Below are 288,358 nucleotides of genomic sequence, written 5' to 3'. Positions count from 1 at the left end.
CTCCCCCTTAAAGCTCCCATAGAACGGAAGTACCAATTAACTCTGTTATTTTGGTGTGTATCTGCACCATAACCTCGTTTATAAAGCCCTGAAGGTTCAGAACAAACAGTTCAGCCACTGCTGAGAACACTGTGTTGTATTGTAATCTCTGGCTCAGTGAGATCTCTGAAAAAACCCGATCTGGTTACGTAAATAGCAGTTCTCCTGAACAGTGGATCCTCCTGCTCCGGGCACTAGTCCCGGGACATCCGGTTGCGTACATTGAACCGCAAAAGAAGATCAACGTTTGTTGTGGAGGTGTTTCACTTGCGACAGTGTCTTCTGACTCTGTGTCCGACTCCAGGTCAAAGTCGCAAAAGGGACTGCTCTCGCTGGCTGGCCAATCACAACACAGTCCGTCTTCTGGGGGTGAGATTTCAGTCTGAAACAGCGCGACTGACGAGAGCTTCAGTGAGGAGAGATTTCGATCAGCGCATTTGCAGCAACTAGGAGGTTTTTGACCATAAAAACAAGTTAATGTATGTAAGTAGCCCATAACTCGCATATATGTGCGATAGGACCACTCTATGGGAGCTTTAAAATTTCCACTTGATTCGGCGTTCCCTCAATCGAAAATTCCCCTCGTTAAGGGAAGTGGCTTCCCTTGAAATCTGATCTGTTTTCGGTGTTCAAGTGAACGCCACTACACACATCCAAAACACTGCCAAAACTACCCAGATGTTGCAGAGCTAGCTAGTGGCTATTTGCTGAGTGCTTCGAGAGTTTGCCCGTCATACTCTCTCGGAGCACTCAGCAAATAGCCACTAGCTAGCTAGCTGCTTTGATAAGTTATTTTCTGACATTAGTGTTCAAAACCAACATATTCCAACACATTTCAACATTGTAACATGCTTATTTGCGAAAATATATGACAACAAAATTGTTCCTCTGCAGATGTGGCCGCCATCTTTGTTGCAAAAAAAAAATCAGCCGCTGAATTTGCAAAGCATCATGGATAATGGCATCTTCCAATTTGTTTTAAGCCCGCATTAGAGCTCGCTACATTTTGAGGGTTGATTATAAGGGCAAAACTCCCCCCTACATGAGAACGAGCAAAATTTAGGGTTAGGGCAAAAATTTAGGGTTAGGGGAAACCTCATCAGGTCAAATGAAGGCGTCATAGAAGACCACAATTTAAAGACAATGAAACAAAATGCCCTAACTTAAACCCTAAACATCCATGACTTTCTGGACCTCTGTGACTTGCACATAATAGTATGAACTGTGAAAGCTGCACGGACTGAGATGCTCATAACTTTCAAGAGACAGAATGACTAACATCAAAAATTCACAAAGCTGTGACAACACAAATTCAAGCATACTTAGAAAAAATAAATAAAAGTGTATTACTCCTCATGAATGTCATGGAAGGACTAAGCCAACAATGTTGCTTATTCCTCCCGTCTGTGGTACTAAACTCTAATCTTATTCATTCATTCATACTCTTGCCTTTGCATCAAGAAGACCCGAGTTCACAACCCAGTCAGAACAAGAGCCTTTCTACATGGAGTTTGCATGTTCTCCCCGTGCGTGCGTGGGTTTTCTCCGGTTTCCTCCCACAGTTCAAGAACATTCAGATTTGAGGATTAGGCAAATTGGACACTTGGATGGTTGTTTGTCTCAATGTGGCCCTGTGATGGACTGGCCACCACAGACGGATAAAGCGGTAAGAGATGGATGGATGAATGGATGGCTAATCTTCCGTTTGCAACATATCCAGATGAACACCACATGAGTCTGATGCTTACGTGTACATGAAGGTTCTTCTGCCATAGTGCAGAGGAGATCACGTTAGTGGACCTGATCAGAAACATATCACTGTTGCTCAGTTGCTTGAAACCTGTGACCCAGATTGTTGAGTCTACTATTCCTAACTCTTTCATCCTCTACATCTTTCCATCTAGCCCTGGACACCTCCTTCGCTCCAACACACACACACGCACACACAGAGTTTCTAATGACAGCAGTGTGATAGTTAACTGGTGCTGAAGTGGCATTTCTGTGGTGTGGCAGGGGCCGATTTGGCAGCAGTCACAGTAGAAAGGCTTTTATCCTGCATGGTAGAAAGTACAGACATGGACATGCACAAGGACCCCTGAGAGATGGATGGACAGACAGACGGGGAGAGAGAGAGTTGTAGCAGTCAAAAGGAGTTTAAATCAAGTGTTTGGTCTGAAGAGGTAGAGAAAAATATAGTAAAAAGGAAGAAATAAAGGAAAAGAGTCTGACACAGAAATTCAGTAAGATGCTTCTGTATCTTACAGGGAGATAAACTACCACTGCCTCTTTTTATTAGCCTGAGGGCTTTGCAGTAGTCCATGAATCTGTTGATCTGAGTTCAGGATCAATGTAGCTCTTCAGACCGATGCTATGGAGCTGAATGTTGGGGAGGAGATCATCTCTGCTTTCACGAGAGAATTACAGGTAAGTAAGGCTTACATCCAGGCAAAGAGCAAAACGGGCTTACGAAGAAAACTTTATGTAAACATAAATATTCGATTTACTTGCTAAAATTCAATAAACAACCAATAATTTGTTTCTCAGCGAGAAAATAATGATGCACAACGAAGGAATGTTTGAAACTCAGTCTTTTACTTCATTACAATTTTCTATTTTTTTTGACATTCAAGAAGGATTTCAGCATATTTTTAAAAACATATTTCTGCTCCAGTTTCTACAAATACAAAACTGCATGGAGCCACTACAGAGTGCAGCAGTAGTGTTTCTCCCTTACTAGTTTGACTCAGGCACTTATCCGCCTACTGCAGAGAGAAAAGAGCAGATAGCACACAGATAAGCTCCACTGCCAGCGTGAGTTTGTGCACGAGTTTGTGTGCACGCATCTGTGCGCTCATACGGTACATGCGTTTCCTCTCCGCATGGATGTCGGTGTGCATGCATGCGCATGTGATCGCTTTCCCTCTGATGTGCGCGTGTCGTCTCCCTTTAACTTTTCCACTTATGCTGACATGCAAACCCCTCTGTGTGAAGGTGTGAGATGTGAGTAGTGGCATCTGACTGTGAGGAGATTTGAGCAGCAGTAATATTCAGGGTTTGGATCCCTCTCTCTCTGTGGGATTAACCTCAGATGGGAAAGATCTGGCTTGCAGACTGTTGACAAAGTCGCAGCAATGTAAGATACAAGAGCTCAGCAAATGCATGACACGTTGAGGCCAGACCTTTGAGGTATATCAGACATAGAGTACTGTTCCATTTTCACTACAAACAGCTATATATGCTGTGTATTGTAAATGTTATCCATTGTGCAGTGGCATATAATGTACATAACATATGTATTGATATTGAACTTGTCAAAACAGTTGTATTACATGTGTTGTACAGCCAATTTATCAGACTATATTATGCAGAATTGTAATAAAAAGGTATAGTCCCATCCAAAAAGGGCATATCCAATACAATTATAACAATACAAATAGCAATAAAATGTATGATAAACAATTAGCTTTTTCTTTTTTTAATATAATTGATAAAACAAGATGCAAGAGTAGTTTTTAAGATTACATTACATACAAAAAATATTGTGTTCTTAGCTCTTCTGGCCGATTGTTCAAGGGGTGAAGACCATAGACACCAAATGCTGCCTCCCCAAAGTTTTTAAGCACCTTCTTTTTAACTCTTTTTAACTAACAAAGGTGCTATGCTAAATGAAACATATGTGAAATGTCAAATAAAATCCATTTTAAGACGGACAGGCAACCAATGAAAGGACTTCTTCCTTTCTGATTTACTGTAAGTGAGGACATCTGCTGCATTTGCAAGAGCTTTAGCTTATTGGTGGATTTCTATGGTAAAGCAGAAAAGAGGGCATTGCAGTCGTCAAGCATACTGGCGATGAAAACATGTGCACGTCTTTTGCTATCTGTTTGTGTAAGACATAATTGCAGATTGTTTCTTAGATGATAAAAGACAGTTAACATGACAGAAATTACATGGGGATTTAAATTCAGATCAAGGTCTAAAGGAAAAAAGAGCTTCTTTGCAAGGGGCTTGACATTGTGTGGCAAGTATTTTTGGTTAGCGAACAATATCTCCCTCTGGATAATTGCACAAATAATTAAAACATAATTCTTATCTTTGTTTAGCTGTAGGAAATTATGGGTTATCCACAAGTTGATATGTACTATGGAATTAACCGGATCATCAGTATCAAGTATTCGCTCCACATTTCTGTGTGTGTGTGTGTGTATGTGTGTGTATCTGTAGTAGGCTGTCAGGACCAATTTTGATTCAAACCTACCTTTGTGAGGACATAAAGGCTACCTTGGATACCAACCGTGGAAGGATATTTTGGCTGGTCCTCACAACTTTAAAGGGCATTTTAAAGTCAAGTTGTGAGGATAAGGACCTTGTAAATGCATTATGTCTATGAGTGTCCTCTCTAAAATATGTGTACCAGAATATGTGTGTGTGTGTGGAGAGGAAGCAAAGAGAAAAGGACCACTATGGGTCATCTGTCCAGCCAACGGTCAATTTGAAGCCAGAGAATAGCGGCAGTGAATCAGGTAAATGGGTGCCTGAGCGGTGTCTGTGTGCGCGCCGGGTATGCACGCACGTGTGTGTGTGTGCATCTTTGTTTGGGTGCCACATTGAAAGGCAAAAGTGAGACGGACCAACTCCATCACTCTGGATGAATAAGGACACCCAGGGATGAACAGATGGAAGGAGAGTAGGAAGAATGGGAGAGGAGAGGCAGAGGGTGAGGAGTGACAGGTGGAGGTTATCTGGCCATAGAGAGCGCGAGGATGGTTTGCACACACACACAGACAGGGAGCTATTGTGCATTATTACCTGGCATACAGTGAAAAGACCCCAGACATGCACAAACACACTCTGGGATTCAGTGTATAGACAGCTCTATCAGAGATCGCCCTGTACTTTCAATACATAGTGAATGTGGAAAAAATATTCTGAAGCTATTCCAGGGCCCATTGAAACATCAAAACAAGTTGGTACTTTCGAATTTAAGCAAACAGATACGGCACATGCAGTAATATAGTGAGTCTGAGAAAGAATCATTTAAAAATAAACTTGCCTTGAAAAGAGATACAGTCGCTTCTACCACTGTATCCTTTGGGATTAGGCAAATTGGTTACTTATTTATCTAAATTGACCATAGGTGTGAATGTGAGAGTGAATGGTTGTTTGTCTCTGTGTGGCCCTGTGATGGACTTACGACATTTCCGAGGTGTACCCAGCCTTTTGCAAATTAACCCTTTAAGGTACGCACCATTTCGCATTTTTTATTATTTTATTATATTTACTTATGATAACAATAACGACAATCATTATTATTATTTTTTTTTTTATTAGACCATACAGTATTTCAGATACAGGCCTCCACCAAACGGTTGCGACGTCTGTTCATAATAAACCTGGTTTGCGCAATTCATAAAGTACAACATTCAGAACAAGTCACATTAAGTGTTAGTGAGTTCAGCTCGATGCATTATACAATGAGATATAGTGACTTAAAGTGTGATCAACCAAATGGTTGAGTATTACTTTAAAGGGTTAAATGATTAAACATAACCATGGCTATAAAGCTTTGCTTTGCATCATGGTGTGCTGGACAACATCATGTAACTTAATGGCAATTTCAGATGTAGACTTTCTCTATAGAATCTGAATAAAACACAACATGTAAAATGTCTAAAAAAAAGAGTCTATTTTCACCACTCTGTGCCAATTTCCAAGCTAAATTTTCTGGTTATCAATGCTACCTCCTCTGTTCTGTGACAGGTGCAGCCTAGGTGACTGTTCAACTTTGAAACACATGCACCTTTGTCCTGTTTACTGCACACACACACACACACCTACAGCATTGACAAGCACAAACAAATACCCAGCCTGCATGAATACACTCAGACATATGTATATTCGCACAAATACCCCACGGTTAACACAACCCACCCACATTTCATTTAACAATTATTACACTTCATAAAAGAAAGTGTCTTTCTTCTTCTCTCTTTCAGGATCTATTATTCCCTCAACACTCATGGCCCTTGCACAGATATTCCCTCATTTCCTTCTTTTCCTGCAGGGTAGTAAATGTTCATCTGTGTCATATCTCTCTCTTACTCTCTCTCTCTCTCTCTCTCTCTCTCTCTCTCACACACTCTTAGTTTTTCTTTTCCTCCCTCTCTGTCCCTCTCTCTCTCTCTCTCTCCCTCCCACCTCAGGGCCACTCCAGTCTAAATGGAGTGATTAGTCTAAAGTGGGTGCTGTCAGTGAGATCATCCCAAGATAGAGTCCTATCTGGGATGACCTAAGTCGACAGCAGACCAGCTCCAGAGAGACGGAGCGAAAGAGAGACACTATTAAATGTTCTATTCGTGACAGCTGGCTCGGGGCTGCGACCACTGCCATGCCTCCTCTCTTCAGAGATCCATCCGGATCTTGCTCTCTGGCTCTTGCTAAATCTGTGTGACCCAGTCTCTCACTCAACAGTAGAGTAAGAGGAGAGGAGAGGAGTTTAAATGAGGCGAGGGTTAAACCAGACTAACACCCAACACATTAGGAAAATAAATGGAGACATATGATCATAAATAAATATGGTAGCTTAAAGATTAGAAGGCTTTGGTGTCCACCTGTCTCTCTCTCTCTCTCTTTTCACCTCTCTCCGTCTCTCACTCTTACACACACACACACACACACAAAAGGACAAGGACAGAGCATTACAATAGGCTGCAGAGGGCACAGGCTGACAAAAGCCATTTCATCATGGGTTAACCTCATTCGCACATTAATCTGCCACAATAGCTTCCTAATCACATAATCCACCAGAAATTATACAGACACTGCCTTTAAATTATGATTGCACATCTGGAGGGAGGAGGTATTAACACACGTGCACGTTTCTCATTATCACCTTTTTGGGGGCAAAAAGTTCTGTCACACGCACACACACACTTGTGTTAAGCATGGTCTGTATTGTTTGTAAAGTAAGTATAAACACTCTCCCTCTCAAAAATCCCTTTGTGTGTGTTTGTGTGTACTAATCACAGGAGTACTGAAACCCTGCACAGTACATACACCTACACAGTGACGTAAACACATACATGTTGAAGAGCTGTCTGGGCTAACTGAATGATCAACAACTCGGGTGTTTTGTTATCCAGGACCACTTCTCATTAAGGTCATGTTACAAACAACAATTGAACTGTGAATGTATGTGTGTGTGCACTTATACAGTCCTGTGGAAAAATCTTATGTCTAGCAAATGATGTAATCATCTGCATTTTAATTGGAATAATATGACTGAAGGTTGGTCTTATATTATATATTACAAATGTATATTATGTGATGTTCATGCATGTCTTGAATAAACCAGGGTTGTGCTATTGTTCAAGTGCAATGTCACATGAAATACTTGACACTTTAACCTGTAGAAGCAGGGTTTTTGAGAGAGATTTGTTATGCATCCTGTATCCTGTCATTGCTGGATGTGTTCCAATAAAGTGATTGTGGAATATTACACTGTGTGGTCACTATAGCATTGCTAAAAACAAAACACAAATACAATGGTGCTCCTCAATGGTTAGAGTGTGTGTATTGAGTAACGTAGTGTCACTGAGAGATAGTAAGTCTCACTCACTATGCATTAACCTGCAGTCAGCTGCTTTTATTCAAATTGTACACCCCAGTGTGTGTGAGCGTGTGTGTAGGTTTAAAACCAGGTTCTTCAGTTTGACAAGGTAGGATTAAGAAGAAGGGATAGGCTTTCAGAGAGAGAGGGGGGTGATGCTTCAGAAAGTCCATCAAGTATGCATTGAAAATTCCATCCTCACTGCAATTATTCAATAGCTGCTGTTTGCCAGAAAGGGATGACACATACGGTAGCATTGAAACCAGGCCAATCAACGACTTTGTGTTTGGTCGAGCCAATCACAACAATTTGTCTAAACTGGGCACTGGTTTATTATTCAGTGACTGACAGAAGATGGCAACTACTCCAAATCTGGTTGTGGGTCTAGTCTGCAACCATGGAGATCGTTCGAAATCAAAAATGATATGAGATGTTGCTAGGATGGATTAACATAAGGTCATATGGTGTGTGTTGGTCTATGAGGTCACAGCAGTGATGAGAACATGAGTGTGTACACAATAGAGACCTGGCTGTTTGAGCTTTCTTTGTGCCTCTTATTAGAACATAATATGTTCTATTTGAGACGGAGAGGCTGGGATGGATAGATGGTTGGATGGAAAATCATAGAGAAAAGATAAAGGCAAGAAAGTAGAACATGCAGAGAAGGTTAATACCAAGAGAATTGGGTTAAGATCTAGTGGCCACACAGCAATTCTGTTTGTTTTCATGTCACTATTAGCTGCATACTGTATTTCTCTGTTTGTATATAAAGTTCCATAGTAAGACTATTATGCACCTCCTTTGCTATAAAAAATAATGTTTTTTAAAGTTTACTCTCTCGATGAGCACATTAAGAATCACTGAGCACAGTATTGTGATATGGCAGGGAAGATTGTGTGCATGTGTTAGAGTTGGTTGGAACAAATCCTGTGACTATGCATCTCAGCTCAAACAAACACTATGGCACCTTCAGTTCTTTTGAGCCTTGGCCACATGTTAATTCAATTCAAAAAAGCCAAAGCAAAAAAAAAAAAAAAACAGCTGCTGCTGTTCTAAAACCTCACCACAAAGGTTTTGTCATGTTTTGATTTGCTTCAAATTAGTTTAAAAAGGCAGAGCATCTACGATGATGGCAAAGATGCACTTAAATAATATACAGACATAAAAGCGTACGTATACACACACACAGCTGCACATATATACATCAAACACCATTCTGAGCAGTGAAAGCTCTGACTTGTTAGCTCAACAGATTGTTCTTGCTGCAGGCTTGCCTCTAAACATATAGAGCCTACAACCGCCTGATGCTAAAAGCATGACTTAGTCCTGCTGAATATTGCATGGCGCTAATGTTTCACAGCCTGGCACAGATTGGCAAAACACAGTCTCCTGGGTGAAGTGTGACAGAGTGTAGGAGTGACAGAGGCGTGGAGAGTGGAAAGAAGGTGAAAAGATTTGTCTCCTTTCCCATTGTCTGTGTGCGTTTGTCATTGTGCACATGTGACATAGCGTGTCACCTGGGGTGAGCGGTGTTAGAGAGGTGCAAACTTACTTTTTCATTTTAGAAACGGCAACTTCAAGCATCTGAATAAAGAATAAAGGAATAAAGCACTGTCTAAACTTAAAAAAAGTACCCCAATTCAGATTACAATTTATCTGAACAAATAGCAAGAGACCAAATCTAGAAGTCTGATGACTCATTTATTCCAAATTTCAATTTGAGCCGCTTTATGATAGTAGATGTTAACACAGACATTGTGGCTGGATGGTACTTAAAGAAGTGTTTGGCTCTCAACTCCAAAGTTGTCAGAAACTAACTAGAACATGATGAATGTAGGCCGATACATAACTGCAACTTCGCCTTCAAAGCAGAGAGTTGTTTCAGTTACTTTAAACGCTTTTTCATGAATCACTTTGCCCTGCCTATTCTCCATCAGTGTCAACTCTCTTTTCATAAGCTCTCAAACATCTCACTGTATCTGTGCATATACTATATCCTCACTACTTCCCCTCTTTATCTCTCTCACCCTCTTTCTTCTTCTTGTGCTCCCCTGTGTGACATGTCCTGTTAACATTAGTGAGGCAACCATCTGTTTCATGTACCTCTTTAGCCCATTATGTGGCTGACTGAGTGAAGGACTCACAAACAGAGTGTGTGTGCACGCACACAGGTGTGTGTGTGTGTGTGTGAGAGAGAGAGAGAGAGAGCAAGAAAGAGATGAATGTAAAACAGTAAAGTAAAACTGGGAATTTATTTAAAAGAAATATGTCCTCATTGCTTCACAAGACTGTACAGCGTACAGGGATTGTCCATGTATTCATTGTGTATCTGGCACTCAGAGTTTGGTGTGCGTGTGTTTGAGTATGACAGTGTATCAGACAAAAAGGTTCGTCTCTGTATAATGGGACAGCAGGATCTTGACAATGTTGATTTGGAAGCCCCAAAGGGGGCCTGCATCAGATGTCTCTCACACACACACACACACACACACTCACACACTGGGGAGGAGCTCTCATCAGAGAAAGGTGCGTTGTTTTACCAACACAAATCACATCAAGTGATTAGACACAGCACACAGTCGCCGTGGAGACAGGTGGGAACGGCAACAGATGATGAAACGGGGCTTCTATCAAGAAATCACACACATGCACACGCGAATACCCATATGCAAGAATGCAAGCACACAGGGCCTCAATCAAACCCTGAAAACACGCACATAACACACCCTCACATGCTCAGATGGACGCCATCAGGAAATCAGCAGCCAATCAGAATAATTTGACTAGAATGATGACAGGTCTGTCCATGGAACAATCTTCTGTCAACCCCAGAGAGTATTGTTATTATCACACACACACACACACACACACACACAAGCGCGTGCACACAACCGGTTTTGCCCTGTATGGTTATGACATGACTGTGAGTATTGAAAAGCAGTGTCAACTGCTTATAGCGCTGTATGAGAGCGCGTTGTCCTCCAAACTGCTCGCTTTCATGATCAGCAACGCGGCGAGCATGTGACTGACCGCTTGAGTGTGTTCAGGCGTCGGCGTATGTAATTTGTCCATATAGATGCTCGGATGTTCCTGCGCGTGCTGGATACAAATCCAGTGGCGTGTCAGTCAATTTCCATGAGATTCGATTTAGAGGGCTAATGTATAATAGGCCCTTGAAAGGAGGTGGGAGAGTATTAATTGAGATGGACTGAGTTAGAGAGACGGGGAGGTAGGAAGAGGGAGAGACGGGAAAGTGATGCAAGTCTAAGCCGAGAGTGGACTCTAGTGGAGGCTGTCAATCTCTCTAGCTCCCACACACACACACACAAACACGCACACACACTTCAGAAAACAACCAAAAAGGAAATGAAAAATCAGTCATGATCTTGTTTTTTCTGAACTTGTTGTTTCAGTCATTGAGAAAAATGTTTCTCCCGCTTATTTTCCGCTTCAATGTCCAATAAAAAAAAAGTTGAATTGAAACATAAATCAAAACTTCAAGTAGCAGCAACTCAAACTCAAAACAGAGCATGTTTTCCTCCTCAATTCAATAATTATTAAGGAATGAACTGAGCTTGAAACAAACACAAATTAGAATCATTTGTAAACAGTAATCAAACTAAACATTGCACTAATTTTACAGTAGAGAACTTTCTAAAGCTGACAAAACTAAGTGATTAGTTGATTAACTGAGCGGGGGAGGGGGGGCACAGGGAGGTCAGAGTTCAGGGACACAGTAGTACAGCCACACCTGGCAGCAAAGCAGATGAATGCTGGAGAGGCGTAAAAAGCATGCAAGGTTTAAAGAAGCCAATAAAAGGAAATCAAGAAGTTCAGTAAATTAAGAATCAAGTGTATTTTTGGAGTATTAACCACTTTTACTAAAATTCTTGCCCCTAGTTACAGCTCAATTATGGGTCATGAGTCATCGCTATTTTCATGGGAATCCCACCAAGGGTTTACAGTGCGTCTGATTGTGAGCGTCTGTATAGGTGTGCGACTCTGTTGGGCCGAGCCTGCCCGCGACCACTTTAATGCACTAAGATGTTGTCAAGCAGGAATGTTATTGATGTTTCTACGGCAACCTAGGGCTTGAGCAGAGGATTATGTTGGGAGAGAGGGAAAAGAAGATGTGGGGGGGGGGGCGGTGCTAGACCACATTGCAGATTGAAGTGAGTGGAAGGAAGGAAGACAGAGGAAAGGTTTTTTTTTTTCAGTCTAATATCTCCCTCTTTGAGCAAATGGAAGGCCACTCAGAGAACCAGAAGCAACAACAGAGGAATGGTGGATGCTGCTGTAGTGTGCTCTGCAGTTGAGAAGCTACGGTCTAAGATTCAGAAACTATGATTATTATTATAATGAAATAATTAAGGAAATGTTAGCAACAACGTAAACTACCAAGGATGAGTAAATTTGCCAAAGCAAAATAAAACTATATGCATACACACATGGTGCAGGTGAGAACGTGCATGTTTGTAATCAACTTGGAAAAAAAAAAACACAACCACACTCAAATCTAACACACATTGCTCTGCAAGTTAAATTCATAAAGGGCTATCTAAAGCTGGTTGTTCTTACTCTATATTCGCGAGTCAAAACCTCCTTCAGATCACGCAACAACCGTGAAGTGTGTAGTTGTAACAGGGGTATTGAAGGTATGCAACGTTTTTAAATGATGTGAGGCAAACGTGAATGTGAGAAAAGGCCCTCATCATCATCATCATCACAAATTCTATTAAAATGTTGATAAAATAAGGGGAATAAGCAGGAATGTGCGATTGGTCAAATGAACAATCACAACATGAAGAGAGCAGAGCGATAGAGTACTCCCACTCTGAGCATCATTCAGTCCAGCTGGCACAAAACGATGTTATACGTAGCCTTTTAATTTTCTCCCATCTCACACACACTCACACACTCCCTCTCTCTCTCTCCCTCACACACACTCCTTCTTTCTCTGCCTGTCCCACATCAATCAAATCTACTCCCAAAATGATCATCTGTTTAAGGCAGATTATCTTAGGGAAAGCCATCTATCGAATTACAATAGCACTACTTTATCCACCTAGCCAGGCATCATCCCTTGAGTGAGTGTGCGAGTGTAAGAGTGTGTACGACCACAAAACAATGTCCGGCACAGTCCCTTTCCTCCCAGCCAAATCATTTTGGATGCAGTTTGTTTTTAAGTGCGCATTTGCATAATTGTATGGTATCGTTAGACTCTGCTTCAGGTTCATTCCTTTTTTTTTTTTATCAAACAAATATGTATTTTTCTCCTCTAAAAATCCCTGTGAAAGCAGCCCAGGCCAATGTATGACGAGGGGGATTCCCAGACGTCTATCGAGGATGAAGCTGCTTATATTTCATCACGTTTAAAGACCTGTATGCAACAAAAGGCTGTGGAAATACTGTATTTAATGATGAAGCTATGTGGTCAGTTACCAGACCTTTATTATTGTGTGATCTTGTCAGTTTTTCATTTTTCCACGTAGACTTTTTGCTGCAGGCAGTCGCTGACAGACGAGTAAAACTAGAAAGACAATTTGATCTATATTATACAAACGTATCTCATTAATTAGCCAAAAGAAATTATCTGGCAAAACGGCAACAAATAGCTTTGTGGTTTCCCTGGCTAAGAATACTAGTCTCAAAATAATTGTCTCCTTTAATAATTGGGTTCTTTTGTCACTTTCCACAGAACAACCTCCTCGTAGGAAGGCCCAAAGCTAACGCAGCTCCAAAGACAATAAGATGTGTAAACCCAGATTAGTAAGAGTGTGAGATTGAGACACACGTGGCGCTTTTTTTCCCCCCAGAGTTCGCTGTGAACAAAATAGCCAACATCACAACAGCGACAGAAAGTTATTCTGACTAATAATTAAAAGAATTTGCATTGCTGTTGCCAACACCACTTAATAAAAAAAAACAGCAGAGAAGTGCGTGGTGGTGACTGGGATTGGGCTGTGTGTGTATGTGTGTTTGAGTGTGTGTCCCTCAGCCATGGGGCCTTGTGCTGCAGGCACTCTCAGTGAACAATCAAAACAGCTCAATTTAGGCTTTATCTACAGCTCAAGCATGCACACACACACACACACACACACACACACACACACACACACACACACACACACACACACACACACACACACACACACACACACACACACACACACACACACACACACACACACACACACACACACACACACACACACACACACACACACACACACACACACACAGGGCTGAAACAAAAGGACAGTGAAGTAAGGCAGGAAGAAAGCGAGTGGAAGGGGACATCAGTGATGTATTGCAGTGATGATGGCAGCAGTTTGGAAGGTCAGGTAAACTTGGAATTCGATGCACACTGCACCTGATCAATATCTCTACCTCTACCTCTCTCTCTCTACGTTTCTTTTTCTCCTTCTCTCCCTTTCACCCAGGAATAGAAGACCTGGCAGTATTGACTGGTGCCGACCACAAGGCAAAAGGGTCAATCAATTAAGAGCACACATATGAGCGCACATCAAGGCAAAGACATAGAGAGTGACAATGTGTAATCAAGTGTTCACTGTACCCCCTTTTTTTCTGTAAGTCACTCCAGGGAAAAAGAATAGAATAGATTAGAGTAGAAGAGACGAGAAGAGAACACACCCTTAGGCACAGAGTAAGTTAAGTCAAAAACAAAACTGTTCTCCACTCCAGTCTGGCACATCCCACATCAATTACACACGAGTAAAAAGACACCAAAAGGACAAATAAATTCAGACAATTAATTACACAACTGTCGGACTAAGACAATTATCCTGAGTAATTCCTTACAATTGTATGTTTTGTTTCTACTCAAACAAGAAGAGTAGGTAGTGCCTTATAAGAGCAGATCTGTGTGTGTGTGTGTGTGCACTGTGGGTTCGTCCTCTATTGCAGTAAAACTGCAGCCACTGCTCCCACCCTAAGGCCAAAAGAGGTACTGCAGGTCAGGGAACGAGCACTGTGGCCCTGAGCAACTCTGTATGTGCCACTATTTCCACAAGGTCTCTGCCTTTTGTTCTGGCTTTAAGTGGATCATAAAGATTGCCACTTTACAGTGATGTGTGTGTGGTTATTCATGGTTTTCTATTACATTACGTTCTTACTGGCAACCCCATGTGACCTTATATACAAAAAACCAAGCAGGTTTCAATATGAGATAAACATACATATATATGAATGAGTTTCATTGAAATAGAAGAGACGTGATGGGAACTAAAGCTGTGGTGACAGAGACAAGGAATGTCAGAGCAATTACACACCGCGCATGACTCAAGGCCACCTGCAGATGCCAAGGGCTGCATTGTACAAAATATTTCAGATGTCAGTGTTATTCTGCAGTTCCAGGTGGATGTGCTTTTATGAAAAGGAAAACTAAGCTGTGTAACCGACACCACGTTTGAAGCACGAGGCTGAAGGTGGAGAGACCTAATGTGACCAAATTGGACACGAAAACCTCCAACAATCACAGAAATGCATAAAGGATGTGAAGGCTGGGAAAACAGTCACACAGAAAGGCACAATGCTTCAAAAATATGTCAATAAACCAACGTTATTGACAGTTTGGAGCTAACAATAGTAGTGTGCGTGTGAGTGTGTATTCTTGGCTGTGGTCAGGGTTGTTATGGCGATGACAGCGCTTCTGGAGGCTCCTCGCCTGTTCCTGTGTGATTGTCCTCTGTAGGAAGTGATGTCACGTGTTTGTCTGTGTCCCCCCACCTCGACACAGGAAAAGGACCACTGTGCAGATGTTTTCTTTTTTTCTTTTTTTTGGTTTTGAATCAAATGAAAAAAGTCAATCTATCAATGCAGGGGTCCAATAATATCAAAGAAGTTGGCTGAGGAACCCTTCATGATTGTGGGTTAGGGTCAGGGTCAATATGACAAACATTAAGGGAAACAAGAAAAAGGTTCATTCTGGGACAAGTTTGGCTTCACATTTTACGTTTGTATTCAAAAAATTAAATTCAAGTCTTATAGAAGAGATTGAGACAGACAACAAAAGCATCACTACAAATATTTAAAAATGCTTTTGCTTTTAAGAGTTGCAGTTTGTTTCTGGCTACTTCTTTCTTATCATACTTTAAAAGTGCTACAGAATTTCACTGTTGCACCACCTGACAACTCACTCAATCACTCATCTTCTACCCCTTTATCCTGCACATGAGGGTTGCAGGGGTCACTGGTGCCACTCCCAGCTGACATAGGCTAAGGCGGCATACACTTTGGGCAGGTCACCGGACCATCACAGGGGCTACATAGAGACAAACAACTATTCACTCTCACACTCACACCTACAGGCAATTCAGAGTGTCCAAAGTTGCCTAATCCCCAAATCTGCATGTTTTTGGACTGTGGGAGAAAGCTGGAGAACCCAGAGAAAACCCACGCACAGAACATGCAACATGCGTTAAGTGCTACCCCAACACCAACAACCTGATTTTTAGCCAAATAGAAGATTTAAAAAAACAATTTTCATGACAATGGCGGTACAATCATTGTTTTTGTCTCATACACAGACAGTTTTCATCTCATATTATAAATATTGAGGTAAATTTTCTCCTTAGCTCTTTAAGCACTGCAGGGTGCCACATTTCATCAGCACAGCTTGTGTCTTTTTTAACAGTATTATGTGAGAATTTCAATAATACATCAAGCACCATAGGTACTGTGCAAAAAAAAAAAATCATCCAACTCTGCGCCTCTCGTGTCTTTATGTGTGTATTTATGTATGTGCGTTCATAGACTCACCTACTCCTCTTCACAAGTGACAGCGCTGTAGCCAACAAGCACTTCTGCCCATTTTGACTGGGCAACAAGGGCTTAATGACAATGTCACATAACAATGGAGAGGAGAGGGGAGTACAGCAAAGCGCTCCAGCAAAACTATCAGCCTGTCAAACAATGGCTCGTCAGCCCTGATCTTCTCTTCTCACTCTCATTGTGGTGCAGATAAACAAATCAAGCACACACCCTCACCTGCACGCACGGGCTCATAGACACAGCTTATGCTCGTTTTTGCAAAAACAAGCAGGCTCATTAACACAAACATGCATTAGCACACATGAAGATGTAGACAATCAACAAAGTGCAAACTAGTTTGTCTCCCACACACACACACACACACACACACACACACACACACACACACACACACACACACACACACACACACACACACACACACACACACACACACACACACACACACACACACATAGAGGCAGTATAATTGGCTGTACAAGCAGGGTTTGATGACAGGCCCTTAACAATAGGGAGCAGAGCAGCCTAGCTATCTGCCTGTCAGACAATGAAGGGGGTACTACTCAAGAGGTTGTCACCACCAATACATGTAAACACACGCACAGGAGAGAAAAAAAAAAGCCTCACAAAAATAAAAAGACCCATGTGAGTGTGTGTGTACATGCCAGTAGGAACACACACACATACACACACATAAACGCGGTAATTCAGAGCACTGCCATTTATGTGAAGAGCGCTCCGTTTTCCAGACTGTGAGTGGAAGTGAATTTGCTTTTTCCGTCGAGTGCAAGTCAGGTTGGATTAAACAACACTTGGCAAGTGCAGATGGGTTATCATTGTGCATCTGTGTGTGCATGTGTGTGTGTGTGTGTGTCTGTGTGTCTGTGATGATGCCCACAGGCACTTGGGTTTGATGCAGGCAAATCTGTAAACAGCCCCCTTCCCCTGTCAGGACCCATCTCCCTCTTTTCACTCTCTCAAGGTGTCCTTTCACTGTTCTTTCTCATCATCTTTCACTTTCTTTGCGTCTCGCCTGTGTGTTGCCATCATCCTGTCTTCTGCAATTCTACTCTTGATTGTTGTCAACATCTGGGCTTGATGAGACTTCTTTGAATTGTTGTTTTAAATCGATAAACAGAGGGACAACAAGACAAAAAGACACAAAGAAAGACTGGCTCACTTTATAAGCATGCATCTATCCTCTAAGAGCATGACACAGCATTTATACTTAGACATAGACGTATTTTTTAACTTGGATCATCAAGAGCTTTATCACAACTTGTTGCACTTAAATTCTTCCTCCTATGTAATTTTATTACATGACTGTTTTGTGTGGTTGCCTTTTAAAGTGCAGCACCAATAAAACAAAGACTGCTGCAGTGTTGGCTAGTAATTAACTGGTCTAATGAGGATTTGCTGTTACTGACAGCCTTGGAAACAAAGAAAAGAAAAAGATCTCTGGGATTTTAATCATATTGTTACTATACATGAACGCAGCTCTGTTAGAGGAATAGAAAAAGTAAATGTCTGTGGGGAAAAAACATTATGTATTTAAAGTAGGCAGCCAGTCATGGAAATCAACAACCTTCCAAACTAAACAATTTCATATGTTCAAAGTCAATTATTACATTTCCTTATAATACTTTGCCTGAATGTGTTAATCCGGCAGGTTTGCAGTGACGCTGGTATTAAGGCATGCTTTGAACACATGCATATTGAGGCTCATGTAGATATTCCACTTTAAATGATTTGTTTGATACAGGGCCACACGGTTGGTGCAGTAGTTAGCAATCTTGCATTTGCAGCAAGACGACCTGAACAAGGGTCTTTCTGCATGGAGTTTGTGTTTTCTCCCCGTGTGTGTGTGGGTTTTCTCCAGGTTCTCATGCTGATTTGGGGATTAGGCAAAATGGCCGTGAGTGTGATTGTGAATGGTTGTTTGTTTCTATGGCCCATTGATGGACTAGTGACTTGTCCAGGGTGTACTCCACCTTTTGCCCTATGTCGGCTGGGATTGGCACCAGCACACCTTTGTCCTCATGTGGAGGATAAAGTGGTAGAAGATGAGTAGGTGAGTTAATGTACATGATTGATCATGATAAAATCTAAATGAATATGCTGGTTTACTGATGAAAACACTGTGAACTGTAGGACTTCAGTTTGGATCTCAGGAGTTCTGAGCACATGCTGGGATACAGCTGACAGTAGTGAACTGTTCCGTTTGTGCAATACATTAAAATAGAATGCATACAATGATCTGGACACATGTTTATATAAGATATGCTGTACTACAGCACTTTTTATTACATACAACTGCAAGACAAAATGCTAATGCTAAAACAACCTACGTACTTCCTACTTGATGTACTTCAGTCATGTCCAGTAAGCATCATGATGTTTGAATTGTTTATATTATTAACTATTTTATGTTTGTTATTTGAAAACTGTAGTATGTATATATGTTTTTTCCTCTCAATGATAAATAATACTGTCAATTTGTAAGGAATTGACTGTGCAACAAACTGTAGATGCACTCAATCTGATGTATCGTCTAGGTATCTGTTTTCTCATGTTCTACTTGTTTTGTTTTTTTTAAAGGTACAGAAAACTGTTGTTCAGCTAATTCACTGAAAAAAGGTGCTGTGTCTAACACTTGGATGTAAGAGAGCTACCAAAATGAGAGGTGTGGTGCTAAGAAAAAAAAATGAATGAAGAAAAGGACCAACGAGCCAGAGTTAAGTAGAGAGGAGTGGTGCAAATGGTGTCTGGATTGCAGTTCGATGGATGGCAAGGCAAGGGATCAGAACGTAACACTTGACCCTGCAGCACTCTGAACACTGATGACATAATGACCGTAACACTGCCTGGTTCAGGACAGGAAAGAAGAGCATTGTGTGCGATGGCATCATACACAACTACAGCAGCAGTGCACTTTTGAAGATGAGGTGTACTGTAGTAGATATGAACTGCATGTTACTTGGAAAAAAAGTGCTTGAACTCAGTGGAAGAAGTAACCAAAGCACCAAAGGACATTGAGTTATAGAAAAACCTTCAAAAACCTTTTCCTTTTAAGGATTTTGAACATCCAGGAAGTTTAATAAAGTTCCCATAATTTGCCATATTTGACTAAATTGATATGAACTATCCCTTTATTTCATATCTTGTTGGTGCAGAACTAGTGCTACATAAACTACGGCGTTGTACTTTGCTCAAAACATTAAAACTGAAATGCGTGTATGTACTGTACATCTGTGTAACGGTGTAAGTGTGCGCCTATCTACTGTGTAAGTATTAGGTTTGTTTATGTGTTCCATGTAAGTGTAGCAATGTGTGTGTGTTTGCCTGTGTCCCAATGAGTCTAATGGTCCCCGGAGGCAGGCCAGTGTCCATCAGCAGACAGCAGGCATTAGAGCCCTGCCCAAGTATCGATGGACCACTGGTGCTTGACAACGGCCCCACCCTGTGGTCACAGGACAGGGTGTGTGTGTGTGTGTGTGTGTGTCTAATAGACACGGAAAGTGTTTCTGATAGATACATATATATATACACACAGAAATACAGACAGTGGTGTCTGTGAATGACCCCTGACCTCAGGCTATGTGTCACAGCGCCGTGTGTGTGTGTGTGTGTGTGTGTGTGTGTGTGTGTGTGTGTGTGTGTGTGTGTGTGTGTGTGTGTGTGTGTGTGTGTGTGTGTGTGTGTGTGTGTGTGTGTGTGTGTGTGTGTGTGTGTGTGTGTGTGTGTGTGCGTCTGTGTGACTGAGGGGCCGTCCGGCTGTCATCGATCTCACACGCAACAGGCCAGCACTTAACACTTGGACTGTAGCAGCTAATACACTCACACCCTCTATTACTGCCCCACTGGAAGCTCAGCGTGTGTGTGTGTGCATGGCCTTCTGCCAATCCCACACTGCTGCTGTTCAATGGCAGCACAATAGATTACACATATAACAGTGTAATGATATATCTCCATCAGACAGTCTACTCTTTTTCCTGTCCTCTCTCCACTCTCTCCAACCCCATCCATGTTTCATTCTACAGCGCAGTCAACATAGAAGGGGATCATCACTGCATCATGCCTTTTTTTGTAGTATACGCAAAAGTTATAATGACCATGCAATCACTTAACTGAAACTTTGGACTCATAATAAATTATAGAAAAGATTAAAAACACAGGCTCCTATTAAAAATAATAATAATAATCCATCCATCTTCTACCGCTTTATCCTCTACACGAGGGTCAGCTTACATAGTCAAGTCAACTTTATTTCTCGAGCACATTTAAAAACAACCAAGGCTGACCAAATTGCTTTACCGAGTTGAAGGCATAGCAACATAAAAAGTATAAAAAATAAAATCAATACAAACATAAAAGTAAAACAGTAACATAATAAAAAAGGTAAACTCCGAGTTGACCATTTTGACCATGAGTGAAGGCCAAATAGAAGAGTCTTTAAGTCTTTTTGAGTGATTTAAAATGTTCAAATTAAAAGGTACAAAGTAAAGGTGGGGTACACCCTGGACAGATCGCCAGTCCAATTTACCTAATCCCCAAATCTGCATGTTTCTGGACTTTGGTAGGGAACCAGAGAACCCAGAGAAAAGAAATGACCGGGTTGACAAAACATTAGACTTATTTACGTTATCAGTTGTGACTGGGATGTTTGTAATCCTAACCATAATGAAAAAAGTCCTCTGAAAAAGTACTTATTTTAACCCAAGCCAGAATGTTTGCCGAGTGACTTTTGTGCCTACAACAAACAAAGTTGTTTTTGTGCATAAGCCTGAACAAATTGTTCTCATTATTTATCAAGGACTTGAGTTGAGTTGAGTGTTCTGCGCTGAGATTTAAAAATAGCTGGCTTCCACACAGCAAGAGAGTTTATATTGCTGCACCAGTAATCAGATGTTGATACAAAAGCAATAATTATGATAACAATAAAACTTTTTAGAATGTCATGGATACAAAATTTGAGAACTCTAAGCAAAGAAAAGCACTCAATCTTTCCTCAGTGTCACTGTAAACAACTTCTCCTTAATACAAGATAATCCTTTATTAGTCCCACAATGGAGACACTCACAATTAAAGCATTTAATCAGATCAGAACACCTAAAGAGCTGAAGATCAGATATATAGTAATGCAGAGTGCACATATCCATAAGAACAAAACATAATAGTTGGTTGTGTTAAAGGAGGCAGAGGCTAAAACATGATGCTATTGTAGTACATCATTCTTTAATATGCTTACTGCATTTTAGGATGAATTTCAAACCAATGTAAATGCTGTACATTTGCTATGGTTGGTTATTTGTGATTCTGGGTGACAGCTCCTCTACGTGGTAACGTATAGCTCTAGAAAAGACTTAACTATTAAACTCCCGGTGAGTAAAACACCAGCACCTTGGGAAAGAAAGTCTTGTATTACTCTGCCCTTCATTTTCCCCAGCACTAACTTGACAAAGCAGCTGGCTAACTGAGGCTAAATAATGCCTTATAAACAACTTGGACTTTATCTGCTATCTGGCCTCTCACCACAGATGCCCGGGGGCTAATGTCCAAATGAGATGGTTCATTTCAGCTCTCTCTGTCTCTTGATCTCTTCCACTTTCCTTTTTCTATGTTTATCTACATGACCTTGTCATTTTCCCCCCATGGAGGTAAAGGACTGAAGGCAGGGCTGGTTTCGAGAGAAGAGGCAGGGTGAGGGTGAGGAGAGAGGAGATAAAGAGTGATGGCCATGGCTGCTGGGGTTTTTTTGTATGTGTTGAAGAGACGCATTAAAGACAGAGAGGGGAGAGAGACATATATGGGAAGACATGGAGCTTTAGGCCACAGAGCACAGGCCATGCAGCCTCTTAAGTGATCTGATTGCTTCTCTTGAGAACTGCAGTGACTGTGCTCAGAATGGTGACTAATAATACTAATAATAATATGTACATTTAGACGGACAAACAAAAAGACAAACAAAATAGATCACTGTCTTGTCTCATATTGACAAATGAAAGCAATCAGTAGCACACAAAAAAAGGAACTAAAGGACCATAATAGGTTTCAGATGATCACTAAAGCATCGTTTGTGTTCTTGTATGTGTTGATTTGTGAGGACCAACAATCATATAAACCATATGAGTGAGGACGTTTAGGAAAAGTGATGACATTTTGGCTGGTCCTCACATGTTTGAAGGGTGAAGACTTGGGTTTAGGTTTAGGGTAAGGCACTTAGTTGTGATGTTTAAGGTTAGGGTATAGGGAATGCCTTATGTCTATGAGGGTCCTCACTTCGAAAGCTGCACAAACGTGTGTGTGTGTGTGTGTGTGTACGCGATGAGAATGGGCTTAAGTGACAATCATTGATTAGCTTTAGGCTTATGGCTTACATAGGGCACGCCATGTGTTTTGGACTCACGCAGAGGTATCAACATACATACAAAGATCCACAATCAGACCCAACATATACACACACGTCTGTGAAAACCGACTGTGTAGGCTTTGGTGGCACCACCACAGCTTAAGTGCTGTTTGGCATAGTCTCTTCTGAATGATTACACACCATTCTTCCTGAACATTGTACCTATAGTGGTGTTTATTGGTAGAAAGCACTGTTAAACATGTTATTGCCCCAAAAAATATACCACTGATGTTTTACTGTGATGTCATCTGGTGACTGCCATAATTCAGAATCAATGTTTATCTAGTATGAGTCTTAAAAAAAAAAAAAGAGTACACACACGCATACACACATTCATATGGACTCAGAGCCCCCCCAACTGGAAGTCAACACTGACAAAGTTCTGTGTTTACATAAATGGAAGCCCCTCAACGTACAGTGGCTTACTGTGATTGTAAAGACACACTACTCATGCATCTCTCTCAATATGTGTTCCTCTTGTGCTCTCTGCACTTAGACACTTCACACCAGTTATGTAGCTTATTGTATTAGTGTGTGTGTGTGTGTGTGTGTGTGTGTGTGTGTGTGTGTGTGTGTGTGTGTGTGTGTGTGTGTGTGTGTGTGTGTGTGTGTGTGTGTGTGTGTGTGTGTGATAGAGTTATAGCTAAGCAAACATTTTCCCACACACAGTCCAAACAAAAGACAGGTGACATTTACATTCGCACACTCACACACGCATATGCACAAACATGCTCATGCACACCATGAAAGAGGTGCAATTAGAGCATCCCACTCCAATTAACCAGCTCTCTAAACAAATCCACATTAGGCCCTCCATTGTGGCTGAGCTCGAAAACAGCCACTTGGGAACGTAGCATAAAAGCTTTAACTGTATTTCTCCTCCAGGACACGTGCTTGCGTGCATGAGTGTGTGTGTGTGTGTGTGTGTGTCATTTTACACATCCACAGACTGGCAATGGCTACACATTGGCACAGAATCCAGGCTGTTATGATTGTGGTGGTGATGGGAAGATTGTGCAATCACTGGTGGGTGGAGAGAGTGAGAGGAGGCAGAGAGGGAGGGAAAAGGCACAGCAGAGAGGGTGAAACAGGGAAGCTGTTAATAGAAGCAGCACACAATGGAAAAAAAATGAGCCTGTAGCACTGACATGATAAGTTGGTGTGCAAAAAAAAATCTAACTTCTTTTTCACTGGTCATTCCCAATGTACTGTACTTTTCAAAAGCCTCTCATCAAATTATATATTTAGGAGTCTGTAATCATATCCAAACAGCCAAAAAAAAGACATAATTCTAGCAATATTCCAATTAAAGCAACCAGTGATTTAATTTGCTGGTGCACCTGTCATTAACTGACCTGCATACCCGTCACGGTTCATTGTTATTATGTGTGTAATGCAAGTCTTTTCTTACAGGCAATTTGGACTTCATGTACATGAAAGACACTTTTTACAGTGTGTCCTAGTAGGAGAGAAGAGGTCAGACAAGAAGGGTTTTGGCATGTATCCCTTGCATTGGTTGCAGTGTAGCCTGCCACTGAAGGTTTTCCAGACATGGACTACACTATTTGTTTTTATTATTTCTTTTTTAAAACGTTATTTATTAATGGCTATTTGGGCAGGAAGAGGGTTTTAAACAAATGAGGATATAAAGGATCTGAGGGTCTCGACTTATGGCTACATACCATTTATGAACTAATTCTGTGTGTGTGTGTTAAAGAGAGCAGAGAGAGAGAAGGTGGTGGTCAGGTTGGGGTGGGGGTATATTCAGCCTCAGTGGACAAGCACAAAGGTCTATGGCGCCATGGCCTGCTGTGGACAGATAGAGGGACCGAGTAAGAAGAGGGGCGTGTGTGTGTGTGTTTGTGTGTTCATGTGTGTGTGTGTGTGTGTGTGTGTGTGTGTGTGTGTGTGTGTGTGTATGAAAGAGTGACAAAGAAAGACAGGAAAAGAAATCGATAAAGTAAAACAGTTAACAGTCTAACAAAAGTTGTGTGCCTCAGAAGTGGCACAAAAATCAACATATCCAAGTATTATAAATCACGCACAGGTACGTTTTCACAGTTTTCATTCATTCATTCAGTCATACATCTTTTTAAACTCTCAACACTGACATAAAAAGTTTTGGGGGGGTTTTTTGTTTTGTTTTTTTTAAAGCCTCAGCACAACCTGGCAGATCACAGTTCAAACAGCCACCACAGCTTCAGCCGACTGAGATACACTACAGCTAGTTAGTGTTTGAGGGAGAGTCTCTGAGGGCCACTTGAAAATCAGTTAACTTTCCCCTCAGAGGCCTGTGGTAACTCACATTTGCATTTAGCACACCCATTAGCGTCAACACCTACTTTAGAGTTGGTAGAGCCAACTGACAGTTAAAGGCCCCCATGGGGCTATTTAGAGAGTCTCCAGACAGAGAGAGACCGACAGTGAGTGAACAAGTGACTGTAGCAGTTGGTGCGGTGAAGCCATTCAGTGAGTCACCAAGCAAGTTAATGGATTCTTGGATAAATATCAAACACATTAGCAGTTTCAGCAAAGACATGTTTACAGGTTGGATGGCTGATAATCAGCTGCTGCACTCCTCTGTTCGGTATTTTTGATTTGAAAATAAAAATGGTCCCAGAAAAATTATTTCAATAGGATGGGAAACCAGGGAAAGAGTATTAGTTTTCTTATCAAGTATCTATGTTGTTTAATAGTAAATTCACTTCTGAAAATCAGGTGAGGTCAGGACACAGAGAGCATCTCTGAGGTCAATGGCAGAGTATCACACAATTATCTAAAGGGCACATCATCTCAGTTGTAATATGTGACTTGGTAGGTGCATAAGAATGACTTTACTTAGTTTATTAACAGTGATTATTCTTAAAATGCCTATCTAACACTAAGTCAAATGGATTATAATGTAACCACAGTATTCCCGCAGACAACACACAGGCCCTAAATGCTATTATTGGGTTTAAAATGACCATTTTATTTTTTTTCTTTACATCAGATAATGACCATGAAAACAACACAAGGACAATGCAAAGTAAATGAAACACCCTGAAACAGTGTTTGGAGTGGAGCCAAAACCTATTCCCATATGCCAATGCAGCCATTTACTATAGCTGTTCAAATCCCCGACCAACACACTAATCACATTAATCATCTGTTTGTTTTAAAACATCATTACACACACACACATAGATGCACTTACATGTCCACACACTTGTGCCTTTGGAATTACACAGTGGTGCACTTGACGGGTACAAGAGGGAGGAGAGCCAAATTAACTACCATGCGCTAATCACTTAGCTCTCTAATGGAGCATACTCAGCACATTTGTATTTGTGGACACATTTGGGAGGCATGCAAACAAAATATACATGTGCAGTGAATGTGATAATAAAAAGAGAGCGTAATCTACATTCCTAAAAAAATAAAAAAAATATACTGGGTACATTCATCTGCTTTAAGAAAACACCAGTTTTAAAATGTGTCTGTGGTTTTGTTAATTGAAGTTCCTTTATACCTTTAAAGAACTTAAGCTCAAAATGTTTTTTGCTTATTTTAACCATAAAATGTCCTGTGAGTAAGTGATTTTTGCATATTTTTTCTAGAATAACTTTCAATAGCTGACATTAATTGTCCATTTACCTTGTGCTAAAATAGTGTATTAACAAAAAAACACATAGTTGTACATACCAGTTAAATTTGAAATTTGAACAATATAAAACGTGTTTAAAATGCCATTCTCAATGATTCGCTGGCTTCCTACAACAGTGTGAGTGGAAATGTGCAATTTATCCTTTGTAACTTGATCGATAGAACAAGGTAAAAAAAAAAGGTAAAGGTAAAAAAAAAGTAGCAGCTCGAAAGTCTGTCATTAACAATAAATTGAATATCACTCGCACTCACTCATCATCTACCGCTTTATCCTCCACACGAGGGTCGCGGCATTGAGGGTTTGTAGTTCTGAATTGTTCACTTTGCTCACACACAGAGTCTGTGGGAGATAATCAGGATATACTATATACTGGTATTTATTGAGTGTAGCAATTGAAAGCACTTCTAAGCTTTTAAGACACCTGGCACCTTTTTAACTTCAACGCAAAGCTTTTAAATGTATAACATATTTAAAGCTTGCTTGATATGCCCTAGGTGGCACAGTGTTCCAAATATTAATCACCAGTCAGTGATATCACACTCTCGCTCACTCACTTTCATTGTGTGTGCATGTATGTGTTACTTAGGTGAACAGGCCTGTGAATGCTGAGCTTAGGCACCATGGGGGACATTGCCAGGAGGGGCACACGAGGGTTGGGTGACTTAAATGGAGAAAAATCCAATAATTGTATCTGTCCAGAGGGAGGGTGAGCTTTTAGGCAGGGAAGCGACCTGTTATTACTCTTTCTTTTTTCTTTCTCTCTATCCCCTAATTCTAGAGAGAAGGGGTAACCTAAGAAAGGGAGGGGACAAAGTGGAGAGACATGAGGGTTACAGACTGTGGTGGCTGTTATGTCCTTGTAATTAGCTGAGTATTAGCAGTGGTGACAATGCAAGAGCACTGGGCAGGGAAGCACCCTTTAACGCTCTACTCATTTCCTGAACTTAATCCCCACCGCTTACTGGTAATAGTGCGCACACATGCAGACACATGTGCACGCACAGACAAACACACACACTAACTCACTCTCTTTCATTCAAGCACAAATTCCTGTTGTGCTCAAAGTCATAATGGTGGTTTACTGCAGGGAATTTCAGCCTGTGTGCATGTGCATGTCTTGTTAACCTTAATGTGTGCATCTACACATTAGCATCAAATGGTGCTCACAAATACAGCAGTGACTGTTAACTTCTCCAACGTCAGGGAGCCTCCAGCACCCGACACTACTTCAGGCAAGTCCCCGTTCCTTGTTTTCTCCAGTGAACGGATGAAGGAGACAAGGCTGCACAAGCAAAAAATCAATTGCTTACAATTAAATCAACTGGCAACTCTCTCTCTCTCTCTCTCTCTCTCTCTCTCTCTCTCTCTCTCTCTCTTAATGTGCCCTCAACCCACTCAACTCTTGCTTACACTTCCTCCAGCCCCAACCTCCTACACCACAAAGTGACACACACACACAGTGCAGTGCCCGTGTGCACACAACGATTTTACTTTGTGGTTAAATTTAATGAAACAGTTGCAGTAACAATGGCTGAAAAATAGTACATTTTTATGCAACTGACGAAACAAACTGTAAAAAGTAGTAAAAAATATAAAGTAATAAAATATTTAGGGGCACTCTTGTTTACACAAACAAATCAAAGAGCAGCTGCCACCAATAAAATGTTTGACATGACATAATACCATATTTACTGATCCACTTTCATCTCAACAAGTAATACAACTAAGCATTGAGGTCTAAATAACCGCTACCTGACCACAGCATATTAAACCATAATGGCTAAAAATCAATGTATAACTAAAAAGCCGATGGCTCAATTGTCAACACCCAAACCATATATTTAATCTCTTTTAAAGCATTAATTAATCATTTACATGAGCTGTATTCTAAAAGCCCAGTTTGGGTCACCTGGTTTTTTATGTAAATTAGCCCATGCAGTAGAATTTCGGACACAAAAATGAGTTAAATATCATCACGAACATGAATTAATTTTCTTACTAAACTGATATCTTCCAAAATGCCACTATTTTATGAGGAGGACTAAAATCTGTGTTTTAAGAAATGTGTTTTTATGAAGAAATTGGATTGACTGATGACAAAATCCACACAGTAAGTAAAGGGAGTTGTGTGTTAGTGGCTGTAATCATAATAGACATATGCAACATCTAAAATAAATGAAGAGAAGTGTTGAGATAAATAAAATAAATTGCTTGCAAATGAGCAATTAGCATCCGCTCTGAGGAATAAGAGATAATAATGAGAATATGGGCATGGAACAGATTCTGAGGAAGCTGACAGCGTTCATGTTTAACATTGATTTTTGTTCCATGAGCTTAAATAAAAATCAGAGGAGCCACCTGAGCTCAGTCCAGAGCGCACAGTAGAGAACATTTTTCTATAGAGAGCATGTTATAAACAGCACAGAGGGGAACCACAAACCTTGTCATTGACACAACAGTCAATGAGTGAGTGTGTGTCTCTCTGTGTGTGTGTGTGTGTGTGTGTGTGTGTGTGTGTGTGTGTGTGTGTGTGTGTGTGTGTGTGTGTGTGTGTGTGTGTGTGTGTGTGTGTGTGTGTGTGTGTGTGTGTGTGTGTGTGCATGTGCTGCCAGCTCCCGGTCTGGCACTACTGTCTAACAAGGTCTAATTAGCACTATGGCACAATGAATTAGCATAATTATGCAAACAGGGCTCCGTGGTAGGCTTGAAACAAGGGGAGGCTACGGGGGGCACCTATTGCAACACACACACACACACACATATGTGCAGTACACATGCACGCACACACACAGTCACTAAGGACGCTTAGCAACAAATTAAACATACATACATGAGCATGATAGATTCACTACAGAAGAAACACACACCTGCCCAACAATGTGAAAAACCAACAAAGAACACTGCTCTGATATGTAGCGATGATTGTCTTGTTCAAAAGGACAACATTTCTGTAAGTGTAACATATGCAGACGTTTATAATCTCAGAGAGCCATAGAAATGAGCGGGTAACTGCCACCAGTTCACCGCTGCGCTCAATCATGACACTCAAACATTCTGGGCTTATAGCATTTACCAGCGGGGGTGATAGGTGAAGTCTGTGGTAGATAATAGGGATGACTGAGAGGCTGAAAGGCTAGAAAGCCTTTCACACAATGACAGCCGTAGTGAAGAAGGTGCTATTAAGCTTCATTAGGACGCTTGGCTCTTGATTACAAACACACACTAATGCACTGACGCACAGCATCGCTTTAACTGAGGATTTAACATGTGTGGAAGAATCCAAACACCAACAACACACAGCAAAGATACATTTTGTCCTGCGTGTATACATGCGAGTTTGGACTTTATCCTGCAACGTCAAACCCAACAAGTAACCCCACAGCCGTAAAAGTCCTCTTACCAAAAGCCCTGCAATGTCAACAAGCTCTACCTAAACCCTCTCAAACACTCACTCACACACACACACACACACACATCTCCTCTGATGCATTCTTGGTCATCCAACCCCAAGGGCCTGTATTGTGTACTAAAATCCTGATCCCTAGCAGGAAACAAGCACCCCTGAAACCCCAAACAACGCCCGCACAAAGCTCTCTTACAATTACAAGCTCCCACTGTCAGCAAAAGATCCAGGAAGGCTGGAAGTTCAGAGTTCAAATAGTTCAAAGTGATCGAGTGAAATGGGACAAATCGTTCAGTGACAACATAATGAGTTACAAATTTAAACAGCGATTCCGTGACTTGTGGATGACCACCAGAGGGGGTGATTTGTGAAAACATAAATAAAACAGTGTATATTATACATTTATTTGGCTCAAATATATTTAGCCAAAGTAAAAAAAAAAGGTTTTAAGGCATATGAACAAAAAATCTGCATGTATTTTCCCAATGTGATTATGATATAATTTTGAAGTTTTCTTCTCAGTGACATGATGTCATTTCTACAAACACTCCATTACTTGAATTATAAACCATCGTCACTGAGACCCCTTTCCTTTCTCCTCTCAGCTTGAAGTAAAACCATTGACTTCAGCTTATCGTCACCTTAAGAAAAAAAAAAAACATATTGTTCAAATACGAGCACATTGGTGGGACAAGCACAATAGCCAGGAGAGAGGCTCACGCTGAGAGGGGGTAGCAATTTTAAGCTGAGTCCACACATTTTGGAAGCAGTGAGCTAATCCAGGCTAGACTTTTTAGCCTGCTATTCAGGAGGACAAGGAACCCTAGGATTTGGGCTTGTCCACACCTCAGGGGTGAGGGATTATCAAGATAGCAGGAAGGGTGGAGAGGGTGTGAATGTGGCCAAAGAGAATATGTATTAACTAGCAAGACTGTGCAGATTTGTGTGTGTGTGTGGTTATATGTCTTTGTGAGCAGCACACAAAAATAGATATGAGTGAGTTTGTGTATTTAATGGGGATTCTCTCTGACTAACACCCTCAAAAATAGACCCCTGAGCTCTGACAGGGTCACCTCCAGGCCTTTCAGAGCCTCCTCTCAACCAGTCCTAATTGATCTCACGCATTACTAGTCCCAAACATGGGATGGAGAGGGAGATGGCTGGCTCATTGTCTGAGGAATGAGGTCCCCTTTACTAGTGGCTCTCCACTCCTTATGTGTGCACACACACACACACACACACACACACACACACACACACACACACACCTCCACCTCTGGCATGCCCACCCACCATCTCCCCCTCTCCCCTCCTCTATGCTCTAATCTCCGGCTGTGCTAATCCACAGGCCAAGTCAGGAACTCAGTTACCCATCTGGCCAAGCATGACTCCAGCTGGGAGGAGAGAGGGATGGAGGGCTGTGAGGGCAGAAAGTGGAGAAATGGTAAGAGAGAGGTAGTTTGGGACAAAGGGTTGAGGGGGTATCTACAGTAAGCAGTCTGGACATGTCTGCTACGACGGGAAATAAATTAGGGAGAGGACTCTTTAGACACATGTCTACTTTATAGAAAAGCAGAGCTAATTGGATATCTGCAAATTACAAAGAGCACAGTGGGGGCCTATGCCACAAGGCAAAAACATGATGACCTCTTAAAAAGTATTGATCCTTTAGTCTCCTTGTAGAGAAAAGGGATTATACATACTAGCTGCTCTGTCATGACTTATATAGTCTGATCCTTTTGTGCATTGAAGTAGCCTCAAGGTACGACCTTCAACTCTGACCCTGACTCCTGTGGGGCAATCAGGCTGGTCATCACTAGTGTGTGATTAGAGCTGCATGATACGGTTATAAAAAAATAAAAAAAACATTAGAAAAAAATGTTGGGATTATTCTGACAGATATTATGACTGCTATGTAATTCGTAATTGGTACAACTGATCATTTTTGCATCTTAACTATCATTTTCATGAAAAGAAATATAGAAATGAGTCCATCAACAACAAAACATTTTCTCATCTTCCTGCCGCACTGCTGAATTCCATCAAAATGATTGTTTTGTCACACATTTTAATCTTCATAAAATAACTGAAGAGTCATTTCGGTTTAGTAATTGCCCTTGGTCGGTATTACAATCGCAATCATTTAGTCTTTGTACAGCTCTTCGTGTTACTCTTGTCATAACTCTTCACAATATGGAAATCCAACCCAATAACCAAATGGATAGCAAGAACTATATCTACATTTAATAACAACAGCAAACACATGAGGAAGGGTCTTTAGAAACACCTTCAACAAGTGAAAATAGAGATGTCATGCCTAATCACATTTGAAATCATATTTTATTGGGTTTTTTTTATTACGGAGTATAACACGCTGAGTGTGTCTCTTACATGATGTAGATAAGTGTTATTGATCCTGGTCCTGGGTACCCACTGCCCTGCATGTCAGGTGTGTTGATAGAGCAGGGAACATCTAAAACATGCAGGGCAGTGTGTCCCAAGGGCCAGGATTGAGAAACACTGATGTAAGTCAAAAAGTTTTAGAACACAACTATTTTTCAGTTTATAAGGAAATTAAAGCAGCTCAAACCAATAAGATCAATAAATGGTGTATAGGACATGGTAAACTATCCAATGTATTAGTAAAAATTAAGCCAGCAAAAACTAAAATAAACACAGGCCTTTCTCAAAACCTCAGTAATCATACAGCTGCAACAATGAGAGTAACAATTCCTACAGGCACCCCAGGTTTTATTGTACAAATCCTCTATCAGTGCCATTCTAATGCATAAATGCTGTACGGCAGGGAGTAAGGCTGTGTATTGGAATCAGAACGATGGCACAACAAAGAGGATTTAAGTCAGAGGTTCATTCTAGAGAGCACGAGGAAAGCAAAAACACCCTATAAAATGCAGCAGGACTGAACAGAGCGGCGTAAAACTGAATTACATTCAATCAAAAATAAACTCAGCGAAGCTTTACAAAGTGTGTGAAGGTCAACATCAAGGCTCTAGTGCTTCGATGATGTTATTCCACTCCATATCACAGAGCATGTGCAAATATGCTTGACTTATACACTTTCTTTTCTCCCAAACCACTCATCACTGAACCACTCGTCACTGTTGACTGGTGTAATAAGAAGACTGCAGCACAGCACGTGTCCCTTCTATAAGACGTGTGTGTGTGTGTGTGTGTGTGTGTGTGTGTGTGTGTGTGTGTGTGTGTGTGTGTGTGTGTGTGTGTGTGTGTGTGTGTGTGTGTGTGTGTGTGTGTGTGTGTGTGTGTGTGTGTGTGTGTGTGTGTGTGTGTGTACAAGGACCTAGTTGCCTATTTAGGACCTATTCTTACATAAACACTGACCTTGTCAGTCCCATGGAGACCAAAACCTGGTCCGAATGAGGCTTCTGAGAAACTGGCTTAATGTAGGGCTAAGATTTACATAGGTCAACGCTTTGTTTATTGATCAAACGAATGAAAGTCAAGGCAGCGTCCTCAGAAGAATGGATGAAAATCATGGAGTACAATAACTCAGCTTAACACGCTTGCATGAACACACTAGCCCATTAACGGTAGCCCAAGTAGAAAAAAGAAACCATGTACTCACAGACGTTGCCAGTGTTGTCGAAACTGTTGAGCACTTCATTCACTTTAAGTGGACCCATGTTATCCCTGAAAGACACAAAAACATGAGTGGGCAGAAAAGTATGTTTTGCATATTTATTACAGTCACTGCAACAAGACAAATGGTGTTAATTACCTTTTCAATCTTATAGGAAAGTTAACATCACTGAGATGTATAAGACATGACTGGATACATTTATAACATTAAACAATATTTAAAATATGTCTGCACATCAATGAATAAATGTTGTTTAAATAAAACTATAACATGAAATTGAGCACAGGACAGCACATGAAGAGTGGTTCCTTCTAAATTGACAACAAACTCAGACCCCCAGAGAGTTGAATTGCATTTTCTGACATGAACTCTGGGTGTTTTGGTCTGACCATACCTGGAGTTTGTCATTCACACGAGACAAACGCAGTGGGACGTTGTCTGAATAAGCAGCGTTCACAACAGCAGGAGAATCTCCGGAGATTCCTGGTTTAAGCATGCGAGAAGCAGGACACTCGCCAATTCACGTTAATCTGAGATTATAGTGGGAACCTGTATTCTGTATTCACACAAACAGGCCCTCTGCAGAATCACCGAGACTATCCAGAGTTCAGTGCATGTCTGAAGGCTTCATTTTAAATTCAGCATCACCTGGAACTGGTTGAATACTGACTTTTACCCACTGTACTGTCGCTATGTTTTATGACAGCATGAAACAATAAAACCTTGAGTGTCCATTCACATGTTCCATGTATTTACCTGAGTAAGGCACTGTACTCTGGAAAGTAGACACTTCTGTACTCCACCCACTGGCCATCTGAGGTATCGCTGGGGTCTTGTTTGAATAGCCTTTTCCTGCTGAAAAGGTCAAACGTTGCAAATCTGCGAACAGACGCCTGTTTGACCTGCGGACTGTCCACTGACTTCTGGCGCAACACCTGTGTGAGTGGAAATAACATGTTTTTTTGTTTAAAGCACATCTCAGCAACAAGTACTATATTATTGCTATACCAGCCTATTGATAGATTTTGTTGATGGTCAAATATAAGTATAGGGAACTTATATTTGACGATCAACAAAAGCTATCAATCAATGTGATCTTGCAATGTCTAATTATAATCAGAAGTTTATAGAACAAATAGGTAGAGGTCTAAACTGTTCCCTGAGGTGATTATTTTAATTTAAACCATAAATGAAACTAGTGACTGTTGATTGGCAGTAGTTTATGTATGTTTGTCAAACGTAAAATGTGTGGTGGATCCATTTTTTTAAAGATGACAACCCATCGCAACCCAATTCACAATATAAACAGCGTCAAGAGCAAACATGTGTACAATATAACATTCATTTATATCACAGTATTATTTTAAATAGGTAAACCAGAGATTTTCAGGAGACTTAAGTTTAACAAAGTCATTCACATTCATTGCCCAGTATTTGTATACTCAACAAAAATATAAACGCACAAACTTGAAATGGAACAAAAATAGAACGTCATGACATTTACTCAGATTCTTGATGCATTTGCTTATGGAATGATTTGTTTTGCTCAAACCCAGTAGTCCAGTGTCACTTGGCCACTCCTATTGACTACGATCTCAGATTGAGTATTTCAACTCACGAGAGTCATGGAACATGGCAGAGTGGTGGTCAATATGCGTGACCAGTACACAGACACTCCTTATGGTCTTGTCAATAAAATGGCACACCAAAATGTGGACTTTTGTCACTTGTCAATATGCCACAGATGTCACAAATCATGAGGGAGCGTGCCATTGGCATGCCGAGTGCTGGGTTGAGCGTTACAGCTGTGACAACACAACTGAACGACGGCGTATTCACCAGACACGTCACCTATCGAACACCTTAGGGATGTTCTGTGTTCTGGATAGGCGTGTCCACCAGTGGACACAGTTCCAGTTCCAGTTGAAGTTTGTGAACCTGGATCATCGACCCCCATTGTGTTCTTCCTGCCATTACTCAAGGACTTTTGTTTTGAAATTGATCCTAATGCTCGCAAATTAAAGCCACTTTATTGATAAAGTTGTACTGTTATTTTTGGATAGTTATTCTGTTTTGTCATATAACAATTACTAACAGTTTTTCTTTGTGTGTTTATATTTTTGTTGAGTGTAAATTAATGCTGTAATCCAACACAAAAGTACACACTGTAATCTGTAATTTTACTGCAGTATGTTTTTTATAAATACATTAGAAAATCAGAATACTGATATATTGCTTGATACTCCATTGTTTACTTGAAATTGTGTTGGTTATATATTATTATATTATATACACACATATATATATATATATATATATATATATATATATATATATATATATATATATATATATTTGCTGACTCTGAGTTAGAGGGAATAGAGACTAAGTGATATACAACACATGAAATATATGACCTGGAAGATAAGGATGGGACCAGTATCGGTCCAATACTGGTCCAAATCACTGGATTGGATAACGGACAGATACAAATGTAAAATCCCATACAATCCAAAAATCCTATGTTTTGCATGCTTCACTATGCACAGACTGTAAAAATGTAACTAGAAACCAGCAAAAGCATTTTAACTGAGTGATGTTAGGGCTGTTTATGTCTTCCTTTTGGGAGAACAATATGTGTCGCACTTTTGGAGAATTATGTCTTTGAAATGTGTTGTTAACAGCTTCATAATTCATAAATGGTCTAAAATGACTGTATCAGACTAATATCGGTATCGGTAGATGCTCGACTTTATGATAACGGACACAGAAAAGTGGTATCGTCACATTCCTAGTCTAAACCCCGTGAGGACATTAGTGTTTACTCCTGGGACTCGCAGTACCTGTCTTAACAGAATCCACCTGGCTCTGGCGACATCAGTGGCAGCAGCACAGGTCCCATCACGGCAGGTGTGGGAATCAGCTGCGCACCTGTCTTCATTAAGGTTTTTCCTCAAAGGCGAAGCAGGCTGCGTGTTTTCCGCAGCACCGGTGGAGTCCCTCTCCATCGTGTCGTCAAAGTTGCGGGCTTAAACGAACGTGTAAACAAATGCACCGACTGCAGAGGTGTGTCACAGTTATCGGTAGCAGTGTAGTAGTAGAAAAAATAAGGCTACACCAATGCAGACATGATCGCAGAGATGTTTTAACTGTGATCACCTGTTACCCTCACAATGGACGTGTGCTACTTCCGTACACTTTGGGGATTCAAGACATAGCAATCGATTATCGAGCTACTCGATGACAGTTCAGTCGGTTAATATGCAGTCTTGTATTAAGTACCTAAATGGAATACTTGAGTAAAAGTACGTGTATGTTACCAGAAAATTACTTAATTCGAGGTTGAAGTAACTTTTTTACAATATTACTTAAGTAAAAGTCATATGACACTTACTGTACTTAATTGTCAATAGAAAGTATTTAACCTTTATGAGAAAGTGAGGGGGAAAAGTGAAGGAGTAAGGATTGAGTCATGGTAGCTCAGTGGTAGGGCAAGTTGTCATTCAACTGGTAGGTTGTGGGTTAAATTCCTGGCTCTAGTCTATATGTGTCTTTGGGCAAGACACTTAAGTACATGTTACAGCGTATGAATGGGTGAATGGCAAACAAAATTAGTGTAAAGCAGCTCCTCAAGTCTAGAAAAACTCTATATAAATACAGACCATTACCAATTCTTCTTCTTCTGATTTTATCTGGTAGTAACAAGTAACAAAGATAGTTAGAGGAAACATAGTGGATTAAAAGTAAATGTTGCCAGAAATATAAATAACAAAGTAAAGTTCAAAAGAACAGTAAATATACTTTTTTTTTTTTTTACTTACAACACTGTTATAATAAATAATAATATGTTAATATCATATGATAGATAGATAGATAGATAGATAGATAGATAGATAGATAGATAGATAGATAGATAGATAGATAGATAGATAGATAGATAGATAGATAGATAGATCAGTCTCCCTCATCCATACAACAAAAAATAGCATAAATAAATATACTGTCTGCCTCTCACCAGACTGTACAGTTTCTAGTATCCAGTAACTGCTCCTTTCTGAATTTGATTAGTTCAGTCTGGCTCTGCTTCCTACGTCATCAGCAGCGGGCTTTATTTATGAAAGCATGCATGTCTGTTGGAAGAGCTCGAAACGGCTTCATTAGTCACTAAATAACAGATTATAATATGAACAGTTGACCCACAGTCCTTATTAGTTACGTGTTTAGTGTCGTCAGCCACACACACACACACACACAAACAGCTCTATGATAATGGCCGTCGTTGTCTCCTCTCTGCTGTCTTCTCCTGTTCGTGTCTTCACACTGTTTCGTCTCCAACTCGCTGTCCACAGGCGGATAACATGTCTCCGTTTGTCCTCACAACGTCGTTCCACGACGGTAAGACTGTCCACTGACCGTCCAAGATGTTGTTTTCACACCTCAGGCTCGGTGTCAGATTATAATCGGACTCTGACGTCTGTTAGACGTTAAAATATTAATTATTGAAAAGGGTGTCTTATTTACACGCAGTAAAACTAGACAGGAGTTTCAAATGTGGCCACAGGGACAAACTACAGGAAACAATTTATTAACACGAACTATATGTTTAGGATAATGATGTGAACATAAGAATTCTATACCAGGAGAATGTTTTTAATGTAAAATTCTTTTAGTTTCCATTTTCAACAATCAGAATGATCTTTCAAACGTTCAGTGATGTCCAGATCTTTCATACAACTGTATATCATGACCATAGACACCACTCTGTCATCACATTTCACACATACTGTGATGTCACAGGGATTCACATTTAGGACTGTGATGAAATTAGATGCATTTAGAATTTCTTATATTTGCATAAACACTAATTAATGATTAATTACTGCATTTATCTCATCTTTAATACTCAACAATAGTGAACAAAAAGTGGGCGCAGGAGCATTGGAAAGTACAGGGAGCAATTGGGGGGTTAGGTACCTTGCTCAGGAGCACCCTGTCTCAGAATGTGCACCAGTAACCATCCATCTCCAAGCTCAGAGCCCTTCGTCCTGACCACAGGCTGTTGAGTGCAAACGACTTGGTTGTCTAACACGAACAACATATTTATCAGGTGTTATACCTGGTTAAAATGCAGTGAATTCAGCTTTAGAAATTTGGTGTAATAATTAATAATAATTTTTAACAAAAGAAAGCATTCGAAGAGTGCACATCTCCACCAAGGCCACTCAGTTTCCCAGCCTCATTGCACAAGGGTTACAATTGTTTAAAATAATAACCCATGTCCAGATCGTCACAAAAGTCCCCATAAAATAACATACAAATCCATAATTTACTGTGAATAATAATAATAATAACCTACAAGCAATTTTAATGAGAAAAATTGCAAGCTACACGCTCTCGGCGCGTCCGTTACTGGCCACAAAAACCCATATTACAACAGTATAACAACAATGGGAGATGACTGTTATAATTGTATACGTTTATTTATGTCTCATTTCAGGACACTTCAAACTCATCAGGTGATCATCTCAGTCCTGGACTTGAGAAGTACAAGGACTTACAAAAGTATTTCAAGAAGAGACTGAAGGCAACATACCGCAGGTTCTCCAGCACACAGGACCACTCCGTGGTCTGTGGACATCATCATGTGTATTTTGTTGAAGGTGATGGCATCTACAGGATGGACAAGAGCCAGAGTAAGAAGAAGAATCATGAAAGGACATACTGTACAAGTATAACCAGACGACCCAAATCTGCATCTGTTACTTCTCTGAATAACCCAGTTTCCTTTGTGTGTTTACAGGAGATCCAGAGCAGGTGTTAAATCTGGAACAAGTTCCTGGAAAAGACGATAAGGCAGGACCTGAGAAAGAAGAGAGGTTTCATTGGGCCGTCCAGAGAATACGTTTGTCCCCACAGGAGAAACATCTTGCTGCCACACTAAAATCTGAACACAGAGAAGAGCCAAGGTGAAGTAAATGGAACAGCATCAAACATACAAACTGTTCAAGTTGCTTAGTGAACAAAATATATTGTACTTTGATAATCCAGGTGTGTAGTTGTGAGGCTTGCAAGAGAAAAATATCCTTCAAACATTATTCTCACACTGGACAACGTCTTCACTTTTGGTATGTCTTAAATAGTTTGCACGTATTATTTCAGCAGCTATGTCCAAAACAGAGAATAATACTTTGTTCTGTGTGTAAAGAGTGGGCCACAGATGAGGTGATGTTTTACACCAGTCTCGAGGGTCTGCGTTGCAGCAGAGTGTTTCGCCTGGACATGACCCTCAGCGGAAGCAGGATAACAACTGTGTACGAGGAAAAACGGCCCGAGTAAGTGTAAGTGATGTCTAATGTCTAAGCTGCCTCAGTTCCCACACTGTCTTTTACTCGAAACACAATGTCTCCCCAGTGTGTTTGTGGAGGTCGCCCTTTCTAGAGACCGACGGATATTGAGCGTCAACTGTAGTAGCAGGACCAGTTCAGAGGTGCTGCTGATTGACACAACAAAAAACAGTTTAAAGCCTCGCCTGGTTCAGCCTCGCCAGCAGGACCTGCTGTACCACGTGGAGCATTGGAGAGGCTGGCTGATCATCCTGGCTAATACAGGCCTGGGACAGGAATATCAGGTATATATTATACCAGTGTACATATATAAAAATGCTAATTCTTCATAGGATGCTGCATCTTACTCCCAGATAATCCTGCATACACATTTTATCATTTTGTTTTAAGAGTGGATATAAAGTTTGGTAAGTTAGTTAATTATTCAGGAAGACAGCGGTTGAAGACCATCCTATGTGCCTTTGTAGCACATCTGAGTCAAGGTCCATATTCAATTTATATCTTCATGTTGTCATCCTTACAGTAGAATGTAGAGTATTTCATATTCTGAGTCATATCTCATGTGGAAACGCTCCATCACATTTTAAACCTGTAACGCAGTGACTTTCAAACGGAAGCTTGACTTCAAGGTTTTGTAGACCAATTGTATTCTTAATATCTGGCAGAAAAAAATTAATTATTCAGCTTCTGTTCCCTCACTAGGTGGTACAAGCTCCTCTCTCAGAGCCATCCATGTTGTCCTGGGTCTCCTTGTTCACCCCTAGCCCAGGTAACATCGTCAAGGACATGGATATTGTTGGAGACTACTGCATGTTGGTTGCAAGAACGCCTGCTAATGAACTTGTCCTGACTGTGGTCCCACTGATGCACCCAAAGAAAGCATACACTCTACCGGTTAGTGCGTCAGAAAACTATATAAACTATATGTGTTTGTCCTTATCTTTTATAATTCACTCACTTCACCTTCTCACATACTGTTATATTTATCCATTCCCAAGCTCCCTTCCTGGGCCTGTGCCATTGAAACCAAGAAACCAGGCTTGGCAGACAAACGTGAAGCGTTAGAATTCCTCATCTCGTCTCCAGTCCACCCACCAGTGCCCTACTGTCTGTACCCCGAGGATGGGCTCCTTTTATCACACAGCGAAGATGGATTCTCTCCAGAGAACCAGGACAATAATACCATCACACGCTTACAGGCCTGCAGCCAAGTGAGAACACTTGACGTATGACACACATGTACAGACATAGTATCAGCAGCATTTTGTACCAAGACTCAAGTGTCCACTGATGCAGCTCTTTTGGACACCAGAGACAGAGGTGCTCAGTAGTGTGAACTACTAAAATTGGACTAAATAGGATTTCTCAAAGGTGGATTAACATGCCCAGATAATTGGGAGTTGATTTATAATTGCATGTACTATTACGTTCAACCTGACCCAAAGAAGCCTAGGTCTATATATGTATGCTCTACAGTTCCCACCCCTGGGCTTTGACCTGGAACTAACAGAAGAAGACATTTTTGGACTGGTACAGAGACTGAATATATGCTCTGTCAGCTTAAATAATTAAAAAAAGTTAATGGGTGGTTGAAAGATACAGAACACTCTCAACAGGGTACCAACTAGCCACCGGCTAAAGTTGTTTTGGTCTGTGTCAGAAAGGATCAAATGGAGAATGCCCAATACCAACGAGCTAAAAGGGGGCACGTCGCCACCTAGTGTAGCAGAGTTGGACACGTTTCATTCAATCGATCAATTACCTGCTTGTATACTGCGACTGATATCATTGGCACAACCAATTTATTTGATTCAAGATCACTTTACACTTGGTATTGTCCACCCATCACTGTTTGCAGACAGTCTGCTGCCTCTCCCCTATAGGATGGAGCTCTTGTTCCACTGACACTGTTTAGTGCAGTAGGACCTGTTGAAGGTTTGAGACAGGCGCCACTGCTGGTCCATGTCTACGGGGCTTATGGCAGAGATCTCTGCATGGATTTCTGCCCAGAGAAAAGGCTGTTGCTGGAGCAGGGCTGGGTTCTGGCCTACTGCCATGTCAGGTAATCATCACCTTACAGGACTGACTCAGCAGTTTGTTTGCTGATGATAGACATGTTAATTCAGCTCACCTGGGTATTATGTCTGTGAAAGTGAATCTGCCCTTTATGACCCTCAGAGGTGGATCAGAGCAGGGTCTGTCCTGGCAAAGACAGGCTCGTGAGGACGGGAAGGAAAAAGGAATAGAGGACCTGTACGCTTGTCTCCAGCACCTCTTCTCCTTAGGAGTCTCCTCTCCTTCACACACTGCTCTCACTGCCTGCAGTGCTGGAGGTGTGCCAGTGGGCGCACTGTGCAACAGACACCCACACATGATGCGGGCTGTCACCCTGCAGGTACAACGTTTAAACCGCTTTTTACAAGATCAGCTGTTTTCACTGCAGGTTATAAATTACCTCTCAGAGCAAACTTTTATAACATGGCCTTCACTTTTACTACATAATTGTATTGTGATTAAATGTACCTCTTTAATTATGTATTGTATCACTCCTCAGTCTAAGTACAGGAGATAAAACACGAGATGTTGACTTCCGCGCTCATTGGGACATCACAATGCGCTAAATTCCTGGAATTGTTGTCTCGCGGAGCTCCGCTTTGTCTGTAAAACACGTGAGGGTGCAGGCGAGGGCAACGGTATCCGAAAACCGGAAGTCCGCAAAAAGTTGTATTCTTAGCTCCACAGTGCAGCACAGAGTTCTACACAAACTTCCAGCCTCAGAGGATTTATCTGTCCAGTGGATACATGTTATAAAGAGGGCAATGTGCCTGCTAGAGCCTGCAAATTATGAACTTTTACAAATGCTAACTGCTGTTACCTCCCAGTAGCCTCTGTGGCTGATGTCATTTCCTGTCCCTTAAGTTTTTTTTTTAAGAGATACTACTAAACAGAATGTTCTGAACAGGGCTGTTTTGGCAGGGTGATTGAACTGCTGTGCTGCTTCGTCCTTATGGTATTTTGACCAAAGCACGTCACAGACATGTTTTATTAGGACCCCATGGAACTAGGTTAACTTGGAGAAATAGGGTATAAACACATTATCCTTGGACTTGCACAAATCTTCATATGTATCTTAGTTATTTTTAAATGGAAGAGCTCATTTTCATGTTGACATTTGTGATTATTTTGAATTTACATTGGCCTTAATTTGGGTCAACATTTGGGGTTTAGAGCATTACCTTCTGATTTTCTCCTTATGATTTAATTGTGCTTTCCTATTTATATAGAAAGCACCATGTGCCTCAGCATGAAAGTGTTATTATTATCCAAAGGAAGAGTGTCTCCTCACTGCCTCTTCAACGACATGCCGCCAACTCTCTTTCCTGTTCTCAGGCTCCTTTCCTGGATGTGTTGGGAACGATGGAGGACCCCAGCCTCCCTCTCACTATGGAGGACAGAGAAGAATGGGGCGACCCTGTAACGAACCAGAAACACAGACTCAGTATCACTTCCTATTGTCCCCTGCATAACATTACTCCTCAGGTATGTCAAGTGAAGAATGAGAAAATCAAAATGTGGCTGTTTTTTTGTTTTTGTGCACTGGCTTGACAGAATTCTATCTTATGTGTTCCCCATTTATAGTTTATTCGAACTGTCTAAAAAGTAGGGATTCAGTGTAGCATTTGATTTTAATGAGCAGCGATCCCCACTGAGATAAAGGTTGTCTGAAAATCAGCCTGATTTTGGTTACCTTGTATGTCTAATCAAAACTTACCCTGCAGGGTAAATTGGCTTGTAATTACAGAGAACGGGCAGATGGGATGAAAAACCATTTTAATACCCATATATCCCACACACAGCCTGAATATGAATAGTCCTGGTTCAAGTCAAGGCCTCCAGGCTTTTTCTGAAGTCTCACTAACAAAGGTGTATTCTGAAAATACACACAAAAAACCCATTTTGATTTAGAGGACATGGGCTGCATTATTAATTTGAAAAATCTTACTGCAATGAAAATTCGTTTATCATGTTTGTGTGTGTTGTAAGTTCTATCCATCGATGCTGCTGACGGTCTACAGAGGTGACGCCAGGATTCCATTGACAGGTGTCCTGAAATACACTCAACGACTTAAGAAAGCCGTTCATACGCACTTCACCACAAATCCAAAGCCAGGTACGATGCACACACACACACACATGCTGTCACATCAGATCACTTGATCTTGCATGTGTGTGTGTATCCCTTCCCTAAAATTCTACTAGCATGAATACATCTGTGGGGGTGGCGGTCTGTGGGTTTACTCCAGCAATGTCTTTCCTCTCATTCACCTTCTTTGAGGTGTCATTTCTGCATTAGCACAGCAGTAACGGATACACACGACCGTTCAAAAGTTTGGGGTCACTTAGAAATGTCCTTATTTTTGAGGGAAAAGCACTTTTTTCCAATGAATATAACATGAAATGAATCAGAAATACACTCTATACATTTTTAATGTGGTAAACGAATATTCTAGCTGCAAACGTATGGTTTTAAATGGAATATGTACATAGGTGTATAGAGGCCAATTTCCAGCAAACATCTCTCCAGTGTTCTAATGGTACATTGTGTTTGCTAATCGCGTTAGAAGGCTATTGGATGATTAGAAAACCCTTGAAAACTCTTGACTATATTTTCTATTCATTTTGAAAACTTTTTGATGAATAAAAGTGTGACTTTTAATGGAAAACACAAAAAAAATGTATAGGTGACCCCAAACTTTTCAACGGTAGCATATACCTACAGTAGCTGTCTGTCTTGGGGAAAATGCCATCGGAGCTTTAAGTTCATGACCAAAGGTCACCTTGTAGTATAGCATGCATATCAGCAAATTGCTCTCATTTCCCTATAGATGGGCTCTTTCAACGTCTCACCACATAAGCAGTATTCCCCTTTACATCCTTCTTCTCTCTTACCCTCTCTCACTTTTCTGTTGTTCATACACACACATACCAGGCGTCTTTGATAAAACGCTGATGGCACTGACACACAGAGGCGCGTGTGCAGGCCCATTAGTATGGTGAAGAGATAGTGTATCAGAGCAAGAGATTAGACACCACAGATTGCGAGCTGTCAAGGTCAAGACCGCACTTGTGAAACAGCGAGTACCACGGGGAGAGTGGGGAGAGATGATATGGAGGAGGAGGAGAAGGTAGAGAGGAGGGTGCAAGAATGAATGAAAGGAGAGTTAAAGACATGAGAGAGGAAGATTAGATTTGGGGCAGAACGAGAAAATGGATGTACAATAAGAAGACACATTTCCTAGATAAGGTTTTACAGATTTCAGCCCATTCATCCTTTGACTTCCGTCTCTCTTGATCTTCCTCTTTCTTTCAGAACACAAATCAGCACCAAACATTGTTCTCAACATCCAGCCTGGACTAAGTCACTTTGGACCAGAAGACTTTGAGCTGATGTTGGAGGAGGTAATGAACTCTTACTGAAGTATATTTTGTATTTTTAAAAGCAAACTTTATGCGTTCATGTTTCCTAACACATTTACAAATTAGGCAAAATAGACACAAGTCACTCTGGTAAAATTATTCTTTAATGCCCTTGTTGTCAGTTTTCAGTTTCTCCATACTAAACCCTACTTTCTCTTTGCCTCACTTTGACAACATAAACATTAGTTGGTGGTTACAGACTGTGACATCGGTTATTTGTCTATTCTCCCTCACACAGGAAGCCCTCAACCTAGCGTTTCTATACAAAGAGCTGAGTCTGGAACCTCCTCGACACAAGCGGAAGAGGAAGTAAGGCTCGCTCATCCTTTACAGAAGAGACACCAAGAGGAATCATGATTTGCTTGCCTATTTGAAACAGTGAGAACTGATGAACATTGCCTGTTCATGTCAGCATTTATAAAGTATGTCAACGACACGTATATAACAGGCTTTCTCAGAGACATAGCACTGTTCGGCGTGGGCAGGATTAAATCGAGTGCGGATGGAGTACTGAATCACCAAACCCTCCCCCACTTCTGTCGGGATATGAGACTTCTGCAGCACCTTGCCATCATTGGCATGGTTTGTGCTCATCAGCACTGTTAGCTGGTCTGGTAGCTCTTGAATGGAGGAGAGATCTGTGATGGCAGCTTCTTTGCCAAAATTGAGCACCATGAGGAAAGCCCGGTCGAGTCCGTCAAGCTCTCTGAGGAATGAGAAAACATTGGCATCAGCGCGGACGTAGCAGAACCACCCGCGCTGAAGGGCCAGCTCTGACTGACGCAGAGCGTTCAGGAAACGGTACTGAGACAGAACGGAATCTTCGTCTTTCTTCTGGACCTAGTGGCGAAAGTGACAATGGGATTAGTTGATCTGAAATGCAGTCAACAAAAAGCTCACACTGGCTTAGTGTGTCATGAAAGTGGAATAAGAGTAAAAGAGATGTAGCACCTCCACATTGATGCTTCTGTAGTCAGGATGTACAGGCAGCCAGGTGCTGTTGGTTTTGTTGCTGAAGCCTGCGTTCACGTCTCCACTCCACTGCATCGGGGATCGCTGTGGGTCTCGACTGGCACTCTGGAGTAAAAAGAGCAATCATTCTGATAATTATGTATTAGTATTAATATTAGTATTATGTATTAGTTGCCAGTTTATAAGGCGTCAAAATACAACCATCTTGAAATAAATCCTACTTTAATATTTCAATATTTATGTCACTGATTATTGTCTGCACACAGTACTGACTGCATTGTGTTTGCCAGCAGGGTCCTGTATCTGACTGTCTGTGATGTTAATGTTCTCCATGCCGATCTCCTCGCCGTAGTAGGTGGTCGGTGTGCCTGGAAGTGTCAGCAGCAGCATGTTGAGGACACGGACATAGGTCTGACCAACACTGGAGGCAATCCGAGGCCTGTCGTGGTTTCCGACCTGATAACAGAGGAGAGTGAAAGGAGTTGTGAAAGAAAATATGCGTGGATGGATATAAGGCTGTCGGGTTAAATGGTTGGGTCAAATTAAGGAAAGAAAAGTATGGTGTGCATGATGCATTGATTAAATTGGAGAAAAGTGAGATGGAGAGACTAGATTTAGACAATAACAAAAAAGGCAATATATCTTATGTTTCACTCTTTTAGTTCCTATGCCCTGAAATAACCAAGTCAGTGTAGCTCATGCTGGAAGCACTGCTCCGTGACAAATGAATTCATAATCCATTAAAAGCCGATGGCAGAGTGGCACCCAAGTACATGTTTGTTTTCTTAGTTATCTGTTAGGTGTAGAAGTCTGGAGATGTGCACTGCACAAAGGTCATTGATCAAATCAATAAATATTGCAATGAATGTCCGAAATCTAAAGGTTGTTTTCATTCCTGACAACGCAGTCAAATATGGCCTCAAATGTCATAAAAAACCTTGTTAATCAGTGAAACCATTCACAATACTGGTAAAACATTCAAAATATACATGTACATCAAAAGGAATAGGGTTTCAGTTGTTTGCACAATGCATTATATTGAAATATGTACTTAAATTTTAAAATAATATTGAGAAACGTGTTGCTACACTACGCCTTGCACTTGCAGATTCAAGCATATTGGTCAGAAAAGGCTTAGAACGTGACTCACCACCCAATTGGGCCACCGTCCCTTGGGCATGTTGGCCATCCAGAGGTGGACCAGATGTTGAACCCACAAGCTGCTGGTGTTCTGAGGCAGGTCCAGCAGGTAGAAGTTAAAGGGAAAGTCACTTTCCTTAACCAGCGGCGTCCCATAGTACATCATGGTCTTTTCCACCTCGTGATAATCGTACGATTCTGTCACCATGAACCTGGAATGAAGTAAGCAAGCACAAATTAACATGACAAGGACTAATTTAACACACTTATACACAATGTCAGTTAGTTATTGTTTATATTAAAAGACTTTAGATCCTGTCTTAGTTATTACCCTAACATTATAACATTACTGTAGGTATTAGTTCACATGCCTGTATCTGCCAGGCTCGCGGCTGTAGCTGTCCATCACTGCCCTCCAGTCCCTGAGGAGGTCATGCAAGCCCAGCTGAGTGGTGGTGTAGTCGTGGTGAAGGTCCCACTCTGAAGTTATCATCTCCTGAGGAGAAAGAAAGAATATGGACTTGAGTTAATGCAGTGGTGTAGTGGCTTAATTCATAGTGTCCTCACTGAGATCATCAACTACCTGTGCATTAGGCTTGGTGGTGTTCTTCTCTGTCCACTGGGAGTCATAGGAGAGCTTGGGTAGGTGTAAATGTGTTTCATTGTCAAGCTCAGGGTTCAGTGAGAGGCCAAGTGGTTTTACAACTTGGAAACTAGATACACAGACTTAAGGGATCTGTAATCAAACAGTGGTGTTGTGCAAGAATGGTATTGATCCATTATAAAACAAAATGTTTTATATGAGAGCTTTTGACCCAGTGAGCACCAACCCTGGACTGATTTACTCTCTATAGGCCTATTAAGGGATAATACCCAAATAATGTGTGCTTATAATGTCTGGATAACTCAACGCATAGGAAAACTCTCAGAAAACAAACAAGGCCACGAATAGATTCTTGGAAATTCACAGATTCAAGACTAAAGGAGATGTTGCATTTGAGGATGTCGCCCCTACACCTTGGACTTGAGATCTTTGCACATGGTTAATGTTTAATTAACAAGCAACTTTTTAATGTTTAATTGCATTGTTGTGTTGTATTATTTCCCATGTGCAGCATTTGTAATGACTGTACTTGTAAGGTGTTACTCGTGTATGATTGACCTGGTCATGTGTTTTAATATCCCAATAAACCTTATTGGTTTCATTGGTTGTATACACAGGTAATAATATAATGCTGTGGTTCCATAGTTTAGTAAATACATGATATTGCTACAAGTCATGCGTGGCTAAGTTCTCGGTCTCTGTGTTACACTGATATTCTACAGTGGAAGGGAAATACCGGTGACTTGCTAATCCACCAAAATATGCCTCTCTCTTTTCTACTAATCTTTCTTCTGTGGGAAATAACTCGACCCCTCGTGGAACAAAGACTCTTTCTCTGTCAGCTTAACTCTGAATGGATCATTAACTCTCTGAATTTCCTACAGAACAGCACTGGATGACACCAGTACTGAAGCGAGAGATACAGTAAAGGATGCATCATCGTGTGTAGTGCCACTCTCCCACTCAGCTGCAGAAGATTGTTAAAAATCTCTAATCTCTAATGTAATTATATAACTGAACGTCACAGCACAGATTGTTAACCAAACCGACCCTTGATCTCTTCATGTGAGCGGAGAGAGCCAAGGCAGAAGTTATTGTTTTTGTGTAGTTTGCCCTTTGCGAAACAAGACATCCAACAACTAAAGAATCCCTGGGCAGCGGCTGAGGTGTCAATCACTGAGTGGTACACCTGTGCAGTCACTGGAGACGGATCAGTTTCAGCTAGGCAGGACAGATAAACCAGGCCTTGGTTGGTGGTCATGTAAGGTCAACGTGAGGACAAAGAGCCGTTTGTCACTGTGTCCAGTGACTAAACTCCAACTAAAGATTAAAAAAAAAACACTCACAGGTGGTTTGTTGGGGTCCACCTGTGGTTCATCCCTCAAATGTGCCGCCTCCAGGATGTGCTTGACTGCATCCATGCGAAAGCCGTCCACTCCCTTATCCAGCCAAAAATGAATAATGTCCTGTAATTAAACAATATATATAAAGTCATTAACTTGCGTGTGTGTTAGTGTCATTTGATTCGTTATAAATCTGATTTTTCAAGTGGTATTTAGTATTGAACACGCGTGTTAGAGACATATAGAAATGGTGTTTATTCATATTATACTGTATGTAAGCCCATTTGAATAATTTAGTTTTATTTTGTGGCATTTGGTCATATTTAGAACTTTACATTTGTGTTGTTTTTTGTTTTATTATTGTTAAGATGGTTATTTAAGGCTCCATTAATTCTCCTGCTGTTGGAAAGTAGAATTCCTTGAGGTAAAATACCTCATTGGTCCAAATCAGGTGGATGAAGCAGGACAAGGAGCAACAACCATAACAACAAGCGCCTATGTTTGTTGCGGAGATTTGATTATTTAGTGAGTTGACCAAGGATGGAGTTCCCTGGAGTCAGAGGTGAGTAAAGTTGAAAAGCTTTATTGGAAGCAACTCAGATCTGAGGAGAACTGAGACAATGCCCAACATAAAACATGTACGTTAACAGTCGGGCATCCTCTGTCAGTCTGTCTGTGAGTCCCAGAGTTAGGATATTTAAAGGTGCTTTCTTTGCTGATACATGGAGCTGACCCTGGGGAGGACTGCGCGGTAGCGTCGTCAGTCGTCTGCCCCAGTCCGGTTATGCTCAGTGAAAATATGAAGAGACGAATTCTGTAGACAACAGACTGGTGCCAGCGATACACCGGGGCCGCAAGTTTTTTATTTTCGTTGCAAGGAAAAGGTCAATCTTCACAGGAGTGATCCTAGCTGGAGAAAGACCCAGAGCAAAGTGTGCCCTCCACATTTATACCTGAGCAACTCCCCTTTTGCATTACTCCAATAGACAAAGAGTCTTCCATTCCAGGCGGTGTTTTCACACCTCTTTGTCTACTGTAGGTATCTGGGAGCCGACTCCCTGCGGATGTTGCAGGAAGGTGTCAGTTCAGGCTAGACACAATACACAATATACAATACACTATACACAAATGACCTGGTATTCTGTGTTCAGCAGGTATAGGGTGATGGGCAGTTGTAGCTCTGAGACAGAGAAATTTAATTTACCGCTAATTTACCGTACCAATAGTCGCGGCAGGCACCGTCCTGAGATGTTTAGGCCGAATAATATGTTTTTCCCTTACAATGTTAAATATTAAAATGTTTAAAATGCCCTTGCTAATTGTTGGAGATTAACGCATGTTTTCCTATTTTTACGTCTTTTTAACTAATCATAGTTTCGGCACTGTTCGGTTTGATTCTTGTGTCGGACGTCGCACTCATGACTCTTCGACACGTCACATTTTAGTACCATCTCAGCTCATTTGGAACCTCATAAGAGGGAAAAAAGAGAAAAAAACGAGCTGTGCTGTGCCACAACTGTATAGCTCTGGGTAGAATGTGATAGTTTTTAGTTCTAAGGAAGGACTCAGTCTGGCCTTGTCGTTGGATTTAATGAGTCACGTTCAGCTAGAGTGGCAAGGAAGGTTGTTTCATGTGAAGTTGCAACAACAATGTGATACGCAAAGATACACAGATTAAATAGTAAATAAAGCAATAAACATATCTTTTTTTTATTGCCGTTTTACTGTTATACTGTATGTAACATTGGTTAAAAAGACTCAAGACTGAGTTTGGTTAATGTGTAATCACTGATGTGGATTATTCATGGTTTTGGTTCCAGTCTTTTACGGTGTGTGACAATTTACACAACGTTAAAGACAAGACAGGCCAACGGTAAAAATGTTTGTGAGGTTAATGTGTGTCTGAGAAGCATGTGACCGAGTGCAGTGAGGTTATCTTACGGTCATCTCTTTGCGGACATGTGGGTTCCTGAAATTCAGGTCTGGCTGCTCCTTGAGGAACTGGTGCAGGTAACATTGTCCTCTAACTTCATCGAATGTCCACGATGAGTTCCCAAACACACTCACCTGAGAGATAAAGAAAAACGTTCAGAGTGGATTTGTGAAGTGACTTTCACTGAAATCATCTCACCACACATTAACGAACACCAGAGTGAGAGAAAGTGCTCATCAGCAAATACCAACCCAGTTATTAGGTCTTGGTGCCGTTGCATTGCAGTCGATCCATATGTAGTAATCCTCGTAGTGAGGATCTCTCATCCGACTCATGTTAAACCAGCGATGTCTGTCACTGGTGTGATTGGGAATGAAATCCATGATCAGCTTTAAACCTGATTAAGACAAACAAAGAGATACTGAATGCTCTCCCACCAAACCACCACCATGATGATGTTTACAACAGAGGGGAAATTTGAAGTTCACACCTTTGTTGTGCATCTCAGTCAGAAGCTCTTCAAAGTCCTGCATGGTTCCAAAGAGAGGGTCGATGGCCCGGAAATCCTCCACGTCGTAGCCGAAGTCTCTCATGGGAGAGCGGTAGAACGGACTGATCCACACGGACTTAATGTTCAGGAACTCAAAGTGGGCCAACTGCTCCTGAATTCCTGCCAGACCAAAAATTATGATTGGGTTAAAACAATACTTTTACAGTTACTATGTAAAAAAATACCAACTGTAGAAAATTGATTCAGATAATAACAACAATATTTAAGTATGTATTCATTAGACCTGTAGGCTCCCATAAGTCCTAGGGATATACAAAATGATCAGCATAATATCGGTATTGGCTTTAAAATGTATTATCAGATGACTCATGACTACAACAATAGGCTAAATAGGCTGCTACCTCCTTGACTTCTACGCCAACATTTAGTCATTTTTCTCAATGAATAAAATTTGAACCTGCTGCGACATGAGTATGCAAAATATTATGTTAATTTCACTACAGAAGACAAATGACCTCATGGAAAAACATATAAACATCGGTATCGGTTATCTGGGATATCGGATACCGGCAAAAAGTCCAATATTGTGGATACCATAGTTATATATACTATCACATCATCATCACATAACATTTGAATCTGTGCATTAACTAACATGTTAAAATGAATGCTGAGTAAACATGTGGACTCTCAACTGCCAGGTCAGGTCAAAATAAGTGAATCACCACATAATCAGAAATAGAAAAGGTAAACTTTAAAGTTCCACAATTTATGCCATGAATGGTTTGAACATGTGTTATGGGATGGTCTGCATTAGAATGACACATTATACTGTACCATCCCAAATGTTTTCAATGTCGAATAAAGACTATAATATATAAATATAAATAAATATGACTGTTTTGGTGATCTGCATATTGATTTTGCAAATATGTTATGTCCTTTCTGACACAACCCTCCTTATATATTCCTGGGCTTTGGGACGGGGATGCATCGTTCGGTTTTCCCCGTCAGCTGTGACGGGAGCAGTGACGACACTCTCTGACCAATCAGTGCACGGCATTCTGATGACACATTAAGGCCACATTATACTTCTCCGAATGCGTAATGGAGTTATCCGACTGCGTAACCACGGAGACCCCTCGAGCCTTCATACTTCTCAGTCGTGGTGAAGGATACGCACTGCAATTTCCCTCCCGATCAGTAGGAGTCGCTACGCAAGGTTGTTGTGCTTCTGGCTACAGTGAGCAATGGCGTCCGAGAGAGAGAGACTGTTGTTGTTGTTGCAGCTGAATAACATTGAAACAGTGGCCGCTTCTCACCTGAAATAAATATGTTTCTGTCCCGGGACACAGTTTTAAGATAATTTTAAGCGAGAAATTAGCCATTTAGAGTCTAAACATGTGTTTTATGATGTATTAAGATATGACGTATTTATAGTTTGACAGCGACGGTGATCAGCTCAGTCTCTGTGGACGCTCAGTGCGCACTGTGAGCCGGCACAGAGCAGTGTTATCTCGGCCTGTCCTGAGGACCAATCACAGCCTTTACCGTCTCCACTGTCCCTTGACGGAGTGAAGGACACTTAAAAGATATTTTGTGCAACTGGAGACAACGGAGAGGCTCTCCGGTAACGTAGAGGGGTCTCCGTAATCTACCTAGAGCACTTCATGCAGGAGTATAAATTACAAGTTACAACTCACACACTACAGCTTTAAAATATCTCAATATCCTGTCCCCTTCTGCAAAGAAGTTGTTCTTCGATCTTTTTACCTTTAAGGTCTCCAACCCCATCACCGTCCGAGTCTTTGAAGGACCGTGGGTAAACCTGGTACACCGGGGAAAGCTGCCACCAGCTCAGGCAGCGCGGCGACACCGCGATCACAGTGATGGTGAGCGCCACTATGGCCAGAGTGCAGGCCACCGTCAGCCAGAACAGGATCTCCCGGGGAACTCGGTACCGGGCCTGAGAGGAGTAGAGCAGCAGAACTTCTTTGGGCATTCCGGCGTAAGGTTTGATCTGCGTGTACTCCTCAGCCGCCGGATCCTGCTTCTCCTCCCCGGCGTCGTCGTCGGTGGTTTTGGCCGCTGAGCCGGCACCTGGTTCACCGCCGACATCTTTAAAGGCTGCACTATCGATGCAAGTCACCAGCTCTATGTGAGCCTCGTGTTTCTTCAAACGCATCTGGGTTCGATTTTTGATCTCAACAAAGACAGAACGAGAGGAAAGGGAGGAAACAAGTGAAGACAGGTGATGTTGATCAGAAGACTGAGGGAGAAATGAAGCTGCTCTGAGACTCTGAGGGTTAAAGTACACACACACACACACACACACACACACACACACACACACACACACACACACACACACACACACACACACACACACACACACACACACACACACAGCATTTTTCATACTGACAAAGCCAGAACAAAACATTAACTTTAACCACAGTTCACATGGATAAATCTCAACAATTTTGCCATTGTGTATGTTAACACTTTACACTATTGTTGTCATTGCTTAAACTAAAACTTTTCTAATAACTTTTTCACGATTCAGGATGATTTTAGATCAGTTAAGAACAGGGGCGTCAAACTCATTTTCACTGCGGGCCACATCAGCATAATGGTTACCCTCAAAGGGCCCGATGTAATTGTCATACAGAATAAATGTAACTAAATGTAACCAAATATCATGCAAAAAAAAGGTTACTACTCCATAATATATTGCTAAATAACCTTCTGCATTTACTACTTATTCAAGTTACAAATATGATGCATTATAGACGTAACCCAGTCTGCAATGGTGATGCTGTCACTCTGCGGGTAACACAATTGCCATGCATTGTGGGAAATGTAGTTTATGGTCACAAACGCCTTAAAGCAGCATAGACCTATTTTAACACAGATTTTTAAGACCAGTTAATCACTCGCGGGCCACATAAAATGACGTGGAGGGCCACATCTGGCCCCCGGGCCTTGAGTTTGACATAATGTGGTTTAGGAACTAACAAGGTTGATGTCCAAACTATTTATTGATTCACTTAACAGTTTGTTTTTACTTATTATTAAAAAGGATAGACCAGGGGTCTCAAACCGGCGGCCCCCCATTTAATATCATGTTATAATGAAAACATGGCTAATGACCTCACTGTCTTTTAAACACAGTGTGTAGCTGAGGCACAGCTGCCAGTGAGGTGATAGAATATGATTTATGTTTGCTAGCAATGTTTTTTAACAGTAATAATAAGACATTTGGTCATAAGTATCCCATTATTAAATGTATCATATACATCATTCTATTACATATATAAATACACTTGTTAGGGCCCGAGCCACGAATGGCAGTGGCCGAAACGGCCCCTGGTCCGAATTTTAATTACAGTTGTCCCCACTGTTTTTAATGTAATTTAAAATAAATGTCTATTTATGTTGTTTTCCCACTTTTTGTTCTCTAGACCGGCCACAATAGATGTGCATTGGCCCCCAGGTTATTTGAGTTTGAGACCCCTGGGATAGACTGAGGGTTGAGAGATAGGACCAAACATTTGATCACAGTAAGTTTCACATCAGCTGTTCTTGATAAAAGATCACAGTAAAATTGTGCGATATTTAAAAGAGATTAAGTTTTGATCTTCCAATTTATAAGTGTTTTTGCACAGTATATATACAGTATACCCATCAATATGTATTGAACATTATATTAATACTGAGGAAAATGTTACCACACTTACAGACAGGTGCATGTTATCTATCCAGTTAGTTTCTTACAAGCTGAATCTTGAGTCAACACAGAAATGAAAGCATAGCAGCTTCAAACATTCAAACTTAAATCCATTTTATTGATGTTTGTTTACTGTACGGTCTGTAACATCACAATAGCATACTGGGGAAAATAGTACAGGAAGAAGGGATGATGGTGAATGCCCCGGGCGTCTTTTAAAACTCACCATCTTTAATTTTTTTCATTTTTTTTTTTTTAGATGTATCAAAGTATGAGGGTGAAAGTGAGCGGGTCACACATTTTCTCTCAATCTCACACACACACACACCAGCTTATTGTCACCTCGTTCTGTCTTTAAAATACAGCTAACATATAATAAGGAGTTAAAAAGCACTGGAATAAATAAAAATTAATGTGGAATTCATCAAAGACATCACCATTTTAGTCAGTTCTATCAGTGCGTATATTATGTAGTGACCCCAGACAACAGAGGGGGAGGTCATGAGGACAAAGATCCAGCTCCATCTTAAGAGCCCACCTGGGGAATGTTATCTCCGTCTCATGTTTTGCCATTTTGTGTCCCGTTTCCTAAATTTCCACCTCCTCTCTGTTGTTCTCATGACCACATTGACCCAGAATGACTGACAGGTTCAGGAGAGTAAGTTCCTTTACTTTACATGAAAGCAAATCAACATATTCGAGTCATTCAGGGCTCATCAAAGTCTTCACTGACCGTGACTAACCGACACCGCACTGCTGCTTGTGTTCAGTCCGTGCAGTGGAATCAGTGTCGATGATGAAAAATTACATTCAAAAAGAGTTAATGTTTATCCGTCGTTCTTCTTCTCTTTGCCCAGTGTCTGATAAAGCTTAAACATAAACCTAACCTGAGGGCTGTGTTCAGTGTGGTAAAACATTGTTCAGTGTTAAAGTCAAGAAAAATATAGTGCAGCGGGAATAATTTAATGCAGAACTCTGCTGGACGAGACGTCAGGACAGAATTAAATGCGTATCAAGAGAACACGGAAATCAGACATCCACATCTTTACCGATATTACTGTATCACTCTTTGACAAGAAACTAATGTAACTTCCACCAGTCAAACCAACCACAGAGAACCGAACACTGCGGTGAATAAGTGTTGCTTTCATTTCCTTTTCCAGTGTATAATAAGAGTACAAAATGGATTGAGCTGAGACTGTGGAGCTCTGGTAGGTGACGTCGCACAACAGATGGAATCGATATAAACGCCATTTGGGCAGGAAGCCACGCTGTTCAAATCCACAGACGTATTTAACCAGACAGCATGTCCAGCAACTCATCCCAGCCATAACAAGTGAACACGATAGATTGCCGTTTTCTTGTGGGATACCACAAAAAAAGCAGTTTGTCATAATTACTTCAAAACAGGTACAGAATCCGATGTTTACCAGCTTCTATATCATATTGTATCTTCATCTATTTACTAGGATGCGTAAATGTCGACGTCGGAATACTGCAGGTCTGGAATAAGGTCTAGTCCACCGATTTCCATCCCCGTGAAAAAGCACCCAGGGGCATGTTTAAGGATCAGATATGTTCAGCTCATCAAGTTGCGATATATATATATATATATATATTGCTCGATCTACATGGATTTTTAAGTGTTCGGTTAACTCTGATGGCTTGAAACCAGGACTGGTCTGCAGAACCGTTTCCTGCCACCAGGGCGACGTAAAACAAACTGGGCCATGTGTTCAGAGCTCTAAACATAGTTTTTTTCTCCTGGACTCCTGTAACTTTTCACGATCTTGTCGGTTTTGTTCTAACATGGAGGTATTCGCTCAGTTTTGCATTCTGCACCTCGAACGTCAGAAACTCCAGTCTCAATAAATGAAAAACATCCTGCTGTGTCTACCATCACTTCCCCTGTCTCTAACATTGTGTTCCACCACACTGAACATGTTCCAACACACAAAATACACTCCTCCCTCAGTCACAAAACATGCACAACCATATAGACCCACCCCTCCCTCCCCCTCCACCACAAAAAAGAACAATCATCCCATTAAAACAGGGCAAATGCAAAAGAAAAACAAAAAAAAACTACACATTCAAGTACCTATTTGCCGTATGGCACCAAGAGAAAGTGTACCACAAGAACATTAACCAGCCAGCAACTGTTTTAGACCTAATCTCTGCCAATACTGCCACCTCAAAAAGCACAAATAGTTTGCCATCATATGATTCAAAAAAGTTGTGTACAGTTGTGAATATAGTTAGTTAGAGTTGACTTTAAATTAATCTAAAGAAAATAAGACATACTCAAGAGTATGTGTATCCACTTTGTCTTAAAACACGTTTAAAAAATACTGACAAGAGTTTATTTGTGAAAAATACTCTTGAGGATTTTTTTTTTTTTAGTGCTTGTGTTGACAGAAATGAAACTCTTTAATACAAAGTCAAACCGGGACTTTCCCAGAATGCACCGCCCCGTGTGGAAAAAGTGGAAAAACTAGCGGACGTTAAATGGAAAAGTTAAAAAGAGAGAGCAACGTCATGGACAGTGTGACCATGCACGGCAGACTCCCTTCAGTCCTCAACTCTAGTCACTTTATTCAGTGTACAGGAGACTTTTCATGCTCCCCTTGGCTTTTCCTTATCCATCTCTGATTGGACCACAGATACGGTACTGTGAAAAACCACACACTTCACACACACACAGAAATAATCCAAATCGAAACAAAAGGCATAAAAAAAAAAAAACACAGGGAATAGAAAAGGCAAGTTATAGCACAAGCAGAGATTTATGTACATACACTGTGTGTGTATGTGTTTGGGGGGAGGGTCTTTGGAAAGCTGCTGTGCAGGAATAATGAGTGTGCAACTTGGACTTTGTTTCTCACACAAACACACACACACATTGGGCCACAACACATGCCATGGTTAGGGATAAAAATATGTTCTTCTGCATGTATGACTTTTATAATAATATTCATCTTTCTCTCTCTTAAACAACAGCAGGCTTTAAGCTTATGATTTTGGCTCCAACAGCCAATGCAAAGATAACAGAGACTCTTCTGTCATAAAGAAAAGGGGGGAACTAAAGTGGAAGAAAAGGAGAACCTGTGGGCCTAACTCTGACCCTTCCATTACATGAAAGAAGACGGTCAGTGGCTGGGGACGACTGTACAGACTAAAGTTTTTTTGTTTTTTTTTAAACTACTTTGGAGGAACAAACAAGCTCAGTTTCAACAAGTTTCCACCGTAAAACTAAGGTAAACCTGGCTTTTAGATGACAGATTGATTATGACGATCAAACAGAATATGCCATATACCATTTAAAAAAAGAACAATTAAGAAATTTCTAAGTCTATTCTTCCATGTTCAATGTCACGTTAAGGGTTAGGGTACGAGTTATAAAAATCGTAATACTTGATATTAGAAACAGTTCATATCAATAAGTTTGTATGTTACCTTAAAAAAAGTCAATATTTTGTGGTAGTAACGGCAATACTCAACTGAAACTCGACTTTCAAAATGGATCACAAACCAAAAACGCAATCACATCGTCCGTCAGAAAACATGGATCATTTCGCCCATAACGTTCAGTTTTAATTTGCAGTTTGACCTCATGTGTCCTGCTGTGACACGCCGTCACACACAGATGCAGGGTTCATTTATTCTGCCTGTTGAAGACTTTCTGGATTTGTTCATGGGTGAACGGCGTTTGTCCTGACCATGACAGACAATCGATTGAGTGTATGTAAAAGAGGAAGTTGTTTTCCGTCTTTTACGCCGGTGATTACACATATACATCTAACTACGAATAAAACAAATGTAATGTTGTTGGTTGACAGTTGCTAACTGATTAATGATTGTAATTAGTCCCAGAATCATGCAGCCACATACAAAAAGTTATTCTTTAAACCCAGGCTGTTTGAGCAGAGGAAAGTCAGAAGAGTCAGGCTGCATATGAACAGATGTTTTCTTCTTTCTTCAAACAAAAAGTACTTTATGGGTATTAACATTGTTTGATTAGGACAGAATCATACATTTTCCATATCAGCCCCATTCATTGTAGACTTTCCAGCACAAATTGTTTTATTTTATTGAAAGGAGGTGCACTTTTTCAATTGTGAAAACTATTTTCAGGGTGCACTGTTTTAACAGTACACATTACATTTTCTTAGCTCTACTGGTCAGACAAAATGGGCCTTTTTTTTCAAATGGGGTCCTTCTAAAAGTAGTCGTTGAGGGGACAAAGTAAATGGGCGTGCAAAAAGAGACATCACACTTAGTGTGAGTGAATTTAATCCATGTAATTCCTGTGTGCAGCCTGGCATACCTGCCCATATGATGTTTTAGTTTGGACACAGTATGGAGGGATGAAGCTGAAATCGGTTGCCCCCACGGTCTTGGTTCTCTCGTAAGTGTTCCTCTTGAGTTCAGGTGATGGAGCTCCCTGGCGCAGACTTTGAGGCTTTAACCCAGATGTCCAGTTTTAACCCTCCAAGTTCTGTGCTGGGTAGAGATATTGGAGCAGAGAACAGAACTTGCCTGAACTGTGTGCATGGGAACCACAGTCTGACTAACATCCATCAGTGTCTGGTTTGGTCATGGCCTGACTGTCGACTCTCAGAAAGGCACCTAAAGAGCCTTTAAGCGTTCAGAGCAAGGCTGCTCCTGTGTCTCCATCAAGGACACAAGGGGGCAAAAGAAAAAAAAAAGCGTGCATGTGTGCCTCTCCAAATATGTATATACTCTAATATATGCTGCTCTTTTTCCAAACAACTAATGCAGTTCACCATTTTGTTCTATTGAGGAAAAAAAAAAGTCTGGTCCTCCACTTTGCCGAGGGTTTTGACTTCCATGACAACCATGACTTCTGCTTTGATTGATCTCTCAGTGTGAGGGGGGGGGGGGAATGAAACCAGGAAATTAAAAGGTGAATTGTAGATGTAGATACGGCAGAAGAGTGGTCCTGTTTTGTTGGATCAGGCAGTCGTGCTGGACAGCTACCAGTGATACTCGAACTCAGCTCCACTCTGTGAGACAAAAGCGAGAGAAGGGGGGGGGGGGGGGGGGGGGGCAATGCACAGAGAAAAAAGCACAAAAAAAAGAGAGAAAACAAATGGAAGTAAGAAAAAGAGAAAATGAGACAAGGGGAGAGACAGCAGGGAGAAAGAGGAACACACTTTTATCAAACACCTTTTACAGCAACAATCCATGATTTCACTCCGCAACCTGCTCTTTTCTCTTCGATTGAACCCATCCAGAAGATAACAAATGGAACTAAAAATAGCAATAGCAGAGTAAGCGAGAGCACACTTGTAACCTCAGTGTGTGGGTTCTTTCTGCAACCAAATCAACACAAATCCAGTGCTTTCCATCTTATTGCAGGGGAGGTAAACACAGAAAGAGAGACCGTTAAGTGCTTGCGTGCAGACAGAGGGTGCATGCGTGTAGGCCCGGTGCATGCAAGTTTGTGCGTGACACGTGAGAAAAGGGACCAACAGGACCAGACCAGAGACAACGATCATTCACCCATCCTCATCCACACCCGGACAGTCTTGTCCATACACAAACTTCAACTCTACTTGCAGCTCCACATGCGAGAAAGTAGACCAGAGAAAGGAGCAGAGATCGATGGAGGTGTGAAAAGGAAAAGTGCAGAACAGGTCACCACTTACATGCCTGTACAAATGTATGCAAGTGTGTGTGTGTGTGTGTGTGTGTGTGTGTAAATGAGTGGTTGGAAGAAAGGGGGCACGGGTGTAACAATTATATATGTGATCACTTACCAAATGAAACAGGAGGGCTGCGTTAATCAGAGGGTGAACACACAGTTAGACAAATCTATACAACCCTTGTCAATGTAAATGAGTGTGTGTCAAGGTGTTTACCACACAAGATTTGATATTATATATATATTTTTGTGTTTTTTCTTTCCCCATTTTTTACGAATAACAATGCTTTACAAAGACAATATTAATGGTATTTGCCCTGATGACGGCTTTAATGGCTGAAACAGCGATGAAAAGTTACAGGCTTTTTAAATTTGTCACCCTTTTAAGTGGCTGAGATTAAAAAAAACATTATTCTATTCTTTACTGCAGCTTTAACAGGCTATGTGAAAATCATGACTATTACTATAATAACACTAGATCAAGAGATGGTGGGGGTTTTCCATCCATCCAATTTCTACCGCTTTATTCTCCGTGAGGGTCGTGGGGGGGGGGGGTGTTGTGCCAATCTCAGCTGACATAGGGCTTTCTCAGGAAATGTAATAAAATAAAATGTTTCTCATGTCAGTTGTCAAGTTATAAAAAACCCAAATATGGGTAATTCCAAACGGTTTTATGTATTCAGTTTATACTTCGATATTATTCCTGAAGCATCATCAAGTTATGCAACCTGTGGTTATCTTTACAATGGTCAATAAAACTGCTAAACATCAAAGGTTTATTGATTCTTTAGCCAAAGGCAGCCTTGACACGTGCTCGAGAGCCATATATTACCTACAAAAAAACAATACAATGTTAACTGCTATGCTAATTATGCAACTAAAAACTACTTATGTGGACCAGTTCTTACAATTAAGAATCCATGATTAGGAAGCTATTGAATGCGACTATGTGTAAATTTTAGATGTTAGCACCCTCGGACAAACACTGTCACTACGGTTTCATTATGATGAGATCCATTTCATTTTTTTAGAATAACAAAACTTGACGCATCACACAGATTCCTCTGTGCAGGAGCAGAAGCAGCAGCAGCACCTTTTCCACCTCGTCACTCATCTCTCCTCTGAACACAATTGCTATTCCTAAGAGAGCCTGTACTTGAACAACAGTGGGGAGACACCACTGCAGTTAACAGTGGCTTAACTTATGTCAGATACTTTGCCAGATTTTTAACAACACTCTGCGGTGACCATCACATTACCGCACACAATCTACCAAACAAGTGAGCACACAGAAACACACAAGTAAAAAAAACGGACTAAATGAACGATTAGAATGTATATATTTGTGAATGTGTTCTTTCTTTACACTGTCTGAATGTGGACAAACAAACTTCTGGGAATCTTCAAACACAATTTCATGGAAGTATAACACCAGCATACACTGCTTTGAGTCACAAATATTCAACTTTAATAAATACAAAATAAACAAATGTCTCTTTTATTTCCCATTTCGTGACTTAACATCTAACTCCACTGGTGACAGAGAGAAAATGTATTTAAAACATATTGAGCGTGACAACAAGACAGATATGACAATGATGACTCTCTTGCATGATCTCGCTGCAGTGAATATCCTATCATTACTTATCTTGTCATTTTAAAACTGACAACTTTGGAGATTATTTGTCTAAAGAATTCCTAATAATCAATTTTGATAGTAAAAAAAATATAGGACTATATCCACCAACAATGAAGGAGCAAGTCCTTTCTGGAATCTGTACTCCTCCCCATTGTTTGGTGTATGACATACATAATGTTACTTTGAGATTTCATTTTCAATACTGTATATAATGCAATATTGCTTGTAAATGTGTATGTGCTGAAGTCCTACACCATTTATTTTCCTTATTTCTAATACCAAAGAAAGACGGCACAAAGCTGAAAGATACAAAGCCACGTAGTCCTGTTGTTGTTTTATGGCAGTTGGCATGCGTAATGTTGCATTACTGTCTCCTTCCTATTTCTCAACCTGGTGGGCCTAAACCTGATCACCTCACAACCATGGAGACACCCTCAAAAAGAGAAACACAACACTGTTTTAGAACCACGGGCAGATACTGGCATTCTCCATTCTGGTGTCTGTTATTGAATAAATGCAGACTGATACAGAAAGTGTTAGTTTAAAAAAAATAAAAACCGTTTGTTAACTGTGTTTGAACTGAGAAAACAGAGGAGTGGGGGAAGGAACAGGCTCCTTTACATCTGGCATTTAAATGCGTCATCTGTGGTCAGATTGCAATTGGATAGCGCCTGACCACTTGTGAGTACAGGTGTAAATACACCTGTGGACGGCTTGGAATGCGATCTGCCAAACCACTTCAGGAGGTTATCGGAGTTGCACTGTGACTACACTGAACAGAAATACGTCTCCATTCCACCCACAACAGCTACATGAGTGCGAGTCTCCTCTGCTTTGTTGGTTTTCCACTTTGTCAAAGACTACTTTTTCCCCTGTGTCGAAAAGCAAAGTGGAGTCCATACAATAGCACAATTTCACGTGCGTTGTTGTGACGTGTGTTGAGGTAACGAAACAGAGGGATGACTGCAATCGGACACCGGAGACGCATGTTAATCCCAGGTGTAAATGCATGTGTTGAAGTGCCATCAGATCGCTATCTCATCACAAAAAAACTGCACTCTAATGCCAGGTGTAAAGTGGGCCAAATAATTAAAATTACACATGAAAATATGAAGCAAAGGGATTCCCCAACTTAAATATTATAGCATAGAGTTTCAGAAAATTATTTTACCTGTAAAAACCAGAGGGCCATTTTAATACTTGATCTGCTGTAAGTGTGCAAAAAAAAAAATCTTTAAATGAAATTAAAATGCAAATAGTCATCTATTGTCTACCTTGAAAGACTTCAGACTCACTCATTGATTATATGTAATGACACTCACCCCATCTTCCTCCCTGTATGGGATTAGACGATTGTATACTGCTTCAATAACACCGTGTCTGCAGGAAGAAACACAGATGCAAACATTGTGATTAGGCGTTTGTTGCTGCACAAGTAACAACACAAGGTCTATTTGGGAAGGTAGTGGCAGTGGTACTTACTTGCTGGCAAGGCCTCCCCCTGGAGGCAGCGGTGGCATCCCGCTGTCAGTAGACAGGTTCCTCATCACAGTTACCAGGTCTGGAAATCCCTCCTGTACTGTCTGAGACAGCATCTCTAAAACAACAATGGTGACATAAAGAAAGAGGCATTTTAGGATAAGTTTGAGAGGGGAAAAAGAAGAAGTGTTGAATGATTATAGCCAAAAGACAGCAGAAATCACAGGTGGTTAAAGCAATAAAGATAAAAGGGGAGCTGGTTGAGACCAAAAGTGTTGGATGGAGGAAAACAGTCAACATGAAATCTTTGGACTTGATAGTGTTTCTGAGATAGACGTGCAGAGAGATGGTGACTCCTCCTTCCTTCGTCTCGCTCTTCAACTATCATTACCCAAAGACAATGACTAGTCAACCATGAAACAGGAAAGAATTTGACCAAATCCACTCAACAAATATTAATATGCAGTTTACAAAACGACCCTTGTTTTATCATCACACACTTTACCATGGATATACTTTGTTTGACAAAGTTGTTTTTCAAAGATAGATTTCTATGAGTTTCAGAGTTGCAGAACTTATTTCCTGCTTGGGACAAATCTGAAACGACCTGGTTCCACAATCTACCAAAAGCAAGAAAAGAAAGAACAGAAAAGCTGAAGAGTTTATCAGAAAGCGAAGAAATAAATAAAATACAGTGAACAGTGAATATTTGAGCCAGTGAGTTGAGGGAATAGGTGGAGAGGAGTAGAGAGGGAATTAAGAGGAAGGGCTTGCTCAAGTGAAAAACAATGGGTGGGGTCATGATGGCGTCATTGTTCTGCTGTGAGCACAGCCAACTTGGCTGGTGGTGAGACATTAGAAGATGGCAATGGCATCAGTCAGTGGATATAATGCACATCATTCAGTTTTAGCAAGGGAAAGATGCAACACCTTTACAGAATAAAAAAAAACATTCATTCATGTTAAGCCTTGGATATACATCTGAATACTACAGTTGTTTAAGTGATTTATCTAAAACAAAAACAAGCAACAAATGAATATTTAAAATTGAACTGTGTAATATGTCGGTATATATAAATATTGATTTCCTTTACTCCATCCATTTCTTCTCACCTTCCACTTGAGACTCCAGATAATTGTTGAGCTCAGCGTCCTTTCTTACAGCCTCCTCCGACACTTTGGGAGCGTTGGGCAAACACACCAACACAACACTCATGTTATCTCGACTCCCCTAGGACAGACAGACAGGAGAGGGGAATGAAGAAAGAGCAGGTAAGAGTTGGAGCCGTTTAGTAATGCTTTGAAACTGTGATGATTTTCTCCACACGAGTCTATAATGCAGCTCAAAACATAAGTGAATAAATGTTTGTTTTACATACACTAGGGGTGTGGGGGGTCAATACAGTGAAATACTGCAATATTTTGCCTGAAGAAAGTAGAGATGTAATTAAATAAACTTTAGAATATAGTTTGTTAGCATACAAGGGTTGTGAGGGGAAATAAGAGCATACAGCACAATAAATCAAAAGCACCCTTTTACAGGTGATGTTTAGAGAGAAAGACGCAAATGAGCAGTCGTGTAATGTTGAAACGAGTTTCCATCGTCACTAAAACACAGCTTGCCTAAGCTTTTGTCTGTGTTGTTGGTAAAAACAAACATCCTTCCTACCAAAGCCAAATCATCAGTGTCTTCAGCTTAGGAGGATTAACGTCCATATACCCCCATCACTTTAGTTACCCATACTCCAGTTTTGCTCGTTTCTGCTCTGTTCCACCTCTACCTTCCTCCCTAAGAACTCAGACAAACTATGCTCACAATAGGAAGTGGGCATATCCTGCATTTTAGCAAAAATACACCTGTCATGTCACACATTTCTGGCATGTTTTTGAGTAAATATGACCAAAGCTTATTATAGTTAATAACATAAATGTTCTTTATCTTGTTCAAAACGTCATGCTAAACAAGGTGTAGTTGAATTTGTGGGGAGCGAGAAAAACAAAAAAGCTGGTGAGGAACTAAGACTTTAGCACAGTACTGTATAAACTAACACATGAAGATTTCTTCATTGTCCAGTCATATACGGATCATTTAAATTTCAATTTAAAACTAATTTACATTTCAGTTAAAAATCTAATTTGTGAAAAACTGGATGATGCTGACAGAGGTTTACTCCCGTTTCTTCTATGTGGAGTTTAACTGCAGCTTGTAAGATAATATATTTAGAGAAAAATCATCACTCAAGTCATGTTTAGAAACAAATGTGTACATACCTTGTGCAGACATGTATCCAACACTTCACTGCAGACTCGTTCCAGGTCATCGGACACCTCAAGCCTTGATTTCACAAAGTCGCACAAATCCTCATTGGACATGACATCCCAGATACCATCACATGCCAGGACCACAAACTGATCTTGTTCCGGGGCCCGAATCAAGTCAAACACTTCTGGTTCAGGGCTGACCAGCTGCTCAGTGGCGCCCTTTCCATCGACACACTTGTAATCGTAGTCCCCCAAAGCTCGAGAAACAGCCAGTGATCCATTAACCCTCTGAATCATCACTGATCCACCAGCATTCTGGATGCGCTCTCTCTCGCGTGGATTACAAGGCTTGTGGTCAAGTGTGGAAAAGCACACCTGTGAATTGCGGTAAAGGACAGCTCGAGAATCACCACAGTTAATGAAGAAGAAATGATCAGGTGACAGAAGAATTCCCACTGCTGTGGAGCCACTACGGTCCATCCCATTTCGCAGGTCTGAGAGGCTGCGCATGTGATTATCAATTGCCAGGAACCCAGTACGGATCCCGGATTTGACAGCTTCTATTGTAAGAGGAGCTGAAGCTGAAGTTTTGCTGTCTAAGCCAGCCCCGGGGCCTTGTGGCCCTCTGACCCTTAAACTGGCACTGATTATGTGTTCCAGAAGATGTTTAGAGCAATAATTGGCAACCCTTGAGCCAGCATGACCATCATACACCGCAAAAAATGACCAGTCAGTCATGCCAGGAGCAGGAAGTCCCAAGATGGCTGTATGAGCATCCTCCATCTCCACCCGCCAGCCCTGCATGGAGCTTAGGCCATAGCGCAGGCCATTTCCTTCACCATGCATTTTGTGCTTCTCTGTCTTGGGTTTGTCTAGGAACGCACCCATGGCTCTGGCCTCTAGAGACCCACTGCTACCTGTCAAGAAATGCAAAAAAACAGTTCAGTCACTGAAGGGTTTGAAGGGAATATACATGACTTCGACAACAAGAAAGTATTAATCCTCAAGAGCCACCAAATTTAGGCTCCACAGCAGACATACATATAAAAACACATAGTACCATGCTTTGACCACTTTGCCTCTAGCAAACAGGCTCAGGTCTTGCATGGCATAAATTAACATTAACCATTGCACACAACACAATGGTTAAGTGTTGGTCATTTGGTTAATTATTTACTATGCTTTGTTTAACGTGGTTAGTAGTAGATTACTATCAACTTTGTAGTGCCCCCTCTCCCCCACCAGCCCATCAGAAATTTGAAAACTGCTGTCTGGTCTGTGCAGTCAAAAAGGTTGAGAGCCCTGACCTGCCTGAGGAGATAAGGTTTGCAGATTTAGCTGATTCTTATCTTATTATCTTAAAACCCTTCTTCGACTTCTTTGAAACGCTGTTTTTACAGCAGTTAGCATCTGAAATATTGCATTAGTGCCTTCTTTTGAAATTCAAACAATATACTGCTTCTTTTATCTTTGATGTGCAATCACATATATTCGGTGTTTTCCTTAGCTGGTGGTGTTTAAAGCCTGTTGATGATATCCTTTTATCCCTTTACTTTCATCTTTTTGTTGCTGTGCTTGGTGTTTTACAGCACATGGCCAAAATATTGCCTGACCGACTTCGTTACTCTGCCATTTACTTCAATCTTTTATTCATTCGTTTTATTCTCGTTCGCTTTCATTTTTTGACATTTATTGTACTGAATTTTGCAGCTATGCCTTTTTGTTTCTCTCTTTTCTGTCCTTGAATATACTATTTTTGCTTTGTCAGTCAACCCACTCTGTTGTAAACTTGTTCTAAATACAATTTACAGATGCACAATATTATCAGCATGATATCGGTATTGGCCGATATTGACTTTAAAATGTAATATTTGACTATTTATTTAATTGCCTTCTATGGTAGCAGCCTTTAATTATTTTGCTCAATGAAGAATTCATATCTACATCTGCTGTAACGTGTGTAGGAAACATTTAGATGTTTCAGAGATTTAATGTTCCTATATGTTGCTATATCCAAGAATAGCACATAGACTTTGCTTATGCTGACAACAATACTGAGGAGCTAGCTTAAAAGCTTCTATGGCCAGCCACAACTGGCTTATAAGAACATTAGCAGTCTCAGAGGGTCCAGATAATGCATTATCAGTCTAAAACTGCAATTGCATTAGCTTCATGAACAGCAGCACTAGGCTTATTGATAGCAGATCAAAATCCTGTGTATAGCCTGTGTTAACTGGTTATGAAATAAGAGCAAGAGAAACTGCACTTTTTACGTTAACATCTAAGAAAGCACAAGCTTTATTCTGTGATATTACAGCTGCGTACAGCACCCACGTGATAGCTTACAGTTGAAAAGGCCTTTGGACTTTTGCTGAAGAAAAATAACTTGTACTGCACTGTTGACTCACTGCAACACTGCAATCACTTGGAACAGAAAAGCAGTGCTGGCTTAACAGATTTACTGCCACTGTTGTGATTTCAGTACACAGTCATGCAAACATTGTGTTAGGACTCAAATCCTGAATTAACACTTGACAACTTCAAATATTTAAAGTAACTGGGAAATTTTGTTTTAATTTTGTCAACTCTTTTTGTTTGAAACATTGCTGATGTTGCATTAAAAAAATCAAATACCAGCAAAATTGACATAAGCACTAAGAATACCGGGAATGATGTCACCCCCGGTGTCTCCATAGTTACATAACTGAGTGGCAGCTGAGAGGTTGCCTTGGCAACCGAAGCAGATGTTGGTGGTTGCAGCATGGGACAAGAGTGCTGCACAGCAACGCCATTGCATGAACATTTGTGTGAGAATTTAAGGTACACGCATATGGATAAATTAAGTCGCGATGGGTGGCAAGATGATCCTGCTCTGATTTCCACAATCACAAAACACAACCCAACTCTCTTACATCTTGCATTGCAGACATGTTATGTAATGATGTAAATGGCTAATGCTTTTGAGAGTCAAAACATGAAAGCTGGCTAACAGACAGGTCAAGAACAACCGCAGTTCAGACTTCAGACAAGCAGGGTAGCCTTAACAGCCAGCTCAATTTAACAGTCAGCTGCTGATTGGATACACACGTAGCCAGCTTAGCCTGTCAAACATAGACTACACACAGCAGCTTACTTTCTATCTGTCTTATTTGAAAGAGTGAACGACTGAGGGCGTCCAGAAGAGCGAGTGTCATGATAAAAAAGTAGCTAACATATAGGCAATTGTATGCTCTGTGAGGCTTTTATGTCATTTAAAACAAACTGGAGATGTAGAATAAACAAGCAGGGGATATCTCAGATCCCCCCTTTGATGACTCATCACTGACGCCGCATCAGAAGCAGTCAATTTCCTGGAAGAATTGCTCTATGAATAGACAGCTTCAGCCATCTTCAGTTGTGGCGTCAGAGAAGCTAGAGCAATTACTGAACCAGACTGGAGTCTATCAGGCTAGAGGCAAGAAAGGGTAAATGCTTCATGATATACACCGGACTGTGAGCGGGTTTTCAGCAACAATAAGTGCTTTTGTACTTGAACCTGATCTTGCTAATCAGGAACCTGGTCTGCCTTCAATTTGAATCATCATAAACACTGAAAAAAAGATGTGGTGAGGACAGAAGCAAAAGGATGAACCAACATGCATGGGTTCAACGTTACCTAACTGAATGAATGGAGTAAAGCCGTCTCTGTTCCAGTAAGACATGTTTAACATAATGGACATTATAACTGTCACAGGTTTATTGCAGCCCAAATTCCAATATCTAGGTAATGTCTCGATCAGCAAGATCGGTATATGAAAAACATAACATGGCACGCAAAACACTCTTCGGGGGACCCTTTTCACTGCTGCACCACACATGCTTAAGGCTTAGTAACTGTGGTAGTAATTGCAGGAATTATCAATTTGCTCCACCACCCTAACAGAAAGAGAGTAAGAATGTATACAGTTACATTATCAGACACACACTCTCTGGCACCGGCTGCGCCACTCCCTCTCTCTCACTCAACCACTGGCCCAATACAAGCACACACACTCAACTGTGTCAATCTGTTTCTGGGGCACTTGGTCGTGATCATGAATCAAAAAATATCGTCGTATAATGCAGAAACATTGAAATGTTTGGTCAGACTCCCAGTCAAAATGTCCGAATGAATACGCCTAAGGTAGGAGATTGGCAAAGTTAAAAATGAAACATACAGTAAACTACATTACTCAGTATTATGGATGATTACAAATTCATTGTCATGTACTGTATCATTTGGAATGTCAGTATAACCAGGGAACTTGTGCAGTTATCAGAAAATGAATCTGTATCTGTCAGTCTTAACTTGCTCAGACACGTACACATAGTCAATTCAAATGCCCTTCTTAGCTGTTGAATTTTTGAGGTTGCCATTCAACACCGTATCCGAGCGAAGTGATTTAGTCAACAAACATGGGCAAAACTGTATAGAAAAATGCCTTTGTACAGACAGGTCGACTCACTGGCTGAAACAGCATGGCTTGAGCAGGATTTCACATCAGGGTGCAAACACAAACATGTCTGTGATGATGTTGCCATTTTTGGAACACACGTCACACAAACACACAGCATGCCACACAGCCACATACACACACAAACAACAACCCAGTTAAACTACGCACCATAACCAGGAAAGAAATTCCTGTACACATGTATCATGAAGACTATTAAAAAACATTGATTGTTTTATTTAGTTAAACCTCTGCTATGAAAATTAATAGCAAATAATAGACTGTGAACTTCATGGCATTTGTCGATATATTAGCCATTTCTTTAGACACCTGTTCACCTGCTCCTTAAATAAATACATTTTTTATTTTTTTTTGTGGTATATTTGGCACAGAGAAGACAATGTCAAAATGTTGGTTTGCAAGTTAGTTAAAGAGCATTGGCTTGCTAGCACTGTTTTTTTATTATTATTGGTGAACCCAGGCATGGCACAGTGATAACGTTATCTCCCTCCCTGTTGCCTGTTGATTATGTAACCTATGTGCACACAACATTAGATCACACTACAAATTTTATTATGATTAAAGACCACCCACACCACCACCTTTTGGGTTTTATACAATTTCACCAAGACTCTGTAAGCAGCCACTTTCTTCCTATACTTGTGAAATTACACTTACTTGTCCAGCACCTGCAAAGTCTGAACAGTTTCTAGTCCGCACACTGTGTGTGACAACCTGCACACTTTTTTCTTCATTGACTAACAAAATGTCAATTATTTTGTGTAATTCCAGAATCATATTACAAATGACACTATAAACTAGATTAAATGTTTAAGAGTAATGTATAGGGTGGATTGATTTGTTTTGGAGGTCACCAAATTTGGATTTTTAAAGCCTCAGCCATGCGACCACTGCTAAAGAAAACCCTGGAGGAAAACACTGTACACACTGTACTGTATCACTGTATCTGTACATTATACCGGCATCAAACAGAGTTAGTTTCTTAAGAAATAATTGCATTGGGGACTCATTGAAACTCACAGGTACCAATAGAAATCACCACCTGTGGATCCTGGGACTTACTGCATTTAAAAACCAGTTGAATGCCTCATTTAAAAACAATGCAAAAATAGTTGTTGAGACACAATGTGAATGGCGCACATAATATAATTAGTCACAAACTAACCTAACATACATAACATCAAAAGTTGTCATTCATTAACTAAGCCAATAAACTCAAATTAAACAAAATTACTTAGAGGTGTTTTTAATTATCATTTGAAAACAGTGAAATACAAGATAAAAACAGTTAACAAAATGGGACCCTGGTGTGGTAATAACTGACGTAACAGCAGGATCATTGAAACCAAGACACACACTGGATCACTTTATCGCTATACGCCATAGCTAGTGTTTAACAGTTTAGAGTCAAGTGTCTCTGCCTGGAGAAGGGGCGACTTGTGTTAATAGCTGACATGCTAGTGAAGTTCACAGTTGTCAAAGTGTTGGCTACACGTTAACGGATGACTAGCTCATGTCATGTTACCATGCTACATGTACTAGAAACTTTGTTTAACCACAGCACCAGACGTCACTTACTTCGTCGTATAGGAAATAATTCAGGCAGCCAGTCCTTCTCGTAGCTCCGGGGTCAGGTATGTTTAAGTGCCCAGGCTTGTTGTGACAGGCTTAGCTTCCGTTAATGGTAGCCACTTTGGTCTCTCGGCCCCTGCTCGTCAGTTAGCTTAACTGACGCTAACCAGCATTTCACACGGTCAGTTCTCCTTTCAGCATGTCCCTGCATCGGGCTAAGGCTTTGATATACATGCTTCGTACTGTTAAACCAGAGAACCCTAAATAAATAACCGGCACCCCGGTATAGTCAGCTGTAGAGCAAAATACTCAGTTTGTACGCCAAGCTAATTTTGGCTAAAGCTAAATTTGTGAGGCTGGTGACGTTCTTTTGCAATATCCAGTTTGGGGGCGGGACTACCCATCTCCTTTCTTCTTTGATTGGACAAGCGGCGACTCACAGCAGAGCTATGATTGATCGGATAGGAAGTCAGTCAGACCCGCTAGACATACAGGGAAACAACATACACACACACGCGCTCAGATACACGCACATTTAATATCCTTATCCTAACTTTAACCAGAGCCCCAGAAATCAAGTTCAGCCTCATCAGAACCAGGTTTTGGTCTCTATGAAGACTGCTACAGACGTCACAAAAATACACAGAGACTCATTATTCGACCAATAATATGATTCCAGTTTCCTTTTGTCAAACGAATCATTCATGTTCCCTACTAACACCAAGAGATGGACATCTGTCATCACTTTCAAAATAATTTAATGAAAGATTTCAAATCAGAATCAGAATCTGTATTTATTGCCAAATACATTTACACATACAAACAATTTGACTTTATGTTTTGGTGCATTTGAATAGAATAAAGTTAGGAAAGAAAAATAACAACATAAGTTATAGAAAATGTATACACAAACACAAAATATGTACATTCATATTTCACTAAATAATTGACAAAGTTCTACTGCAGGGGTCTCAAACTCAAATGACCTGGGGGCCAATGCACATCTATTGTGGTCAAACAGACATTTATTTTAAATAACATTAAAAATAGTGTAGACAAATGTTATTAAAATTCGTACCAGGAGCTGTTTCGGCCACTGCCATTCGTGGCTCGGGCCCTAACAAGTGTATTTATATATGTAATTGAACGTTGTATATGGTACATTTTATTAATGGGATAATTATGACCAAATGTCTTATTATTACTGTTCAAAAACATTGCCAGCAAACATATATTATATTCTATCACCTCGCTGGCAGCTGTGCCTCAGCTACACACTGTGTTTAAAAGACGGTGAGGTCATGAGCCATGTTTTCATTATAAGAAGATATTAAATGGGGGGCCGCATGTAATCGATTGAGGGGGCCGCACGTGGCCCCCGGGCCACCAGTTTGAGACCCCTGTTCTAGGGATTGCTATTTAAACTTGAATTTGATCGCATCTTGCCATCAAATCACCTGTTTTAATGTCCTTTTGTATAACATGCTAAGCATTTTGTCATCATGTTGGTGTCTGCGCTTTTACAAACTGTTCTCAACAATTAAAGTAACTGGCCATAAAATACTCCTAATATGTCACAGAGACTCAGGAATAATGTTCATATAACAAACTGAACTCACCACCAACAACAGTATTGCCAAAATATCTGCATTAAAAAAAAATATTTTGCAGACTCCAAATCATGTTTATGTTTTGAAATCATGTTTTGGCATGTGGCGCCACCTACCGCCATCTACCAATCATTGCAGTCAGTAGAGTCTCAGCTGCCGAGCAACCACAGGTTGCCAGTTACGTCAGAAAACGAAACCTAAAAGACCTTGGTATTTTTTATTTGAATGCAGTAACAGTTTTTGGCCACATTCTTACATATGGCACCTTTAAAGTATACTGTTAATAATGTATGTGATCATTATGAGAGCATGAAGCAAAGGTTTCTGTTGAAGGTTAGATTACCTTTTTTTTTTTTTCATCACTCATCAAAGATGTGCACTTGCTTTGCTTGAAAATACTTTGAAGGCTGCTATTTGAAAATGTTGAGTTCTGCCGTCAGCCTCAAGTTGATTTTAATGTTCCACCATCACAAAGGTGAAATAATAATTAAGAATTAATATCATTCAAGCTTTTTGTACCTTAAAAGAAGCCACGTGCCATGATTTCTGTCTACGCTCGTCTTTTAAAGGCTCAATGTGTCATTGAACTAATAAAAAAAAGTATTTTGTAACAAGTTGAATAAGTTAGCATTTTTTAAGATATTTCTTTCAAGTATGCTCTCTCCTTGAATCTTTTTTTACTGGCCTTTGGTTATCTCAAACTTGGCAAGTAAGTTTAGATAGATAATAATGGATAGAGAACAGTCCATTGTATATATACAACATGATGTAATTGTTCACTGAGAAGGTTACTGCTCATACAGTAGCCTCTCCAGTGACATGAAAGAAACCTATGATGAAATTATCTTCTTTTAAAAGACACCCGTGGGTCTGTTTACTGTTCACTTAATTATATGGATGAAAAGATGATTTTAAAAAGCCCCATTTGTGTATTGTGGAGGATAAACTCATGTTTATGTGTTTATGTGCTATATAGATAAATATGAATTAAAAACCAACATAATATCTGTGTAAAAGGAGTACAAGTTAGCAGAATAAAAATTTAGTTTAAGATCCAGTATATAAGAATAAATAATAGCTAATTGTGACACCGCAGATTCTTTCCCAAGTGTGTCAGGGCACTGTGGTAGCCTTCCTCGCCACAAAAGATGTGCCCTCTTCGTCGTTTGAATAAAAAGCTTGTGATGTTTGAGCTGTAAATGCGTGGCGGCAAAGAATGGCAGCCTCCAAAAACAAGGCCCTTGCCCGAAGTATATAAATAAGGCTTATTCTGAGGCTACAAAACCCAAACAAGTCATAATTTTAAGGGGATTATACACTTATACATACTAATGGCTAGTATATTCAATTTCAGCAACCCTCCTTAATTATACACACTGGCGCTTTAAGCACTTGCACTTAATTCAGGGTTTATTTGTGTTTAATATGTGAAGGAGTATTTATATATAATGTGTGAAAGAGATTTAAAGAGCAAGCCTTGGCCTTTGCTGCTTTCCCTCTGCTCAAAATCTCTCCATGTCTGATCCTCTCTGCACACTGCCACAATCACGCCTTGCCTTGCCCTCCACTCTTCAGACACAAGAGCACTTGAAAAGCTGATTTCCTGCTCCTCAGGGGGAGCAGGTTTCTTTTGTCAACTAAGGAGCCAGGTCAAAACAATAATTGTAGGCAAATTGGACCTGGAAAATATACAGTGCTCATTTGATTTACATGTCATTTTCATACGGCTGCTCTCAGGGCCTTCTTAACAGCTCACTGTGTTACATTATGGCTTTGTTTGCTGCCTATGAGGGCAAATCAGTTTCATTTCCTGGCCATTGTGTGTGAAGTCTCCGCTTGTTTGTGTGAGAAAAGAAAAATGTGCACCACAAACATACACATATATAATAATGCATGTCATGTGACAGGGCAAGCCGCTTCCCCTGTTTAATGGGATTAGAGTCATTAACCAACTGTTTACTTAATAGGAGAGGACCTCTCTTTCCCGCTTTGTTTCCAACTCTCCCCCTTTTGTCTCTCCCTCTCATTCTCCCCCATTCCCTACCATTCCTCTCTCTCTCCTTGTCTCTCTGATCCCTAATCAGTGAGACAGCCTAGATGTGCCCTGGGGTCTGAATACAAATGAGCACAGCTGCCCAGTGTGGATTATTCAGGATTGTGCCCAGTATACAAATTCACACACGTACACACACACACGTACACACACACACACACACACGCACACAGAGAAAACAGTGCATGTAAACATAGCAGGCAATGATCGGACATATGTCATTCACATGCATTGCCAGGACTTGTGTGTATTTTTCCGAGCATGTCATACGGTGAGTGACACACACAAACTGAATGTCATGTAACACTGAGTAGCAGACTTATTATCCACTTTTAGTGGGTCTTTGCAACACGTGTGTACATGTTTTAATGTCATCTGTCACCAGCAAGAGAAGCACCTCTTTGAGATGAATGCCTTCATGGTGAAATTCAATAAACAGAATAATATGGGGAGGCCCATGAATTAAGGTAGAAAGATTATTGGAATGCTGTTTAAGTGCCCCCTATTTCTATATAACGGCTTAGTATCTTTGTAACACCTACCATGTGGGGTCAGGAATAAACGATGTGTGTGGATCATAGTATCACACCCCCATCTAGTGGGAGGGATAGGTACAGCTGTCAGACATATGGGGTCGACGAGGCGCAAATACTGTAAGAGAAAGAGGGTTGTGAAGTATGTGTGCTCTTGAAAGTCTCCAGTGAAGTTAGACTTTGGCTCTTGAGGTGAATGGTACGGTCATATTTGTACAAAAGGACACAAAAACTCCAGGTTCAGGTACTTCAACTGTCATCAGAAGTGAGTGGACGTGCATTACAAAGACTCTGCTTAAGGCTTTCATCCTCACGTCAGTGAAAATATTTCTGTGAGATGACAATAACTCTATTAACAATGAATAAATATGACATTCATTTTATTTCCCACTTGCTTTATACACGTGTAATCACATGGTATTTGATTCATTCAAATTATTAACATTTTCCCTCTGCATTAAAGTGGCTTCCAACTTACGGTTATGAGATACATACTGTACATCCAGCAATGTGGCCAGTGGGACAAGAATAACCTGAATAGCTATTGACATGGCAATAAATAGATTGATTGACTGTGTGAACTGTACAGTATATGCCAAGGTGACCCAGGGAACTCTGGGTAGACATGCAATCTTTGTTTACTCTCAGCGATCTCTCGTCGACTGATATCGGGAGAAGAGTTCAGCCGGAAGAAATCATTTAACAAAGCAAGGACGATCTTCTCCCTGAGCAGGCAGCGTGAAGGCAAAATACCTTCATCCTCGTCGTCTTCATCGCCTGTCTCGGCTCTTCTTCTTTCTGTGTGCTTTTTTTTGGGGGCAGGTATTGCTCATCCTCAAACCTATCAACCTATATAAATGTGTGTCTAATTAAATAAAATTTATATGCACACATGACCTTGATGTAGTGGTTAAAATTGTACAATATTTGAGTTTTATCCAGTCTAAACTATTATTTGCATGTTCCAACTGATTATTTAAACGTCAGCAACTGTAATTTAGCTCAATCTCTGTGTGTAAATTTGCATGTGTGTGTGTGTGTGGTGTTTCTTAGACCACTGTGATCTAACAGCAACTGACAGGTATAGGTTTGAGGCCTCTCTCCAGAGTCCTCTGTGTGTGTGTGTGTGTGTGTGTGTGTGTGTGTGTGTGTGTGTGTGTGTGTGTGTGTGTGTGTGTGTGTGTGTGTGTGTGTGCCCTGCTCTAGTGGTGTGTGCTAATTGGAAGCTCAGTGGGACAGGCAGCAGGTCCTGTGTTATGCTCGTGCACATATATACTGTAAGCTCATATAGTCTCTTTTTTTCTCTCTCTCTCTCAGGTTTGCACCGCTATTCCTTTGCAGGACACTACACTGACTTCCATTCATTTAGACAGCTTAAACAAGGCGTTTTAGTCCTTTAAGTCTGTTTCCAGGACCAGGTTTTGGTCTCCATGAAGATCACTGGCCCTGATAAGGTCAGAATTAATGCCAGAAATGTTCCAAATACAAGTGCAGTACATACACACAGAAATAGGGGAGAGGTGGAGAGAGAGAGAGAGATCAACAGTAGTCTGGTCTGTGAGTGTTTTTACATTTAACATGAGTCCAGTCTGCAGCCTCTTCACTTATTCATCCCTCTGCACCTTTCCCTCGGCTACCCATCACCTGCACTAACTTGAAATGACAGCTGCACTGCGGCCGGTGGAGACCTGCCCACAATGCCCTGTGTCACTGAACAACAGGAGAGAAGAGAATACATCAGATTAAGAACCACATTGTGTGATTGTCCCTCAAGGAACACGGACGAGAGGCTTTTTATATTTTGACACACAATTAACTTCCATTAAAACACCCATAATATATGAATACATAGTGTAAGTGAGGGCATGTGTGTGTGTGTGTGTGGGGGGGGGGGGGTGTTTAGGGATTAGATGGCAGTTACTTTACAGCGTGTCTGACAGCCAACATATGATCCTGAGACAGCATGACAGCTGCCGTCAACCGCTTCCCACCATAAGTATCGCGCGCGCACACACACACACACACACACACACACACACACACACACACACACACACACACACACACACACACACACACACACACACACACACACACACAGTGAATGACAGCGTTGCCACCCAGTGAGACCTGATTCACCTGCAACATGGATTATTTATCGATTGTAAACTGGAAGAGGGAGGAAAAAAAAGAATCTTCTATCTATGAATATCTAATCTAGGAAAAAGTTAATGTCAAAGACATCAAAACTGCTTCCTACCATGGCCATCGTCAGTATTTGCCAAAATTAGTTTGATCCCACTGCTCTCTAACGTGAGGAGACATATATGTAGGGGAGACTTCATACATATGTGCTCGTATGGACATTTGAGGGACACGCAAACATATAAGTCATTTTAATAAGATGAGAGAAAAAAACATAGTCCCCCACCATTATTATCATCATCATTATTTTAACTTATGCTCATTTTTCCCTCTGTACCAATTGTGTGTCACGGTCGACAGGGCCTACTGTACGTCTCTGACAGTGACAGCTGTGTTGTTGACATCAGCGTTGGATTACTCATCTACTTGCTTTTTGTTTGTTTGTTTGTTTGCGTCTTCTCCTTTCACTCAGTCACTCAGGCATGATGACAAATTGTCGAATATGAAATTCAAGTTGATTGGATTTCTGGACAGCCACGAGAAAAAGTAAACAACAAGTGTATACAATTTGGAAAACAGCACAATTTTATTGGCTTTGAGCCTCAAATAAATAAAGCCATTCACTGACCTGAGACACTATACACTCTTAGAAATAAGGGTTCCAAAAATGTTCTTCTACAAGGGCTGAGGTTCCACCTGGAACCATTTGCTTCTGAAAAACCCTTTCCCGGAAAAAGGCTTTTTTCAAGGGTTCTTGGTAACACTAATGGTTCCAGTAAAAACGGTGGAACCTTTATAAAACTAAGACTTTAGTTTAGACTTTTAGTTATAAGAAATAAGACTTTAGTTTTAAAAAGCAGCAGTAGAACAGCAGCCTCTGTGTTCCCTGAAGGTAGAAATATACATGTCCTCTATGGAATTTGGTTTGGGAGAGGGAGTTAAAAGCTCTCTAGATGAAGCTGCTAATCTATTTTAGACTTAACGTGAAAACAGCAGCATGCACAAAGTCAGTGTTGATAAAAAATATGTCAATACATTCATCAATTTGCCAAAAAACTGAAATTGACAATCAACGTGTTCAGGGATTATCAGGCACTGTATAAATCTGAGATGCTTTTTCTTAAGCGCACACACACACACACACACACACACACACACACACACACACACACACACACACACACACACACACACACACACACACACACACACACACACACACACACACACACACACACACACACACAGAGAGAGAAGAGGAGAGCACCCCTTGCTGTGTCAGAGGGCAGCCTCACCGAAGGCGTTTTCCCAAAGCAGAGGTGATGTGTCCTGGTCCACTAATGTCAACATCGCAGCCAGGGTCGTAGCACTGTCAAACACACTAACGCACAACCTTTTCCGGCTACCGCAAAAACACTAAGAACGTGTGATTGTGTGGATTCCTAAAATGCCAAATGCTCCCCTGTCCATTCTTAATATCTGAAATAGTCCCTATGTTGTGCAGCCTTGCCTCAGGTTAGCACAGACATACATGCATATAGCTTATAGCTTATATTCAGTCACTCTTAACCCATTTAATATTGTGATATTCTGCATGTTATTTGACTTTATTTTTGGAATTACATATTAGGATTGGCCAGGAAGCAATAAAATAAAATTTAAAAAAGGGTTAGGGTTTATCACACAAATTGTGTAATTATTGTGCAAGTTGTAGTATAATTGTTGCTGTTTATATCCAAGGCGACATTTGCTATAAAGTACATTATGTAGTGGTGCTTCAAATTGCCTTGAAGTGGCTTGGGACATCAGATGAAAATCATCCTTTTCAATCAAATTAAACGCTCAAAAAAAAAAACATGACTATAGCAGGGGTTGGTGAAGAAAAATTAGAACGAAAAAAAATTTTTTTTTATTCTTTAAACACTATTTGCTTTGGCTTTTCACATTAACTCAATATCTTTAAAAAATGCTTAACCCTTAGTGCTCATGTAGTAATTTGTAATTTGCCATGGAAATAATACACAACTCCTTATATGGGCATCCTGGTAGTGTGTGCGTATAGGTCACATATTCAGGCTTTAAAAATGTAGGGTATTTTTGTCGTCTTATGTGTTGTTGAGTCAAAGTTCTAATTCATTTTATATTAATTTTTAGTTAGTGATATAAAGTACCAATAATTGTGCAGAAGTCACAAAATAGTTTTTCTTTTTGTTCAAAAAAAATGAGCCAAGTGAACTTTGACATATTTCCAAATTTCCAATCCGATTTTAAACATTGGAGACAGTACTTATAGTTCATGGCTCATCAGATTGTCTAAGTTGTGCTGAAAAAAAGGATATAAGAAACTGTATGTTGCCCATTCTTATACACTCTGTATATTCAGTACTTTATGTTTAAACACAGTAATGGAAAAAAGCAGCCAAAATGCTCTGTGTTCTAAGGGTTAACCGCCTGCATTGTGTAACATATCTACATGACTGAGAAGAATATATTTTGATGAACATATTACTCCATGTACATATGCTTAGTGTGATCTGTCAAGACAGACTAGATCACACACATACACAGAGCAAATTAGTCAGAACACACATCTCGCTTGCGAGATAGCATGCGGTGAAGGCATGTAGGTGTTGGAGCATGAAAGGTTTTCCCTGCCGATGCGAATATAATGATGTGACTATAACGATATCAGCGTCGCCGTGTGAGACTGTGCGAGTCCACGCTGCCTGATCATGGGAGCAGTCGTTGATCTGCAATCCTCTTAATGACTCACAACTCTAGGATGAGAGAGGTACAGATGGATAGAGGTATAACAAGAGATGGATGGAGGTTAATAAACAAGAGTACACGCCGGATGATAGTGTGTCGTTTTGACGGCACTGAGAGGGGATTGAAGCTGACAGCGAGTCGTCTTACATTCATGTAGATTTATATACGTGAGAGACTGCACTGTGTCATTATTTATCCTCAGAGAGTGTGTCATCGTTGGTAGGTGTGTTTGTTGTGTGTGCACATGATGTGGAGACGTGAATGCTGTACAGTAGCTCAATTCATTTGAAGAAAAAGAGCAAAAATATGATACTGTAAGAGTCAAAGTTGAGAGACAGAGGAAATAGTGCAAATAAATGATTGTAATAATTACAGTTTATACTGCCTAACCTGTCCAATGTCCTTTACTGTGAGAATAAGCTGTAACCCTCTGGCAGAAAGTGGTTTAATTCGTTTTTTATGGTACTGAATTTATTTTAAATTGAGTTATATGATGCAGCACCACAGAGCCAAGAATGAATGCATTTAAGGGAAAAAATAAAGTACCTTCTATATGCAACGGTATATAATAAAAGGTATAAATACATGTACAGCAGTGGTGTCAAAGTCAAATGACCTGGGGGCCAATGAGCGTCTAGTGTGGTCAATAGTGGGCTGGCCTAGAGAACAAAAAGTGGGGAAAACAAGTGTGCAAATCGGCAAATTGGACGCCAAAATTTAAAAAAGACCGACTTCCTGTTGAGTTGAGGCCATGGTCTTCCCGCCAAATTTCATGAAATTTCACTTCCTGTTTCGTGGCGAATGGCTGAAATCCCCCAAAACGCCAAGGGTTGCCGTGGTCATGCAGTTTAGTGACCCTGAACGCCATGGATATTATAATTATAATAATAATAATAATAATAATAATAATAATAATAATAATAATAATAATAGTAATAATCTGAAGGATATCAATTGGTTCCTCACACAAATTCGTGCCAGGAGCTGTTTGGGCCACACGCCATTTGTGGTTCGGTCAAATAAAATACACAGTATTTCAGTTTCTGTGACACCTTAACTACTGCAGACAACAGCTGTTTGTCATTCTGATTATTCAAAACAAATATGCACTTTATGAATAGGTTGATTTCTGATTAGGAATAATTTACATTATTTGAATTTGACCCAAAAAAGTCATACGCGTTTCACGTTCACGTTTAAATAGTTTATCATAATTTAACTGGTTAATTGGTCCACTGTTAGATACTGGTGTTTTACCCACTGTCCTGAAAATAGAGTTAACTGACCCACCGTACACACATGAAGACCCCGACACAGAATCTGGATTCCTAACTTTTTATTTATTTATTTATTAGCATAAATACTTCTGTACAATCATCTGTGATTTCACAGCAGACAGAGTTGAATACCTCACAGTTACAACACATAATCTCAAATGTTCAGCTCAAACTACATTTATATAAAAAAAGAAAGAAAGAAAAAGACAGTGACAAAAAAATAAAAACAAACAAACAATTGGACTGATGTATGAAGGGACAAAGGTGACTCTTTATTCCTCTGCTGCCACCTGGGCTTTGGCATTGCGTAATCGAAGCTTGTCTGCGTAAAACTTGAAGGATTCCTGCAACGAGAAACAAAGAGAAACGACTTAGCATCACAAAAAAACAGCTTCATCACCTTGAGGCTGGAAGGTGCATGTGTTTCAGCACTGAGTGGAGGCCTCTTGGGTCCATCTAATAGTCTGCACTCTCCAACCAGGTTGTCTCGTTTCATCTTTAAATCCCCATTAATACACACAAATAAGGGATTTGTAGCACACTCCCCAAACGCACACTTTTGTTTGTGGCTAATTAAACAGTGTTTTGATCCAGTGTTGTGTTTGAGTGTTTTCTGAGGAGCGAGAGCGTCTGCAGATTACAGCTCATGACAAGGTGTGTTTGCTTATTAATGTAGTAATTAATCCAGATGAATGTGCACGCGTTCACCATCGCATGGGAGGTCAGTGCCTTTATAAAAGATCAGGTGACGCATATTATAAAAGCATTTCCTCTCCAGATTTGGCTTAATTTGGTGAACTTTTGAAATGTGCCTCAGAGATTTCAGCCTCCTTCAAAATACAACGAAGTAAAATGAAATTTAAAGAACAGATGTGAACTGTGCACTTTAAAGCAAAGAAAGAACATTAGTGAAATAAAAAACGGCTACAGAAAATCCAGAATCTACCGAGGAACACAGGAACTATTTTCTACTGAGAGTCGTAATTTTATAAGAATAAAGCTAGTTTTTTTTATAATCATCTAATGCATTATTATTAAATAGCAGCAGCACACAGATGCTACCAGCGTTATCCCTGCAGTCGATCCACCAGCCATTTCCTCCTCCACAAGAGTCGGTGTGATTCTTTCTCAGTTTCTTTCACAATCTTTTCAAAGTCCCGATGCTAAAGATGTAAAATAGTATTTCTTTATTTGTGAAGCCCCAATCAAAAATCAAATTCATGAATGTTCCACGTTTCTCATCTTGACGCCGGTTACAACTAAACATCTGAGATGTTAATTACTAATAATTCCTATTTTTTCTCATTTCTATTTATTCTTGAAAGATTCAAATTGTGGCCCTAATGTTCTGCCGTACATATGAATACTTGTTCTGTGGATTATTCCGGAGGTGGGTTTCTCCTGGAGAACTTCCCAATACGACGACAACTCACCTTTCCTTGCAACTCCTCTGCTCATAAAACTGCAGCACTCACTTACTGATCCTGACATTCAGTGAATAATGCAGCAATGTTTCTACCTTTATCCTTCTTCTATCTTTGCACTGCAGGTGAGTGACGGGAAGTAAGAGGGGGGCTTTGGTCTGCACCCGTCAAGAGGGGACAGCACATCAAAGTGCTTGGGGGGGACAGAGGGAGCTCTGTGTGTCCTTACAGTATGTGCGTATATGTGTGTTTATACAAGGGTCTTTGCTAGAAATAAGACACAACGTGCCACTGCAGTGACATCGTCTCATTTACACAATACATGGACTTAGTGACACACACACAGCAGACCTGTAAACACTGAACGACTCTTGTCACAAAATGGCACTAAATAGACCAGTGCCAGCACCAGTTAGGAGGGATCTGTGTGGTGTGTTTGCAGCCGTCTACCGGCTCCAATCTATGCATAGTGTGTCCGTGTGTGTTGATTATGCGATGTTATAATTTTACTGAATTCTGAATTACTGATTTATAAGTCTTAAAACTAACACTGGAGGATAGATCATCATACTACTGACATTTAATGTTCACACTTGAGACTTAAATGCAGATATTGTTTCATTCACAGGGTCACAGGTCACTACCATAGGCTCAGTTAATCGAGAGGAAAAAGATTGGCAAATAATTCAATAATTGTTTTGTCGTTTCCAAGTTAATTTATGTCAAACAATTTGTAATTTGCTTATTTGTCAATAATGAAAATGCCAAATGTATGAGAATGGGTATGATAGCTGTGTGGTAGAAGAAGTGCAGTGTGCTTTATGAACGTGTGTGTAAGTGTGTGAATGGGTGAAACTGTTGTGTAAAACACTTTTGAATGATCATAAAGACGTGTGTTGCTCAGGAGGGATTTAAGAAGTTGTTACTGAGTAATAAGAGAGGAAGATAACAGGAGTAATAGTTATAGAATATAATTGAGAGAATAGTTATAGTTACTGACAACATGGGTGAAGTCTGTGTGAGTTTGAATGAATTATTCCCATAAAAACAGTACATTCTGATACTTTTAAGCAAAGATGTGATAAACACAATGTCAAAGTGTGTGTGTTTCCAACTCACAGGGGGCTCAGTGAAGGGCGCCTCCTCTCCTGCAGCAGTGTAAAGTTTAGCCAGTCGCTTCAGGGTTAGCTCGTCGACGGGGATTCCCTCCGCCTGTATCTGCTCATACAGGGCCTTGGCTGATGCAAAGTCTTTATCCAAATCTGTCAGGAGAGGGAAAAAGAAAAATATACCATCATCAACTCTCTATTGGTATATAATATTGATATTTAGGGGGGAAAATGACAGCATGTGTGAGGAAAAGAAAGGATATCACACAAGCAGTTTTCTTGGGATGTTATTTTCTAGACTGTTGAGGTGATATTTGCGTGACCCTGCTTTATAAAAGATAACACACCAGGAGAGTAGAATAATAAACATTTTAAAATCTGTATCAGTTTCTGTAATGTATCCCTCTGAACTCCCCCTTTGAAACATCTCTTTTCACTATTTGGCAGGTACTGTGTTGAGGTTTTGCACACGTCACCTGCAACCAGGATGTCAATCATTGTTGTCTACTTTCCTTTTTAATGGGAACATCATTTCCAAAATGGACATTGTGCTCTGTTGAAGAAGACCTGACACTAATTAACTTCACAATAATCTGTTTAAATCAAGTGCAAGTCAGCTCATTTTTCTGTAGACTTCCATTCAAACTGACTCAAACTTCTTTCTTTTTTTTTAGGTCTGTGCTTCAGGCCCGACACATCTTAAATGAGATGTTTGATGTAATGGTGCAAACCAGTATGAACAAGTGTGGTTTTGTGTTTCAAAGAGACAGAAGTTAAAGGGGAGGTCAAAGAAAAGTACGAGTGAAAGAAACAAGAGCGAAGGAAACCTTTCTAAGAGAGAAAAGACAAAGAACATGAACAGGGCAAAGAACAAGAACATCGCTAATTGTGTCCCCCCCCCCCGTGGCAGCTCTGACCCAATAGCAAGCTAATGCTAATTAAATAGTCATGTCTGCTGATCCCTGGTGTGATAAGGTACAAAAGAGGGGAGAGACGAGAGGGTGAAGTGCAGGGATACGGGGGCATGGGGAGAAGAGGAGGTAAAAGTGAAGAGTGGATGGACAGAGGGGATTTAAAGAAAAAAAAAGACAAAGGCAAGAAGAGACAGGGATGAGGATTAAAAACACGAGAAGCACTGAGTGGTGGGCGATGTTGCAGGCCAGCTCACTCATTAGAAGATGTGCTCTTCTCTCTGACTTGGTGCATTGTTAATGTTCACGCTTGTTGATTTCCTCAGTGGCCAGTCTTACCCTGGATTTCCACTGGACTCGTTACAGCCGCGCCACGTCAGCGATGCAGTTGCCATTGCAAATCGCTTCCATTTTAATCAATGAGAGCATTTCCACCAGAGGCGCTGCGGCACGTCTCAGAAGCGGCTCGCCGCGCCGCAGCGCTATCGATAGGTAGCAGTTCTATTTTTGCCGTTGCCGCTACAGAACCGCGTAAATTCCAACAGAGCAGTTCGCACCAGACAGGAAAAGCGACACAGACTCAAAGTAAAACACTTCCGCCCCACTTTCAAAATAAAACACAATATGCATCTCATATAGCCTGTCACAACTTCACATCAACATTACGTCGTGGCCGGTGCTGCCAGGTCAACAGTCAATTAATCAGAGCGTCTCGGAGAGTCGTTATGTACGACGAGAGACTGATTGTTGAAGTGGAGACACAAAATCATTTATGACACCAGGAACAATTCTTCCACGTCGGAGAATGAAAGAAGCTGTGTTGTTGTTCTTTCCTTATACACACAGTCTATTGCTGGATATCGCGATCTCGCGTCCGTTCAAGATTATCGTGCGGTCTTCCGTGAATACCGCTGGCTCCCAAGGCACCATGCCACTGCTGTAACGTGCCCGGTGGGGATTGACGCTGGGCAGAGGTCGAGCAGAACCGTGTCGCGGCTGTAACGCGTCCAGTGGAAATCCGGGGTTACAGAAAACCTTTCTTTCGTGTGTGTGTGTGTGTGTGTGCGTCTTACCATGACATTTCATTAGGTATGGGTACACCACCTCCTTCGTTGTGAAGTCTGGAATCAGGCCAAACAGGGTCTTAATTTTTTCCACCTGTGGACACACACAGTATATAAAACATATGTACTGCATTGTCGTCTACCATTTTAAAAGTCCATTGGTTTGTTTGGCATTATTTTAACATATTACCCAATCATATATTTGAATAGTGTATAATACCTCCAAAATAAAAATATCCAAAAAAGAATTTAGAGACTTAGGATTCAAACGAAGACAACTTTTCTGGTATGTAACAATCTACATTCTTGTTATTCTCACCATTAGATGTTATTTATTCTTTCACACTGGACCTTTTAAATTCACCTTTATAGTCAAACTGAACTATTTATTGTCAATAAATTACAATTTATGTTTGTTATTTTATGACTGATTTATACTTAAATTAAATGTTTGATGAGGAAAGAGTTTTAGTTTTAAGTTTTAGCTGTAAATTTGCTCTGTACTGAATGGAGTCATGGGAAACAAAAAAACAGGAAATAATTATTCAATACTCCCAATTCAAATGTAGAAAAGAAAAAAAACCTGTGTGATTTTTACCTGTCCACGAATCTGAGCTTTTCGCGTCATGTAGGACATCAGAGCTTCCTTCTGTTCAGCCAAGGCATTGAAACGCTACAGTGAGACAAAAGATACCATTGTGAGGCCAGTGACTTATAACCTAGCTTCTTTTTCTTTTTAAATCAAGAACACTCTTAAACCTGTGCCCTGCACATGAGGATGATTAAAAAACACACACATTAAACACGGTCACATATTCACATCAAGAGCCATGCAACTTCACTAAGGTTAAAAGCTAATTATCGATTTAATAACTACTTGATTCCTTATGGAATTAAATGCAAGGCATCAGAAAGCGTAATTATCCTCTCAGTCACACGGAGAGCCATATCCAGCACTCAATGGGAAATTAACTACAGCCTGTGCCCAGGTAGTTATTGCACAATTGTGGCCTGTACAGTGACAAATGTGCAAGAGACGATTGGGAAGTAAAAGAGATGATAGTCAAGTGGAGGGAGAGAGAGAGAGAGGGAGAAGAAGAAAAGTATCTGAAATTAATTCTTAATTTTCTGGTGAGCATGAGTTCATCCATCAAAGAATTAAATAAAATAGACCAGATCGTCCTATAACCAGTGTATAAAAAGACAATTGAAGGTTTTATTGTCATATACAGCTGAAACAATTAATCTATGAATCGATTATTAATCGATTACTAAATTAATCATCAACTATTTTAATAGTCGATTAATCGGTTTGAAGCTTTTTTCATGATTAAAACAAAATTTCTGATTGTTTTTGCTTCTTAAATGTGAACATTTTCTTTGTTTCTTTGCTCCACATAACAAAAAAAAATCATTAACACTGAATAATTTTGGTTTGTGGACAAAACAAGACATTCGATAACATCGTAATTTCCAGGTTTTACAAACACTGATCGACATTTTTGAACATTTTCTGACATTTTCTGGACCATTTGAACCAAATGACCATTTAACATGTGTATGAGTGCATATCATGACAGTGTGTGTGTGAGAGAGCTGTATTAACACTGGTGTGCTTTAAGTACATGGATGTTCTCCTGGCTGAGCAGCAATGAGATCTGATTACTAGCCAGTCGTAAACCTGTTTCACTCATCCTCCTTGTACAGAATTAAAAGCAAGTGGCCAAAAGGCTTTTAACAGAATTACACACATACAAACACACAAGGCCTTCTTTTGAAGTCACTAAGTGGCAGAAAGGGTTGAGCACAATCAAGCAATTAACCATCACTAGGCCACTTCACTCAACTTTGTCCCATGCTCCCGCTCGGTCTCCTCGCTTTTTCCCCTCTCTCACTACTCCAACCACTCCCAGAGGCGACGCAACAACCAGCGAGTTCTTCTCTCTTCTTTGCTCCTCACACACACACACACACACACACACACACACACACCGCCCTAAAAGCTGTGGATGCCCAGGGAATGCTTCCCTTCTCGTCTCTGAATGACTCCTCACAACTCACACATGCACAAAAGCAGTTGTAAACGAGCAAGGACGCTTGCCTCGCCTGCTTCTCTCCATCGCCGCTCCTCTTAACGACTAAATTCATCCCTCTCGTTCTCCGCTTGCTCCCCAACGACTAACCTACATCTCTCCTGATAGCCTCCTCACCATTATAGTCTGCTCGCCTACTTAAAAGCTTTTCAGAAGTTTTGTCCTGGCTTCACTTTAATGATGTGATGGAGGAGTCAAGACACTTCCCTCATGTGACCCTGAGGAGCACAACGGGCCATGATGAGGGACGGATGGGAGCAAGGCTACAACGTTAATCCACTGATGGCAAAAACAAATGGAAGTTCTAGAAGAGTGCATGAGATGTAGTTGTACTTCCTGACAGTGCAGCTAAACACATTCTTCAGTTCGAGTTAAAGACACCACTACCAGGAGTTCAAGGGGGTGTTTAAAACGTTATTTCAGTGCAACTATTGGTTCTAAACCACCAATGATCCAGCCATGTTCAATTTCAAACAAAGAAAAGCAGAACATTTGAGAAAATTAAACTGGTCGATTAAATTTAAAACTGCACATGAGGTGAGAATCATACTGTAGCTTCAAAAAGGATGTGACCCACAATTTGTCTTTAAATAGTGATGAAGCCGAAAGTAGCAAGTAATTAATCCGTTAGTTAACATGCAAGCTTTTGAGACGCTCCTGTTTAAAGACTGAGAGGGATAATAACTCAATATATTATGTAGTAGCTGCTAAGGTTTTGTTATCTTTAGCAAAGTAAATAATTTTATTTAAGTTTAGAAAAATTAGGATACTTTCATTTCAATTTTTATGAATGTTTGAACACACAATGAGCTGGAAAGCAGGTTCCTGTAGTTCATATATAGGACAAAGTCACACAATGCAGCTGAGTGACAGAGGGATTATCACTCAGCAAGTGAGAGGGGAATAATCACCGCCAGAGAGGACGGAGGAACAGATGGAGAACTGCTACGTCTTCTGGCTTTCTGAGAAAATGTCTACATGTCCTCTGCGTCCTCCCAAACCTACATATTCATGTCCCCAGAGTCAATGCAAAGTCATTGAACTGTAGTGGATGAACTGTGTGTTAACCAAGTGAAGCAGCAGGCACCATCAGACTCAGTGGTGTTATGTGGACAAAGATTTCCTCAAATAAACGTGGGGCAGGACAAATACCTCAACAGTTGTGGCATCTGGAAAATCTATGTCAGCATTAGGGTCTGACAACAACCCTGTAATTACTTAAAATGGCGAAGAAAATGCCCAAGAAGATTTCAAATGTCTTTAAAGTAGTCACTGCGGCAACACTCAAAGATGTATGATTTGTTATTTAGTGTTGGTTACGGCAGATCATTTAATCCATTATTTATAGAATTTTCATTTTTTAATTAAATTCTGACTTTTTGAGGCATCTCACTTTGTGTCAGCTTTCTTATGGTCTAGCTCAGTGACCATAATAAAATGAGAAAGGGCTGCAAGAAAATCTAATTTCATCAGACACACAATATGCAGATCAGTAGACATTAGGACATACTTACAATAATCTACATAGGGAACACGTATTCACCATTAACTAGGTGCTTACTAACATATATAAATAGCATAGTAGTCCTTTATTAGTAATCATTAAGCACGTCTTAACACCTTATTATACATAACCTTATTCTACCTCTATTACGACATGAATTAAGATTTTTCCTACATAAGGTGTTAATACTTGCTTAATATTTACTAATAAAGGGCTAGCACCTAGTTAATGGTGAATATGTGTCCCCTAATCTAAAGTATTAACCTATATAGAGATGACACTCAGCCACTTGTACTCACAGCGAGCATGAATTTAGCATCCTCAACTTTGTCATTGTCTAGCAGCTGGAGGAAAAGGTCTGTAGCTGGTCCGTAGCAGGCAAATTGATTGGCGAGCCGCTCTGCCATAGCACTCACTATAATAAAACAGAATGCACATAATGGTCAATGCTTTTTTGTTTGTGTCATATTGTGATGTACACACGTGCACGTGTATGAGGCTTACACTTGTCCAAGGCTGCGTCATTGCCGTCTTCAATCACCCTCCTGAAGACGTAGGACATACTCTGACCAGTGGAATCTGGACTGGTGTAGATGGAATCCAGCAAATCTGTAGCCAAGTCCAGGTCATTGCTAACATGTTTCGATAGGTGGTAAGAATTGATGAGAGGGAGAGGAAACAAATGGGCAGTTAGTGGTTGATCCAAACTACACTGAAAAACATGTAAACATTTATTCTTCAACAAACTTGTACTTGAACAAGACCGTCTCTGAGGGAAAGAGTAATCATCAATCAGCTGATTCAACTCACTCACACACCAACTGTGAAATGCTTTTATGCTGAGGTTGCAACAAGCAAACAAAGCCTGCATACCAAAGTACTACAAATCTGAAACAACTCATTCTGGCAACTCAACCTCACCAGTAACACTTTACGCTGCCTGCTCCCTCCCCACCGTCACCACTCATAATGAATATTTAACTTGCAGGGTGTGTGAGCGTCTCTGTATGTATATGTGCGAGTGTCCAGAGGTGGGAGAACATATCTGCGCTGATTGTTGCGACTGGGACCGTCTGAATAATTCAGCAGGGGGCCCCTCTAAATGTGGCGCTACTCTTTCCGGACCTGCTCGCTTTTCCGCTCTTGCTCTTAACCAGTCAGCTTGACTCAGATACAGCGGGGACGCACGTGTCAGAGCTGCTCAGCGCGTAGCTCCCGGAGGTCAGGGTTCAAGCTGACAGGCCTGCGCTGCAGTGGCCAATCGGGCGTGAGACTGTCCTGCGTTTCTTCACTTCCTGCTGTCCCTACGAGTTGGCAAGGCGATGCTACCGCTCGCGCAGGGGATGCTACTGTTAATGCAGCTAATGTGGTAAGAAGTGCAATGAAAGTTTGATGCACATTGTGTTTAAGATTTTGTTCTCTGTTGTTTCAGGAGCAGTGGAGCTGCAGCAGAAGACGAGTGATTTCATGACATTAAAAGGAATCCATGAATAATCCTAGAACATCTATTAGTACTTGATGCCCCGCTCGCCCTGTAGGCTTTTACTTTAAAAGTGTGTAGCCTAGGATTTTATCACACTCTGCTGCAGGTGCTGCATTTAACTCTTTATCTCTGTGCACAAAAACACACAGCACTACATTATTGATTAGACAATAAAATGTGCCATAGACTAAAATAAGAAATAGAAATGACGAAGAAATGATGATGAAGAAATTAGATTATTTTAAATTAAAAAAACTCTTATAACCAGGCAACATTCCTGCACTGCACAAAGGAAGTGATTCATTTTATTTCAAGACAGACGGAGGCGACAACCATTGTGGTAGCAAACAGGTTGGAGTATGATTGAAAACATAAATAAGGGCTCACAAGACGTTTCTATTGCTCAAAAAAACCTGGTTGTTCAGCAGTTTGACAGGTTAGACACTTTTAATCCAATCCCACCGCTGTGCTGCTGGTGTATATACAAAAATGCTCCCTCAGGTCTGGTAGTGTTGTTTGAAGGAACCCATTTTTAGGACGCGGCATAGAAATAATGCTACACTGGTTCTTTTCGCGAAGACCTAGTGCTGGCACATCACAGTGATTCTTATTCTTAGGAGTGTGTTCCTCCTGACTGCGGCGGACACAAATGTTCGATTGGACATTTCGACAATGAAGAAAATCTTACTTCTTGATGTGTGCCAAAGCCTTGTTGTTGACAAAAACCATTCTTGACAGGTTGAAGTTTGTGCCGAGGTCCTTCAGAATTGACTCCATTTCGTGGATACCCGCCAGGTCGCCATGGCTACCTAGTGCCTGAATCAGTCTGACGACGGCAAGCTGCTTGGGCATTTGACCCATCTGCACCACAGACTTCAGTTTCTCAAGAGCCTCTGTGAAAGGAGTGTTAAGTTAACATGTGCATGTAAAGTGGATCCACAAGTGTGTGTGTGTGTTTACTGCTAATGTCTGTTTCTTACCTTTGGTCTCGCCTCTCTTGGAGTAGGTGATGATAAACAAATTGTTGGCAATATTATTCAGCTGGAAGCCTGGCACATGAGACACAGCACTGGGAGAAAACATTTGTCTTGGTTTAATACATGTTATTTGAGTCTATCTGTTAAAAATAACATTCGTTTGATCCCTCAAGTCAAAGTTTGTACTGTCAAGGATAAAAACCACAATAGAAAAGGACAAACGGTCATTGCTCATTGTTTGGTCATGGATGGGTAATGTTTCAAATGTTGGAATTACATACATTTGTCAGGTATTCAATCCACTGAATTGAGTCATTTAATCTGAATATTGTTTGGACTGAGTTTGGAGAAAATAAAAACAAAAAACAATACAGAAGATTATATAGCAGCTCACTTCTGCATTGTGTTTTTATTCTTCTATAGATAAACTCTCACAAAATGGTACGCAGCTGCCAACTGCCACGTGCCATGTAATCTCCTATCCTATCGGAAGGGTCATTACAATGAATAAAGAAAAATGTTTTATTTTATTTTGTAAGGTGATAATATATTTCACAAACATAGCAATGTTTTCCATATCCGAGTGATGTGCAACCTGTAACTTCTTAACAGGGTGGTTTATACAAAGAGTCCATTATTATCTACTTTAACGCTGACACTGAACCATTAAAAGCAAATCTTTATAATCTGTGATGCCCGAGTTTAATATCTCCTGTGTTTTCTAAATCTCTGAATGATGCGCTTCTCCTTTATAAGGCATTCTACAGGCATCAGGCTCTAGCCTCCACAAAGGCTTGACGGATCAAAATATGAGCTGAAAGACGGAAGACAGGCAAGAAAATGAAAACAAAATGTGACTGACAGCAAATCTGCGCCTCTTGTAAAGCACCAGCTGTGACTCTGAAAATAATACAGACATCAAACAGTTGATTGATGTCATCGTACATGATGTTGTGCTGTCCTGTTGAGCTCCGTCACATGTGTGTCTGCCTATGTATCTGTGTGTGTGGTATTATGTGGGAGGGTGAGACCTCCGGGACTTGCTCCAGCACCTCGTCATTCCTCCCCTCCCTGACGCCGTCTGCTCGTCCCTTTTCAGCCTCCTCCTTTTCATTTCTTTGCCACTAAAACCTCAATCAAGCTTGGGCTACCGTCTTTTTTATTTATTATTATAGCCCTGCAACCAGATTAATCCGTCCGCTCAATTGAGCATCAGGCCTGCAATCCTTATCACCACGGTGACACCAGGCCAAGCAGCATCCAGCAGCCACTGTGACAGGGTCACGGTGGAGATTGGAATTGGTAACACGGTCGCCGACAGATTGCCGTAGAGACTGAGAGGTGGGGGTGTGGGGTCAGAATTATTCTTATCGGGTGAGAGAAAATCTCTAGAGGCTGTCTCTCATTCTCAGTGTGTGTGTGCGTGCGAGTCTCTCATCCACTTTTCCTCAACACACACAGTCGCTCTTCCGTTCTCCTTTTAAAGGTATTCTGCTTTAGCCAAGGAATCCATCATCCACCTCTTCCTCTCTCTCTCTCTCTCAATCACTTAATCTCACCGTAAGCACCCTGCTGCTCAATTCAGTACAGATTACCCAAAAATAAAACACACACGCATTGAGAATTAATGCCTATAGCGTCTTCATTAAACTCGTACATGATTAAATCTAGCCCCTCGTTTACTCCTCCTCTACTATTTAGCTCTTTTTTATCTCCTTCTATTACTTCCCCATTTCCAGCTTTCGAAGACTTTCCTCTCAGCTCCTTTCATTTTTCATTTGGAGAGCAGATAAAATTGGCTTTTATCCAGGCAGGGGTGTCACACACCAAATCAAACACAGACTGGAGATGGGTTATCACTTGCCTCGCACTTATTGAAACACAGGTTTGGAGTTGATATTATTATTTCTCATATCATAAGAGAGTGAACCATGTTGCGAAAGGAAAACAGAGTGTCAAATTATGAACTGCATTTATTCTTTTAGGAATATCATATACATATTTATTTGGCACTGTTTTTCTATGCAGAAAGAAAGGAGGAGATTACCAAGAGAGACAAAGAGAGCACAAAAGATCAGCCGTGGACTTAAGCCAGATCTTTAATACCACTGCCCGTCTGTCTATTTTGTCTGCAGGCTCATGGCCCGATATCCTGATATGTCCCCGTAACAAAACACTGATAAATGACTAATTGGAGAAAGTTTTTTTTCCACAAAGTCACCCATGTCCCAGAAATCCTAAATTAATCTGTACATTTGTGTGTGTGTGTGTCCTACAGCTTAGTAAGAACCACTGTTCATAGCAGGGCTGAGTGTGTTAGTACACAGATTATAATCCTCAAGTCGAGTGAGGAGATGTGTTTTTTTGTTAGCCTGAGGTGACCTGACGCCACACACCAAGCTGACTACAACACATGCTGCCCTAAAGCAAAATATATCATAAAGTACACTTTTATTAACAATTTTGATGAATTATATATAAAAAAAGAAGAAAACAAGTTGCTATTAAAGTGGTTAATTACTTGTTATAGCTGAAACAGACAGTTAGCTTGTTGAAAATGTACTAGAGCACAATAGTAATCTGATTGATAATGTGAGTTACAACTCAAAAAAAAATCAAATATAGAAGCAAAGAAGTTGCCCATAATTGGCCAGGGAGAGTTTTTTAACCAATTAACTGAATATCATGACATGCAAGTCAAAATATATTCTGAGAATTCTGCTTTTATCTATGCCAACAATTGTAGTTGATCTTTTTTAACTTTTGAAAATCTTATTGTGTGATATTTTACCAAAATATGTCTTATGTAATTGCAAAATAAGTTGATAAGGCACTTACATGTCTTTGACCTTCAGGGCATTCGTAATGTTTCCTCCAGACAAAAAAGCACGGATCAGGAGGTCATAATGGCTGGGGGCTACTTTTACACCCACTTCATTAGCTTTCTGAAGCACTTCAAAAGCTTCTGCGGGAAGACAACAACAGAGGAGCAGGGCAAAATAAGTGAGGAAGAGCAGAATTTATGATAAACAGAATATCACAGGATTAATAATATAATCTGCTCTCACAAAGAGGGCTACAGCAGTGAGATCACAATGTCAATACCTTGGTTTCAGTCCAATACTGATGTTTGGTGTCTCTCGGTCTATTTATAGCCTAAAAATGTTGCCTTCCAAGATGATTGGCTAAACGTCATATAAGTTTAATTGGAGGATAAGTCTATTTTCTCATCAAAGTGTATTTAATTGTTATCTGGTCTAACTTAAGTCTGTCTTTTTGATTATGCCAAGATTTCTTTCAGGATTCTGATCCAGAAGCAGTGGTGTGGCATGGTCTACATTATAGGAAGATATACAGGCTATACCCACTGCAAAAAGGCCAGGATTTTGGCCACTTTTTAACCACTTAAAAACGGGCATTCATACGCATCAACTCTGTTTTTTGACAGAAATTATACTCATGTAATTTGTTTTAACAAATAAAGAGAAGAGATTACTGTCGCTTTCATTAAAAAACACCAAATATAATAAAATGTATCATATTTTTGTAGGTTATTGTGCTGCGGCACCCCGTGCTGACAGTATACCCACTACAGTAGAACACACTACACCACTGACCAGAAGTAAGCGGTTTATTAAAGCAAAATTCACACACATTCAGTATACCAGAGCTGCTGGTGTCATCTTATACCTCAGACGGGACAAGTATTTAAAAGCAGCTTCTCATGTCAGCTCTCATGTGGGACAATGATACAGATCCTCCTGCTGCTTACCTCGGACTTTGCCCTTCTTACAGAGGGCCCACAGACGCGTCCGGTATTCAGTTTCGACTGTGGTGGGGTTCGTGGCTTCCTCTGCCTCCTGTTTGGCAGTTGCTTGTTCGTACCAAGTCTGTAAATGACACACACACACACACACCAGTGAGAAAAACAATGTGTGATATCTCCGTCAAAACACAGCTTGATCTAACATTCAAGTGCGTACATGTGTAACTATGTGCTAGCAATGAGCTGGTGTACTGTAAGACAGTGCACTAATGGTGGGCAGGGGCAGAGCCTATAATGCGCGGTCACCCGTGTTCCAATGAGGGGAAGGGGGGTTAAGCTGTACCAGCTAGGGGCAAATTAGGTCTGGCACCCGAGGGGCAAAAGAAAAGTGTGTGTGTGTTAAGAGAGTATGTGTGTTGAAGCAGGGGTGTCAACTCAAGGGCCCCTAGGGTCGCCAAGTTCATCGCTCCAGGCAACAGCAATCACTTCCCGTCTCATCATGCTTCAGGCCATTGGAGCACACTTCTATACATAAACTAAAGCTGAGGAAACATGCAACAAGGAGGAGGGTAGTAATATAATACAAAGAAACAGTAAAATCACTGTTCTATTTTTGTTTTCATATTTTTATACAGTGGAGAATCTACAGTGTAGATTCTGACAGTGCTCATAGCATGGAGGGAACTGTGAGCATGTACTGGCATGTGGAAACGAGAAGCTGCTCTCTGCGGACACCAAACAAACAAAGTGTGACCCAGCCCTAAGACGTTCATCATCTAAATTTGGTTTTGAAGACTATCTAAAAGGGTGTGTCCATAGCATGGCATCAAATTAGGATATTTTGTCAAGACACAGGAGGCCACTGTAATTCTTTGGTAAAAAAAAATATAAATATATATATAAAAAAAAATATATATATATATATATATATATATATGTTCAGATTCAACCTACTTAATTTTGTCTTTTTGGTCTAAATCCAGTTAAACACACATTCGCCTTAAACAACTGTGTATAACTAAGCATCTAGTGGCAGCCATATGTTGGCATTTAGCTGCTGGCTAAATTAGTCTGGAATTACAGAATTACAGACAGATCAAGCTGTAATTCCTTTCACCAGCCAGCCGGTCTGATTGACCACACTTCAGATCAGAGCTTCAATCCTGTTTCTTCTGTACGTAATGAACAGAGGCTTAAAAGTGCAGCAGGGGAGGGGAGGGAGGTTAGGTCCTATGATCAGAGTTTGCGGTGAGTTTGCGGTTTGGTTTAACTATTGAAAAAGAAAGTATTTATTAAAAAAAGGAATAAAAATAACTTTGTATTAGACAGTTGTGTTTTAAATGATGAGCTGCTCCTTCAATCTTAGAAACAAGATACAAACATTATAAACTAGACCGCTGTCAGTTTAAACATACACATCAATAATAGTGTCTGTCAATTTATAGTCTATGATTGTCTTATTGCTCAACATTATTTTCGAGGCAGGATTTTACTTCTGTAAGTAACGTTGAGAATAAAAATGTATATATATCCTTAGCAGAATTTGTGAAATATTGCAAATGATGACCTATCTTGCTTCCAGAGTTCCTACACATATTCAATTTCAAAATGTCATACTTTTCCAGACTCAAATTTCCAGACATCTTGGAGGATTTTTCTGTCAATATTCAACATCTGAATAACAACTGTTAGATGCTTATTATGTAAATAAATGGTTTTAAAATCCTCCACTCATTCTTCATGAAGCCTGAAGCCTGTATTGGCTCCTTTATTGATGCTAAAAGGGCCAATACAGTATTGAGAACCCATCAGGACCATCTCAGTACTTTCTTTTTCACGTTTTGCTTGATGATTTTGCTATTCTGTGATGCTTTATACTTTGAAAATCTTTGAGTATTTGACCATTATGAAAGCATAAAACTGTGCCTGATCACTCATGTTTTTCTTAAAGAATGGTAAACATCTTACAAATTCTGCCAGGGTATATGAGCATAATAATGAGCAGAAATGTTTGTGTACATTGTTACAGAACTTAATTGTGTGTCAACCTTCAGCGTTGATTTTAGAGGCTTTATATTACTTAAATGATTAACTGATCATCAAAACTTATCAGTTCAGTTCATAACCAATGGTATCCCCCACCCTATTATAATCTAAATTGAATGACAAATGTATGCACAGGCACTGCTGTAATGTGTGTTTAACCATCAGTGCCGCATGGCTGCGTGTTTTGTTTGACCTCAGGCATTTTCAGAGCCCTCCAGAGCTCTTGGGAATCTTCGAGCCTTTGCTTTAAGTGACCTCCTGGCAATTATTCATCGCAGTAACACATCTGTCAAATGAGCATCATTGGGATGTACATATTATAAAGCTGTTTTTTTTTTTTTTTTACCTTAGGCAATTCAAAGGGCACCTGGCGGCCATTCTTCTTCAGGATGTCTTCCAGAATAAGCAGAGTCCTCTCCCTTGGAATGATGTTTTCCTCCTGCATTTTCATCCACACTGCCTCCGCCTTCTCCCAGTTGTTTGTCTCCTCTGAAAACAAAAAAAAACACATCATAGTAAGAGTGAGAAAATGTGTTTCTAATGTAATTTGTTGAAGTGCACCAGAGAATCATCTCTGACCAAGTGTTTCTTGTTGAGAAAGGTCAATCAAAGCACTAATCTGATCAACTGACTGGCCCTTAACGATGCTGTATTTTAGGAAACACACCAACTGGTCGTGTGTGTGCGAATGTGTGTGTAATGGGTTGACAATCAGCTTCAACACTCCAATCACAACTGTTATCTGTTGTGCTCTCCACTGCGGCAATCAAACCATGTTTTCTGCTTATTCTGACTGATCTCATTCTGTCACACACACACAGGGAGAGCCTGGGGCTTGAACTATGTACGCTTATAAGCCCATCCAGAGGTGGGAGGTCATGACAACTGAGTGCAAGTAAATGGGAGGTCAAAGACATCTACACACAAAACAGGATTGAAAAAAGAAAGAAATACAGAAAGAAACATACTGCAGAGACGGAGGATATAAGTGTACATCTCATCTCGGTCACACTCAAACAGCTTGGCTGTCAGGTCAACCATCTGCTCCAAGGCCTCCATCTATAGACACAGACAACATATAATTAAAGTTGGAATTTTGTATTTTCACTTTTCTTTTCAATTGCTTCTTTGTGGCCTTGATTATGTTTGTGTCTGTAGGCATGCAAGCTTTACCCGGTTGGAAAATATGCATTTCTCTGCATACCACTGGAGACGTCCAGGCCTTGCCCTGATCCCCGGGGTCTGCAAACATCAAGATGGGAATTTTTAAGAAAAGAAGCAAGAAAGTTAATTAAAAAAAATAAAATGAGGTACATACTGCATAGGACTCAAAACATTTAAACCATGACCTGTAGTGCAAGTGCATACAGATCCAGATAAACCCATCCAGGCTAAAGAACATTTTGTTTATCTCAAATAATTTTTATAAAGTTAAATGACTAAGCAGAATGATATCTAGCATTTTTATTCGAGGGCAATGGTTTTACATGAACATCACACCGATGTATAGTACTGTCAGATTATAGTGAAGTGCATGACTGTGTGACATCGAGTGGACTTGTGGTACACATTTAATGCAACACAGTGCATAGCTACATACTACTACTTTATTAAATATTGTGGAGTTCTCTTATGGAATGAAAACATGAATTTATTCAACTCTACAAAAAGAGACTTCGAAATGCTCTACTGTCAAAGGCAATTATTTCAAACTAAAATAATTCTTGTTTATATATTCAGGATAACTCTATTTAATTTTAATCCCACATACACGCCCTACACATAGTTTTGTAATAGATTTAAACATATGCATTTGATTGTTTTGTATTTGTATTTTCGTATTCAAATGCATTATGGGTGTGGTTTTCATATAAGCCTTTACAGGTTTCTGCTGCACCCTCACATGTACTTTCATCTGTTATCATCTATGTGTTTTATATAGTGTTTTTATGTGAAATAAACTAAGCTAAAAACATCTAACAACATTGAAAACAGTTGTGTTCATACAGAAGTATAACAAGTGAGGTGCACAGTATGGATGCAATATCAGATTAGTTTTGATACGTCCTAGGCAAATTTGTTGATTAATTTAGTTATTTTAATTAATAAAACAGTATTTTCTCAGTAATAAAAAAAAATAAAATAAAAAAAAACCTCTGTAAGAACTTGCAACATTTAAGGCAATGCTTGTAACCTGCTGAACAATTCAAAGGAGGTAAGATTAGATTTTATGTTAAACACACAATTTCAATTAAGGATTATACCGTCCCGAGAATAAAGTCCCACCAGCTGTAAATGTCCCATTTTAGGGGGATTTGTGGTATTTTCAGGGCACCAGTGATTTGCGGATAGGTCCGAGTGTATGAGCTGTCAAATAAGGGCTGACATAGATTGATCTGCTGGCTCATGTAGCTGAGATTTAGCCTGATACTGTATGCAGAGTGACTAGATGATTAATATCAGAGAGTAAGCATGATCAGGATTTCATCTGTCTCCTGGGGCTTTGATACAAGCTGAATAAATAAGCTGAATAAGTCTGTGACTGAGAAATCTCACTCGACCTCTCCTTCCTGGTAATCGGGGGCTGAGGAAAACAAAGAAAGAGGCACAAAATGATCCAGAAGTTAATCTGCATGAGGATCAACGACGCTCAATTCCTGCTGGCCTCTTTGATGGGAGCCCATCATACCGTGAGAGGGAGGGGAGAGTCAAGAAAAGATGAGCTTCAATCCCTTTCCCTGCCCTTCCCTCGTGGCTGTCATCCTTTCCTCTTCCAATCCCCACTTCTCTCAATCCCTCCCTCTTCTTCCAAATCTCCCATGCTCCTGCTCCGTCTTTCCCCCTGCCTCTCCATCCGGCCCAGGCAAAGGCATTATGTTCTTACCCAACCAGCCAAAGGGACAAATTAAAATGTGTTGCACTCTCTCTCTCTCTCTCTCAGGCTGTCTAATCTTCTTAGAGACTAAGGCCCAGTGCAAGTGCTTCATTTTTTTTTTTGCCTCGGTTTTCTTTATGTGGTAAAGTCTTGCAGGCACAAAGCAGCCACTGCACATCTACTCATGGACATAAACATACTCCCGTACACACATGCACATAAACATGTGAGTATGTTTGGGATTTTGAATCTGTCACAACAAATCTGCCTAATCTGAGCAGAAGACAAATCCTCATAAAAAGGAAGGCACATCTTCTACATACACATGGGTGGATTACAAAAAAGAAAAAACAAAACAGCAGAGACTTTCACTTTAAGCCAGAGATAAGGAAGAAAATATCAACCATGTCAGATTATCATGGCAATCCTGACACACGGTAGACTGATCAGAGTGTATTACTTTCATTGTTTTTCCTCATTAAAACTCATGTGTAACTTTACAGGTACACATACACAAAAAAATAACATACATGGGCAACCTTGACTGACCTCCACTTAACAAACCCTCTCCATCTCAATTCCTAATGTTCTAATTCTACTAATCACCTGGCCACTTACACACACACATACAAATAGCTAAACCCCTCTCCCTAACACAAAAACACATAATGGCTCACCACTCTTTAGCAATACTACCTAACCTTGACCATCTCTCTCACACACACACAAACACACACGCTCTCGCACACCAAAATAATTGGCCTGGCCACCTAACAATCCTCTACCTAACCATGACCATTTAGCACAAAATTGGCCACCTTTCTCTATCATTACATTTAATTAGCTGTGATTAATCAGCTGCCAATTATACCAAACACAGCCTAAAGAGAGACACCACTCTGGACTTCCACTTGACGCCCTCACAGGGTGGAAAAAAAAGAGTATTTGTGTGTATGAGTGACTGTGTTTGCATATCTGAGTGATAGATATGATTCTATTGTAGTTGTATCACCTGAGCAGTGCACTACATCCGTCAGCATGCAAGTATATTAAGAGACAGGAGGTGTAAACTTTCTGCTTTTTCCTCAATATCACATGTAAAAGGGACAGCAACTTTTGAAATGTATCATCTCAGTAACATTATTTGCTCTTGGTTCATTCTGGGTTTAAGGCAACAATGCGATGTGCCATGACTTTTGTCCAGTTGACAAGTGAAGATGCGCCAGCATTACATAATGCATCTTTTAAAGATCTGTTGATTTCATCTCACATTCTCTTTAGTCAAAACCAAACAGATGGAATGATGCAGTTGAGCTTTTGTCACTTTAACCTCCATCGTGATGTCAGCATTTACATCTCCTGTAGTCCATGTATAAGGCTTCACCAATCTCTCACACCACCAGCATGTAGCAGACTCTTTGTTCTAAGTAGGATAACAGCTATACAATCCAGCGTAAGAAGAATGAAAGCATGTCAGTAATATTTCAGAGGTTTTGAAAATCCTCAAGAAGAAACAAATCCCTCTATTAGTGCAAAACGGGACAAGAGTGAGAGAGGAAGAGTGGAGTGTGGGCTCATAAACAATCCCCTTTTCATGTCATCTATGTGAACATTGCTTCTTATTTGCCTCTTGTTTTCTCACACTAATTTACAGGGTTTTATAGCAGGACGTAAAATGACAAATCTATGAATATTCATGAAATATTCCGGTCGGATTAACTGCTGTGATGAGTTTTCTGTGGATAATGACAAGTTTTCTTCAGATATCAGGAGCAGAGGTGCTTCCAATGAAGACAAGTGTCTTAACTGTTTCACTGTTTGTAAAGCACAATAAAAGAAAGCTGAGACAGAGATTCACCTTTTAGAGGAATGCTGCAAGTAAATGCAATTAGGCAATCGCCAATGGCTGATGTGTTCATCTAATTATCAAAACAAAATGTGAGTGCCAGTGAAATCAAGCCAATCACATCTCTACTTTAGGAAAAAAAAACAGTTTCAATTCAGGTTGGTTATTATACTGACAATAGTATTATACTTTAGTCAAATAGCAATGATGTTGATTTCTAGTCCTTTATGATCAAAACCATGCAGAGAACTGGGGTACAAATATATCAGGAATAAGCAGTACAGCATGAGTGCATGTGTATACCTCAATGATCTTGCGAGCCTCCCGGAAGCGGCCCGTCTGCAGGAACGCAAAGAACAAATCATACATCATATTCATCTCCCCTCGCTCCTGACTCACGAAGTCCATTGCTAAAGAAGAAGACACAGGGGGGGAAACAGAGCAGAAAAAAGGTCATGAATAAAAATGACTGCAAGGTGAACAAACACAACCCCACACTTCATCCTTGAATGCCGATTTTCATTATTTGGCACAATGTCCCAGGCGTAGAGCACCGACCTATCGTGTCTGCTCACACAAACACAAGTCCCCCGTGAAAACTCTAAGCTCTTCTGGCAAACTTACTAAAGTGCTGCACTCACTGTTCTGTATTATCTTTGTCTAGCAGCTTCAGACAGGTACCACACACACAGACAGTGTCTACATTGGCTCATCGCTGTCTGCCTCCATTTTAGCAACACCATATACCATAGTATTTGTACATTTATCTTGAGTCACATTATAGTCAGTGCATATTCAACGTTATCGTCACATTGTATCGTCCAATTCAAAATCTTAAGTCTGTGTGTTTTCAGACTAAACTCTGGTAGAGTATCTTATATCCACATCCCAATTTGTAGCTTTGGTCATCTCAGGTTTCTGTAGACGTTTCCTGGTTAAAATCACATTTCAATAGAATTCCCTGGTTTGTGTGGTTGCCAGACCCTCAAAACTCTCATTTTATAATTTTTTTCCAGTTGTTGCTTGAACAGACGTCAAGGTCAAACATATGAGTCATGGTTTTAATTTGTTTGGGACCACAGAAGGTCAGTCTGTTGGAATGGTTCTAGTATATTTCTGTTTTGAGTTAGTAATTCAACTATACCATTCATAAACTGGAACAAACACATGTCCATAAAAGTAAAACATTGTGCAGTTTGCTGCAGAGCTTAACTTGTACATACAATGTTGAGAGATCGAGGGCAACTGTTGTATTTCGTGAATGACTTGTCTCTGCATTTGTGAGGTAGTGAACAGAATCATTTATTTCACAATCGACTAATTCACATTCCTTTGTCGCTGTAAAAGTCATGTTGTTTTGAAGCTGCAGTAAAATGAGGATCTGTCATCTTTTATTGGGGCAAAGGTGTGCGGAGAGGTGGCTCCACTTCACATGTTCAACCTTTACACACTCGAGAGCCACTTGCCCCCGCAGCACATTGAACTTTACCTTTTCGCTGCCCTGCTGTCGACATACAGGGAGTCTGTTCAAACTGTTATCAGCTGACATGCTTCGCCAAGACCCTGCTCTCAACCTTTCTCACTCTCTGGTCCTCTTACACTCTTGGAATTGTTGGCACTTGTTATATTATGTGTCAATGCAAACACACACCCGCACACACCAATGAATAATACAAAGTTAATGTCAACCAGGAGACACAGAAAGCTTGATTAATTTTGCAGTGAGAAGTAGAGACAGTGCAGTTCTTTTCTGATCATGATGAGGCTGTTATTTATGTGTGAGATGGGGCATACCGACGGCCCAAGGCAGACATTGCTGATGTTCATGATCATGACTGGTATTATCCTCCTTTCAAATCCAACAAGGGGTCTGTTATATGTCATTCACAATCTAATTCCAATCGATTTATCATCTTTAACCCTTCAACGCTGACATTTTCTGGCTATTTTCTGGTTAAAATAAGCAAAAAAATATATTTTATCAACATGTCATATGTCTGAATGATTACTTTTATTCTCTATAAATGATTGATAAACTAAGGGTTACTTTTTAACATCCTGTGATAGGGTAGAACTTCAAGTTTTTAGGTGGAGAGATGCTGTCCCGCCCACCCATTATTCAATCCGTAACTCAAAAGAAAAGCTTCAAAAAGTGTGGGGACCTTTTCTGGAATACTTTCATAATTTTAAAACTTGCTAGGGGCTGGATACCTCAGATTTTGCTTTTCGGTATCAACAATACCAAGTGTAAAAATGTGCCCGATGCTTGCTTTTGGCCCATCCGTGGGTTCATGATTTGTGTATATTTACTTCTCCATCTTGTTTTACTTAATTGTACTTTATCAGAGTCGAACCCGACTTCCAGCTGCAAGCTGTTTTAATCCAGGAATTAAGCACAATTGGTTTACTTTTTCTGTATATTCGCTTGTGAATGTGTCTGGTTAGGTAATGATATGTTTGGGGGTGGGGTTAGGGCTAGATAAGTTTTCTCGATGTGTGCTTTTGTCACGTACTGTTATTTTCTCTCGCTATTATGGATGTTCAGGATAATTTCTCTTGTCCTATGTGTTGATTGTGAAAATCTGGGGCTCTTTCCATTTGAGGAGCTGGAATAAGCAAGAGCTTGTCCAACTTGGTAACCTGTTGTGGTTCTTGATCGTAGTTGCCACTAAATGGGTTGATTAGAAGAAAATATAGTGTTTTTTATGACAAAGCCAAATGGCTGTGTAGACGAACCTTTCTGTAGAAGTTCCGTGTCTCCTTTCTCCACCAGAGCAACAAGGATGTCGTGAATGCGAGGAAGTTGTTTGTAACGCTTCTGACAATCCAACACTGCATCTAGGGCTCCAGACAGGTCCTGACTGCAGGTATGCAGGCACACACACACAAGGAGCAAGAAAGGGAGAGCAAGTTAGATGTCAGGGCTCTCCAATCAGTCATGTAACAGATTGTCTCGGCAGAGAATAGAGTATATCGTGGGTGTTAACCCTGTGACCTCCCATTCAAGCAATGTGACCCGCAGCAACAATATGGGCCTTTGAAATCATGACAGCACAACTATGGGTGATGAGGCCTTTTGACCCCAATACATCATTTTCGCAATCAGGTTCACTCTCACACACCTGCCTGCGAGTGGCTAATGTCTCTCTGGACACGCTTTTAGAGGGGAAGCAATGCAACAGATAAAAGGACTGCACTGATCTTTACCCTCAGCTCCCTTTACGTCTCCCAAATTCTCCCCTGCTTTCTCCTCCTTTGTCCTCTTCAACTCCCTTTAACCCCTCATTTCCTATTCGCTCAGTTTCATTTTCTACTCATGCTTCTCTCGCCTCGCTTTCTTCTTTCTCTTTTTCCACCTCAACATCTTCCTTTTGATTCCATGCTGTCAGCTTTCACTCCCCTCCGACGACCTTGCCCCCAGCTGAGCAATTTAGCAGAAATATGGCAACAACATTAGGGCCCCCCACCACCAGCATCATCATGAGCTTGTCTCATGTCATCCTTTTCTTGCTTGGTCTATCCTGCTACCCCTTCCCTCACACTTCCCATCCCTCCTGTGCAGATGAACAAACAAACCGCTCATAGAGAGGATACGTGTGCATGATGGAGTGATAACAAGGGAAGTACAGAAACAGAGATGGGGAAAAGAAGCAAAAGAACAAGCAGCTGAGAGAAGGGGGAGGAAGAGAGACCACTTCAATCCCCTCTATTGTGACAGCGCTGCCATCAATCTGTTGATTGGGTAATTACCATGTCAATCACACAGAGGTCAAAGCAGATAGGGCACTCATGGGGGAGGCAGGGGGCAGAGCAAGTGAGCCAGAAAAATGTGGAGAGACTGCCCAAGGCAGAGACAGACTGTGAGCAACACATAATTTCTGAAGTGTTTTCTCCTCTAATCAATTAAGGAAGCTGATAAGTGAAATATGACCCAAAAGACCAACAAAGTTTTGTTTTTTTTTTAAACAGGAAATGGTATGACCTTGAGAGTTTTAGAGATGGAGAGAGGAAGGATGGAGTGATTAGGGTTGTAAGGTAAAGAGGTCTGCTAATTAAAATGAAGAGAGTCAACATTATTCAGCAATGCCAGTCGAGAGGCTGTTCAGCTGCAGAATCATCTGATTGAACGACAAAGAGGAGAGACTAAGAGAGATCTGAAAATGAGAGAAAGAGTGTCGAGACGGACTAGGACTGAGGGGGCATGAGTGGGTACTCAGTTTATGCCAAAAATGGTTAAAAAAAAGATTAATTGTCCTGAATTTGATTGGTATGTTCTGTTGTGGCAAGATGGCCTTTTATACAGTCGACATTTCTCCACGCTGCAGCAGAATCATGTTGGTAGATGTGGATCAAAACACCTCCTCCACATTTTATCATCCCTTCAATCTGTCCACCTCATTCACTCCTCCATCAAGCTCCTCCACACCTACTTATAATCCCTCCTTCCTAATGAGACATCTTACAAAAAACACCCCATCACTCTTGCCAAAAAAGGGCCTGGCATTGCAATTACACTCCCCCCTTCCCCACCCGCTCGCCAATCCAACCCAAAAAAAGAGCTATGGATGTCGAAAGATGGATAATTTCCCCTAGGTACAATTTAACTGTCACTTTGCATTGCCATTTACTGTGGCGCACAGCCCTGTTAATGTCCCCAACTTTGCATGTCAGCCACTTTCCAGCCAATTAAGCCCTGAAAAAATAACGAGCGCTTTGCTCAGTGGAAACCTCAAGGATTAGACAAGGAAGCTCATTTTGGCTCATCTCCCTCCCACTTTCTTTTTCTCCCTCTTCGTCCACTTATTTTGTTCATAGGAGATTGGCAGACCTGTTATCAAGGCACCGTCCTAGAGGTGGGGGAAGGAAAAGGGATCCGTGTGTCTCAAAACGCAAATGAGACCACGATCGTGATATCACTAGCCTGCTGTTACACATGCTGAGGAATGGCTACTGTTACCAAGGTTTACACCAGTGCCCACACAGACAACACACTATTTTACATACTGTATGACTTCATGAAGTTGATGTTGTCATTTACACATACAGCAGATACTAGTGGTGGGAATCACAGGGTACCTCGCGATACATGGTCCACAATACAACGGTTCTGTGATAATCAGCATATTACAAGACAATCATATAGTGATACATCACGATATCTGTCTAACTGAAACACTGGAAACAACACGTCCCTGAAAAGTTAAAAGGGTTAGGGTATTTAACTGTGGTGGTGTATTCCTATAACGCTTGTTGTGAAAACAGGCATATGGTGCATGTATGTCGGTTAGTCAGGAAGGAAGATGGACAGGGACACCCCTGCCTAGTTAGGTTTAAGGCCACATTATACTTCTCCGACTGCGTATGCGTTATCCGTCTGCGTCACCACGGAGACGCCTCGAGCATTTATACTTCTGCGTCGTGGTGACGGACACTCGCTGCAATTTCCCGCCCGATCAGTAGGGGTCGCTGCGCAAGGTTGTTGTGCTTCTGGCTACAGTGAGCAATGGCGTCCGAGAAAGAAAGAGAGAGAAAGACTGCTGTTGTTGAAAAAGTGGCCGTTTCTCACTTTTCTGTGTCACGGAACGCAGGTTTAAGATAATTTGAGGCGAGAAATTGGCCATTTAGAGTCTAAACATGTGCTGTGTGTGTTAAGATATGACGTATTTATAGTTCGGCAGCGGCGTTATCGGCGGGGATCAGCTCCGCCTCTGTCAGGACGCCCGGAGCGCACTGAGAGCCGGCACAGAGCAGCTTAGCTCGGCCTGTCCTGAGGACCAATCGCAGCTCTTGCCGTCTCCGTAGTCCCTTGACGGAGTGACGGACACTTAAAAAATATTCCGTGCACCCGGAGACGACGCAGAGGCTCTTCGACAGGTTCTGCGTCGATGCAGAGGACTCTGCGTAGCTACGCAGAGCACTTTACGCAGGAGTATAAATTGGGCTTTAGTATTAAAAGGGCCACATGACATGGCTATTAGAACATGAAGAGGCTTTCCTTCCAACCCTTACAAGATTACAAGATGAATCTTGTGTCTTTCAACATATTTCATCATCTTTCTGTGTTCTACTTTTCTTCTGTTTTTCACCACAAGCTGCTTTCTTTTATTCACTAAAACTTTACGTTTTCAATGCACAATGCAATATTGTATTAAAGAGCGGAGGAGGTATTGTTTCTCTGAGTTATCGTTCCTCCTCCTCCTATTCTGTCGACACCGTCGCAGTGGTATATATATTCTCAACACATGTCCTGCCACCTCTTCATTTTGCGAGGCTCATTAGCATTTCTTGTCACTAATCACTTCCATAAGGATGTGGCAAATAAAGCTAACTACTAATAGTAGTAGTTCAAGAAGTACTGAGCGGATGGGCATGAAGGCTAACGGGGCGGTGCATATGACGGGCTGTCATGGGCTAATCTGCCAGAGAAGTGTTCATTAAGTCATTAGCGCTGACGCAGCGATGAGATGGGTGCAGGCGGCAATGATGTCTGCTTTGTCCCCTTCTATCACTTCCCCTCTGTCCCTCCTCCTCCCAACTGTCTATGTGACTACTGACTGACGGAATGAACAAGTGAAGATGAAAGGATGAAATGAGAAAAAAAAAAAAGAAGGAAAGTCAAGTATTGTACTCAGTCTGGCTTGGCTCAACCACCAAACATGTTAAATCTATCATATGTTCTTAAACAAGTCACACATTTTATGTAGATTTCAAAACCATAGCTACTCTATGTGGTCACTATCAGACGCCCAAGGAGGAAAAACTTCAAGAACTCTGCTTTATTTATTGCTTACAGAATCGATATACAATTTATATCCAATTTTCAGTTAAGTTGGACCACAGCCTTTAAAAAAAAATATTTGTGCCAGTAACACAAGACAGACTGTGGAATAAAACAAGCAGCTATTTTTGTTTATTAGTATGTGTTCACTGTAGTATCATTTGGAAGAAACTACTGGCACTTGATTTGTGAACAGGGCTGTGCTAAGCAGGTGTGTGTATATGTTTTGCCTGCTGTTGATGACCCAGAAGTAAATTAGCCTGCTAGTCTCACAGAGGCAGTGATTAACGGTTGAACCTGGAAACTGTTTCTGTCAGAAACCAGACTTACAACAAAACAAACAGCGGCAGGGGAGCACTAGAGTGTGTGCCAACATTTGAGCTTGTGTGTGTGTTTACACAAGATTCATTTGCAGATGTCTACCTCTGCCGTGGCATGTATACTACAGCTATACAGTGTGTATCAAAGCATGTGCAGGGCATGTTTGTAGAGTGGTGGGCCCCTGACTGCGCACTGCGTGCCTGTGTTAAATCCATCAATTAGTGCTCTGTACATAATTAACATGCTAATGAGTTGATGTACTTAAAAGCTGCTCTGACAAACAGGATTGAGTAATGTGTGCACACGCATACACACTCAAAAAAAACCCTGACAAACTCGCACTGAAAAGAGCTGTGGGGTGGGGCAAATACCAACGACCCCATAGCCAATGTTTGGTTATGCTCATTTACATATTTGCAATATTGGAAGGAGCATCAATGGCTAGTTCTCTCTCTCTCTCAGTGGGTGTTTCAGAAGATCAGGGGTGGGGGTTTATGGGAGAGGTTGCAGCTGGTGAATCCTCAAACAAATAAAACCTGGCTCTAGCAATGTACACAAACACACACACACACACACACACACACACACACATAAATTAGCAATTTCCACATCCTCTCTCTGTCTGAATTGCTGACCCAGAATGTAACCTCAGCTATGATCATAGGGGGGATGAGTGACTCATTGAGAGACACATACACACAAACACACCTGGCAACAGGGTTTGGCAGATAAAGACAAAAAAAAATGTGACACACAAAAGTGAGCTTGTTGGCTGGTTAGAGATGAAGTTCAGATTTAAAAATGATACAATGATAGAAAGACACATGTCAACATTTTGACATTAACTCTTTTTCAGTCAATGATAAGCATGTGTTTGCCTGTCTATGTGCGATTGAAAATGTGATTCGTAATCTTACCTCTCAATGTAGGCAGAAATTAGTGGCGAACAGAGATTGGCAGAGGGTTGGGCCAGACCCAGGGTAAAGATGGCGTCTTGCAGTTGTTGGATGATGGGGGCACCTCCATTGTGCACTAAACCGTTGAGTACGAAGAAGAGCAGGGATGTGTGTGAATCATCTAGTATCACATCCTTCTCCTTCATCTCCTTCAGGATGTCCACTGCCTCTGTGATTGAGGGGGAGAGAAAGAGGCACAGAGAGAGGAATAAAGTAGTGCTTAGGGGGTTAAGACAAAAAGATGAATGGGAAAAACACAAGACATGGAGAAAGAGAGATAATGCAGGGAGGAAGCAAGAGATGGGCAGATCTTGGCTAGGAAAAGAGTAGGGTGTGTGAATACGATAAAAAGCCCCTTTAGCTAATTCCATGTGGGGAAAACAAACCCATATTAAAACAACATTTTGCACCCAGCGGGGATGCAATTCCAACCCCGTATAATGCCAACTCTGTGCTAATTGCTACTTGCGGTTTTCTAAACGAGACTACAATTACCAGACCTCTACAATGGAGGCCGGCTTTTTGCCGTGGCCATGTGGAAAGCACTTGGGGTGCTAAATTATAGGTATGTGGCAACAAGGCCCTCAGTGGCCCCAGTGAGACCCTGGTAAGCGGGCTGAGGGGTGGATCAGTTTGGTCAAGTCTAGTTGGTAATGGAGGGCTTTTACTGGGCCATGTGCCCATCTGGCCAATACTGGGGGCTAAATGGTGAACCATGTGTGTGTATGTGTCAGTGGAAGGTAATTAAGATGTGTTCACTGTCTATTTATACAGCTACTAATGGCCTGACAGCGATACAGACACTCTCCACCACAGATACTAATATATACAGTATAGCAATTAGAAAAGGTACGATGAAGAGATACAGAAAACATTTGAAAAGCGTGTATTAAGCCAATCCTACAATTGCAAGCAAAACTGCCACCAGTTGTTTAAACATCACTCAACAAAAACTGACACAAAAGTCGAAAAGCAAATTATGTGAGCAGATGTGGGTCTTAAACTTGTGTGAGTGCTCTGGCATCTTAATTTCAGTCTTCATCTCCAATTGTTGTGGCAATGAGAACCAGACAATGACAAGAGGAAGCAGCGTGCATGATGCCAAAGGTGTGATGATGCGTTACATGATACGAGTGAAGAAGATGGAACAGGAAAAAGCTTGAGCTTCGTGGTAATGAACACATCTTAAAAGGGCTACAACAGAACTTCTATATGGTCAGGACAGAGTACATCACAGGATCTGCTAATTTTACACTGGATTGATTTTCCAATAATGTTTGAAATACATCTACCAATAACAGGAAAAACATTTAAGTGGCAATAAAAAAAGAGTATCTTTGGTTATTTTTTTCAACAAAAGCACATACAGTTTACATATGGAAGCATCAATAACTACAATGTAATGAGCATACCAGATAAGATGCAGCTAATTCTCACTGTCTGACCATCTTTCCCTCTCTCCATCCTGGCCCCTGTTCTATACCTTTTCCTCTCCATCAGTCTCTGACAGACCCACTAATCACTGAGACCACTGGCTTGGAGATGATCTGCCCAAATGGAACCAGACTTGCCAACATCCCCACATCCAACATTCAAACCTCGCCCCAATTCTCCCTCCATCTTTCCTTTTATCCATCCATTTAGCCAGTATGCATATCCATCAGCTCAGACGAGCATCATGGCCAGCACAGCAAGCCAGGACCCCCCACACCACCCCACCCCACCCCACACACACACACAGAGGAGGCAGAAAGGCTAGGTAAACAAACATCACACAGCCCAGTGGTTCATCTAATGTTCCATGACTTGACTGCTAGTGATGTCTCCCAAAAGACACACCCTGACAAAGTCTGTAATTATACATTATATTATTAAAAAAAAGGCTGTTAAACACATACTAGCATATTAGCTTAACCCAGATAATGAACATCTGACGCCAGAATAAGTTGTGTTTACCAAAGTGGGAGACAGATGAAAGCAGAGAGGAGAAGTGGATTTAAAACTACAGAAAGTCATTTCTGAAGAAAAAAATACAGGGTGATAGCTGCCTTCTGCCCCGAACTGAAGCCAATCTGTCATGCTACATCAAATTGGTATGAATGAGATATAATGAGTTGAAGTTTCTTATTGGATGCATTTTTAGAAAGAAGGGATTGAACCTAGGAAATGTGTCCAAAATCCGAATACATTCATTAGGGCATGGTAATTGCAGAAATGAAACATCACACCGCTGATACAACAGGCATAGTGATTACTCACTCTCGCTCTCATGTGGGTGAAGTCAAACACAAATGTGAAAGTGAAAAAACATTAACACCTTGGAGCCACTGTTGCACATTCACACTGAAGGAGAAGATATGCGAGAGGGAGGAGAGTTTAAAAAAAGGTCTCAACACACAATCAATAATGTCCTAAATGAGCTGAATATTCACTGTCACAGTGAGTGTGTTTATCTGTGTGCAGTCTAATCTGCTCATCTGAAACAGCTGTGTGTGGCACCTGCAGTAAGTGCTTGGTATAGCGATGGCACCTCCTGAGACAGAGCATAAAATACTAAAGACTACCACTGACACACCTTCCAAACTACTCACTGTAAAGTGAAGTAGGTCTGGACAAACATAATTATTATTATTATTTTAGGAGGATTATCGCAGGATAAAAATTCATGTTAGGGAACGGTATAAGAGTAAAGCAAGAGAAAAGGTAAAAAAGTCACAGGGATGAAATGCAGTAAAAACAAAGTTGACTGGTAGGGCGAAAACAACAAACCCATTAGAGAGGGCGAGAAATAAAGTAAGATGCCAGGAAACATGATCTTCAGCTGGGCCCGGTGTGCGCTGAAAGCCAGGCGGACCAGCGTCTGGGTGTGGACAAGCTAACATCAAGGTTAGCCATGTGTGCTCATGTGGATGACAAGCATTCCTTCCATATGCACACTGTGGCTAATGGCAAACGCGTTAGTACTACACACACCCCAATACACACACACACACAGATGGACATACCAACCACCAAATGCCTTTTCGCTTGAATTCACATGCAAATTTGTGTGTTGATGCATGTGTGTGTCCACGGGTGTGTGTGAGGAATGCTCAAGCACTTCGGCAGACATGATCTGCCATTAGCATCAAGGCGGATTTCAATAATTCTGGAAAAATACACAGAGTCCTGTAATTTTCCCCCTGTCTCATTTCACACTGATGTGGATGTGTTAGGGGTGGGGCTGTGGCGGTGGCAGTTGAGAGAATGACACGCTTGGAGACAGAACACGGGAGCGAGGGTCAGACATGAGAGACAGACGCCAAGACGGAGAGGGGGAAAGAACGAAGGAAGGGGAGGAGATAGGAGAGGAGAGAAGAGGAAAGACAAGGGAAACATTTGCCTGTCACTGTGTGCAAAAAGCTGAGCTGTAAAACTGATGGTAATTGGGTCTTCAATGGGCTGAAGGAAACCCACCGTAGCATTCAAGAATTGGCTGGCTAATGTGGGTTGAAGGAGGGAGAAAGACTGATTGTGACAGAGTCGGTGACACACAGAGAGAGAGAGAGAGAGAGGGGGAGACACCTTTTGAAGTTTTAGCCTGATCATTTGTGATCCAGCCTACTGTCGGTCAAAAAAATCTAAATCAATCGACACAATTCAGGACATCTAAAATTCTAATAATCACAGTATTAGTTTTCAGTAATTTAAGCAAAATGATGTCTGTAAGTCTAGGAGAGTTCAGATAGAAAAATCATTACGGTTTAGTTAATTTGGCATTCAGAGGTCAATTTTTAACCAGGCCAAATAAAACACTAGTTAGTCAAAAATGTACACATCTATGAAAACCATAAAACCACTTCCCAGTTTGATTGTTGTGGCCGATCATTGCCTACAGGGTGGATGACTGCTAATAAAATGGCAACTTAAACTAATAATGAAAATAATAATTCCTCATGGTTTAAACCCTGGTTGGACTGAGGGCTTTTTTGTGTAGAGTTTTCATGTTCTATCTGGGAACTTTGGCTTCCTCCCACCGTCCAAAGACATGCAGATTGGGGTTTGGATAAACTGGAGTCTCTAACAGTTGGTGTGAATGTGAGAGTAAATGGCCATTTGTCTCTGTATGCTGACCCTGTGATGGACTGGAGACCAGTCCAGACTCCAGAGTGAGCCCTGCCTGAGGCTTTTACCTGATGTCAGCTGGGATTGGCTACAGCTGCCCTGTGACCCTTAAAGGACAAGTGGCAGACGATGAAAAACAATGCAAAATAATGAATATTTTAATTGCTGTTCAAAACAACTCGCCAATTGGTTTTCATTGTAATCATTGAAAGATTGATTTAAAAAAGGGGCAACGTAAAACATGCAAAAGTTTAACTACCATAACATTGTAACGGGGCTTCATATGTTGTTTTTTTCTTCCTCTACTTGTTTTGTTTCTGGCCAGTTCACAAAAAAACAAAAACAAGGACAGAACAGACAGGACAGACCAACCCACTGGCAATGGGAATGGTGTTAACAGGTACCCACTCATTTGAATGAGAAGGTGTCTATAGAGTGACTTACCCTCCACTCTGCCATTTTTGGAGAGTGCCTTGATCAGTGCAATGTATTTACTGGCATCCAGCACAGCTGATGGGTCCATTCGACTCCTATAAAGAGAGACAGACAGACGGCTTAGATTAGAATGTGTTCTACTTACACCAACTCATCGATCCGATGCTGAAACCAGGTGGTGAGTGAAAAGAAAGAAACAAGGGGGAAGGAGGAGAGTTTTCTAGGTTCTCGCCAGTCAACCAGTGGGGCTGGTCCCTGCATTAATGTCTCCCCTAATACCACTCAAGTTAAACTTTAATGTCCTATTTGAGGTCACAGCGCTACTGTGTGTGTGGAGTGTTTAGCCTCCTTTCCACCAAGCCTTACAGTGCAGTTCAGTTCGACATGGTGCAGGTTTGAACGGTAAAGGTTGAAGTGGATTGCGATTGCACACCTAGATGGTGCAATTTGTGTTTTTCCCTAATGTTGCATGGGAGTGACGATTCTGAGTTGATCAATTCATAGACTGCAGTGGATATACTTTTCCTTTAACATACAGCAATTAATGGGAAATTTTGCAACTCTAAGTATAAGTACCCTCACCCTAGTGTCTGTGTGTGTGCGTGTGTGCGTGTGTGCGTGTGTGCGTGTGTCCTGCTCCACTCACAGTTCCCGCTTTAGGTGGAGCGCCTCCTCCACATTGTCATGGCGACAGCACTGGTTGATCAGGATGGCATAGCTGCTGACTGTCATCGCTTCCTCATACTGCTGCTTCAGCTCAAGGGCACCCTGCAAGTTCTGATCAGACAACACAACATCCCATCTCAGTAGTAACCACTTAAACAAAACAACCTATTTCAATAAGAAGATGCTTTGTGAGTTTTCCAAACCAGTCCTACCTCCTCAGCACAGAGAGCAAGGATGGTCTGTTTAAGGGTTACACTTGATGGTCTGCTCTCTGCTTTCAGATCAGCCAATTTTTTCTCAATTCCCTGATGGAGCCAGATATGATCAAACACATTCTGTCAATTATTATTTACGATGACAACCTGAGTTCAACATAATGAGCAAATACTTACACTACATTTTAAAAAAAATTTCAGTGTATCCTTATTGTACTTACATTCTCACTTCGAACAGGGCCAATAACTCTGTCTTTGCTGTCCACCAGAGTGATCACATCCTAAAACACACATGCATGCACAAACACAAGTACAAACACAGTCAGTCTGTTATATTGAGCCTTTGTCTGTGTGGTTAGTCAAACAGACAAAAACCCCAGACTGATATATCGGAAAGTTCTACTTGGAATCAAGTAGAACTGAAAGAACTGCTGAAAGAAAAGATACAAGGTCCAGCTCTGTACCTTGATGAGCTCCGGGGCATGTTTAGACTCCAAAAGGTTCCTGATACCTCTGTAGATATTGAATGAAATCTTTATATTCTGTAGGGAAGAAACAAGAAGGAAAGTATCAGCACCAAAACATCAATCGTCCCTCAGAACAACTGCAGCTGAACCTGTTGAACTTTGTGATGAAAGGTCTAAGCTTGAGTTACTTTGAACAAAATTTAAAAAGTAATAAAGGTTAGGTTTCAAGTAGAAAGTTATCTTTTTTGTGTGTGTTAATTTCTTTGTATTTAGAAAGGCAGAATTCAATTAAAAACTCACAGTGATCCTTAAAGCCTAAGTATTTTTGCCTTTTTTGGCACCCAGTTTCTGCAGTAACATGATGAATGATACCGTTTTATGCAGACAGGATTTCTGCTGTTTAGAGTTTGGTGAAGCAGTTTCCTGGTCCAGTGTGGAACCTTTTTGCAGTCACAGATGTTGTTGAATCAGACTTCAAACAGCCAGTTAAAATGTGACCTTTAACCAAACCGTATCAAACATGATTTCATCTTCCACAACATGTCTGGATGTCCCAACACAACCTCCAATCTTTAGCAATAGAGCACATGGAGGAGGCTTTGTGTGTGTATGTGTGTGTACTGTGAATAATCCAAGTCTGATTACACAGTGCAAATAATCTCAGATGACAGCATGTAAGCTCCTTTAAAGTAGGAAGGTTATGAATTAACTGGATAGGAAATAGTGGTGTATGAATGTACAGTGTGTGGGTGTATACCTGAGTGTGAAGCTGATTTAGGTATTTCCGCAGCATATCTTCACGTGACTGTACCTCCTGCTGCGTCATGGATTCGAAGAGATGATACAACAAGAAGGCTGTCCCTTCTGTACAGGATGGAAATGCACACACACACACACACACACACACACACACACACAGTGAGCACTTGTCTTGTGAATACATTTAATTTGCCACAGTGTCAGTCACTGGATCCATTTGTGCATTTATACCATTTTCCTGTAACCTCGGCAGAGTGTGTGTTTGTGTCTCTTTTCTGCTGACAGAGGCCGCTTTCTGAATTTAGTGTGAGTGAATGTGCAACGGCTGGCACTGACAGCTTTCCCTTACTTCAGCTCAGACACACAGACCGTCGCAGATATCGTCTAACGGGAAGTGACATGGATAACAGTCTTCATCACTCCCACCAGCAGCACACACCAGTTTCAGTACTGGGGACTCTCTCTGACACACATACTCACACAGAGCAACATTAACACTCCACACAACACACACACGACTGTGCTGTCAAGCATTGCTGCGCGCACACACACACAAACACGCACACTTTTACTACTCAGCGCTGTGTCAGCAGCCAGGCTCTATTTCCTCTGACAGAGAGAGGGAAGCAGGTCTTTCACTCTCACACACCTCAACATAAAAACATGCAGGCTTCATGACAAGAAGTGGACTGGTCAGCAGTCTGCCGTTAATGAGACCAAACATAACCACACGCACATACACACTCACACATATACACAGGCATAAAGAGCAAGTATTTTTCTGTCACATGAATTATTCCAGGAGACGGGGACTGCAGAGGCTGCAATCTGCAAGTTTGATATGTGATGGATGCTTACACAGACATTTCTCTCTCTTTCACACATGCACAACACACACACACTCTTTACATAAAAAGGACTCTGACACACGCATGTTCTCTGTTAACAGTGTGAAAATATGTTTCCTTACCAGCAGGGGTGGAGTTTTCACTGGTGAAGCGCTCGTCTTTGTATAAAAGCTCTGTCAGCTAGAAAAAAGAAATATAAATCAAAAACAAACTCACACACACGATACACACCTAGCTAGTTGTAGTTAGAAACATTAAAATTTTTGTCTGCAAAAGCCTTTCTTTTATCATAAAAATAAATATTTTGTTGCAGCCTAATTTAGCAAACATTGGCCTAAAATAGCATTTTGAATAATAAATAAAAAAAATTATGTATTCTGAATTTAGCTGAATGTCCATTATGAGTATTTACTTATTTACATGCTCACAGTGCCACATGGGGGTTTAGGTTTGTGCAGCAGATGGCCATTGTCATGTTGTATATTCTCCCTGAATGTAAGTCAGTTTACAGCAGATGGTGATACATTACCACAACAATTTAACTAAAAGAAATAAAGCATCACTTGGCAGCCGAAGAAAAGGCCACTGTAAATTCAGTTCTTAGTCTACAAAAAAAAAGAAAAAGGGGCACTAAAATACTTCCACATAAAAAAAAATGTGTATGTGTTGTTCTGATTCTTCAAAGAATAATGTAGGCGGGTTAAGGTCTTACCTTCACCATGCTCTCCACATCATCAGACCTATAGGGGGCAGTAGAGGAAAAGGCATGAGCGCTCGGTGAACAGTACACACATCACAAGGCAGGTTAACACAAGGCAGTATGAATGAGAAATTTGCTCCTATAGCCGAAAGACACAGAATAACACTTAAAGTCCTTAAAGTATATCTAAATAATCATTTACCAAACACATGTGCTTACAAAATAATTTTATGTTTCTCAACCATATATTTCTGCATTGATTTTGTAAGGAAAGGCCTGAAGTAACCCCATGTTTTAATATATTTTTTTCAACTTATTTCTGTGCCATTTTCCCATAAATATTCAATCTAAAATTAAAAGCTGTCAAATCAAAAAAGATGAAACATCTCTAATCTATATTTCCTTCATTGTCAGTTACTTTCCTTTAAATATATATATTTTTTTTAATAGCATAGCATTTTTTAATAGCATCTACTTTTAACATTTTCCCCACACAAATAATGTCAAATCCCACAAAACTGGCCTATCAGAATTTCACAAATGTAACAAATTATTGACTGGTTTAGATAAGTAAATGAACTGAAATGACTGCATGGATTAATAATTAATTAAATAATTTAGGATGGTCCCAAATTATTATTATTTTTAAACAATTCATCTAGCCATTGTTTTTTTTACGATTGTTTGACTATTTTATCTTTTGGATTAGTCCATCTATTGGCAATCATTTCCCCAGTACTCTTCTATTAGACGGAACAGAACGAACATTGTAAAATAATATACAGCTTGTGAGAGCAACAGATTTCCCAGTTTGACATTCTTGTACCCGCATACGGCAGCACGAAAGCCTGAGAAACCACACGACACAATCTCACACACAAAGACACACTGGCTAAATGATGACAATGTGTGACACTTCTGGTGTTGTCAGCTAGTTGGCTTGGTTGAGGAGAGAGGGGGAGAGGAGAGGAGAAGAGAAGAGGTCTTTAATGATTAAATTATCCCCTGACCTTGTCTTTGATGGGGGCAGGTCCCGCATTGCAATGACAGGGCAATATCTCTCTCGCGCTCTCTCACAGCCTCACTCATACACCCCACACACACACCGTTTCCAAGTGACAAGCCCAATTATGACCCTGTCAGGCAACCTAACAGTCAGAAGAGTGTGTTTGGGTGTGTAAATGCAATCAGAGCAAAGCAAATGTGGGAGAGTGAGTAGATTCAGCCATAAAAAGACAGAAACAACTAGTGGATATAACTGAATCAAACCTTACACACAATGCATGTTAATTTTTGTAAGGCTACTTTCATTTTGGGTTAGATTATTTCAATTTCTTTTTCATTAACTTGAACTAATAATGATAAACCTATGCTTAAAAGACAAGGATGTTTAAAGGAACAATTCATGTATGACGTGTTAAAAAAAATAAATCTGATTAAAAGAAATGTAAAGAATACATTATTTAAATTATTATATTTTTTATTATATATAATATATAATCATTATTTTAATGGTTAACTATTAAATAACCATTCCGTCTTTACTTAATCCATTATGGTTCAAATTAATTCAAGTTCAAAAAGGACATTTTGACTGAATGTAAGGTATAAAGTTGAGGTGAGTTGGACAAGTTTTGGATGTTGACAGTGAAAGAAATGACCTTGACTCGCTCCCAGCTTCGCTCAGCTGAGTGAGTGTTTTTGAGAGGCTGTGTGTGGTAAACTGTAAATATTCATAAACACCCACTTCAAAAAAAGCCAAACGGGTCAGACCATGGTCCTAAGGCAAACTGTGCATGTGTGTTGTCTGTGTATAAGGGGCAGTGGTGGGCATCTGCTTATTTACATATCACCCACAGTGCTTTGGGGTGAATGCTGAGGGATGCCAGCCTCCATATGCATGAGGCACTTGTGCGTGCGTGCACATGTGTTTGTGAATACACACATATGCAAGTGATGTAGTGTTTTTCCCTGCAGCTGGCCATACACATAGTGTGTGATATGCTGCACATGTCATATTCATAACGTATGCCACAGTGACCGCTAATCATGCTAAAGGCCCATAGCCGGTCAGGAGTTATGAGGCAAATCATGGGGAAATGTGGAATATCAAATCACATTAAGACACAAGCAGACTACAGACTGACTGACTTACTTTCTGAAGCCCTGGATGAGGCTGTTGCGGAAACTGGCGTGACCCATATTGGGAACGGACGGATCAGACACTGAAAAATAAAAACAGACACATTACCTGCAAAGAAAAAGACAGACACAACTTGTTTTCATACAAGTGTGTATGAGTTTAAGACACGCGTACAACAAAATAAACAGCTTTAAAACAGAGGATTTGGTTTTACACTGAATGATGCAATACTGCTTCCCTATTTTTGTATTATTCACAACATCATCACAGACGTTGAATAGGATTCTGATAGATAAGGGAAAGAAGCTGTTCTTTAGTTTGTTGAATAGAACACAATTCTAAATCACTTCCACAATTCTCACTTTTTCTCAGTGAGGTTTTAAACTGATTACTGCAGAGACGAAACCAGAAGAAAAAAATGAAGAAATAAAAGAAATAAATAAATAAGAAAGAAATATATTTTGAAGATATTTTTTTGATTTGGTATGAGGGGCATTGATGGAAATTTGTAAAAGTCTAGTGTGCAAGGTCATAGCTATAAATTATTTGTGTGCAGAAATCCAAAAAAGTTGAATGTTTTTAATTTAAAATTATAAAAGCCTAAAGGAAAGCAAGACATTCTTTAAATTTAAGAAGCTGAAAGCAGCAAAGGTCTGGCTTTTTTAATACATTGAAGGAAGCTTTAATAGGGTGCATCAAGTTTGTGGTAATTGCATTTCAAAGAGAAATACTTGGATATGAACTTTTAAAAAACACTGAAGATTTTTATTCATGAGTGGTAGAAAGAATTCTTTGGAGACATTGTGAAATTAAAGAGGAGATGGAGTGATGTATACGAAATCCACTGCTGGATGCAGGATGAGACTTAGAAGAGAAGAAAAAGAAAACAAGAATAACCATCCATTATTTAATCGCCTGTTTGACCTCATCCCTCGGTCAGTTGAGGCACCTCTCAATCTCTCGCTTTACATATTTACACAGACAAATCTCTTAGAAGGACTGAGGAGTAAGTGGACAAATGTATGAAGTAAATTGTGTGTGTTTTATATATTTACTTACAAAGGGTGTAGAGTTTAGCCAAGCTGTCCGACGCCAAGGAGCGAATCTCCAAAGTCAATAAATTCACAGAGTTCAGAGAGATGCCTGCATCCTAAACAAAAAAAGAATCAGACTTGTCAGCAAAAACTAAGTTGTTTCACGTTCACATTTAAAAAAATACACACATACACACAATTTATAGATTACCGTGAGGGCCTGTCGAGATGCCTCCAAGTTGGGGAAGAAGGGAAGAATGTACTGTGACAAAGCCTCAGCATCAGGAGACACGCCGAGCTCATGCATGCCCTTCAGCACCTTCATCATGCCTACAACATAAACAGCATGTAGTTAATGTTATATTTCTGCCCTTTCTGAAACCATGCATAGTTTTTTTGTGTTGGTTATATTGTGTCAACGGCAATAACCAAAGAAAATGTATCAAGAGATCAGGGGCAAATCTAATGTTCCATTTGATCATAATGCAGGGTACATGCAGGAATCTTGGAGTTAATTTCAACTTTTTTAAGACCTTCTCAAAATATTTTAAGACCTTATTGCCACTTCGAGCTGTAATCAGCAACACATATTTAACTCACGAAACAGTTTTACTTTGCAATTGAATCTGAAGAGCACAATTTCGGGCGATTTCCGATATCATTTCGCGCCAGGAGGAGCGCTGTCGCAGATGCGCAACGCCACGTGTACGCGCGCGGCACTAAGACGATTTTGCAGGCCGAGCATGCCTGCGCATCGTGGTTTTAAACAAATGCAGGGAGGAAAATAAATACATTCATGCATATTTTTTGCAGTCAAACTCTATGGACAAAATGTAATACCTCATGAAATTGTGATTAAGACTTTTTAAGGTACTTAATTTTCCCAAAATTGATTTACCAACTTTTAATACCCCACGGACACCCTGTATTGTTAGGCTTTTCTGATTAACAAATTAAATGTTTAGTCGTAACTCTTCACAATGAGCTCTGTGAATCCAAGGTGATGGAATAAATATCCAAGCCATTTATTGTAATAGTTTTGTATAAGATGTATTTTCTTTAAAACACTGAAGAGAAACAACAGTTTGGGAAAATAAATATTTGCGTTTTTGCCATTTAAACCAAGTCACACGCTGCACTTGTACAGATACCAACACTTTTCTCCATTCACTCTCGTGTACAAGCCTGAAGCCATGCAGGCACTCTTTAAATATGGGTCGACAAAAATGTTGCTGGCACACACTTTCTCTCGCCCCTTCAGTTAAACCTCTGTGTCACAAACACACTCAACAAAATGCTAATGGATGTTTACCTCTCCAACTTTGATTGGTGGTTACATGCTCATGAACATGTCGTAGGACTAAAGTGGACCATCATGCTGCTATCCAGCGGAGCCCTGTGGTCTGGCCCAAGGGAAGGAGGCCAAAACAGCCACATACGCATAGAAGTGCCTCACATACACATACACACACACATAGAAAACACCTGCAGGTGTCTGTGTGTTTGGGAGTGACTCCGCACATGGAGAGGGCACTGCAGCACTTTGCATATGTCTGGGAGTGTGCCCACAAAAAAAGACATGGGACTAAATGAATGAATACATGCATCGTCATGCATGTGCATGCTTATTCTTAGAGAACGTTGCCATGTGGTATAAGGATACAAATATCAATACATGCATCAGCTATTAGGGTCTGCATCTTGTGTAGCAATACACCTTGTTCCCATGTGAACTTTAGTAAACTACCATTAAGTGCGTCCTTGTTGTTGAAACACCTGACGGATGCAGTGTTTCCTCTACGCGAGGTTGTGACACACACACACAAACACACACAGAGCTCTGTGTTTCTACATCCTCCTGGGACGTATGTGTTCACCTGGCAGCCTCTCTTCAACTGAATTAAAGATGAGTTTGAGGCTTTTATATGCCATTAAAACTTGAAGCCAGGGTGCATTATGCCAGGTGGAGCTACCTGAACCACTTCATCCATCCAGTCAGCCCTTCCCTCCATCCATATCACTCATTCATCTGCCCCTCTCACTATCCATCTAGCTGGCTTTCAAGAAAAACCTAACAGATGATCTTCCTCTTTCTTCTCAATGGAGAATCCATCCGGTCTGCTGTCCATGCATCCATTCTTATCCCCCCAATCACTTTCATGCATACTTTTTTATGAAAGAAGAGAGGGAGCACCCACTTCCCTCTTGAATAATCCATATACAATTTCACGGTGAGCCAGACAGAAAGAAAACAAGTGAATAGAGAGCAGGGCGTATAAATACATAAGCCTCCCCCTCGCTCATGCTTTCCTGACTTCTGCATGTGAGCTTTCATGATAATCAGCACTTTCCTGTTGTCCATCAAGCATGTGTGTGGTTGTTTTTTGCAAGTCAAGTTTGTGACCAAGAGCTTTTAATCCAAGGCTGCTTTCGCTTAGTTTTCACTCGTAAATTTACAAGCTCATAGCAACGTGACTACAAGTCTTAGGCTACGTAATAATCAGCCAGATTTATACTGACTTTCTAGGACAGCTTTTATGGAAAAATTAAAACAAAATAATAAAAAATATATACAGCATATGCAGTATATATATATATGCTATTCGGTCTCTGTATGATAAAGATGACCACCTGCAGCTGGTTTTATTAACTGAGCACAGAGACTGGAAACAGCTCGAGTGACTCAACAATCCACCTACTAGCATCGCTTGAGTCATTTTATTAACACTACCAACTCCCACAATATCCAAGGTATAAAAAGAACATTGTGGTTCTACAATAAATAAGTAACATAAGTAAAACTTAGGAAAATGCAATCTAAAAAATAAAGTCTATATTTCATGTTATGGGTATATATCAGAGTCTTTTTACAGTCCCATGTCTTCACTCAATTGTCTTTATATGGCAGTAACATGTTTTATTTCCCCTTGTCTGAACAAATTACATAAAAAATGTGTGACAGAGGAGCTGAGAAGAGAAGAGGTGTCTCTAGGTCATGTCTTTAGATCAACTGTCACAGCCAAGAAGTGATGATGTAGAACATGAGGAAAAGAGTTGAGTGAACCGATCGTTCTATCCTCCCATCTTTGGACACAAGTACTTGTGACTTCTCCTCCTCTACCATCTGTCTATCCATCTCTCTACATCTTTGATTCTGTAAGGGTGGACTTTTTTTTGGCTGTGAGGCAGTGACAGGTTGTTTTTTTTATAAAAACAGATGCAAATAGAAGAAAATGTCCAGTAGTAGAGATAGACCAATATGTTTTTTTGAGTATTAGTAGTCACTAGTAGTCATCAGTAGTCAAGGAGGCCTATAAAATCGATATATGGAGCAGATATTAATTTGCAGTAAAAATGAAAATGGTTTTTTTTTTTAATAATGCAAACGCCAAAACTTAACTTTAAGATTTAAATGCCTTTAAGCATATGTTTATTAAACGGCTATTCAGATTTGCAACATGTTAAAGGTTTTTTTTTTATCCTAGACAACAGACATTGTTTACTCTTTATTTTTGTAACTGTGTATTGTATGTTTTGGGTAACATCTACTGCATATCTTTTTCCCTGTTACAAGGGTTTTTTTTTCCTGGTAGTTTTTCCCCTTACCCTGGCCAAGGGTCTAAGGACAGAGGATGTAACCAACCCTGTGAAGCCCCGTGAGACAAACTGTGTTTTGTAATTGTGGGCTATACGAATAACATTTGATTTAACATTTTTGTTTTAAAATTCGAACAAAAAGTGCAGGAAGCTCACAGGCTCAGCGGCATGTCTTATGTTGTTAGTTAAATAAAAAGTTACACAAATAAAGTTTTCTACAATAAATAAAGTTTCCTAATTTCAATATAACTGAAATGTTACTTTATTTTCACTTATATTTGTTTTAAGTTCAAACAAAAACAAAAAGAGCAGGGAGTTCCCAAGGTCAGCAGCATCTCATAAAGTTCACTGAAATTTTGAATAGATGAATCTATCTCTTATTATTAATTAAAAAAATGTAATTTAAAAAAAAGGCAGATGCTGATATGCGTCAAAATGCAGAATATTGGCGCCGATAATCAGCCCGGCCGACACCAAAGTGCTGTGTTGGTGCTTCTTCACTGCTGTCCATTCTGTTTGAAAGACAGAGCTGCATTAAAGGCAGCATGAAAACGATGAAGTCAGATAGAGTGAGGTGTAGGAGGCCACTCAGAAAGGAGGGTAAGCAGACGAGACAAGGAAGCCTTTGCATCTCTCTTCACCTTGAACACACAAGGCTAAAAACACTCTCAGTCTCCCCTCCCTGTTTTTCTTGCTCTGCCATGTCAGAAGCGATAAGAACGCGCTACGTCGCGAGAACTGACAAGCAGTAACTCGCTGGCGGCAGGTGGGAAGTTTGGTCCAGCATATGCTTCTGCTAAACCCACCAAATCCACACCTCATCAAAATGCAAAGGGATTATTTTTTTTCACCCTGCTCTCCTTATTCCTCCTTACCACCCCCCCCCCCCTCAATTCCAAGGCTCTGGCCTCTCTGCCTGCTAGTGACACCTGTGGACAAAAAGTGACACAGCCTTTAATATTTCATGGGCCGTGAACAGTGGGGCGCGTAATCCAAAGTGAATTCCCTCAGAGCGCTTGCATTTACATGAAATCAAGTCACTCTGCATCAGTCACATCACCTGCACATCACCCCCCCTCCCCCCCGCCACACACAAATACAGACACACATGTCCAGCAGCCAATGAGTGTCGAACGCAGGAGGGAGAAGGAGGGGTGAAAAAGAATCATTTATGAGGGTTGAGGCCAACACCATACAGAGACCAGCGCGTGTATAAATTTGAGAAATGTCTTTCCTTTCCGTCTTTCTGTCCACACTGTGATGAGTAGATGAGAGCTGTCTGATCCGTCCGTGTGGTTTTGAGTCTGTGCGATTAAAGAATTATAGTCCGTGTGGTGGTGCAAGTTTAATATCATGTCTAGTTCTCTTCTCCACGTTGTCAAGTCAGGCACTGAGGCATCGCACCATTCAAAGTGAGAATCTGTCTTTAAACCACACAGAGAGGGCAATCTGTGGCATCGCCACACTAGTCTAACCAGTCTCTCCTACCTGCCAGCTCAAATGCAATCAATTAGCTGACAGGAGGAATATACATCATTTATTAATCTCTAAAAACCCCAAAGAGCGAGCCAGACCACCGAATAAATAAAGCACTTAAAAGCCAAGACGCTGCTGAACACATTTGACATAGCACATTCACTAATGAGTTGTGAATTCTGACTGGTCTCAAAATGCCGCCCATTGGTCACAGAGACGATTTCTACCACAAGCTCTCGACTCTTAAAAATAAAAGGTGAAAACAGGAGAATGAAGACAGAAACTTTTAGCTGTTAAGTGATATGAACTGGAAGATGGAGACGAGAAGAGGGGAAAAAAACAACAGTGTCCAGTCAAAGTGAAGAGCTGAATTGGCGGTAAATGATTATGCTTTCACTGTCAAAAGCTTTAGTTATGTTACAGTTTAAAGCTCTGAGTAGCCCCATGTGGGAACATATACATTAAAAGACATGCCTAATATTGAAAAAGTGAGGGACAGTAGAAACTTCAACAACTTTTCAGGAAATTACCCCTGAACCAATATGTCTCAGGTGGCATATGTGTGTTCATGTATGTGTCATGCATGTGCTGAGGCCCCACAATCATCCTAAGATGAAGCTTAGCGTGTCCTCCACCATAGGGGAAAGGTCCCCAGATCATACATGCTGTGCACCACTTTCTTCCTTCTGCAGCATTTGCAAAGTTGATATGATGTCAGCTTTCATGTAATGCAGTAATACTTGGTTTAATGTTGGTTATATTTAGGGCTGTCAAAATTAACTCGTTAACGCAGGATGATTAAATTGTGGAATTAACGCGTTAATTTTCTTTAACGCATTAACACACTTTCTCACTTTCATTCCGCTGGGTAGACGTGCAGTTTATGAACAGGCAAGGCAGCGGGCAACTGCTTGGGGCCCCGAGCCGATAGACACCGGTAAAGCGGATACGTCAATTTTCGGAGGTATAAGGGTTCCTTGCGACATTGAAATTACTTCTCACAAACATGGAGGACTTTGACAGCGAGAGATTTCTGAAGGCAGTGATTTTGAGGAGTTTCGTCTTCGATGACGTCATCGCAATTTCGAACGCGCTGAACAAATCGACCAGGATTTATGGTTAAGACATAATTATGTTTGAAGACGACGAGGTCGGCGATAATGACGATAAATACCACAGTAATCAACGGAGTGTTTTTGTATCTAAATAAACTAAATTTCACAGGAAAGCCACAGGCGTAAGCTCTCAAATACTTTTTGAATTGTGTTCCTATATCTGCTACAGAGGCTGAGAAATCAGTCATTTAGTAGCCATTGAAGCTCAGGTTTTAGAGACATTTTTTCCAGGTGCTTCAGGCCTTAATGGGTTAAAAGGTGCTGATGAGGAATTTCCTGCTGTTTAGTACCCCCAAGAAAACTTATATACTTAATTTTCTATATAAATGTGAGTTATTTACAGTGCAATGTATAATTTTTTTAGTTAAAAAGTTATTTACAGTATTTTATTTTTTCTATATATTTGTATTGTCTTATGTGTACTCTTTACAATGTAATGTTGAATTTTTACTAAGTTTGTATAGGTTTTTTTTACAAGTTATTTACAGTATTTTATTGTTCTTTACATTTATAATTTTTCACATACTTTATCTCTCCGTTCCTACAACAATATAAAGAGAAAATTCAAATTTTTCTGGCATATTTACGAATGGTAATTAATCGTGATTAATCCACAGCTACCCTGTGATTAATCTGATTAAAAATGTTAATCTTTTGACAGCCCTAGTTATATTAGATTTTTTTTTTTTTTTTTTTTTTAACAGGTACCTCATGGATATAACTTTCTACTGAGAATATAATCACCATCATCAAGAGCAACAAGATGTGGTACGATTTGGATATAGCACATTTTTACTATTTTGAAATGAATTGTGCTGCCTTGGTATTATCCATTAACGACTGCAGACAACAATTAGGTAAAGATTCATCTCAGTAAAGAAAAGAAAAGCCAATCCATTGCTCTAAAAATGCAAGTGGAGGTTTAAAAAATATAATGATAAAATATGACATTCTTATATGAGACCACTATTGAAAGACGGTGTCATAATTGAGTGGCTGATGTTCGGACCTTCTACGTTGGGTGATCAATTTCAAAAGCTGGATTTGTGGGTAAGTGTGTTTGTACATACATGGCCAGAAGGAGTGGAATTGGGCTTGTAACTGGAGGCTCAGTTTTGTGCCTGGTCCCTTTACATGCAAATGAGACACAGGTTAACACACACCCACTTCTACCAGGGGGTGTGTCGACACCGGCACGCTCAAGCTACCATGACAACAGTTGAATGTGAACCCTGGGAGGAACATGGCTGGAAGAGGAAAATTTGGGGTTCAACCATATATGTTTGAACCAGAGTCCGACCCTGAACAAGAGGATGCCACGGAAGAAGTTGTAGTATGTAGGCTGCAACAGGACATGTCAGAATGGTCAGTTATAAGCTCTATTTGACCTTTCTATTAAAAATGTGTGTGTTTGTACTTTGTTTAAATATGGTCGCTGACTAAATACGGCGACCGCTGTGTGTGTAACTCACTGCTTATAAAACTCTAGATTTGTTTCAGTAACTAGCATGCTACTCCCGTGTTCTCCACAGCAGTGGGAATGTAATAGCACCCTTTTTTATTCTCAGCTACGCTGTAATAATGTTACATCATTATTATGTCCTACATCAAACTTACTATGCACAGCCATAATGTATTCACTTTTCACGCATTGTCATGCATCGGCTCCCCAACCCCCACTCCAGGGGCGACTGCCTGCCAGCTCCGTATACCCAATAGTAACGTCCGTTTACCCGTTGTTACTGCGTTTCAGCGCAATGCACTACTTCCAATTAGTAAAATTACGTTGTGGCATATCCTGACCTGTAGTTTCTGCTAACAACATGTTAGAAATATTGTATATGTATAACTATTTTCCCTTTTTTCCCCCTCTGGTTTAAGTGGACTTGTGGCAATTGCACAGCAAGTTTGAAGTCTCCTGCAGGGATCAGACCTTTTTTGCCCTCGACCCCCCCCAGCCCAATGAAATCTGTCCCAGTCTGACCACTCTGTGTGACATTAATATTTGAGGGAACTCTCTTTTAAAAGCCTTTTCTAGTATAGCGGACAGAGGGAGTCATAAACCCCTCTGTACAGCAAAAACAACAAATGTATGAACTGCTATTACTATGCTCATAAAGAAAATCCTCTTCTTGTCAGACTGGATGTCCAACAGCTTGTAGACATGTATTTTTCATGTTCGGTGCTTCACAGTTTTCAGATCAGACAACAAGCTTGTCACGACAACTCATCAGGTTCAAATTGTTTTTGGGCCAGTGTCATACAAGTGACAGAGTGATTCTGGGATGTTGGGTTTATAGCATAAGATAGAAGTACTGTAACAAACAGGTTAGTTTTTGATCTCTTAAATCACACAAAGGTAACAAGAAAGCTCTTGTTGGGAAACTTAAGGAAATTTGACAAAGTTATAACTGTCTTAGAGGAGGAATATAAACATGTACGTGAAGTAAAATTAATAAATTAAGTGTGTGTGTGTGTGTGTGTGTGTGTGTGTGTGTGTGTGTGTGTGTGTGTGTGTGTGTGTGTGTGTGTGTGTGTGTGTGTGTGTGTGTGTGTGTGTGTGTGTGTGTGTGTACCTGCTGTGTTCCTGTCCTTAACAATGTGTTTGAGGAGGGGTAAGAAGTAGTGTGGCCTAATGGGTGAATTCTGCTCCTTCAATATCTTCATCAGCTCCAAAGACATATCTGTAAAACAAACAAAAAGACATTCAGGAAATTCCAGTTTCCATCACAGTTACTTGATATAATTTGCAGATCAACATTTGTCAAGAAAATGGGTTAATGCCTTAAAATCATATTCACAACTTAGCGAATAGGGCTGCAATGCACACTGATGTGGCTGTGTGTACAGAAATAATAAATTAAGCTAAAGACAGATATAAAAATATAAAATTATTTAAGTCAAATGTCAAATAAAAGGAAGCATGTGCTGTACCAGTCTTATTGGCCTCCAGAGCACATCGCAGAGAGAAGATGAGTGGGGTATTGTGTCGCTGAGACTCCTGGAGTTCTCTACAGTAGTTTGCGATCTTCTCCACTGGCTACAGGACAGACATGGGATAGAGAAATGAAATATTATACATCTAAATTACTACTTAATATATGCTCCAAGTGTTAAAATTCTACAACCAAAATGCAGCATTGGCTCTTTTAAGTAAAACGTATCTACCGTGTCCATATTGACGCAGTGTCTGAGGAAGAAGTTGCCCACGGTGGGAGAGTCATTCTGGAAACCATCAGACTCCCCTATGGCGAAGGTCTTGACGATGAGAAAAGCTGGGTCTTCCTGACCCTGTGTGATGAGGCTCAGACAAAGGTTCATGGCATCTACAAAAACAAAAGACACATGAACTAAGCAGGGCTCCACTCTTGACTGATACTGTTATGGCTGCCGATGATTACAATACCATTGAAAACAATAAGGGGTGTTTGTATACCTGGAATGTAACCCCTCTCTTGCCTCAAGCGCTCAACCATCTCTGGGATATGCTGATGGTGTCCAGCCCTGGCCAACGAGGAGATGACCTGCATGATGTCCCGGTCCATTAAACTGCAGTCTGCTCTCTCTGCTTCCTCCATGGTCTGGCACAGTGAGAGAATGATGTGGGGTTTGTTACGCAGGGATAAACAAAAGAGAGGTAAGAAAAATAAGATAAAAAGGAACATTGACTGAAGGAAGAGGGCAGAAATGAGAAATAAAGCCACACACCTGTTTCATACTGTCCAGGTCTCCCTTTTCAGCATAGGCAGAAAGCAGTGCTACATAAGTGTCAGGACCTGGTTCAATTCCTGCTCCCTGCATCACAGACAGGACACTCTTTGCACTGTCGATGTCACTGCAAGGTGATAAAGATGATGGTTTAAAATCTAATTACACCAGCAAACACCAGTATCATACAGTACATTTAAAGAGAGGAAGAAGAAAAAAATGCAGCACCACTCACCCTGCACGAGCGTGGCCTGTGACCAGGGAGTTGAAAACAGCCTCGGTGATGGGCAAATCTTTGGTCTTCATGAAACCCAGTATGGTGCTGAGAATGCAGAGAAAAGAGAGAGTTACGATGGAAGATGAGAACAATCTAAAGAAGGAATATCCTTAATATTTAAAACGACCGGTGATCACTTGCTGAGACAAAACCAGGGATTGAAAAACATACACATGTCTCTCTATCTTATGACATACAAGCACACTGAATATACAATACTATGATGTGTGAACTAGTATTCATCTGATGACAACAATGCTGCTTTTCAAGAATCTGTTAAATATCAAGGTGGTTGATGAGAATATGAACTTTACTGATTCGCCGCCCTCACCTCGCTCCCTCGATATCTCCATTCTGGCAATAGGCTGCTATGAGTCTCTGGTAAGTAACCTGGGGAAAAAACAGCATGACAAGAATCACTATATTGGAGTTATGTATGGCTTTAGGTATGGCTTTATCTACTGGCTACAAGAAAGCAGTTTCACTGGAAATGTGGATGTCTGTGTCTGATGTTTTTTCTCTGTCCATCATTGCCCCTGCAGCACTTACTCTGTTGGGCTGGACGTTAGCTGCTTCCATCTTGGCCAGGAAGACGGTGGGGGAGAACTTGAAGTCATTCTGCAGGTAAACCTTTAGCAGGGCGTTGTAGTGACTAACATCAAATACTGCACCTGGAGAGCAATGGGTAAAGCTATAACAGCAACTTATACAACATACAGTTACAGGCTTGTTGTATTTCTTCTATGTAGTAGGGATGGGAATTTCACACATTTTTAGAGTCGATTGACGAGGTCTACGTGTCGAACGTGTTCACATGTTTTTTTCACAGCAGCAGCAACAGTGCAATGTGGGGGTGTAAACTATTCTACAGTGTACTACTTCATTTTAGACTCAAACACATGGCTGTAATGTCCATTATTGACCATCAGAACAGCGATAATAAAAATGAGGGGCAAAGAAAAGGAAAAAAAGCGGACTCTCCGCGTGTGTCGCCACTTGCCAGGCGGCTCAGGTTTTTGAACCTGCGCTTGATAGGTGTCCACCAGAGTGAAGTACAGTGATCCTGATTAGGTGAGATGCCGTCTTCATTTGTGTAGCGCTTGTGTTATGTCCCTCACACCCGTCCTAAACTTAAGCGCAACCTCGTTCGCACTGCACTCACACACACACGCTTGGACGCGCACAGCCACTCGAGAGAACGAGCTGGTGACGCGTGCATCGTCATCGCGAGCGCAGGGAGCCTGGACAGCAGGATCACCTTTTCGTGCACAGCTTCTTTAACCTCCATAGCGTTTGTGACACTTCGATTGACATCGATTTGTCGACAAAAAAGTCCCATCCCTACTATGTAGTCAACGTTACATTTCAAATAAATACATAGGCAAATATATTGATGCCACTGGAGTGGCCTCTTACCCATCTTCTCCAGATTTTCCCACACACGGTGGGCCAGCACAGTCCGTTCCTCCATAGGCACCTCAGGCAGCAGGGACCCACAGCTACGCAGCAACAACAAAGCATGGTTACCAGTGGGATAACCTTTAAACAGAATGAAACAGAAGTTGAGGAAGGATGACAGTGATAACGCATCAAAAATATTTGATTCACTGACCGAGCACAAATGTACATGAGGATTTTGTGGTTGTATTTGTGGTGTCAATAACGTTTTTGTACTAAAGTTATAATTTGTCACAACACAAAAACAAACTAGAAAAATTATCTGGTAAATCAACTGATAAGCATCTCCGTTTCTCACAATTATAATTTTGGCAATTGCAAATCTCACATCTTTTGCTGCCAATGCTACCACACTTGCACTTTCCCATCTACACTGCTCCAGTAAGGTTCTGGTTCCCAAACCAAATTTTGAAACATCGGTGTACATTTAGGTGCACGTTGTACTTGAGAGGACACCTGTCTCCAGAAGAGACAAAATGTTTGGGAATTGACAGCTTGCAGAAGTGCAATGCATTCCTCCATGTTGCAACTATTGTGTTTAGTTCCGTTTCATTCATGCAATGCCCAATTATGAAGATGTGGGCAGTAGAACTTATGGTTCACACCAGTTAAGGAGAACCAGAAGGGTTCTTCTTATATATCAATGTAGTGAATGCAGGCTGATTCACTGAGCGCACCAAGGTTCTTAACAAAACTAGAACCCAAACATACCAGTGTTTGCCTGTGTGAAAGCATTAAGTGAGGACAGCAAAACTTTAACCAAATTGAACCACTGCTAATACAGTCTGATTGCTTTGTTTCTCACACTGATCTAAAGACCACAATTTAGTCACATGTCCATCTGTTGTTCAGCGTGCCTACCTGCCCGGCAGATATCATGGAAGAAGCGGAGCAGTAGTGTCTTGGTGATGCGGCCCGTCCTCCTCACAGAGCTGTCCAGTTTGGCCAGAGCCCATTCAAACTGTTGAGCCTGCTGGGACTGCACAGCAGCGCTGACCTCATCCTTCTTGTCTGCTGCCACAGAATAGGCACGCACACACCCCGCTGCATATGGCAACACACGACTGCAAAAGGAAGACAAAGTGACATCAGAGAAGCAGAGACAGAAGATATAGTGAAGAGAAGTATAAAAGAGAGAACGATCATTGAGAAAAGGGAAGAAAAGAGAAGAACAGAAGCATAATCAACAACTGTGTCACACAAGATTTTTGGGGGGGTTGACAGTTAAATTAATCTGCTGAATTTGTCCAGCTTTTTTACTGGAACCATCCTAGATTAAAGATGTAACAGGAACCATCCAAACCCAAAGACGATGAAAAGGTAAAGGAAAGAGAAGGAGGAGGCAATGGTGCAAAATGTAAACTGTTGTAAAACACAAAGAACAGACAAACAAGACTGAATCCACCTCTGATGTATGGCTGTTTTACAATTATATTAGATGGTACAGGGTAGACAGAAAAACACAGAAACATTGTGGTCGTCACTATTTATGTTGTAAATCGGGTTGTTTCAGTAAATCATCAGTAGAAAGTGAGTCCCTATTTTAACAGGTTGGGAACCACAGATGTGTAGTAGCTCTGGGAGCTTTTACATCACAAAGGTTTAGACTGGAGTCATGACCTTGAAAGAAAAGGCCGCACCAGAGTAAACTACACCTGCTATATCTACCATTCTTTAACATCAATGGAGGTTTGTAGCCTCATATTATGCTTCTTCCCGAGTGATTCGTTATGAAAAGGTTGAAGAAAAGCATCTACTGTAGCTGTAGCATCACATCCTGGATGGCTAAAGTTCACTGAATGGCCTCTTGCTAAAATGTAAGACGAATTTAAAGCTAAGACAAAACATAAAAACGACATAAAAACTAGAGCGGCACCAGTAGATAAACTGAAGTTCACATGCTCCTTTTATCAGGCTAAATTATAGCATAATAGGTTGGTAGCGTGGGTGCTTAGATACATAACTTCTGAGGTTAAACACAATCCATGTATTTTCATTATAAAGCGTTTATATTGTGTGTCATACTGCTACAGTGTCCATAGAGTACATTTAATTGCGCAGGTTATATTGGTGTACATATCACATGTGTGGTTCAGACTGTCATTGAGCCTCAATGACATCTCTGCGTCACACATGGAGGGCTAACACGGGCTAACAGGCTGCATAATGTTACCTGCTGTACGCGTTCGCTGGGCTGATGAGTCTGTGACAAGCTCCGGTCCTTGAGAAACCGAGCGCTCCGCTGTACAGTCGACTGAGCGGTGCTGCATTCCTCTTCGTCCCCGTGATGTGAAGCAAGCCCGAAGGTGAAATTTTGAGTAGCCGGGCTGATCTCAAGAGTGCGGCCATGTTGGCTGTCGCAGCGTGAAAGAGCATCCGATTCCGTACCACATGTCTCACCTAAGAAAGGAAGTATCGCGAGAGTATCGTCAACTGAGCATATGGGATCTTTTTTTCACTAATCACAACTCATAATAGACGTAAATATGTAGTTATTGTTGGACCTATAAAATGTACACTTCAAGCTGAAGTCAAGATACATTTGTCAAAAGTGGTCTTGCCCAGTCATAAAACTAGAAACATTTATGTCTGCATTTGTACATATTTAACTGTCCATCCATTGGCTTATAACATGGCATAATTAAATGAGTAAATAAATACACAAATAAACATGTGGGCCACGGTAATAATAGATAATAAATAAATAAATAAATAAATAAATAGATGTTTAAATATTTCGATTATTATTTATTTATTTCACTTATGTTTTTAATAAGCAAAATAAATACATATTATAATATGTATTTCTCTATTGAGTTACTTATTTATGTTTCATCTTTCCTTGCAGCAACTAAATGACTTTGTTGTGACCTTTTTGGTCACTTGGAAAAAAGAAAAGAAAAATAGATGTTAACAGTCTTTAACACCCAATTTATGCCACTTATGCCATTGCTGCTGTATAGTCTCTTTTATAATACAATTACAGTTGACTTGTTCAAGGTCAAAGTACTTTACCAGAGAAGTACTAGAAAAACACAGAAACCATAGAAAAGCACTTATGTCGACATCATCAATTTTGACTTAATTTTCTGTAATGATTGGCTGTTCTCAGAAAATCTGACCATTTATGTTTCCAGAAGCAAAATTGGGTGTTCACTTGCATTAGCTTCTAGATGTGATTTTTTAAAATACTTTCCAAGTTATCTTTTAAATAAAGTACACAATTGGTAAATTGGATCTCTCAGTTCATCAATTAGCTATTCAGTTTAGCTCTAGTCCAGGGCACTGGGTATGGTTATGGATGTCTGTGTAAATAATGAGACATTGGGGTCAACAGTGAGTGCGTTTAAATGCACACTAAAAAGAAAAATACTGGCAATAATCGGGTAATTGGAATAAACCTTTTAAGCTGTATATATGTCTCTAAGAAATCAGATTATTGACAGAAACCTAGGTGTGTTAAACAGGTTTTTCAAAAACCGATAACAGCAATAAACTGATAATGATATCTGTTTGTTCCGTTTATTCCGTTTACATGAGCACTTAAATAACCAGAGTATGAGTATTCATCATTCATTGGAGCAGTAATGAGTATATGGATGAATTACACAGTCACAACTGAACAAAGTGGTCATACATTTTAATTACAAATACAAATATCAACATGTTCAAGAATGCTTTTTAAAGGCTCACTTCTTCAATCAATTTACTGTTCCCTCTCATCTTCCCTTTTTTCAAGTTCTCCTCTACGACAGTTTTCTCTTTCTCCAGGCTATCCCTCGCACTCTGTCTTTTACTGTGTTCAGTCCATAACTCAAGAGCAAGTCGGCGAATCTGGGGTGCATTGTCCAAGACCCAAGCTTGAAAGAATTCACACTTTTTGTTTGCCAGGAAGTACTTCTGCCTCCTTGCCCCTTCCTCTCCCTCTTTAGAGAGGGCTGCTCTTGCCTGAGAAAGAACAGAGCGAAGCTGACTTAAAGCTGCCAGGCAGTATCCTGTAGAATCTTTTCCATCTCTGCCGGTCATGATGTGAGCCACAGCTTCCAGTGCCCTGGCTGGGGCAAGAGGATCTTCCTTGTCGAGGTAGCCTCCACTCGAGACAGTGTCTCCACGGTCTAAAGCCTCTTGGACAGAGCTGAACACTCTGCTTGAGCTCAGTGCCTCTGACAGAGCGAGAATCATGTCACAGAATTCAAACATCAACGAATTAGTGTCACCGTTAAATCGACACAGAGTTATGGTGTAGCCAAAAAGTGCATTGATCAAGCTGTAGCATATCAAGGGAGATGGATTTGCACACAAAGAACTCAACTTTTGAATTTTTGAGGAGATTGGAGGCACAGCGGGAACTGTTGATCTTGCTTTCCCTTTGCTCGTTTCCTTTATATTTCTCCCTTTAATCGCTTTGAACTTTGTAGATGTTTTGGCCTCTTTAGGTGATGTCTTGACTTTGTTATAAGCATCATCTTCATCGACAGCAGTTAATGACTCACTCTCCACTTTGCCGACTTCTTCCACCAGCTTTCTCCCTTCCTCATTATGCTCCTCCCACCATGGCTTCCAGAGGGGAACAAACCCACCAAGAGCTCCAGACTTCATCAGATCAATAAACTTTTCTTTTTCTTTGCCATCAAGCATTTCCCACAGCTCCTCCTCAGAAAGGTTGTCCAAATCCATCCTTGAGAGCCGTTCTGCCATGTCCGGCCCCCCTTCAGCATGTTCATCATCTTCATCTATGTCTCCTGGAAGCATATGCCCGCCTCCGATCTCGTCCAGTTTTCTCAAAATAGCCTCAATTTCTGGTGCACTCCCCTCTCCAGACTGTTGGAGATCTGCTAGCCTGGACAAGAGTTCCACAACCTGTACTTTCTCTGCTGTGCACTCTTCTCCTTCATCTGCTTCATCTGCCACAATACCTGCTTCTTTTAACAAGCGTCCCATCCCCCCATCTGTTCTTTCTGCCATCTGTCTCAGTCCTACAAGAACCTCCTGCATTTTCTTTTTCTCATTGCCCTCCGTTTTCCCCATGTCCTTCAGTTCCTCGAGAACAAACTCCTTGTAAAATGCTTCTGAGCAGTCAACGTGAGCTGGGCTCTGGTAGCAAACCAAGCCACAGTACTGCAGGTTACACCGAGGACAGGTGTAGCAAGAGGGTTTACATTTACAAAACATGCAGACCACATTCCTCCCAGTGTTACTTCCATCCTCTGATGATTCCTCCTCTTGTGCTTGTGCTGGCATAAGCAGCACATCTTCTCCAGAAACAGCTCCTCTGGATGGGAGCAGAATCCCGTCTTTGGTCACCGACTCGGGCTCTGCATCAATCCACTCTTCCTTTGGACCAATGTCTGTCAGAAGAGTCCTCACAGAAGAAGGAAGTCTTCGTCTAATCAGTGGATTCATGTTGTATCAAAAGGTGAAGGCCCCACAACAGGTAACCTAAGAATTTGATAGATGACAAATAAAATGATTAGAATGTGTGAGATCCTTAGACACAACTGTCACAAAGTACATTTCAGCAAAAAGTAAAAGGACAATTTTTGGACTTATTGTTGGACTACATTTTTTTGTTAGTACATACAGGGTACAGTGTTGAAAAGGGGTACAAATTCAAGGTATCAGTGCCAACTTAAATGTGGACAGCAGCCAATCCCCACTTGTAAAAAGCTCATTTTCACTATTGTGAAATTAAATATGTATAAAAACATTAATTATGATAAATAAACCTTTTATTAATTTATCAAGAAACCAGACAACTGTGACGTGTAGATCTGTTTAACAAGACAACAATAAAGCTACATTTTTCACATTGTGACTTAAAATAAATACATTACACAATATGGATAACGCGAATAAATAAAGTCTATTCAATACGGCATTTAACATTTGAGACATCTACATTTTACGGACGAAAACACAAAATCGCCACTGTATTGCGAAATCGCGTTCCATGTGAGACATCCATGATGTTAACATTAGCACAACAGTGTACAAGCGCTACATCCGTAACTCAATCGAAAATATAAGTTTTGGTCGCCACGAACATTTATTTAGCAGCTCTCGCAGTCAATACAAATATTTGTCAGTTTTCAGTGTTACTCAAATGCCTTAAACATGAAAAATGAACTTACTCGTTTGCTACAGCTACGTTTCACATTCGCTTTGACACAAGCTGCGCTGCAATGACGCGTTTTGATGACGTACGACTGACTTCTTCGTCGAGCTTTTACTTCAGTCAGCATCGACACTGTAGTGTAACACTGCCACCCTCCACCAGTCTCCACCAGTTACATTTTCTGTAGTTGTGTTGTTTCATTTTTTTTGTATTTAATGTGTACATTTTCTACAGATCATATCCATATATATTGAGTACAAAGTACTCTTTAATTAAAATTATATTAATATTTGTTGTATTTTTATGTCAACAAATCCTTATTCTATGATTGCTCTTTTTTTTTACATCTTCAAGGTGACACCAAGTGAAAATAACTTCTTTTTTTTTAAATTAGCATTATGTAGGATATATGTCGAGGTAATGTGCATTTGTTGACAAGCCAATGATACCAATGAATCAAGACTTCTAATGTATGTCTTCTGACCATGTACAGTAGTCTATGTTATAGTATTTTATATAAATGTGATTACATTGTTTTATTTTTCAAGACATTACAAAATAAATACAACCCTCTTATGAAAAAATGACCTACTGTATGAAATATGCTGTAAAATTAAATGTTATCAATTATTTTTGTGGCATGGACCCAAAACCAGAAGTTACATCATGCCAATGCAGGTTTTGCCAACCTGTTCAGGCTTAGACAGGGATGACATTCACCTTGTTATGAGTTAATGAACAATCAAAATAACCTTGGAGACACTATTTGAAGGTTGAAATCCTTACTTCGCTTTAAGGCAGAATCCCTTTCGTTTTCGGACAGCAGCCAGTCACATTTAAAGGACTCATCACAAACATTTGCAATCACAAACTGTTCCTCCACTAACTTCCTGTCACTGTGCGTGTCCTTTATGCCTTTATGTCTGTCCACGTGTGTGTCTTTCTGACTGTGCCGTGTCGACATCTCCCCTGGGGTTGTTTGCTATAAGGTGATTGTCTCCTGCAGGGGGTCAAGCATGGTAAAGGTCACGCAGGTGGGGAGTTGTCAGATGGCTGTCCACCCCTCACTGGGCCAATGGGCTCCTGTGCTGCCTGTCAGAGTCTGTGGGGAAAGGGGGAGGCAGGGGGGATGTGGGGGTCTGAGGTCGGCATGTGCCATGCTGTCTTGGCCCTGCCGCTGGCTGTCATGCCAGCAGTCCTGGGTAGGCTGCTGTTTCCTTGTGTCTCTTTTTTTTCCCTTCCCCTGGCATGTCTTGTGACATGTTCGAACCCCCAACACAAAAATCCACAAGCTTCTAACTGTTGTTGGACTGATGTTGTGCAGTAGAATCTCATCCAGGCTAGGAAGGTTCGCAAAAGCTCTTTGTCCTCTTTGCACAAGTCTGGGCACGAATAGGTTTGGCATTTGGCACACACACACACACGCACACACACACGCACACACACACGCACACACACACGTACACACACACACACTACACTGTACAGACAGAAGACAGCTCCAGACATACCAGGGTTGGACATGCCCAAAAGGCAGAGCCTGTTCCCTGTCACCTATCAGCTGGTGGCAGACAGCACTCTGTGTGTGTGTGTGTGTGTGTGTGTGTGTGTGTGTGTGTGTGTGTGTGTGTGTGTGTGTGTGTGTGTGTGTGTGTGTGTGTGTGTGTGTGTGCCTTGTCAGGCATAAACGCTGACCTTGTCAGGACCAGTAGTCCTCATGGGGTACCAAAACCTGGTCCCAATGAGGCAGTGTGTAATTTCTGAGGCGAAGATTTGAATTGTGGTTCGGGTTAGGGTTAGGGTTAGGGTTGGGGTTAGGGTTGGGGTTGGGGTTGGGGTTGGGGTTGGGGTTGGGGTTAGGGTTAGGGATAATGTTTTGTTTACGTTGTCCAAATGAATGGAAGTCAATGGCAGTCCTTAAAAGGAGAGCTGTGTGGTTAGTGAGAGTAGACCTATGTTGATGTAGACTGTGCTGTCACCTGTCAGTTCAAAAAACAAATCTAGGACTGTAGGGCTCCTAAAAGGGAGGCTGCTTGTATGTGTGTGTGTGTGTTGGAGAGAGGTTAGATTGGTGAGTGGGAGTGTCTGTCTGTCTTAACCCTTGCTTAGTTTCTACTGTGGCAGCCAGAAGCAAGTATTTCAGTTTGATGGACAGACCTTTGGAGTACACTCAAACTTGAACTGGTTTTCTTTTAGTCCAAGCAACACAAGAAAATCCATTTTGACTTTGAGAAGATATTACAAAATCCCACTTTGTATACAGAACAAGAATAATAAAAATTAACATGGTGATGGGAATGATTCTGGGAAAGATGTCACATGCACTGACAAAACATTATCAAACAACTGCAGTCATACATTTCTGCTATTATGAATTTTCAAAATTTTCAGAAAAGCAGTGTGAATCAGTATTACTGTGTGGTGGTGGATGGAGTAAGCTCTTGAAACCTGACATAGCAACAACATCCTCTTTCTCCCTCACCCTTTCATATTCATTTATACAGTTTTTATGAATGAACCCAAGAATATATAGGCTCACCTCCCCCCACATGAAAACATCAATGTACCCCTTCAATAATTCATCTCCATGATCTATTATTTACCTTTTATTTCCTCCCCTTCACAAAAAGGCTTCATAAACCTCTCTTACTCCTCCTCCTCTAACTTTTTTCACCCACTTTTCTTCTCCCTCTCTCCTTTATAATCTCTCTTCATATAAACAAATTCCTGTATCCTGTGCTGCTCCTTGATCTGCTTCGACAAGTAGATTTCCTCACTTGAGTGTGTGCATACGTGTGTGTGTGTGTGTGTGTGTGTGTGTGTGTGTGTGTGTGTGTGTGTGTGTGTGTGTGTGTGTGTGTGTGTGTGTGTGTGTGTGTGTGTGTGTGTGTGTGTGTGTGTGTGTGGGTGTGTGTGTGTGTGTGTGTGTGTGTGTGTGTGTGCTGGATGCAGTGCAGCGTGTGATGCGCTGAAACACAGGTGAATGGAGCGGTAGCCTCTCAGCGACCTAAAGTGGCTGTTGACTGCAGTGACAGCAGAAGTGAGAGGGGACGGTGGAAGAAGAAATGGTTTCTGTTTCTCCGGACAGAACTGGTCTCATGTCTCATCTCAGTAACAGCAGCAGTAATACTGGGCCCAAGCAGTGAATGGCACATTATGAGCAATTTAAAGTCTGTCTTCTGACCCCATTTTTAAGGGCCTAAAAATGACAAGGGCATTTTCAACCTGACCTCAGTGAAATTTTGTCGAGGGGACAGCCTTATTTTTTTTTCTTAACCTAACAATTTTTTGGTCTGTTTCCCAAGTCAGGACGCATAGATGAGTCGTGGGAGATATTTTTTTGCATCCCCAAACAAATTTGCATATGCTTTACATAACATACATAAAACAGTTACCAAACATATCTTGGGAACTATTACTTTACCAAATCAAAAAAATAAATTTTATATGGCTGTAAATGAATTGCTACATTATGCACAAATGTGTTCTTGATATATTGTAATTGAGGTCACCATAGTTTACCATCTTTAAAAGTGAGGCTCCATCAAGGTTATTATAATTTTCATTAGTTTTTATTTTTTATTAATTTTTCAGTTTGCTTTTTTATTTCAGTTTAGTTTTAGTTAATTCAACAAATGATTTAGTAGTTTTAGTTTAGTTTCTATTTTTGGGGAATTATTTAGTTTTGGTCTTATTCTTAGTTTTTCAGGTATTAAGAGAAAGCCTTGACTTGTAGACGCTGAAAAGGATGAATGTGACATCAAACATGGATTCTCAAATACTTTAATTTCATTCTTTAACCTTTAACACCTTTCAGGTAAATCAAAAGTAAAACTTCAAATGGTGTGTATTTTACTTAGTTTTTATTAACTATAATAACCCTGGTCTCCATAGATAAAGTTGGTCTAGCAGAACTAACAACTTCAGCTGACAGCAATTAAAAAAACTTTGCGACAGCACTTTGCAGAATGTGGAAAAGAAAAGTGAAAACATTTGATCATTAAGTGAAATCCAATTGCAAATTCATGTCTTTGAAGTGGGGAATCTGCCACAACAATGAAAGACAGCTTTTTAAATACATTATAGCAGATCGAATTCAGTGGAAATGTGTTTACGGTAAACATGTAGCCTGGTTGAAACTGGTCTAACACGATGGCGACAGAGAAGCGTTTTTTATGTGCATGCAAAAGTCATTAGACACCTTTAATAGATAGATATCGCTCCCAGAAAACTACAATAAGCACGTATGTCAACACGTTTTGAGTAACTCTGCAAACGCCATCCAGATCATTGGTTGTAGGTCCATCCAATTGAGGCCTCTTGCAAGTGGGAGGTGACTAAACCCTTTCCAGACTCATCCACAGGCCAGTAAATATGACTACATTCGAGTACATTTTTATTCCATACAACTGTTCAGACTCTCCTGCAAACATGCATTTCTGCACCTCTATCGAAGAGGCGATACTTGAATAAATATGATCAAAATATGACATTGGCCTTCTCATGACTTGAGAGAAAGTCTTAGTGAGACTTCCATGTACTTCTCTCTCAGCTCCACCTTCTCTTTTGCCGTCTCCATCACACCATTCCCGCAGGAGCAAACCTGAGACTGAGTGTGTATCACCCACCTCCATCTGTCTAACCTCTGGCCCCGCCTCCCTCCATCCCCATGAGAGGGAGCAGTGGATCAAGAAAAAGGCGAGGAGAGGCAGAAAGAGTGAGGGGAGCGACAGAATGAAGTGTGCCTGTGTCTCAGAGGATTGGTCTCTGTCTGTCCAGATCAAGAAGTGAGGATGTGATTGCAGGGGAGACAGGGGAGAGGCATCCTTTTGCTGTGTGTGTGTGTGTGTGTGTGTGTGTGTGTGTGTGTGTGTGTGTGTGTGTGTGTGTGTGTGTGTGTGTGTGTGTGTGTGTGTGTGTGTGTGTGTGTGTGTGTGTGTGTGGTCCGTGTTGAGCTGAGGTGTCATATGTGAAGATCACAGCTTCACGCTTGTGGCAACCAGGGATGACACTCTAAATCACTGAAATGCCAGAGACGTCTGTGCTGTGATATGTTGTGTGTGTATCAGTGTGTGTGTGTGTGTGTGTGTGTGTGTGTGTGTTTCCTGTGGGACATTGGTGGAGATTATACCACTTTTAGAGTCTGAAAGTGAAAATGTTATCAAGTGTGTCACCTTGGAAAAACAGAGGGTGACATGGTCTCATCCGGACACTGATTCACGAGCAATCGTAAATGTAACTGATTTAAAATGGATGCATCGACAACAACCACATCAGGTAATAATGATGTCATACATGCGTTTAATGATCCGCAACAAAAACACATTCAAAAGTAATGCTGTTGAGTTGTTTTCCCTCAGCTGCTCTCTTTGCGAAACAGCTTGTGTTGACTTAGAGAGAGAAGACCACTTGATATGGACGTTTGTCCAAAGTAACGACAATATCTTCTTCTATATGTAAGCAGAAAAGCACGTGTGAAGTTCTTATACTAGAAAAATACAAGGAAGTAGTGTGGTGAATGGATCATTATCAATGATATTACTTGACATGAGAGTGCACAGATTCAGTGGACAACACTGTGTAAAGAAAAATGGTAGCAATTTTGACAAAGACAAAGTTAAGCAATTTTGATTTAGTAATACTTTTCTAATTTGGACTCAAACATAATAGGTTAATGTTTAACAGGGTTTTTGTGCAAAAAACACATCTTACATAATCTTCAATCTAAGAGGACACAAGTACAAGATATTTTTTTTTTGAGTGTGACTTACTAAATCTCTACTAGACCCCCCCCCCCCCGCTCCCTATACTGGTATACACATTATTACACTTAATGACCTACATACAAAAAAAAAAAAACATTAAGCTGTAGAAAAAAGAAGAAGATTGAAAATGGAACAAAGCTGCAGATGGATATCTGCCAACGTGGAGGGAAAAGAAGAGAGGGAAAAGAAATGGATCATTTTAATAGGTGTTTCTGCAGAGCTCTACTGCCACCCAGCAGCAGAGAGCCGTACTGCATAAAAAAAAGGCTTGTTTTAATTTTTCTTTCCATAATTATTCACAGATTTAAAAAAAACACTGCTTATTATATTATTAGACCACCTGCCATAAAATTGGGGAAAAATAATATTTTAGAAATCTTTCAAAAACATGTTTAAAACTAAAACTTCTATTGTTATTTATTAGGCAAATGTGAGCCGGCTCACTAAAACTAATGTTTCTGTTTAAGAATGTAAGTAAATAACTATAATCTGACATCTTAATCAAGAAATAATTTTAAAAAAAAACTCAAAACTCTTTTTTTTGTTAAAAAACAAAAGAAAACACATTTATGATAATAATAATTATATTTGAGCATTAAACATATCATTTGGTTAAAGAACTTATACACACTGGTGAATTAACCATTACAGAACATATTTTTATAATTTCTAAAGCTGGCAATTTAGCGCAGCTGTGGTTTTAGGTGGTCTAACACTTTCATTAAGCACTATATGTTGAGATTGTTCCAAAAAGTCAAATTTGTGAGTAATTGTTTCATACATGAATGCTAATACACTTTTTGCAAAGGAAATGTTGTTTTAGAATTAATCAATCTTTTCACAGTAAAACTAATAACTGAAAGCTCAATGTCGAACCAGTCGAACTAGAACTCAGTGTGGTGTCAGATCCAGATGTTTTCACCAGTCCTGGCTAGATTTCTGTTTGATGAACTTCAGGGACAAGTAGTAGAGCACCATGAAGCTGAAACAGACGGCCACCAGGACGACGTAGCACAAGTACAGAGGATACTGGTTCATGTTCATGGCCTCCACCACCTGAGAGAAGAGCAACATGGAGATCATCAGTTTGTCCACATACAGTATAAGACTGTCTCAGTCTGAAGCCCCTGAATGTTTAATTTCAGGGACTGAATCGGACACAATCATGGTGACAGTTCAGAAAATGCATCATTAATTTAAAGGTGCCATATGTAAGAATGTGGCCAAAAACAGTTACTACATTCAAATTCAAAATACCGAGGTCTTTTAGGTTTGGTTTTCTGACGTAACTGGCAACCCGTGGTTGGTCGGCAGCTGAGACTTTACTGACTGCAATGATTGGTAGACGGCAGTAGGTGGCGCCACATGCCAAAACATGATTTGCAGTCTGCAAAATATTTTTTAATGCATATATTTTGGCTGTAGTGTTGCTGTTCCTGAGTTTAGTATGTTATATGAATATTATTCCTGAGTCTGTGACATATTAGGAGGATTTTATGGCCAATTAGTGGTAAAATGGTCTAAAGATGTCCTATATAATTGTTTAATTATCGTTAATTTGAACCTTACAACTAAATAACAATGACTATATAATCATGTTGTGCATTTATTTAAAGGTGCATTATCCAATAAATCTATAGCAACTGGCCATAAAATCCTCATAATATGTCACAGAGACTCAGGAATATGTTCATATAACAAACTGAACTCACCAACAACAACAGTACAGCCAAAATATTCACATTAAAAAAAATCTTTTGCGAACCGCAAATCATGTTTTGACATGTGGCGCCACCTACCGCAGTCTACCAATCACTGCAGTCAGTAGAGTCTCAGCTGCTGAGCAACCACGGGTTGCCAGTTACGTCTGAGCTACAATGGCGGAGAAAAGGAAACCTAAAAGACCTTGGTATTTTGAATTTGAGTGTAGTAACCGTTTTTGGCCACATTCTTACTTATGGCGCCTTTAACTATGCGCAACATAACTATTCAATACCAACTACTTCTGAAGGCTGCAGACCATGAATTGAGACACGGCTAAGGACTCGGATATATGACAGTGTAGCCTTGAACTCACATATATGCCGTCAATATTGATGGTGAAGTTTCCGAGGCTGACAGGATACTTGTTCCCTCTGAACTGCACCTGCAGCATTCCCTCAAAACCCCAGCGCATGAAGGAGGCATGAGACAGCCATGTGGCCACTGAGGAGGTCAAAGACAAACACACACACTGAGCATCATCTGTCCTCACACCAAGCATGAATAACTCATTAACCTGATCCCTCTCCTCACCAAGCCACATGTTTTCAAGGCTGATGACGAAGCCTGCCGTCAAATAGAAGACGGTGAACAAGGCGTTGCCCATGAACGCTGAGGTCTGCAGGGTGGGCAGAGCGGCGGCGACAAACAGAGCCATGGCACGGCTGCAGTAAACCATCAGCCAAGCCAGCAGGAAATTGAGCAGGAAACAGTTCGGAGCATCGTTGAGCCCAGCCAGCCAGTAGATGGGCAAACTGTAGACCAGGGTGAACACACAGTGCTCTGGTAGTTCCCCCAGAATCTGAAGACATTCCAAGTGACAGTGTTAATCCTCAAAATCATCATGATAATCTGCAAATGTCAGCTACAGAGTTGGAACAGAATTTGGAAAGAAAGCTGCTCACTATGCTGTTGATGTTTCCTGGAATAATTTACCTAAAGGTGCCATATGTAAGAATGTGGCCAAAAACGGTTACTGCATTCAAATTCAAAATACCGAGGTCTTTTAGGTTTCGTTAACTGGCAACCCGTGGTTGCTCGGCAGCTGAGACACTACTGACTGCAATGATTGGACGGCAGTAGGTGGCGCCACATGCCAAAACATGATTTCAAAACATAAACATGATTTTCAGTCTGCAAAATATATTTTTTTAATGCAAATATTTTGGCTGTGCTGTTGTTGTTGGTGAGTTCAGTTTGTTATATGAACATTATTCCTGAGTCTCTGTGACATATTAGGAGGATTCTACGGCCAGTTGCTTTAGATTTATTACATAATGCACCTTTAAACTTTCACAGTTGATCACTTTGGGGCATTAAAATACATTTTAAATGATGAGAAACGACTGAGACATTAGCTGGTAAGTTTGGGGGTCAAAAAAGTTATGTCAGGTTACCTTTGATAACAGACAGATCTATACAATACTTTTATAATATCTGCAGGGATCAAACATTTCATAGGCAAGCACGAAAGAAAGAGTTTGTGTGCAGACACACAGTTCATAAAACTTCCCTGTCCTTCACTACTGTAGATTACTGAGGCTGCACGTTATGCTCCACTGTGACTCCAGCATGGAGCGACACTGACCCCTAGTGGAGATGCAGTTTTATGACTGTGGTTCATTCACCTTGGCAAAGAAGTAAGAGGTAACGGAGTACATGCCGTCCTCCAGCTCATGGTAGAGCATGGCTCTCTCTGTGTGACCTGCAGACATTAAATTCAATTAGAATAATGAAACACACATACAGTAACTACAGCACAGTGTTAATACACAGTTTTTCTGAATAACAAATAATTAAATGTAGTGAAGAGGTGCAATCGGCACATTAGCCATCATGCGCTGCCATGTTGCCCCAAGTCACTTTATTAGGTACATTTATTACCAAAAGAAGTGGTCGTGAGTGTTTATTTTTTTTTATTTGAATGAAGACTAATTTCAGTAGTGAGGTCACTACAGCGCAGTAACACAGAACATCATCTGTGAGGTTATAACAGCCACATAAGGAATAATAATCCAAGTGAAAAGGACAACAACATGGCTTTTATTTACTCACATTTAGCTATGACGTCCAGCACCACAGCAAACGGAGTGAGAGCTCCAATCATGTAGAGGAGGGCAACTGTGTCCTGGATGGACAGACGGTCTTCTCCCGCCCCGTAGTACAGAAAACCGACCAGCAGTGACATGAGCAAGGCCTCGAAGCCGTGGACCAGTAATGTGACTAAGTCTCTGAAGTCATTGTACATGTGACGCCTGTGGGTGAAAAGTTAACTTCATTTTTTATCACCATACAGTGTTTCTCAGTCCTGGTCCTGGAGAAACACTGTCCTACAGGTGTGTTGGAGCAGGGACACATCTAATACATACATATGTGTGTGTTGTTACCTGATAAGGGTGGTGAATTGGTGGAGTTTACCAGGTAATCTGTTACTTTGATTGGAGATAGTTATTGCTCTGTCTCCCTCTGACATGCTGGGGCTGCAGGAGATGCAGGGAAAAAGAAAAAAGCAATGGATGTTTTAGACTGAGGTTGAAGACTTATCATCAGCAGTAAAACAAGTCACCATCTAATGTTCCTTCTTTCTGATTGATGAAGTAACACAAAGTCACCCAGGTACATACATACATTTACAGTATAAGAAAATTCACAGACAAACACAAGATTGTTTAAAAACTCTAAATTTGTGCACAGAATACTATAGATATTTACTTGCCTGTGTTTCCCCTTTTAAATAGTTGTTTGTCTGACAACTAGGCATCAAAATGTGTTGTTTTTATTATGTACCTGCCATTTTATTAATTATTTTACTGACATTGTGGCCAAATAATGTCTCATCCTCAAAAATAATGACAAAAAACAGGCCAAATCTAAGATATAAGGCATGTACACAAACCTTTCAGGTAGTGTTGGTGCAGTGTTGGTCCCAGCTGGTTTCCACATGTAATCATTGGTGTCTCTGACCTTCTCCATGAACCGCGCAGAGAGAATTGTGGCTCGCTCCAAACACTCGGCCTCTTTCTCCGGACTGCGTCGATCTATACTGATCAAATCAACTGGACAAACACACACACAGAGAAATGATGGATGGTAAATGGTTTCCAAAGATGAATGGGGCCAAATTTGACATGATAGATGAGATGATGAGTGTATTTCCCATTCCCAAGGAGTAGGAGTGATAATAGCGTTCAAACATTGCTGCTGCCATTCCGACAGCTTTCTACGCTCACACTAACCATAGAAGTCTGACGGGTTGCAGTAGCGAGGGCATGGATGTCCCAGTGCAGTGAAGTAAGGCACCATATCCCGGGCCGCGCCACAGTAAACGGCAGAACCTGACGACATCAGCACGACCAGGTCAAAGAGCTGGAAGATGTCCGATCGAGGCTGGTGGACTGACAGCAGCACCAGACGGTTTCCCCGAGCCAGGCGGGACAGCGTGATCACCAGGTTGTGGGCTGTGAAGCTGTCCAGACCTGACGTGGGCTCGTCCAGGATCAAAATACCTGGCATGGAAAAAGGTGCAGGTACAGATTTTAGAGAGAGAGAGATGGAAGGTCTGAAGAGGATTTCATTGAACTTTGATTTAAAAACACAATTTTATGAGAGGATTCAGCTTTAGACTGATCATTTATTTTTTGTTTCTCACCAGGGTTCCAGAGAAGTTGGACGGCGATGCTGACTCTTCTCCTCTCTCCTCCAGAAACTCCCCTCACATAGTCGTTTCCCACCCTGGTGTTTGCGCACTGTCGCAGCCGCAGTTCTGCAATCACATCATCCACCTGTGACAGGAAGTATCAAAATATATAGTCAGTAAATAATCTTTGGTAATTTGGAGGAAAATTAAATGACAAGTGAGGATTATAAGGACTCATATTTACCCTCTGGTCCCTCTGGGCCTGCGTGAAGTGGGTGGGGAGCCTCAGTTTGGCAACAAAGGCGAGAGTCTCACGGACAGTGAGGTGAGGGAGGAGGCGGTCATCTTGACGGACATGAGCGATGCTCTTCTTCGCCAACTGTTTCGTGCTGGGCTTCCCGTTAATCAGAACCTGACCGGACGTCATTATGCCGCCCTCGTCGCGACACGTTATTATGTCCAGCAAAGATGTTTTACCACAACCTAAGAGAAGACACGGGTCAGTACACAATGTATATACAGTCTTGTATAAAGTACCTTAAAGGGATACTTAAGTAAAATTATTCTACCAGAAAACGACTTTGGTAGAAGTTGAATTCACTTTTTATAATAATACTGAGGTTAAAGTATGACATTTACTCTACTTACTTACTCATTTTCTGATTTAAATGTATATAAGATTTAGAAGTAAAAGTATTTAAAAAGTTAGGAGTTAGGGTTGAGCCATGGTAGCTCAGTGATAGGGTGAGTTGTCAACTGGAAGGTTGTGGGTTCAGTTCCTGGCTCTGCTAGTCTACATGTGTCCTTGAGCAAGACGCTTAACCCCATGTTACAGCGTGTGAATGGGTGAAAATTGTAGTTGTAAAGCAGCTCATCAAAACTTGAAAAGCTCTATATAAATACAGACCATAATACCAACTCTTCTTCTGATTTTATTTGGTAGTAACGAGTAACAAAGACAGTGAGAGGAAATGTAGTGGAGTAAAAGTAGAAGTTGCTAGAAAAATAAATAACAAAGTAAAGTACAGATACGTGTATTTTGTACTTATGCACAGTAACAAAGTATTTGTACTCGTTACGTTACAACACTGTATATTATAGTGAAAGTTCAGACTGAAAATACATGTATATAGTTTAGTATTTAGTATAAATAACATAATTGAATTGAAGTTTTCTGAGAAATGTGCTAAATATACTGCATATATATAGGATATTTTTGTAATATATTGTACATATACCTGGTAGTGCAGCATGACTTAGTATATTTTATTAAAGTAGTGCTTTTTAGTTTAGTACTAAAGCTTTCATATATTTGAGTCTTCAGGGTACAATGTTTACTCCTCTCCATTTATTTGCCAGCTTTGTTTCTTATCAGAGTGAACATGTTCTATCATAATTATCTTGTCCCTGTCACTTGTCTCTGAGAGTTGAATTATTCCGTCAAATGAATGAATGAATGAATGAATAGTTTTATTTCGGTTACAATATAAAAAATTTAAATCATGTGCAATTGATCGGCAAATATTACCACAGACTTACAGTCAACATTTGCTCACAACAAAATTATAAAGAAACTGTAACCGAAAAAGGAATAGGCTGAAGCCGAGGCTTATTTTTGCCTATCCTGTACATTCCATAAAATAACCCAAAATATCAGAAATATCAAATGAAAATCAAATGAAATGATGTCGATTAACTTTGTTGTTTCTTTGCTCCTATATGCAGCACCCTTGTGATTTCAATGTTTAACTGTAACACTGTAGTATTTTAACCTCAATACCTAAAATTATTTCCCACTGTATATGATTAGAGACGGTAATGCCTGAAAGCTGTTTGTGTGTGTGTGTCACCTGAGCTGCCGATGATGGCCAGCATCTGACCGCTGCGGACACGGAGGCTGAGTTTGTTAATGGCCGTCTGCTTATTTCCTTTTATTTCCCATGGCAGCTTGAACTCTGACAACCTCTCATACCAGGGGATCTGTGCCGCTGTGTCCACCTGTGAACACACACATTTACACAGTGAGCTTGTACTATGCATGGTTGTATACAATACAGAGAGACACACACACAAAGCTAAAGATAGCTGTATAAGAAAGCAGAGCAGTTGTGCTTCAGTTACCTCATAGTGCAGGTTGTTGACCTCCAGCTCATTGCACCCTCCGCTGTAGGTGAAGTAGAGACTGCTGTCTTCTTCAGACGAGAACAACTCTGTGTCTTGATGCTGTTAAAGAGAAGTTTCATACAGACAAGGACACATGGTTACATGGTGCCAGTAACCAGACGCTGCACAGAAAACCACATATTTTATAATATGACATTGAACATAACATTTTTGTAAATCTAAAGTGATAATCTTGAATTTGAAATGATTCTACGATACTAAATTGTACTACTAAATTTATTGGACAGCTTCAAGGAGTAATATTCACCATATTTAACCGCGTGTGTGTTTCTGCAAGGGCAGGATTGTGCTCTGACATGCACCTGCTTGTCTGTTTCTAAGTGCAAACACAACCTGAGACCGTTTGCAGGTCAAGAGTCCATAAACCCTTCATTTATTTCCCCCAGAATAATTTGACAATAAAATGTTTGATTAGAGAGTAATCTATGAAGTGATACTGAAATTACAAAATGAACACTTATTTACTGTACATTATGCACCGTAATCTTTTGTTAAAACCAAGTGAATAATGGAGGTAATCTGGAAATCTGTAAGCAGATGTAATAACTGCAATTAAACAAAAGAAACTAAACACACCACATTTATCTCATTGGATTAATTAACCATTAACTGTAATGGAAATAATGACAGAACTGATATATAGAGTATATATTTTTAATAAACCATTGTGGTTTCGGTTAACTTAGAAGTCAGTTCCAGTACTCAATGGTCAAGAGAAAGTTATTGTCAAATATCAAAAATCAGAAAAAGAGATGATTTTAAATTGCAGAGAAAATGGGAAAACACAAATATGTCTGGCAAAAATGTCACTTTGAGATAAAACAGAAAAAAAAGAAAGAAAAGGAAATTCATTATATGAATCAAAGCATAAAGAATAAATTAAAATAAAATAAAACAAAAGAAAACTATTTAAAATGCTTCCATATTATATTTTATGGGTAAAATATAAATTACGTAAGTATCCATGATAAAGCATTTTTTTTCTTACTTTCCAAAATCTCTTTAAATCTTTTATTCAAACTTGGATATTTTTTTTTCAAATATCCTCCAGCAACAGAAACACATTGAGAGAGAAAAACATTAACATAACTTATAGTTATTTAATTCGTTTTTAACTAAGTTAGTAAAATGAGTGGTTATGCAGCTGTCAAACAAAGGAAATCAAGTTTGCACATGGTTTGATTTTATTAGCATTGTAAACTAATCAGAGGAATTTAAATGTAGGCCTTTCGACGAGTTAGAAAAACGGTAACATGTTTCTGATTTAGTGATCGACAGTAGCAGACTGACCTGTGAGGAGCTTTTTCTGTGATAGAGGTCCATGTCTATGCCTGTGTCCATGATGATGCAAGTTGCTGGTCAACGTTTGCAGGGTCAGGAAGTCAACGTCCCCCCCCCCTCTCCCTCTTCTGTCACAAACTTTTCCCCTCTGCTTTCCCTTCACTGTTTCCCCTCCGTGTTTGGCAGTTTGACTTCAGTCCAGCTGAAGATCTCCTTGTGTCTCAGCTCAAAAGCCTTGTGTCTCAAAGTGTTCAAGTTCATGTCATGTCAGTCCTTCGCCTGCTCTGTCCTGACAGTCATAGCTCAGTTTGAGGACTAACAGCTAAGTCCATCTGCTCAGCGTGTGTGTTTTTTCTCTTCTTTATACAACTGCAGATCAAAGTTCCCTAAGATAACACAGTATTCACTGTGTGTTTATGGCTCCTGAGAGACACTGCTGCTTTGAGAGGAAACAGAGAAGCAAAGTCTGGGACTTTGAGACGATTTTAGAGCTTCATGTGTTGGATATGAGAAAAGTGCTCTGACGGACGAGATAGAGTTGTTGTTTGGAGCAGCAGACTGGCTGGAGAACACCGAGACAGATTTTGTGCAATGCAGGCACTGGAACCAGAGGACAGGACCAGAGCTCACGAGTCCTTCAAGTACATATCAGATGTGAAGAGGGATGTTTGGAGGGACAGTAAAGAGGAGCGATCGGAGCCTCCCTGTTGCCTGAGCTGCAGCAACATCTCCTACACAGTCAGGTACAGTCTGAGAATTAACTTATTTATCAATTAAAAGTTTGGTTCGATATATCTTTAATTGTCTGGTTTCTTTAAGCTCACTGATAAAATACATTACTTATTACTAAGTCTCTGGTGTCATTCGCTGGGGAAATTATGCTCACTGTGTCTGTGTGTGTGTGTGTTGCAGTGAGCGTGTGGGTCCATGGTGGGACTTACCATCCTACAGGAAGCGATGGACGCGTCAGATCCTCAACGACGTCTCCTTCCATGTAGAAAGTGGACAGATCATGGGCATCCTGGGAAATTCAGGTAGATACTCATTTCAGTCCTACGTTTTTTATATGGAGATAAAATAAATGTGATTCCTGAACGAACATACGTCAACCGGTTAATTTGAGTTCATTTAAAAGATAAATAAATAACACACTATTTATGTTTTTCTAATTTTAACAGTTTTAAAATATTCAGAATCCCAGTTCAAAGATATTGTGATTACTTTGTAAAATATTTATTTAAAATGAAAAACCCTGTAGCAAAAATGAAACTGGGAATTACAGGGCATCTAAAATGAAATTTGCTGTTCATACAACTGTACTTAAGTGTAATTGTGTGTGTTTGCATGGTAAAGGCTCAGGAAAGACCACGTTGTTGGACGCTGTCTCTGGCAGGATTGGACACCGTGGCACACTGCTGGGTGAAGTCTTCATTAATGGCCGGAAACTGAAGAGAGAAGAGTATCAGGACTGTTTCTCTTATGTGCTGCAGGTAACACACACAGAAACACACATGCATACATGTCCATAAATACACACAATCTCTGTGTTTCCGGGCTGCAGCACTACAACAAGGCCAAGAAAATGATAAAAACTCACCAAATATACTGATATTGGTGAGCCTTTACAATAAGGGTCCCTTAATTAATGTTAGTTAGTACATTACTAAGCATTAATTAACTGTTTAATTATATATTAACAATCATTAATATATATTACTTTGCATTCGTTAATGTCTTAATAAGCAGTTAATTAATGTTTACAACCATTAATAAAAGTTTAATATTGTAATTAGTTAGCATTATAGATACATTAATTAACACATTAGTTAATATATTAGGAAGCCATTAATAATGTCTCATAATAATCATTTACTAATGGTGTTTATTTGGAGTGAATAAGCATTAAGTAACAGCTAACTAATGCATCTACTAATCACTCGCTTTATGGTGTACATGTTACCTAGATGAGCATTAATAAACAAATAATTTAGGTCTTAATTAATCAATTACTAATGCTGTGCTATGAATGTCATCAGGTAGCCCTTATACTAACCAGAGGTGGAAAAAGTACTAAAATATTGTACTCAAGTAAAAGTACCAATACTTTGATGAAATATTACTCAAGTAGAAGTAAAAAGTAGTTAATTTGAAATGTACTTTAAGTAAAAGTTACTTAGTTACTTTGCATGGGGTGTGAGGGTAGTAGAAATATGAAGAGGGGTCAGAAATCCAAAACTATTTTGGAGCTCACGCGCCCGGTGCCACACAGGATATTATGTCACTTTTGGCGCGCGCCCTCTATGTTCACGCGCCAGTGCTGGTGGTAATCACATCGTCATTCGTCTTCATTGTGCTGAATTTTTGTTTTTACTCAGTAATGGAAAGGATTTATAAAGTAACTAAGTACAATACTTGAGTCAATACATACTCAAGTAAAATACAAAATCTTGATTTTAAATTGTACTTAAAAGTATTCAATACAGTTACTTGAGTAAATGTATTTAGTTACTTACCACCTCCGATACTAACCTTATGTAAGGTATTACTATTATATTATATAATATTAAACCCCCAAATCCATGAGCCAAAGGGGCTGTGCTGTATCCAGATTTTATAATACATCCATGGTCGCTACCGGAAACCCACGTCTACAATTACTTTTGCTTAAATATCAAGTGTTACCCTGATATTTCATAGAAAAACAATGTTCCTCATGAAAACTTTAGAACATGGAGGAAGAGCAAAACTAGTCTTGAGTATGTCAGTATGTCCTCATTAAAGCAATTTCAATAGCTGAAGTGTTGAAAGAAATTAAATATTTCCAACACATTATTAAAAGGATATTCACAAGTTATTAGCACCTAATCACATGAGCTTTTCACTTTGGCTGGCTCCTGCCTGTCAGGATCACATGTGAAGCACGTGGATAGTTCATATTTAAGTTGTCTTAAAACAAAATGAAAACAACATTTCACTAAAACTCCTGAAAGGCTGCCCGGGCCTCTGTGTGAAATTAACTTAAGACCCTCGATATCCTCCTCATATACTTAATCTCTCAATGAGAGGTGCTCAAGTGTATCCAAAGACCGAATTAAAAACAGTGGCGTAAAGCAGGCCTTTGCTTCCTTTCAAATCATCTCTCCTCTCGCTGATAACGCCAACCCTCCCTCGCTCTCTAAGCCTCGTCATTAACTCCCCTCGCTAAGCTGCAGATGAGGAGGTGATATGAGCTCCTGATATCAAAGTCATTCAGGAGAGAGACTGAAGAGGAGAGGGACTGGGAGGCGCCACATGTTAATTGAGGCAGGCACGAGGTTCAGAACTTCGAGACCATGTGTGTGTGTGTCTTTCAGAGGGGTATATTATAGTCAGTGCCATGCACATGTCAACATGTAATGAACATAGACGTGTGAAGATGACTAAAAACCTGTCAGGATGTGACGTAGTTTGATGTGCAGGGATGGAGTGATCATACATGGTGCATGCATAGTGCCATCCATCCAATTTCTACCTCCACGTGAGGGTTTGCGGAGACTGTGCCAATCTCAGCTGACATAGGGTGATAGGCGGGGTCACACCCTGGACAGGTTGCCAGTCCATCACACGGCCACATAGAGAGACAAACAACCATCCAGTCTCACACCTATGGTCAATTTAGAGTGTCCAATTGACTTAATCCCCATATTGAATGTTTTTGGACTCTGGGAGGAAACCAGAGAAAATACACCCACACACATGCAAACATGCAAACTCCATGCAGAAAGGCTCTTGTTCTGTCTTCTTGCTGCAAAGGCAAGACTGCTAACCACTACAGCTAACGTGTGGGCCCCTGGTGCAAAGTGGAGATAGGGAAAATACCACCTGAGTTAATGTTGTCTTTTTAACCATCTTAAACCAGTCTGGTCATTCACCTCTCTCTCGCCATTTTTTCTCACAATTTTTTTGAGAAACCCTTGAGATGGTTGTGCTTGAAAATCCTAGAAGATCAGCAGTTTTATGAAAACACATTTGAAACTTAAAGGTGCCATATGTAAGAATGTGGCCAAAAACGGTTACTACATTCAAATTGCGGTTGCTCGGCAGCTGAGACTCTACTGACTTCAATGATTGGTAGACAGTGGTAGGTGGCGCCACATGCCGAAACATGATTTCAAAACATAAACATGATTTGCAGTCTGCAAAAAAATTTTTTTAATGCAAATATTTTGGCTGTACTGTTGTTGTTGATGAGTTCAGTTTGTTATATGAACATTATTCCTGAGTCTCTGTGACATATTAGGAGGATTTTATGGCCAGTTGCTTTAGATTTATTACATAATGCACCTTTAAATAACCTTTCTACCCCACTCTGACAATGAGTTTAAACTTCAGCAGGTTGTCTTGATCATGCCTGCATGCATTGAGCTGCTGTCATGTGATTGGCTGATTAGATAATAGTGTTCAACAAGTCTACCTAATATAAAGTGCATGTGTAAAATGGAGGAGGATTCTATGACGATACTATATCCTCAGTTAGGATGAAGGACCCATCACTGTTTTCACTATGCGTTTGTTTCTTTTCATCACTACTCTCTTTACCATCCTCTTCTTTTTGTGTCCACTAGAGTGATAACTTATTGAGTTATCTGACTGTGGAGGAGACTCTGACATACACGGCACAGCTGGCACTGCGGAACCACTCGGCTGATGCCATCAAGAAGAAGGTGACTGTTGAAAGCATCCTCTGCTTTGTCCACTCGGTTTGCTCTCTGTGGCTAAACTTGACATTTTCCTCTGTCAAAGGGTATGAGCGTGGAGCACCAGTGTCTTAAGCGCACAGCTATATTTTACATGATACATGATATTATTTGCTTCATCAGCGCTAGGGTCGCTTACTGTTTAAATTTATAGTCTATGATTTATTTTCAAACTCATGGGAACACATATTTCACCATCACCATTTAGTAGGTGCTTACTAACATATATGTAGCACACTAGCCCTTTAATACTAATCATTAAGCACATACCCTGCCACTAACCCTGCATAACCTTATTCTACCTCTATTACGGCATGAATTAAGATATTTCCTACACATGGTGTTAATACCTGCTTAATATTTACTAATAAAGGGCTAGTATGCTACTTATATGCATGTTAGTAAGTATCTAGTTAATGGTGAATATGTGTTCCCTAATCTAAAGTGTAACCAAACTCATTAATGAAAATATTTGATATTACTTCATGCCTTTACGTACTATAGATTCAGGATATTGTTCAGCAGGTTGTTGTCAACTGACTTCTTAGAGGTAGTGATAATCTTGTCACCTGACCTTTGACCTGTGGCTGCCGTGCAGGTGTCCTCGGTGATGGCCGAGCTGAGTCTGAGTCACGTGGCCCACAGTGTTATCGGAGGCCGCGTTTTCCCAGGGATCTCTGGGGGCGAGAGGAGGAGGGTCTCCATCGCCTGCCAGCTCCTGCAGGACCCACGTGAGTAACCACCTCTCCAGGCTGGAACACTCCTGAGGATAGTGATGATCATTTTATTCATGAAGCACTTTTTGAGCATCAGCGCAATGTGCTTCCCAGATAAGCAAAAGGAATACTGAAATAAGACAAATCACCCAAATTAAGAAAATGAGATCACATTAAGCAGCACTGAGCTCAAGGTCGTTAAATAGATAATCAAATGCTACACAATAGTATGCTAATATAGAAGATAATGTCCTAAATGAATAAAATGTCAACATAAAATAAAAGGATATAAATACATTTTAAATAAACATGGAACCATATACACAACTCAAGTAAATGGTAAAACAAGTGCAAAAATAACTTACTCTTAGCATTAAGAGTAAGCCATCTTATATTGTTGATATCCTGAAGTATTAATGTTGAAGCTTTGAGACTAATGGGACAATATGTTTGAAAATAATGTCTAGAACTATTAAGTGCATTTTTTGTGCAACAAATATTGCATTTCATACACATATTCTTTAAAACAAAAATTCAAACCAGTGAGGATTGTTTCAACCTGAAAACAAGAGTAAACTTCACGACAAGACCCGTCTCTCCCTAAAGTGTTCAGAAGTCCACACTGAAAGAACAAAGGGAGCTAAAGAGAGGAATAAGTAAAGGACACATGAGGGGATGAAGGGAGAGATGGAGAAGCGTAATGGAAAAGGGGGTTATCACACCACAAAGGGAATGAGCAGAGACTCACCTGTGTGTGTGTGTGTGTGTGTGTGTGTGTGTGTGTGTCCGTCCTTTATCAGGTCTACAGTCCTCGAGGGAGGATGAAAGGTCTCAGTCCTCATTCAGGATTAAAATAACTATAGACAGAGAGAGAGAGGAGAGAGAGCGTAATGAGGAGTTCCCATTTGCTGCCTCTCCAATCAACCAGGAAATGAATTAATCTCACAATTAAAGCACAAGTTAATTCCACTCTACTTTCATCATTGCTAAGAGGCAATCTTTTAATTGTCCTAATTATACTAATTAACTGAAAAAAAGAACAGAATTATCTTCACAAGTTGAATTTGGCCCCACAGAGAGTCCTGCATCTGCCACTTAATGAAGAGTGCATTCAAAAGTTTCTCACTTAAAAGAATAGAAATAAAAAAGTTACTGTGCTTTTCTCATTCTCAACCTTTCACTGTGTGTGTGTGTGTGTGTGTGTGTGTGTGTGTGTGTGTGTGTGTGTGTGTGTGTGTGTGTGTGTGTGAGACGCACGCACGGACCATGACGTCATCGCGGCGATGTCCTCGTAGGCGTGATCCTGTTGGACGAGCCCACCACCGGCCTGGACAGCATGACAGCCAATCAGATTGTGGTGCTCCTGGCACAGCTGGCCCAGAGGAACCGTATCGTCATAGTAACGATCCACCAACCGCGGTCCGAGCTCTTCAGGGTGGGTTTTCAGGAACTGGAGAAAGAGAGAGATATTTGTCAATGGTAACTTCATTTAGAAGGACAGAGACAAACTAAGTCCTCTTAAAATACCAGTGACCACAAAACAGGTGGTTTGATTTTTAGTTCTCTTAAATGATTGCTGCATGTACATAAGGGCTATGACTATTGTTTTTTGACTTGTAAAATGCCTCACTATTTTATACCAAACAGAAAGATAAATAAACGTTGGTTTGTGTGTACAGGTGTTCAACAGGATCGCGATCATGAGTCGTGGAGAGCTGGTGTTCTGTGGACAACCAGAGGAAATGGTAGATTTCTTCAGTCAGTGTGGATATGAGTGTCCAGAGTACTGCAACCCCTTTGATATTTATGGTAATGCACATGTATTTGTACATACTGTATATATGATATATACTGAATACACAAAAGCTTGCATATTTAACAGGCATATAATATAGTACATCTACATAGTATCCAAAACAATGAAACCTGTGTAGTGTTTGTATTTAAAAAAAATAAAAGTAAATCTCCTGTGATGTGACACAGTTGACTTCACGTCCGTGGACACGCGCAGCAGCGAAAGGGAGGCAGCCACGTTCAATCGCATGCACGAGATCACGTCGTCCTATCAGGGCTCGGCGATCTACCACAGCATGTTGGGAAAAATAGGGCAGAGCCTGCAGCAGGAGGACAAAGCAGCCATTCCCTTTAAGAGCAAAGAGTCACCCAGTGGCTCAGCCAAACTGGAGGTTCTGCTCAGGTCAGTGCTGAGCAAGTCTTCAATCCCCTTAAATATGTGCTTCATACATAGGTTTTGGAGAGTGTATCTCTTTAAATGCATGTATAAATAACCTCTTAAATATATTATTTTGCTTTATGAATCACATGACTTCATTTACATGGGTACATCTAATCTGATCTTTGCAAGACACAAGGCACAGGGTGCAGCTCAACTTAGTTCTATAATAAGAACAAACAGTGTCACCAACAGTCATTCCACTCACTCGATGTCTTCCTGCCTTTATTTATCTTTATCTTTATCTATTTTTCTGTGTGTTTTATCTGCAGGAGGACTGTGAGGAACCTGTCCAGAGATAGGATGGGTGTTCTGATGCGTCTGTCCCAGAACCTGATCTATGGTCTCTTTGTGGCCTTCTTTGTCATGCGTTTAGACAACAACGTCAGTAAGGGCGCAGTGCAGGACCGCATCGGCATCATCTACCAGAGCATCGGTGCCTCGCCCTACACTGGCATGCTGAATGCTGTAGCCCTCTGTAAGTCTAATAAACAATTAGACATTTATTTGACATTTAAGGCCTCACTCACACTCTACATATTTGTATACTGTATAACTGAGCTGGAAACATGAGAGTTCATGTGATTACTCTCCTTTTCACTGATATGCCACCTAGTCCTCGCCCTCAACAGTCACATAATATGTGAGCAACATTATATTTCATTTAACAGCATGTGTCTGATACCATCGCTTCATAAATATCTACACGAGTTGGATACAATGGCTTGAAGGAAATTGTGAAGTGCACGTCGCGCTCTATCGCCTTATTAAAAAAAGATGTTTTATCTTTGTCGAACAGCTTGTTACAAACGTCTTTATCTGCGTCGCGTAAGCCCACTTATCTCTCGTTCAGCGGGTGAAAGGAGTTCAAATGTGTGCAGTATTTCTGTTCCCTTCAGCAAAAAGAAAAAAAAAGTGTTAAGTCCAGCTTTGATTTTGCTCAGTGAGGGAGTTTTACGAGAGTCTCTGTCGGGTCAGATTAAGCGATAGGTTGTACATTAATCTAGATCACAGGTCTTCAACAGGGGGGACGGGAATCTTTTTTTATTTAATTTAAATTTAAATACACATTAACAAGGTTAGATACATTGTGTGCTGCACATCAGGGTCAGACATCTCACTAATGTGGGAGCATGTGTGCCATTCACACATTCACTGTCCCGTTTGAATAGCGGACTGTTGATGTTGGCATTGTTATCAGTTAACAACTTATAAATGGCAGTGACACGGTCACCCCACTCACTGTACCTTGCACATGTTTGCACATGAACTGAAGAAGCCTCTTGGGTGGGAGGTGAAACGTCTTCAACTGAACTCAAGCAAATCCATTCGACCTACAGCAAACAGAAGAAGACACATGTTTAGGGGATCCCTGCTAGAATTGACTAGAATTATAGATTAGAACAGTCGTCAGCATAAATACAACTTTTAATTTCTGGAGCATTATACTATAAGATCACATGTATTGTTTTGTTTCACTGGCAGGTTGCACTTGTAGTTAACCTACGGGTGCAGAATGACCTTTACTCTGTTTCGAACTCAGTGAACCAACGTGCCTTTTTACCCACAGAGTTCGGTATTCATAGCTGCTGCTGTGACTTCAAATAACCCCGAGTGCAGAGAAACTGTTACACACAGACACAAAGAGAGTCCACGGTTTCTTTCATCCACGCTCACTGAACTGTCAGATTGTGCTGTTTGAAACTCTTCAGAAAAGACACTCACAAGAGACTTTTAACCACAATCTTTTTTTTTTTTACCACTGGTTTTACACCACAAGTTAAAAGACGATTTGGAATACAGTTTTAGAATATTCAACCAGTGAATGAGCTTGGCTTTGCAGATTGATTATCCCCTCAATGTATTCCTCGGTTATCAGGCTGTTACAGATACTGACGATAAGGAGATAGGATAAAACACTGGCCTCAGCACTATCCACATTAAAATGTAAAAGGTGTTGGTGATTAAGCACATCACACTGACCTTGAATCTCTTGAACACCAGCTGATAAGATACTGAAATTGGTTCACTCATCATGAAAGTGACATGCCTTCTTGACTTTAATGATAAAACTTTATGTCAGATGTTTAGATTTCACAAAATTCTTGTTCATTCATTTGCTCTTCATTATTAACAAATACCAAATATTTGTTTTTAAGCTTTCATCGTGTCACATTGCCTCCTTTGTCTCATCCTCAGTCCCGGCGTTGCGAGCCATCAGCGATCAGGAGAGTCAGGATGGTCTGTACAGTAAATGGCAAATGTTTCTGGCCTACATCTTCCACATCCTGCCCCTGAGCATCCTGGCCATCTTAGTGTTCACCTCTTTCCTTTACTGGTGGGTACGAAGACTGCATGGCTCTCTTCCTAGGTGGTGTTTGATGGAGGATGAGGTTTCTGTTTATGGATAATGCCTAAAGTTAAGTTTTGTCTTTGTTTTTCTGCTTTTCTCTCAGGACGGTGGGCATGCACCCTGATACTTTACGCTTCCTGTGTTTCACTGCTGTTGTCCTGGTGCCACATATTATAGGTGAGCTAATGTCATTTAAAGATCAAGTGTAGAGCCTATATTACATCATGTGGACATCTGAGTAGTTACCACAACACTGTGGTTAAAATTGTGATTGTGATTAAAGTCCTGCTGAATGTCCAGATACACTTTTAGCAGTATAATCAACTTGTGAAACTTTTCATGGACACTTCTTGGTGTTTTTAGCTGTCTGTATCTCTGTGATATAAAGTGTCACTGTGTGTTGCCACATACACACAGAGAAAAACTATACGATACTGAGAAACAAAGAGAGTCGTGTGGAGCTGACTGGCTTAATCAGCGTTGTGTGCAGCGCAGCTTAAAGTGGGAAAATCATTCTTCAAATGAGCTCCCTTGTACAGCACATTAAGCATTCACAGTAATCTGCTTATTAAGCTTTGTATTACATGTATTATATTCTTATTCAAGAACTATTCTAAAGTTTGACTCAAAAAATAGTTTTAATTTCAAATCACATTAGAAGGTCACTCTCGATGGTATTTAATACTGAACTTCGCACACCATAAATTGCAAGTTGCAAGTTTTTCATGGGCGCAACCCACAAATGTATTTTCCTTACAAATGTGGCTCCAAAATAAACAGCAGTATAAGATTTATTATAAATAATCGATCAAACACAAATTTCCTTACTTTTTGTGCTAAGTTCATAATATATTTCTATTTTCACTAATAAGACCCAAGTGGAGTTTATGTTTTCACAACTTACTTCATTCTCTTTTCCTCAGGTGAGTTGCTGACCGTGGTGCTCTTAGGTGTGTGCCAAGACCCTTACATGGTCAACACTGGTGTGGCTCTGCTCAACATCGCAGGGATCTTGGTGGGATCTGGATTCCTAAGGTGACAATAACATAGAATTGTGAATAAAGGACGTGTGCTGCACACTGCTGCCAATAACACACCTTCCCGTCAACAGAAGCACACAGCAGATGCCGCAGGTTTTCCAGTGGCTCAGCTACTTGACATTCCAGAAGTACAGCTGTGAGCTTCTCATCGTCACCGAGTTCCATGGACTCGAGTTCACATGCAGTAAGTTTATACCATGACCTGACAATAAAGAGTGACATGACATTTTGAATATGGTGGTTATACTATATGTGGTAACTCTATTGGTATATATATAATATAACCATATATAAAAACATTTTACTTGACCTGGACATCACTCATTAAAGTAAATAGAGAAGTCCAGATGGACATTTTGAGGCTCAGGTGTTAAAGGGTTAATGAGATTAGGCTAAATAAGTTAGGCTGTTTAACATTAGCACAGATAAACTGTATCAATACAGCTTTTACAGAAACTGAAAATTGTTGACTTGAAATTGAGATTCAGTGCAGGACATTTGAATCACTTTTCTCCATGTTCCTCTTTTATATTGGCAAATGACTGTTTGATATAAAAGATTAAAGATAAGTTATCATTACCATGATGCTCTTATTTACAATGAATGATCAAATATGGGTTCAGCGTTCAAGGACACTTGGTAGGAGAGACTCATTGGCTGTTTTGAGATCTGATGCTGTGTTTGTGAAATCAGATAAGTGTTAACTCTTTCTCCTTGGTGTGCCGTGATGTTGTTGCTGCAGATTCTTCCAAACCTCTTCCAGGAGGCTGTCCGATCACTCACGGCAATCAGATCATTGACGAAGGCTATCCAGGCGCTCTGTCCCGATACACACAAGACTTTCTTCTCCTTTACTCCTTCCTCCCCGTTCTCCTGCTGCTCGGCATGATCAGCTTCAAGATCAGAGACAAGCTCGTACGCCATTAGAACATCGGGCAATAACCGAGTTGGGTTCAGATCTGATCTAAATCTGATATCCAGTATGACGTTATACACACTTCATGATGTACTGTATATAGTAAAGTACTGCGCCACCGTCTATGACAATGTGTTATTGTGTTTGCACTCAACCATTTCCTCTTAAACTGAAGAGATTATACCTTAATGTTTAAAAACAGGAACTATAGTATATAGAACATATATTTTTTTTTTTTCAATCAAGGTTCAGTTCAATATTTACTGTGTAGTATATTTTAAATTTAATTGAGCATTACCACCATTAAAACAGCACACTTAAAGAGATTAACGGTTTGCAACATGTGTGAGTTACATTTCTTCAATTTGCATTGAGGGCAGAAAAAAAATAGAATTAAATTGCAATCTTTCTGATTTGATAATTGTATTGTTTCATACTGCGAGTTTGATGTGAAAATTATTAACTGTTCAGGTTTAGTTTAAAATGAATGATACATAAAGTACATTTAACCTAAATCTTAAAATGATATCTCACCAATTGAATTGAAAACAACCGAATGACAGACTGCTTTGTAGTATTATGTACATGATTATTTACATGTCACTCATGTATTACTTTGCCCGACCTATATTGTCACTGTAAAGCATCATTAAAAGAAAGTCATACCTACGGTAACAATTTAAAAGTGTTTATTTTTCTACAACACATTATATCCTCAGTGCACTGTACAAGAAGGCCTGTAGCATTCCAAAGCTTAAACAAAGTCTCTATTAATGTAAAATGCATACGTACATTGATTTGTGGTGTGTGTGTGTGTGTGTGTGTGGTGTGTGTGTGTGTGTGTGTGTGTGTGTGTGTGTGTGTGTGTGTGTGTGTGTGTGTGTGTGTGTGTGTGTGTGTGTGTGTGTGTGTGTGTGTGTGTGTGTGTGTGTGTGTGTGTGACACCGTAAAGCTGATAATCTCTCAGGTGTCCAGCTCCAGTCCCTTCCATGACTTGGCTGCATTTCTCTTATACTGCTCCAACTCCTGAAAGAGAGAACACACAAAAAGAGTGTAAATTATATTCATTTGAAAATGTAGCTGACATTAATTAATTAAATAAATAAATAAGAACTAGCTATACAAATGCATTTTTTTTGTCTTCATATGTGTTGTTGTGTCAAAATGATGATTCATTTTATATCAGATATATTTTAGTAGTAGTGATATTTGTGCAGAAGTCACAAAATAGATACACTTTTCTTCTTTTTTAGTTCATAAAAACTTTGAAATGTGGTGTATCCAAATTTCACAAATTCAATCCGATTTTTTAAAAATGTGAGTACTCTTTGCTCAGGTGTGTTTATATAGTCGGTGAAAATGGAAACAAAAATCACATTGCCTATACGTTGTGCTTAAAGAAATATATAGGTATAGATATAAGACACTCTATATTGCACATTACTTATAAACTGTATACGTTTTAACATAGCAGGTGAAATGCTGTGTTCTGAGGGTTAAGATATATGTGTTTATGTTTAGACAAATGTGATTAACTTACCACTTAAATATATAGCATATGCACAACAGTATGCACAACTTTGTAGTGGTTTATTTCCAAAATAAAGGCTTGGAAAAAAAGGACCAGACAATGGAAATTTCAGGTCCTTCAGAAATGTTTTAAAACCTTTAAAACAGATTTTTGCATTAAAATGCTGTATTGTTGTCATATTTCTAGTCTATAAGGATAATCTGGAAATACACTTTCTCCTAATACTTTTTTTGCTATTATTATTAGTATTATTTTTGCACTTGGTATAAGAAGGTACATTTGTGTAAACTTGTGGATAGATAACTGTTAAAAAACAGGTGTATATTACTATCTTTTCACTTTGACAGGCTACGTCTCTGAAAGCTTGAGTATATCATTTACAGTTCCTGCCTTTTTTTTTTAAATAACCTGGAATATCCATGCTTAGCTCTGTGACATGAATATACTTTGCAGCAGCTATCAGTTCACATATCAGTTAACAATCTGCTCTGACGGGCATATATTATGCTCTCACAAACTTTATTATTTCCAATCAGGGGAAATAAACCTTTAACCCCGTTACTCTGAATGGTTATCCAGACCAATTATATAATCAGTCAGCCAATGAAGGAGCAGAATGACCAGCATCAGGCCAGACTCACTCACTGATAACAGTGAGCACATGTGTGTTTGTGAGTTGAACAGGTTACTACAGTTCATCTGCCAGAGTGGCACCTGTGCAGGTAGACCTCTAATCTCTGAAGTTATCATCAACACAGACTGTGTTTCAGTGAGTTTATGAGGACACGGAAGAAACACTACAACATACAGACTACTGTTGGACAGGAGGTTACCTCAGAGCATTCACCTTGTCTAAGATAAGTGTAGTGCAAAGGGCCTGTCGTGTCACTATACTTTTATTTTCCAAAGAAATTAATCATTATAACAAAAAGGTAAAAGTACTTCCTTACATGACTCGTCGTGTCACACTCAAAATGTGTTCTTATTCTTTTTAACGTGATCAAACGTCAAGGTCACACAACAGGGACGTAAATAGGAATATCTGATTAATGTTGATTGATCGACATACAGTCATGAGTCACAACAGTGATTCCAGTGGTTCTTTAGTGAATGAGGTGCTTTGACATAGTCTAAAGCAGATATAAAGTAAAAGAATACAGGAATGAGAATGTAAAAATGTTGCACCTGGTCTTTCTGTGCTCTCATGGCATCAATCTGAGGCTCGCTGTACTGTGGGTCTTTGGCTGGATCCTTGAGTTCCCTCTGCTCACTGATGCTCTGAGGAGTCACGCATTAAGAACTGATTACTTACAGAAGACCTTGTTTGTGTAGACATATTTATAACAGGAAATACTGGATTTTACACATGTAACTGTGTGAAAGACAAATAGTGCAACATGTGACCGAACTACCTCTTGAGGGAAGACACGTTCATAGACTTTCTTCCAGAGATCCATTGGGTTTTTGGCATGAAGCGAAGTGATATCCACATCAGGAGAAGGAGGAGTGCCTAAAATATTGGAAATATTATTATTTATTCAATAAAGCAAAAGCAAAAGATGTTACTTCTTTTTACCACTGGGTGGTGCTGTGCTCACCTATTTGACTGAAGGAGTCAGAACCTGCTGGAATGATGAGAGGCTTGGAGGAGTCGCTGGACACCGTTTTCCTGTCAACAAATAAACAGAAATCTAAATAATACAACATACAGCATACTATTGACATTTTTGATGGTCAATAGTTTGTACTTTATTCACAATCCTGACAAAGTATTAACGCGACATGCAGTTGTGTCACACTAAGAAAAACAGTAGAATTCCAGCCCTTTCACTGCTTGTGTTATCCTTCTCACCCCTTGTCCTGGCCAAAAGCCAGGTGAGCAAAGAAACTCTTGGCTTTTGACATGAAGCTCTCTGACTTGATGCTGGTGAACTGATAAGAAGACCAAAAACAGGAAAAGAAAGACACATTATGGTCAATGTGAAGTGTATATACTGTATATACAGCATATATAGTGGTTAGTAAGAGTGCACTCACAATAACAGAGGCTGCGTAGTAGTGAGCAACAAAACGCAGTGTTTTACTGACCACTTTCCTCTTCTCTGAGTCAAATTCCTGCAACACAAATAAGTAAAAATTATACGAATTAAACAAGGTTGCAGCTAAATGAAAAGCTCATTGTACATGTTATACTGTAACTATAACTATAAACTATCATCCTTTTACATCTAGAAATGAAGGTGAAGAATTACCTGGAATATGTCATATTTGCTGCCAATGATGAGCAGAGGAACAGGAAAAGCGCTGATCAGCTCTCTGTCCTGGTAAAAGAGTTTACAGTCGACTGAGGATACATGATGCAACTATAAATGTCAGAATGTTAGACATGGTTGAGTGTAATGAGGTCTTACAGGATAGTCTTTAGGTAAGACACGTGCTGCTGAGTGGACAGGTGTCTGTTGTTTGGCTCCAGCTTTGCCTTTCTCTGCTAGTTGAGCCTGTGAAGAGACTTTCTCGAAGTGAGCTTGTGCTGCCTGCAGCAACTTTTCCATGGTTCCCCACAGGGCATTGGGTTTAGAAAGGTCCAAGACGAGGATAACAGAGAGAGACCTGGGTAAAAACAAGTGAAATACTTTGAATTTATTAGAATATATAGGAAAGACAAGATATCAGGAATGAGTGTAAGTGACCTACCTGATGCTGGCAGGAGTAATGGGGATTTGAACCAGGTCTGACAAAGAGGTCCCTCCTCCCAGCTCCCATAGGTGGGCTATGTCTTTGGGCTGAGGGAGGAAATCAGGCTGTGAGTCTGATCGTCTCATTAAAAGTGACACATTGTGACTCTGCTTACTACAACTTCTACTACAATTGGTAGACAGTTTGTACCATACCACACCAACTCTCACAGTGAGCCTGGTGTTAGAGTCATTTCCCACAGGACACACTTACTGAGCTGTGACCTCGTGCCCGTCTGCCGAAAGTGTACTCCAGTGCCAGAGTTGGTTTGGATGCTTCATCCCTGGTGAAATAAGACAAAACAATGTCACTGACTCCGTTGTCTGAGGAGGACAGTGGGCTTCATTTGTGTGGAATATATTGCTTCAAAATGCAAAATACACGCTCTGGATGGATTGTCTGTTTCAGCTTCTATAGTGACACGGTGATCGCTGTGTGAACTATAGGTAGTGTAGTCAGTTTCTGCCAGTACACACTGAACCTCTAATAGCATTTCACTAGGAAGGGTAGATGTTTTCTTTCTCTGTCTCTCACCTGTCCAGGCACCTGAGCAAAATGGACGTTTTTCCCTGAAAAACAAAGCAAAGTTGACATAACTACTTATAACCTTTGTAGCTATGTGCTAATAGCATAACAAGCAAAGCACAGTTCTCTCTATCTCTCTTTGCGTGTTACGACTGTGGAATGATGGTAAACAAACCCCAGACTTGCTCCCCATCACAAACACGCTCCTCTCGCTGACCGTCTCTACTCTGTCCTCCTCGCCGCCTCCGCTCTCCCTGTCTCGGACCTCGGCAGCAGCCAGCTCCCATAGCGTGTCGGAGCTGACAAACACAGAACAGCGGCGCAAACGAGCAACGTTATTCAAAATGTATGTGAGAAAGTTAACAAATAAACATTACTTTCAGAATAAAAAGAACTCTCACCTTATTTTCGGCATTAATCTCGCTGTCTCCACAAAGTTGACAAACTAGCTACATGTAAACTACAAGGCTCAACCGTTGCCACAGTAACGGCGCACGTTGATGACGTAACCACTGCTTGATTTTTAGGCATTGTGGGAAATGTAGCGTCTTCGTGAATACCAGCTTATAGTTTGAGTTTTCTTATATCAAAACACCTTAAGTGGAAGTCATATTTAATATTTAATGTACAGTACATTAACTGTCTGTTATAAAACTGTTAATTAATTACATTGTAATGCAATTCCCAACAAATTAAAACATTTTCCTCCATTTGTGCGATTCTGATTTATGGAATGATTTAATCCAATATCAGAACCTGATAGTTATTGCATTAATACAATTTTAATAACAATAAAGTAAATCTGAGTTAGACTTTGAATACTCTTTTAATAACAACAGTGGGATATTGCTGCGTATCTGTCCAAAGTACAGTATAATCATTTGCTACTGAAAAAAATCAACACTTTTACATGAAATTTAATGAAAAACATTATATTACATTTGACAAAACACTAAACATAAAACTATGCTGTCCATTTTACAGCAGGGATTTCCAGAAACAGAACAGCGGAGATCTCCAGTAAGTCAAAAACATTTCTTCATGAGGACATCATCTGAACAACATGAAATATTTTGGGTAAAGCCTTTATATTGTGGATGGATTTTAATGGAGGAGATTGAGTCTCTTTTTTGATGAGAACGATTTAACATGTCACATCGTCTGTCAAGACTTCTTTTTCCTGGGCTGGTCACAATACGGCACATTCTCTAGTAGAAGGCTTTCTCTGGGTCGAAGCACTAAGAGAGGGAGAGAGCGAGAGAAAAAAAAGGGTTCATATGAAAAACAGTATATTGTGATGTAAGAAAGAAGCTATACTTCTTGATGTATACTACATACTTGGCATAGATACATTCTAGTATTGTATTAAATTTGGAGGATAAGAACAGAGAAGGAAAATAATAATATCATACACAGTTTGTTTTCTCCTACGTGCTCCATTTGCAACACAGTCTGTCGAAGTACAGCCTCCACATCTGAACCTATTTTGATCATCTGAAAAAGAAAAAAGAGTCATGGGTTATTTCAGGATGTACAAGAGACACAGAAGGATCAAAAAGATTTTTAACCATAAAATAAAGCACCATCTAGTGAGTGAAAAAACTGCTCTGTCAGAGCACGCTGCAGAGGTATTCTGTGATTAACAGCTTTTCTAAAAGCATGTTTACAGAAGCCCTCACTGTGTAGGTAAATTATGTAAGGAAATAATGAAATAAAATGCATACACTGTCAGATCAAGAAAATATGATCAATAATTTCATACATTGTACAGTTTTGTTTTGGACTATCCAAATAAACAAACATAATGAACAAATATATGCATGACATATGATAACAATTGAACAACTGATCAGTGTTTATGAGCACTTCACAGCATTTCCGTTATATAAAAAATGACAGAGTAGAAAAAGAAACAGACACTGTACCTTATTAATGTTTTCTTCAGATTCTTCATTTTTGTTTTTCTTGAACTCCTCATTAATCTTTAATCTTGCAGCTTAACGGGAGCAAACAGAAATATGTTCATTTGAAACTGAATAGCATGCATTCATTTCTCTCACTCTCACATGCTCAAAGATTAACCTTAACCATCACAACTAAATGCCTAACCCTTACCTAAACCTAATTCTCAACTTAACCCTAAAACCAGGTCTTAAACCTAAAAAAAACAACAAAATTAAAGTTGTGTATACCAGCCAAAAAGTTCTCACAACAAGGTCAACATGTCCTCACAAAGATGGATTTGTTTGACAATTGGGCCAAACAACTTACTGAACACATGTACACACACAAACACACCTGTCAGTGCTCTGTTGTCATCTCTGAACACAGTCAGCCTCGTCCTGTGCAGCGCTTTAAACACGTTCAGAACCTGCATGAATACAAACAGTCAGTCGTCTTATTTCACCTAAAGCGGCTGAGGATCACAAAAACGTGCAAGCAAACGATACAACGTTACTTTGAAATGTATCTGTTTTACTTCAGCACACTGTCGTGTCAGTGTTTACACATTTTTGGGCGACAAACATTTAAACTTACTGTATATTCAAACGAACATACAATAGGTGCTGACAAAGTAAAACACCCTTCTTACTGTGTTTTCTTCATAAAAACGCAAGTCCTCACCTTCACACGAGTCCCCATCTTGACTTCTTTACCTCATTTCCGGTGCAGAGAACGCATCAAAAATAATAACCAATCAAAGCAGACTTTGAAATGACGCAATTTTGTAGTCTATCGGCGTCTGTTGTAGTTCGCGCGAGAGAGAGATCTATTATCTCGAGGATATTGCAATGATTATGTGACGCCAGCAGGGGGCAGTAATTCGCTTATATTGACGTGAGCTGCAGTTAAACCTAAAAAAAGGAGAAGAAGACGCGAAGAGTCGCTTCATTCTGTGCCAACATGGCTGATGAAACAGCGAAAGCGCAAGTTGCCCAGCCGGGCGGGGACACAATATTTGGGAAAATCATACGCAAAGAGATTCCAGTCGACCTACTTTACGAGGATGACAAGGTTTGCATTACACATGTTCACTTTCAAGTCTTTTTAAGTCTCGCATGGTAGCTGACCCGCTGTCGTTTAGCAACTGTTAGCTCTCTGCGTTAGCCTTGAATAGAGTATGTGGTCAAACATAAACCTACACGTAACTGAATGTGCTGTTTATGGCTTGAGCGCACAGCATTTGATGTATTCATGAACATTACTTTTAACTGGACACGGTTCAGCTTCTGTTCTGCGGCTTTGAGATAGTTTCTTTTTCCAGCCACTTGCCTTCTGCAGCAGTTAGCTGACTCTGTACCAATATGTGGCATGTGCAGTGCACCGCCCCTCCAGCAGCTCGTGCACCATGCTCTTCATATGTATTATTATTATTATCAAAGTGAATTAAAAGACTGCGAAATGGAGCATTACTATTATCTTTAATCTAAACGTAAAGGCAGCATTGTCATATGACAGAAGTCATGTTTAACCCACCGATTCATAACATTAAGTACCAGGCAGGCTTGTTTATGTATTATTGAATTTAAACATGAAACTCTTTCAGCTCCAACGAAACAGAGGAGGCCCTAATCCAGACATACTGGTCCAGTTATTCTGCTCACTACATATTAGCATGACTGTAATTACACTGATATTACACCATAATAACATTGTAGAAAGAGACTTAAGACAAATGACTACATACTACATACAATGCAATGCCTCATTTGTGAGCTATGGCTAATTGCTTTGCCTTGCTTCATGTGTTCCCCTGTATTTCAGTGTGTTGTCTTCCCAGACATCAATCCTCAAGCTCCCACTCACTTCCTTGTTGTCCCCAAGAAGCCAATAGTTCAGATGTCACAAGCAGAGGATGGTGATGCTGAAGTAAGTATGACTATATGACACTCATTTGTTTCACAATGGGCTGTAAAAATATGTTTTTTCCCACTTTCACCTTAAAAAACAATCAGAAAGCACAGACCAAACTGACTCACTTTCTGTGTTCAGCTCAGCACTGAACAGTTAGCATTACTTCCTTTGGACATAACAAACATCCCCAGAAAATGTAATACAATATTTTTTTCTTCACTATTTTAGTTACAGACTAATGCAGGCAAAACATGAATTAATTGGTGTCGGTAACAGCAAATTACTAAAGAGGACCACTAGATGGAGCCATTTACATGCAGTTTAAAGCTGATCTGAACATTGTATTTGATTTAATCTGGGTTTAAATGTTTCTCTTTCTCTCTCTCAGCTGTTGGGTCACCTGCTGATCATTGCAAAAAAGTGTGCTAAAGATGCAGGTCTGTCTAAAGGCTACAGGATTGTCATCAATGATGGACCAGATGGGGGCCAGTCTGTCTATCACATCCATATCCATGTCCTGGGTGGACGCACGCTGGGTTGGCCACCCGGCTAACATCCATCTCCTCGCACATTTCATCCTGTCATTATGCACATCTGTTGTCTTGCAACCAACAAAACTGTCTTGCAACTGGCTGTCACATGAAATGAGTCAAAACTAAACCAGGAACTTCACGAAGGGAAATAAAATGCACTTCTCAGCAAATGAGTCTCTCTCTTTTTATCAAGTTGTTAAGTGGAGATTTCTGGAGGTGGATTTTGTCATTAAGCTCCAAGTTTTTCGCATCTGATCCAATGAGTCCTGTAAACAGTGAGGTGGATATTTCAGCCGCTACTGTGTATGTAGTGGAAATCAGGTAAAATCGGTATTTAATGAATTTCTCTTGAGGTTTAAATGTTGAGTGCTTCGTCAAACAACACCAGAGAAACAAGTGAATGGCTCTGTTTTATTAACAGTAAGAGACAATGCAGAAAGTTCAAGAAATATAAAATACATGAAACATCCATAAAATATTAAAACAAAAATAAATAAAATGGTCTTTTCACAGAAATGACAAGGGAAAAATAGCCCCCCCGACACTAATCAATTGACACAGATTTTAACGAACATGTACCTAGCATTCACAGTCCCCTATTTTTTTTTCATTTCTTTTTTCATTTTTTTGATAAAATTGTGTGGGAGAAAAAAACCAAACATGGTTAAAGGCTTTGTTTGTACAGACAGAATAGATCCAGAGAAGCAAGGCAGTCACTTCTGATATCAAGCATAGCGCCATCATTCTTCATCATTCTTTGCCAAACCATCTGACCTTAGATGCAGGCTTACACCGCTTCTTCACTACTTCTGTATAAGAAAAAAAAACAAAACAATCTGATGTGCAAAATAAATCTTTTTAGACAGCTACATATTTTCCGTTCTTTTAATGAATGCCCTTCTCTAGACAAAATGGGCACTTGGAGGCATTTAAAGACATTGTACAGTACAGCATAGAGAGAAGGAAATTGACTTCTATTCTGGTACCTAACATTCACTAGTGCGAGAATATTTAAGTAGTATTATACTGCCTAATCTTAGCCTAAAACACAAACTACAAGCTGAAGAGAGATCCAGGAAATGTTAGTCCCAAAAACGTCATCTGAAAATTCAGCAAAGTCGAGAGAAAAACAGGGATACTGTACTGCCTGTCTGTAATTGAAATACCGAACACTGATGGAAACCTTTTGTATTTACATCGATATGAAGGTGTATTAGGAGCCAAATCTTAAAAAAAAGATATCTTATTGTCAAATGTATCATCAGTTCTGTCCATAAGACATTCATGAAACCAACAGTATATCCAGCAGCTATGTTCAATGAGGTGACTTGAAGCATTATAAAGTACAAGGTATCCTGTATCTACAATATGATACCAGTATTTCTATAATATAAAATATTTTGTTAAAACAGCTCACCGCTGCCAGTTAAAGAAGACGTCACATCACCAGTGACTGGAAAAAGTATTAAAAAGCCAATTGGAAATCATAGGACACATGAGTGGATTTGCTAAGAGCACTGGTTTTGACAGGCTCGACCTATCACACGGGTCAAAGACTGATATATGATCGCAATGGATTAGCTTGTGTTTCAGTATCATAAATAGAGGAAGGCATCCTTCTTCTAAAACACACTATGAATGCAACATTTTACACAAGACAATTTTAAGATGGCCACTGTTTAAAAAAAATGTTATTGGCAAGTGTTACTTGTGTGTGGAGTTGGATCAGATTGCTCTTTGACACACTCCTGCAGTGACAAAGTGCGTGTCGTTTTTCCCCCAACCGCTACTGAGGGAGCTGAACGAAATAATAACAGAAAACAGGTGAAAGAATGACGTGTGATGACAGAAATGAAGAGGCACTACAAATCCCTGTTGATCGCAGTTCAATGGACGGACAGTTTTGATGAAATGTCTAAAACAGCTGCACATTCATGTGTGAACCATTGAAGGTATGAATCATGACTGCACTTTTCCAGGATGGTTATTTAAGGCTGCTAAAATATTCGGAATAAGAGCTCATAAATTATTGCAGTGTTGCATTTTTTCTTCAGTGTAAATAAAATATTACATTGCTTGCAAGTTTTGTTTTTTACAGTGCATTCTGTTTGTAAGTCCGTTTGAAAGTCTTTTGGTGCCGTCTCGTATAATATTTATTTGAGGGGGTTACACAGCTACTATCAAGGGTGTGTTTTAAGGCATGCCCTTGGTGTCGGTTGGGTCCTGACACATGGAGAAGGCAAGAGGAGAGGACTGGAGCAACAGAGGAGACGGGTAGCATCTAGTCCTTGTGGAGGTCGAGTTGGAAAGTAAAGTGTGAAGGTTTAAAAGCTTGAAATCAGTCATGAGTACATTTCCATTCATATGTGTATTCAAAATGCATCAGTTGGGGTTTTGCTAAATGATCTTGGGATTAAATGTACAGTATATTCCAAGAGGTCTGTGAAGGTTCTCAGTCGTCCAGGTCATTGTATCATCGAGAGAGAGTTGATATAGGCGTCTATAAGTCGCTTATATCTATCTTGAATATATTCCTAGAGTGGCACAGTCAGCAGAATGGTAACTATTCCTGCCCCTTGTTGTTAACACTGATTGCTAGACATGTGAACTCCATTATTCACATAACCTTGGTTTTATGGTTTTCACTTCTGTGCGATGGCCTCCTCTCCGCTCGGCCGGATGCGACTGAAGTGCAATCCTCCCACTCCTGCTAACCCCAGACCCACACTGGGGTCTCGTACAGTTTGCTCCGTGCTGGCAGATGAAGCCTGAACTCTGGCAGAAGCTGGTGATCCTCCAGGCCCGGGGAGGATCTCCAGAAGTGATTCTTTGGCTCGGGGCACAGACCCGGAAGTGGCAGCGGAGGGGGAAGTTGTTTTGGGGGTTAGGGGCTTGGTGGGGGTGGTAGGACTGGTCAGGTCCAGGCTGGCCAGAGCATCCAGAGTCCCGTCTGGGTCAACCATGACATTGATCACTGGGAAAGAAAGATAATCAATGTGGTGAAGGCTTTGTATAACAGACACAGGGTCTCTGCAGGTTTCAACAAGTCACATTTAAGACTTTTTAAGACTTTTTTAAGACCAAAATGAATACAATTGAAGACCCATTTCAAATCCATACTGGCAAAAAAGTACAAAAGACATGACGGAAAATTGGAGCCACAAATCGTTGAACTTGCAATTGGGCTTAGCTGTGGGCTTTCATTAAGTTTTCTCCGCTGCTATGCTGAGCTGTAACACACCGCGGCGAGCGCACAGCACACTAGCTAGTGGTGTTCCATAAATTCTCACCGGGCAGCATTCAAAGATGGACCAACATTTCAAAGCGAGACTGAAGTTTATGCATGTTTTAAATAAAAGTCACGTTAATAGATTTTTAAGACCGTTCAAAACTGTATTTAAGACCTTTTATGAGATTTTAGGTGAATATAAGACATTTTAAGGCCTTAAATTCAAATTATTGGATTTAAGACTTTTTAAGACCATGCGGATACCCTGGTACATTTACTGCTAAAAGATACTTTGGATTTAGAGCATGGCTCATACTGAAGGTCCTAAAAAACTTTTTTTATGGAGTGATAGGATTATTTATTCTTTTACTAGGGTTTGAGCACAAGCACGTAGAACAAGCACGTAGAACAAGCACGTAGAACCCTGAAACTGGAAGTCGGAGGGGCTTACGAAAATGAGTTGACTTTTTGTCGTGTTTCACGTTCATGAACGAAAGTTGGTACACATGTTAATCATGTAAGGATGGTCCGAAAAGTCAATGACGAATTTGCCGTAAGTCCTACAGGAAGGCCGCCATCTTGGGTTGAAAGTCCATTTTTGGGCGATTTTGCACCAATGGTACTTTATTATATTTATTTTTCTCACAATAGATTTCCACATTTCCTAAAATATGCTTTTCTCACTGCATAGAGAAGTGAAATCAGAAGTATATCAATCAGATCTGATCAAACTACAGTCATCTAGCACTGAAGTAGATTCATTTGGTTAAGGGGGGTTTAGTTTGATGTCCTCTGAAAACATTCCTGCCCACCAGCTGTTGTAAAGCACTTTCCCACAGCGTCATAAACTAATGCCAGTCAATGTCACGGTCTGATTAAAGACTTTGTAAGGAATCACTCAGCCCTTATTTGTCACCTCTTAAGCTGTTTACCCTCTTTAATATCCCTCTATCGTGAATACATCCGTACAAACAGAAGCAGCTGCTTAAAACTCACATAATTAAATACAGCAGCTTATTCATGTGCATGTCTGTTACTCTACCTTGAAGCTGCTTCTCAACTCTCTTCAGTTCGAGCAGAATTGAGGAAATCTCCTGCATGAGGTGAAATGATTGGGGAAAATATGATTACATTAGCTTTCAAGTGTCGCTGTACTTTCATTTATTTCACATGTTGCTCAGACAGACAGATTTCTGTACCTTATTGGAGGTTTTCAGGAGTGGTACGTCACCTTCTGATCGCAATTTGTTCTCAATTTCTTCCCAGTTTCTTTCCTTATCCTTAAACAAAATCCTAAAGGAGAGTGACACAGAACAGGACATGCGGTCATTCACAGTTTTCTGCAATACAAAGCAACACAATACATTTGTGGTTATAACACCACAAAGTACAATTACCTGATTTTCCCTGCAGTTTTGTCCACAGAGGTTCTGATCTTGGAGGACAATTGAGAGACGGAATGGAGCAGCAGGCTGTCCAACACCGCCTGAATACATGGAGGGAAATAAACAAAGTGTGACATATGACATCCTGAGGGCGAGTGCAAACGCATATTCGATGTCATGCTCTCGGCGTTGACTCTCACCTCCTCTCGGTTCCAGGTTCGTCTCCTCAAAGCTCGGGGCTCCAGACTGTCAGGAGCACGGGGGCGGAGCTCCGCTGGCTTACCGTTGATCTCTGGTGGCTTGTTAGTCGAAATCACTGGTGGGATCTTTCTGAAGTTAAGGCTTTCATCAAACACCCGATCTACAAGCTGGACACAGATGGGGAGACATTTAAAGTAAAAAGCACCGACTTTGAAGCAATACTATCAGACTTGTCAGAGGGTGTGTCATTTAAAGTTAAAATTTCACTGGCTCTTTTGTGAGTGAATAGGATGAATAAGCATTGGCAATGGTCTGTAACTGATGTTTGTTTTACTGTATATTTAAAATATAAGCACTACAGTTTTAAATAAACATCTGTGAGAAATTACTTAGCAATAACCAGTTCTGAAAAAGTCCTAAAAAAAAGAATGAAGCAATGAAACTGGAGAAGAAACGTGTGTAATGCATGACCTCACAGCTGATAAAAGACACAAATGAGTGGGTCTTATCCAGCGAGTGTGATGGGAAAGGCATAATGGAAGCACATAGAGTTAGGCAGTGATAGAAGAAAGAAAAACCGGCACCTTTCTCATGCTCTCCTGTATGTCCGGCTGCGTGGAACGTGCAGGGCCTACCTCTTCCCGGGTGTCAATGGCCGATCCCGGGGTGGTGGCGGCAGTACTGACGGTGGTGCTGGGTGCTGTGCCCGATGAGCTGACCGAGTCGATCTCGCCGGCGACGTCGTGGATCTCACGAGCCAAGATAGCCAAGTCCTTAGCCAGGTCCTGGCTGATCCTGCGCACACAGGGGAATAACCTGTTAACCACCAGACAGGGTTCTTTAGGACTCAGGATAGATATGGACATTGAACAGTTTGCAACTTGCATACACAGTAACCTGTAACACGTACATATCGAGATAAACCATTAAAGGAGACATATTATACCTTATTTCTGCAATTTAAACTAGTTCCCTGGTGTCCTAATCATGGTCAAAATACCTTAAGAATGAAGAACCACAGCAGTTCAATCACCCTGCCAAAACAGCCCTGTTCAGAATGCTCGGTTTTGAGTCCCTGTTTCTTTAAATGCAAATGAGATACAGGAAATTACATCAGCCACAGAGGCTATTGGCAGCTAACAGCAGTTAGCATTTGGAAAAGTTATAATTAGCCGATGCTCGCCGGCACATCGCCGTCATATATAACATGTATCCACTGGACAGATAAATCCTCTGAGGCTGGAAGTTAGTGTAGAACTCTGTGCTGCACTGTGCAGCCAAGACTAGAACACTTCATGGACTTCCGCTCTTCCGGATACTATTGCCCTCGTCTGCACTCTTGCGTTTTTTAGGGACAAAGCGAAACAATTCCAGGAATGTATCAGTGTGACGTAACAATGAGTGCTTTCATCTCCTTGGACTGAGGAGGACCACAAAAACATCTTTGTTCACACTTTGCCGACTCATAGGACCTCCAGAGTGCTAAATATACATTTAGTATACAAATTATGAAAAAGTTGATTTTGCATAATATGTCCCCTTTAATGACGACTCTTACTTAAAATATTAAAAAATAAAACACCTCTTTTAATTAATAGATCTCTCATGTTCAGATCAATACCTGGCTATTTCCTCGCTGTGTGCTGTCCAGTCCCTGATGTATTCTTCCTGCTCTTTCATGCGATGTTTGATTCCCACTCCGCCCGGACCCGTCGCTGCTGCAGAGCCTGGACTCGATGTGGTGCTGAGCCTCGAGTTGCGGTGTGGAACGAGGTGATGAGGACGCACGTGCGAGCGTCCTCCGTGCTTCGGAGAATTCCGGTTGGAGCCGAACTCTTCCTCTGAGGTGGAGCCGTACTCTGGTGGCAGACGTCTCCACCTGCTGCTGCTGTACACTGTGATGGCAACAGCAGGAGAACACAGTAGTTAGGATTGCTTATTAGTTTATCCCACTACGACATTTGTTAAGTTAATGAATGCACTCATGAACATGAGAGGCTTTGTTACTAGGGAAGACAGACACGAGTAAAAGCATAATACTCCATCTCATTTTGTTAAGTTCTTGTTAATGAACAACTGCAGGGATGTTTTTTTTATGATAATGAAGCCATACTGAAAACAACAGCAACAGAGACTATTTGAGTTAATCTGAAAACACCAAACCCCATGCAGCCAACAACATAAAATCCAGACAGAGCCAGGACGTGTTAAGCTGCTTCAAAACCATGATGAGACAACAACATGCTCTATCAGTCTCTCAGAGTGTCTGCAATCAAAATCTACAAAAGGCTGGACACTGATACAAAACCATTTTGCAGTTTACTCTAATGTTGTCGAATGTTTCATCAGAAACAGAGAAGGAATAGAGCATAAGGGTCTTCATCAAATTATCTTGATGGATTTAGGGGAAGGAGACAAGAGTTAACACTGCAGCATATGCTAGAGCTGGGTCACATCCTTAAAAAAACAATTAAAAATGTACATGTAGAAAAATATTCAAAACGACGGTACTGCAAAATTTATATTTGTAAATTAAAAAATAAATATCCATGTATTTATAGTCCATAACAATGAACTTCTAATAGTTGCTTTACTACTGAATCCTATAAGTGTAAAATATACATTATTTTTTAATGCTAACATGGAAAACCATCTCCTATTCTGGGACCCAGGTCTGACACACAAAGACACAAAAACACACACACAGTCCTAACAAGGCTCTACAATTCTGGTACGGTTACCCATCAGCTCCTCCTCTGCTTCAGCACCCTCAGGTTCAGGCTGAGAGCTCTCTGGACGATGAGAACCAGTGCACATGTAACGTCACTTCACAGTGGGAATGTTTGCATACAAATGTTTACATAGTGACACAGTAATGAGGTACGAAATGGAGCAGATGTTCTGGACTTGGTCTAAGAGATAAAATAAAGTAACATTGAGGTTAAGTTTTGTTCAGTCAGACAGAATGTTTTTTTTTGATTACCTTGACATGTTTCGACCACTTCTTGTGGTCATTCTCATGTGATGTGTCTTGCTTCCCGTTTTATATCTTATTTTTCTGTCTGACTGAATTAAACTTAAGCCAAATGATATTACTAAGAAGACAGTAGGAAACTTTTTGGAGTGAAAAATAATAGTTTCCTACTTAAACAAACAAAGAAAAAAGAAATAAGAGGCTTGGTTGCTGTATTCACCTGTAGGAGAGCAGTACCCAGATGTAGTGGTCTTAGGCTTAGACTCGTTCAGTTTGGAAACACTGTTGGCCCTCATCCTGGGTGTCAGTCTGTTCTCCGTCGGTGTTGATGAGCGTAAGCCCAGGCGCAGAGCAGTCTCAGCTGACAGGCGGGGTGAGGAGGTGGAGCTCCGAGTCATTGTACACTCCGAGTCGCTGCGAGCCGAGATGGAGCCCACGCGGGTCCTGCGCGGCTGAGCCAGCAAATCCAGTCGTGACAATCCCTTCCGACCGGACGGCGGCTTAGAGGTGGAGCTGGTAGTGGACACCTCAGAAGCCACAGAAACCCTGTCAGCATCAGCTAGGTCCGTGTCAGATGTATCGCCCAGCCGGGCTCGACGAAGAAGGGAGGCTCTTGTGGGCCGTGGCTGCGGCAGTGAGGCCTGCTTGTTCAGAGAGGAGGTAGTGGCTGCCTGGAGAGTGCGGCTGGTTTTGGAGGAACCGTTGGCAGAGGTCTTTGCAGACCTGCTATCGTGTTTGGAATTGAGGACATCGTCTAAGCCACGTCCATGGACTAAGTGCCCCAATGGTGCATTGTAGGACTCCTGGTCTGAGGAGAGGATGTCAGAGATGGGGAAGGAAGTCTGATCATCATCAGTGAGATCCAGTGAAGGTTGACGGGCTCTGGAGGAGGAAGAAGATGGCTGAGTGGAGCGGCGTGCATCAGTCCTACTTGTCGTCTCCACGGTTCTTGTTTTAGTCTTCCTCTCCAAGCGCTCACGGGCACTTGTATTAGTGACGCTGGTCTTGGAGGTGGTGCTGATGTTGCTCTTTTCCCGGTGCATGCTGCTGAAGGAACGTCTTTTTTGTGCACCGGCTGCTTGTTTCCTTTCTGCCTCTCCAGTCACATGACTAGCTGTGCTGGCCGTGTCCACATCTGACTCTGGAGAGATGGAGTCTGATCTAAGGGGGAATCCAGAACCCGGACCCTGGGTGGTGATGCCAGTTTTACTGCTTTTCTGATCTAGTTTGTTTTCATCTCTTAGTTTGGCCTCCAGGAATGCCATGACAGCTTCAGTGTCTTTCAAGAGTGTAGCCGTATCCATGCTACTCACAGAGTCACTACGTTCGCGCCCACTGCTGCCTCTGTTAATGCGAGGGATGAGCTCCGCAGGCACATTAGCACTGGGCTTCTCAATAGTGAAGCTGCCCTGTCGCACTAGAGGCTTCCCAGACTTTTCTCCTCCTTCTACTCCTCCTCCTCCTTTCCTCTCCTCTGACCTCTTTCTCCGCTCTGAGCTGCTGGAGGTCCGGAGAAGGGCTTTGGATGGAGAAGAAGTAGTGGAGCTTTGTTTCCGTTTACCGGTCATTTCACCGTCTTCCATGGGAGTCGGGGACTCCCCGTCTCCCTTGTTCTCTTTTTCTTGGGGTTCAGTGTCCTGTTTCTCCCCAATCTCAGACCTCAAGTCTTTGATGCTGGATTTAGCTCGGGAGTCATCCACAGGAAGCTGGGGGAGGGTCCTGCGCTTACGGTCGGTCAGACTTGAGGAGGATTCACCTCTGCTGAGTGATGCACCATCAACTCCTGCAGAAAAAAAAGATTGTCATATGTTCTTAAAGTTTGAGAATATTTATGGAAAAAATTACTTGAAAACTTTACAATACAACAATTTATTTAGGTGCAGTAATTCTGTGTAGTAGAAGTAATGTTTTACCTCTCTCTTTATGCAGAAAAGTAGCTGTCTCTGCTCCGGATCCTTCTGGGTCTGTCCTGGTGTGATTGGCAGCTAGATTGGCCCACTGAGAAACCCAGCTCGAGTCACCAGGAATAGCCTGTAAGGAGCAGAGAAGGAGGGGAGGAGCGACAACAGAGATAGAATATGTGTGAGAAAATAAGAAGTAAATCAGCAGTAGAGGCAGCTTAGATGTCTCAAAAATTGTATACCAATCCCAAACAATCATTGTACAAGAAAGTTTTGAGAAAAGTTGAACAGTTGCTCATTTTGCTTGGAAAAATCTAAACCAAAATGACACAAAAGACTTGATAGAAAGGCTGTCAATGCTCATACACAGCCACCTCCCCTCCTCCCTCTTATAAAATTGCCTGGGGGGCTGAGTGTGTCTCGTCTCATCTTGTGCACGCTGTGTGTTTGTGTGTGTGTGTGTGTCTAAGTATGATCTAGGTCAATCTCTGGGAGGACTAGCCTACTCCCTCTAACAGGCTCGGGGAGTAGAGCGGTCAGGTCATGGGAGTGACAGTGACTCACATTATGAAACATGAGTCTTACTCCAAATCAGATGGACTGTTATAGACTCCGAGGTCATTTTCCTCAAACTGACTTAAACTAATTCCTAAAAAAAGGGAGTAATCTTGGGCAACATTAGTATGTAGTAATGGGGGGGAAGAGATGACAAACAGAAAGTAAACTAATAACTGAGGGAAAATTGCAAAAGTAAGTTTTTTAAGTACCTCTTTCCTAGTTTCTTCTGCCTTCTTTCCTTTTGCTTCTACTTTCAGGTCTGACAGAGCAGAGGAGCCTTGGTTCTGCTCAACACCAAACACCTAAAACAGTTGAAAAAGCAAGAGTATAATGCAGGCTCATCTTCATTACATTTGCATGTACTGTCCAATTAGTCTTTATTCTGTAGGCACGTTATTATGCACATAGGTAGAGCAGCATGCTTTGTCATGAAAATGAAGTACTTTCGACATATTAATACTATGTTAATGTTATTCTAAACTTCTGTTGAAGAGAGGTGAACGGAGCAGCAGCCAGAAGAAGCTGCTGTTGAATTAAAATGCTGATCTGCACTTGATAGTTCAGCACCATGGCAACAAACAGGAATCACGCACACGCACACACACACACACACACACACACACACACACACACACACACACACACACACACACACACACACACACACACACACACACACACACACACACACACACACACACACACACACACACACACACACACACACCAATTACAAAAATGGAGAGCAAACAAAAGTGGACTGACTGAGAGCAGTGTGCCAATTAGTGTCAGTTAATTACAGGCATTAACATAACAATACTTCGAGTTTTGAAGGTAAAGCGTTCAGACTGACACTCATTGGAAATACACCCCACTAATTACATCACTGCTTGCTCTAGGATAACACCTGTATATAACACATAACTGGAACGTTCCAATGTAAGATGTTATTTATAAGTTTAATTATATCTATTTAAAAACAACATTTTATTGGCAATATCTTAACTTCCAGTAAATAAGCAGGTGTGCTTCTGCATCTGCAAGGTGGTAATTAGAAAGACTTGTGAACTTCTGTCTGGTGTGGTTTTGCAGTCTTTGCTTTTGTTGTTCCTATTTAAGGAAAGTCTTTAATTACCTACATGACTTGTGGTGATAGTCTAAAGAAAAACTAACATGAAATCACCTGTATCTCAGTGGATTAGTTTGTCCTTTTCAGACATGTTTCTTCAACCTTGAGAGGGTTCGCTACAGGTCAGGGGTTACAGTAGTTGTGATGATGGTTTTCAGCCTCCCCGGAGCATCGTTTAATAAAACAGAGCACTGCTTGATGGAGCAAGTCTCTCAAGGCTATTACAGAAGCATTAGGTTTACCAGTGAGGCAGAGAGGAGGTAGAGTGGTTGTCAAACAAGGCAATGTGGAGATCGTAGTTTTGTTTTAGTGGCATTAGATCTGGTAATAAAGTCACTTTTTACTTTGCTCAACTCTGTTTGGCCAGTTCCTTCTTACTTTAGACTTACTACACAGTAACTTTAAATAATGATGAATGTTGATTGATATAATTTAATTATTGGTAATGAAATGATAATGAGGGCCACATGGCGCTGTTGCCTTGCAGCAAAAAGACCCAGGTTCATGGCCCGGTCAGAAAAAGGGCCATTCTGCATGGAGTTTGCATGTTCTCCATGTACTCTGGTTTCTTCCCACAGCCCAAAAACATGCAGAGGTTCACTGAACACTCTAAATTGCTCATAGATGGGAGAGTGAATTGTTGTTTGTCTCTGTGTATCTGCCCTGCGATGGACTAGTGACCTGTCTATGGTGTGTCCTGCCTTTCACACCGTGTCAGCTGGATTTGACCTGAGTGATGCGCGACCCTCATGTGGAGGGTAGTCAATGAATGGATGGCAGTGCAAAAGAAAAACAACAATGTTTTACTCCATTTCTAACAAATACAACTGTAACAAAGCAACAGAAACTAGAGCTGTGCTGCATCCATATTATGTGCAGCTCTTCACATCACTGAGTACAGCCTTCCAAGGGAATTGGCTTTTGTTGCAGTGTTCCGTAGATGGGATTTTAGTACTTAAATGTAATTGCTTAAATCACAATAAAAATACCCACTCCTTATGCAAACAGATTATCAGATATCAGTGTTTGTAAACTGCAAAAGCTACTGTACAAGAATTGTGTGCATTTGGTCCAAATGATATCATAATTAAAACATTAAAGTAATTGTTGTTCTTGAAGTTTTACAGCAGTTTGTAATGCTGCATCACTGCAGCCTGCTAACATCTCAGTACATTCCTACCTTGTCGATCATGCGCCTGGCCTCCTCTTCCTCTGGGTTCTTGCTTTCCAGTTCGATAGTGTAGGTCCCCTTATCACTGTGATCATCCTGTTCCTCTCCTCCAGCCGTCTCTGCTCCCCTCCCCGGCACTGAGGCGTCCTCGCTGGTGGGGCTACCTGTCGCCAGCCCTGTGCTGATTGAGCTCCGACCAATACTTGGGTCCTCAGATCTCTGCTTGAGCAGCACGCGGGCAGCCGTCGGAGCCCCAGCAGTCACTGTGGCTGGTATTGGAGCTGGGGTTTTACCTAATCAAAAAAAAATTAAGATACAGAAACATGTGGTAACTGAATTGGGGCTCATTAAATGTTTAAGGTCTAGCTCCTGCTTAACAGATCTGCTAATTTTCTCAACTGACAAGACTTTTGGTTTTACTTTTCACACAAAAAGAAACTTCAGAAACATGCACCATGTTGTTCATAAAAACAGTATCATAGAATATGTACAAAGACAGTCATATTACCTGACTCTGAGGCTGTAGTAGCAGAGGTGGAAATGCTGAACACCTTGGGATGAGATGGAGGCTGAGGACACAGTCCCTCTCCACCAGCTCCTCCACCCAAGAGTGGTGCAGTCTGGGAAAAAGAATACGATCGGCGCTTGCGAGGGTTTTCCTCGTCGTAGAACTCGATCATGAAGGCAGTGCGAGGGCTAGCTGTTCGACTACTGCTCACTGTTATGCTCCCTCCGCTTGCTCCTCCTGTTCCTGCTCCCACTCCTCCTCCCGCGTGGCTGTGCGCTGCCTTTAGACGTTCCTCGATGGCATGGCGGCGGTTGGCAAAAAGCAAGCCCAGTCCATTTTCACAGTCACTCTGGGTGCCATCCTCATGCTTGCTACCTGTGAGGAAGCAAAAGAAACAAATAATAAAAGAATTACTTAAATGCAAATTTTCTTCTTATTTTATTATTAGAAAATGGATGTTTGATTAACAAGTTGTGTTAACAATGAGAATGACATTATCTGAGGCTTTACTTCAGCAAGTAGGAAGTCACAGCCAACATTCAATCAATAATAAGTAAAGCATAGAATCAGACACACTAGCTTTTGTGCAAATACAATAAAGTGCACTGCAGTGCAACAGTAAATCATTCAAGAAGAAAAAAGTTAAATACTGACCACAGCACAAAACCACACTTTCCTGAAAGCACATCCATTTTGGAAACCACGATAAGAAACAAACGTTTGGTAACAATTAGAGCAAAACTGTTTGGTAAACTTCAAACCATGGCCTGACGAATCATTAAACTGACTAAATTCTAAAGGGCATCTGGCTACTGACCTGCCACATAACTGCTATTTCTACATTTAGACAAGTGTGGGTCACATCAGCACGTCCTCTCTGTGTTGTGTGATGGCAGACAAGTGCAATTTAATCCAGACAAGCCACCCACCCCACAGTGAACTGGCCCTGCCTACTTCACTGACAGTGAGAGAGAGAGAGAGTACAAGGAGGGGGGAGGGTGTGAGGGAAATGAGGGGGAAGGAGAGAAGGAGGATGGGTGTGAGTGTGGTGTCTGTGAAAGGGGGAAAGGGGGAAAGGCATGAACAAGAGGAAGGCTGGGGGATGCTAGACGGTAATAGAGAGAAATGGGATTAAGAGCCAGAGAGGAGAAAGTCAAACAGAGTAAGGAGGAATCCTAAATTGTGTGACACACACGGGATATGTCGTGTCATTAGGGTTGACAGTCATCACACAATCAGCCAGTCATTTATGGAGCCAATCGGCCAGGCTATGACAGACAAGTGTGTAACTGTCAGAAAACAATGCACAGCTTCTGATTCTGATTCTAGGCAAACATGTACAATGCACCGCAATTTTTGTAACAATAACCTCCCTGAATGTTTGTTTTAATTGTATATTAGTCTTATCTTATATTGTATGTATAGCTGGAGTGAATTTATAACATATTAGCTGATCAGGATTTGCTACAACATGTAAAAGATGGAGTACCAGATTCAGACAGAGAAGAGGACATACTGCTCCCTTTGTCGGAGTGAAATAGAGTGGCTTGCCTGAGGATTTTGAATCGCTCTGATGCTTTAATGTCACCTGACTTTTTTTTAAATCACTGAAGGTTAAAGGAGTGTGGGTAATAATAGCTGTGATATGGATAATTATATAGATGTTGCACACTGGTCACTTGCTGCAGTTATTAGGTAATGCTCTGTGTGGTTAAAGAGGCGCTTTCTCATGTCTGAGAAAATAACCTTATGTCAGAAAGTGTTGTCAATGATTGGTCTTTAAAACTATATTTTTCATCACAAATGAAGTATATGGATTTTTAAAGACAGTATGCATAACGGTTCACAAATTTATAATAATAATAATAATCATAAATCAATGTCCTCTTTCTTCACTGGGGTATCACAGTGACTCTTTTTTTAGAGTCTGCAGCCAATCTTTTACATTCCCCTATCCACCTCCTCCTTCAGCTCTCCTTCACTTAATCGTCACTGAAATTAAATGAAGCATATTTCATTAAAAGGAGGTAAAAGATACCATATGAGCAAAGCTGCAGTGTGCTGCTATAGCTTTAGCAGATCAGCAGATAAGATACACACACACACACACACACACACACACACACACACAGAGACAGGTCTTTTATGCTGTGTGCCTCCGACAAAGACGCTGTTGGCAAGACCAGTGGAGAACAGAGCTCTCTGTGAGAGTCCAGTGCTCTGCCCCGCTCGCCCCACCGTGACTCACAGTGGAGCTGCCCGCTCTCTCTGCCGCTGGCTACACACACACACACACACACACAGGTTTGTGCAGCTATCCTTTTAGGGACTCATTGACTTCCATTCATTTGGATGTCCAAAACAAATGTTATTCCTACTCTGAACCATAACCAACTAACAACTAACCCTAACCACAAATTCTGCCCTAAATTTAACCAGTTCCTCACAAATGAGATTCTACCTCATTAGGACCAGGCTTTTGTCTCAATAAGGACTACTGGTCCTTCTAAAGTAAGTGCTTAAAAAGTTAACAGCTGCAAAACTGATAAGCAAATGTGGAACGCCAAAACTAATCACATGATGATCACATAATCATACAGTTCAGTACTGGAGTGCAATCATTGTGTTTGCTAAGCTTAGTTCTACGAATGAATGTTGAATGTCTTCTCAAGATGATCAATTCGTCGAAAATTCAGATCACTCATTCATAGACTGACAGAGATAAGAGTCAGAATCTTACTGGCAAGGGAGCTCCAATACATTTTGGAGGTTACAGCTACACACATGACAGTTCACGTTCCAACGCTAACAGAAATAACGCATCAATCATAAATCATCAAAATCAAATGCACCATCAACAAGAAGAGGAGAAAGACTCACCTTAATGGTTATAAATCAAAAGCTTTGGCTCATTTGCCTCCTCTCTGAATCTCTTCAGTAACCCTCTGCCTCCAACTCTGCCGAGCTCTGACACACCCTCTTCTCACACATGCTGCACTGCTTGTCCACAGATCAGCGCTGAGCATGTTCCAAACACACACACACACACACGCATGCAGCAAACACATCTGCATTACACATCCACATGTAACCAATAAACTCACATATAGATGTTAACTGCTTATTATTTTTTCCTAAATATATGTCTCTAGTCTCTCTTCCGTTGCCATCACCGTTTCTATAACAACTATCTCCTAAAAACGTCTCTCTCTCCCCCAACATCCATTTCCACTTGTGCTGCAGTCCATACAACAACCCTCTCTCCTTCTTTGTCCAATCACCTCTGTTGCTACTGCTGCAAATGCTGTTCTCAGCATTACAGTGAGGTTCTCCTGCCCTTCTCGCTTTGTCAACCATCCCCTTCTTGTACCTGTTTCAGCTGCTGTGCACCTGTCCTCTATCCATGCCTCTTTGCACTCTCCTTCCCTATTCTCTTCCTCAATCCGCCCTCTGTTTATCTGTCTTCAGTGGTTATTATTCGTTTCCTGTAACCCCTGTTACAACCCTAGTATTCTCAGTTTTTTTTCTGATTCACCATGCTTCCATCAGGGACTGAATACCAAGGACCATCTCAAGGACTGCAGTATTTAGTAGTCTCAAAGTCAGTCCGACGGTCATTCAGTTAGCGCCATAATCATCCATCAGGTGAGCCATTCTGTCAGCCAGTTGTCACACATGTAGGACTGAGTCCATCTACTGAATTAGCTTCTCTGTCTCACAGACTTCCATTTTAATCAACTCCTGCTCTTGGTCCCTCCCCCCACACATAAACAGCATCATAAATCAGCATCAGCATCATAGCCTCCATTTAATTAACACATGACCAGTATACTGTATAGTCTGCCACAACTAAGGCAACGCAAAACAGAGTTTCTTCTTTCAAATTCCCCTGATCAGCAGTAATCAGCAGTTGTCAACTTGCAGGTAAATGGAACAAAGAAACATAGAGAGGGATGCAGTTTAGTCAGCAACTTTCAAACTTTACCCCAAGGATACATAGCAACAAGTCCACAGAGGTAAACACAGGCGAGTTCGACATCCACAGTGACAAATATGATCTGCTCGAGCATGTGCTCCACACTAGAGAATATTTGTAAATGGTGAAAAAGTGAAATTCAATGGGGGCTGTGCTATTCTACTAATGCTAAGCCTTGTCATTGGCTGTGCATAAGAGGAGTAGATAGGGTTTAAATGTTTCTGTCTGCTAGCTGCTAATCCCCTGGTTTGGTTACCACTGCCAACAACCCTGGCTCTTAACAAAGAGCCTACCCAGTCTTCATATATTTGAGGGAGAGACAAATGGCACGGCGTGTAAAATCTTGCGATATTGAGGCGTAACACTACTATCGTGATAATTCTGGTGCAACAATTGGTTACTCGTGAGGAAAGTACTGTAGTAGACGTTTGTGTCGAAAAGGAATGACGGACAAAATGATGAAACAGAGAAGGGTACAGCAACAACTTCACAAAATACGCAGACAAAGAACTAACTGCCACCTTTCAATCTTTTGAGGTAGACCGGCACGTCACTCTTGATGCTCTTGCTGTCGTCCTCCGTTGACTCGCTGCGAACCATAGTTGGGTCGTTCTGGGCCAGCCAATCAGCCACCTTGCTCTCTGAAGCCATCATAGCCACTTGAAGTGTACTCAGGTCCTTCCCTCCTGCACCTCCGCTTCCTCCGCCGCTCTTCTTGGTGCGAGATTTGTGGTGTTCAGGCGTGAACTTTGACACGTGGTCTTTAATGGTGACTTTCCCTGGAGAGGTGTTGTCAAACTCAATGGTGAAGGAGGCGTGACCTTGAGCTGTGGAGCAGAAACAGCAGTATTTTTAATGTGTCACTCAATACTATTAAATACAATGTGGCATAAATAGACAGACAGATAAATAGACATTGTCATATAATTTAAAACATTTGACACTAAACAATTTATTAAATTAATATCTAATCATACCATTAAGGATCTAACATTTTCCCAAAATGCCATCTTGATGAAATTTAAATGTTTACTTTTGTCACATCTTATCTGCTATAATTATAAACAATTTACAAAAAAATAAAAAATCTTTTGCTTTTAATGCTGTGTGTCTGTAATGGTTTTATTTTGTAAATCACTTTGGTCAACTGTGGGTTGTGGGTAACACAATAGTACATTATATTACAATACAAAAGGAAATAAATTCACAATATTAACAATTTAACAAACAAAAATAAATTTTTTATACAGAATAAATAAATAAAAAATATGCTTTACCTGAAGCGGCCTGACCTCCCTCAGTGTCCTTAGTGGGAATCTCATGGATGCCGTTATTGGCCGTGCTACTGTCCTTGGTGGGGATATCAAAGTAGTCTTTGGTGGTGGATGCATGCAGGTCGTCCTCTCTAGCTTTCTCTCCTCGACGTGCCTCTTTGCTATCTGAGACTGAAAAACATATAGAACCATTGATTGACCAATGATTTGAATTTTAAGGGAACCTTGATCTTTTCTAAAAGCTTTTCTAAAACAGATGTGTGAAAAGTCATAAGGGAATTAATATTTTTGTTTCATTTCAGTGATAATAGTCTATCAAAGCTTCTATCTAGATCTTTAACATGGAATATGCATGAACTAGTTTGATAATGTAAAAATCGTGCTGGAAAGCCACAGTGAAAGTTGATTTAATTTCACAGGTTGAAGGTGAAATATCAAGCAAGGCCCCAAATGAGTCTGTTCTGAAACAAGTGTGTTGCACCATTTATCACAATTACAGTCTCCTTCTTGGGGAGGACGCAGCTTTACAAAACATGCACATAAACCGTATGATGCGTTACTGGTCATCTTTTTCCATTGTCTTTCACACAGACACAGCCAATCGGGGCAACATGTGTTCTAGAGCACTTACAATATGGAGCATTTATTTTCTCATCTGTTCATATTAACAAACCGCCTCTGTGGGACATGAATATGATAAATGATGCTTTCAGGAATTAAGAGGGCCATCTGCTTCATGTCGGGGAGCAAACATGGGAACATATGGCAAATGGCAATTACAAACAAGAAACACAAAATTACTTTGCAGAATATACAAATAGAATAAAAGTCAAACATTTAGCGTGAGATATATTTGAAATAAATATTCATGTGCCAAATAATGTTCTTCCCATCAACAGAATCCTTAAATCTTTAAATTACAAATCTTGGATTTGTTTTTGAATTGAGGTCAGCTTTTGCGCCATAAGCTGCTTTGCAGGTTTGTGAGGATTTATAGCATGGATTTTTTTTTTGTGTACAAATATGATTAGAGTAAATATGTTAAATGATGCTTAAGATGCACCACACATAATATAGGAAGAAAAAAGACCACAGTAGTATACCACATTACAGATGCCATAAAACACCAAGAGCAAACAACAAACTAGATGCAACTGAGAAAGTAACACCATACACAGAAGTCCTACAAAAAAAAAAAAACTTTGTCAAACAGCATCAGTTATACTGTGTTTATAGTATAACTGCTGAGCAATCTCTACAAAGAACCATGAAAAACAAGGACAAAAGGCAGGTAGTAGTAATATATCTCATGGTATTTGCTTACCTTTTTCTTTAAAGCTATGGTGAACTGACTAAACATAACTCATAGACGGAGTACGTGCGAGAATTTGTGAATAATACGAGAACTTCCCCTGATATCACCATATGTCAAATGGCTTGTCTGAAAAGCACCTCCTGTTAAAATGAATGAATGACGCACACTAACAAAATGGGCCTGCTAAGAGGGAAGTGTGACTGACTTTAAATGACTATGGTAAAACTTAAAACAATAATTTTTTTTGCCTGTGTTGACTTCTCATTTCAAATATTTAACTGGCCACATGGTGAGACTATGACAAGCAGATTTTAATTGAAGGCGCTTTCCTAGCTCCATTAGTGGACACATTTGAAATTGGAAGAGGTACTTACCAGAGAATTAGAGGGTGGTTAACTGCAATAAGGTCTGTTTGAATGAAGAGTGTAGGAATGTGTGTTGTGTGTATGTGTGTGTGTGTGTGTGTGTGTGTGTGTCTATTAAAGAGATGAAGAAAAGACTGAATGGACTTGACTTGAGACCAAAATTATCAAAAAGGACAGACATTTAACTTAAATTATTCAAATAGCATAAAACACAAACAAAATCACTTCCAGCTCCATCTCTTTATTTCTTTCACTTCTCCTTCACACGCTACATCTGACGTTAACCGCTACAATCAGATGTACACACAACAAATCCAACATCCATTTTGCACTTAATCTGAAAGTCAATTCTCCATACACAGACAAAATTCCCTGCACTCACCCTCTTTCATGACTGAAGTTGCCTTTTCCTTTTAATTATTTTGGAAAGCTTTCAGGGTTTCCACTCACCCTGCCATGTTTGCAAAGATTTGCTAAAGTCTTCTATAACATAGAACAATGATCTGCGAAAATCCAGAAAACAAATAAGAACAGTTTCTGTTGACCCTTGATACACACAAAATATCCATTTAAAGCTGGTAAAGATGCTGCACACTCAGTGTGTTCAGCCATATATGGTGAGAGAATTGAGGATGAGGATGCTTGAGTCTACTCCAGTGTTTGATTAACCTCCACACACTCTTTCTGACTACAATGGTGCAGAATAAAGCAGCCTGGCACACACTGATTTTGCATCACCAAGTCGTCTTCCTATTGGTGCAACCTCTAATCTTGTTACACTGGCTATTCAACACCAGCCGACGGGACCACCCCCAGTGCAGTGGTCACCACACATAAACAAACACACTATGGGTAATGAGAGACAAATACAAGCTCTGGGAAGAAAAATCCATAGGGTGCACCTGGTTGGTGCACATACAAACAAACATTTACAATTCAAATTTTACATCATGCATAGCCAATACATTAAAGCTGCACAACGTAACAAGCTTTTTTCTTTTTCTGTTGTTTTTGAGCAGTATGACTCACTTTATGCTTTATCAACATTGGGTGAATTATATGACAATCGTTTGAATGTAACAGCTATTTTTTAATATTTAAAAGTTTATGCAGGGCACACACGGCAGAGAAATGGCTACTAGCACCTTCAAAGCAAGAAGGTTGTGGTCCAGAGGTGGAAATAGTACTAAAATATTGTACTCAAGTAAAAGTAACAATACTTTGATGAAATATTACTCAAGTAGAAGTAAAAGTAATCATCTGTATGTACTCAAGGCGAAGTAAAAAGTAGTTCATTTGAAATGTACTTTAAGTAAAAGTTACTTTGCGTGGGGTGTGAGGGTAGTAGAAATATGACAAGGGATCATAAATCCCAAACTATTTTGGAGCTCACGCGCCCGGCGTGACACAGGATATTATGTCGCTTTTGGCGCGGAACCCATGACCCTAATGTGGAGGATAAAGTGGTCGACTGACTGTCATGTGGCCATTGTCTTGTTACTTTACATGTTTTCTGTATAGTTTCTGTTTTTGCAACGTTTTAAGCAATAATGAACTTTCCACCTTTCTTGCAGAAACCAGGTTTGGTGTCCGATACAAACATTCTTATAACGTTGACTTATATTAGGAAAAATTTAAGTATTTTCAGGATCAGTTTTTTGGGATGGTGATGGCTGCAGACATGCAGCCCATCGCTTTCTCCACAGCATGTATATGAAAAATACACGCGTCTAATGACAGTAGGAAGATTAAAACAGGAATACATCCTACCTGAAATGGAGCTGTCATGCTTTTTGGAGGATGACTTGGTTTCCTGTTTGAAGGAGTTCTCGTCATCTGCATCCCCATCCCCCCACCAAGACGGCTGGCCGTACAGAGGTGTCCCACGATGGAGCGCTGCAACATCCGCTGGGATGGCTGCACACAAGGAGACACGTTATATTACGTTACTGTGTAACCTTACATACTCTGATACTGCTGACAAACTCCATCATGGTGCCCCAAAGTGGACTGAGCTGTTCTGTATATGCATGTTAGTGACGTATCCTCTAGTCAGGACTTGCCACACTGACCTATATTCAGAACTTTAGCAAACAAGTGCACATGCACACTCTCTTCACCATGCGCTCTCTTTATTTCCCTCTCTCTTTCTCTCAAATATATGTTTTAAATTAAAGAAGTTTTTTCCATTTCCCCATCAAAATTAAAGCTGTCATGCGATGAGTATCCTGTGGCAGAATTGGACACCATAATAGAAAAGCAACAGGAAAAGCTCAAGATAGAGCGGAATAACACACACACACATGTACCAGAGGTCTATAGCCAGATTTGAACTGGTGATGTTGCCTCTTAGACCACTATACCAGAGGACGCCTCATCCTGTGTTAACATCTCTCTGCTCTTTCCTCTTCCTTTCCCTTATTTTCCCTAAGTACTCCCTATCCTGAGCTATGTAAGTTAAATCACAGTGTCTACAGATAATTATAGATGCTCAGTGCCAAATTGCATGCAGTAGAAGGGGTTTCTCTATAAAAGCTACTGAATGTATATTCCCAATGTGTTATAATATCTGGGTGAGGCATGGTATAACAGTAGTAATACTGTATGATTACATCCTCAGAACCACAGAGAGTGTTGTGTAAAAACATGTGAAGCAGGTTGACTTAAAACAGCAAATGTGTATATTTGCTTGTTGTATGCCAAAATGTGTGTAATGTGTGCAACTCATGCTGGAATGTGAGTTTGCATTATGCAGGCATTCTGATCCTGTTATTGCTTAATCTGTGCAATAACACAAGCCCCGTGTGTGGCCTTGTTTCAACATCTGGAGATCATCCAAGCCCCTGTTAGCTTGGTCAGTGATGTCATTTATGGACATCAAACCTGAATCACATTCATCATACTTTATCAAAGAGTGACTGTTAATATTCCTGGGGAGCACATCCACCCCCTACTGGCCTGAAATAAAGTTCCACCACACTTAATTTCACAATATTCTGTCTGAAGTTTGGTTTTCTTAGAAAGGAAAATCCACCCTAAAATTTTGTAGACCATCTCCAAAACACAAAGTGTATACACCATAATTTATCATGCATTTTTGAGCACAAACATGGTTGATATAAAGTCCACCTAAGTTGTTTAAATGCACAACAGAGAAGGCAACAGTCTGTGGGTTGGAGGAACTGTCATATTTTAGTATTTACAGGTTGTTAGTTCATTGTTTGAAATACTTTTCCATCAGTTATCAGAGGTTAAAGTTGTAAGTAATTAGCAGCAATTGACTCGATACTTTTTGCACTTCCTAATCTATGATAATTTCTGACCCTAAATTTTTTTTTTCTTTTCAATTTTTAAATGAATATGAAATGAAAGGATAGAATGCAAATGGTAGCTTAAACAAAACGTTGCAAAAATCGATTGATTCGTAATATAAATTTAAGGTAGATACAATATTGTCAGTGTTATTGATCCACAATTCCATATTCTTTTTCAAAATGAGACTTTGACCTCTTGTGCTCATCTGGTGAGAGGGACTCAGGACAGAGATCCGCAATTCCAAAATTGTATTATTTTGAATACAATGGCCTGCAACACCTTAAAGTACTAAAATTGCACTGAAACACTGAAATAAGGTCATAATATCAAGTCAAATCACTTTATTTCTACCCATAAGAAGGTACTGAAGGTAGATTTTACTGAGGTTCACATTTCCACTCTTGCGGTCTCTCACCTCCCATTCTCTCTTCTGCTTTGTGACCGTCCACAGGTTTTGTTGGTGGCTCTTTGAAGGACACGACCCCATCTGCTGCTCTGCTCTCCACTGGCCTCAGGGAGCCACCACCGGGGGACCTCAGTGCTTTTGTTGGGGTCTTCATGGGGGACTTGTGGCTTGTGGCTGTGGTAGTGGTTTCACCATTAGATGGCTTTTTGCTGAGCTGGAGGCCACTTGTAAACTTTTCATGCTGGAGAAAGATGAAATTATATAATTTAAACAAATATTTAGAGAACTATAACAAATATGGCTGTGTATACTGGTGAACATGCGAGTGTGCGAGTGTGTATGTGTGTGTTCTTGCCTTAAGTGCCTCCTCAGGTACAGTGAGCTCCCCTCTCACCACCGTGAACAAGTTGGTATGTGAGACAGTCAGGTTAGGGAAAAGGTTGTAAATTCCACTATCTTCATACACGGCAAACATTTTTGTCACGAACATATGGACATTTATGCATGAATGATGTTATATAGCAGGGTTTCTCACTCCTGGTCCTGGGCACCCACTGTCCTCCATGTTTTAAATGTTTCCCTGCTCAAACACACCTGATATTATTCATGCATAAATGTCCATATGGTCATGACAATGTGGTTGACAAAATAAACCCAATGTGTGAAGGCTGGAGATAAGAAGACCAGAAAAGTGAAAGGATATCATATCCAAACCTGAGTTTGTCCTCCAGCTTCAGTGTGATATACATCTGCTCCTGGATGCGGACATCATTTACAAAGGTCTGCAGTGATAAGGAAAAGATAAGGTGAAATCTTAAATGAACAATAACCCACAAATTCAACAACAATTATAGTGAAACGAAGATAATACAACAAGTTGATTGATGGCTGATGGTCCTAATTGTGTTGGTGCTATGATGCTGTAATAAAACAACTCTATGTCCTCTTTCTTGAGATAAAGTAATGACAGTTTTACGACCCAGCAGTAAAACACCTCCAGTAAATGTTCACTTACTACTGTGGCAAATCTCTTTATATCCACTGACTCAGCAGGAGAAAACTTCCTCTGAATCCAGCTAAAGAAGCTGGATGGCTAATGACACAGCAGGAAGTGGCTTTGACTCGTGCTTCCTGTCTGAGAGCTGGAGAGGATGTGAAGGCAGCGTGCATGTGTGTCCAATCTGTGGGACTGTGGCTGAGTGCTAAAATCACCGCTCATGACTAATGCCAAATGGTTACTGTAAAAAAATGCTTTACTTACTACTACAATGGCAAAGGGACAAAAATGGAGGGTATGAAGAATTATTAATTTCACCTCCCAATTTCCCCCCATAACCATTCTTGTCATTTGACAACTAGTATTCCTTCCTTCCATTTGGTTGTTGTCTCATTTTAACCACACTACTAAGATCAATCTTAGTTATAGGTATAAAGGTGTTTAATTTTAGTGGCCCTTTAAAATCACAAGACTGTGCCCTTAAGTTGTGATTTGCATAATTAGGTTTAGATTAAAATTGACCTCATGTCTGATATAAATCTTCATCGACACAGAGATTGATTATGTCCTCATCCCATTAACTCTCAAAATAGGTTAGCCTCTAACCCTTCACAACACCCCTCATCTACATCTATGCTTTTTTCCCTTTGTATATCTTGATTCGTCTCCATCTTCATCTGAGCCTCATTTCCTCCCACCGACAGGTTAAAATCATTATGTTATCTCTCTTTGTCCCCAATCCATTGTATGACCCTCCTCTTCTCTTTTTTTCTGTCCTGTCCTAATCATTTCTGTGTTTTACTTTTACCTTTTGTCTGAACCACACTTTGTTTTGCAATTTTGCATCAGTGTACTCACCCCATTTAAGCTGCCCAGGTCCTTGACCTTGTGTTCATCGGTCCCTGCTTCATAGTTGATGACGGCGTGCTGTTTATCCACACTGCGAGACTAAGAAACAACAACACAAGCAAACACGATTAACCCATCATTAAGACCAGATGTGAACATGCAGAAGAAAGCTTTAATCTTCATCTTTGCTGCTGTATTAAAAAGGTTCTTCATTGACCTTTGACCTGTGCTGCATCAAGGTTAAGGAGCAAAGTGAGCTAAATTGTGAACTGCATCACAGCAACCGTTTCTTGTGACGCTGATAAAAAAGCTGTGGGAATGGAGCAAACAGTACTATGTTAAATATTTGGAGGTATGAGCATCCTCTAAGGAATGGAACCTTGGTAGTAAGTCTCAATGTTACTGTGTATGATATCAAAGCAATATCAGCAGGTATTTGACTGTCTAACATCATCAATGGCACCTTGACATTCATGCAGATCTGTACACACAAACACACACACACATGGACAGATGCACAAAGGAGAACAGTGGAGTAATGAATGACTGGAGGAGGTAAAGTATTGATTTACTGCTGGCGCCAGATGCAATCCCATCAGCTGCTTTGAGGATAAATTGTTTCCAACACAAACGGTGAACTGTGGAATCTGGCAAATATACCTCCATATCAATGTCTCAGAATTTATGCACCGACACCGACTGGGGGGGGAATTTAGCTGTGTCTCCAAAATGATGTCTGTTAGGACGCCCTTCAGATATGTATAAAAAAGTGTCCTAGAATCATTTGTTTCATCACTGCCAGAGCAAAACCTATTAAAATTCGATTCATGTATTTTTAAAAATCCCATACAAAACAAACAAACATGTCATTTGTGTGATTAGATCCAGCTAATAAAGTATTGCACTAAGGTCAAGCACTCTCATGCTTTAGTTTCATGATAGCACTTAATTAAGGGAAGCAGCCAGAGCTTAACCTTAAACAGATTATCGTAGGGAGAGTGGATCAGATCAAACAAGATAGAAACAAAGTGAGCTGCCTGTTGTGCTTCACACCACAGAGCCAACTAGTGGTGTTAAGGATACAGTTTACTGCTGACCACATGAAGTTAATGCAGTCCCTACTTAGAATACAAATGTGAGGTGGAAACAAAAAAGTGACTGTTTGCCACTGAGAGTGAAAAGACGCACACAAGACAACATAAAGCAGATCAAATTGTAATCAACACACACACACTTATGACACTGCACTGACTGCCATTCATTCTGACAGCCTAAACAAAGGTTTTGGTCTCCATGAGCACTACAAGTACACACTAACACATCAGTTCAGCTACAGACAGAGGATATAATCTGACAGTATGACCCAGATTGCCATAATACTTCTGTCTTCCTGTATTGACTATGCTCCTTCCCAGAAAAACAGAATAATAACATTCTATTTTCCATTTTCCAGTTTGTAAATAACATAACTGTAAGAATCATGTAAGCATGTGCATTCATTTTTGCTAGGTGACACCAAAACATTAACATAACCCTCTCTCAGACCACTAATGAAACTTGTGTGATAACTTCCGATCATCATTTATTACAGGTTTGGTATTTTCTTTCTGCAAGTGAGTGTATTTGTGTTTGAAGGTGCACGACACAAGCAGTCAATTTAGCCATGTGATGAGACCTAGGCACACGCATGTAGTCACATGGAGGACAACTGCAAACAGCCAGTGAGAGTGTTAAACAAACATGCACATGCACAAAGGCAAACATTTGGAAGATGTCCCTTATCTACTATTGTATCATTCAAAAGAAGAAGATCACAATGACAGGGGAAAACCCCAGAAACACACAGATCAGAGACAGGTGTTTGTTGTTTGCAAATAAAGCAGGTATTATACAATTCTACATGTACAGTAAACTGTCCTAAGTCTCCGCATGAAAGAGTGAAGAGTGTGATTTTAGAGAGTGTAATAGTCCCATCATTTTCATTTATAAATCAAATGCATTTTAGAAGCTTAGCTTTCACTTTTCCATTTGTGCTTTCCTCTCCAACACACAGGTCCCATTACTGGATTAGATTTCTCAGACTTTATTCTGCTAGGAGCAACACAACCAGTGGGTCTCAAATGTATCCAGAAGGCATGGTTACATGATTCAATTTCCCTACAAGAAATCTATATATTTTTATTATTAAAAAGTTAGAAAAGCCCTGTACAGAGAGTAGATTTAAATGTAATGAGATAATAAAATATAGGTACAAAAGTTGCATGAGATAGTAAAGTCAATATAAAAAGTAAGGCCTTTTTTTCACCAACACATTAAAAAATGTGAGGAATTGGTCCCAGTGATAACTTTAACTTTAAAATGAAATGCCATCATAACAGAGGGAGCTATGGCCATAGATTCACTTTCTATCCACTACTACTGACTCAATCGGATAAGACCTAACTCAAGAGGTATCTGCCCCACTTTCTATTAATAGTGCAATGACCAGAGGTACACACACACACACACACACACAAGCATACCCGTGGTCTGTGGATGTACTGTATGCAGCTGCAGGGACAACAGCTTCAGAGCACAAACACAGACTCAGTGACATGCACACACATAAACACACAGACACAAAACAAGCTCTGTTACTGCAAGAGCAGCAGCATGGAGGCTCAGTAAACAGATAGTATATCAGTGTGAGGTCAGCAGCCTAGTCATGTGACAATATATTTATATATATATATATATATGATATTTTAATGAGAGTCAGGCTCCGTTTCCTATGGCATTTAAATGTTCTTCTTTGAAAAGCTAAAGCGATAGAGAGGACATTGGATTAGTGAAAATCCAACAACACACCCAATAACATCTGTTTTATTTAGAGGACTGCAGCAAAAATGCCATACAAGTATGTTTGTTCTCATACCTGTAACATGAGTTCACAGTCATCCCGGCCGACGAAGATCATCTCACGGGGGAGCCGGTGGCGAGTGCCCCCACTGCTCACGAGGAACCAGGAGGTCACACTCATCTCTGCTCCCTGCTGCCGTCTCTGCTACACTCCTGCTGAGACAAAAGCAAATACATAACTGTTCATCCGTAATCCAATAAACGGAAAATTCAATATGCTTCATTAAATCCCACAGATTTGTCTTTATATGAATACCCATGTAAAGTTAGAGCCTTACTAAGTTAACTAAAAGAGCAGGGCCAGTGGAATACAAAGTACAAAAGAAGGTAGTGCCTTCACACTTCGTGTGTACTGTTTGTTTGTGTACATGTACAGACAAAACAGAATCTAAATGCAAGAAAGTCGTTTAAAAAATTGTAAAATTAACAACCCACCTGTGGTCCAGGTAGCTCTCTGGTGATAGCAAAACTGAAAGCACAACACAGCTAGGCCATCCTGAGAGAAAACAAAGGAGGAACAGAGCTTTTAGTTAGTTTATAGCACTCTGAGAAACAGTTCATTTGTATCATGACACAATAAACAATAGGGCTAAATCAATTACTCGATCAATCGAGTGCTTTAAAAGAAAAAGAAAAAAAAAGAATTATAACAAGTTTTTCGAAACGGGAATATTTTTTGGTTATAATAAAACAAAGAAACCATTAGAACTGAATAATTTTGGTCTGTGGACAAAAAAACATTTTTCAACATGGTCTGTCATTTTATGGACCAATTTCTCGATTTAATGAAAAAATAATCGACAATTAGGAAAATCATCGTTAGTTGCAGCCCCAACAACCAGTGATATATGTTGAAGAGAAGAAATTAAGTTAGACAGAAGAATCACAAATAAACACTCCATCCTTCTTCATTTTGTTTTGCTGCTAGGAGGAATGAGACAGAGTGGGCGGTCTTGTAATGTGATGCCTCACTCGTGTCTACGTCTGGACAGAGATCCATCCAGTAACACACAAATCCTTTTTCTCGACCCGCCTGCTCTGATCATTGCCAGATGTTGAAGGAGGAAGTGATGTAGGAATGTTGGCCTGCCTCACCAGTAGGACATTTCTGTTCCCTCCCGCTTCCCTCCTCCTCTTCCTCTTTCTCCCTCTTTCTCTTTAGATGTGCTGGAAAGGAGGTCAAAGCCAGCTCCTCTGACTTTCTGACTGTCCGGCCATGTTACACTTTTGTATAACTGGTTTCTAACTGCTTGCTTATTCAGCCTGTTGTTCAGTTTAAATAACTGGTGTAACAGAAGCTGTTTGACGGAGTAACTGGATGCAGAGTTCAGGAGCCACAAGCACATTTCATGATTTGATTTTTTTCACACTGTCACAAGATAATGACGAGAGTGAGGAGAGTCTTTTGTCCGTTACAAAATCCAATTAAAAAAACTGCTGCTCTTAGTTACTGCCTTTACGTTTGACTAGAAATAAGACAGTTGTTCATTTACAATTATTTATTTCTAAATATAACACAGGTTTCATAGGAAGGGGAGATTTGAAATGGTAATTTTAGAAAGCACTAATGTTCTACTGTACTGTCTTGTGTAGAAAGTGCCAAGAAAAGCCCATCAGAGAGGGAATTACAGATTATTGAGCTAAGCTCAAACTCACTTAACCTCTTAAGTACTATGTATACTAACTCAGAAATCCCCAGGGTAACATTTTAATCAACTGCACACCTCTGATGGTTCCTTACATCATTGCTGTTGAGGAAGTGACTATTCCAACTGATGTCTCTCACGCATATCATTTCAGGTTTTCATCCCAGTAAAACATGATGTGTACAACATTTAACATGTACGTTTTAGGCAGATAAATAATAAACAGTGATACGCAATATGAATATACTGTAATCAGTAGTAAGTAATCAGTCACAGAAAAAGCTTTTTGACATACACCTGTTATTTTTGCCTTCAAGTTGTAGCGCATGATGACCTAAACGGATTAAAATAAAGCAAGGACTTTATGACCAAGAATTTATTAAATACACATCTATAACATTCAAACACATTCTTCCAAATAATCCATCCCAACTTAACATACCTACACTGAAAGGACTACACTGAAAGAAAGGACAACAGATGCAGCAGCCAATTTTCTCATGCATATACAGTACATGTGATGTTCCTCTACTGTTTTCTTGCCATTATGTATGTATGATATTATGGATATAGAGCAGATATTGTCCTTGGGTGCAACACACTAAGCATACATTTATTAGAGAAATAGAATAACTACACTACACCATAAAAATGTGTGGTTGCATTTCCTCACTCGAACCAAACCATTAGAGCGTTTGCTGTCGCAGTAACCGCTGCACACTCACTGCAGCCTGCAAGGTTAATGAGAGTGTGGTTGTTGAGGAGGCTGAATGTGATGCATGCCAGCGTGTGTGGTGCCTTTAAAAAAAACCTTCTCGCTATCACACATGAAAGCGAGGCACAGCTGGAGGAATGCAGAGGCTGGTCTGATAAAGGAGACACAGCTGTGAGGAGGTTCTGTCTGCTTAATATGTGTTCGTTTAAGCTTTAAAGTTAAATTACAAAACATAAACGTTCAATCTTGTAAGATTTGAAATTACTCGATTTGTCCAACAACACCCACAACTTGAATATATTAAATTTTCTATGATAAATAAAAGGAAAGAAAGCTTTCTCACACAATCTAAAAGTGATTAAAGCAGTTTGATTTCTTTTGTAGAATCAATTACAACCATCAGTGCAATTCAGCCATTCAACAGAGACAGACATACAGCAATAAAAAACTACAAAAAAACACTACTAGATGATATAATGTTGTAAATACTTAGATGTTCAGTGTTCAGACAGGACAGGCTAAAATCAAACTCACAGTCCAAGGTCTCTCTCATCTATATTCTAACCATTCATCAGCATATTTGCTGGGACTAACAAGAAGGAATAGTGACCTCATGGTTTTGGCAGGAATTCCTCAACCCTCAGACTTTTACATACACTGTCGTCCACATACCCACACAAATATGCACACAGATGCACACATATGCACAGAATTAAGGAGTGAAAGGCCAGGATTATTCTAAGATGACTGGGAATTCTTTGTATGGAGGAGACTGAAAGGACAGGAAGCATGCACACACTTCCTGTGCTGGACACTCATGTTTGAATCCACAGTGAGTGTGTGGCTTACTTTGATTTGTCGACCGACATGAATGGAAAACCACGTGTGTCTCTACTGTGAGGCAGCTCGCACTGTCATGAGGGAATTCATCTTGGACACCAAGAAAGGATATGTTTTATTTAATATAATAAGATGTTCAAAAAGTAGAGTGATCAACTGTGACCAATTGCCCCTTTGTTTCCATTCTCTGGAAAAATGCTGTTGAGCAATCTTTTAGGCTGTTCAAACCAATCACAAATACAAGCTAAAAAAATAAGCCGGCAACAGTTTATTTCATGTCATATGTTTCTTTACAGTAACACATGGCTGTTGCTCTCCACGTAGCATCTGGCTTCGGGGAGCATGATGAAGGCATGATGATGATGCAACAGCTGGGTAACCATCAGCACTACTCATCAGCTTTTTCCCTCCGACCTCCCAAACCATCCCAGGCCTCATAGCTGACTCACACCACAACACACACACTGACAGATGCTCTGTGTAGCCTCAACGCGCACAAACACCAACATGCTTGAAAGACAGTAGGGGAGAGAAAAAGACCAAGACAAACAGAGAGACAAGTCTTGCTGTCATCACACGGTTTTTCATTGTCTTATGATGTGAGCCAAGCGTTGCCCTAGTAAGGGTGTGTTTAACAGAGTGGATGCTTATTCTACAGAATGTTGAAATTGCAAAATAAAACACTGACACTGTCTGTGCAGTAATTTTACGGGATGGATAGATGCATGTTTGGATAGTTTGTTCCGAGCAGATATCTTATGGCAGACATGAGATGATGCACTTTATGTTTGCAACATCAGCAAAACTGATTGCTCTGATATAAATAGCACCGTGGTTACAGTCGATTTAGCAGAGATAGCATCCTCTGACTGAATAAAGAACAGACGATTTAGTCATCTAGATATCTGAATTTCAGGTTCTGACATTGATACCGATATCAATATTGAAGCTTTGCAACAATAAATAAGATAAAATGAGGGTAAGCAGGGCAAGACAGCATCTTGTAGATATAAAGCCAGTAGAAAGACAAATAGGATATTCCCTCAAAACTGCTGTGGGAAGGTATTTTAGGACTTTCATAGTCATCGTCAGTAAGAAACAGAAAACAGCATCTCTTGGTCTTTGGGAGTAGTGAAGTCTACAGACCATGAGGGGGTGTAAAGAACAAAAAAGGATGATCATGAGACAACCAAACAATGTCTGGCCAGTCAAACACAACGGCTAGACAGGCAGACAGACAGACAAAGGTTTCTTATTATCCCCAGTGGTTGATTCTACTCTCGATGTACAGAGATCAAAGTGTTCAGTGGAGGAGGGCTACAGTCTATTGTCTACACAGAGGTACACTTTTATTCTGCGACTGAGATAAAATATGCCTTGATATACATGTATACTTTGTCGTTCTTTATTATAAACTTGACTATACAATCGTCATTGTAAATGAGAATTGGTTCTCAACTGACTTAACTGGTTGAGTGAGGGTAAAATATCTACTATACTGTATACCAGCGGTCAGCAACTGGCGGCCCATGGACCAAAACTGGCCAGCCATCATCACTATCTGGCCTGACAGATGATAAATGATTTCATTTGCTTATCACGACAAAAAAAATACAATTTCATACAAAATATATTCATTGTTTGTAAAATAAAATCACTGCTGTTTTAATGGATAGCTAGGATCGGAGAGTCAATGTCTGCAAAAAAAACTGTTAGCATTCGTTCGGCTCAAAGGGAAAATATAGTTTGTTAAGATAATTTTTTGACATTTTATTCTCTGCATCTCTCACACATTTGTGTATTATATATGTAGCCAATATTATTGGCTAAATTATTAGCCAAATTTACTTGCTGATCCCTGCTCTTACTTTCCACAATTGAGCATTGTGGTTTCACAAAACTCACACTTGTGTGCACACTAATGGGGTGCCACTTATAACAATCTATAAACAGATTTTGTATGCATGTGTGACACTACCCCATATGAATTTACAGGGCTGCTAGTCAATCATCAGCCTTGTGTTTAATAGTAGTTAAATAATACAGTATTTTATCTCTGGGGTTTTCAGTCTGAAAGTGTGTGAAAGATAAAAGATATATTCTGTTAGGGTAACCTTATTTGACTTAGTATTAGAAAGAGCCCTTGTCTAAACATTTGTCTTTCTTGCACCACTGAAACCTGAACTCAATACAGTAATTTGTCAGAGAAAAGCCTCAACCAATGCTGCAGGCTGAAAACCTTCATAAGTAAGCCTGTATTCTGAGTTTGCCATTATAAAGGCTTGTAAAAAGACTTAAAGCTGAATGTAGTTTGGCAGCAAAGTCCTGTTTTTACCAAGCAGTACAGTGGTGCAATTTGGAACAGAAAATCCTGATCTGGCTTGTTTCCACCACGGGGTGCATGGGCCGGGGTGTGATAGCTGTGTCAGCTACGCAAATAAAGTGACATCATAGCAGCAAAACACCGTGTTGCCCGCCAATGAATATCATTAATAAGAACACAACATAGTAAACAAAAGATGACAATGGAGGACATCCTGCATTTCTTGGCATGTGGCTGTTTATCACAAGAAGATTGGTTTTGTTTCAGAGAAGACTGCAGGTTGCTAAGCAAAACACCTCCATTATTTCCTGCTGTCATGTGCCAAGTGATGATTCTCAGTCGACCAATCAGCACCCATAGGAGCTGAATCACTGTGCTAGGTACCCCAGAGGAAGGGTGGTACAGATTGACTATTTTGGTACCGTTCTCAATGTTTGACAATGGAAACACAAATAATTGCATAATATACCATACCGAACTGAACCACTTGGTGGTTAACCACATATACTAAATGCAGACCAACTGCATTAACTGTTTTTTTCATTTGTTTTAACATGTTCATATAGAACAACATGGAGATATGCACAGTATCGAATGACAAAGACAGACAGTGCATTACACTAAAGTAGGTCATGCTTTCCACACTGTGCTTCTGTAAATCTAAATCCTGGCATTAGATTAAAAAAAAGTACTTAACTTCAAAATTCAAATTGAATATTAAATACAGAATTAAAAAGGCATACTATTCAATGATACATTTTACACCATCAGTAATTTATGCAGTCAGATAAAGACTACACACCAACATTAATCTTTTCAGACAGGAATACAGCACCATGCAGTGATAAAATAAATTATGATGATGTCAGGATAAAACTTCAGTGAGCAGTGGCTTTATGTGTGTTAATGTGGCTTATACAGGACATGTAGAATGTGGGTGAAAAAAAAAAAGCCCATGCAGCAGAAAAGACCATATGGTGCTGAAAAGCGGCCCCACACACACACATGCACACACACACATCACAGTTGGCGAGAGGAACAAACAAGCAAAAACCTCCATTTAGCCAGCATCCGTCCACCCGTTTCATTGTTATTACCATACACAACCTAGACAGTGAGCACATCCACTGGCCTTAAGAAATAAAGACAGCACATGCTCTGTGACCTCTGTATACCATATGACCTACAGACCTACATATGGAAATTTTGATTTCATGCATGCTGAAAACTATAAGGCATAATAATAAAAACAATATTCCCTTGAGCACTTCATGAGAAAATGAAGCTATTATTCCTATAGTCTGTTCCAGCATATCTGATCAAGTCTCTGTATCATGTGAGCATGTAGTACATTTATCAGAGATCACACTGAGATACACTTATTTCAAGAGACAGTTTTCTCAGTATGACAAAGCAAGTTGTAGAAGAAAAAGGATGGTAATTATGTATGGAATTACTCTTCACTCACTCATCTTCTACCACTTTATCTTCCACATGAGGGTTGTGGGGGCTTCAATCTCAGCTCACATAGGGTGAAAGGGGGGGTACATCCTGGACAGGCCGCCAGTTACGTACGGAATGTTTTCACTAAATTACACATTTAACAACATATTCATTAATTTATAAAACTTAAAACTGTACTGTGTAGCTCCAGAGCTCAGGTCACCTGGCGATATTCCTGCACTGCACACGGGAAGTTTTATGTCAGGACAGGTGGAGCCAAATGCAGCATTGCGCTAGTAAAGCGAGAGGACTGCAAACTGGTTGGAGTACAACTGAAACTCGAACAAGTGCCGACGAAAGGTTTCAGAGGTAAATTCTATTGCTCAAAAATCCAGCAGTTTGACAGGATAAACACTTCTTGTGTTCACACAAACAATCCCTAGGTCAGGTCTGATGGTTTTGCCTGACCGAGCCCCTTTTCAGATGAAGGACACATCATATAAATAATGTCAACTCTTTTCTGTTCACAAAGACCAGACATAGGCAGAAAAATGACAACACAAATCACCAAAGGTTACCCACTTCAGCTTTAAGTCCACTATATAGAATTAATGAATACATCACTCTATTATATCGCTGTAAAAGCTGTAGTTGGCATTGGTGAGTTCTCTCATCGCCCTCTGTGGCCCTGGATGAACAGATAACAACTGATCTGTGGCACTTGAGCAGGAACATACTGTAGGTATTTGGCCAACCCTACCATGATTACGGCCACAGCATTATGCTGCCCACAGTGATAGCATTAGCAGCAGCAGACAAAAATAATGAACACTCACAATGAAATTCACACTGGCACTGAGGAGGAAAAAACGTTAACATAACAGGACAATTGGGAAAGGAAAATACCAAAATACAAGATCAATATCTGCAGTGGAAAGAAGCACAAAATACAGGAAACTCGCTAGGGAGTATGTTACACCCCAAAACAGATGTGACGTTCAATCTGTTTAATTCTTTCATTTTTAGAAGTTAAATTAAGGGGGAAAAAACAGACTCGCCCTCAGTGTTCCATAACAAGGAAGAAGCCAATGATTAGTTATTTCAAACTTCTCTGTGTATCTCCCTTGTTTTTCTCTCTCACTGCACACAAGCACAAGCCTCACCAGGCCAAGCAGTGTGACTCTCATAACCCGGACAACATTTCTACCATGACAGATTACAGAAGTGAGATTCACTGCTATATTTAACCATGGACTCCCTGGTACAAAAAACTCTTAAAGAAAACACTTGGGTAGAATTTAATGGAATAATAAGTTTCAGGCAGCGTTGTTTTGAGTCACAAATAATAGTCCCTGACCAGTGAAGTAAAATTAACTCACTTCCTAAACTTCCTACTACACACAATAGCCATGGACAGGCCAGACAACAAAGTCCATGGTACCAGCTTCACACAGGAACAGAAAACAGGTTCATAACATTGCAGTTAACAATCTCTGTGATGAATGATCACGCTACAACAACTTAACATACGATTCTATTAAGAACACAATTGTAAGTAGCAAAGATAAATAAAAGAAGCACAATTGTTTTTATTTTGTCAGTTCAGTGTTAATAAGTCAACTTATGGCCACACTGACCGTTAACAACAAGAATACTAATTCATATGATGCTATGGTTAGTAGTTTTTCACAAGAAAACAATCAACACAAGACAAGTTCAACACACAACAACCAAGTGCCCTTTTACAACCTATTTACATAGCGTCCTGTTATGATCAACGTTTTACAATGAACATTGCTCTGGTGAAAGTATCATGTGACACTGACAGTTTTCAAAAATGCAACTGCCTGCAGAGCCAACCGGCTTGCAGTCTGCCACATTTGCAGCGGTCACGAAAGAGGGTGGAAAAAAGGCAGGATAAAAGAGAGAACGAGAGGGAGGAAGAAGAAGAAACTGGACTGGATGGTATTATCTGCACATTCTATGGCTCAAAACCAAAAAAAATTGAATTCTTACAGCTGAGGGAGGAGGAGGAGGAGACTAACAACTCTCACTGCAGTAGCCAATATATACTTAAGAACAAATCAGCCCAGTATGTGAGAAGCTCACTGTGTTACAAACCATTATCAGGAATGTATGTAACCTTCACTGACTTTATTGCACTAAATGCAATAAAGGGAAATTATTGAGATGAATAGATACAACCAGGCTGCTGCTGCTGCTCTGAATAGAAGTCTGTTTCCAGTGTTTCAAACAGATGAACAACTGAATTATTTGTCATGCATCTGCTTCAAGCATTTAGACTAAGACATTATCACAGTCTGGCCCTGATAAACAAACACCATTTACTGTGTTTAAGATTAAGATGTCATCCTAATTAGGACTTGAAAGGCATCATTATTAAAGCTGTGGTAATGCGTGTATACGAAATGATTTGCTATTTCACTACTTATGTGCTGATGACAGCAAATCTCAAAGTCATAAAGCACAAAGAGGGAGCGGATGCATGTAGGCCAGCTACATCTGCCCCACGAAAACAAAGCCTCCACACAGGAGAAGAGGAGGAGGAGGAGCGAGTCGGACATCGGCAAACGCTGCAGCCACATAACACAGTCAGATACATACTATTATATTTATATTAAAGATTTAAACTGATTAAAATTAAATAGGACTCGGAGACGTGTGTGTTTCCAGTGAGGGAAGCACAAAGCGTCCAACGCGACCGCTCGTCATTGATGTGCATCCCGCTGCCTACACAGCCTCCATGCGGTTACAGGAGGATGCAACTAACAGGGGGGAAAACAGGTCACTGAGAAATATAATGATGGAGCATATGGAGATAATGTGTCCGGTGATGCTGTTTGATCAGAGGCAGCAGAGTGGTGAGGCTGTGTGGTTTTACAAAGGCGGAGCAGGGCATGCTGGTCATGCCGCTGCTGCTGCTGCTGACAATAGTAGCCATACAGTTAGCCAACAGTCAGGGCAGACTGTGCCGTTATTAGCATAACAGTGTATGTGCTTGTTTATTAAACGCTATGCATCAAATTCAACCATGTGTTTTCAGTTTTTAATGTCACGAAGCTCCGAATTTGACCGATAATGTTTTTATATATATATATATATATATATGTAAGGACACTGGAGACCCAAATAAATACAAAACGGTGGACAGCAGAAAAAGCCTAAAATCGACTCTTTCCATAATTATTTCTGGCGTGAACTTCACATGGTCGGTTGTCCAACTAAACGCCTACTTTTAAAACAGGCGGTAAATAAATAGCATTCACGAAATAAAAGTAAAAGTCCAGTCTTCACTTACCCCGTTTTTCTCTCCTGTATGCTGCTGTTGAGGGTGTGTATATGTGTGTGTGAGGAGCCCAGCCCTGCCTCTGTGCGGCGGCGGCGGCAGCAGCGGCAACAGCAGCGACGGCCTTCTCTCTTTCCGTTGCTCAGCAAAACGCTGCTGCCTGCCACAGAGCGGCGCGCGGACAAACGTCAACGCGCTGACGTCAACGCGGCGGAAATAACAACTCAGACCGCCGCTATCAACTTTCAAATTAAAAGCATAATGTCGTTGTATTGGATAGGACATGAGATTTTAGTTGTTTCCTCTTTTCTTATTTGCTGTGTTTTAGTTGTATATTATTAGTTAAATGAAAATGACAAAAATAAAAAATATAAAAAAGAATAAAATAGAATAAAAAAATAAAAAATAACCAATACATCCATTGAACTTGGTTTACCGATAACTGGATCAATTAGCACATGCATCTGTGTGGTAGTGATTAAATGGATAATATAATATAAAGCATATATATATATATATATATATACAAAGCATATATATATATATAAAACGTCACCTTTAAATAAATAAAGTAATTCATTCAAATTCTTATACTGAAGACAGATCACAGTATTATATATATATACATAATTAAAATAGAAAGGTTTTTACTAAGATCAAAGCATGTTTTTCTTGCATACTTATGGTTAATTCCCAGTGCTTGATAATAGATTGATGGTTCTTTCCTGAAATTAACTTTTTGGGACATTTCATACAAACCATGCAAGGGCTAATTTAACATTTAACGGTGTATGAATTAAGCTTAATTAACTGTTTTTTCTTTTAATGGAAGTGAAAATAGTAGTTAACAGTAGTAATGTAGTAATAGTAGTTTGATTTTCTTTGGAATATACTAAATGGATTGAAGATAAGTGTTTCTGTTTTAGCTGCACCTGCAGGAAACGTGGTAAACCGGACATAAAAAAGAATAAAATAAAATCTGCTGAAAAAAAAGAAAAGAGAAACCATACAATAAATGACAAAGAGGCTCATGTCACTGTGGAAACATTGTTTCAAATGGTTATATATGTATTGCATTTGATCTACCTTTTATTTTTTAAAACAGTCGCCGTAATTTCCTGTGTTTCGGTTTTTGACTGTGGGTTCATGCAGTTCTTCCAGAAGCGCCTGCGTCCACACTTCCAACCGTGGATTCCTCCAACTCGACTCAGACAGAGGGAGGGTGAAGAGAAGAGCGGGCTGGTTTCCTGGTTTGCCTGATCACGTTTCAGGGTCTTTTGTGCGACTGTGCGTCCCATCATCAGCTGACTGTTCCTGCTGCATGTTAAGTGCAGCTCGAATGAATTGGTTTCACCAGGAACCAAACGATTGTAAAGTTCGACTGAAATAAATACAATTGCAATGAGGAACAAAACAGCGCTCGGGCATCCTTTCCTGTACTGAACACGTGTTCTACCTTCCTTATGTTCATTTTCAGTTCATAAAGGCTTAGTCACTAGAATTTAATAAATACATTGATAATCCACGAACAGTTAATTTAGGTGTTAAATTACTACATAATTGGCAAGACATCCATTTTTGTTTTTATGATACCTCAATGATAAGATATATATTTTTTTAAATTCAAAACCGGTACGCTCCTGCTTTGTTTGTCACGGTGACGTCATGACGCCACCTCTCTGTAGGCGTAAAAGCACTCGGTTTATGACCAAGGACCTGCCGCCGAAAAAGGCGGATAACGTGTTTCAGATCTCATTTAAATTATTTCGTTTAACCACGGTGTAATTTACTTTCAAAATAGTTGTGTCAATTAATTTGAATAATTTTTCAATAATATCGCGCCATAAATAGTGGTCTTGATATTTGAGTTGATTAATGCGAGTTTTATGATATGAAGCATCATAAGCAAAGTAAATAATGACGTTTTACAATATTAATATGTTTGAATTTCCGTAGTAGTGTTATATATCTCGTGAATGTATTCGGATAATTTCAACTGGCTTGCTTTTTTGTTTGTTTTCTGGACAATATTTCCCTTCCGGCAGATCAGGTGACACAAATCGAACATCCTCGTCCGTTAGCGGTTGGAGCAGGAATGTGCTGCCAGTGTTGTTGGCTGTTCGGGACACATGGACACCCAGCGGGACGTTCAAACTTCTAAACGACAGGGAGGCGCTCGGTCGTTACTGTCGGTCGGTTCCGCCACCGCCATGGAGGTTAAACGCAAGAAAATACGACAGAGCACTTTATTCCAACAAACAGAGGTATGTTTGTTCAAAGACTTACAGAGAGAGCAGTTGGTTTAGCCTCGAGTCGTAATGACACTTGTCACCGGAGGGCGTCTTATTAAGAGCGTGCAAAGCTACTAACGCAAGCAAGTTAATGCGTGGTTCCTCTGCTTTGTCAGTGTCACAGCTTTAATAACATATTTGGAAGCCTTTTATCAAACAACAATTGTGTTTTCTAATATTTGTCTCAAACATTCTCAGTGGTTCCCAAACTAGGGATCTGAATTATAGTAACCGGGGTGGATTGATGCGTGGTGCATGCACATGTGGTGATTACTCCGTTAATAATAATTTACTAACTTCAGTTTAAATGATTAAGATAATCAGAATGAGTGGGCTCTCTTATTCATGTTTATAAATGATTGATTTCACATTCTTAAATGTGAATGTTATGTTTTCTATGCTCTATGAAAGTCTATTGTTAGGTTCCTGCGAGGAACAACACATTGAGAACGTCGTCATTTAAAGCGTGCGAAATATTTATAAAGATTTAACCATTTCCCTCACATTTTATGGGTGAAACTGTAACTAATGATCATTGTTAATACAAAATAATCATTAGTTGCAGCCCTATTGCACTGCCAGCAAAGCATGGGTATGATTGTGAAGGGAGTGGCAAGTTTTTCTGTGTGATTTTTATAAATAATAAAAAAATAATTAATAATTCAAATAAACCATTATATACAATTATAGCTGTCAAGTACAATTGAATGATGCACACTGGCTCTTACAATCATTCAGTCCCACCAGTGTCTGCTCTTATTAATCTATTTCTTTTGATCAATCCCTCTTTTTTGAGTCTTTTTTGGGGCCCCTCAGAAAAAGTTTAGGAACCACTGTATTATCACAAACCTTTCATTTCCATGGGAAAAGCCAGTTGCACCAGTTGTCAGAATGGGGAGTCGCCCCTTTATGCGGTTTCGTGAAACCAGAGACCCCCACTGCATTGTTTCTCTGTGCATGTAAAGAAATACTGTCCTTTCCTTTGCTCTAACTCTGCACAAACTAATGTCCTTTCAGGCTAAAAGCATGAAACGATGTCCAAGTCTTCTGAATGACACCTTGCAGATAGTGGAGGATATGAATTTCTTATACATACGACAAATTTCTAAGAAGTTACAGGTGCATATGCTAGATTTTCATTATGGAGAATGAGTATGTCCCTAAAAAGCTGTAGAGGGAGTATTTTTAAAATCAGGCATGGGCCGGGATATTTTCAGAGTTGCCCTGATTAGTTGCTTGCACCATACCATTCATGCATGCATGCATGCATTTCCATTCTGCATTTTTAGCATATGATCTAATTTCACTCTGCTTGTTAGTCATGATGAAACTAGCTGATCCCCTTCTGCATTCACCATGTCATCTGCCGTTCTCCAACAAGTTGCTCTTGAGTGATGAAAAACAACACCCTCTGTGGTTGTAGCAAGCTACCAATACGTCATATCATCACAAGATTCCAGCAATATTCTGTATGCAATGTTACATCCTGGACGAGCCCCTCAATTTATGTTGTGCCCCGGCCTTGGGGTAATCTGAGCGTAACACAAAAGTGCTCTCCCTTTCCCCTCCAACTCACAGAGACCAAGACGACCAAAGTTGCAGACCAACACAAATGTATTTTTAACACATGGTAGTTTAACTTCAGGGTGAGCAAGGCCAAAATAACAAACAAAATATCTGTCAATAGAAAACTAACTTACCTGTCCAAAAATAAATAGTAAAAGAAAATACAGGAATCTTACCTGCCTCCCTAACATAAAACAGGAGGGGGAAAAAAGGTTCCCAAACAAAAATGGCTACTCACCTCTCTACCTACCAGGACTGCACTAAATAATATTTTTTTGTTTTGTTTTCTCTGTTCAAAATGTTTTAACAAAACATGATATCAATTTAAAGCTACACATCACAATGCAATTCAGCATGGTCTGGCTGGGGGTCAGAACGAAACCAAAAAGTGAGATGTCACCAGCAGGCATCCTTTGACAGCTGACCTGATCAGCTCCTGGCCAATCTGCATCTCCACCCACCACCTGCAAAAATCAAGGGGAGACACAACACAACAGGAGCAGCACCTCCCTCTGGCAGGGAGGATTAACTACATAAACACACACAAAATACAGACGATTATAACAGCAAGTAGATCGATTGTTCCGGAAACATTTTGCCCTCTTCTGTTTCTGCCAAAATCAATCCAGGTACAACGTAAACAAATATATGTACATCGCTTACTAACAGGACAGAGCAATGTCACACCTTCATTGTTGTGCCAAAACAACACTCAAGGGCAACTTCACTCTAACTTCACTTTAGCAAAATCCATGTTTGGTCTCATCATGTCCATCTCTCATCCTCTTCTTCTGTTATAGAATATTATTTGATGGACTAACACAAGTTCAGAAGAAGCTACCTGTCTGTGTTTTGTCATAATTTGGTTATTTTGAAATGTCTCCTGTTTATGTTCTTTCCACAAAGAACACTAACTTGCAAGAAAAGCTGGACTTTGAGGTGCGAATGCGAGACGGGGCCTATAAGCTGCTACTCGCCTGCAGTAAGAGAGAGCAAGTTCTCAACACCTCCAAGAACCTACTGACCTGCAACGCCAGGATCAAGGCTTATTTGACTCATCTGCAGAAGATAAAACAGGAACATGATATGATGGGAGCAGCCAATGGGTAAGGGATCTGGGTGCTTGCTGGTTTTTAGGTGTGGATGATGTCTGGCATTTGGAAATGATGTTTGAAATCACTGGAAGTTAGGCTCAGAACATATTAAAGTATATAGTTGCACATCAGGTTGTAATACATCTTAATTGATTGGGTTGGGATTTGCAACAATGATACACAGATTGTCACCAGTTTTAATAGTGAATTGAAATTCTTAATTCAGCCCTGATCCAGATTCAGATGGCCGTGTGCCCTGTAATGGGACAATTGCAATATCAGGTAAGATTGCACCCCCACCCGCAATCATTCTATCCTGTAGTGCTGCGTTGTGAATAGAGTTTTCTCCTCCTCTCTGATGTAGGGCTGCGTGTTCCTTTGCTGTGGAAGGATTCAGACCACTTTAACAATAGAGGGAGTAAGTTTGTTCGTGTTTTACCATTTGACCATTCATGCCTTCTGTTCAGTTTTATTTTGTGTTATTTGCAGATACCTGCTGTACTAGCATGTACTGTGCTCTCCCTGTATTAATCAGGCTCTCGTCGAGTGGCAGTGTTCTGTCTGCTGCAGACTGGCTCTGAGGTGTTTGACACAGAGATGGTGGTGGTAGACAGATCAATTACTGACATCTGCTTTGAGGGGGTCACCATCTTGTAAGTATGTGTTATTTGTACATGTTAAATATGCAGAGTGGAACAGTTAGACGAGCTGCACTCACTCATTTGAGTTTGGTGTAATGGTTTTCATTTTTAATGTCATGGTTTATTCATGCTATTTGCTCATATTCCTTTCTCTCTCTCTCCCTGACATAGTAAAGAAGCAGTTCCTCAGTTTGACCTGAGGGTGGAGCTGTGGAGCTGCGCCCTGGAGGAAGAGCTCACAATGGCAAACACGCCAAAGAAACTGGCCAAGAAGTTCAGAAACTCCTTTGGAAAAACAGCTGGGAAGAAGCTCTGCCCTCTGCTGGACACTCCAGATGCTGACACGTTCCTGCAGAACAACCCTATTCCCCCGTATGTATTCAGTCATCTTGTAAAAACCCTTTATAGACTCTCCGTATTTCAAATTTGGAAACTAATTTGATTATTATGACCAGTTACTGATTAAAAGGTGTAGCTGTAGCCTCAGTGTTGGGGTTGTTAAAGATAGCTCAATGAAGAACAGTATAATTTATAATTTATTATGCAATGGCTTAGTTAATTACCCCCGCCAGGGATATTATGTTTTCTCTAGCATTTTCAATTTATCTGTTAGCAGGATTACTAAAAATATAGAATGATTTCCATAAAATATTCTGGATAACAGTGGATGCAGTATATATTCTTTCCCACAGCTATTAGTATATTAGTACTCTACTGGGCACCACTGAATCATTTTTATGGGGAAAAAATTGTAGTTATTTTTAACTACCACCTGCATTTTTACATGTGAATTAAAAAAAAACATGTTTATCAAAATTCTGAGAGGATCATGCTACTATTTGTATTGTGTTTGTGTGTTTACCTGTACCAGTGGAGCCAAGTACAGCCTGCTGGCCTACACCACTCTGTCTCTGTCTGAGTCTGAGGGCAGCTTTCAGTCTCACTCCCTCATTGTCCTCCAAAATGGTAAGAGACAAAGGCGTAGAAATGTAATATCTGGGGATATAAAGGGATTATGCTTTCTATCTCCTGATTTGATTCAGCGGAAAATTTAATATTTTTTTCACTATTAATATTGAAAGCTAAAATTAAACAAAATAACCCATGATTGAAGTTTGACTTGGATTATTTTTCTGCGCGAGTGATTCAAATAGATGCATAAAATAAATACATGGGAGAAAAATGACTGTTATTACTAAATCCACCTGTAATATGAAGTTCTCTTTTTAGAGTCAGTATTTGACATTTAAATATATATTTTGTTTCTGTAAAAATAATTTTAAATGTCCTTATTCACATATAGATATAGATATACAGATATTTCTCAACATGAAACAGAAAGACAAACTCAGGTTTTACTAGTGACATTAATGAGGGATTCACTCGTTTTAAGAGAGATGATGTCATGTAATTATTTCAGTTAAAGAGTAGCTCATGCTAAAAACCTTTGACCTGTACATTTTTATTTTTAACTGCATACTGCATGTGTTCCATATTTTCTGGATGTCATTATATGACTGCTACAACAATCAATCTAATGTTGACTTTTGCACAATATCGTGTAATATATTTATGGGATTTATTTACCTCCCAGCTGAGTGGTCATCTTGGCTTCCACTTTACGGTAACCTCTGCTGTCGGTTGGTTGCACAGCCAGTGTGTATGACACAAAGCATGATGAGCGGCTACCTGAGTCAGAAGGTGAGTTGACTGTTGTTGTCATTAACATGAGCCCCAATGCTGGTTCCAAGGTTGAAAAATCTTAAGTGCTATTGTTTCTTCTTTTTTGGAAATTTCTAGCAAACTGTGGAGGGGATGAACCGCTGCTGCAGTCTTTACTGTGTCTTGAGTGCGGGCTTTTTGTCCTGTTATTTCACTGCAGAAGAAATAGATGCAAAAGTGCACCCTACTCTCAAGATACCTGTGAATAAGGTGAGACAATGTTCTGACCTTCACATTCTACATTTATTGTCGATGCCTCACCACACAATACACACCTCTTATTAGAGAATAATATTGCAGTTAATATAGTTCAAATATCTCAACATCACAAAACCTGGAAAAAGTTTCACTTAAATTTCTCTCTTTAAGATATTAGATTAATACATTGAGAAGCAAAAGAGTGGGAAGAGATTAATGGTACTGTTATGACTGTTACTACATCTCTATTTTATAGTCTGTTCAAATGTGTGATTTAAATATAAACACACAAAAGATCAGTTTTACTTCACATTTGCAGAATAAATGCAAACTGACACTGTACTCGGTGAGATCCTGCTTTCAACTGAATATTTAATTTCTGCAGTAGAAGAGATGCACTTTTAACTGCAATGTCTCATAACGTAGCCGTCATTTGGATTCTGTGGAAAACATTTATTTCAGGTTAAATATATTCGTGTTTTTTTTTTTGTCAATATCACAGAGCACTCGGATCCGTGTGATGGAGAAGGAGAGAACAGGCCAGAAATCCCGGAGTATGTCCATCATCAACCCTTCACATGAGGGATATGACACCGTTGTCTTCACCACAGACACCAGGGAGGAACTGGAGGACTGGTTGGACACTCTCCACCAGCATCTCTATGATCAGAGTGAGTGACAACTTGGGACTTGGGATATCAATAGACTGAAATATTGTGATACTGTATTCATTCTTTGAAGCGCTGTATCGATATGGAACTGTTCTTGACTGTGGTTTTGTTCCTCTCACAAATATATCATTGTTACCATTACTGAGAGAAAATAGACTATGGGTGGGGTTGCAATATGTCCCAATATATAGAAAATATCGTATCCGGATTATATCTGTATCAGGATTATGTATCATACTGCCAGATTTGTGTTGTACAAATTCTATTCAGTAGCTTACAAAGCAACATTTGAAGCAGTTTCTGTATATGAATTTAGTTCTTTGCAAGAACGGAGACCATAATATATTTTTTTAATCATATTTCTGCCTCTTATGCCTCCCCCTGTTGACAATCAGGCCAGTGGCTGCACTGCTGCGACCAGCTAATGAAGATCGAGGTCACGTCACCACGGAAACCATCGCTCTTCCTCGCAAAGCAGGCCGACTCTGTTTACAACGACCTCAGTGAGTAGAGTAATTGGAAAAAGGTGGATGAATAGAGTTAGATGCTTGATGTTTAATATTTTGAAGGGTTTTCATTTGTGATGTATTTTGTGTCTATTTATAGAGGATACTGAGCAAAGTGCATAAAATGCCTCATTGAAGTTAATATATTCTGGTAACTGTATAATGGCTTTAATTTCAGTGGTGATGCATTTAAAAAAAAAATAAAAAAATCCTTTTCCCATACTAATTAGGAAATTGTGCTTTGGTGTCATTGTCATAATCCATTGAACATGGGGAAAAAAGACACAAGGCTTGTATAAACCTGATGTCTAGGCCTTTATATATTAATATTTTATACCTTTTCTTTTCCTTGTAGGTATAAATTCACCCAGCAGGTTTGAGGGCATTGCAGATATTATCCACAACAAGATAGAGGAGACAGATGGCCGCTTTCTAATTGGTCAGGAGGAGGAGAAGGAAGTGCCTCATTGGTCGACTCTGTTCGATGGATCACATTCAGTGGTCGTGCAAAAGAGTATTCTGTCCCAGAGCAAAACCTCCACTCCTTGTTCAAGCCCCAACGCCGGCTCAACATCCAACAGCAACAAGAAGCGACGTGCCCCGCCCCCTCCCTCTGACAGAGTGGCTTATACTCCTCCCACCCGTCCTGCCAGACCTCCTCTTCCTGCCAGACCCCCTCCTGCTCCTCCTGTCATACACCAGGAGAAGGAGAACACCGGCACTTGTGCGTCACGCCTGACCACAAGGTCCAAAACAGGCAGACCATCTCTGGACGCCAAGTTCTCCGCCATCATCCAGCAGCTCCAGAGGAGCAATGCTGGAGGTGCTGGGGCCTCCAGTCGCAAAAATGCTCCACTGGGCGTCCTCGATATACAACCACAAGGTCCGCCGCAGCCTCCTCTCCAACAGCTGGAGTACCAGAACCACCAAACCCAGGAACCAGAAACCACTGCAGAACATGGTTTCATCAGACCCAGTCATCACGGTCCTGCTCCTGTACCAAGGAACAAACTGAGGAAGTCTTTCAGAGACAGAATGAACATGAAAGCCTTGTGACCGTGACCTTCAACTACTGTATATATGCATTTAACCAACTAACCACTAATACATTACTCACTGTTGCTGAGCAAGGCAACATTGGTAAAATTGCAAATCACAATATATTTGACTTAGTCTTAATAGCAATATTGGGAGGATATTTTAAGAAAGACTGTGCTTCAAGTCTTTAATAATAATAAATTACTTTATCATTTTGAGGAATATGCTTATCTGATTTCTTGCCAACAGTTAGATGTGCAGATCAATAACAAACTAATATCTGTACAATAACAAAGCTGTAGCTGCTCAATGGCAAGATTTGCTTTGTATAAAAATTGAAAAAAAAAAAAAACAACAGCTATCCTGGCTGAGGCAATGGATATCAACTAACCAGCACCTCCAATGTTTACTAATTATATCATGTTTAATGTTTTTAAAAAGGACAAACTTACAGTTTTATTGGAGATGAAGTGTCAGTCTATTTCTTGGCTGAGCGCAGTCAGTCTCGTCATCGCCAGAAGACTTTTTACTTGCTAATCCAGTCCAGAAAGTCACTGCTTCTAGCCAAGAAAATGAATAATACATTAAACCTCAAATTTAACACGCCGGTTTTTGTTTGTTGTTAAACAGTGAGCTATGTGAGTTACCTTTGAAGACGGCTAAGGCTAACCGTTTCCCCTTCTTTCATGTCTTTGTGCCAAGATAAGCCATCCATTCAGCTCGGGCTTCGTATTGACTGGCTAGGTATTAGAGTGATATCAATCTTCTCATATAACTCACACAGCAGCAAAGTGAATCACTGTATTTCCTAAGATGTCATGGTATTGCTATAACCTAAAGGATGGGTGTGTGACATGATACCTAAAAGCATCCTCACACCGTCCGTCATGTTAACCCAAATGCCAGGTGACACCTCGTATTACAATATCAATATTGCATTGATACATCTCCAGCTCCAGTCTCCATTTCTCAACTCTTTTTCATGTGCAGCTAACCCGCAGATGAAATTGGAAGCTGTTGTGTTGGCTTGAACACCACCATCATCAATCCCACTAAAATGGAAAGGCCTATTTCTCTGCTCTGCCACTGGAACATGGACTGAAGAAAAAGAGCCTTTCCAAAAGCACTCAAATTGGAATTGATCCACTGGCCAACTGTGGAGGAGTCATTCCTTTTGGAACTATTGACTTATTCCACTTACTGTGACGACTTTATGACCACTATGGCTGATTTCAAGGGAACGGGATTTTAGGAGCAATTGCAAGCACTAATGTGACTTCTCCATTTCCCAGAGGTCTTAATAATGGAGCGACCTTGGTTTTCAGTGGCTACATGGCATGTCAAACATAATTTAACGGCGCCGCCAAGAAAATGCTATGAACAAAACTGAATGTATCAGTATTTTGAGTGGCTAGAATAATGAACGCCCTTGTGTGTTTTTTATCTATCCGGTACTGCTAGCCATTTATTTGAAACACTCAATGATCATGTGTTGAAAGATGGGCTTCATAATTAACTGCAGTGTAGCAAACATTAGGTTTAGCTACTTTCTCTGACATTGCCTCGCCTGAAGTAGCAGAATGGGGAAGGATACAGTCTCATTTCTCTTTCTTTCTTTTTTATCTCACTCTGTAAATTCTGTTTAATCAAGCAGGGGGAGATGGGAAGACACAGATTACAGGAGGATTTAGTTTAAGCCCTGAAAGAACTAGGAATGGACTGAACAAAAAGGCATGCAGCTCAGTATATTAGCATTGTGTTCAAATGCCTCCCATGATTTGAGGCTATTAACCATTAAATTAGTTCATAGTGGGTTTTTACCAATTCTGATATGGCTACATTTCATCCATTTTCGTTATACTAAAGCACACATACTTTACTTGTAATTATTACTGTGAAAAACTAAATTCTTTATCGTTTTGGACACGTGAGTGTTCAGCCCTGGCGACTTATTCTCAATACAACCAGTGGAAAAAGGCACTCTATAAAAATTAACATAGGAGGAAAGCAGGCCAGCTTGTGATTATAAATGTAACTGTGATTTATGACGCGGTCTAAACATTGTCAATTTGTTCAGAGCTAAAAAACTCCAGAGCCAAAATTTCTATTCGTCCGTAATGCGTTTTAAAAATGTCATTTCTTGTTCACGTAACAACTGTAATTGATGGGGTTTCCTTGTTGATGAAAATGTTTGTGTAATTCTGAGCGTGATACCTGCTATCGTGTTATCTCAGTTTTACTTTAGGCACGTTAATTATTTAGACTTTTAAGTGGAACAGTTTTTATGTAGAAGTAAACAGTGACATTATATATTACTCTGTTCTCTGGTGCAGTGGAACTTGTGACTAGTGCAATGTAAAAAATACTGCTCTTATTTTTGGTCTTCTAAAAGTGCAATTTTCTCCTCCTTCTCCGTTCACTGTCGTCTTGGTAGCTAACTGTATTTTATTTTTTTAAAATATTGCTGATCTGCAATAAAACAGCCTACTTTCAACCCTGTTGAGGCTGCTTTATTTTTGCTGAGCTTGAAAGTATTACTGAATATTTTTCATGGTAAAGGTTTACCAGGGGGTGGCAATAAAAGTCAAAGCATAGCTTTTATTGCAGCCCAACACATTCCAAAGAGATACATGCACTAGCACATTTTTTTTTTGTCTGCAGCAAATACTGAGGGAGGTTATGTTGGCTTTGAGCCCAGAAGTAGCCTGTTGTGAAGATTAAGGCAGATGGAATCTCATAGCCAGATAATGGTATTACAATAATAAAACCCCATTCACACTGCATTTACTCTGGGAAAAAAAAGAAGAACATTACATTGCTCTAAGTACACTGGCATAAAACATCAGTTTATGAAGCCCTTATGAAGCTTTTTATCTGCAGTTATTTTTCAAAAACAACCAAGGAAACATGTATTGATAGTAAAATATTTTAATTAAATATACAGGAGGTCATATACAAAATGTCTATTTTTTTGTCTTGCTCGCCAGCTGGGTGATTGGTAAACAGATGGCTACTGTATCAAAAACACTTTCAGGATGCACATTAATGGAAATAACATGGAGGGGGGGGGGGGGGGGGGGGGGGAGAAGAAAAAAAACGCAGACAAATAAAAAGAGTATCCTAATTCTTAAACTGTAGTGTTCTTTTAAATCTAACATGAGCAGGGTGACCTTGAAACAGAGCAAACAAGGACACGTCTAGATTGTGTAATCGACTTTTATACTGTTTTTTTTTTATACTATTTACAGATTATAACAGTTTATATGATAACAACCACGCAATACTATCTACAGTGCTATTTACACAAGAAAATAAGACAAAAAGAGAGGGATTTTCATGAATTGATCCCATGTACAGGAGCCGTCACTAATGCCGGTTTAACCTACACACAGCAATGTACAGTACTTAATCAGAAATTAATGTCTTTAAGTATTCAGTAAAACCCTACACAAAGACATATACAGCTTTTTTCTCTCTCTCTTCTTTTTTTAAAAACTCCAGACATGTTCACTGTGTATTTCGGCTTTCCTGGATTGCAATTATAGTGGTTGTAAAAGCAAGAGCAGGTGTCCCCTTGCTACCTCGGGCTATGGAGCATGGTTGGTATCGCCTAATTTATGGAGTCTGGTACCTTTTTTTATCACTGCTAAAAAACACATACAGCACACATGCCCCGCGGACGCCAGACACGTGTCAATATTAACTATCAGTAAATCTTTTTAGGTTCTCATAAAATGGACTACTTAACACAGGTAAGTAAAGTAAATAGAATATCTTTGCGCACAAATACTAACTATAAGGATAATGCATACCTTTAAATTCTGCACCTTACCGATCAAGTCTGGTGTCTGATAGTCAAGTGTGCCATATAGATTTTGTATGAATGTCTGTGCTGCATTTCAGATAAGAGCGACAGTAATATTTATATTCCTACCCTGCTACAGAAGATAAACCTTAACATCTGTAGTGCTAACTCTAATCCAAGACTGCAAAAAGGCACAGATATTTGCAAAGCAATAATATCCTATGTGACAACATTCCTAAATCATACAGTGATTCTTTTCAGCGTGTTGATTTAAAGAGCTGGTTCCTCCCACCCTCCCCCCACCCCCCCAAATAATAAGAGCTTTCAAAGTCACGAACAACAAAAAAAGATGAAATGCTGTGATTTCTTGTGGTGAGCATTCTACAGCAGATGGCTGCATCATTATTCTGGTCCTACACACAGAAACAATCTGCTACACTCTACTCATCACAAGGAATTTTGGGGTCAAATTACTTTCAATTAAGAAAGTAAACTTTTTTTTTATTTGTTAAAAAACATTCATAATTTGTCACCAGATCCAACGAGACAACTGCCCCGCGCCGCGTATCAACTCTGAAACGGAATAAACGAAACCTGAACTGAGTAAAAGAAGAGTATACAGTACATCTGTCATACACAGCACCGGAGAATGTTAAGATGAATCGATTTCATGTTACGCAGCACTGCAGCGAGTTTTCATGTCCATTCCATGGCGTCGAGGGGGATTTTTGACTGTGGCACAAAGCGGCAACAGCTTTCAGCGTGGAGACATGTAAACAGATACAACACCACAAGTGTAAGAATGCGCTAAAGCGCTGTTGCACATAGTTTGCAATGGTGAACGCACCACCAGTTATATAAAGATTTCATTTACGTCGTCATGTTACTTTTAGTGTTTTTAAGCAACAAAGTTTAGCCCTCAGACGCAGTAAACAAATGGCTTTTCTCTGTTGCCCTCCACTTTTCACACATCCAGAGCAACAACCTGACTCATGCTGACTTTGACAAACTGTTTTTGTGTGCACATACACAAGCATTGTGCAAATAAGGATACAACAAAAGAGATACAGTAAGTGGTGATAAAAAAAACAATGAACAGTGCAAAGTATATAAACAAATGCATATACAATTTGAAAAAACAAACAAAAAAAAAAAAACGGGAAATGGAATATTCAGTCCACCAGACTGATCAGTTTATTTGTCTGCTCTCAGCCAAGTTTATTATCAGTGTTTTCCTTTGACTGAGCCACAAACCCCCGAGCCACAGGGGCCAAAATAACAAAGACAAGCTCAAAAAAGTTTGTGTGGTTGAGGAAAGAAGGGGAGAAACAAAGTGCCTGCTGCCTCACAGTCTAGTGCTGGGGTGTACCGAGGACAGCTGAGGTGGTGGGAGGGTTGAGAGAGGGTACAGGTGGTGCAACAGGTCCCCATACAGTGCTGCCCCACCTGGATGCCTGTAGAAATGGTGCGGGCTGTGGTTGGAGGCCAACAGTTGCCTGTGAAGCATTATGGGATGAAAGGCTAACGGGGGCACGAGGGGGGAAACGGCTGACTGGCTCTTCAGGTACTGCAGACCTGGGTGCTGGAGGCAGTCCTGGGCTCCTGGTGACACCAGGCTGCCAGGCGGGTACAAGCCAGAGTATAGGTGTGCAGCATGGGGCAGGGGGAAGGTGGTCGTAGGGTGAGCCTCAGGGAGATGATTGTTGAGGTGAACGGCACGGGCTGGTTCTGCTGGCTTTAGCTCTTCCGGGTCACTGCGTCGGATTGAGCCAGCAGGATGGATCGGCGTCACTACACGCACTTTCCTTTCTGGTACTTCTTCGTTATCAAGCTCCACGAGGCTCCGTTTGCTGGGTCGGACAGGAATGGTGAGCGACGAATCGCTCGACGATTTGGGGCTGGGAAATGGCTGCGATGACTCCGCCGGTTTGGGCGGAGAGATGGTCATAGGAGGAACCCTGCACGCCTTAGGGTGGGAATCCAAACCCTGGTGCATGATGGAATATGGGAGACTGCAGAAGGAGGGCTTGGAGAAGGAGGACACTCTCTGAGAAAGAGGTTTAGAAATAGTGAAATCTCTGGGTTCGTCGTCTGGCTCTCTGCTCTCTCCGTGAGATTGAGTCCTGTCACTGAAGTGAGACCGGTAGGCCAGGCCTTCTTGTTCCAGGGCACCACAGACGAAGGCCTGGCTGCCTTCGCGGTCCCTGGGGTAGTGCTCTCTCCGCTCTCCGTTGGCAAAGCTGACCATCCTCTCTTGGCTCAGGCAGTTCTCTGTTTGTCTGTACAGACTGTGGAGGTGAGGGGAGGAGTAGCAGTCACCTGGGAAGCTGCGAGGCTGAGCAGCAGGGCCTTGGAGTAACTTCTCACCAGAGCTCTCCACACTGTCCTGGGCATGCGTTCGGGTGAGATAGGGCTGCCACGTTGGAGCAACTTGAGGCTGAAGATGATGGCTCGTCCGGCAGCTGTAGGACTCCGACAGCTCCTCTGCAGCGCTCCTCTCTGTCGGGCCACCCATGGCTTGATGTTGAGGCTTGGTGCTCTGGGCATGCTGAATGACTGATGGCCTGAATATGGGCGCTACCTCCGGGATGCTGTCTGACACACATCTGTGCCGTAGTACCACTTCTTCTTCACCCTTTCTCTTCTCTATTTCCCTTTCTGCCACTGATATGACAGGAAGAGAGGAAGTGGCGGTGGGAGGTGGAGGTTGAAGAGAAGACGTAAAAGAGAAAGGGTTGGACTCACACACTTGAGAGAGGAGCTTCTTTTTGGCCAAAGGTGACATGACCCCCTGACTGGCTTTGCAGTAGGCAGCTGTCTGTGCAAGGCCTTGGGAAGTTTCCTTCTTAATAACCCCATAGTCTTCTTTCTCTGAGAAGGAATCTGTGCTCAAATCTATACACTGTCTGTCTGCCTGCTTACACATGGGTAAAACCTTCCCTACTCTCCCACCGTGACTTTCAATGGAGTCTTTGACCCTGGAGGAGGACTCAGGCAGAGCAACAAGTCCAGCTGATTTGTTCTGATCCCAACGATGAGGCAGATATGGGTTTTTAGGAATGAAATGCCCTTCAGTTTGCTGTTCACATGTCAGTTTCGCTTGGAGCACGTCGCTGATTTGTCTCCACTCCGGATGGGAGCCAGGCCCCGTGTTGAGGGGTAGACTAACATGCGGGGCTCTGCAATCTGATTCTTTGGGGCACAGTGAAGATGGCTGCTCCACCGCTAAGGACTCCTCTTTCTTCAGGGTCAGTTGTAACTCTTCCTCTTCTATTACAATGGGCTCGTCTCTCTGAGAGACCTCCTGTTTTACGAGCCGGGACAGTTCATGATTCTCCTCTTTCCCTTTGAAATCCTGCATGCAGAAATAGAAATGTTAGCATCTCAAATAGTTTCAAACGAGAAGACGAAGCACAACGGGACTGCACAGAGAAGTGAATCCTGATGAGGCTGCAGTGCAGAGATGCGACTGACCTGTGATTGTTCTTGGCCCTTCACCGTCTCCTCTCTGTCCTTTTTACTTCCCAGCTTGGCGTTGCTGAGGGGTTTCAATTTCTTGGCCCCCACTGCTTTGGCTTTGACTCCTGGGGCCTTCTCTTGGCTGCCTTCCTGCTTCCGGGGTTTGGTCGAGGGGAGGGGCTTGTCCGTCTCACCTTTGATATGCCTCTCGTAAGGGAGGAGGAGTCTGAGGGAAGAGTGCAGGGACAGGAATGCAGCTGAGTCATGTTTTGTCATGTCATGGACATCTGCTAATCTATGTTGGGTTTTATTGTTTACAAACAAAAACAGTCAAAATTACTGTATGTTTTTTTTAGTAGATGATCTTTAATCATACAGTTTGTTCGTTCATAAAAGAAGGGAAAAAAAATAGAGCAACGTTTCAGCTTTGCCACAGGCATGCAGTGTATCAAATATGGTGCTTTAAAACCGCCTCATTTTAATATCTGGTGAGCATCAACGATCCTATTGTAATTAAACTAGGTTAGGGGAAATCCAGGTTCAGATGAGTGCCAGAGTACGTGTGTGTGTGTGTGTGTGTGTGTGTGTGTGTGTAAGAGAGAGAGAATGTGAATAACCAGTTATCTCCTGCTGAGACAGATCACATTTGGTATTAGTTTAACCTTGAGAAAAAACAATAAAGGAGTGCATGTTGAGTGTGTGGGTGTGTGTGTGGTGTGTTTTTGCAACAAGGAACCAAAACCAAACTATTTAAAGGAACCACATACACTACAGCATCTAATTTAATATACTAATATGAATAATCACATAAGCTCTGACGGTGGTTGCAATAAATATTTGAGGTGGTCACGGTTACGGCTCCACTTTTTATCACGTTGTACAGTTGCCATGCTCAGAATGAAGGATAGCAGCATATGCTCCTGCATAATTAAGTCCATACCAACTGACAAGGAACATTCTGCAGAAAAACCATTCAACTATTTTTGACTTCTGTTATTTCTCTCCTGAATACTTCCCAAGTCAATTTTCCGTATCTGATGTCATAACTAATGGGAACATTAAGATCTGGATAACATAACAATACCCATGTGTAAAATAATGACATGTAGGAACCAGCGAGGGAAATTTTTAGGCTTGTATTGCTCAGAAAAGAAAATGGAAATTGGCATTAGACCAGAAATAAGAAACGCTGTGGAAGTAGAAACCAAGACAACTCAAAAGCTACAACACTCTAAACTTCAATAAGCTCCTCTGAAAATCTCTTCAGCTCCTCTGACAGGTTTTTTTTTTTTTTTTTTTTTTTTTTAACAATAACAATCCATAAAAGCCAGACAGAAACATGACTTTCTCAGTCATGAGAGAAAAACAGGTCTTCTCGTGTAACGACAAGAGATGGTTGCACTAGTCCTTTTAAGGGACATGGCGGTAAAACAAACAATGAATCAAGAGCTGTTTCGCCTCCTCTTCAAAAGGAAGAAAAAAAAAAAGCCTCAGAGAGTTCAAGAGGCTCTGTGGGATTTTTTTGTTATTTTTCCTCTGAACAAAAGTGCTGGCAGGGAAAGCGGTGAAACTACATTTCTTACAGCTGGTCTGGCACCAGGCCCTAGGCCAAGAAAGGAAATGTACTATTAAATGTGACTTATTGGAAAGACAGAGAGCAAAGGGGTTGTGAAAGAGTGTAGGGGAGGGAAAGAGAGCAAAGGGAAAAAAGAAATGGAGGAAGCGAGAGAGCGGATAATGACATGTTAATGAATAGCACAAAGGATTGTGAATGAAGGGAATAAAAAAAAGAAAATCGTGAAAATAAAAACATGCAGTCATTTCAATTTTAAAATAGCAGCCATGGTAAAATATTACAAATAGGGAAGTGGTGCTCAGGCTGTCTATATTTAGGACAAGAATAATTAACCAGAGATGAAATGCGGTGCAGATATACTAACGGAGATCAAAGCACTAGAAAAGTGGCACACATTCACAGTGTACCAGGGCACATTGTTGACTATCGCTTTCATCTGTGGGAAAGACATGGCTGCCTTGGCCTGGGTCAACTTTATGGAATGTCAATATGGGGGTGGGGGGAGGTGAGTCGCAGGCCCAGATAATGTAAGAGAGCTGACCCCTGGAAATTACTGGAGCCTTAAATAGTTCCAAATGGAAAGCCTAAGATGTTGTGTCGACAGGAAACCAAAAATCAGTCTCAGGAAGCTGCTCATGTTGTCAAAATGATTTCATTATTATAAGAAGACTTAGCTTTTTACACTTTTATGTAAATGTACACAAATGAGCTGCAGCCACTTATCCATCCATTTTTAACTTGTGTGATACGTGATTAGAAAAAAATAAAAAATAGAACATGGTCATGTAATATAGAGCTCACGATTCAATACCACTTATATAAGTAGCAATTTCCTCCAAGGATGGGGTTGAGCTTGGCAGCCACTGCATTAGTTGAGGGAGATCCAGGTGCAGTTAATAATGGGAGCCACTAGGGGGCATGTGCTACACTGAGAGTTTCCAGGAAAGAATTTCATTAAAGCAGGAGAGGCAACATTTTTTATGAGGTCAATAAATACTTAACTTCCTCTCGTGCCAATTTATCACCTGCCCTTTGTTTGAGCAGCTGTTTTCCATGTTGATAACGAGCAACTTAAATGTGACACAGAAGAGACCTCATCAGAATTAAACTAAACATTGTTTCTGTCCTAGAAAAATGAAGCAAATGTGCCTATTACAGTGTTTGATGACCTTATAAAAGATAATTAAGCCTTCATTTGATGTAAACGGTTTTAAATTACATTCATATCAACTTGCAAATATCACTTAAGTGTTTTCAAACTTATTGGCATTCATTTCTTAAATATTGTTTGTTTAAATCTATAGTGTCGGTTAATGCCATATACAGCGTTATGTTAATGAAAGGTTTTCACTTCCATGTGTCACTAAAAACACGCATCCCACATTTCAGTTAGACGATGCCCGTAAACACAAACACCATCAAAACCACAAATGTCAACGAAGCACGTCTATGCCTTTGAAATAATAGATTGCACACAAAGCACCTCCCCCCCCCCCCCACACACTAAAGTAGACAACTTGGCAAAAACAAGGTGACTTTACCAGCAATGTGCTGCTCTCATCTCATCTGAGTTTTGTGTTACAGGAACACGCAGTGTGCTCAAATCCAAGAAATGCCTAAGTCACCAAATAAGTGGAAAAAGCCTGCGGGCTGTTCCATTTCAACGATTTCCCTCCCATCCAGGCTGAAATTAATTTTAGCTAGTGTTGTGTTAAGATCACAAGAGCTGCTTCGTGTGTTAAAAAAAAAGAGCTATTTAAAGAGCTGCTGGACGAGCCCCTGGGGCTGTAGAAACATTTGTAGGAAAGAAAATGACTTACATTTACAAGCCTGTGAGGAAGAGACTACAAATAAAACAGATACAATCAAATCTTTATCACATCTTAATGCAATGATTAGGCATCGTCAGCACAATGACAAAACAATAACTGCTGCTCAGAGAGAGAGAGAGAGACAGAGAGGCGGATATGGAGGAAGATGCCAGCAGAGGGATAAACAGATATTGTAGCCGGTCCCTCTGCTTTGGATTCATGCCTCAAAGCCCCTCTTTTGTCTCAAAGCCAAACCACTTGAGGTGACCCTCATTCATGCAGTTAAAACAGGAGGGCAGCGCAGGAATGTATGAAAACTTAAGTCCTTTGTCAAGTCTGAAAATACCAGATTTAAAATGACCTCCACTGTTCCCCTGGGGTTCGCTCTCATTAGCTGCTGCTGCAGCCTGTGGTAAATGTTCACGAGGGCAGGTGTGAGCTGAGAGCACGCACTGTTTAAAATAATGTAAACTATTATGTGTAAAGGAACTCTTAAATCCGTCAGCCGCTAAAATATTAATACCGTAAATATATGGCGTTCAGTCGCTCTTCAAAGTCAGTTTAATTTGCTGCTGTACTGAACTACTTATTAATCTCAGTGGACTTGAATAGACTCTCATACATTTGATTGCCTGTCACACGTCAGTGCAGTAATTTGTGATTTTTCACTGCCACTGGGGGAAAGTCGTCCAGTGGTAGAAGGGAAAATAAACCCTGGACCTGCTGATTAAATACCAAACATAAACTACTCAACACATTTTTTTGATTTGGGGGAAGGAAAGAAGAAAAAAAAAATGTATTGAAGCATTTTGTGTTGGAGCTCTGGGGATTAAAATAGCTGCCTGCTATTTCAGTGTAAGGAACATGTAGCTCTTTGGCTCCACATTCAGCAGAAGAGTCGTGGATATACAAAGAATTTGGCCGTTAGATTCAAGGATAAGACAGGTTGAGATGTTGCTTACGGTGTGAGGGAATGCAGACAGAGAATATACAATAATCCCTGGCCTTGTGCTGGAACTCTTTCTCTCCGGTTATTTTGATTTCTTTATTAGAAATCGGTCATTGTTTTCATCTTGCATGGAGGAATAGAAAGCATGAGGGTATAGAGTTGATACTCCCTTCTCTTATTGCAATCCGATGATACCCTTTGTTTTAGATCGAGTATTAGACAAAGCAGAATGTAATGCACTGTGTTTGATGTGTCTGCAATACAAGCAAGGACAACACAGAGAGAGAGAGAGAGAGAGAGAGAGATGCTGATGAGGACAAAACACTGAGCATCTAACAGAATAAGATGAAGAACAACTCACTGTGCCGAATCTGAAACAAAATTCAATTTTAATTCTCTGTATGTGAGCCGACTCGGGTTTTCTAATAATTATTATCATTTTTTTTATATTCGGAGAGTAGCTGCGGTGAATGCACGGGAACATTGACACCAGGAGGGATGAATAAAGGTTGAATCAATAAAACATCTCGTGGGCTAAAATTGGAACTGGCATGCATCTGTCTGAGAGGAACTATCTGCATGATCTGAGCTGGAGAATATTTCACAGGCCTTGGACTCTGTGTACGGTACATCTGGCAAACATCTAATACTTTAAAGATAAAATTGTTTTAAACCCAAACCCCATCATCTGCACTCTCCGCTATTGCCCAAAACCTCCGAGTTTTTAAATAGCAAATTATTCTAAATTGCTTCTCTGTTGCCATGGATACCCCCCTCCAAAATCCTCTCCCGCCCCAATGCCAATCCCATTGTGCAATTACATTAGACTGCCAAGGCACAGTGAGGTATTAAAATCTGTAAGAGGCAGAAATGAAGAGAGATAGTGAAATGTGATGTTTCTGTAACAAGAGATCACGTAGGAAACCAGGAAGATTAAATATGTAGGAGCTGTTAAAAGGCGCTGACCTGTATAATGAAAGAAACAGCATGAAGTGCAAGGCAGGGAGCGGGTGAGAAAGAGAGAGAGAGAGAGAGAGGGGTTTGGGGGTGTGGGGAGGGGGGAGTACAGAGAAAATGGCACAGCACAGAAGCAAAAGGCAGTCTATTTCAAGGTTATTGATGCCATCTTTTTCATGACCTCATTTTTAATTCAGAGCGCTGGGCCCTGACAGCTAATCTCGGGAAACGGTTTAAATAAATATCATTAAAGTTTCCCTTATAGCTGCAGTGGCAGTCCTTGGCTTGGACATTTCTACATTGATTTTTTTCCACGGCGCACTAATGAACGGCACAGTGCGACTAAAAAACAGTAACATTGAAAATGACAATTAGCTGAGGTTATCTCCCCTTCAATTCCAGCTATGTAACTCCATTACTACCAGTGATTACCGCCTTCTCCTGGACAGCATAAATATAATAATTATGCTGCGGGCTCCATGTTTCACAATAACATCTCCTAGGAAACCATTTTATATGATTTTACCATTAGGGCAGTAAAGCGATAATGTGTGTAATTTAAAATGAGAGCTGAGTGCTTGTGGATATTCACAGTCTTTAACCTGAATAACACCAAGAAAGCCAAGAATATCCACTTAATTTAAAGAAATTACTTCCTGAATTAATGTTTGTATTCCTCTTACTAGTTTAAGACTCTTTTTTTAAAATGATTATTATTTCCTGCTCAACTCTACTTTGGCCCCACTGAGGCAAATCAGAAGTGATGTATCTGAGAGAAGATGGGGAAACATTATAGTGTTGTTCCACTTTGTATACTGTACATTCTTCCCCTTGAATTATATTTCTGTAGCACATTGACTAATGATTAAAGGTGGAAACAAAGACGCCTCTAGGGAACAAACACACACTTCAGCGAGCGCACAAACAGGCTCATTCATCATGCGCAGAGAATGGCCGTGTTTGCTGAGTTAATACAATGAAGCTAATTGCCCTCTGAGCAGCCCAAACACTAAGGCTCAGCTAAAATTATTCCCCTGAATGAAAACTTGCTCAGCTTCAGCTGATCTCTCTCTCTTCCTCTCTCACTCTCTCTCTCTCTCTCTCTCTCACACACACACACGCCCAGTCACCCCCCTCCACTCTTACACCTCCCTCTCCCTGTCAGCCTGATATTCACTGCAGTGTGTGGATATTATTGCTTTGTATTGATTCAGCATTATTTTCTCTCAGCTGCTTCTCAGTGGCTGCAGAGGGAAAGGCCAGCACAGCAGCAGTCACACCTCAGCGCTTCCGGTATCGGTGCTGTCCCGTCCCGTCTGCATTCCAGCGGCCAGATATACATTTGTGCTATAAACACGACGAACAACATCCGCCTTTTACACATTTTGGCTTCCGAGTCACGCGATACAACAAAATTCCGTATTTCGAGTATTCTGCAGAGAAACGTTGAGTGATCTCGCGGAACCAGGACATCCTTTGATGTCATTAACTATATACAAAAGGAAAACAGAGAAACGCTCTGGTGTCTTTTTTTTTAATCACTGCCTCAGGAAACAATGGTGCATATTTAAATCACACTTTGTATTCCTTCCTTGTTTCATATATTTTTGTTTTATTCTCTAGTTATTCTCGAAATGTCTAAATGATTATGAGTGTTTCAATAAAGAAACAACTCGGTCATAGCATGGTTATCATTTTATTTTGTGATAGGGAACTCATATTATGGTACAACCATCTTATTTCTAGCATAATAAGTAATGACACAAATGTGTGTGGGACATCCGGGTGGATGAATTTCATCCTGAAAGGTATTACACTAATGATAGCCTTAAGTAATTCTCATTACCAAGCTATTACCTGAATATGACTTAGAATATAACACGGTATTACTGCAATATGCCTATTAGCATTTTTATCATCACCCAAGCTGGAAATTGAAATAAGATGGTATTATCATAACATTACAAAATGATTGCTATACTATTACTGTCATGTAATGTAAAGTGCTACCACGTGTTTTGACTTTTACAGCAGCAGCAGCAGCAGCGTCTTGAAAGCCAGGTGGAAGTCACATTTAATATGAGCACAGATAAGGAACTCCACCGAGTGCCAGCTCCTCCCTGAAGCATATCCCTGTTTTAGCCTGAAAGTGAGTACTGGGAGCATCGTGTAAACAAAAGCCGGCATCCTCAGCTGAGCATTTAGAGGCACATTGTTAAACACATTACACTCTCACACCTATGGTTTCACAATTTTTTTTTCTTGGAAGAGCCTCTCTGACCTATGCTTTGCAAAATGTTGCTTACAGCGTGTAGTCTTAACACAATATGAAGCTGCACCGGCTTCCTCATAAGGTGGTGCTGGTTTATTGCTGTAGGTGGTGACAGGTGTGTGTGTGTTTTGTGTGTGCGTGCGTGTGTGTGTGTGTGCACGTGCATCTGAGCTCTGCTGATGCATGAACCTGCAGCAGCGGGAGAGATGTGGAAAAGGGTCGCCAGCCCAGAGGAATGACCTGCTTCATGAGCGACTGGTTATCTCTTGTTGCAGAGATCGTATGTGGCATTTGTTTAACCTTGGGAAAGTGTGTGTGTGTGTGTGTGTGTGTGTGTGTGTGTGTGTGTGTGTGTGTGTGTGTGTGTGTGTGTGTGTGTGTGTGTGTGTGTGTGTGTGTGTGTGTGTGTGTGTGTGTGTGTGTGTGTGTGTGCGTGCGTGCGTGTTTGTGTAAGCAGCCCTGCATAATACCCTCACCGCTCCCTCAGGATCACACCCATATGCTTTCTTTGGGTTGGTAATTCAATGTGATTATAATGTGAAGGTTTATAATGCTGTAGCAGTGTCTGACTGACACATTGAAGTGACATATTCACTGCATTGATGGTGAAAGAGGGCTGTAACAGTATACATGTAGGTCAGTGAGAGATATAATGTCTAACAATGACATGAGTAGTAAACTGTCGCTCACAGTCTTTAAAGTCATAAAGATCTGGATTTGTATTCAAGGTATCCACTTAATTTAGTAGCCTTTTCAAGATATCACCCAAGTAGGGCTGCAACTAACGACTATTTTCATAATCGTTTAATCCGAGTAATCGTTTGGTCTATAAAATGTCATAAAATGTTGAAAAATATATATCAGTGGTTGTCAAACAAACCAAAATGATTCAGTTTGAATGATTTCTTTGTTATATGGAGCAAAGAAATCAGACAATATTCACGTTTAAGAAGCTGAAAAATCACTCAAACCGAATAATTATCAAAATAGTAATTAATCGAGTAATTGTTTGAGCCCTACACCCCATTTATCCATCTGTTATCCAACTGTGTGTTGTCTTTTGAATTTTTTTTGTGTATATGTCTCGAACGGATCACCACGTTGCCGTTTGCTGCTCATTCTGCCGCCGAATCTCTTCTTGTGAAGCGCAAATGCACAGGGGAACTGGATGAGACTAAAAGACGACAATTCCCATTATCTCACGCTGCTTCTTGATGCCGTCAAACTAGGTTTTTGTTGTTGCTCTTATTGAGAGACACCTAGCGGTACAAATGACATACTGTGCGTTTAATAATTAAAAAAACTTGTTGATGGTGTTTTGAGCTGTCAAAGCCACTTCAGAGTGCTTTTAGAGCAGGAGTTTCAAGTATAATTGGTTCAGTGATGCCATGCAACTAATCAATTAATCCAAAGAAACTCTCATCTTACTATGAATTGATTTTCATCCATGAGGAATGCATTTGTTAATACTATTAGAAGAGCATGTGTGTAAGTGCGCCGACTTCCTCTGAGGATCAACGTTAGTCCACCATTCATTGTGATTGTATCATATTCGATGCAGCTGTGCGGGAGTTTACTGGGTTTCACATGTGCATGTACAGCGGCGACGTGTCATATATAACCGCCACACGCAGTAACTCACCTCTCGTAGTGTCTCCGTGTACACGTGGCCGCACTTGTGCTGCTGGGGTTTCCACCCAATTCGTCATATACATGCTTCCACTGTCTGCGCACTGTGATCTGGAGGGATGGACGACAAGACAGAGAGAAGGAGACAAAGAGAACATGAATGAGAGGGTAATAAAAGAAGAAAAAAAGAATGTACATGTAGAATGAAGAAAATTGAAAAAACATGAGAGAGAAAGAAAAAACACACAAGTGGTTGACATCATTTTGAGGTCTTGGGGAGATACTGAGTCATGATGTTCCAGTTATTGAATCCTCAACACTCAATTCTCTAACATAATAAGCTCTGTTAACATCATACAGTCAGTTGTTCCTAGCATAACCCCCTATCCCATAACAAATGGCTGGCTACAGCAGAGAACACCAAACTCCAGAGCTAATAAACAACAACATGAATTGTTAAGAATCGGCTGCAGATATTGAGGGGTTTAAGCCCCATTTATATGATCTGTATCCTGTTTATAGCATATAGAAAAAAAGAGGGCATGACTAATGCTTTAGATGACTTAACATCAAACACTGACTTCACTTTTGGCTAAATCGTGAGGGAATAATTGTGAGTTGAGGCTGCCAAGTGAAAAACCTCAGTTTAAGACTCAATATTTCTGACTCACAGGTTATATATGTATATGTGCGTATACATACATATATATATAGTTTCACTTCTCCAAAATGTGGAAAAAAAATGGAGTGCTTTGACCAATTTCCTCGGGACCAGTCTAGAGCAGAGGAACATATGTTTTCCACTCTAAGGGGGGGTTTAGAAACAATGGCATCGTTTTTTTTTTTTTTGCTAAATGTGGCTCTGAGCGCGACTTTCTTCCTGGGAAAATAGTGACTGACCTCAAGGGGCAAAAGGAGGGCAGAGAAAGAACATGGAGAGAGACAGAGAGGAGGAGGACAGAAGGGAGGTAGGTAGGGAGAGAGAAAAAGAGAGCCATAAGGAAAAATAAGGAGGGGAGGGTAAAGAGAAAAGAGGGGGAGAAGGGAGGGACCTTGACGACAGAGAAGGAATATATTGCCACATATGTGAATACTTACCAACTCATATCCTCCAAGTTTCTGAGCAGATTGAAACATGGTCCAAAGGTTGACTGTGGGAGACAGAAGACAAACAAGGCAGTCAGGACTCTGGGAAAAAGACCTGAGCCTGAGACACATGACGTCATATACAGTCATTACACCAAAGAAGGGGGGGTAAACACAGAGCTGGAGGAAGTTAAATCCTTTACTTAAGTAAAAAGCATTAACACAAGAATGGTAAAATATTCAATTACAAGTGGAAGTCGCTCATTTAAGTATTAGCAGTAGAAACGCAAGTATGCAAGTATCAAACAATCCATTTTGCCGCGTGGCTCCTTTCACAGATTAGTGGTGCTGATGCATCCACATGTAAACTGTATTTAAATGATGTAGCTGCTCATTTCACAATCTCTGTAAACATTTGAAGTTTTACACGATATATAACCTGCTGATGACGATGTGTTTGGCAAAGTGAAATCAGAAATCTGCAGAGAGTGCAGCAGCTTAGACCTGTGAAATGACACATGTAACGTGTAAATAACCCACAGTGATATGATAGCTGTGACACTAGGATCAGTGTGGAAATATATTTCATCATTAAAAAGGACTAATCTGTATATAGATAACCGCTCTTCATCTAAAAGAATGCAGATGAATACTGCATACATGTACAATCACAGAGATAAAATAAGATACATGCTTCGTGCCCACAAAGGAATCTGTTTCTCTCGACTGGAGCCTGAAGCTATGAATGAAAACGATTACAAGCATCAAATGCTTGGCAATATGCTCAAACGTCTGTTTGAACGAAATGCAAATGCATTTGCATTTATTTCACAATGCAAATACCCCATGACAAGCCATATCAAACTACAAGCCTTGTGTAACATCCTAAAAATAGCCATGATAGCTTTTTTAGAGAGGATTCATGCGGCTGTCTGTCTGTCTTTGAAAGACAATATTTCCCACACAAAACCGAGATGAAGCACAAGTTCATCGCAGGAACTTTCTGTGCAAACGACATTTGTATTTGCTTTCTGTAACATCATTGTTTAACATTTTTATATAAAGGCCTATAAATAAGAGAAGGAGACCTCGCCTGGGGAGAAATCCATCAAAATTCAATCTGTGCGTACACAAAGCCTTGCATTTGTCAAAATGACATTTTCCTATCTCCGCATTTGACAGCATTGATTTTTTTTCCTTCCCTCCTCACTGCGACCGTTGTCAATGCACGGGCGGAATAACAAAGGGAGCTGGGTAGGTTTTTCTGTTTGAACTGAGCACTCTGGCGTATTGTGCTTGCTGACTGTTAAAAACAGAGAGCCGCTCTATTTAACGGGCTGGTTATGCATCGACTGTAATTATCACAATGGTACACGAGGATAGGAGGGAACAGAACAGATAAAGGAAATGAGAGAACATGCCTTTTCTTAGATGTCTTGTCATTAGCAATTTCTTTTCTTAATTCCCCTCTATTTGGCAGGGGCAATTATCACTGAGATAAGGATGACAAAACAGGAACACAATGCAGCCTCGGTGACACACCGATGGCATGGCAATTAGACAACAAGGATGAAAGACGGGGACAAATTGGAACTGATGTTCACAATCATAGGCTGATGCCCAAGTACTGAAGCAAACGCGTGTCTAGAACAGCTTCTCACACGCACACACGCGTGCACAGTGTGCACGTACAGTGACTAGTTAAGTCTTGCATATCAAGGACATTCATAATATAAAATGTAACCACTACTATTCCTTTTTTATTCCTCCTCAGTACACTCTTTTAACACCTCCGCTGCACCCACACAGCGTCAATGGCTGCAGCTGCGGAGTCAATATTAACCCAGTGATAAAAAAACAGAAGGACAGCAACTCACATGAATAAAGTGCAGCCAGTTTTTCCTCTCCAGCTGCACTGTACTGCCTTTCCTCAAACGTAAAAGCCAAATATCGCCTTGTTATTTCTGTGATTCAGGTGCATTCAGCCTCTGTGAATGACTTGGAGGTGATGTAGAGCCATATTTTTTAATAGCTAGTCAAGGACTGCTGAATAAAAACAACTTGAGGCTTTTTTTGAACACTGCATATGTGGAAGGAGGAAATGCACATCACACCTAAATAATGAATTAAATGGAAAGCTACATAAGTGTCTTTTTTTTTTGCAGGAATAATAATAAAATGCTCAATGTTATTTTTATTTGGGTTTGACAGATTGGTTGGATAAATAATTCATCACCTTGGAGACTGTGATGATCACTTTTTCACTCTTTTTCTTATTTTAGATTTTACACAGTGAATAACTTGCAAATTGTAAGAAAAACAATTTGATAGATTAATGATAAATAATGTTGTCATTATGAAATTAAAATTTCAATATGTGCTGGGTGCTTATTTTCTATGGCAGGTCGTCATAACATATCTTTGTATGTATATACATACATATGTATATACATATATACAGCATATATATATATATATACACACACATACGTGTGTATATGTATGTATGCATCTATACATATATACATGCACACACACATACATACATGTGTATATATACATATTATGTATATATACGTATATATATATATATATATATACATATACACACATATATATATATATATACGTATATATAGTTACATTTAAACAATACAAAAACAGACATACAACTGTCACACACAACAAATAAGTGAAAGCACGGTGACAAATACAGGGATCAAGAACAAAACCATTCATAATACAGGTGTAGTTTCTAAAAAAAAGGCTTTATCCTCTCAAAGGAGGTGGTTGAGGTGAGCAACATTAACTGAGAAAATTTGTTTTAGTTAAAGCAAATGTATTCACGTACTTCAGATTGTCAATAAGTTGCTGTAAAATAAAGTGTAAAATACATGTGATTATTACTGAAGTGGAGTTAAGAGGCTTTAATACATGCAGCCCCCGAAGTGGAATATAAATTAATAAAAACATGAGAAAGAGGCAGGAAAACAAGCAGGCACAGCTAAATTAAAAAGTGCTCTGTTATGATTACTTTGAGGTTAAGTCCATTCTGCTGCATTTTAATACTCCTTTGCTGGGCTTTAAGAAAAAAAAATAAAAATACAGTATCTAGTATTTAAAATACAAACAGATGTTTTGATAGACCGCTAACAAAGCTCAGGTAAGTCTAGTAAATCATTCAACCATCTGTTGCTTTGTTAAAATCCAGACAAATGCATAAAAAGACTGTTACTCAAATGCAACTTCAACAACATCATTTCAGTTTCCGCAAGACAAAAGTCCCTTGTCTGATCTCTTAATGCATCTGAAGCGAGTTTAAAAGGCACAAATATGAAAACAGCACCTGATCAAATCTAAAGGTTTGTTGTATTAATTAATTAATTAATGTATTAATTAATTAATTAATTAATTAATTCATTCATTATGGATGTGTTTTCCTTTTTTTCCCCCCCTCTCCTCTTTACATGTACTGATGTGCACACGCTGCCAAGGATGGAGTTAAAACAGCATGATTTCACCATTTAATGAGGGCCTTCCTTATGATGTGTCTGGTGTTGAGATTCAAAGCACGTACTGTATGTTAAACAGTTGGCGCGTGGACCGCAGCTTTATTCAGAGCTCAAACTGACAAAAATGCCTACACCAAAAAGTAAAACATGTTGGGCATGTAATTTTCCCTCCATCTTTATCTCTTTCTCTTTCTTCTGCTCCCTCACTTACTCTCTCCGTCTCCCTCCACCACAATGACCTATTTAAGCAACAACGTGTCGGCAGCCTAGATGACAGGATTGTCAAAATACTGCGGGAGAGGTTAGCAGAGTCGGGGTGACCACAGCTTACCTTCATGTAATAGTTAAGGGTAATGAGTTTTACTGGGCTTTATCAACTGTCACTGCTCAATTCAGCAGACATCTCTCTCCTGCTTCTCGTTAATTTGCAGATGCTTGTGCTGCACAGTTCTGATGGAAATGTAGCAGAATCTTTCTTGGCTCGTCTGACATTAATGCAAATGTGATTTCCCCTTCTTGAATAAAGAGACAGACGTAAAATTTAAAACCCCTCCGTGTGCAAAGGAAAGCTCACACTCTCCTGTGTCTTGCCACCAGATCAAAGGCATAAAACAGATGCACCTTTTCAGAGCGTGCCATTTATGATGTTTACGAGCAGTGTTTCTCCTCTCTGTCCCGTGCAGACTGTGAGTGCAAGCTAAGCATCCGACCTATATCAGAAATCTTTCATCTCAGGGCAGACGTGTTTCCCATACATGTGATGTTCTTCTAACACTCTTAGAGGACGTTCTTGGCTTTAAAAGAGAGAAGAAGAAAAAAACCTTTGACAAGTGTGAGAAGATATTCTCTACTTAGAAAAGCCAACTAAAACATGCTCTGACAGGGAGTCTCCAGAATCTTTTACTAACCACTAGATGTTACAGTATATTTCTCAACATAGACAATTATTCTTCTACTTTATTACTGCTGCAGATTTAATGTGTTTTTTACAGTTTAACAGCAGTGTAATTTAGAGATTTGGGGCATTTGGCCTGTGGTAGTTGGCTGCTATCCGCACCTCTTTCACTAAAGCGCTCATATTCTGGATTGCTATGACAGAATCTGCCCTTGACTTGACTCAAATGCAGTTACTGCATTTCAACTGATCACTACAGAGAAGGTGTGGTTAGAGACGGTGATTAAAACTCACACAGGGATTTCCCCCGGCCCCTCTGACTTCACAGAGAGGAGTTTCATATTTCTTATCTCCATGCAGAGCCCTTCTCTTTTTTTTCTACTGTTGAAATAATGTTTTTAGAATAATGTCTGTGCATGAAAACTCACAATACAAATGGAGGAAGTTTATTCCTGCTCTTTTGGGTGTCTTTTAAACTGCTTACCTTCCCCAACGGTGTTAAATCTCCAAAATAAACCTAGTAAAAATGTGCCCACACAAATATTACTACTCGTCTGCAGGGTCTAAGCTACTGTTTAAACACTGCCATTGAGGGAATTTTACTCACTCTGTTTGAAGCCGAGGAAGGGAATCCTCTCAATGGGTGTGTCTCTGTCTTTCATGTACTTGTAGAGTTCCACTAAGAAAGCCTGCTCCTCTGCTCGATTCTCCTCTGATGTCTCCTCTTCTTTTTCCTCCTCCTTCTCGTTCCTCTCCTCCCTGTCCTTCTCCTTCTCCTTCCCTCTCTCCCTCTCCTCAGTGGAGGATTTCCTGCTGAGGCCATTGGCCTTGTGTCTGGCTGCTGAGGATATTTTCCCGTTGGGTACCGTTTTACAGTTGGGTCTGACCTGCAAGCAGAGAGAGGGTAAAGAGTCAGTGGATGTAATTCTAGATGACAATTAAACTCTTCATTGAGAGTGGTATTCAAAGCGTGCCAGGCAGTCAGGATAAAATGTGTTTGGGTTCACACACACAAATTCTTGCAGGCCACAGAGTCAGCCTTGCATTGATTATCAATGTAGAAGCTCCTCTTGTCATCAAAGATTAGGAACAGATTAGTTTGACTGCAGCTTCAAGGGAGAATTGCTAATATTGATTTAACTGCTCCAAGGTCACAAGAACAACAAGTATGGAAGGGCTTTCAAAGAAGCTTATTTCCTCCTCTTTGAATATTACAGCAGTGTCGGATAAGGGCTCGATAAAAAGGAGTGTAATGAAAAATACCGAATCAATGATACAGAGTCTTTAAAAATGTCACTGAAAATAATTGATTTCTTGATCAAATTTCGAAAATATGATTATAACACAAAGTAAATTATGCTAATGGCTTAATGTTTTCAGTGAAACCGCTGTCGTATGTTTCTATTATTGCTGTTGGAGGCAGAGAAGAGAGATACAGACTCAGAGAGTGCTGCTTAATAACAACGCTATCATGACTGATCATTGAATGCATATCAATACATTAGTATAAGGTACTTTATAATAACATTATTTACACAACTAAAGATGTATTATAACTTTTTATTACACATTCATCATTAATGTAATTCAAGGACGTCATTTTTTTTTTTTTCATTTTCAGTCCGACTCTCCTCAAGGATTTTGTGTTATTTTATCTAAACGTACGAGCCTTATCTCACCTTGTTAGTATGTTTACTCTCCGGGCTGCATGGGTCCTGTGATGCAATTGCCGTTGACCCTGATGATGACCCTTGACCCTGAGCCTGACTGTGGGAGTCCCTCCTCAGAGAAATGGACAGCTTCTTCTTCCGAGGTCGCCCCTTGAGGTTGGGAGCTGAGGGAAAGGAAACAGTAACAATGAGAACATCCATGCACTGATGAAGCATTGTGCTTAATGTAACTCAGTTTAATATTTAATTCTTATGGTATTTAATTTTAAAGGAAGAATTAAAAGTAAGATGTGAAACATTTGTTTCCCCCTGTGGGAAAATTGACTTAAAGCTGAGAAAGACTGAGACTATAACAGGAAAATTTACAATCAGAGAAAGGAATTTCACAGGCCTGCTAGTCTGCAGCTAATTATTTTGAAACTGAATTAGTTCAATGGGTTAGCAGGCTACCAAATTGCTCCAATGTGCTACTAAACACGGTCCTCAAGTTCCCTCGCAGCTTAAAAGAGAAACTACATTTAAATTCAGACAGATGTATTTTTAAGATTTCACAGGAGGGCGTCGTAACAGTCAAGCAGTTAGTATAATACTGTAAATGACAGATGCTGGTTAACCCACAAACCCACTGAAGGAATAAATTTTAAACAAACAGTCCCTGCTAAGAGCAATATTTGATACAGATGCTACAGAAAGTCAGAGATTTGATGTGTTTTGCACCACAACAACACATGTAATACAAATGTGTTTTGTCTTGCTCTCCACAGTGAGACTCCCAACAGTCCCCTTCAGTCATTGGTAATATAAAGAATGACATTATGCTGTAGCACCTCCAGTGTGCCGATCATCATAGATCTATTTTTATTTTCTTTCTGGTTATGTCTGCTCCTATCTTAATGCCCGGTGCTGTTAATTAAAAACACATGAATCTGCATGATAGGAGCTCTTTGTTTGAGAGGCTGGCAGATATAATTGCTCAGTTCACATTACACACACAATAAAGTATTTAGGCCCTCCAAGTCCTTTGTACACCCACGTTTATGTCAACCCGCGACAGTAATGTAACTACTTGGCAAAGTGCCTTGCCTCCACACAGCAACACAAACACAGATACACTCTAAGGAGTGAGAGACAGAAAGAGAGAGGGAGAGAAACTTCAAATAACCCAACTTCAGTAACGTATTTCACAGCGTCAGAGTTTTTTCTTCCCTTCCATCTGCAATGACAATTAAATCACAACCAAGGTTGTTCTCTGCCAAAAGGGCTCTGTGATTATTTTTGTCAGATCAAATTCTATCAGGAAAGTGTTACAATAACAACCAAGCTGAAGAAAACTAAGAGGCAGTCATTAAAACAAGTAAAAATGATCACAACTGAGCAAGCCATTACTTAATGTTGTTATTTTCACAACCGCTATGCTGTGGAGAAACAGGGCAGGGAAAATTCCAAGGGCATTTGTTGTGCATTTGTCATCCATTTGGCAGTGAGAATAAAAACGTTTTCAACACTGTAATCAGCACAGGGTGTGTTTCTTCCTTCAATACTCTGCTGTTTATTCACAATGCTAAGAAATAACATAAATCCTATTATCTATTTATACTTGCAGTTCATTTTAAATGGATAGCACAAGCACTAAATATTTACTGTGTAGATAATGCCACATATCATAACATTTATAGCCATAACCCAATTTCCAAATCTATGGCTTATGTAAAAGAAATACATATACGTGAAACAGAAACCATAAATATACTTAATCTGGGACATGTTAGACTTATGTGCATAAGAAAAACATGCAATCATATAAAAACACAAACACTGTGACACAGATGACTAATAGCGTACACTGTATGTTTGACTTGTAGATTTGTTTTTTTTTTTAAAGTGACATCGGTTAAACAAACATCGCACAGGTCCAACTGAGGTCACACTCAAAGCGCAGCTCTGTCTTCAGCCCCATCACTAACCCCCGTGACACCATACACTCAGTTACATAACCTGCCTGTCTGTTTGTTTACATATTTGATCAGGTCAAATGCTGCTGCATAAGAAAAAGCTGCAATTACAGCAACATTCTGCCGCATAACACACGGTGACACAACAGCGAGTGACTTTAAATTAACTGAATTATTGATGAAGGACGACCTGCATGCAGTAAAACAAGCCTAGTGCATGGCATTGGGAACTGGGGTCAAATGATGCATTTGTGTGTTTGTTGTAAACAACCACAAAAAGGCCCACAAGGTCAAGTGCAGACAATGTTTCTCTGAGCTGCAGAGCTTCTAATCTCTGCCCATTTTGGCGGTGTTGCATGAGGGAGGAGTGTTCGTCTTTAGAATAACACAAAGGAAATCAAACGCAGACAGACTCTGTGAAGATTGATTTTCTAGAGTGGAAAAATACACATTTATAGTCCATAAAAAGCTGAGTTAACATCACAAGACAGTGATTTCATAGCACCATGGGATATGTGATATTTTTATCTCCCTGTGGGCATTAAGTGTTTTTGTCAGTGTACTAGAAAAGAGACAGATCATTTAAGTATTCTTCCATCAACAAGCCAAAAATGGACATGATAGTCATGCAGCAAAAAAAAAAATGGCTACTGAACAAGCTAGTTCCTTTACTCCCTCATTTAACTTCCCATTGAGTTACTTCTACTTATCTGGGTCACTGACATAACTAAGGAACATGGCCAGAGGACGTTTGTCTGGTCACTCACAAGAGTTCCAGCAGGCTTGCACACACACATGTTCACACACACACACACACACTGACAACAAATATCCAACACTACACAAAGATCACTGTGAGAGCGCACACGCTGTATAAACCGGTAAGAAGTGTGAGTGCAAATCCATCATGTTTTCTGACAAGAGCACAAGTCTGAGCCAAGCTGACCTTATCAGTAGACCTTATCACGCTTACAACTTGATCTCAGGATGGATTTGAACACAGGGCTGTGTACTGAAATGAAAATGGTGATATGATACAACACAGAGGTGACGCTATAATAAAGTGTGATGTATTTGCATAGCAGATAACATATACACTTTTTTTGTCTCGTAAGAGGGGGAGAAAGTATTCTGCCAACTAGTTGTCGCAGTCATACATACAAAATACAAATTCACTGTCTATAATATTTCGGATATATCTATTCATCACCTTCAAGGATCGGTACAGTATCATACCATGAAATATTGCAATATTTTAGTGCCTCACTTTTCTTGCAACCCTATTTGCATCACACACCGTATATAAAAAATTACCATATGTCTTCAAGGTTCCTCCTCGAACCAACCAGGATATAAGAATAGCAATCCCCACTGCTTGTAGAAGAACCTGAACTCTATGGGGAAAACTCATGTTTTGCTAGTTTAAGGTCGTCTTCAAAAGTGCATCATGTCAATTTTGAAAATTATGTTCCCATTTAGAGGAAAATAAACAATACAGGGTATCAGTAGATATCAGTCAGTGCGTCAGTTACATGGATGTCTTTAAGCCTTATTTTAGTCAGACTAAGACAGTAATTCAGTTTTATTAATGACATTAGTCTGACTAAAATCGAGCTAGTCTTAGACGGACTAACATACCTGGATAATGTGATTCATAGTCCTATTAAGTAGAAGGTGGTGTATAAATTGCAGTAGTTGACGGAAATCATAGGATGGCGGCGTTTTTCTTCAGACAACACAGCAACCACGAGAGCCAGGCTCCATCTAATTTGTATCAGATTCTTCAGTGTTCCGTGACGTCACACTCAGCTCTCAGCAGCTTTACAACACGGCCATGGCTAATAATTCCTATCCCCTCAGATTCAGTTAAATATAACCCTAACACCTCGGTTTCATTGGCTTTCAGTTGATGTCAATGATAATGAAAAAGTCATTAGAGACAGCCCAGGAAGGCTTGTGACAGTCGTATGCATCAACAGAGTAGAGCCACAGGGAAGCACAACAAAAACGGACTGATTGATTGAGAGGCTGCTGGGAATGGAGAGACATATCAAGCCGACTGGAGAATTCAACTGATGGATGCCTCAGCTGATAACACGAACAGAACCGACTGAGAAAAAAAACAACCCTCTGTGTCTACACGTGTTCATTTAATGACTGTCTCTTTACAGGGACGACAGTTTAAAAATCCCTTCAAAAGCAGGCAGACATGTTCGCTCTAGTTGTGCACATTGTCTTTTTATTTGACTGACAAAATAAATAAGCTAATTAAAAGCACAGGGATACAAACGCTACTTTGATGTGTTTTGGTAGATTAGCAGCCAACTCATCCTTTCATTTTGCAGTTTGGAAAAACACTTACGACCAAAATAATATGTCACAACTACAGACTGCGTATTTGTATATTTGGAATGTTGGAACGAAAAGAGAGAACAGCCAGATCGTCATGCTCATGCTGTATTTTATTGATGTTCCCTCGAGCACCACCTAAGGTTCACATTAATTGTTAGTTGAAAACATGGTCATGGACTAACCCACATAGTAGAAGCCAGAGTACTTTGCAAATACTACCATGTAATATCTTTGTATGTCACATCCAAACTAGTCACACATCAGCTGAGCTCAACCACTAACTGATCATAAGTAACATTTTGTCAGGTCAAGTGCTTTACTCTTTAAAGATGTGACAAACTTTCTTCACTCATCACTTGTGAAATAATTACAGCTCTGAATTTTCACTTCCCCCTAACGAACAGTGACTGATTATTATCCATTATCAGCATTTAGATTAACACAAACCTCCCACTCAAGTCTTTACGCAAACACTTATTTCTACAGTTTAACTCCAACTTCCTCTCACTGTAATGAGGTCCAAGTTCAAACATGAAGGTGAAGGAGGAGGAGGAGGAGTGAGGCATGACTAGAACAAGCCGTGGTGGGTGATCAACATGTTTTGACATATTTTATATGTCTCAGTTGGTTGGGAATCCACCAAAGACCTGACACCTACTCAGCAATTATCAGCGTAGCTCGCAGTCAAAGGTAATATTCATGTTGAAATTCAAAGCAGCAGTAGCACAGTATGTCCCTCAGGGCAGAACAGACTATGACAAAGTACAGTTTAATGTGTAATAGTTCACCTCTTGTGTAAACAAATTACTTCTCAATTAGAAATGATGAATATGTAAAGATAAAGTAATTAAAATATGTTAAAGGTGATGAGACACAGAATGGCCATGATGTGTCAAAATGGTAAATTGAAAAACTGGCTTCACTGACAATGGTGCAGCCACATTATCATAAAATGAATGTTCCTTCCAGGCCGCAAACTGTGTTTATGTTTTGGTGCTTTGTTCTGTTGCTCCACCCATCCAATAACGCAGCTCCAAGCACTTCGACAAACATCTGATGCCAGGAGAGTGAGCACAGAGCAGCAAGTTGATCAGGTTGCCGAGCCTAAAAAGCCTCACTACCCTTCTGAAAAACGCCTCGACCACCGACTGCAGTTAAAATATAGATGGTTGAAAGCAAAGAGGAAGCTTCAGCTATGACTAACACTATCTTTCTCTGTTTTTAACAGTCTGTTATTGTAACCTTGTAATTATTGTAATACTTTTCTTGGCTGCTGCTTTAAAGCATCTTTCAATCTTCACCTGTTGCTGACGTGAAAATTAACAAAAGAGGTTCAATATTTAGAAAAATTAAACAAACAGTGGGATAATTAACTTTGTGGATGTGTTTGTGCATGAACAGAGTGTGAAACCAGGTGTAAGAGCAGCAGAGCTGAAACAATTACTTGATTAATCGCTTAACTAATATTAATTTAATTAACAAATTTATTGTCAACTATTTTGATAATAGATTAATCGATTTGAAGCTTTCTTCATTCTTAAAACAAGATTTATGATTGTTTTTTGCTTTTTAAATGTGAATATTTTTGGTTCATCATTAAAAAATTAATCATTTTGGTTTGTGGACAAAACAAGACACATCATCATTTCCAGGTTTGAGAAACACTGATCAACATTTTTTAACGTTTTCTGACATTTTATGGACCAAGAGATTACTCGATTGATTGAGAAAATAATCTACAGATTAATTGATTATGAAAATAATTGTTAGTTGCAGCTCTAATGCAGAGCGACTGATATCCATACTTTTGGAAAATGTGGCGCACACACACACCCCTGCACTGTTCTCAGTAAGTCGCTGTTGTGCATGTATTACCTGTAAGTAAACGTGACAAGCCCAACAGTGCAGCATACAGTGAGATGTAAAAAAAAGAAATTATAATAATGTGATAAAACATCCCGTCAATGCACATTAAATCACAAAGCAGATGCAAATATGCAGCACAGAGACACTGACAAGCACGGTTACACTCCAGCTCAGTTCTAATAATCAATGTGAGTTCTCCGCTCAGTCAATTTTAACTCACTCCTTGGTGAGTAACATGGTGAGGGGGCAGAGGATTGTTTTAACCAACCCAAAATGAGAAAAAAAAACATCATGCCAGTGCTCATGACCACAGTGACTGTTTGAATCTGCGCAGGTGAGATGAAATCCTCCTCCGGGTTGAATCTGTGTATGAAACTGTACCTGTGAATACGCCCACGCGCACACAAAGGAGGTCAGTCAAGTATAACAGACCGGGTTACAGTGGTGCGTTGGAAATTTACAGCAAGTCATTAAACATAAAACACCACAACAGACAGTATTCCTAGTCACACGCAGAGCAGATGCATTTTTATGCAAGTGAAAACGGCCCCATAATGGTGCAATATTCTGTGATGGAGAGGGAGCTGCTAGATGGAGGAGAGAAGCTCAACTTTGTAAGCCAAACTTAACTCACACTGCATGAAACGGAATTAAATAAATTATGATTCATGAGATCCAAAATATGACTCACACAAAACAAATATAGCACCTGTCAGACTGCATTAAAAGAGAGAATTAAACAAAACCGAACAAATAATGAATAAAACATCACCGATCGCAAGACAAAACGCCCTCTAATGCAACTCTTGAGACAGACTTAAATCCGCGGAGCTGCCAAGCATTAAACATGTGATCAGTGAAGTGATATTACACTTTGGTGGAACATTTTAACTCCACCAGAGACACAGGGATGTGACAAGAGAGGCTCTGGAGCAGCAAGGCAACAGCACTGGGGAGAATATATACATAAAAAGGAAGTGATGAGTGAGTCCTCTGCCAGCAGTGACAGGCGACACTGCGACGTCACTGTGAACATCAGAGATCTCAGAGGTTGGAGACATTGCAAGTATTTTTTGCTCAAGGGCTGCGTGTTTCTGACCACAGTTATCTCGAAAATCAAGACGCACGATTTATTCTAAATCTCTTATAACGAAAATGCCATGTTGTCAGCTTGTTTTTTAGATCAACCTCAAGAAAACAAGATACCTAATGGAATATCCAGTAATTGAGCACATGAACAGCAAGTTATACAAGTTTTAATAAGAGGGACATTTGCCATTCAAACGTACGTGAGGGCATATCAGTTTCTTTATAAAAGGGAAGCTGTTCTGACGTGGATGTATTGTAAATGGGATTTGTTTGCAGTCAAAGCAACTCCACAGCAGTTATCAGGGCTGTGGGAGCAGGATAAGGATTTTCAAGTAACCTTTAATTTTACATCGGCTTTAGTTTTCACTTAATATTCTAAGGCGGTTGGAAAGAAAAGCTGGTTTAGGGAGTGCATTGTGGTGTTTACTTTGAGTGCGACACAGAGAAGAGATCTGCATGTTTTTCACTCTGATTTGCCTTTTGGAGTCAAATTAGCTGAATAATGAAGGTGAATAAGACACATACTGTACATATTTTAATTTATATTTACCATTAGATTTGAAAGATTTTGCATTGCCAGTCAGTGATGCCACATTTGTGATTCTTTGTTCAGCTGTGTTAAAGTCACAGACCTTTGCTCTTATTGCTGTTTATGAATATATGGAAAATTATTGCATTTTTTTTTTGCCTGCGGTAAAACAGCCACAGCCTACACTGTTTCGCCTCAGTGTCTGAAACCAAACCTTGACTGTTGATTTTCCATATGTAAAGCAGCCTGCATTAGGCACTCCCTCCTCTATCATTTTGTTGCTGACTGTAGCCACCGCTGCAGTTCATGTAGTCATATGCAGGCATTTTTGATGTGCTCATAATTCTCACTTTGTCACATCTGACAGCAGAGCTATTCCTCTGTTCCTGCGCTCCAGGCACGTTTCCGCACAGAGTCAATTTGAGACATACTGACCGTACCAAAAAAAAGAGAAAAAAGAAAAAAGGACAGTGAGACTTCAAGCATCTTTATCACTGCAATCGTCAAAAATCACACAATGTGCCCACGGAGTGAGACAGAGTGTGTAGGTGGACAGAGTACAGTGTTTTTTGTTGTTGTTGTGTTAATAATCAAAGCCTCCGTAGGCTGATGCATGTGATACAAGTGTTAATTAATTTATCATAATTATACGTAAAGAGATCATCATTGTTCAACTGTAAAACATTTTTACAGCTTTAAGTAAAGATCCAGTAATTTCTATCAAAACAACCCAGAGGGAATGTCACATCAGACATTCTTTTCATCATCACTGTACTTGTTTTCTCACATGAGAAGGTTTTTTTTTTATTATTATTATACATTTGTGCATGACAGATTGTCTGGATTTAATGAGAAATGCAATTACTCCTCATGACAAAGGATACTGCTGTTATTACAACAACACATGCAGGTTTTGCCAGGCCTTTAACGTCAACAATCACCTTGTCCTCCAAAATAAACAAGCACAAATAAGATGGAGGGGAGAGAAGAGAATCAGACAGGCAGCGAGAAGGCAGCGTGTTCAGTCTCTGAACAGTGTTAGTGTTTGAAGACAGTTCCTGTATCGCAAACTCTCGTCTTCACTACACTGTCACACGGAAAATCACTGTAATACGAGGCTATTAGAGCATGAGCCTGAGTAAAAGGCAGGGATTAGTCCGGCTTGTTAGCAGTAGAGCTCTGACAACAGTCTCCCCGAGGTGCAGATGACTCATCCACAGGTCCTCAACACCTTCTTCTAAACAGATCTTTATTTCTAGTCAAACAACACCTTGATTTACACAGGCTTCAGCCTCTCTTTTAGGTCAGGTCAACTCACATTACGAACAAACAACATGTATTTTTGTTTGCTTTTTAAATACAATAAATACATCCATTAATGCATTGTTGTTGTTTTTTAATTAAGAAAAGGTTCAAACCCATTTACTCAGTACCCTTCAATCTCTTTGCCTTGGTCTCCACTAACCGCTGGGGAAATACCTCGCATTTAACTGCTAAACGCTCCACTATGTTTATCAGGTTGCTGCTAACTGTGTGTCTGTTGTTTGCTTCTGGTCAGTGGGTTTATCAGAGCTTTTTTTTTTCTTCCTGAAAACAGCTGTTTGCTGTATCTGGAAACAGGTCTAAAACCAGTGAGCCTGGAATGAAACAGTAAAGTTGTGGTTCTGAGAAAAACCAAACCAAAGCACTGGGAAAAGAACAAAATGCAATAACACTGACAATCCCTTAAATGTAATACATGTTTGAATAAGAAAACAATACTGACTGAACCCACTTTTTTTTGTCCGTGGAATGTACAGAGGGGAAATGGACACTGTTTCTGGGAAGTTATTTGAGCTTTGAGTGCCACTAATTTCCATGTACCTCCATTATTATGGGGTGGAGTCAAAACCTCCTGAACAAAATAAACCTATTTAGTTGCCACTATTAAGTAGAAAAATTACATATTTTTAAATTGCATTATACCACTCACATCTCCTCTCTAATAGACACCTATGTAGACCATGTTAGTGCTGATGTATCACAGTGTAAAGACATGGATCCATGTGAGACTCCCTGGTCTGGGGCCGACTCTCACCAGATCCCCTCTCCTTGTTGTGACAGCTCTAACACTCCATTTCCTGAACCCGTCTTTGTAATATTTAGACATACTGCATTATATCGTCTACAGTCAGTTTTATTTTCCTCAAATATGACTCCCCTCAGCTGACTGACAGACAGCTGTGTGTGTGTGTGTGTGTGTGTGTGTGTGTGTGTGTGTGTGTGTGTGTGTGTGTGTGTGTGTGTGTGTGTGTGTGTGTGTGTGTGTGTGTGTGTGTGCATGCATCATTATCTCCTTCACAGAGTCTGTCTGTTGCTGTAGCCTGTGGCAGACCTCAATCGCACAGTATTAGCCATGACTTCAGTTTCCATGGAGTGCTGCACATTTGCAAGCTGCAGGTGCGCCGCACATTATATGAACCAATAGGATATAGATGCATAGAACTAGTTGTCCCCGCACTACGGGAGCTGTACACGTAAAATGTGGGTACTCATGGCGAAAAAGTTAATTTGTTAGCCTCATTTATCCTCCAGAATCCAGGACGTAATGAGTGAGAGAGTTGTGCTGATAATGCTGCTGTGTCTGGAAGTGCTTATCGGGGCTAATAAACTGGATAAATGAGCAAGGTGAAATAAAAAATAAGCAACATAAATAAAAATGTACCAGTAAACCTGCATTTTATTATAATTAAGAAATACTGGGACGATTATCTCGTTTATAGTGAGTTGCAGGTGTAATTCAGTTTTGCATACAGTCAGGTAATAAGATCTAGGAGAGAGAGGGAGAGAGAGAGAGAGAGAGAGAGAGAGAGAGAGAGAGAGAGAGAGAGAGAGAGAGAGAGTCCGTGCTAATGCCCTGCTAGATAGTGTGGAGTAGATAAATCATGTTTATAGATTGATGTCCTCTTTTATACCCTATGTGAATATAGCAAGATTGCTGCAAACTGCATCTAAAAGTGAGCTCTTTTTTTACCACTGCATAACAAAAATACCGTGCACATGCATATGGAATAAAGAGTCTCAGCTTGCTATTTTATTAGACAGCCCACTGCTCCAGCTATTATCTGGTGTTTATATTCTAATGCGTGACAACAGTGGAAGATTCGGCGTCTTTGTGTTAATCCTGGCAATTCATAAAATATTAAATCCAGCAGCACTGAGAGAAACACATCCATATAAAGTGAAATCAATTCGCCCGCCTCCTTTTGACTTTCTCCCACGCCTTTAGTGTCTCCTGTCTATTTCTCTTCCCTTTCTGTAATAACTATGTGAGCAGCAGTAAATGTAATTACAAAAGTGTGGGAGGGGGGCCTGTGTGCGTGGAAGGGTGGGATGGGGGGTGGGGGTGGGGGGTGTGGTGTATGGTAGCTATCCATGCACAACAAAACGCAACATTAAAAAGCTATTATCAGAAAAGGGAACATTTTGTCAGATATATGGCGGAGGCCAGCGCCTGCCATATGTTTGTGGAGACGAGGACAACAAGTCAGGTAGTAATTATCAATCATCATCAGCAGCACCTGTCAAAACGCGAGGCTGGGCACGCTCTGACTGGTGTTGCCATGGAGACAAGCTCACATCCCAGCAAGTGTGTGTTTACCAGGACATTAAAAATACTTCCATATTTTTATCTCACACTTAGAAAAATTGTGAAAATCTTTATTTTTTGGCTTCTTTAAGCCATGAATGCTGTCAGAATGTGTCTGTGAGTCTGTGTGTGTGTGTAAAGGATTTCCTGCCAAGCCAAACTAGGGAAAGAGATTTTTTCAGGGGCAGAAGTGAGGATAATTTTGGTTGAGGTTATGGTTTTGGTCTTACACTGATTTCCTGGCGTTCAGGACCAGGCATGTTCGGAGCTTATGATTTACATATGCAAATGGAATATTATCACCACAGTAATATTAAGATGAATGTGTTTGGCCGTGTGAGTATATGTGCACATTATACATGATGTATTTGCCAGTAATGAGCTCATTCCTGTGACTGTACACAGACTCTCTATTCAGACTGTCATTGTTAATATCCCTCAGCAGAGGAAAGAGGACATTCTCCCAAACCATCAGGACTTTGTCAGTTTCAATTTTGCATGTACCTTTTTGCTTTTTTGCATAGCCTTCTACAGTTTCCCTTTCAGATTCATCGGATGCCTGCAAATCCAAATTTCAGTACTTACCATTATAGGGCATTTGGACTTTTCCAACCAGTGTTTTATTTCTTTCATAAAAACACACAAGGAATGTTTCTGGAGCTTTTTCCAGTGTTTCTAACGACAATGGCTCTTTCAGATGACAACCAATTTCCAACTAAGTGACCTCAATCCATAACGCTTCCAGGAATCAGGATTAATTTGACTTAAAACAGCCTCTGAAAATTAAATACATAAGCAAGTAAACATGAAAGCAATTTAGGGAGAAACTGATGTGAGCGCAGTATGAATTTTCCTGCTTTATTATGGCAGTCGTTTGGAAGAAAAAAAAGGGTAGTGTTCTTAATTCATTATTTGTGCGCCGTTGTGCATGCTCCCCCTGGGGAGAAGCAACATTACTCTTTCATCAGATCAAATGAAGCGAAGCCGTGCTGTTCCAGGAAGAGCCAATTAAACTGTTCAAAGAAGTTTATTATTGCGGCGGATTATGAAATCATTCTCATCGGATTCATCGGGGTGTGTGTTTCGACGGGGGTGTGAATGTGTGTACTTTACCACTGCGCAAACTCATAAAGGCTGTGTCGACTCAAGCTTTCCATTTGCCGAGTAAATAGGAAATTATGGCACGCAGTCACACTGTTATGTGTTTTACAAGAGAAATTTCACAAACTTAATTTATAGTCCAAATAAGCTGTAATTACAGGGAGAAAGCCATTCCTTTAAATTTTTGTTTTCTTCTTTCATTCCATCCCTCTCTCCCTCTCTCTCTCTTTGTTCTGTCCACCCCATGTGATCGCCTCATGATGGTAGCGTCGCCTGTTAAGTACTTATTAACACACATCACATTTGAGACGGCTGGATTTAATCTTAACCCAGATCCACTGACTGACACACACACTGAGGAATGCTATGACTTTTGACCCTGGAGAGCTTAACGATTTCACACACACACACACACACAATACAAGTCTCATTGGTGCTGGCTGGAGTCCAATGTGGTGATAATATTTTTGATTTTTGTGTATTTAATCCGCAATAACACTCTTGTCATCACTAAATTAAAACAAATACGCTACAACACAATAAAAGTTGTAAATATCTGCAAACATGACACTTGAGTTTTTGCCTGTAGTAACAAAATGTTGCCAAGTGGCTTTTTTTTTGCGAGGCTATTGTTCCAGCAGAGGAAATTAAAAAATAAAACTCATTTTCCAAACAAATGTTAAGAGCACGCAGAGGAACTGTCCCACATACAAACACACACACACCCCGTTTGTTTTCAAGAGAGCCAAATGTAAAACACAGTTAAAATTATATAATGTGGAGGATTTGCTTCACAACACTTCAAACACTTGCACATCATTGATACTGACAGACTGCAGCAACAATCCAGCAGGACCAGTGCTTTAAATATACAGTATTTCAATTTGGCTTTTGGAAAGAGAGAGAGAGAAACAGAGAGGGAGGGAGGGAGAGATGAAAGGGAACAGTGGATAGGCTTCAAGGCTTATCCTATTCATTACTGGAGGAGGAAAAAAAAGAAATCACAGCATCGTCCTATAAATAAATGAATGCCAGGATAAACACGAGGCCCATACATCAATAAAACATATGTATTCTAATAGATCACGCTCTAGTTACACTTGATGGGATTGAGTTAGCCAATGAGTTCAATCACAGGGACTTTATCATTTTGAAAAGCTGCAGCGCATTAAGCCATAGTGATTATAAATAATCATTCCCATAACAAAATAGGCCAATGGATATTTTTGCCTTGTGTTCATTTATTTCTTCTTTGTATTGTATCTTAGGAGCCAATCCAGAACTAAATTGTAAAGAAGATTATGTATATATATTTAAAATAAAGAAATGATCTGGCCTAAAAGACAAAAAAACAAAAGTGGAAACATCAATCAAAGTCTCTCTAAGGCTCTAATCCTCACTTTGTTAGTGTCATAAATCAGTGGTGCAACAATGATTTTTGCTTGACGTCACTTAAAGCTACAAAAGCTCTTTCAGAAACAACAGCCGGCGAAACGTGCTCCGACTTGCAGACATGAGAAAGATGTCTGACATTTAACGCATCTACGTACAAGGCTGCATTCATGAGCTGTTTCTACACCGGCCTGCGCTGGCAGAGACAGACTTTGTAAACAACATCTACAGTTAACACTGACGATGAGTCAGACGTGTTCACTCCAGGTTGCAACATGCTGTTCTGTAATTTTTTTATAGGGACATTCAGAGGTTGTATAACAACTCACATCTGGGATTCTGTGGAAATATGACTCACTTACACAGCTATAAAGTTAAAGTACTTTATCATATAAATACGGTTTAATCTACATTAACCAACGGTTTGACAAGTATATGGACGTAATAAGCCTGTGGTGTTCAATTAAAGAAAATCTATTCATACAAAAGTCTAAAACATCTTTTTGTCTTTTTTGTTTTTCAGTGCAATACATATTTAATTATGAGCATCAGCGTTAATTATGTGTCGTCAACAGCTCAATAAAATGCGATAACAACATTTGTTGCACTGGAGGGATTACAAATGAGCACTAGAATAAAAAGAAATCATCTTTTGTTATTTTGTCTGAAATAAAACAGGCATTTTATTGGTCAATATTAATATCTATGGTTCCTTTGCAAACAGCAGCCGGAAAAGTGCCTCAGGTGGTGTGTTCAAGGACATTCCAACAAAGCTCACCTTTGTTTGCAGGTTACATTGTATTAACAGAAAACCACAGATGACAATGCGACTCTGTTTGTTACTCTGCTGTGTCGGAACACCGACATCGCTATGCAGTTCCACGTCGTACGGCACGGAGAAAAGAACAAGTCTGAATTCTCTGCATCCTCATACTTTAGATTATCTCACTGATAATCACTGAGGTTTCTTCTTCTGGGAAAACAAAAGTAAAACAAAACTATGACCTGCATTATTCACACGATTAAATCAATCGAGACACTTTTGGAACATGATTATAATCAAAGTATTTGTAGTGTAATAAAATAAATGTTCTCTCTCTCTCTATCTCTCTCTTCATATATACATATATATATATATACATATATATATATATATATATATACATATATATATATAAACATATATATATATACATATATATATATATAAACATATATATATATATATATATATACACATATATATATATATATATATATACATATATATATATAAACATATATATATATATATATACACATATATATATATATACACATATATATATACATATATATATATATACATATATATATATATATATTTATTTAATGTATGACATTGCATACATTAGTACATATGTAGAATATGTAGACTGTATTTCTAAAGATATATGGCTCACTTTTAAACACAAAGACGTGCAGATGATGAAATAGTTTCTTCTGCATAACAGAAGTAACTGATTTCTTTCTCTCAGGATGCAGGCACATCCGCCCCTGGGTCAGCAGGCTTGTATGTCGCCTGAGAAATGAAACCCGGGGCAAAGAAAATTACAAAATTACTCACTACTGCTTTTCAACCTGTTGCTGTGAGCATTTTTTGTTTTATTATAAATGTCCCTCTCATTAATCTACATTTAGAGAGCTGGACTGTCAGAGGGAAACGAGAGAGGTTTAGTGTGTAAATTTAGTGTTTATCCCATCAAAGTGTGTGGAGGACATAATGTAGTCTTCAGTTGGCATCAAAACAACAAAAAAAGATGTTTAGTTTGTCAATTGTGGGCTATTGTAAAAGCACAGAGCTGACCCAGTTCCTGATATGAATATAAAAGGCTCATTCTAGAGTAATGGAAAAACAACAATTCATACAAGCAACTTTATCTTCAATTTCACCCACATTTTACACCCAGGACCTTTAAACGTGACTATAAATGAACTGAAATAAATTAACTTATTCGCCATTTCCTCAATGAAAACCTTCCCACTGAAAATAAACAAGCTGAAAAACTTTTCACCTACAAGCAGATGCCGATCTATCTCTTTGCTCTGTTTGCTAAAAACAAACAGGCACAACAGGGCAACACAATACTGAGAGGTTTCTGATGACATAATTGTAAACAGGAAGTTATCTGCTAATGCCAGTGAAAGAAAGCCCTGCTATTTAAAGCAGAACCGTGGATTTAATTCTGCCTATGAACACGAGGCAGAGCAATAAATAACACACATCCTGCTCACAGCGAGCTCAAACAGCCTGGCATGTGTGTTTAAAAGCCTGCAGTGGCGAAATATGTATCTTTCATTCCTTGTAAAAGCATTATTTTACACATAGGTATGAACATGACAGTGAACCAGATGTTTGGTTTCTTTGTTCTCCCACAGTTCACGTCCTGATTATGAAACCTGACTACACAGCTACAGCAGCGTGCTCTTTTCCTCCTCTAAATTCCTTTTTCCGTGGCCTTTGTATACCATGACATATGGATGATGAAAAATTCATGGGCTGGTGGTTAACACAAATCTGCGGAGGAGATGGGAAAACATGAGCTTAGCAAGCAATTTGCCTATTACATTAACAGACGCAGCCATCATGGGATGATACTGGTGTGTGCATATTTCATCTAATCTGATTTCATGTTTAAAGAGCGAGCGAGAAAGTGGTTCAAGTTGTGGAAACAATGACATCATACTGTATGTTCTTGCGGTGACCCAGCCCAATCAAGTAAGATATTATCTCAAAGTATGGGGGTAGTATTTTTGAGCATGTTTGCTGCTTTTTCTTTTCTCCGCCCCGTCGTCTCTGCTAAAGTATATTGTTTTAATGTCAGTTTCAGGGGCGAAAATAGAAAAGCCAATGAATGACCAAACAGGAATTATTTTCATTTGGTCAAACACAAATGCGAGCTAACGCAGAAACACCCTCATAAATAGCCGGGAAGCATGACCACAGTTCTACTAGAACCATCACAGTACAAAAACAAGCAGTAAAAAAAAAAATCTGTTTACGATCCCTGCATCTGGATAATGTTAATATATTGAAGCAATAAATTTCGTTTTTCACACTCAACGCACCCTGGAGGACTACAAAACAAGGATTCCAATGATTTTTTTTTCTTTTTTTAATAGAAATCAAACTATATACTGTATACAATATATTTCAAACAACGCACACTGAGCTGAGCACGATGTATACTGAACACTTTCTGTGCCAAAAACAGAATATAGGACAGATGAGAAAGAGCATGGAGGGGGGTGGGGGAAGTTTTTTTCTCAACTGCTTTGCCTCAAACATGATTGCCTCACTAACTTTTCAAAATACTGTTGACTTAAGCAGTGTGCACACAAGGGGTGTTAGGTTTCTGAAAGGGGTGGAGGGTGCAGGGGAGGGGAGGGGAGAGGAAGGTCAGTAGTTTGGGAGCATAACTTCAGAATTAGAGGAATAGGGGGAGAAAAATGTTGGTCATAATATTTTCCCCTTACAGACGCCCAAATGAGTGGCTGTGAAGACGCTCTGTAGCTAAGCAACACACACACACACACACACACTGTGTTTTAAATATATCATCATATACGGCGTCCTTGTGTCAATGTTACAAATGTTGATGTTGTTGCTGTAGTATATATACAGTATATTATATCCCTGCCAAATGAATGTGAGTAACACTCAACAGCCCTGCGACGGCTAATAACAAACCTTGAACCTTGTCATCTGTCGTTCAGAGCTGCACAGGGCTGGCCCACTCAAACTATTTCTGGATTTTTTTTTCCTCATCGCAGAGCAGGCTCGCTAATGCCAATATTAATATTGTACAGCTGAGTATATAAAACCCTCCTATGTTCTGGGCTTGTGTTTAAATTCAGCACATCAGGGTACACACAATAGTTAAAGAGATTTTTTGTGTGTTTTTTTTTTGAGGCTCTTCCAACACAACTTTTATTTGCTGTTGTAAATATTACATTCCTCCTGGCAAGAAATTAAATTGAGGACACAAAGTAGCATGGGTACAATCAATCCACACTGGCGGAGAAGGCATGATAATTATAAACAAAAACTGTGTCATTCTCCGTGAGGAAAGCAGCTGCAGGGGTGACAGGCGAAGCTGAACATGAATATGGATCACACACAACTAAAGATCTGGGAGCTGACGCAACTGCAGTTTTGCTCAAGCTGGCTCAAAGGCTGTGGTGCCAGTGGTGACGTGCATAAAGTAATGTAGATGGAAGTCAGATAAAGCACCGACAACTGCCGCTGTCACACCAGGAACGACCTTGCATCATCGAGTAAAAGTCAGAGCAAATAACTATCTGTTGTTATGTAAACAGGGAGCAGCCGCGGCAACAATGCTTTATTACTCACCTTAGTAAACAACAAATAAATCACGCTGACAAATTTGCACGGATGAAAAGAACCTTACAGTGTCGATTATAAAAATCAATCTGAGCGTGATTATGATATTTACACATACTGCAGTGGAGAATCTAGAACCAGACAATCAAGAATACTGGATTTTACCACTCTCACACTTTCTATATTTCACAAAACACTCACTCTGCAATAGCATTTTTCTTTTCTTTCTTTTTTTTTTCCCCTGATCCCTTTTTGTCTTCTCTACCCCCCGAGGTAGCGTGACACACTTTCATGAATTAGCCTAGACAAGATGGACAGTTATTAGAGCTGCCACAGCACATTTGGCTGAATCTGAAAGGTCAGAATTAGCATGGAGGGAAGCACAGGAGGAGTCCTAAAACTGTTCCCTAGATCAAGTTTTGGACTTTTTAATATTTCACAAATGTCTAGTAACACTTCTTATGTGTCCACAGTGCTGGTATTTATCCTAATAAAGGTGGATTTAATGTGGCATTTATAGCTGCTCTTTCATGTGGCGCCTATGGCAGGAGGACGTTGCTCAGCACCTGTGTATGTTTCTTTTATGCATATGTGCAGACATTCATCTACTGTATGTGTCTGTGCCCAACAGCAAAGCACCCATGAGGCCTTGGTTCACTTGGCAGAATGATGGAAACTACTTAGCTCTGCTGTTTTGAAACAAATCACAAACAAGGCTCCTAGAAGCAATTCAAGCAGAAAAACATAGTAAACCTTCATGTGAATAACATTAGAAATCTGGTTGCCTTAGTCCAAAGAAGAAAAAAGTAGAACTCCCTCAGGCTCTGAAAATAAACCTTTAGCTTAAATGTGGCTCACACAGGAATGGCTTTATTGAGCCAAGTGAATGAGCAACAGCAGCCACAGGATGTTAGCGTTACTATTCATAACTTATTTTCCTATGCCTAAAACCATTTTCCCTTCTGGTCTCACCTTTGCCGCTCTCTTAAAATGCAATTACCTACTGGTAAATTTACAGGAAAAGAAAAACAATGACTTCTGACCAGAGGAGCCGTTACTCTGAATGTCAAATTGACGCTGCACACGGGCCCGATGAGCTCCACTGTGCTGCCGAACAGAGGAAATATAAAGAAAAATGAATCACATTATCCCTTTGTCTTAGCCCAGCCCGAGGTTAATAAAATGTGTGGCTTCACGAGCGGCTGGGAAAGCACAGCGAATGGCAAAGAGACAAGTTCCAGCACTTCAAAATTCCTCACTGGAACCACAGAATGTTTTTCATACTGTAGGTGTGACGCGCCAGGGTGTTTGAATGGCGGTCACTTGTGTTCATTAACAGTAAGACCGCTTTGATGACGACACAAACTCAGACTAAACCAAAAACATCTTGAAGGCATATTAACAATCAGTGGCATTGTAATAAATGTCTCTATAAAACAGCATAGATCGAAAGCATGCTTGTGCATGTAATGAGTCATAATGGGCAAACAGAGTGGCTATAGTATAAACAAGACAACCTGAATATTGTTTTATAAAAAAATATTTTACAGAGAAGAAAATGTTCAATACTCATTTTCTTCAAACCCAAACCAAATGAGAGCTTGAAATGCTGTTTATTTATTTTTATAAAAATGAATTGGACTGAATATTACTTTGTGGAATTAAGAAATAGTTTCCAGATTAAGCAATCCAAATTTTATAACATAAAAAAGCCCACTATTTTATGTTTACTAACAAAAAGCAAAGTGAAAGTGAAGTTATTCCATGGAAACAAATGAGGGGGGTCCTCGTCTTTAAGGGGGTCTTTGACTGAGGGAAAAATCACAGATAGCCTCTAAATTAGACCTCTTAAAGAAGAACCAGAGACTCGTCTTAAACATAGACAGGAATGAGGCTACACTGGTCTGATCTCAGTTTCAAAATTGTGGCCTTCAGAACCAACAACAGCTGCTGAAATGACGTCACTTCAGTCAATTTTAAGAAACTCGCTCCGGAGTCCAAAGAGATTTTACACAACCTTTTTTTTTCTTAGTCAGTCAACAACTGTAAACAGATGTGTGTATAATCATAGCACTTCCATGATGACACAGTAGCTCCTCTTTTCTTTGCCTTCTGATGGTTTCATAGGCAGCCATCACAAAAAAAAAAATATATATATATATAACTTTAGGATTAACTAGTCCATTTTCTGGAATTTCACACAATGGAATTGAAAAACTATTCCTCAAAAACCGTGTAGCCACTGCCCATTTTCCACTAAAAGCAGAACTGAACTAAAGGTCAGGGTAACCACAATGACATAATTGAAAGTTGGCATTTCAGATGAGCTGGCTGTTGGCATTTCAGATGAGTTAGTACGATAATTCACCTAAAGGCTACAATTAAATCTCTCAGCTACCACACTCACCAAACTCATCGCAGATGCTCTCGTTCTGCAGCAAGGCGGGGTGTTCGAAGGTGTCGCGGCAGTACAGGATCCTTGTGCTCCCGCCCAGCGCGGCGATGCCGCCCAGCGCCAACACCGTGTGGTCTATGAACAGAGAAGATGGCTGCTCCCGGAGCCTCGCCAAAACGGAGCGGTAGCGGCAATACTGGGGGTAACTGAGCACCAAAACCTTCTGCCCGTCCTCGTCCTGACCTGAGAGACACAAAATACAGACACACACATAGTCAGAAGATGCACCATGATTATACACAGTTTACATTATATAATTTGTTTATAAAGGAAACAGAAAGCATTACTTTTTTTTCTCTAATTGCCCTTGTAAATTTACAGAGAATGGCACACTCAGTTTTACAGGACACAATTCCTCTTCAATTTCAGTTAAGATTTCATTTCTTTTTCTCTCTCGGAGATCATTTTCTGATGATCTGAGCCAGAATATTATTCTGGCTCATCTGCTGCCAGTGTACTGTGAATATGACCCTTTTATTCCTTCCCACTTTGAATTGTAAGCTGTTCTACCTGTAACTTTTGGTAAAAAAAAAAAAAATAAAATTGCCAATTCATTGCTAATAAATTGCTAATTTGTCCAGTACCCAAAAGAAAAGAAAAAAATGCAGTGACCTTTATCCATTCTCCTCATATTTAAAGCTGCTGCCATCTGATATCCTTCCACAAAGCTCTCTCTGTGTTCATGGAAATGCATCGCGTGAAGGAAGCGATGTGTTCTGATTCTGTGGGTTCATTGTGTCGTCAGAGTTTCAATGAAAAGTCTCACACTACTTCCTTCTAATAATCCATCTATAAAGCAAGTTGTGTGTCTGTGACAGGCATATCTCGCTGACTGTTAGTCAGATTGCCCTAAGACTTTGGATATGGCTTGAGCATGGCCTAAATGGTGTGCATCCTTGACTTTCAAATTTTTTGGAGGAACTTAAATTTTCAATGATTTATCATGCTGCACTTTCGCTGAGTTATCACGCTACACCAGGCAGGCAGCGGCTCATCAGCAGAAGCTGCGCTGTCTGGAGTAGGGAGGCGGCGAGTGAAGAGGCTGTCCTCACGGTGGGTGAGACATTTTCACACGGTTCACAGCAGAGCATGGTGTTATACTGAAAGGTAAGCTATCGAGGCTATGATTAGAATTAGCATAGAGCTAACATAATACAAACACTGTGCAACCTCATTAGGCACAAAGCAAATGTTTCATTTTTGATTAGCATTAGCGTAGCTAACAGCTAGCTACGCTAATGTGTGTGTTTGTATTATGTTAGCCTTTACGTTCCTTATCATGCAGTACCATAACTGAAAAATCTTCTTCAGCTCCCACTAAAGGAATACATACTTCCTACGGGCATTGCACTAGTAATAATACTAATACTAATAATACTAATAATACTACTACTAATAATAATAATAATAATAACACATGTCACCTAAGTCTCGTTAAATTTACTGATGTCTGTTGTAGAAATACGTAATGTCGCCGGGCCGCATGTTTGCATGATGACACGCATCAATATTAAGGCGAAGTGAGGAATGTCAGGAACAACTGTTCCACAATGATGCAAGTGTGAAATCCTCACAGCTACTAAGACAAAACAGTGTCTGCTCTCGTGTATGCGTGTGTGTGTGCATTTATTTTTGTTTTTTTCAGAACCAGTAATTCTGATCAAGAGCAAAGCTGTGGTCATAATGAGACAGAACCTCTTTCACAAAGAAGCTGGTTTCATTTAGTATTAAGATGTGTCTTGTGTGTATGGTTCAAGGTCCAATAGTGTGTAACATAAAGAAGGTTTTATTGGCAGAACATGAATATATTACCTTCTGAGTATGTTTGCATGTGTGAATAATTGTTTCGAATAAAATTAGTTAAGTTTTTGCAGCTTTAGAATAAGTCTTTTATACATACTTTAGGGGAGGGCTTTGTTTTCAGGGGTCACCAATCAAAGAATGACAATATTTGTAGTTGGAAAAGGGAGGGATGATGTTATAAGATGGAGCCTCTATTATAGTTCACTAATTCTTACACACTGGACCTTTAATGTTAGGGATAAGACTATAGACTGGCAGTCCAAATGAGGGGAGGCCACTGCAGTGTCCTACTCTTAACAAAAATAGATGAGCAAACCTGTGTGTGTGTGTGCGCTGACCTTGATAAAACACAACTCAGTGTATGACTGTATTTTGACCTGCTAGAAAATAAATGAATTAAAGTGTCACTGCTGCATGGGTGACACACAGTAGCTCACTGCCCCAGTCCGGTTATAATGAAAGCACCATATTAAGGCTGGACTTATCACCGTGTCACTAATGTGCGTGTGTAATTTCGTATTCCGGTGACAGCGAGTTATTTTTGATTTATGCATTTTTGGCCGTGACGGCTAACTGGCAAAGAAATCTTTTTCCATTATTTAGGAAAGCTCAAGACAGGATGTCGACACAGAGCTGAAACAATAAACTGCCATAGGAGGATGTGCTGATAGACAAATCAAGCTGTTAATAGGCTCTTATACAGATACTACGTTAAGTGCTGAGAGATGTGTGAGGCTTTATGCAGGTACAGCAGGGCTTTGTGCTAAATGTTACGTTCTCGTCTAAGTGTTGTGGGAACCGTTTTGTTAGTGTATATGTGTCATAAACCAAAGTATTGGATAAACAGAAATGTTGATTTCTATTGATAGTAGACATCACAGATGAGTGTTGAGGGATTACAAACGTTTTTACAGTTCATCCTGAGGGGAAAATGAACATCTGTACCAGATTTCATTGCAATCCATCAAATGGTTCTTGAGATATTTCAGTCTGGGCTGTAGTGGAGCTCTGACTGACAGACTGTCATCCCTGGGTAATAAAATACCATAAACTCACTGCTGAATGGTTACAACAGAAAGTGCGCTATTACTGTTGTGGTTTCAAACTGTAGCACATTCATCCAAATTCAGTTCTTCATTTTTATGGGAATTCAGATGTGTCCAGGTTGCTCGTCTTTATAATAAAAAAAAAAATAGGAATACAGGACTAGTATTTAATCATTTGCATTACACCCACCTCTAACAAACAAAGTGAATAAGTTGACGCCACATTCTGTATTCTACCTTGTTAAAACCTGTTCTCTGAGTGTTGTGAGTATATTGTCTTCTGCTTTATGCAAATAAAGCTGTGAGCTGTTAGGGCTACAGGGTACGGGCTGTTTGTAACCTGAAACCTAGCATTTTATTTAATTATTCAATACAGCATTTCTTTTTCCTTGCGTGACTGTTTGATCATGATCAGAATTTCCAAAAGCAAATATATACCTTTTAAAATGCTAAACAATAAAGTGTTGAATGTAATAGTCAATATTCATGTTATTCTGGCTTAAAGAGATTTAAGTTATTTTTCAGCTTTGTTGGTACAAGATACACAGATATAATAAATGATGGTGACCCAAGCGTGAGATCATATCATGGTTCTGATGTGTTATATAACACATGACCTCAGCACTGTTAATATTGCACATTAAACGGGAAATTAGCCAAATCATAATAGGCATGTGCATTATCCCTTCAAGCTTCAGTCAATGTCTTATTTTGCAGACACACAAGACTGCTATTTGGAAAGAGGGTGATCACATTTTTCGAGCGTACAAAGCTAACTACAGAGTTCAACAGTTGATGAAGCATCGTCAGGCAGTTTGAAACATGATTTTTGTATGAATTATTCACGGTGCTGTCTGTGTTTATAAAGCTCCCGGACAAGACATTCATGGGAATTTCTGCTGCTTGAGGTTAATATTTTAGAGGTGGCTATAACCGGCAGGTATTTCACCTTCACTGTGCCGCCAATTTAAACAAGACTATTTACAAAAAGCATTTTTCAAATTCTTTTTTTTTTTATTTTATCAAGTAGGAGGGAGGCTCAGTCTCTGAAATGCACAGCATAAGCAGCACAGGAAAGACGGCATTCATCACATATTTACAGCGTCTGCAATCCCGATAATCAATGTCCTCGATTCCACTGCACTCCTACGTGAAGCCCACAAAGGAAATTATTAAAACCATTCAAAACAGCACACGTGCACACACACACACACACACACATACATCACAGGAGCAGCTACAGTGGCTCCCACAAAGCACACAGATGTGTAAACGCACACATACTCATACTGCATACATGCACATGCATGCTCTGCTGCAGTGCAGACACGTAAATCCATCAAACATTGTGACACTTCAAGAATGAAATTACAGCTCACAGGTAGAGCAGGCTTTGTTTCCAAATGTTAGGGATTTTATTGTAAGCAGTCACCGTCAGACCTGCTCTTCCTCCCAAGGATCCTCACAACATTTCACTTGATTAGATTCAATTTGGAGAGGGAGCTGCAGGGCATTAATAATGGTGCAAAGGCGCTGTAAAATAAGCATGTCTCTCTCTCTCTCTCCCTGTGTGTGTGTGTGTGCATGTGTTGATGCATGTAATGTACCAATCTATCCGTTTAAAAATTCCTTTTGGTCCTAATGTGCAACCTTTCAGAATAAAGGACGTCCTTATCTTTATGTAAGCTTTCTAATGGGTCTGAGCTGGGGCTGCATCACTAGAGGAGACACAGTGAGAACATTATGCAATGTGTTTCACCCTCTCTGGATCCCTTTACAATGTGTCCTTCTGTCCGTCTGTCCTCTCCTGGTGGTAGTGTAGTGTATTGATCAAACAGGTGTGGTGCGGCAGATTATTTTCGGAACGCGTTGTAAAGCTCCCGGCCTCGTAAACAACAATAGTGTCAGGGTCATAACTGCTCCACAATACAGCTGACGTTACAACCACTCTGTCAGTGCAACTGTCCATAAATTCTACTACAGTGCAACAGTAAACTCTAGTTTACACTAACAATATAATATGTATGTTACTACACCATTTATAATCTGCACACAGGTAGGTAAACTGAATTAATGTTTATAAAAAAAAAAAAAAAAAAAAAAAAAAGATCTCCTTTTACATATTAACTTCAGTTTAAATGGTAAGTTAGTCACTGTTAGTAGTTGTAAAATGTCTTGTTTGGCTCTGGAGCAGCTTTCAAAAGTCAGAGAAAACAATCCTGCAGAGCACAAACTCACACCAGAGCGTCTGTGTAACAACCTGGGGGGGCATGGATTATAAAATACACGTGGCTTAATGAGCCAAGAGAGCCCTAGAAAGACGCTATCAAGTTGCTTTATGTTGGATCCAGTGTTTTTTGGAGCTTGACTCATCCTGGGGATTAAAAACAGAATATTGGGGCCTCTGTCACTTCAATTTTCTTCCCTCTCCGTTTAGGCAAAGCTAAAACGGTCGTTTTAGAAAAAGTGTTCAGCAAAGAGGAGGAAACGACATATGATCGTGAAATGTTGAAATGACGGATGACGTGCAAAACAGGTTAAGAGGATGAACAATATGTGCTCTACCGGTGTGATCTTCATCCAGATCCAGACATTAGACTGGAGCAGAGTTTGCAAGCCAAAAATAAAAATGCCTGTTGAGCACCAGTTTCTTTTTTGTTCCTGTAACAATGATAAAAACCTTGATTAGTTTTAAGTTTTTTTCTCTTTTAATACTTCTACCAGTAAATCACATTGCTGTAGGCAGCAGCAGTAGCAGTAGACTACGTTGTAAATTATTTCCAGGATTTCATGGGGCTTGACTGTAAATTTGGCAATAAATGACATCATTATCATTTCAGAGCTTTAACTATGATATAATACTGTATTTTTTATATTTTATTGTGAAATTACTGTACGTGTGTCTATTACAGGAAACTCCTCACAGTGACTTTAGTGCTTGCTCATTGTGTGAACTGTTGGGTTTCTATTCTTCTTGTAAAGGTTTCCGTCTTGCTGTGTACGACGGTGCATTGAGATACTGTATGTTATACAAGCAAAACTGAATTGAATTGACTTTTTTGAAGTGTGATTTATATGAATTCAAACAGGAAATTGCTGCCAAGTCATAGTAATATATACTGTATGGCATAATTACTGTGACGTTACTGAAAAATAAATTATTAAGAAGGAAAATACGACTAAATCACAGTAATATATGGCTGAATGGATGGTATAGTACAGTCACATTTTATAGTGTGCTACCAAGAACCAATAAACCTTTGACTACAGCTACAGTGACATAGTGACTGAGAATTCTGCAAAATAATGTCAAGTAGCGATACAAATGTTATTTAATATATTAAATTCAGTGTCTGTAATTTGTTTCTGGGATGTTATCAGTCATATCAGACTTGTAAAAGTCTATGGTATAACGTACTGGTGTTTAGCTGAAGTTTTATTTACAAGTCCATACAGGCAGTGGAACAGGTGAGCGAGAGTTTCAAGTAAAAACACATGTATAAATGACATGACAGCAGAAATCTGATTTTTAGTTTGAGTAACATCGCTGTTTCATTGAACCAGCTGTCTAATATCCAAATTGAAAAGCAAACCAGATTTTTTTTTCCATTTTCAAACACAGGAACAACATGAAAATCCAGAAAATGTGTGCAATGGTGTCAGTAATATGTATGTTTCAGGTTTGAGTCAGACAGCCTCCCTCCCTCCTCCTCCTCCTGTCAGGGAAACGATTGTGTAAAATGGACGGTCTGGTAAAATCATTTAAGGCATTGAATGTCATAAAAATAACATCAGTCAGAAAGCACAACATTACCAAGAGTGTTTCTTTCATGCCGTCTTTCTCTTTCTTATTTGGAGAAACATATTAGTGTTTTGGGTACTGTTTTGACCAAAGCAGGCTTTAAAGGAAACTGCACAGTGAATCGATACACTGCTACTGCTGTGTTTTTTTTGTTTTTTTGCAGGATTGTGCTTTGCTATGAATCACGACCCAAGAGATACAACGCCACACAAATTAAAGGGACGCGAGTTCAAAGGAAGCTCTATCTGTTGTTTTTTTCCCGAGGAGAAACATAGAAACACTTGTCACTAAGCAATATCATTGTTTTTATCAAAAACTTCATAAGCAGCGATAGAGAGTGAAGCACAAACACCGAATAAAATGAATATTACAGAGGAGCGTTTTTGTTTTTTTATACTTTTCAGAAAAGGGAAATGGCTCTGTGGTGCAGTAATTCCATCTGAAAAAGACCCATACACCACTGGTTTTGATTGTGCTGATTTGCTGGCATTCATTCAGCCCCTGTTTTCTATTCAGACAAGTACAACTCACAGATACTTCATGCTAATAAAACATTTGGTGGTGTTGTGTTAAAGGAAACAAGAAAAATGTGATGGTTGTCCGCCAAACAGCAACTATTTAGTGCCAAACTCATATCATCCTTTTCACAACATCTGTGTCTGCTTCCTGTCTGTCTTCCAAAAATCTGATTCCCTTTAAAAAAAAAAAACCTCAAGAATGAGATCCTACTCACAGCTGACTTCTCTTTTCTGGACACTGGATTTCCCTTGAACTGAGAACTGCATCTCAAAACAGACAAATCATTTGAGAGTGCAAACCAGTAATCCCAGGTTTTAAGTCAAAGTCAATAAATCAAGCCATGGATTCGGAAGAAACGACAACAATTTTAATGATTGCTCATGTTTTACTGTTTCCAGCATCTCAAATGTGAGTTTCTGTTGTTATTCTGGAACCAGCTGGATATCTCTCATCAAAGAAAATCATGAAGTATCTGTAAAATGACTAAAAATATTCAGTTAATCATCTGACAGAATGATTAATGATGATGCTGTGAGAACTGCCTGAAAACATTTGACTGGGGTGGCTTGTTTAGGAAAAAAGGGATTTGTGGTTTATGGTCTAAACCTTGCACAGTCCTTAAAAAAAAATACATATTAAATGGGAAATATTGCACTTATGTAAACAACCCCACTGCAGCAGACTGGTAAAGTCATTAACTACAGTAACTGTCATGAGACACTCTACAGTAAAATAAAATACAGATCTCTATCTACTCCAACACAGTAAAAGCAACATGCTCTAATATATGTGCACAATGTTTGGTTCATAAATGTGACAAAATTATATTTAACAACACATGGGTGGGTCGGATATTTGTTGGATAAATATTCCAGACAGCCAGCTCCTCCTCTGAGGAAAACCCCCGAGCAGAATAAAAAAAAGGGAAGTGAGGAGACTGTGCTGTGATGCAGTCACAGTCTCTATGAGAGAAACAGGACTGGAAACAAGGCTCCACCACTGTATTATACCAGACAGAATTAATGTCCATTTTGTAAAATTACACTTCCACTTTTTCACTCGTAAGAGCGATAAATTACTACGTCTTAGTCCAAATCTGAAAAATGCCATATACGACATGAAAGTCATTAGTTGTGGTTGAAGCAGCTGCTCCGTTGGATGAATCTCTATTGCAATATTAGATGAAACATCTCTGATATCATTGAATTTCAAAACAGGGAATTAAAAAAAAGAAAAAAGAAAGGGTGATCTAGTTCTGCATGTCTGAGATCCTTTAACTGGAGGATTTGTCTGCAGTGGCTTTGAACATTTGTGAATAAAACTAGTCATTATATGAGGGCTGCTGACAGTTGAAAGCAGAACGGTGCTGGCTAATTAAAAACCAAGTGTGACTCATGTAAACTGTCATTTGAATTCAACTGAGTTTAAAAACATTCAAACTGCCCACAAACTCTGACAAGATCTCCCGGGCAAGTGTTCTCATTTCTCTTGTCAAAGACGAGCAAGGGAGGGAAAAAGCTGAAAACCATTACTCTCATGCTTGCTCTCTGTCACCCACTGTAGGCCTTAAATCACTCATTCGCCTCAAATTTGCTGTTGTCAACATTTCCACATCATCTGCATGGCCAAGGAATTTACTGGATCCTCCTGCTGCTTTTGTGGGGATAGCGACTCGGTAAAAAGTGGCAACGCAGGGCCAATAATGTCACTTTTAAACCCTCCAAACCAGTAAAAGAAAATGGGCATAAAGTTTAAACAGTTTAATAAAATAAAGACGAAAGAAAAGGGGGAGGAGGAGAGAAGAGAAGGTTCTTGTTTGGTATTCTGACTCCATCCTGCAGGCTCTCTGCTCTGTGCTCTTGGTATTGATTTCTGTGGTTGCCCTGTTTCCATTTAACTTCTACTCATAATATATAACACATCTCTGATTCTTCCGCCTCCTCTCTCTCTCTCTTGCTCTCGCTCTCTCACTTCTCAATGAAGGGACATGACACTGAGAGGGGGCCGTATAAGCAGCAGCAGGCGCCCGATCTGGCTATTGGTTTCATGTTATTGAAACCTGACCAAATAAAGAGGGAACAGCATCTGTCAATGACACCAAATGAAAATTATGCACGGTGGGTAGATGGTGTGGTGTGGTGTGGTGTCCCCAAACCCCCCCCCCCCACTTCACTGAGAACAACCTTGTGTTTTCTACAGAGGAAAATCACATTAAAAACAACAATTGACTAAACGATTTGAATTTACATGATTCATCGCTTGTATAATCTGTGAATGACTACACTATCTCGGATAAAACAGAATGTGCTAGAACATTTTGCTAATTATGAGCTCGTCCGCGCTGTAAACATAACAGCATGAATCACACGGAGGACGCAGCGGCATCAATAAATCACGATAAAGGGGTAAAACAAAGCAAAGTAATCAGACAAAAAAAACAACATAAGCGTATTCTGTTCGATATGAGCATCGCCGAGTTAATACTTTATCTATAGAATATCACGCTGCTTACAAATGAGTCAATGGCCATCCGTCAGCGCCATCCCATCACACACACACACGCTGACTCACCTTTTCTCTGCTCATCATTAGTTACAAGCTGTGCTGTTACACACAAACACTATGTACACAGGAGATTCACTGCCTAAAACCAAACCTCAACTGTTCCATACGGTTAAACTGAATATGACAATATTAACATTCATAGGCCTGTGTCACATACAGGCCATAATTAATAAAAAACCAACGACAATGCAATAACCAATATTTGTTGAGCGACAGATCAGATGGCGCTAAGGAAGCGTAAATCAATATCTTTACACTAACAATGTTTGACTTTGTGTGTTGTGAAAGAGCAGCTCGTAGTTTCCCCCTCAGCCTCACACAGCGCACTGTTGTGGTTTTTACGACCCGCAATTTAACTGTTTTGGAAAACCTCATTTCCAGCAGCACCGGCAGCTGTTTTCACAAAAAAAAAAGAAAAGAAAAAAGAAAGCACCAAAAAGTCCACAGTACATGACATACTCTGCACTAAACGGCAAACAGCAGCTGAGGAGCCACACTTTTCTCTCAGGGCTTAATTCAGACCTGGAGAACAAAACATAGTTGGCAGACAGGTGAATAACATTCATCAGGTGACACAACTTCAAATGAATGCTAATACATTAATTAAGTGTTCTGTCTGTCTTGCTGAATGTGCAAGGTTTCAATGAACCCCAAGCTTTGTTTAACACAAAAACAAAAACATTTGTGTTTTTTTTTTTTTTTATTAAAATATTAAAATAATTTTTTCACAATAACACTCTATTACTATTTGACAAAGGCCCTTTCTAACAGCTTTATTTATATATATTCTCAATGTGGGGGGGAAGTATCTAAGTTCATTCATTCTCTTGATAAACAGAGGTTTACCTGACAAACTCAGGGGCCATTTCAGATCACCAAATACGTCCAGGATGCTTTATATGATGACTGATCCACTAAGAGTGGATTTAGTCACATTATTGTTTAATATGACTATGTGGTGCACACATGGGAGGTGGAGAAGCGGTTGATGCTGCAGGACTGGTTTGAGAGGTTTCTATGGAGGCGACTCGCCTCATATTTAAGCTGCTATCTGTGACGCTTCATATGTACTGTAAAATAATTGTATCAGATATAATGGTAGAACATGACTTTGGGAGATATCTTGCTTTATGAACATAAAGTCTGCACTAATTTTTCAAAGAGATATTCTCAGTAAAGGGCATTAACACCCAGAGGAAATGTTCTACTGAAACTGTACAGAGAGAGAGTCAGACAGAGAGAAAGAGAGAGAGAGAAAACCTTCCATGCATGCTGGCTCCTGATCTTAATTATAGTAAAGCACTAAAGTGCCTCATTCATTTCAGGGTGGGGCAGTGGCCTGTGACAAAGATAAAAAAAAAAAATGTTTACATAATTTTCACCTCAATTTATTTAAGTGTACGGCACCAGGATTGAGGACACACAGCTATGCATACAAACACAAGAGTGTGTGTATACACACACACACACACACACACAGAGAGAGAGAGAGGGAGAGAGAATACAACTTCCCTCAGCTTAATTCCATCCCAGATGTTCTTGTGGTTGACAAGGGGAATGGGAATGGGGAGTGGGTGGTGGGGTGAAAATGGCCCAACTATATTTTCAAAAACACACCCATATTAAGTGTTTTCAGTTAAGAGAAAGAGAAGGGGAAGAGAACGAGGAAAAAGAAGAAGAAAAAGAAGAAACAACACAAGCACTTTCCTCCCGTTGATTTATGTGATTCTATTACATTAAACATTCTTTCCCCTGAGCAGGCTCAGCTCCCTAGCAACCATCGCTTGCAGCCCTAATGTGTCTGGCATAGGGCCAGAGAAAGCTGCCTGCCTTATTGATTGTCAGATTGAAAAGTTTGCATTTAATAGGTCCTGTATTACATGAAGGAATTATTTAGAGGGTCTCCGTGTCAAAATCCCAAACTGGTTCTTTCAACTATCAAAAAAAAACAAAAACAAGGGGGCCTCATAACAAATGAGCTATCAGAATACTTAGACGGGCCCCTTTTGTGTCTGAGGTGATATTATACGAAGATTTGGCCCCTCTGAAATGTCCCCGTCATGAGGGAAGAAAGCTGAAACCGTGATTACAACGAGGTTAGAGGCCAAGTTGTCACTTAAGATGAGAAAGACAAGTTTGTGCCATGTCGATCCTCTTTTGTATCGTGATGGCCTGCATCCTGGCTAATGAAAGACTACTGCTGGGTTTTTGGGGGTCAATCCACTTACGGCTGAGAGGAAAAACAAGTTGCTCTGCAAGAAACCAAAATGTGCAAATACCACAGGGAGCAAATTTAATCAACTATTTTTGGTCGCAGGAAAAACAGCTGCCTTTTGACTAAACGCAAAGTGAGTGAAACCCCTCTCCATCTCTCTTTCCCTCGCCTCACACACGCCTAAAAGCTTTTACACCCAGGTGATGATACTCTATCTGCTATGACGGCAATTCTCATTTGTCACACAGCTCTGTCCGACGCAAACTCAATTGAGCAGCTGTGATCAGAGATCTCAGAGGTTGTCAGCGATAGAGAGAACTGGGGATACAGCGAGGTTTCCTCCACTCGACGTGTTGCAGACAGCGGTTTTCAACCTCGCTACATTCACCTCCTGCTGAATGAAATGGATCTCATGTTTAGCTTCAAATGTATCTTTAATGGGACAGCAAGTTCCCATTTGAGTGGGTTCTGCTGGAAGGTTAGCACAAGGGAGGGAGAGGGGAAAAAACATCTTATCAGGAGATTGGGAATTGGGTCAGGCTAGGAATTACATGCCATTCTAGATCAAAGTTGCTGTGTGTATTTCCTCAAAGAAGGGCCCCTTATTATCAACTCAGACTTATTTCTCAGGGCGTATGGTGTGTAAAAGGAAACATGATTTAATATGTTTTTGGTAAAAGAATAAAGGGGGGGGGAAGGAGAGGGAAAAAAGAATAATACTCCAGGGTATTTAGGACAGGCATGTTTCCCAATGGTAAAACTGAAATGAGGAGGGGGGGGTTGTGTTTGTTGGGTTGTGTTTGGGAGGGTTGCACTGTCATTCAGCATGGCTCCATTGTACATTCCTGTCATTATATAAGAACCTCTCTTTCGCCCTCTCTCGCTCTATCATCAGATCTGTACAGAGGAGGAAGGCTTTAAATAAACAGCCTGTAGAGTTAAGCCAACTGGAACCCTTTCCAATAATTATATCCAGCACAATACTCAATTTACATCCAATTTATTTAGATGAAGGACTTGACAATGTAGCACAGCAAAGACTGACATTAGCAGATCATGATAACAACCAGAGCGGTGTGATCCCCACAGGGAGAAGTATAGTCTGTGCCTTAGAGGGAGACTTTACGGAGAGCAATATGTCATTAAAAATCAGTGCCATCTGTTCAGATTTCTAGTTTATGAGCTGTCATGGATATAAAGTGTATTAAAAACACAAAGGGAAAATCTCAGAAATGCAAACTGTTGTGCATTACTCCATGCAATTATTTTCGACTCTGTATTCTAACAACACCACAAAAGAGAGAGAAAACAACCACTAACAATTGCTTTTTTTCCTCCACAGGCCCTAATGATCTCCCTTTGAAGTTCTCCAACTCAGTCCCGCTCTAGTGTTTTCACAAGACTGCTGCGTTATTCATGTGACATACATAGCATCTGGCTAAACAAGCAGGTAATTTCTGATAAACTGCAGCCACTTTGGCTTTTAACTCGTTCATTCCAGATTACAGAACATGGCCTGTGATGTGGCAAATCTCCACTTTACTAGTCGAGCTGTAATCACTGTGATGCAGCACATACAGCTCATTTTTACACTGAACAAGAAAGATAATAACTTTGGTGCAAAAATATCTGGCTGCGATAGCATGCTTATGCTCACTGGTCACTCCTGCCAAAAAGAAGAAAAGAAAAAGAAAAAGGCTGGTTATTTCTCTGTGTGATATTGTTGTTTCTTTTTTTTATTACAATCTGTAAATCCAAGTTTATTACCAGCTTTAAATGATAATAGGAGATGTTTTTAATTCATTTCTTCTTCTTTTTGGTTGCTGTATTTTATAGTAATGTGTTTACAGCAGTGAAAAGTAGCATGAAATGGAAAAAAAAAACATGAATCAAACCAATTAATTGGCAAATGCCTCTGTTTTCTAAGAGCTTGCCAGTCTCAGTGATGACTGCCAATATGTGTGCCATAAGACAGAGGCTATAAATGATCAAAAATGCTACTAGAATCAATTTGTTCCTCCCGGAATCCAAACACTGAAATAGTTTTGTAGCATATTGCATATTTATCTATCTTCACAGCCCTCTGGCTCCTTAGGTTTTCTGTATTTAATTCAACAACTATTGCTTCAGTAAGATGTATCTGTATGAGTTGTACCTATACTGTAACAAAGTGTCTCTGTGACTGGGCTATTGTTAACTTAAGATATTATCCTCTGACACATGGGATGAAACAACGGCTTTTCCTTGACTTATGGCTCAGAGGAAAATCAAGAGGAAAAAAAAACAAGACTGGCTGAATGCCTCTCATTTTGCCAAGTGCTCCTCGGGCCAGTACATAACAAGGAAATGCACTGCTACTGACAGATTGAGAAAGAGGACAGGGGCATCAATGATCTATTGTCTGTAGCCGATGTGCTTCTTCCAACTCCCCTGGCAGTCAGTATATTAAAGAAAAGCAAAATATATTACACCACCTGCACCCAGATATTTTACAAATACAACATAACGAACATAACGTCATTTGTAATTCTTCGGCTTCATAAAAGCATTAAGATCAGTTATGTATCCAGGCAAGTACGTTTGAGCATGCCACACACACACACACACACACACACACACACACACACACACACACACACACACACACACACACACACACACACAGCTCCCACCAAATGTCTGGAATCTATCAAAGCACCATTGCAATTACCTTCCAATGCAGGAAAAATGCATTACCTCTGTGCTGTGAAATGAACACTACGTTATTCTTACAAGGCTATAAGTCTATCTTCCATACTGCACACTACAGCATAGCCATGGCTTTGTGACCCCCTTGTATCAGTTCTGCGTTATAGATTATGACAGATATTAAGTGAATGTAGAGAAGCTGATCTGCAATCAGCTGCACAAGCTATTTTTACCGTAGCACCACTCTAAGTGAAACAGTTTTTTCCCCAACACTGTAATGCTGAGATAGAGTAAGGTTTAATAAGCAAGGGTATTGGTTCACACGCCCTCACGTGCTATCAAGTTATTATTATCATTGTATCAATGTCAGTCTCTCAAGATTAGTCATTGTTACTGAGGAATAGACTGGGATCTTTTAATCTCACACTGAACTGGAAACATCCAATAAACTGATAAATGTAGAGAAAAAATAAATATGTTGTTAGTAAATCACTTGTCCACAGTAATATAGTTATCTGAACCAAGCTCATATTTCTGTTGGAAATAGATGTTGTTGATATCCATGCTGTACTATTTATTTAGGTAAATAAATAATACATAAAAATGGAAATGTTCAGATTAATAAAATGCACATAAAGATGTCGTGTGACTCATACTTCTCCAGTGAATATTCTGCTATTGTTAAATGCTTATTACAGATGCAGCAAATGTGTAAATACCATTTTATTGTTGTGGCTGGTTGAAGTGGAGCTGTTTATCACGTCATACAGTTTGATCCTCGAGTGCGTCACTTTGTATATTCTCACACTGCGTTCATGTGTGAAACGTGAGGAAAACTGTCAAATAAAAGGTGTATATGTAATATTTCCCTTTGAGCTGTAGTGAAGTGCATATTAAAATGGAAATACTCAAGGAATGTACCACAAATTGAACAGTATATAGTCAAATTTCACCACTGTTTATGTTCTTTTTACGACACCATATCCTTTTGGGGTGAATTTCCTCATGTTGACTTTACTTTCCAGTCCTTTTTGTACACAGAGGATGATGGATTTACATGCATTCATAAAGCAGATGGACTGGCATGCTCATAAAATATGCAGAGTTATTCAGTGTACAATCTGTGATGTCTAGAATGCCTATTGAGCAGCACAGAACCATCTCTATTTAACTATGTGAAACTGTGAGGGAAGAAAGAAACAGGAGGACGTACAGACAAAAGGCAATTCTGCAGTGAAAAATGTATGTGGCTGTAATACTTTAAATGAGTATCATTTTTGACAAAGACAAATACAGGAATCTGTGCAGAAAGTCTGCTTAAAATATGAATTAGAATGTAACTAGAGCAGGCAGCCATTTGTCTATGAAAAGCAGTGTTCATAAATCAGCACGTAATCTCAGCTAAAATGTCCCGATCCATGAGATTTTAAAGTATTCCATTAAAATAATAATCTCATGTAAAATAAATGTCAAAGAAATGTGCCGTCGATGAGTAAGTGTGTTATAAAAAGAAGCTCGCTCCGTTCCTGCCTGTTTAGCAGAGGTCACATCAATAGCATCTCTGTTGTTCCAGACCTGACTAATGGATAGACGAGAGACACAACTGTTGTTTCAGAGCTTGCTAATGGAGAGACTGAGCTCTTCATTTCCTTTGAGGCCATTCTCATTGTTTAACCATACACCAGTCCTCAGCCCCCCCTCCCTCTCCCCTGTGCACGCCGAAAAACACATTATGTGACATTCCAGAAATAAAATATCACAAATTATTAATGAATATAGCTGTTCGAAGAAGCTGAATTTGATTACGGTGTGAGCCATTACAGGATATGGCCAGGGTGCTGGGTGGTCTCTCTCTTTCTCTCTCTCTCCCACACACACACACACACACGCACACACACACATAGTGCGTCTTCCTCGCTCTTTCTCCCATTCAAATTCGAGGCATGCTCAAACATCTAATAGATTTTTCCACCCCAGCACACAATTTACTGCTTACAGATTTAGAATTCTCTGGCTTCCGGCCAGGCCACAGTCAGAGGGGAATTAATGATATGAGCACATCAGTGAGGAAAAACAGCTTGTGAGTCTCTTTCTTACAGGTCTGAGCATAATGAAGAAGATACTGGCATAACACCCCACCCCCTTAAAAAATAAAAAATAAACATACCAGCAAAGAAGTGTGAGCCGGGGGGTAAGAGAGCCACATAATCAATACCTACACTCAATTAAATTACTTCAGAGGGGATTTTGGACAGTTTATAGAATTAGTTTCTGCAGGAAAAAGCAGAGATGTGTTTGAGGGGCGTCAACCAAACAGGTGTGAACTAAACAATCTGCTACATATTTTGAATAGAAGGGTTGCAACAGTGGTGTGTCTTACAAAAGCATGACATTCTTTCTCTGTCAGAGTCACAACATACCATTACTCTTGTAACACCACAACACACCGTCTTTATCTTTTCCAGGAAACTGCTTGCTCCCTCCCACGACGCAGTCGAAACATAAAAACATTTGTGTGTGTGATAGTGACTCAAAGTCCCAAATATTGTTCTGTATTGTCACCAAGACAAATCAACCATGAAAAGACAGCATCTGTCGGTTTCCTTATCACCAGTTTCTACCCACATAAACATTCTGCGATGCTCTGAGCCGTCTCCGAAAAGGGACAGAATCTAGCCTCTTCATCAAATTGAAATGTTACGACTGAAATATTGCCGGAATATCAACTCGGGTATATGCGCCACATCAAGCATACAAATCAGATGTTGCATCAGAGGGGAATACCGTGACTCTATCCCTGCAATGCAATGAATTATCAGTGGAACTCAGTAGTTGAGTGGTCAGGGCTATCAAATATCACTATCAAATATTGGCGTATAATACCGAATTTAACAAAAAGCAAAACAACAAAAAAAGATAATATTGCTCCAGCTCAGCAATGCAAGTTGTGATCTGATCTCACAGAGCAGCCTGATGTTTAAGTATCTTCCAATTTAAACGTGGTGGTTTAATGATCACTATGTCCTTAAGGAAGACATTGTTTCCCCAATTTACTCCAGATGAGAGCAAGAAGAAGTTGCTTTGGACAAAACCACAAAGTCACATAAAATCCAATGCAATTACTAGGAATGCACCGATTAATCGGCCAGTGACTGGAACCGGCAGGTTTTCACGTGATCGGCCGCAATCGGCGACTGGCCGGTCAGACAGAAATATTCAGATTTTAATAAGCCGGTCAAATGCACCCGCATCGCGCAGCATCAGCAACACATGTGCATGCGGCTACACGCACATGTAGTAGAGTGTAGGGCTGGGCGGTATACCGGTTCACACCGAATACTGTTTTTTATAGTTATGATGTGAATTTTTAATATACCGCCATACCAGTGTATTTGATTACACAACATCCGCGCAGCCGCGGCGCTGCTTAACGAGTGAGCGCTCTGCATGTAAGCGTTTCATTAATGTTTATATATTTGTTTCAATCACTGAATGAAGCCTGTCATATTTGGAGACTCAGGACCTTAAATCACTTGCACAAAACTTTTGATCAGCACTCAGCATTTGTTTGTTTGTCATTTAAACCTGTGTGAGGAGAGAGAGAGAGGAATTGTTGGCACGGAGAGAGAGCGAGTGCGAGAGAGAGAGAGAGAGAGAGAGAGCGAGAGCGAGAGCGAGAGAGAGAGATCTGCGCTCTTGTTCATTAGTTAATTTACTTATTTGTGTGTAGGTAATATGTTGTGAAATATGTTTA

General features: G+C 40.2%; 14 protein-coding genes across 16 annotated transcripts in view; 4 read left to right on the top strand and 10 right to left on the bottom strand.

Moving 5' to 3' along the window:
• Nucleotides 1-36,526, bottom strand: part of camkmt (calmodulin-lysine N-methyltransferase) — a gene marked incomplete at its 5' end in the record, with an annotated part of 96,304 nt that extends 59,778 nt beyond the window's left edge. Inside the window, 3 exons of the mRNA XM_083897182.1 lie at nucleotides 33,504-33,568; nucleotides 34,275-34,453; nucleotides 36,362-36,526. Coding sequence (XP_083753308.1) covers nucleotides 33,504-33,568; nucleotides 34,275-34,453; nucleotides 36,362-36,526 — 409 coding nt within the window. The remainder of the gene's footprint in view (nucleotides 1-33,503; nucleotides 33,569-34,274; nucleotides 34,454-36,361) is intronic.
• A 1,261-nt stretch (nucleotides 36,527-37,787) lies between these two features.
• Nucleotides 37,788-45,653, top strand: prepl (prolyl endopeptidase like; the record flags this gene model as incomplete). The annotated part of the gene is made up of 14 exons (XM_083898020.1): nucleotides 37,788-37,913; nucleotides 39,016-39,211; nucleotides 39,319-39,484; nucleotides 39,567-39,643; nucleotides 39,724-39,850; nucleotides 39,930-40,146; nucleotides 40,565-40,756; nucleotides 40,861-41,073; nucleotides 41,746-41,924; nucleotides 42,041-42,257; nucleotides 43,253-43,402; nucleotides 43,907-44,033; nucleotides 45,234-45,322; nucleotides 45,579-45,653. The coding sequence occupies 14 exons, from the start codon at nucleotides 37,788-37,790 to the stop codon at nucleotides 45,651-45,653; spliced, it is 2,151 nt and encodes a 716-aa protein (XP_083754146.1).
• Nucleotides 45,654-45,748: 95 nt separating this feature from the next.
• slc3a1 (solute carrier family 3 member 1) lies at nucleotides 45,749-53,884 on the bottom strand (the record flags this gene model as incomplete). The annotated part of the gene is made up of 10 exons (XM_083897850.1): nucleotides 53,617-53,884; nucleotides 51,823-52,002; nucleotides 51,584-51,729; nucleotides 51,341-51,466; nucleotides 49,403-49,522; nucleotides 47,824-47,948; nucleotides 47,463-47,664; nucleotides 46,586-46,768; nucleotides 46,292-46,417; nucleotides 45,749-46,180 (listed from the first exon to the last, which is right to left on the bottom strand). The coding sequence occupies exons 1-10, from the start codon at nucleotides 53,843-53,845 to the stop codon at nucleotides 45,749-45,751; spliced, it is 1,869 nt and encodes a 622-aa protein (XP_083753976.1). The 5' UTR covers nucleotides 53,846-53,884.
• Nucleotides 53,885-60,483: 6,599 nt separating this feature from the next.
• ppm1ba (protein phosphatase, Mg2+/Mn2+ dependent, 1Ba) lies at nucleotides 60,484-72,951 on the bottom strand. Of its 2 annotated transcripts, none has more exons than XM_083897239.1 (6): nucleotides 72,693-72,951; nucleotides 66,631-67,538; nucleotides 65,473-65,590; nucleotides 64,363-64,477; nucleotides 64,203-64,260; nucleotides 60,484-60,600 (listed from the first exon to the last, which is right to left on the bottom strand). In XM_083897239.1, the coding sequence occupies exons 2-6, from the start codon at nucleotides 67,507-67,509 to the stop codon at nucleotides 60,571-60,573; spliced, it is 1,200 nt and encodes a 399-aa protein (XP_083753365.1). In that variant the 5' UTR covers nucleotides 67,510-67,538; nucleotides 72,693-72,951; the 3' UTR covers nucleotides 60,484-60,570. The 2 variants fall into 2 exon arrangements, with proteins under 2 accessions (XP_083753365.1, XP_083753366.1); XM_083897240.1 differs by lacking the exon at nucleotides 60,484-60,600 and adding an exon at nucleotides 64,025-64,088.
• A 10,194-nt stretch (nucleotides 72,952-83,145) lies between these two features.
• lrpprc (leucine-rich pentatricopeptide repeat containing) lies at nucleotides 83,146-137,604 on the bottom strand (the record flags this gene model as incomplete). 2 transcript variants are annotated; one of them, XM_083897213.1, is made up of 38 exons in its annotated part: nucleotides 83,146-83,417; nucleotides 85,617-85,759; nucleotides 87,591-87,675; nucleotides 88,180-88,254; nucleotides 91,478-91,593; nucleotides 91,683-91,810; nucleotides 93,350-93,554; nucleotides 93,642-93,730; nucleotides 96,477-96,603; nucleotides 97,411-97,528; nucleotides 99,797-99,939; nucleotides 100,419-100,509; nucleotides 100,624-100,692; nucleotides 104,475-104,581; nucleotides 106,908-107,032; nucleotides 112,188-112,395; nucleotides 116,775-116,860; nucleotides 117,412-117,542; nucleotides 117,644-117,736; nucleotides 117,868-117,927; nucleotides 118,111-118,188; nucleotides 118,871-118,977; nucleotides 119,843-119,900; nucleotides 120,433-120,460; nucleotides 122,576-122,645; nucleotides 123,623-123,713; nucleotides 123,809-123,927; nucleotides 132,362-132,469; nucleotides 132,720-132,825; nucleotides 132,954-133,111; nucleotides 133,222-133,366; nucleotides 133,494-133,620; nucleotides 133,729-133,815; nucleotides 134,102-134,160; nucleotides 134,320-134,441; nucleotides 135,187-135,309; nucleotides 136,090-136,292; nucleotides 137,402-137,604. In XM_083897213.1, the coding sequence occupies 38 exons, from the start codon at nucleotides 137,602-137,604 to the stop codon at nucleotides 83,346-83,348; spliced, it is 4,263 nt and encodes a 1,420-aa protein (XP_083753339.1). In that variant the 3' UTR covers nucleotides 83,146-83,345. The 2 variants fall into 2 exon arrangements, with proteins under 2 accessions (XP_083753339.1, XP_083753340.1); XM_083897214.1 differs by lacking the exon at nucleotides 118,111-118,188 and having other exon boundaries at nucleotides 118,925-118,977.
• A 1,305-nt stretch (nucleotides 137,605-138,909) lies between these two features.
• znhit2 (zinc finger, HIT-type containing 2) lies at nucleotides 138,910-140,631 on the bottom strand (the record flags this gene model as incomplete). The annotated part of the gene is made up of 1 exon (XM_083898019.1): nucleotides 138,910-140,631. One exon carries the CDS (start codon nucleotides 140,629-140,631, stop codon nucleotides 138,910-138,912), a length of 1,722 nt encoding a protein of 573 aa, XP_083754145.1.
• Nucleotides 140,632-148,026: 7,395 nt separating this feature from the next.
• abcg8 (ATP-binding cassette, sub-family G (WHITE), member 8) lies at nucleotides 148,027-156,031 on the bottom strand (the record flags this gene model as incomplete). Its single annotated transcript, XM_083898018.1, has 13 exons — nucleotides 148,027-148,164; nucleotides 149,186-149,313; nucleotides 149,404-149,671; nucleotides 150,498-150,574; nucleotides 150,925-151,124; nucleotides 151,257-151,349; nucleotides 151,766-151,925; nucleotides 152,106-152,375; nucleotides 152,519-152,651; nucleotides 152,751-152,989; nucleotides 154,357-154,504; nucleotides 154,628-154,729; nucleotides 155,981-156,031. The coding sequence occupies 13 exons, from the start codon at nucleotides 156,029-156,031 to the stop codon at nucleotides 148,027-148,029; spliced, it is 2,007 nt and encodes a 668-aa protein (XP_083754144.1).
• A 531-nt stretch (nucleotides 156,032-156,562) lies between these two features.
• Nucleotides 156,563-167,976, top strand: abcg5 (ATP-binding cassette, sub-family G (WHITE), member 5; the record flags this gene model as incomplete). The annotated part of the gene is made up of 14 exons (XM_083898017.1): nucleotides 156,563-156,714; nucleotides 156,884-157,005; nucleotides 157,325-157,461; nucleotides 160,576-160,674; nucleotides 161,306-161,438; nucleotides 162,719-162,858; nucleotides 163,103-163,232; nucleotides 163,407-163,620; nucleotides 163,929-164,134; nucleotides 165,856-165,994; nucleotides 166,113-166,186; nucleotides 166,933-167,044; nucleotides 167,121-167,233; nucleotides 167,792-167,976. The coding sequence occupies 14 exons, from the start codon at nucleotides 156,563-156,565 to the stop codon at nucleotides 167,974-167,976; spliced, it is 1,956 nt and encodes a 651-aa protein (XP_083754143.1).
• A 952-nt stretch (nucleotides 167,977-168,928) lies between these two features.
• dync2li1 (dynein, cytoplasmic 2, light intermediate chain 1) lies at nucleotides 168,929-173,172 on the bottom strand (the record flags this gene model as incomplete). Its single annotated transcript, XM_083897264.1, has 13 exons — nucleotides 168,929-168,991; nucleotides 170,682-170,774; nucleotides 170,909-171,006; nucleotides 171,095-171,165; nucleotides 171,349-171,428; nucleotides 171,534-171,611; nucleotides 171,749-171,817; nucleotides 171,908-172,106; nucleotides 172,191-172,279; nucleotides 172,446-172,515; nucleotides 172,767-172,801; nucleotides 172,933-173,056; nucleotides 173,159-173,172. 13 exons carry the CDS (start codon nucleotides 173,170-173,172, stop codon nucleotides 168,929-168,931), a joined length of 1,083 nt encoding a protein of 360 aa, XP_083753390.1.
• A 401-nt stretch (nucleotides 173,173-173,573) lies between these two features.
• Nucleotides 173,574-175,424, bottom strand: lyrm7 (LYR motif containing 7). Its single transcript, XM_083898206.1, has 5 exons — nucleotides 175,383-175,424; nucleotides 175,056-175,128; nucleotides 174,683-174,753; nucleotides 174,170-174,251; nucleotides 173,574-173,995 (listed from the first exon to the last, which is right to left on the bottom strand). Exons 1-5 carry the CDS (start codon nucleotides 175,398-175,400, stop codon nucleotides 173,922-173,924), a joined length of 318 nt encoding a protein of 105 aa, XP_083754332.1. The 5' UTR covers nucleotides 175,401-175,424; the 3' UTR covers nucleotides 173,574-173,921.
• A 204-nt stretch (nucleotides 175,425-175,628) lies between these two features.
• On the top strand, nucleotides 175,629-177,309 carry hint1 (histidine triad nucleotide binding protein 1). The gene is made up of 3 exons (XM_083897690.1): nucleotides 175,629-175,772; nucleotides 176,523-176,627; nucleotides 177,001-177,309. Exons 1-3 carry the CDS (start codon nucleotides 175,662-175,664, stop codon nucleotides 177,163-177,165), a joined length of 381 nt encoding a protein of 126 aa, XP_083753816.1. The 5' UTR covers nucleotides 175,629-175,661; the 3' UTR covers nucleotides 177,166-177,309.
• A 150-nt stretch (nucleotides 177,310-177,459) lies between these two features.
• On the bottom strand, nucleotides 177,460-206,093 carry cep170aa (centrosomal protein 170Aa). The gene is made up of 22 exons (XM_083897691.1): nucleotides 206,032-206,093; nucleotides 205,613-205,749; nucleotides 202,708-202,797; nucleotides 201,556-201,634; nucleotides 201,208-201,266; nucleotides 200,862-201,093; nucleotides 198,902-199,048; nucleotides 195,455-195,622; nucleotides 194,699-195,004; nucleotides 190,202-190,576; nucleotides 189,703-189,986; nucleotides 187,603-187,695; nucleotides 186,848-186,965; nucleotides 185,155-186,717; nucleotides 184,702-184,752; nucleotides 183,582-183,855; nucleotides 182,545-182,755; nucleotides 181,960-182,127; nucleotides 181,772-181,860; nucleotides 181,574-181,667; nucleotides 181,417-181,468; nucleotides 177,460-180,119 (listed from the first exon to the last, which is right to left on the bottom strand). Exons 2-22 carry the CDS (start codon nucleotides 205,715-205,717, stop codon nucleotides 179,788-179,790), a joined length of 4,890 nt encoding a protein of 1,629 aa, XP_083753817.1. The 5' UTR covers nucleotides 205,718-205,749; nucleotides 206,032-206,093; the 3' UTR covers nucleotides 177,460-179,787.
• An 11,906-nt stretch (nucleotides 206,094-217,999) lies between these two features.
• On the top strand, nucleotides 218,000-225,615 carry rtkn2 (rhotekin 2; the record flags this gene model as incomplete). Its single annotated transcript, XM_083897663.1, has 13 exons — nucleotides 218,000-218,134; nucleotides 219,179-219,280; nucleotides 220,634-220,833; nucleotides 221,048-221,103; nucleotides 221,186-221,239; nucleotides 221,357-221,474; nucleotides 221,634-221,834; nucleotides 222,334-222,428; nucleotides 223,057-223,163; nucleotides 223,263-223,394; nucleotides 223,885-224,053; nucleotides 224,449-224,556; nucleotides 224,915-225,615. 13 exons carry the CDS (start codon nucleotides 218,000-218,002, stop codon nucleotides 225,613-225,615), a joined length of 2,178 nt encoding a protein of 725 aa, XP_083753789.1.
• Nucleotides 225,616-230,747: 5,132 nt separating this feature from the next.
• The window catches only part of arid5b (AT-rich interaction domain 5B), a gene marked incomplete at its 3' end in the record, with an annotated part of 69,702 nt that continues 12,091 nt past the window's right edge, over nucleotides 230,748-288,358 (bottom strand). Inside the window, exons 4-10 of the mRNA XM_083897839.1 lie at nucleotides 269,919-270,149; nucleotides 249,228-249,382; nucleotides 248,156-248,435; nucleotides 243,154-243,206; nucleotides 242,069-242,166; nucleotides 232,877-233,087; nucleotides 230,748-232,757 (exon numbers count right to left, since the gene is read on the bottom strand). Of these exons, the coding sequence (XP_083753965.1) occupies nucleotides 230,748-232,757; nucleotides 232,877-233,087; nucleotides 242,069-242,166; nucleotides 243,154-243,206; nucleotides 248,156-248,435; nucleotides 249,228-249,382; nucleotides 269,919-270,149 (3,038 nt within the window). The remainder of the gene's footprint in view (nucleotides 232,758-232,876; nucleotides 233,088-242,068; nucleotides 242,167-243,153; nucleotides 243,207-248,155; nucleotides 248,436-249,227; nucleotides 249,383-269,918; nucleotides 270,150-288,358) is intronic.

The sequence above is a fragment of the Microchirus variegatus genome, assembly GCF_963457635.1.
Source record: "Microchirus variegatus genome assembly, chromosome: 11".
NCBI lineage: Eukaryota > Metazoa > Chordata > Actinopteri > Pleuronectiformes > Soleidae > Microchirus > Microchirus variegatus.
Note: the sequence above shows the minus strand (reverse complement) of the source record. Positions and strands in the feature narration are given on the sequence as shown.

What these genes read in the sequence shown, in the direction of transcription:
- cep170aa (XM_083897691.1), bottom strand. Translation starts at nt 205,717, where the DNA reads ATGAGTGTGACCTCCTGGTTCCTCGTGAGCAGTGGGGGCACTCGCCAC. An exon ending in AGCAGAAGAGAGAATGGGAG is followed by an intron (nt 199,049 to 200,861) that starts GTGAGAGACCGC and finishes CCTTGTGTGCAG; the next exon opens with CCATCCCAGCGGATGTTGCA. An exon ending in GCATGACAGCTCCATTTCAG is followed by an intron (nt 195,623 to 198,901) that starts GTAGGATGTATT and finishes TATGTTTTTCAG; the next exon opens with TCTCAGATAGCAAAGAGGCA.
- hint1 (XM_083897690.1), top strand. Translation starts at nt 175,662, where the DNA reads ATGGCTGATGAAACAGCGAAAGCGCAAGTTGCCCAGCCGGGCGGGGAC. An exon ending in TACTTTACGAGGATGACAAG is followed by an intron (nt 175,773 to 176,522) that starts GTTTGCATTACA and finishes CCTGTATTTCAG; the next exon opens with TGTGTTGTCTTCCCAGACAT. An exon ending in CAGAGGATGGTGATGCTGAA is followed by an intron (nt 176,628 to 177,000) that starts GTAAGTATGACT and finishes TCTCTCTCTCAG; the next exon opens with CTGTTGGGTCACCTGCTGAT.
- lyrm7 (XM_083898206.1), bottom strand. An exon ending in TGACAACAGAGCACTGACAG is followed by an intron (nt 174,754 to 175,055) that starts GTGTGTTTGTGT and finishes GCTCCCGTTAAG; the next exon opens with CTGCAAGATTAAAGATTAAT. An exon ending in CTGAAGAAAACATTAATAAG is followed by an intron (nt 174,252 to 174,682) that starts GTACAGTGTCTG and finishes TTTCTTTTTCAG; the next exon opens with ATGATCAAAATAGGTTCAGA.
- ppm1ba (XM_083897239.1), bottom strand. Translation starts at nt 67,509, where the DNA reads ATGGGTGCGTTCCTAGACAAACCCAAGACAGAGAAGCACAAAATGCAT. An exon ending in TCTGGAGTCTCAAGTGGAAG is followed by an intron (nt 64,478 to 65,472) that starts GTGAGAAGAAAT and finishes TTGTTGTTTTAG; the next exon opens with AGATGCTGTCTCAGACAGTA. An exon ending in GGGGGAGGCCTTGCCAGCAA is followed by an intron (nt 64,261 to 64,362) that starts GTAAGTACCACT and finishes TTCTTCCTGCAG; the next exon opens with ACACGGTGTTATTGAAGCAG.